At 37.8% G+C, this 288358-nt stretch overlaps 1 protein-coding gene across 6 annotated transcripts; it reads left to right on the top strand.

The window, feature by feature from the left end:
• The first annotated feature begins 85255 nt into the window (after positions 1–85255).
• CDH11 (cadherin 11) lies at positions 85256–278336 on the top strand. Of its 6 annotated transcripts, none has more exons than XM_052796680.1 (15): positions 85256–85385; positions 194090–194241; positions 235667–235740; positions 235919–236049; positions 256536–256931; positions 258199–258493; positions 259279–259398; positions 259884–260051; positions 263667–263854; positions 265356–265609; positions 266591–266727; positions 266926–267047; positions 267858–267975; positions 274181–274432; positions 275436–278336. In XM_052796680.1, the coding sequence occupies exons 5-15, from the start codon at positions 256704–256706 to the stop codon at positions 275930–275932; spliced, it is 2379 nt and encodes a 792-aa protein (XP_052652640.1). In that variant the 5' UTR covers positions 85256–85385; positions 194090–194241; positions 235667–235740; positions 235919–236049; positions 256536–256703; the 3' UTR covers positions 275933–278336. The 6 variants fall into 6 exon arrangements, with proteins under 6 accessions (XP_052652640.1, XP_052652641.1, XP_052652638.1 ...); XM_052796681.1 differs by having other exon boundaries at positions 235667–235754; XM_052796678.1 differs by lacking the exon at positions 235667–235740.
• The last annotated feature ends 10022 nt before the right edge of the window (positions 278337–288358 follow it).

Raw genomic sequence — 288358 nt, 5'->3', positions numbered from 1 at the left:
AGTGCTAGTGGACACTCAGGCTTAATTGGAAATGGAAAACATCTTGTGAATAGTGTTTTGGGTGTAATTTGGTTATTAAGTCAAGCTTGCAAAATTATTTTGTTATATTTAAGTTAAACCTGATGTTTTAGAATAGGTTGGTATAACTAAGTAAAATGCAAATGTCTAAATAAAACCACTTGGTTGTTGCAAGACAAAATTGAACAAGTAAGTGGCAGTTTAGTGCTGATGTCCTGAAGGACTGGATCACAAATGCTCTAGTTAGAAGCCCCCATGTAACACCAACAGGTAGTTGGCCTTGTGTCTTTCTCTCATGAGATGTTTTCTCTCACACTGCAGTGCACTGTTATAGGAATGAGACAGGTTACTTGTTTTTTGTGTAAAAATTTGTAATGTTTTTATCAGCTCTCTGTTTCCTATTTGGTAATTCTTGTTAGAACTTCTGGAGACAAAGAATTAAATTTTTTGTAATGTATTTTCCAAGAGCTTTACAAAGTGAGAGAGTTCTGTGCATTAAGAAAGTACAGGCTATCTCACTAATTTAAGACAGCAATGAAGCTATTTTTGAGAAGCGTAATACCCTGTTGATACACACTATTCTGAAGGTAGATCTTCCATGATGTGAGCATTTTTCAAAGGGTTGCTCCCATCCCAACAATGTGAAAATCTTCAAAGGCACTTCTTCATCAATATGCAAATCTTCAAAAGGGGAATTACACAATAACAAGAAAACTCTCAAAGGGAAAGCAGTTACCCAAAGATGTAAAAATCTTTGTCAGGGACAGCTCCTCTGTGATTTAAAAGTTCTTCAAAGTGGAAATCACCTCAAGCAATGCAAATTCTCTCAGTGCATGGGAAATCACTGAGTGAGAACACTTCCATGTGTAAACTTTAAAGTGGCAGTAAGTGTTCACTTGAAAATATTTTTAAAATGGCATTTTTAAGAATTGGTGCTGTATGTACAATCCCACTACTGTAGGATACCTTGAGGGTGGCATAGCTTTTAAGTTTACCAGAGGACTTCTAGTTCTGTCTATAGCAGGAGATTGTGGTACCAAACAGTACAAGATGAGTGTTTTATATTAAACTCTTAATATGGGATTATAAACTGTTGCATACAGTTCATTTAGGAACTACTTGTCAATTCTTTTATATTTGCAACAGCAACAGATACATTATTTAGATTTATTTCAGAAGCAACAACTCCAACTTTGCAGGGACCAAAAGTCTTGCTTGTATGACTACAAAAGGGACATCAGTAATAGAATTTGTTGTCTCCCTTTTGTCCCAAATGCTTAGTGATAGGATGCCTGTCCAGAGACCATGCTCAGCCCTGCGAGCCAGGGAGGCATCACTGGCTGGCAAGCATCTCATTATGCATATTTTTGCATACGGCAGCTTTTTGGTTTCCTAAAGATAAAGACTTGTTCCTAATAGCAGTAGTCAAACCAAAGATTTTATTCTGTAAACTGTGTGCTTACTAAACTGCAGTAACAAGTTTTTCTGGAAAAGCAGCACAACACACGGATCCTTACTGCTGCTACTTGCTCAGTACTCAGCTTGTTTTGAAGATTTTAGTTCCGTTAAGGACTGGGATCTCCTAAAGGGATAGTCCTTTGTTGTAGGACAGACATGCTCTGTCACAAGAGCCTTTGTACAGGTGGCTCCTGGGTGCAATCCTGACTCCACTAAGTGAAGTGTAGTTCTGTCATTGACATCAATAAAACATGGTTCCTACTGTTTGGATTCATGTTGGCGTATGCTTTGTAAAGTGCCTTACGTGGTGTTCCCTATAAAGAAGGGGGCATCTTTAATAGCTGTCAAGTCCTGAATTATTCTGGAACCCTGTTTGCTGTGCCTACACTGCAAGTCTGGTGCCTTTGCTAAATGGTGGTCACATCAATCCCTGTGGGCATGAAAACAGCAATTTTAATACGTGGTATAAATAGTCTAGTTGAGCACATATTACTTGTTGGGAAAGTTGTATTTATTTAACCGGCTCACTTGTTGAACTTGGTTAATCATATTTTCAAAGAACAGTGCAAGCCTCTCAACTATACGAAGACTGCAACATATACCCCTTTATTTCAGTTTGATTTTTTTAATATCACCCGGATGATTTGTGTTTGCTGTGGAGGCTATGCTGAAAGAATATAAAGGAAGTCATTATTCTGGTTCTATTTAAGCTTGAGATTTATTCCACTTCCATAAACCTAAGACGACAGCCTCTTTTCAAGATAATTCACATACTGTGCCTTTTTGCAAGCTTCCTGCATATGATATCTGAAAGGGAAACAGTGATAAAAAGAAAAGAAAATCTTTTTCATTCAGTAAGTAGATTTTACCCAAAATAACTGCAAGGTAATGCCCCTCTCAGATGATCTCTTAGGTTTTGCGTTTTGTTGCCCTAAAGTGAAATACTAAATATTTATAATTAAGTAATTAATAGTGGGGTGAAATGAGGAGTCTTTTTTAACTAGCAGTTATTTTATATCATCGCATTGATATGGTGAGTACACATCCTGTTTAAGCATGATTTTATTATTTTAGAAAGCAGTTTATGGATTCTATGTATGTAAGATGACCTAAAGGTTAACCACTATTACAGTTTCCCATTAAAAACTAGAGCTGGGTTGTATTAAAGGAAGTTATCATTCTGCACAGGAAACATTGGCTTTTGTTATTGTTATGCCCTGTGTAAAAGATAGAAATAGACACCCCTCTGTATCAAACTTCTGATATTATTTTACCTCTACAGGGCAAATTTCTTCTTTTTGCATAAGCATAGTTATTGTGGTTATTATATGAAAACACCATCCACACAAACATACAGTGTTTTCTAAAGTGGGTTCAAAAGTATGACTGTGGTAGATGTTTGGGGGAGAAAAACTGACAGCTTCAATCTGAGGGATATTCTATATCAGGTTATAATATTTGGAAGGTACAAGGGCTAATGCTGTTTTGCTTTATAAACCTAAAAAGCAAAACAAAAATCCCATGGCACCGCATTTGTGGTTTCAAGTGGAATGTGTAGGTGGACATCCTAGTCCTGAGTGTCTGGTGGGTAATTAAGGCAGTCCCTTGGTGTCCTTAGTCCAAAAAGGAGGCATGTAAAATGGTAACAAAAAACTGGGGGGGAGAACAGCTTCATTATAGTGTTGCAAAATAACAAAATCTTCAGCAAAAAATCTTTTAATAAGGTGATTCTTTGTTCTTGAGAAACACTTCTACAACCTCTGCCCGTACCTCGAGGTCACTCTTGGCAGGGTGGCTTGGATCTGATAATCCCAACCACAAAAGAGAAGGCAGTAGCAGTACATTCACTGGGAGAGCCTCCGGACCATGGACAATAACGTCCTTCCTTCCAAAATACTGTGAATTCAATAACTTTCATTCTTGCTGCAGAGAAGGCATTTATCTTGTAGGGCTTAGAAGAGGACTGGAAGGTGAGGGGTGGAGAAGAGTTGAAATAAGTACTCTTGTGAGGTAAAAGGCGTACTTCTATTGCTTTGATTTATGGGATGACTGCATTAAGTAATTTCTGGGATTTTCCTTTTCTTTCTCAATATAGATGTGTTACAGTGACTTTAAAACAACACAAAATATCCAGATTTCAAAGTTTAGACAAATTGAATTTTATAACATCTAAGCATCTTTACTAAAATTACTTCATTCATTAAAAAAAATAATCTCTGCCCCCAGCCTCATGGGAGGCATTGGTGTAGCTTCCCACTGGGTCTTTCACTCAGGGCTACTTTTATGAAACAGACTGCTTAGAGCATAGTAGAACTGACAGAATGGGGGTACAGGTTGTGATGCACAATGCTTTTTTTTTTTTTTTTTTATACCTACTGAATTTTTTTAATGTGCTCTTCTAGTCCTGGGCACTGAAAAGATGTTTAGAGATGCTATTTTAATATGAAAAATTAAACGTGAATGCTTGGTTTCTTATTTTTAAAAAATGTTTCCAACTTCTCTGTATGCACTTTGAAATGAAAGTCAACATGTGTTCTGCACTGTGCAGGTAATGTTGGTGAAAGTACTCCCCTACCAATGTGAAAACAGACCTTTGTCTTCTAAGTGTCAGACATGTTATGGGAATCGGAATTGTCTAGCTAATTGAGATATAATTTGTTTAAAATATCTTCCTTGTATATGGGAAAACATTCTAATTTTCTTCTAACAAACTCGCAGTCAGTACCTGACAGATCATATTATTTTCTTTTATTTGCCCAAGTACAAGCGAAAGAAAGCTGATAGCTACAGATGCACACACGTCAGATACATAAATGGTTCTAAATTACTTTGGAAACAAAATATTCTTCCCCTGCTTAGGCCAGGACTTTCAGGGATATTTAAGTGAATTTTCCATGCAACAAGGAAAACATTATTGATTCTTCCTTGTCCAGAGGTGATCAGAAAACATGACAAAGAGTTGTCCATTAACAGATCTCCATGTGCAATTCACTGTGAACTTGCTGGTCCAAATGTTGGCTGGAGAGCATTTCTTAGACCAGCAGATGACCCAGGTCTACTTGTAGTTTATAAAGTTGGCTTTATAAAGGAGGTGTGCTGCCTGACAGCAGGAGTTAGGGAGGGCCCAGCGTACTTTGAGTGGATTGTAAGAAGAGAGCAAGCACTGCACGCACGCATGCATGCTTCGTTTCTTGGTGTTCACTGTATTCGCTGTGTGAATAAGCACTTCCAGTGCTAAGCTTTGCGGGTTGGTTTGGGTTTCTTTTGGTATCTCACTTCTGTGTGGTCAGAAATAACTACTTGCTCTCTACTATCAAAAGCGTGTGCCTCAAACGTCAGATTAATCTGTTGTTTCTGTTTGGAAATGAGAGTTATTTGAAATCCTCCACCTGCACTAGGGTATAGTGGGGCCACGCGGTGCTTCTCTGTTGCCTTTCTGTTTGCTGCTCTGCTTCTTGGATCTTAGCTCAGCATGAGGGAAGATTTTACTATAGTGCTTAGCAAAGTGAATAACGCTGAACAGTTTCCGACCTGTAAGTGCACTTTGCTTGCTGTCCAGGGACTCAACTAAGTCTCAGTTTTGAATTTATACCTTGCAGTGTGTCAGTGCTATTCCTCTGTCCTTCCAGTGTGTTGTGTCATCTTTAGCACCCTAAGACAGACTTTTGTTAGGACTACTGTAAGGCCCTTGCAAGGATGATCAAAAGTTTTTGAAAATTACCTTTGAATAAACAATAACATGCAGCTTTTATTCACAGTGGGGTGGTATAAAACATTACTGATATAAATACAAATGTTCAGAAGGTGGTTTTGAAAGCATATTAATAAAAAGCTCTGCATTTAATATGCATTGCTTTTTTATGTTTGGTGTTAGAAAATATTTCTTATATATTAGTGTAGGATTTTCTTTGAGGAGATAAATTTAACATAAAGCATAGTCTCTGGAGTATTTCATTAACGTGTCTGCAGAAATGTCGTAGATATTTTGAATGGTCTAATAACATTTTTAGACTGTAAATGTGATGTTTTTTTAAAGTCTGTCAAAGAAATCCTCAAATATAAGATACTCTATTTCATGCTTTAGGAAAGGATCTTCTGTAATGCCTGTGTGCATGTGTGCACGCTCTCTCTAAATAGATAAATAAAATCTGGGCTTTTACACAGGGATTTTGAACCACTAATTCTGAGTTGGGTGTTTTGGGTTTTTGTTTTATGGTTTTTTTATTTTATTTTATTTTATTTTTTTTATTACACCAGTTAACATTAGTGTTCCATACAAGTTTGAATGAAAACTTCATAGCAAGTCTCTGAAGAAAGAACAGTCAAACCAGGTAAAAAAATATATACGTGTAGGTGATGTTCTTCAAAGATCTATATTTAACTAGCACCTGCATAGTAAAAGTCATCATTAGATTTTTAAAACTGAATTTGTTTATTCTGGGTCTTCACAGTGTTAGGACATAAGGCCATTTAATATAACTGTTGCATGTACGAAGTATCTTTAAATGCTACATGTCCCGGTAAAGAAGGAACCTACCAATCAGAAATTATTGTAACTATTATTTTTTTTTTGAGCTGACCTTTCCTGTTGCAGAAAAACCTGGTCCACTAGTAAATATAGTAGTATATAGGCATGTATTTGCATGCTTTTCTTGCTCTCCACGTTGACAGTGTAGTTCATAGCATTGATGGATTTGGTTCTTTATTCTGCACCTAAGTCCTTTGCAACAAAGCATAATGACGTATTCTGAATTTACTCTAATATGTAAATTCATCTATTAAGTACTTGTTCTGGAGGATTGCTTTGCTTAAAGCACTGACATAAGCTGGTTCATGGCAGGGTTACTAATTTAATGTGATAGATAAGAATTTTCATTTAAAAATACTGCATTATTCCATTGGAGCAGTGAATCTTGCAAATTTCATAACAATATAAAATACCCTCCTAATAAAAAAGTAATGACATCTTTATGAAAAACAGATCTGTGTCTCAGTTGACTGTCTGTTATAAATTCAGATCCTGAAAGAGCAGCAAGAGGGAGTACTGTAGTAAGGAAATCTCACTATTTCTTTTTTTTTTTTTTTTTTTTTTTAATTATCTAAATCTCTTTCCCTTTCTTTTTGGGACAGTGAAACGATGAGCAGCTTTGACTCTCTTAACTTTTAAATTAAAATTAAGCATTGAATGATTTGAGCTAGAAAATTGATGCCACCTTGGCTTTCAAAAGTATCAACGTTGGCTAACTCTGTTGTTCCTGAGAGTTTTGTTGCAGCTATTTAGAGTTTTAGGTGACGAAGCCTCCAGCTTGCTGCAAGGAGCAGGAAAGCTGGTAATAAGATTCTCACTATTTTTGTTCCTTCTGGAAGTATTTGTTTGCAAGGTTGGAGAAGTGAATTTATTTGCATTGTGAAGGTTATTTCTACAGTGCAGAGAGGTAGTTTTGTTTTTGAATGAAGGTTTGTTTTGACAGAAAATGGATATATGAACAAAGTGCTAGTTTAAAAAGATCTTGGCAAGCATTTGATTCTTATTATCCCTTTTCCATTATACTATGAAATGAAATAACTTTCCAAGTATGGCCATCCTGGTTCTCTTTGCAATGGTTGCAAAAGAAAGAAAATTTAACATGTACTGTGATCAACCAAACTTAATATTTGCTGAAAGATAAAGTGCATATAAGTATTACTGCCTAAGAAAAAGTTTCATTAATCGTATCTTTTGTTGAAGTCAGAGAACATTGCGAGCATAGGGTTGAAAATGTAGTGACAGCAATTATTGACTTATTGTGTTAATGATATGACAGCTTGTTATAAATTACCAGAGGTTAATGGGATAATAGTTGGTATAAACACACTTAAAAAACTGATGATGTGTTATTTTCTTAACTTCATAAATATGTATTTGAGACTGTAGGTATAACTTCAGAATACATTATTTCCAGTTGCAGTGCGGGGAACAACATGTGTGCTATTATATTAATGACCGGTGTTACTAGTTTCCTGTTGGTCATGCTCAGTGGTAACGGTTAGATTTGGGGATTGTGGGGGTGCAAATGAAGCTGATCTCTCTTTGTCTTCCTGTACTTTCTCAAAACTTGTGTCTTAGCTGTGCCACTGTGTACTGTCTGCAGGCATGAAAGGCTCAAATGTGTTGTAGAAGCAATACAGTCATTTGCTTCTGCTAAACCTTGTTTCTACTAAAGGACTCTTGTTTCTGTGGAGCATGACTATGGCTATGCTGCTTTCAGATCGTGACACTAGTATGGCTCTAGGACTACTGCAGGGTAGACTCTAGGATTTGAGGTTTGTGGTGTTCCCTGATTTCTGCTAATGCAGCCTCACCTACAAAATCTATCAATTTTAGTTCTTGGAGATTTGAAACCTGGTTGTTACAGCTGGATGTTTACTGCTTTACATGCAGTGGTTGGTCATTACCATGATATAAGCCACTGATTTTAAGTACTCGTAAATATTTGCTTCTGTTATAGGTTAAGGCTTCTTGTTTCAGGAAATGGAAAGGAGATGCCTTGATAAATGCAATGTGTTGAAAAGACATTTCAAAAACTATAAAAATGTGGGTTTTGTCACCAACATGATCTGTACATGTAAAACAGCAATTATTGAATGTAAGGTGGTACTGACCTAGTACTGGATGCGTAAACCTAGATGTCTTTTTTCTTTTACTAGATCATCTATGTATTGCATAAGAAACATGATACAGGTTTATGCTCCAGAAATCTTCTCACTGTAAAAACTGCATTGTTTTTCTGGCAGAGAGAAGATCGGGTGGTGATGACAGTTTCAGATTTGGGTAAATACATGTAATATGGAAGCACACTCCTTGCTGGTAAAACAGGAGCAGGCATGGTATAAGGCTTAGTTTGGATTTTGGGGACACAGGCATAGGGTATAAACCACTATTATCCCTGGCAATCCGCAGAAAATGTAACTTTGATAATCGTAATTCTAGAATGGGTTAAACTAGATTTAAAACCATACATTTTTTCTGGTCTGAAATTTTTAGTTCTGCTCAGCCATTTTTAATCTAGGGAGTTGGTTACTCCTTTTATCCTTCTGGATTTTAGACCTGCTAAGAACAGTCTTGGTTAGAGCGGTTGTCCAAACCAATGCTAGTAACCAAAGCCTGACCTTGGGAAAATTCAGTTCATAGGTTTGCCAGCATTGCTGCTGGCTCCAGCAGGAAAATGCTCTTTGCAGCAATCACTTGAGCTTAAGCTTGTCTATATAGGTACAAGATACGTAAAAATATGAACAGTTTCTTTATGATGGTAGAAGAGAGCTTGCCTACAGGAGGTTTTTTTTCTTTAACTTATCTGTATCTTTTGAGTCTCCCTCCACCCCCCAATTCTGACAAAAGTGATCCTTCAGCATTAGAAGACAGACTGCCATTTTACATCTGTCCACAATCATCAGATCTGCTTTTAGGATGGTTTCTTTTAAGCTCTTCACTGTTTCAAAGGGTCACATCTGCCAAAATATCTTTTGCTACATATGTTAGCCAGGAAGTTGCGTGCTGTCTTAAGACAGGACCGCTATGATCTGCATATTTGTGACAATGAGAAAAACTATCTGAATTCAAAAGGCTGCCTATAATACATTTAAAGTGGGGAATCTTTTAAACAAGCAGCTATAAAGATAGTCATTTGAAAAAAAGCATATCCTATAAACTTTTAATAGTCCTATTGTTGATAACTGTTTTTAGATGCCTGCTTACCATCTAATGATGATTGCTGTCACCCTATATGAAAAATGAATCTTTTCTGTTCGTTAGTCTCAAAAATGCATCCATTAGAAAAGAAATATTTCTAATTAACCAATGCAAAATGGAGCAAAAATTTCAGTGTTACAGTGTGTGACAAAGTTGATAGCTGAGTCACGTTCCTTGTGATATTATTTCATGTCTTTATTTAAATGCATTAAATATGGTTGGTTAGAAAGTAATATGTCAGGTACTAAAGAACAATCAGAGCACATCTTGTAAATCACTTACAGAAACAAGACAGGCGTACATAAATGCTAATTAGCTGAGTGCTTCCAGAGTTTTCAGGACAAAGTTTCTGTGTAAGCAAAATGTCAAGACTCTTATTTCTAGAAGAATGGACAGAGAAGATTAGAATATGTATTGTCAAGAAAGGTTGCTATTAAGTACATATTAAACTGAAAGACTGCTGTTAGAAATCTGTCAGACAGTGTCTATTAACAGTAAATTTATTATAAAAAAAAAACCCAAACCAAACAAACCCCAAAACTGTGTAAAACCCCCATATGTTCCTCAGGAAGTGTAGTGCCATGAAAGGTGTCAAATACTTGCATGCAAAAACCTTTCTTTCAACTTGAATCAGTGTTTCTAACCTAAAGCTTCTCTTTCAACTTGAATCAGTGTTTCTAACCTAAAGCTTCCCTTTCTCCCCTGTCTCTTTACAACTGTATTTGAAGCTTTGTAATTTCACTTATGCTTTCATTACATATTTGGAGTTTAGTGATTTTTATTTTCTCAAACAATAACAATAGTCTCGCCTATTCATTCTGCCACTTTATCTTTACAAGGACAACTATGTAAATTTGTGGGGTGCTAAAAAAAAAACCAACATTGCAAAATATCAGGGAGAAGCTCTTTAGTGGTTGTGTTCATAATTGGTTTTCAGTGTTATTGGCAAGGAAGAGCATATCATATGAACACTTTAGCAGTGAGGAAGGGAGCCCAAGCAAAATCAGTTTTTAATAGTCTGGATAGTATATATGTCTTCTGGGATTTTATTGTATGAGATTACCTTGATTATATGTTTAGCAGATTCATTCCTGGATGAGTCCTTATTAGAGATCATGATATCACAGGGGAGAAAAAAAGTAGTTTAATGCCCTACCTAGAAGTGCTGGTCTCTTCAGATGTAATCGGGAAAGCATCCCTGAAAAGATGCGGAAGCCAGGCCAAAACATACTTATATATACTTTGATTTTTTTTTTTTTTTTACCCCAAAGATTGAAGCATTCATTTACTCTATCAAAATCAGATGAGTAAAGTAAAATTATCTCAAAGGAAAGGCAGGTGCCAGCTAAGACCACGGGTTTCAGGAGACAGTGTGCTTCTGTGGTTAGGCTGTAATGCTCCTTACACCCACCTCTCTGGGCCTAATATGATAATGTAATGTTCTTTTCTAGCAAGAATGAGTGATTTACAGCGTGTGGGCTATGGTCTTTTGCAGCAATTGCAGGGAGTTGTTCATAAATTTAGTTTTTATGATTCTGTTAATGTTCAAAATACAACACAGTATATCAATTTTAGACATATAGCACTGATGAGCCTGATTGTTCCCTATTTCACTTTTTTTTTAAAACATGTTTTGTTTAGGGCTTTTTGCCCCCCTTTAATTAGTGCTTTCTCAGTTTGGAGTAAGAAAAGCAGGCAGGATTAGCTCTGGCTGGTAGGAGTATAGGAGGTGAGAGTGACATACATGATTTCTGTATTTCTGACACACTGAACTCAGAATGCTGTTCTTGGTCAGGATGATCACTTGTACGTTGTATGCGTGGGCTGTTTTAGGCACAGGGATGTATCCTGAAAGCAGTTTTCCAATCATTCAGCTCACTAAACTGTCAAAGGCTGTACGAGTGCCGAGCGTTTCATTATGTTGGTGAATTGTGCATCTGAAAGGAAGGGTATGTTCTTAAGACCTCCATGCTGGAGAGCTCTGAGAAGACACAGTAGGTGGCTATCAAGTTTTTGAGGTAGAAATCTCTTCCGGGAGATGAACTCCTTCATAAGATGTACGAAGAATATCTACTCTGAAATCTGAACTTATGCAAGGGCTTTATGCCCTCCTTCATTTAGTTTAGAAAATGTTGCAGTCAAACTGGAAGTGAACTTGACTTTTTTTCTTCTTTTTTTCAATTTCTCACCTCAGGTCACACTGGGATACAGCTGGTGCCACTCTAATTAAATATATTTCTGTATCCAAGATAAATTCTTGAGATGCCACAGGCTGATCTGTATCGTTCCCTTTTTTGATTCCTTTTAAGAGAATTGTATTTTTATGTACCCCTTTACAATTCACGATCACACGCAACAAATCAGACTTCTGTAACCCAATCTAAGCAGTACGTTGTTCTGTTCAAAAAACAATGGAGATATTTGGTGTGGGGTTTTTTTGCAAGCTCTCTGTGTGATTTTTTTTTTCCTTTTCTAATCTTGACCTTATTATTAATACGCTCCATCCCTCTTCCTAACTTGGGAAATTCTTCTTGCCTTCGGATTGCCTTAGGCCAGCAGAGGGGAACAAAGGGCCAGCACACAAAATCAGCCCTGAAAATATTAATTGATATTTTACCACTTCTGAATAGTTAAATCCCAGAAGAATACATCACAATTCATTAGGTTATTTTCACATTTTTCAAGATTACACAAATCTGTGTCTAATGAGGAAAACAGGCACTTTTTATATGGAGACACATTTCTTATATCGGCCTGTCTGTCCTAGTTTTTGATGACTCGATGAAGCTAGAGGCATTAGTGGACGTTCCTCCATTGAAGCTGTTTCCCCAGTATATATTTTTGCTTTATATTAGTAACTATTGTATAAACATAATTGACTGAACAACTTTAACTCTGATATTGTAGTTGCTAATTTAGGCCTCTAATCCTGAAAGTAGCCCTGGATGAGAGACAAACTGTATTCTTGCAGAATTCTGTTATGTCACTGTCTGATATAGAATGCAAGCTTAAGCAAATTTTTTATTTTAAGAAGAAATGGGCTAAGTTTCTGTCAGAGAGAATTTAAAACCCGGAGAATTTATTTTTTTGTGGGAATGTTATCTCGAAGCCTGTTTTTCAGTAATTTGAATGTTACTTATTTAAAGACCCAGAGTATAACTAAACTCAATTTCTTTATGTAATGCAAGCTTAGCAAGAAATTTCAGGTTCATTAAAAGAGAAAAGAAAACAAAAAACCAAACAAAAACAACAGGGGCAGAGAGACAAAAAAAAGTAAAGCTTTGGTGGATGGCTTGATGCTGCTCTAATAACTGCTCGAGGTCTACAGTCATGACCAGCATTTTGATCATTATGACATTATTAGAAGTGCTTTTTTAGTTTTGTAACTTCACCACATTCACAGTAGTCACTGATACTTTCTTTAACGCCCTACTGCACAGCATTACAGAAATAAAAATTGTGGTCTAATAATGTGTAATGGAAAGAGATCCTGAAAGCAAAATCATATTTCTGTAAGTGACCTATTACCAGTCTGATTACATTTTACACAGTAATTCAAATGAATTCTATTAGAAGTCTGGGTTGGTAAAGGGAAAAAATGGCTCATTGTTCAGTCTGTGTAATTGGAAAGGCAGCACACCCAGCAACGGGCTGGAGTTTGTGCAAAGTAGGCATAGGCCTGCTTGAAAGATGCAGCGGTTACACAAATGTTAGAAATACGGAGTATGTGTGGGCAGAAACAATGAGCAGCAAAGAAAGCCTTTCTAAGACATTATGACTTTTTGATAACAAGGATCGTTTAAATTCATCTGATGATAAATGTCTGTGGTTTATAGGGGAGGGAGCACATATGAACTGAAACAGGACTGAGGCTGTTATCGTGTGTGGTACTTTCACCTTAAGAAAGGTGACTGCTAGGCTTCAGTATGGTTGTTTACTACGTACAATTGCTTTTTCTATTTAAAATATTTCCCTTGTTATAACAACTTTTATCCGAGTATTGCGAAAGAGTTTAATGAATAAATTTCTTACTTTATCTATGAATAGAAGTGGCTATGTAGGGATGAAAGCAGGCTAAAAGAGTTGATAATCTTGTCAAAAACTCAGATAAATCTCACTAAAATTCTTGTACAGAAATAATATACGAAGTGAATCTTTTAGGATTTTTCAAACTCTGTCAATCTTTCCCACTGTTTGTAGTAAGATATGCAATTCTTTTACACACAAAAGTATGAGACAAATGAGACAACTGATGAAACTGGCCATGAAAATACATGCTTTAATAACCATCCACTGCAATCAAAACAACACTTTCTCTTTTAAAAGTATTATGAGATCACGATTATCCCACTGTATTCAGCGTTGGTGTGGCCTCACCTTGAGGTCTGTGTGCAGTTCTGGGTCCCACAATTTAAGAAGTATGTTCAGGTACTCAAATGCTGTGATAGGACACGTGGGAATGGTTCAAAGCTGTGCCGGGGATGTTTAGACTGGACATTAGGAAGCATTTCTTTGCTGAGAGCGTGGTCAAATGTTGGAACAGGTTTCCTAGAGAGGTAGTCGATGCCCCAAGCCTGACAGTGTTTAAAAGGCATTTGGAGAATGACCTTAATAACGTGCTTTAGCTTTTGGTCAGCCCTGAAGTGGTCAGGCAGTTGGATTAAATGAGCATTGTAGGTCCCTTCCAACTGAAACAGTCTATTCTATCATGAGTGTTTCATTTTCTTTGCAAATACCATTTTTGACCTTGCATAGTGGTATGATCAAGCAAACCTAAGTCATTGTGTCCTAGCTGTTGATCATACTTACCTGTAGATTATGTATTTACTTTAATGATCTTAATTCACAGTTGCATGTGAATGGTAACTGTTCCCTGTTAACTTTTAGTCCAGAATCAGCCGCCTTCTCTCGGGTGCCGGGATGTTTGCAAGCCCTTCTCTGTTCTTGTTACCTAGTAATTGTCACTATTCCCGCACAGATATCTAACAAAAACTGCAAGTAGATTAGGTAGCTTTGAACTGGAGGAGTGGTACAGATGCTCTGCTACAGAGTATGTACCAAGCGCTTGTGCAATAGCAGAACAGTCATTGGCTTGAAAACACTGGTCAAAGGATAATCCAGATGTTGAAGTCAGAACAGCAGCCCTATCTTTGCTTATACCTACAGAAATATCAAATGGCAAGCAAAATCCTTGTAAATACAGTAAATACAGGTAGAAGGCTCCAGCAGAGAAGTGGGTAGCAAGGCAGTTACTGATCACCTGTAACACATGTGCCTACCTCTGCCGTGAAGGAACAGAATTACATGCAAGGAGCTGACTTAAGTTCTTAAAGTACTGGTCAAAATATCAGGTCCCTAAAACTGAACTGGGTCAAATGATATCCATAGCAAGACCCATTTAACTCCAGTGGGCCAGGGCTTTGTGTCCAGCATAAAACTGTAGTGTAGTGAATGGATTTCCTGTAACTGTACATACGCAGAACAGTGACAGCTGTCTCAATGGGGTGCCAAATGCCCAGCTTGGAGCAGAAAATAGACTGGTAATCACCTTTTCCTCCCCTGACCTATCTCAAATCTTCTCCCTCTCTCTGTGTGCTAGACTCCCTTAGAATACTCAAATTATTTAATAGTGAAGCACTGTGGGATCCTTTACACTGTTGTTTTTATTGCTGTTTGCAGCTCTGCTAAACATCTCCCCCCTCCTTGAAATTTAGTGCAAAATGTGTCTTCAAAGGTTTGAGAGTAATACACTTAACCCCTTGCATGGAAAGAAGGGAAGATTGTGATTACGTCTTGTGATGTTACCATAAGTTTTTAACAATTTCTAAGGCCGGATGTAATTACTAATTAATGTGTTATTTCCAAATTATGTACTCTGTCATCCTGGCTTCAAATGCCATCTGCTTTAAACTTCGCAAAAATCTTTTGTGTGTCTTAAAAATGTTTCAGACTCTACAAGCTCTTTGTGTGTGGTAAAGAATGATGCAATCTAAGTTTTTCCAACCCACATCACCCTGTGATTAAAGAGAAACAAAAAAGATGAGTAAGTAGTAAGGCAGTTAATCAGCAAACACTTCGAGCTGTTTTTCTTCTTACAGATATGTTAGTATAAATTTGGTTTAACTCTGTGTTGATGTCAGTAGAGCTGACATGGATTTTCACTAGTGCAACAGTGAAAAAAGTGTGGCCTCTCATCATGTAACTCCAAAAAGTAAGTGATTAGGATTACTTTAATAGAAAAAAAAAATCTTCAGGTTTTTCTCACCTAGTTAATAGCTCTGATCCTCTGCTCCTGTGTGCTGGTTTCATGGTGAGATTCCTTCACTATGAAGGAATAGGCTCAGGCAGACTTCTCAATTTTCCTTTCAAGCTGTCTGTAAACTTTGTCTTCCAGGATTGTAAAGATTAGTTCTCTAGATGATAGCGTGTAACCCATGCTGTCTGTGGAGGTTGTCACAAGATTCTTCTGAATGCAGCAACTTTTTTCTAATAAGTATAGCCATTCTATAAAGGTTGGAGAAGCTGGGTTGGACCAATTTGTGTATGTGAAATAAAACAGAGCATGCTCATTTGGCGTATTTACAGTGTAAAAAGTTGCAGTCTAATTTCATTAACTACAGTGCAAAATGTTTTCTAAGAATGAATGTCATGTTTGAAATGAAACATTAATTATTATACAATCAAGATAAGGGGAACGTTTTGTGATGTCCATCGTTTTCTTCTATGTGAATGTTGCAGTGATTTGTCTAGCTCATTGGTTTTTTTTCTATGTAAAAGTTACAAAATTATGTAGTTTTGAGAAGAGCAGCATTTATAAACTAAAAATATATCCTGCTTCATAAACAGCATTCATTATGCAACAGCAATGGAATTGAAGGATCAGCTGTAAAACTCAGTGAAGTCAGCAGATACCTTTCCATTGACTTCACAGGACATTCAGACCTGCAATTAATTGATTGTATGTGTTCTTAGTGTATGAAACCCTGTGAAAATAAATTGGTAGTTGAGCCTGCCATCTGGGCAGCCTGACATCAGTCTAACTACTCTAAGTAAAACCAAAGGAAAACCTCTGTCTTGCAGCCTTAGTATTATCTTCTGGAAAGAAATTTCTGGGAACAATTCAATTGTTTGTGCTCTGGGTATATGATGTATTTCAGCTCTTTGTCATGCTGAAGGCCAGTTCTTCAAATCTTTCTCATTGTACTCAGAAAAAGCTCATCTCTCTAAAATTAAATCACTAGTTTACAGAAAAATCTGCTATGCCTTTTAACCCATAGCTTTGAAAGTCCATGTTCTAGCATAATCTTGGCTTATTTATGGCGTTCTCTAGACTCAGTTGTGTGACTGTTAGTTGGTATTGATTCTTGGATCAGAAAGCACTTTTTTCAGTTTTGTACTATTTGAAGACAGCCTTTAATTCCTTCATAAAGAAGAATTTCAGGTGATACCAAATCAAGAAAACAGCAGAACAAAAGTCAACCCCTTGAATTGGGGCAACCCAAGAACAAGGCAACAGAAGAAAGGAAGGCCTGTTTGATAGGTTATAACTCATAACTCTGTAACTGCCCTAGATAGTTTTTCTTTTGTCATAGCTGTGTTTTAGGCTGAAGACATTGCTACTTTCTTTAAATAGAGATGCTCTTTCTGCCATGTTTTTAATGATGAGGTAGAAACTCAAAAATCCTTTGTGAACACAAAACGTGCCTGTATGTGTTAGTACACATTTCTCTATGTAGATCAGTGTTCTGCATTAATGATAACCTGCACTGGACACCTGATGCCAGTTTTTGGGTATTGTTCCAACTCCTAGTAGAAATGTGAATTTCTCTTCCTGCCTACAAGAGGTGCGCTCAAATGCGCACGTTTGTTGGTTTTTGTTTGTGTTCTTTTTTCCCCTAGAGAATTTCCATTGTTTAACTGGGTAAATAGTAAAAAAAGTAATTTTAAAATTTGAGGGCTTCAGGCTACAGCTGAAGACACTGGAAAGCAAGAGCTCAGTACTCTTTTGCATTAGACTCTTTTAGAGGCATATGTATCCCACTTAGGATTATTTTGGCAACACAAAATGTAACATACTTGTTGAGCAGATGGCTGGGATGCTATGGTTCACGTCAGCTCGGCAGTCTACTATATGGGATCTAACATCCTCTGCGTTCTCACCACTGTGGTGAGATGAGTATATGCAGCCAGTCTGATGGCAGCTTAGCCAGTTCTAAAAATCTTATAACCCAAGAATTTTATTCTTGGCAAATCCCAGGCTGTAAAAGAAAACTTTCAAACAATAAAGAGAGGACTTCTAGGTGTTCAGAGCAATTCGCTGACCTATTAAATAATTCTCGGGGAGAATAAGTAACGCAAAATGGCCCAAGATAGTTTTGAACCTAGAAACAATGGCAGCGTTGGCTAGTAAACCTAGTTAACTGTATTATAATGCTCTTCTAGAGAGCAGAGCAAAAGAAGAAAGTATAACCTAATAACTTGGTCTGGTCTAATCAAAAAGATCTGTGCCACTTTGCCTGACAGCTGTAGTAGAGAGGATGGGAGTACTGAAGAATGTTAAAAATCAGTTGAATACTATAATTAAAGAATTTTAAAAAAACCCGCTAGACTTAATCAGTTTTCCTTATTTCTCATATCAAGAGTCTGCAAGCTTAACAAATGTAACTTGCTGTTTGTTTTTAACTGCATGCTCAAAATAATTTGTAAATTATTACAGTAACAGGAGTGTGCCTAAGTTCTTAGGCACATTGTGCCACACAAGGTCTCCTTGATAAAAATACATAATTTGAAAAGTGTAACTTATGAATATGGAAGGAGGTGGCACAGGAACAACTAAATCATGCTAAACCTCTTGTTCCTTCCCATCTGTATATAGTTGTAGAGGTTACGCTAGAAGCAGAGTCATCAAGTGTCATGTGTCTTCCTGAAAGTTGCCATAAGCTGCTGGAGGGTAAAGTTAGACATGCTGAATATTGCACTTATTTGAAATGCTGTAAGGAATACTAGGTCTTCTAACCTTGAATTAGGGTCACTTAAAACCCCAGTGTCTTAACTGTGCTCAGCCCTGCTGAAAAACAGACAACTTGTTATTGGCAGTTAGGTGGTACTGAGGTGTTCATACTGTCAGTTAAACTATAGCTTCCTTGCAGATACAGCAGCGTGTACATAAGCGTTTCTTCTTTCCCAGCTCCCTTTGTTGTGTCCCATTAGTAGCAGCACATTTTAATTACAGTAAGCCTTCGCCGCCTCCTTCTGTGCATTCTTACAAGTCAGCCAAATGGTGTGGAGTAGTTTGACTAGTGATATTATTCTCTGTTGAGATTTGTAAGAAACAACAGGAGAGAAGTACTGCTGGCAAAAATGTTCTTCCATTTTTCTGAAAGAATCTTAAACAACTATTGTTATTTGTCTGCAAGGAATAGTTTGAAATCAAAAGGAATGAAAACCTGAAAAGGCAGCCTTTTATTTTACGGGGCGGGGGGGGGGGGGGGGGGAAATGACCCAAAAGAACCCACTTATTTCTTTTTTTTCTTCCTCTAGTTCCCGTGTTTTGGTATCGAAATGCTCTACACTGTGTATTTTTTAGGGTTGTGTAAATGGTTTTGGGTAGGCTTCTGCTGACATAGCTCTGGAAATGTTAACCTTTCATTAGTTTTAATTGCTGAGTAAGGCAGACAATGCAAGAGGTTTTATTCACAAGGTTTGGTTAGAGCACTGTGCCATGTCAAGTATGAAGCCTATTTCAGCTCTTGATTCAATTGCCTAGTGCTGTCCTAACAGACGGCAATGGGTTAATCTCCCCAAAAGCCTTTCCCATACATACAAGACTAAACAAGAAGCAGACTTTAAAGGATTTAAGTAGGGCTGTAGTTAACTATAAACAGCTGTTGCAAGATAACAGCATTTCCATTGGAAAAGTGAGCCCCTTTGCCCCATTTACAATGAAACCATTCTGAAAGCCGTGTTTGGAAGGAGTTGGTTCTCTGTCTGGCAATAATCAGAATTAAGTGGTGGGGGTTGGAGAGCGAGTTGTCAGATCTTTCTGTTCAAACTGACATTTATATAGCAATTCTATTTCTGCTACTGAAAGCCAAAACATACAAATCCATCTTATCCAGACTATTAAGAAATAGGGAGCGAGTGATTATTTTTTCCCTTCCATTCTCTTTTCTTTCCTGTCTCTGTTCTGCATCAACATTTCTTTTGAATAATGAGGAAAGAATGATATTAGCAAACCTCCGTCTATCTTTTAGAGTCTAGTAACATGATGTTTGAATTAAATCCAAACAATACCTGGTGTAAGAATACATCTTTAGAAATTCTCCTTGCTTGTTAAAGCCATACCATAAAACATTGTAATTTTTCTTTTTTTTTTTTTACTGTTTTCAATACATTGACATGTTAGCAGAAGTGTCTTTTTGAGGAGACATCCAAAAGCCAATTGGTTCTGTTCCAAATCAAAAGCAAGAAGGCCATGAAAATAAAAGATCTAATTTGAACACTTCTTTGCAGTTAGTGATTTGTTAAATAGTTTGTTTTTAATTGCTTTCAAAAGTGAAGGGGAAGGAGAAATCTTTTGTAATTCATGCTTCTGGAGAAAAAAACAACAAATGTGGGAAATCAGGCTGTTAATATTAGAAGTTACAATGTGACTCACACAGTGCATAATCTCTGCAATAGTACAAGCAGCAAAAACGGAGACAAAGAAACAGATGTGCAAACTTCCTACTAGTTAAATTCCAGCTATTTAATCAACAGCAGGACTCATCCTTTGTTTCATATTTCCTAGCTCAGAAACATCTCAGTAGGAGGATATGAAAAGGTACTGCAAGAACAGTGCTTTTACCATCTGCAGTCCAGTGAATACTTTAAACTAATAAAGCAACCTTCACAAAGTTGGCCACAAGGATCTAAAGAGAGAGGGTAAACCAGCTATAATTCAAAACCAGCAGCCTGGTTAGGAACTTTTATACAGCTGAGCCAGACAGAAACCTGGTTGTCTGACTTCATAATCACTTAGTCCAGATCCAAAGAGCTTTCCAAACTACAGGCAATAAAGAAGAGTTATGCTTTTTAGAGCAAAGCCAACTTGTAGGTTATTAATATAATCAGAGACTGAGATAATTGTTCTGTGACTTCTTGCATGAGGGAGAAGTCCCTCATGTTCTGTGGCAGTATGTGTGAAGATGATAACTGGCCTCTGCTAGCAGCTGGAGCTAGAGAAGCAAAACTACATTTCAGTCATAAAGTCAGGAACCCTGTAGCTGGGGTAAAACCACAAACTGTCACTACATATTGCCTTATTTTCTGGTGTTGCACCAAAATGTGGCAGATAGATTTCCAGACCTGCCGTCTAATCTACAGACCAGATAAATCTCCTACAATGGAACATGAGGCCGCTGATAAAGTAGTGCTTTTTACATGTTTCATGTTATCCTGGACTCTTTGGCCTTTCCCTTTCAAGATTCAGATGCAGAAGGATGCGGAGTTAAAACCAAGAGCTCTGCCTCTTCCTTGCTTCTTGTCAATCTGGGAGCCTGCACTAATGGCATTCACTCCTGTGCCTGCATCTCCTGCTGCACATGCCCCACTGAAGGCTGGAGAGCACAGGTACTCAAGACTTGTAAATCTGGTTTGTTATTCAGCCTACAGATGGGTTGCCAGGTGAAATCACTGTAGAGTCTTGCCTTGCATTAATAATTTGGAAAACTCAAAAAGTTAAAGCTGGCATTTGTAGAACTGAGAGCCTGGTAGAGTGACTGACTGAGGATGTGTCTCTTTATCCCATCAGAAAACTTGTTACCAGAATTTAAAAACTTACTGAAAAATTGTTCTTGGATCATTGTTTGCCAGTGGTTTTTTTCACTGCAATTTCCCCATTGCAATTATAAATGGACTTTATTTTTAAGCAGAGGAGAAGAAATTATCAGGTAATGTCAGAATGGAGATTAATAATAATTTGAGTCTTAAAGTAATTAATAAACTGTACATTATTAAAGTAATAGTTAAGAGAAACACTAATATTTAAAGTGCCATCCGTTTGTTGTGCGAATTTTATCGCTTGTTTGTGGAATTATTGTAGGGTTAAAGGAAATTGTGCACAATTTCTGCTGAGACTTGTAGTGCTTTCTGTTACGCTATAGTATGCAAATCTGCCAGTAGACTGTAATCCTAGGTGTATTGGTTTAAATTGTACAGTTCTGCTGTTAAGACCCTAGCCAGTCCCAGGGGTTGTTCTGATGCACTCTCGCTTAGAAAAGAGCTTTTGAAAAACAGCCCTGATTTACACTGTGGTGCTAAAAGTGTGAACAACTTTCTTGCTGATTTAAAACATGTCCCGAATCACTGTTAGTGTTCCGTATCACGGTTCCGTGACCATTAATCATTTAATCATCACAAAACAAAGACCTTCTTTCATGGAGAACTGTTTCACGTGCACATATGCTATATCACTCACTTTTACAGCCAAGGGACTGCATATTGTTCACTCTTGCTAAGAAACGAACAAGTCATCCACATCCTTTGAAGCCTGTACATTTTAGGCTAATTTGCTGAGGAAACAAAAATGGATTGTAGTGATACATCCAAATAGAGATTCGTGAAGGTACACAAATTTACACTAGCAGAACATTTGGTCTTGATGATTTGGGCGTTTTTCCAAGCATATATACATAGTAAACAGCCTGTTGCATAATTTGTAAATACACAGTATAGCATCAGATGGGACAATTTCTACAGTAGCACTTGTCAAGCGGTATACATTTTGTTTAATCATGATTATAGCTCTCGCATCATATCAAATTTCTGCATATCCTGAATCTCACAGTAGAACTCATTTGAAGTTGCTGAGTTTTTTTTCTGCAGTAGCTGACAGGATTTTTGCTACATTCTTTCTAAAATAGTGTCACCTGACAGACTTGGACAGATTTTCTGTTTGGCCTTGTCATAAATGCTTTCGTCTTTAAAGAAGAAGGTGTATGTTAACGGACTTATAAGATACAGGTCAACGTTTTCTAGTCCAGACTGTGTACAGGTTGAAAAGAGTTCTGCTTAGTCATTATAGAGTCAATGAATTTTTATATATATACACACACACACACTCTAATACGCCAACACACAGAGGAAAATCACAAAAAAGTTAGAGACTGAGGAATGAAAAAAAGTGGTGGAAATGTTCTCTGCCAAATTCAAAATTTGTATTTCATAGTTCTGTAGTGCAATTTTGGACTGTTCACTCAATCCTGTATTATTTGAAGCAAGTAATGGTCTTTGCATCACATTAAAAGCAATCCTGTAGCCTAAAAATAAAGTTGCTAAAAGAACAGAAATGTTTCTAGAATTAATTGACATTTTGTGTGTCTTTTTAGTAACTGTTCATTTACCTAAATAATTCATACATTTCATTTTCTGTATTCTCATCTTCAACAACGTAACATTTCTCTATCAACTTCTGTTAATGCAGTGCCTTTTTTTAGATTACCATTCTTTCTTCTGCCGTTGCTTAAGCAATGGCACATACTGAGTATTTGAATCCTTATCAAGTATAATTCTTCAGTCCCTCAATAACTTTTGTCCTGTTCATGAACAGACTGCCACCAATTAAAAAAGACCATATCCTTTTGAAGAGTCACACAGTGATTTTTCTCTGTGTTGGGATGTGTGTGATCTTTCTAGGGCTTCTCAGGGTTCCTATGCACAGAAAATGCCTGGCCTGAAAGATGGATTTTGCTGTACACTCTCTCTCTCTGAGCAAAGATCCCTTTTGTATTTAAGTCTAAGTGTTCTTGAAAACACTATGCAGTTCAGAGTGTCTTGTAATATAAACTTCCAGGCATTTTGGAAGAAATGGCAGAAACTTTGGAAGTTCAAGTTATGTTCAATTATTACTCTCATCAGGTAAAGGCTGTTAAGTTATTTCCTGCTGGAACTTCTTGGTCATATTAAGGACTACAGAGAAACAAAGAAGTTAGAAGAGCTCTGCTTCATATGTCCTGGAAGAATTGATTTGCAAGATTTATTAGCTAACTGACAATAAAGAAATTGTAAACAAACGCAACACCCTCCCCCAACCTGTCCAATTTCATTTTTCTTCACTGTAGAAGAACTTCACGCTTATTTTTGCCACCTCTAAATACTGATCCGTTGCTTGATAATTTGGACAGCCATCTTGCAAGTGAACAATTAATTATGTGTGTTGAAATTTATGATTTCCTGTTCAAAGTCTTGAATGTATGCAAGTATGTGGTCATGCAGTACTCTGGCAGGGACAGTCCGCTGCATTAGGAGCAAGAGAATAAAAAGGAATCATCTTTATTGGTAGATGGAGAACAGAAATCTTCTTCAAAGGAAATAATTTTCAAAGCCTACAGTCATAAGGATGCCAACTACACTGTGTCTGGCACCAGAGTTATCTGGAAAGCTAAGCACAGTACTCAAATTTAATCACTATATTACTCTACAAAGTTTTGCTTCATATGTTTGTCATTTCTGACTTTATTTAGTCTGAAAGACATTTCATTTTCTTGTACTTGGCAATTTTTAGAAGGTATTGCACCATTTGGTTGTATTTGGAGACCTGTCTTCTTTAAACACTGAGAAGATGACAATTTTGGCAGTCAAAATAAATGTAAGAAGCTGCTGGTGTGGGTTTAGTTTTTTTTTTCCTTGGGTTGGGGTTTGTGGGGGAGTTTTTTGGTTGTGTTTTGTTTTTTGTTTTTTTTTTTTTTTTCCTTGTCATGACCATAGGAGCCAGCTGGTTGAGTCACAGCTCAAGCACAGCTGTTCCAAAGCCTGACTGCAGATCCTGTGACAGAGCTACAGCATCTCTGCTTAGGTTCCTCCCAAAAGGGTTGAACTTGATGGTACTCTCTCAACAGCCAAAACAGCCTTCCCTCCACACTGAAGAACTGCTGCAGTTACCTGTGTAGTGTGTGAGAGTCCAACATGCTCTCCTTAGTCTTTACGTATCCTTCTTTCAGTCTTCGCATATGTCATCGTTGTTTAATAATAGTGTTGGATGTTTTTGTAATACAGTATTTTATTAATATATAGTTGAAACTAAAAAGGTATTTATTTTATTATTTTATTATATTTATTTATTATTATTACCTGTTGTAATCTCTCTGTACATTTGATTATTTTGTGTGCAAATTTTCTGTGCTTCTTTTCAATAGTTAGAATTACTTTTATCAAAAGTATGAATCTGAAGTTGTATGAAATTTTGCAGGCTGCGTTATTTTAGTAGAAACAACTCTTTGTGTCTTTCAAATTTCTTGCATGCATGATTTTTTTGGCTCCCATCATGGGTGTGTGTTTACACATTATTTTGCAATTAGAGTGAGACAACAATCTCAAATCTCAGGTGCATTTTTTGGAAAATATTCCGAGACTTTGGCCTCATAACTAAATCAGAGTATTTAAAAGTTGCTTAAGGTTTTAAATCACTAGCAATGCTTGGTCTATATCTTAGAATATAGCTAAATGAGTGCATTCAAAATTAAAGAAGTTTTTCCCATAATGTATGACTTCCTACTGCTGGTAGTTCAAAATCTGATTTTATCAATAGACAAGATCGTAATAGATTTCCAAAACACAGCCTCTTCCAACCCGTACCGTTTTTTTGTTTGTTTGTTTGTTTGTTCTTTCTTGCCAAAGAATTTATTTGGAAGCATTTTTCTAGGTTATTTCTAGGGTGACCAGTTAAAGATGATAAATGAAAATATAGAACCAGACGAGAATATTTGGGGTTTATGCAGTAAGTTAGGAGGTCTGGTGCCCTTTTATTTTGCTATCACATCACAGAAAGTTTTACTGTATTTATCAAGTTCCATTTTAAAAACCTGGAGATAACACTATCATAAGAATTATGTCAGCACTCCCTTTCAAATCCCAAATTACCTGACAGAGAATGTATTGCATTTTCTCCTGTCTCTGCAGGTTATTTGGCTAGAATACTTTTCTGGGAAATGATGTCATATTTTGCTTTCCTTGATTTTTGTAGCTTGTAGATAAGACAACATTATAACTGACCTTCATCTAATACCTGCAGCTGTGTGGTCCAAAGAAAAAGAATCTGGTAGTCTCAGGATTGGCGGACTAGAAGAGAACTGTTAATATATTTAATGGCTGTAGCTGAAAATTTTAAGTGACTTGGTTAAGTGGGGAAAATGGAACTGAACAGAAGAGCGCAAAAAAAAAAAATCTAAGAAATACTTTAGGTCATGGATCCTAATTTAGAAGCATGTAAGGACAGAAGCATGTAAAATAATTGTTTCTGTTTTCTGCACACTGTGGGGCCTAGCAATATAATTGTTTCATGTTATGCTGGGGATCTGGCCTTGGATGGCAGTGAACTGGAATTTCTGTGAACTTTATCCCTTCTTGTACCTGATCTGCTCCGCAGCTTTTGGCTGCTCTGTGGGCCTACACCTTGATATCTGCAACTATGACCCTTCCTCTAAAGAAAATGGACCTCTTTGGAGCCAGCTGTTCTGTTTCCATAGACAAAGAGCCTAGAGAATTTTTCTATTGGATTGGGCCCAAATTGGTCATATTTTGTAGGTAATACGATACTTAGCTCTTATAGGCTATGGATTAAACATAATAAAAAGCATGCTGGATTCTTACTTTCTCAGATTTATTTTGGTCATTAACTATTGTGCGACTATTATAACATTACTATTATTTATTATGAGAAACCATAGAGACTTTGACAAATACAAAAGATGGTTGGTGACTGTGGCATGCTAAAGGAAAAAATAGTTTCTCAAAGTTATCACAGAATTTACAGCAAGGCTGTTAAATTATTACCAGCTGAAATAACAGAAGTTTATTTTTTTGTTGTTGTGCTGGATGTAAAGTACAGGAAATGGAAGAGACACAAGAGAACCTTTCAGGAGATTTTGATCAAACCACCAAGTGTCCAAAAATATTTTACTCACTTCAAGCTTAATGCTTTTGTGGGAGGGAAGGAGAGGAGAATGTTTATCAGCTGTTTTGTGAAAAGATATCTAAGGCTTATTAAATGTTGATTCATGTTTTTCATTTCACATTATGTATATTATGAATATATATAATTCACCAAGATTACTTTCTGGGTTTTATTTATTTATATCATAAATAAGTTTGTGTGTGTTCTATGCAGAAAAGTATATTTTTTTCTTTCTATTGGTTGCTTTATATTACTTACATCTAACTTCCATAACTGAGCAAACAGCATTATCTCTGACATAATGGTATTGCAGTCTTCTCAGTAAGGAAAGTGTGCACTGTTTCAAAAATTTGCTTGTTTATTAAACGTTGTTTGTGTTGCGTTATGATTTGTTAAAAAAAAAAACTGAATTAGATCTTGTAATTGTTACTTTCAAACTAACAGCAAAGCTAGTTTTGCATGTTAGCAATTATATTTGAAATCAGAATTGTGGTCCTGCCTACTAATGTAAATTAATGTAGTTTGGATTTCAGGGAAACCATCCCGGTTTACGTAAGGTTGTCCCAGATTTGAGGGAGATCGCTTACCCTTTCTTATATGGAATGTCAGAAAGTGTTATAAACTATAATTTCTCTGAACTGTATTTTCCTGTAAAATTTTGTAGGAGCTACATGTGTGCTTTTCATTGCACGGGAGAGGAGGGGAAACAGCCTGCTCTGAGGAATGGAAAGGAATGTTTTGCCTAGCTTGGAAAACTGGTGATGTTAAAGGTAAAATGTTAAAAAACATGTTACTGGATAGTAAGTGTTTTATTACTCTAGTTGATTTTATGAAGACATTTTCCTCTTGCTAAATTGAAATTGTTGGTTTCTTGTAAAGAGGTACAAATCTACGAAAGCCTTGCTCTGAAGCGCTAACTGCTGGCTGAAGTCTCTGATGTGCTTGTGGCACTGATGAATACCATTTCACATGCTTCTCAAATACAGTGGGCCAAGCGGTGTTATGCTTTAGTCTTCGCTCATGTTGGGATAAGAATGTACTGGAAGTTCCTACACAAGATAATGAAATATTACCATGCTGGTGGAGTAATTCTTGAGACTGTCCTGGGCCAATTTATGAGACAAACTCAGAAGAGGGGCTTCTGACAAGGCTTTTAATAGTCCACCGAGCCCTGCTTTGAAGCAGCTTGGCAAATGCTGGGGACTCTGAGGCTGCTCTACCTTTGGCTGACGTTAAAAGAGCACAAAGTGGTGTTTGTTTTTAATTTTCTGATCTATAGAATTTAGTGAAAAATGCAGTTTAGCTGTACTTGAGGAACATAGCGACTATGCACGTGGCCCATTAATATTAATAAAGTAAGTGGGTTGTCAATGTTCTCTTTTCACATCTGTTTCCTAGCAAGTAAAACCATTCCCTAAGCATGGGGTCTGAATATACAAATAGATATTTAAAATGAAATCATTACAGAAACAGAAATCTAATCCTTCAGTTAATCACTAGCATTTGAAATCACTAATATTTGAAAAGAGAGAAACTATTGTACATCTATCTTGCCTCGCCTCAGATGAGCGCCAGGAATACTGCACATCAGGAAATGAAATATGTGTAAATCACTCAAAATGGGAAGTTGACCAAAGCTGCATTTCAAGGCTTTCAAAATACAGGAAAGGTCTCAATGAGAGGTGGGAAAAAAAGCTGTTCAGCTGCTGAAAAATGGAAAATGTTTGTTTTATACTCAAAAGGTGAATTGTGTACTAAGACGAAAGGGTTTTGGTGTTTGGGGTTTTTTTTGAGGTTATTTTTGAAGGCAGGAAGCCTTGTGTATTCATAATTTCAAGAATTTCAGCAGAAACAGAATAATTCTTCTTGTTAAATTCTGACTTCTTAAAAATTTGCCCTTCAGATTGACAAATTTTTCTTTTCCTATCCTAAACTGTAGATAAATACAGGCTGTATTTGAGGTGTTTCAGCAGTGGATCAACAGATTTTTGTGCATGGTTTAGAGGTGTTGTACTATTAATACTTATACTGTAACTGATGATCTGAATCTCCGTGAATCTCAATTAATTTCTTTCCCAAATCTGAGGAGTGCTTGGATCTGTTTGCATGTTGCCTGTCTGTGGATGACATGATTTTAGGTATCTCATAGGAAAACAAATGCTATTCACGCTCTTCAGCGATGTATTCCCTGTCCCTGACAAGTTCACTGTTCACGTTCTTGGCCTAGGAATGAGAAAACACTTCAAGAGAGAAACGCATTCAGTTGATCAGAAAGAGATGAATTAAAAGCCTGCAGTCAATAGGATTGAAAATGAACACCACCTCTCTCCTGCTTCTTATGTGTGGTGTTTTAAAGCATACATGTGGCCTTTAATACTTGCTAGTAGATCTACTTTAATATGCTAGAATTTCTGGTAGAGCTGTCCCTAAAAGTATATTTTTTATGATTGCAAAAAGTGAAAATTTTGTGAGGTCTGAGCTTTGGCTTTGCACCGTTTTTCATGAGATTACCAACACATTAGTAACTGACAGTCTCCTATTGCCTTCAACTTTCTCATATGGATCTGTTATAGATCGCCAGCTAGTGTTGATTGTGCTGTTGTAGGGTGTATTAAACACTTTGTACACTGATATACTCTAGTGGAACAGTCTGAAATCTAGCCATTATGTGATCCCTGGTGGGGCAAGATCCTCTAACCATAGACACCCTGTCTTGTCCTCCATTCTTTAAGTAATCCTCCTGAAATCCTGTTACACACACATAGCTACTGAACACAGAGAAGAAAGGCACCATTCAGCAAGTGGAAAAGTCACCTTGTGTTAATGTCATGAAATACAAAACTGCAAATAAAATTATGCATGTGCAACGAATGGAAATTTCTCTAATTCTGGAGTGGCAATAAACCATATTATCTTGGGTTAGGCTTAAAGGGTTAGGGTCAGATTCTCTCCCTTGCTGTGGTCATGTATGCCTTCATGCAATAAATTACTTTAAATGTTTCATCTGACTGGAGGAAAAACTCCTTGGGTGAAGAATTGTTTAGTTATGCAATTTATGCATATGCTAGGCAGAGGGCAAAAAAATGTGGTGTTTCTTTGTGAATGAACAGGTTTTCCCAAGGAAAGATACTTCTTTGCATCTGTCTGGTTTGCTGTGTGCTGAATACAGAAACTTTGCAGATCTGTGCCGGGTAGTTTTTATTTTAAGAAGCCGAACATTAAAGAGGTTGTGGGCTGCCTGTAAAAAACCTTCATGCAAGTGTTAGCTCCAGGAGTGCCTGGGGCAGGGGTTAAGGTTGGGGTGCAGGGCTTCTAGGAGTTTTTTTCCTTCCATTGTGGAGCTGGTGATTTCTGTGTGTAAAATCAAATAATGTATTTCTTCTGCCTTTGGCATTTCTATGTGGACTGTTGCTATAATGGCAAAAAACTTAATGGTTTTGTAATTTTTGTGGTATTCAGACTAAGACCATTTTCTTCTCAGGGGTTGGGTGGTGAGAAATCTGCTGAATAGTCTCCAGGTGCCACATTTTCATGATGATATATGTATGAGAAAGATCATGATATGTTTTGTCTGATGAAAGAGCATCTTGCATCTTTCTGCAAAACAGGGAAGGCTAGTGGTTCCATTATAGGAACTGAGATGTAAGAATAATACTTTATTCTGCAAAACTGAAAGATATGCAAACAAGAAGTTAGGCTTTAAAATGTCAGGCACAACTGTTGTTAATGTATTGCACTGGAATCATATGCTTTCGTTGCTATTACTGGAACTTTTTTTTTTTCCTAATCTCAGAAGAAGATATATAAAAAAGTGTTTACAGTATATAGTTTAGGAAATTAATATTAAATTTTTTCCTTGTTTGCACACAGGTATTATAACCTGTAGGGACTTGGCTAATATTTTTGTAACTAGAATTTTGTGCATTAGAAATCAACTTGGTAAGTTTATGTCTAAAGCTTTCACTTCTACATAAAGAAAGCAGAACTGAATACCTGAAGTCTGGTAAAGTGCTTGACCTGGGTTTGTCTAGTGGCTGTTTCAAGGCAATCTGCCTGCCTACTGAACACATGTTTTGTTTCCATCTCTTTAAACTTAGTCCAATGCTCTTTTAAGACAGATTTTGAAAATGCAAAAGGTGTCTGGCCAAGTGTTGCATCTCTCACTCCTCTGAGCACCTGACCCTGCTGGAAGCAAGAGAAGGGAAGAACAGAGAATGGGAAATTTGGTGGGATGGGGACAAGGAACAGAGAATCCTTCAAGGCTATGTTCAGGTGATGGTGGTTCCACTCACTCTCTCACCTTCTTTTTAATCTCAGTAGCCTTACTGTGTTGATATGAAAAATTATATCAATGTAGTGTTAGACAGTAGAAGTTGGGGAGAGTGAAATGTAGCAAAAGTAGCAATGTTATGCCGTGAGTTGAACGATGCTGAGAGTAAAATATTTCACTCCTTGAGGCTTGCAGATACACAAGTAACTCTCAAGAGACATGTTAATATGCAACAGTAATCTGTAATATAACTCAACTAAGCATTGACAAATCCGTTTGATACAGGCCTGATAAGATTTAAAAAAAAAAAAAATTTCAGTGCTTAAAGTGTTGTATGCACCAAAACTGATGTGTCAAGATAAATGCATATAAGTTATTTCCCTTTCCTCTCCCCGTTTATCATCAGTGACTAGAAGAATAAAATACTGTTATATTTTCCTGGATGCTACAGTTTTACTTTGTTTTATTGTGATATCTGTCGCACAAAAAGTTTTATCCTCTTAAGCATCTTACAAAGAACTGCTTTTTTCATGATGAGGACTTTATCTTTGATCGTGACATATTTTAACCAAGATGTGTCAGTTAGGCACTGTATTTTCTTCAAAACTGAAGAACTGTTGGAGGTGTTTACTACTAAACAGAACTTTGAGGAAAAGGAATATAATTTTTTGTGTCATGAAGAATATTATGATGCAAGTGGGACCAATTTCAAAAGAAGTAGAAAAGAGGAGAGGTATAAAACCTCAATAACTAGAGAATGTGCAAGTCTCTGTTCCGTACTGTATTGATTTTTTGCCTCACAAAATGGCAACTGCCTCATGTATACAAGCTTCATAAAAAACAGGCTTAGTTGCACTGCTCTCAAAAAATTGCGTGACCAAATTCTGAACTCAAATGTAAGTAACATACCTCCACTCATGCCAATGAAATTTCACTTATATACCCAAGGAGACAAGTTCATACTTCAGGTTATGTGGGTCCCCTTTAGTTTGGATTACCATCAGGAATTGTAATCATGGGATGCTTCTTCATCTTTCTCCTGAATTACATGAAGATTAAAAGCAAAAAAAAGAACCCCCAAAAACCCTGAATGAACAACAGTTATAAAAGAAGATATTAGCAAGAAAATTTCAGTGCTTCCACTAATAAATTCAGCCAGAAATGCTTGAATGTGGTCTTTTATTTTCAGTGTTACATAGGTATACAGTGTTATGTATTTTCAGTGTATGTATGTATGATAACATGAAAAATGAGTATGAAATGGAAAAGAAAATCGCTCTCCAGCATCACCTCAGAGCCACTGGTGGAGGCACAATTTGGATTTGGTTTGAAATGGTTGAAGGAATTGCATGAGTCAGTGTAGTGATTCTTCACAAATGTTCAAAGAAATTCAGTTCGCTTTTATCTGCAGCTTGGAAAGTAAGTCCCCTATCTGAGGAGCATATATAAAGTTTCTCAAGATATTTTTAAAATAGTATTGGAATAATGAAGCCTGGACTTCTTGGGTCTTGCCCTTAACAGATGTAAACGGAAGGCTGCTTTTTTTTTTTTTTTTTTTTTTTTAAGACAGAGAAAAGTAGTGATAATAGGGAGATTATGCATGATTTCTCCCATAATGGGAGACTTACAACCATGAAGCACACTTCTTGTATGTTCCCTTCTATCCATCAAATTATATTTTGTGTCACTTAGGTCGCTTCTTGAGCTGTACATGTAATATATTATCAGAAAGCGCAGGAGAACTTGTAACCTTTAGTGAGTTCCCAGTCCAGTTATATGTCTCCTCCTAAAATGCTCACTACTTTTTTCTTAATGATGAGCACAACTCCTACTTAGGCTGTCTTACTGCTGCTTGTTAACTTTTCCTTCCAAGCAGAGCTGGCTTGTAAAGAAGGGAGTATCTAAGGTCTGTGTCAATTTGTACTGCTAAACGGATATAGGCTGTTTATTAATTCAGAAGCATAACAATGTAGCCACATAAAGCAAACAGATTTAGTGTAGCATGGTTTGTTTTCTTGGGTTTTTTTTGGTGTGGTTTTTTTTCTTTTTTTTTTTTTTTTCCTGCTTATTGGACACTAAGAATTGGAAGCAGAGGGGAAATTACAGTAGAAGCAGCAATTCCGCTCCAAAGTATGTGCCCCGCAGTGTGTTGTGGCAACCTCCCGAGTTCCACTGTGGCCTGAAACCATTTTCCCTTTTTTTTTTTTTTTTTTCCTGCCTGCTTCTTCCAACATTACACCTACAATCCTCCCATCCCAAATGCTACCCACCCCATATCAGCTTCTATTCTGGGCATGGGCTCATTCACAAAACAGATGGAAGTGAAATGCAGTCATGAAAGCATCTTCTCTTGCAGAAGCTACTGTTCCTGTTCAGGATTTAAAACACCTGAATGCAAACCTAAAGTATCCAAAATCCTCATGGACAAAACTCTGACAGAAAAGGGTATTTTTAGGGAAGGTATGGAGTCAAACGGTCACGCTATCTAAACAGATCAGCAGATGTGTTTATTGAGTGCATTGGATGAAAAGAGTATGTGATAAATTAGAACTAATTTACAGATTTAAAATATTTTAAAACCAATTATTGTACGGAATCATGAAAAGGAAAGATATGGTGGATTTAAGGATACTGCAACTTGCTGTGTTTTCTGCCTATTTTTCCCCATAGATTTGTGTTTGGAGAGCTGTAGCTGGAGGTTTTGTCTTGGTTCCTAAGCTTAATATAGATTCTTTCTTAGTGTCTGGTTATTGATCTATGCTTCTCTTTGCTTTATCAGATATTTTGATTGTCATCTTGCTCATTCACTGTTACAGTTGCAAAATAAGATTACTGTCTATTGTTCTGTGGCATAGAAGAGTCAAGAATATTCCTTTGCTTCTCCATTTTTGTCTTAAAGTCATTTCCATGCTGTGATTTTTATTTTTTTTTCCTATCTCTTTAGTCTTTTATTGTTGTGAGTGGGGATTTTGGGGAATGGGTGTGTGTCTGTGTCCTGAAAAGCTCCTCAGCATGAATTTGCTATCAGCACAGCTGACTACAGGTCCTCAGAATTGCAAGGAGAATGAAATATGAATTAAAATAACTAATTGAGCATGTACACAATTTTGAAGATGTTCATTGTAGCCAATGGTGGTGCTCTTCAGTCATGTAACTGCCGCCTCTATCTGAAGTGCACTCAGAGAAGGCCATGTTGTAATTTAAGGTTTTTATTACTGGGAAAAGTAATATTTATTAGAATCAGTTTGACTGGCCTGTGCTTTGTATTACTTTTCATAAGGTGTTTCATTGTTGATGAAACTTCAGTGATTTATGGTAATGTGATTTGTGAAGTCATCAGAAGAGAAAGAAATCTGTGCCTATGTCTGAATGACTGTGCTCAATCTCATGATCAAGCACTGTGAATTTCTTTCTGAACTTTGCATCTTATTCTGTCAAGCTTATCCAGATGGCAGGTAATTTTCTAATATTAACAATCTACTTCCTTTCCTATTTCCAGTATAAGCTGTTGACATATCTACATGAAGGTCTTTTAAAAGAGGGAAATACCAAATACCTACCAAGTATTTTAAAGTAATGAACCCCTCGGGGGGGGGGGGGGAGGGGGAAGTGAAATCTGCAAGATTATTGTAGTGTTGAGGTTCAATTGCTGTGAAATGGTGGTGCCTGCAAGCACTTTTGCATGCTCTTGGATGTTGCCTGAACGCAGTGGTCAGGGAGAAGAGAGGAGGAAAGGACGGAGAAGGTGAATTTTGTGAGCAGTGTGATATATTGTTTATGCCAACCTTGGCCTTGACAAGAAGAGGAATATGTGTGAGTGTCTTTCATGGGAAGAGCACACAATCGAGACAGTCCTGCTCAAGCACTGCGCTGGAGTTTTAGGAGTGTTTCCTGTGGATGCAAGAAATGTGCAGAGCCCGTTATGTAGGGGATGGGTTAGTCTGCCATGTAGCACTGACCTTCTTGAAATAAGACATGTTGTCAATTGATTATTTTTAGTTGTCTCTGCTCAAATACAGTATTTAGCATTTGTTTCTATTCCAAACATCAAATGAGACCACTGGACTGTATCAGAGCAGTATACCTGTCTACAGTGATCAGGAGAGTTGTAGGGAGTAGTATAAGAGTAATGCATCGACACTTCCTCAGCTTTTTTCATGAGTCCGCTAGGATTCATGGATTTTCGGAGTCAGAGGTGATATGTTTGTGCTTAACAGTCTTTGATAGTTACTATAATACATTTGTTTCCCTAGTCTCTGAGTGCCTCTGAGAGCCCTTGTGAATTCTGATATACAGAGAAGAAAGTGCACATATTGGTTAAAAGTTATTGATCGCTTAGAGGGCCTGGAATGTCACCTTTTATTTCCATATGAATAAGTTGTTAAGTGTCTATCCATATGTATTAATCATTGATGGAACAAAACAAAATAATTCAAAAATGTATTTTTAGACTCAGCTGAATTAGTGGTGTTCATAACATATGTATGCATTCTTGAGATGCTTGTTCTATTGGATTTAAATTATTAATATTTGCAACAATATTTTTAGTGTTTACTCTTGCATTGTATTAGATTTATATGCTAATAATACTGTTACTTCACGCACGTGAAGAGTTTGAATTGCTGTCAACTCTTGTTTTGAGGCTAGTCTCTTCCTGACCTTTCTGTAGGAGCATAGCAGTACAGTGGGAAGTAAAGACCCTGCCTAAAGGCACCATGCAGGAGCTTACAGGCAAAAACTGCTCCTAAGCTATTTTTCTGTGGATGGAGAATGATTTTGTTGTCTCTGTACACTTTGCAACATGCGTGAATGACAGAATGTGGCTTAGATTTAGACATTTGCAAGTCCAACTGTTCCCTGACCTCTTCCAGGTAATGCAACAAAACATCATTCTCAACACAAGGCCATGCCAATATGACATAATCTTGTCCCTGCATTAGTTTCCTTCTCAGAGAAGAAAAAAAAAAAAAAAGTGCTTCCGTGATGTACAGTTATTAAAGTAGCATATAAAGGTATGTTTTTACTTTTTATCTTTTCTGCCTCCAGCCTGGCCCTACTCTTTTGTGTTCCTCTCTCTGGGTCTCAATTCTGTCCCACTTAAAGCTAACCAAAGTTTTTATGTTGACTTGACCTGAAACAGCGTAAAGCCTTGAGCTGTATTTGAAGTGAAGGTCATAGAGGAAAAAAATCTTTTGTTAGATCAACTGAAGTAACATGTAGGCAATCAGGGCAATTTTTCCACTGATCCGATCAATTAGTTTAATAAAAAAAATTGTACCTCTGCACTAAACTTTCCTTCCCCAGATCCTTAAGCCACGATGGCTACTGTAGCACTACTTCTGCACATAAGTCACATTCAGTGTTATGCAATATTTTTCAAGCACACTTGAATGTGTTTGCTTTTTTAAATGTCTCCATGCATCTGTATTTGTGCATATGGGAACTTGTAAGGTGATGTTTTCACTGAAAAGAGAAGTTAAAATTAACCGTTGTTTTTCTGAAAGTATAGGCTAGAACAGATTTGATAGTAAGCAGTTTTGAAGTAAGCAGCTGACACATATTCGAGATGGATTAGCTCATTACTAGTTCTGTTTTCCTTCTGAACAGAATTAAAACAAACCAACCCAACCCCTACATTTTCCAGTGCTTATCTGTCATGAGTTTAGTTTATCTTGTACTGGATGTCATAAGAAGTTGAGGGCTTTTTCCCCTGTAACAAATATGACTTTCAGACTGTTCCAAAATGTGTGTTTAACCTTACCTTCATTGACTTCCTATTCTATCGTAACAATTGAACAAGGATTTCTTCTTGAGCAATATTCAAATCAGCTTTTAATGAGCTATTTAATTAAAGGCTAATTGAGGTGAATTCATTAAAGATTTCCAAATTATGCTTATCAGGGTGGCTATGTTTTAAGATAAGTTTTAAATATTTGTTTTATACTGCATTGTTTGATCATAAAAGCACATCTAAAATTATTTTTAAATGCCTAATTATACTTTCTATGCACTTTTCTTCCTTAATATTCCACGTTGAATTTACCATATGTGAATTTAATATATTGTTAATGTTGAGCTAACATAAGAAGCAATAAAGCTGTTAAAGGGTGTTCTTAGAGTCTTAGATGCTATAGAATTAAACAGCGTATTGGGAATCAGCGATATCATTGTTTTTCTGTTAATCTCAGTCTTATTCTTGGGTGGATGTTAACTATATTTTATGCGTATTTTCTTAGTCTTGGTGAGTTTCCTCGACAGCAGGCTAACTGCAGGGAATATTACTACGTGGTGATAGTATAAATCTTTTCTTTGTTGGAACCATCAGTCAGTTAATGAATAAGAACATTAATTAATCAATCTGGTAGATTTCTCTTTCTGGGAGTACTTACTATCCTCTTGAATCAAAGTGAATTTGTAAAATAGGCACTCTAGTTTACTTTTATCTTTTTGTTGTTGACAGAAACACCAAAGTAGTTGACTAGAAATGTGGAGGAAAGGAAGAGAAAATGGAACAAGAAATCTGAGGCAGACAATTCCCAGAATTAATCTACATTTCCTAAGCTCCCAAGATTTGCTATCAATAAATGGGTCATCATAATAAAAGCCTCTAAAGAAAAGTGCTACAGAGACTCAGAGACTTTGTTGAAGCAAACACTTTTTGCCTCCTTTCTCCATCGCGTTTCTTTTCCCTTTTCTGTTCATTCACAGGGCAGAAGTTGACAGCCCAGTCAGCCTTTCCTTGTGTTTGATATACTTGTGATTCAATAGCGCATTATTAGATGCACAGTATTCCAGCAGCTGATGTTTTGGGAGGAGATTATCAGTGCTGAAGTGGCAGCAGGAGCTAAAACCGAGTGAAATATTATTGGTTATAGATCCATCAATTTCATCCTGTGCTGGATTCTGCAGTCTAGGCTTCCAGTCTATAACTGTAGCAGATTATTTTATTGTCTTGTACTACTGGTAGGGTTTTCTCATATTAGTGCATAGATGGTCCATTTCTGTACTCTTGATCAGAATAGGAACAGTCCCACTGTAAGCTGAGAGAATCCTTCTGGGAGAGTTATCTCTATGAAACTTAATGTGGTAACACTGAGTGATGAACTGTATTTTGCCTTAATGGAGGATAGAATCATAGTAATCTCAGTAATCAAAGTGTTTGACTTTTTATTGCTGAAGTATTAGTTAATTTCTACAAATTAAGAGGTTTTTCAGTTTTGCTAGACAAACTGAAAAAATCAGTGAAAACGTACATTTTTATGTGTAGCGACATGAAATGAGAACGTAGGGATTTTTCATACCTTTGCAACCCCTTTTTAATTTTTACAAAATGTTTCATTCAGGTTGCCCCAAACATCCCATTGTACTTGAGGTATTCAATTTAAATTTTAAAAAGTTTAGTTTAAACCTAAAAAACTTTTAGGTTACATCTCAAACTACTTGTGAACTTGAAGTCATCTTAAATCTGTTGAAGCAACTTCTGTATCCTAGCAGGTTGGTGGCATTGTATTCTTTGGAAGGGTGACATAACTCTGAGCAAAACCCATATTTTCTGTGTATGTAAGACAATCTAAGTTTAAGAGTCTTAGGAACCAATCATATCACTACAAGTCTTGCTTACTCTCCCTATCCTACTTTTTATAAGACAAGACAGTTAAGGGCCTGCCATGTGATTATAGGATTACTTGAGGAGAACATAAGATCTACATCAATGGGTTAACCCTGGTGTAGCACAGCATCCCGTCTCCAGTGTGGACAGCAGCAGATGACAGGGTGTGATACGTCTGTAGATGTATCTGCAGACTGGGCCTTTTTCATGATATACTTTCAGCTCCAGTAATACATGGAGTAGTTGCTTCTACTGCTTTGAGGGTGGACATTCCCTCCAGGAATTTATCTAATTCCTTTTGAAAAAATTTATACTCTTGGCAGAAGCATCATGCCGGGGTAATGAGCTGTATGATTTAATTACGAGTTGTGAAGAAAAAGTCCTTCTTCTTGGTTGTTTTGAACTGCTTGTTCGTAATTTCATTTTATACCACTTATGTCTTGAATAATGGCAAATAATGAAAAATCATTGCCTATTCACTATCTCTATACTACTCATCGTTTTATAGACCTCTATCATATTTCTTCTCAGCCGCTTATTTTCCAAAATTACTGCATGTAGTTTTCTTTCTATGAAATCCATTCCATTCCTCTGATCAAATTCATTGTTCTGCATTCTTCCGTACTCTGCTCTTCTACACTGTGATCCTTCTGAGTGGCAATGACCTAAACTATGTGCAGTATTTGAAATGTGGGTACACCATAGTTAGAAGCCTAATGATACTTTGTGTTTTATTCCCTATTCCTTTCCTAATAATTCCTAATATAATGTGTGACATCTTGACAGCCACTCAAATTGTGAGTTGGTGACTCTTGATTCTTTTTTCAAAAATGTATTAAGGGTCCATCACTTTTTATTAAAAATTAGAAGTTGGTTCTTCACAAAGTAGTTAGACTGTGTTTATTTACATTAATTTTCACCTGCCATTGTATTGTAAAGTCATATTTCTTGTTGTAGATCTTCAGTGAGGTGACAGTCATAAGTTTAAAAAACCTAATACACAAAAATTTAAATAATGTAATCTTAAAATACAGACCATAAACATTTATTTGTTTGCAAGATCTGTCATATTATTATATACTCTTTTCCTCATCCCTTATGAATATGTTGAACAGCAAATATCCTAGTACAGGTTATTCAATATCTCACTAATATCTTCCCTTTAATGATAAAACCTATGCAGGTTTTTTCCCTTTTTCTTTTTACAAAGCAATGTTGACTTTTCTGTATATCTTTTTTTATATATATTTCTTTTTGTTTGTAGTCTACACTTGACCATCTTACATAGCCTGCAAAAAATAATGTTTTACTAGCCTTTCAGGGTTCTTGGAGGCCTTGTTTAAGTCTGGTGTTGTCTGACACCATTTCTTAAATATCATAGATGGCTGAAACAATAAATTTCCCATTGTAGTCAGTAGTTCAGCTTCTTTTATTAGGATTCATAAGTAAATGCTAGCTAGACCCAGTAATTTCTTATTATTTCATTTACCTCTAATACTGCATTATAACAGAGGTCTTCTAAACCTTTTTTGCTAATCCAGCCTAATTTCAGGTGCTATGTATATGTTGTTATCCTAACATATACATATATATGTGTATATATTTTTAGTATAAGTCTTGTCGGAGAAATACAGGTGTCTTCCTTTCCAGTCACAATATACAGACAGGTTTACTCGAAATGGGAAGAACTCTGGGAAAAAATTTGGGAAGAATTGAAGTAATTTGTAATTGCTGATCAGACACCTGGTATTGTAGGGGTGCTACAGCAGTAGTACTGCTGTTGTATTTAGATTACTTTGGCGTTCATTGATTTTTCTGTGAACGCAGTCACATTCAATGCAAATGTTTGGAAAAAATATTACCAGGGTATTATTGAAATAACAGGGCTTTTTTTACGCTTTCTGGCCTTTCAGTGAAGTCACCAAAGGAACATATAGAAGTGGATTTAAGCACATTTCAACTTGAAAGATTATCTAGGTAGAAGAGAGAGATGTTTGTGATCCAGTGTGAGAGGAGGATCAATACCATAATCTGCGTCTTTCTAAATAAGTTTCACTACTTATTATTGGCAATGATTTATAAAGGGCTGGGGACAGAGTGAGCTACAAGTCAGTGATTATCTATTAGACTGTTTCTTATGACATGTTAAAACTTCAAGAATACAGGTTATGGACAACAGATTAAAAACTCAGCTTGGGAATTTCCTTTGGATGGCTGCGAGCTAATCAAAAGTATTTCCCTATGCCTTATTGCATGAGTGCATGAGCTCTCCTATTTTAATGCTAAATTCATCTAGCATAAATTCATCTAGCATAACACCATGAAAATATTATGTATAAATTAAACTAACTCAGAATCTGTTTTGTTTTCACTCTTGTGTTCCTTTAGCATTCTGTAGAGTATAAGCAAAGTAAAAAAAAAAACAAAACCAAAAAACCCCCTGGTAAATAGCCTTGTGTTACAATTAAAAAAACCATAAAATGTGCTTTACTCAGAAACAGTTATGATGATGATGAAAATAGATGGATTGACATTGTTGTTCAATTTGCCATATTCAACAGTAATTGAATAGGCTCTGAGGCCTTTTTAACACTGATATTATAAGGTAAGATTAATATATTATCATCAATGTTTTATTTATAGAAGTGGAAACAGTGAATTTTATTTATTTTATCTGGTATATCAGAATATTTCTCATTGTAAGGTGCTTTTGAATGTTGGTTTAGGCCAACCTGCTGATTGGAGCAGGGCTAGCCTCAAAGTTAGACCAGGTTGGTGAGAATTTTCTCTAGAGAAGATCAAGTAGATCTAACTTCTTAATGGAAATAGATGTCATGGATATACTGTGCCAAACAACTCAGACACAGGTGAGGAAACTAGGCTGCTAAGGAAAGCGAGTCACTGTTTGGAGCAATTGTTCTGTTAATGAAATTCTGTTCTCGTTGGTTGTTTCTACTATGGGTTGTCTTAGAGTCTGTGTTTTGGATATTATCTTCTGAGAAGCTACTGTAGTGTCAAGTTCCATTAGATTCCAGCTGAGTATGCATTAACTGTGTGGTAACTGGCTAGTATGCTTTGTGGCAAAAATTATCCATCGAGCAGCGAGTCTTTCCAAAAGCATATTTCCATGTGAAATATCTTGTGAACTCTCCTTCTTTCAGGACAGGTTACACAGATATGTAATAGAAGGGTTAGGATCTATTCAGTTACTAAAGTTTGAGAAATTAAAATAATTGTAAATTAAAAAAGGTTTAGACCAAACATGCGGGGAGAGCACTGAGGTCTGTGTGCTCCTAGGAAATATCGGAAGCATCAGCAGGCTGAAGATGTATCAATGCAGCCCCATGGATAATTAAGAGGGGAGCAAGGAGCAGCTGTAGCTCATTTTGGGCTAGTCAGCATAAATTCACAAAGACCATTCATGCAGTGTTGGCTTAGACAATTCTTTTATTGAGAGAAGAAACTGTAATACACAATGACACTAGACAAGATTATATGGTGATATAATGAAGTTTACAATGTCAAAAGATGGGATGATTAAATACCATATGCTAGGCACGCAACCTTCCTGCAGCTCCATTTAGGTTTTCATGTTTCAATGAAAAAATAAGTCCCTTAAAAAAGTAAAAAGAAAGGGAAGCTAAGCTATAATTCTCATATTGGTATTGGAGGAGAATTGATAAATATGTATGTATTCTAGCCTGCACTTTCTACTCCTCTTCCTTCTAAGAACACTCTATTTAAATCAGCACCTCTCTCACGTTGCTGACTTCTGTGGTCTTGTACCAGTTTATTCTGTCCTTCCTCTCTGATTTCCTCACATAGGTCCTTCTTTCATTCCCTTATTATCTTTCTCAGTGGATTGAGCTACTCTACTGATTAGGACTTTCCCCCCGTATTTCTTGTTCTCATTCCTTTGTCTGTAAGTTAATAATTGGATACTAATGTGATAGTATCTTCTCTATCTCTTGCCTCCCTTATTTCAGGTTTTGCTCCTCTGAGCATTACTTTATTTACTCAGACCCTCTCTGTAATTCAATGGTCCCATCCTTTGTGGGACAATACAAGTTTGCTCAATTACTTTTCATACTTTCTTTTCTGTGGCAATTTTCAGAAATGAGAGGACAGCACATAATTAGGAACACAGAGAAACTGTCGTTGTTCCCCCCCCCCCTTGCTTTTGTGGATATCCGAGAAAAATAAGTGGGGTCTGTACACAGTAACCATTCCAGGTTAGGAGGTAGAGTAGCTTTTATGGGACAGCTACGAACCCACAAGGGTATGTGGGCATAGCTTTGAGGGGAAACTCAGATAATTCAGCTGAAACAATTGTGTGTGATTAAAGGACCTTAGCAGGAGAATGAAACATGCTGAAATAACTCCTCTATGACAGAAGAAAATAGAGACACAAATCAAGTTTTGTTTTGTTTCCATTTTTTCCACCTGGGACACTGAACCCATGCAAGGCATTGTAGAACACTGTAATCTTGCCTGATGCCGAGAAGTTTTCAAATTCAGCTGCTTTGAAATGATGTGTCAGTCATTCATAAAGCTAACATATAAAGGAATCGCACTAAATATGTGGTTTGCATTTTTGTAGGGTGTTAGTTGTGGTCATTAGCAATAATGAATTATATGTAAGCAGGCGACCCACCAGAGATGCCAATAGGAAACAATTTCATATACATGCCTTGCCAAATTTGTGACTTGGTAGGTAATGTTGCATAGTGAAAGATAGTCATTGTCATGCGGCCATGAGAGTCCTGCCAGGACATTCTTTTTTTTCTTTTGTACAGGAAACCACATCCTCAGTTTCTCCAGCTGTGCTGACTTTAGTGTCTGACTGGGTGGCAGAGTAGGAAGAGGTCAATCCTATCTTGAGCAAAACATTCTTTAAAGTTGATTTGCCCGGTGTCTTGATGGTATCAATGCAAGGATTTCTAATTTGGTTTGTTTGATACAGAGTCACGGATTTCAGAGGCAGAATAAACCCATACAAACCATGTAGGAGAAATTGTTGCCCATTATTACAAAAAAGGTGAGGAGGAGTTGGATGCAATTATGTGCAAGACATGTTCTGTAGTGTTGAAGACATCAACACAAATAAATGTCTTCATTATATTGTGAAATATGGTGCAAATTACTTTTTCAAAAGCTGGTGTTCCCTAGAACGCCTTCTGTGTCCAGCTACAACACCTTAAATATATTGTACCACATTTTGGCTGAATTACAAGATGAAAGGTCTCTGTGTTTTTCACTTTTGTGGCCTTGACTGTTAGAAACACTCTGTTATATTTTTTTTTTTTACCTCTCTTAAAAAAAAGAGTTAATAAGTAAGGATGCTGCAATGAATTAGTTTTTATTTTAAAAATAAAAATGAGTCTAGGCTTTAAGGCTATTAGTTGTGGTAAAATTATGTAAGAGCACAGTGTAACTCTAGAACTAGAATTATCAGCTGAGTGGAAGAATCCCTGATGCAGAATTTTGCTTTCATGCATACTTTGGTAGCAAAGGTTTTCAGTGCAACTATCAAGTTGCATATAGTAGAACTATAACCAGAAAACAGCAAGTGTAGCATCTAATTCAAGCCTGTGACCCAAAACCACTAGTCTGACGGCAGCAGTGTGCAAAAGCTTAGAACAAATCTCGAAGAAAAGAAAGTCATGTAGGAAAATGTGTATGGGTTTACCCATAGAAGACTGCATTAGATTAATCATAACTGAGATAATGGGGAACTGCGACCCTGGGTTATAGGAAAGTCCAGAGGATATAAAATGTTGGATAGATCAGGACAGCCCACCTGCAAGGCCACTACATCATTCCTGAAGGCCATGTTATCTTAGAATCAAGTCATGTCAGACCAGCTGCTGCCTCCTCATCACTGGAGGGAGAAAAGACCTAGGTAAACCAAGAGACAGTGTTAGCACAAGAACAAATGGGACTTGTTATGAATACATTTAGTGCAGATGAATATGAACTCACTATGAATACATTTAGTACAGATATTAGGTGAAGACTCCATACTGCTGGAGCACTATATGTATTATACAGTAATTGCTAGATCAGCTCTTTTGCAAAGGGTCTAAATGTCTCTCTGAATTCTTTCTAGTTCATGACTGAACTGCAAATATCTACTGGAGTGACTTTTTTTCTTTTTTTTCTTTTTTTTTTTCCTTTATGATTTGTTATGAATGTCACGTGTTCTCATTTTCTACCTGCTATGTAAACTACTGATTTAAAGTGAAGTTTCCATTTAAAGATCTTGAACTCAAAAGACCTGTTTTTGCTTTAGCATAGCATGTACAATAAAACAAAAGATGGAAGTGTGGATGAATAAATGTCAGCTTGTTGATGACCATAGATACATAGCTCTGAAGATGCACATTTCTGCAAATACCCAGGGGCAGAAATGAGAACGGACTGGGGGTGAGAATGGTCCAGGCAGCCACCTACTGAGATGGACAACGGGTGGCAATGTGGTGGTGGCAGAAGTGTCCCCATTTTGTGTCTTGTACCACAGAGTTGTACTCCACTGCTTGTACAGGCAGTGTGCCAGGCACAGGGAAAGAAGTGACGGGGTAGAAGAGGTACAAGTAGCTGTCCAACATTCACAGATATGGCTAGAAAAATGGCTGCCTGTTTATACTTAAAGAGTTTCCATACTTATGTGACTTTGGTTTTCTGTATTACAACACAAGGTGAATTTCCCTTTCGAATGTGAGAATCGTGTTAGTAGATGGAACTTCCCTCCCTGATCCCAACCCTAGTATTTATTGCCTTGATGAGTCATTACTGGATGTAATGATTGGTTTAAATAGCCAAAATACAACATACTGGCTTTGGCAGTGTGTCACTGCTAATAGTTACCTACCTGAACTCTTCAGTATTGTCAGCAGGATTTTTGAACCTAAAGGCTTGACGGCATAAAGAAACAAAGATTTCCAGCTACTTATGCCTTCTGTTTTGTTGCCTAATTATCATTCATTTATCCTGCCATAAAAGTCATTCTTTACCTGCTTTCTGATTGCTTTATGGCTGGTTTTACGGCCTTTGGGAATAAATTGAAATAGATGTTCTCCATGTGCTCTATCCTTAAAATAACTGATCTAGTCAACAATCTGTATTTTATTACCCAAATGATCTAACAACCCCCATATCGTAAATGGAAAAATGGTTAAGTTAGAGAGTTCAACTATGTCATTTATCAGAAAATGCTATTTGCTAATGTCAACAAAATACCACTTCCACCTTCATTTTGGCAGATTCCCCTGCAGTTTGAGACATCCATCCTTCTGAAGACAACTGGGAATTAAGGACTTATTCATAGCTGGTTTAAATACAAATTCATAAATATGTAAATACAAAAAAAATACAAATGGAAAACATTAACAACTAAAATGAATTTGTTATACTGTTGGTCTGGTTGTTTTTTTGTTTTTTGTTTTTTTTTTTAACTGCACTTACCAGTAATGCAGCCTTTTGGTTTTCCCACCAGACATAAGTTTTAGATAGCTGTGACTGATGCTGTGGGTTGCCCTTTACTGTATATCCCCAGCCTGCACCGAGCCCGTGACACTGATCTTTGGTGCATCTGGCAGTCAGTCGAAGACTTGCTCCACTTTATAAAACTCCAGCGACGCAATAAAGCTTGAGAATTGAAGGACTTGTTACATGTGCAGCTTAATATAAAACAGGGGTTTTTTTGAGATTTGTCATACAATAGATTCAGTTAATTTTAAAGACAGCTTACCCCTTAACATTACTATTTCTGAGAAAGTCTGGGATAAGCTCTTAATTGTACAAGGTTGGAAACAAAATTACAAAGAATAAGCAGAAAACCAAAAGTGCATGTACTTAAAGTATATCTGACTAGTTCTTTTGTGCTGTGTAGGATTTCTTGGAGACATACCCTGGATATAGAATTGAGAAGATTGTTCATCTTTATTTCCAAGGCCTCCCAGAATCAGCCTTTAAAGTTAACGTGGCATCTAGCTATATGAGCTTGACATGCCAGGCGGGTTGGCTTTAGGAGCTCTTCTTCTGTCCCTTCTCCATTTTTAGTCTCTTTCCTGCCCCAATTTCTTCAAAGTCTGTCCTCCCACAAAATGTAGTCTAAATAAACAAACTCCTTTACCATATATAGCTGCTTACTACTGCATTTTTCCCTTCCTTGTTTGTCATATCTTGTTTCTTCCTTCTCCCCGTTTAGTGTAAGTGAATTCCACTGTATGTGAGCCTAAGAGCTATTCCTTGCAAAATAAACATTTGGGGCTTACCTAGGAATGTAAGGAAGGCATTTTAATATTTTGAGACTTAGGGTGCTGTATAAATTCACTTTTATAAAGCATTCTGAATCCTTATGTGCTATTAGACCCACATTATAGTTTGTTTTCAACTCATTAGAGATCACACAGGATTTATTAATAACAATGATGATGGCCTTCACATTTAAAGCACGTTTTCCCAAACCAGTCCCTACTATATCTTCCTATCAGTTCCTAATTAGTCAGGAAAATTTAATAGACAACCCTAAGCATGTATTGAGCCGTGTATAATTTATAACGAGCTATGACAATACTGCTTATTTTATAACATGTTAAAAACACTCTCCTGGTTTTCTGAATCTGTGTTGATCCTGAACCCAGCTTCTGTTTTTAAAAGTGACTGGTGGGCTAGGCAAGAGTTTGCAGTGTCTTTGCTTATTTTGCTTGCATAGATGAATTTATTTTAAGAGCTTTGTAGAGCATGGCCTTACAAACGCAAGGTAGTCTGAAGCATCTTTTAGCTCTTTATATAGCTGCTGACACTATTATTTCTTGACATCTTCCTGTTCTAGTGGCATTTTGCCATCTGTTTCTAAGATGACATTATAATGCAAAGTAAAAATTTTAGTATATTCTTCTAAAGACTTTGCTTCTCTTGCTGCGCCATTCTAATTCTGTACAGTCCCTGTTGATGTATTCCTATTTATCTTGTCTGATAGCTGTTTTATTTTCCTATTATGTTCTCCTATTCAGCTTGCATAGAAAACATCAAGATGCCTTCTCAAGTTAAATACTTGTCTTTTCTTCATTAATAGCAATGCTTCATCTGCTACCCAGTCCTACGGTTTTTCTTTTACATTTTAGTTTTATAATTTGGTGAAGGCTGCAAAATCAGGAGATCATCTATTTACAACCTACTTTGTATAATTTTCACTAGTATTGATTGCATATACAGGAAAGAATGTGTGCAGACAGTCTTCTGTAAAAATAATTGATTCAGTAAGTTAAATGGGTTTGGTAATGAACACACCAAAATAACCATGCTGATCTGAGTTACAGGCTCCTACTGACTTGAATCTAGGTTTGCATTCTGGCATATAAAGCTGAATTTCAGCTTTTCGTTTTATAGTTTGAGCAGTTCTTTGTCCTTTTACAGTACATCCTGACATTTAGGAAAAGGCTTTGTAATTTTAACAAATAGGATACAGAGGAGTATTCCTATTACAAATGTATGCAATTCATAGCTAGCCCTCATGCTGATTACTGTTTTGCATGAAAGAAACCACAGTTTGTTGAATTTTATCACTGGTCCTAGTATGTAAAAACAAACAAACAAACCACAAACAAACAAACAAAAACCCCAAAACCCCAAGTAAATAAATGGAATAATTTTAAAAGTACACAGGCTTTTTTTTCTCTCCTAAAAAAAGCACATTTTTATTAGTATAATATATATGTGTTGTTTCATTTCCACACCAATTCCATAACTGAATGTTTTAAGATTTAAAGAGTTTTAATCGTGGTTTTCTTCTGTAAAAGACCCCAAGAGATTTGTTTAGCTTCAATCTTGATTAGATTCCCCATGTATGGTTATATTATATTTAATCTGATGTTACATTTATCAACATTTGCCAGAGCAGACAAGCATTTCCATACTATAACAATAACTGTAATAGGGTAGTGTCTTGATATAGTACACAAACTGTGATGGCACGAGATTAAGACATGGAATATCAGAGCTATCTCCTGAGTTAAATGCCATCTTCTCAAACCTGGTGGCTGCAAAGAGCGAGAGGAAACAGCGTTCTGGGAAAATTGTTATCACCATCAATGACATCTGGCTTGGCGTTTTGTGGTCTCCATGTTATGAAACGCTTTGTTGTATTATGCATAGGGTTCATTAGTACAAATTAGGTTCTGTTCACTTTACAGTAAGTAATCAATTATATTGGATATAAAATGTCTTCTCATAAATCTGAATTACACTTTTCTTGGAGCGTGGTCCAGTGTTTCATCTGGTGCTGACTGTTAAGAATTCAAAAGAGCTGACAGAAGTCTGTAGCTTTGCGTGAGGTGAGATTTTTAGTCCTTTTTTCCCCTCTGTGCCTGGGGTTATATTAGGTGCAAAATTAACTGTAACAGTGTAGCCTTGAGCTTCTGAGGGGTGGGAAATTTGACAACAGTTACCCCAACAACAGCAGGAGATTAGAAGTGATCCAGTCTGGGTATCTAGCTGGAATCTCCATTTTATTCCAGGTTCTGATTGTCCTGTTGGTTGGTTGCTACTTCACCCTTACCCAGAACAGGTGACATAGGGACAGGGCTGTAAATTGTGCAGAAGACTGTATTGCTGGGCGGTGTGTGCCATTCCGTGTCAGTTGCAGGCAGTCACGAACTTTATTAACTAATAGTTGCATATATCTAGCTAAATGTAATCTGATAGGCAGATAGTGATCAAACATTCTATCAGATAAATTTGACTCAACGAACTTAATGTTTTTGTGTATTGGTTCCTTCTGTAATGCGTAGTATTTTCTGAATTGAATTGAGTCAGGTTGAATTACTTGCGCCATAAACCAACAAGGGTTGCAATTGAACTACGTAGTCCTAATTTACCACAACAGGAATCTTTAACAAAAATTTTATAAACTGGCAACCTCGTTGTTACTCTGAGCAAGGAAGCTAAGAAACAAAGGCATATTGCGAGTTGAGGTGTCCTTTTATCACCTAAATGGGGAGTACGAGAAAAGTTTACCTGAAGCATTTGTCTCCTGAAACCCGCTGAATTTCTGCTTTTGCACAAAGGAGTTAGGGGCTTTTGTCACTGGTAGTTATTTGTGGGTTTTAACATTCTCTTTTTCTTCACCTGCTCATAATTACTTTTAATTTCCTATAGCTAATAAATTCTTCTCCAGAAAACACCATTTCTAGTTAAAAATCTAGCGTTAACTTGACTATCATGATATATATAAATGGTACTGCTGCTGTAAATATTTTAAAGCTTCTGTGCATTTTCTACTACAGTGTTTGTGCTTGTATTGCATCTAGAGTAAAGAGTGTAATTACTTGCAGTGCAGTTCTGGGGAAAAAAGGCTCATGATAGTTTGGTCTCAGTACATTTTTTTAAAATCCACTCCACAAACACTGGTTTTGATAGCCAGCAGTTTATGCCGATGCAGCTAATGGCGAGCTTCAGGTTATTTTTGACTCAGCCTTCAAGCTTCGTGTACCTGAAGTGTCTAAGGTCTCTCATTACTATCTGAGAAACATAGCTTCTAAGTTGCAGCATTAGTTCTGTCTCCTGCTGATCCTGAAGTTCTGATTCAAGTCTTTTTCTTTTCTGGGATTGATGATTGCAATTCTCTCTTTCCTTGCTTACCCACTTCTATTAGGAATAGACTCAAACTGGTGGGGAGATATGCTGCAAAAGTGATTTCCAAACTTGAGTTCATCAGCACATTGCTCCTGCGTTTGCAGTGCTACAATGGCTTTGAGCTAAATGCTGTATTGATCTTAAGGTTTTGTTGCGTAAGAATTTTTTTTACTGTTGCATATCTGAATAGGTTGGTAAGATTTAGGAAATGAAGGTCATAAGGATGAGTTTATCCTAATGAATGTGCACCCATTTGTTGACTTTAATTACATGATATTACAAATCTGGCACATCTTTTTATAGCACACCTCATTATTATATCTCACTGCTTACTTGCATCTATCCATAATATATTTTGAGGGACAAAAAGTAGTAAAATTTTGCTATAATTGAGAAATCTTCACAAGGTATGTTTATGTGTTGGGTAGAATCTACCTCATCCGTTTCTTTGAATTATCCTATCAGTCCTTTATTTTTCCCAAAATCTTCGATGAAGCTTTGACGTTAGAAGACAGATATCAATCTCTCTTTTGCACAAAGCTTTGGCAGGAAGCACAGTTGACTTCCATGTCAGATGGTGTTATTAAAAAACGAATTCATAAAAATAACCTCACATACTCAACATATATTTCCTGAAAGCACCAGCTTCTTTTCATAGGCAGAAGTGTACAAATACAATTTCACTGTTTGGTCCATCATTGAAAGTACAATTAATATGCCATCTAAGTTCTGCTGATGTTGTAAAACAAGTTTTGTTATGTGTTATCACTAAATCAAGGACTCAGATCATCCCTATTTGCTTCTGCTTTGCGGGTAAAGTTTGAAATAACATGTCAATTTTTTGCCTTTGTTTTCCTATAAATAAATTCTGTATGGTGGTTACTTAGACTTTTTTTTTTTCCTTCATCTTCAGTCAGGTTTTCTTTGTCAGATGCTATCAAGCCAAACCAAGTATGAATGCAAAGGGACAAATGTATTTGTGGAAATGATTAAGGCTAGAAAACACTAGTAATGAGATATTGAACATTTCTTCTGTAATGTGCTGGTTTGAATCCAGACCAGGATGGCAACAATCAGAAGTCCTTAAAAGTAAATAAAAAGTACCAGTAAGTATGCATGCTAGAGTAGGTTAAAGTATTTGTCTGATAAGAACTGTCCCTTTAATAAATAAAATAAAATAATACAAAATAGCCCTACAATACTGGAGTTACAAGTTTAGAAACAAAACTTACCTTGAGGACTTAATCCCTTTCATTTAAAATAAATATTTCAAGGTTTCTAAGTCAGTTCTGTGAATCTTATTTACATTTCTATTAAATGAACTATATTTACATAGCTGTTTCTGTAATGTTTCTTCTTATGTCTTCTCAAAAGAAGACAATATATAAGTCACTAGAACCTTGAATTTTTTAAATTACTTTTTAATGTGATGGTCACGGGCATGAAAAACCTCAGCGAGCTATTTTTAAATCATGTGGCATGTGATATCTAAAAGGCAGCCTGGTCTTGCAGGCCTTCATTTTGAAGCAGTCCAATGAAGATTAGAAGGGTTTTCCTCTAGAAGGGAAATGTGCACCATTTGGGGGCATGGGAACCTAATCCTGTCTCTGAAGCAGAACTGCTTAGGGCATCGTGGGGAATGTATCCATCAGTCCACTTCGGTCCTGAAGTCCTAAAACGAGTGAAAAGTAATTGTCATGCATGTTCACAAGACTGAAGCCCAGACTCTTATAATGCTGTTTGGAGCTCTGACCAGTAGATTATCTTTTTTTTTGTAATGTGCTGCTTACTGTTACCTCAAGTCTTCAGGCCACAGTAGTGGCTGGTGTGGTTCTCAAGTGGGCTAGCTGCAGTAGGGGTATGAAGTGTTAGTTTCATAACATCTCTGTATCTGTTATCTTCGGGGTGCACTCTTCAATAGTGGTACAATGTTGTGTATGTACGTGTGTCTGAGGAATTTCTGCTGAGGTATTCTCAATTGTCTGCTTTATCTTTAAGTACATTATTTTGAGGGACAAAGTGTGAAATCCAAATTGTAAACGGCATTGTTACCTATTTTGCCAAAGCTCGTGCTGCTTGTCTTTGAGGGGCAGTGTAATATTTAATGAAGCTCTGTAGCTAGAGATCTCTTATCTTATGAAACACTTAGGATGGGAATTATTGTGCAGTAAAAAGCCAGTAAGAAATTCAGAACAAAATTAGAAAGTCAGTCTGACTTTTTTATGCTGTACACTGCATAGAGAGTCTCAAATTTTCTATAAATGCAGCTAATCATTGTGGTAGTTTATGTGCAAAATATACGTAGGATTCTGTTGTGTGCCCTTTGGGGAAGTTCTGAGGCTTGGAAACAAGGTATTTATCTCTCCTCAGCTACTGGTCCTTCTGCTTTACAGTTGGGATGAAGGCAGCAATCACCCGGGACTGCAACTTTGACATTGCAGTTAGGTGGGATGTGTATAAACTGGACATCAGCTGTCCAGAGAGGAAATTCTAGAGTTCCAACTGTTGTAGTGATTATGGCTTGTACTTCTGTGAAATACTCTGAACTCCTGCACCAACACCTGGTGTCCTTTTGCTGAACTGTGTCAGCTTTCTCTGCTTTTAGGTAGGAAGTCTCTGGAGCTGGTTTCAAGATCTGTTAGAAAGGAATTGGCTGGAACCAGTCCTTGTTTATCTATATACAATAAAACAGTGCTTTGGTTATCACTTAAGGAATGGAGGAGGGGAAGAAAAGAGGAGTGTTTATGCTGCATTAAATATTTTCATTATGCATCAGATGTTGAGAAATTTCTGGTAGGCCTGAGGCATCTCTGGCATAACTGGTTGGAAAACAAACAAACAGAAAACCATGTAGCACATGGCAAGCAGTGTGGTTTGTTTTCAGGCTTATATTTTGAATTGTATATAGATGCAACATAAATTTATCAGAGCTTTGGCACTGATTGATGCTCACAGGCACAACTGAGATTTAGGTAGCAATTGACTTCTAAAGGAAGCATATTAATTCTGTTATCATTTATGCCCTTAAAAATCATCTCTTACCTAATTGAATGGTGTGAGCAGACAATGTCAGGCTTGGACAATATGGATGTGGACTCAAGGATTTTTCTCATTGTTAACATATTTTGGTTGTTCAGAGTACTCTGGGTGGTTTTTTTTCTTGTGTGGTTTTTTGGTGGTGGTTTTTTTTAAATATACAGTAATTTCAATTAGTTGCTTAGCTATCTGACTTAGGGAAACAGATACAGATTTCTTGTGTGCAAGCATGATGTGCAAAAGAGCTGTGGATGTTAAAAGGAGATGCTGTTTCTCAGACCCAACCTAAAGTTTGTCTGTGCAATGCTGAACCATCTTCTTACCATTTATTTGGCTAGTAGTCTGCAAAGTGCCAGTGATCTAAGTGGTTTAAATTTTGCTTTCATTATTTCCTTCTTTGATGACTGTCAAACCTGAGAATCTCCCAGGGCTTGGTCTGTATTTATCAGGCTGTCATAAACTCATGATGAATGCTGTGAAGCTACAAGGTAAATACTGATAAGTCTATAAACTTTAATTGCTACCTTAATTCTGCAGCATTCAGTTCTTAGTCAAGGCTTTTTTTTCATCAAAACTTCTTTCAGCTGCAGTGTTCTAATATTACAGGATCAACCCAAACAGCATATTCATGTATTCGATGTAATGGAATTGAGACTTCAGCAAAGCAATTTGATTTCAGTGTACATTTAGAGTTGAGTCATTCCTCTTCTATACAGATGTGCAATGGGAAGAGAAACCATAGGAGGCATGGCTACATATGTGAGCTTGCTGTAAGCCAGTTATCACTGTGAGGCACTTGGGGAAGGCTGGATGGTAGCTGCTGCAGAATGGACTCTGTAAGGGTGGAATGAGGGATAGTTTGTGTATCATCAGAATTGTTCCCATGTCGTAGATAAAACTAGTTAAATATTTATGATTTCTGGTTGTGGTTTTTCAGATGTATGCTAAAATCAGTGCCCTTTTTGACTTAATTTTTTAAAGGAAATAGCACCACAAGTCACCCACTGACAGACTGTAGCATTCACAGTGGGGTATTTGACTCAATGGTGGCTTCTCACAAGGTTCTGAAGCCTTGGAAAGTTATCCTATCTCAGCACTTCTTCACCTAGTAAGTTCAGGTAGGAGGAAGACAAATGTTATTGATGTTGAAATACATTGTCTCCTTGAAGCACTCAACACATACGAATTATATAAAGAACAATTCTGAATTCTTGCTGCTGTCATGAATCTCCAAGCTTCTATAATAAATGTTGTTGTCACATTATATGGGTTAAATGACTAATGATGGAAGTGTGTTCTTATTCATGCAAGCAGCTGCTGAAAAGTGTATTGTCCTAAAATATACCTTCTTGTCTGTAGAGCTGACAACCATGAAATGATGGAATCAAGTTCCTGTCCTTCAGTGTTGCTTACAGTGAAAACTGTCACACAGTTTTTAGAAAAGCCTGTCAAAGAAAGAGCCATAGTTCTGATACAATGTGGACAACACACACTTTGAAATGTCTTGTGCTGTGAGCAGTGTTAAATGCTGCACCTTGGTACACTTTGATTTTCCACTTCATTTCCCACCCTTCTTGATTTTTTTTTTTTTTTAACCTCTTGGCCATTAAAGAGCGACTTAAAAATAAATAATAATAATAAAAAAGGAATCAGTAAGCCCAGGCGTTACAGTATTCTATTTATTGTCTTGCCTCTGGAACAAGCCCAAGGGTTAGAAATATTTTTTTTTTCTATTTTCCTTTTAAATAAAATTAAAGTATGGAAACTTTGGAGCACCTTTGGCAAGCTTGCCATCATGTGCATTTTGACCCTTCAATTTTATCTGTCTTGTTTGCATGAAGAGGCTGTGATGACATAAATTTTTATCCTTGAGTACTGAACCTCAAGAGAAGTATGTGAATAGCGAATGCGGCTAGACTGTAAAATTGAAATCCAGAAATAAAATGACACCTCTCACTGTGTTACTATCTTTATCCATGCAGCTTTTTATTTTTCCTATACAACATATTTCTTTAAAAATTGATCTGGCAAAATATCTCCTGACTCCTTCTTGTGCTGATGCACTACTTTGTCAAATCCATTAAAACTGAGTTGTGCAATGCTATTTAGAAACCATAGTTTTCTGAAAATATTGACATTATGCTGAGAACTGCAAACATAGTTGATGAGTCTCTGTCCTGGTGAGTTTTCAATCTAGAGCTGACGTAGGTATAATGAGCAAATACCTAATTGGGGTAGCAGATAAAGAGGTTATTTTAGCTGTATTCAGTGTGTTACAAACACAGAATTTAGTGATGAGAGGAAAAAAAAACAGGAAGAGAGTTCAATAGTTTAATCATAGTTCATTGGAAGTATGTTAAAATAGCAGTCAGTAACGGCTACCAATGCTTACTAGTAAACACAAGGTGATATCTCATTTAGGATAAAGCTTTTTAACATTCATAAATTACCATCTCAGAATGTATCTTTATAGCAAGCAAAGAAATGGCAAAGGAATGTTTTCTCTTCCATAGTGAAGATTCAACAGCACAGAGTAGAAAAATAGAGATTTCCAAAGTAGCTTTTGCAATCTTTTGCTGTGCTAGGAAGGTTCCTTTGCATAACTTGGAGCTCTCTGGTGGCAAGGAGGGACAGGAGTGGGACCTGAAAAATAAAGTCTTGTTAAAATGCAAAGCGCTAGGAGGTCCTGGACGCCAAGGATTCCCCTGCTATCAGCAGCCCTGGAAACGTGGCCCCTGTGTCTATTCATTTTAAGGAATATCAGTTCTGTGCTTCAGCAGAGTTAACACGTTCTGAAGGGTGACATAAAAGATGCTCTGAGTTTGCAGCTGCACATCCAACATACCAAACTGACTAAAAGAAAGACCTTTTCACTCAACTTACTCCGAAGTAGGATGTTAGAGCAGTTAGCTAAGATTTGTATTTGTACAGCATGTTGAAAAATGATAAAACTATAAAACCTTAATCTGATTGCTTTCAAGCTGACCCTGTGTCTATACCTAATAAATAACATGGAATCATTTAATATGTAATTGATTATTAATTTATATTAAATGAGTATCTGGATATTTATATAGTTTGTAAGTCAGATTTATGAAGCTATATTTATTTAGCCTCAGAGATGCTAGGAAATAGATTACTCAATTGGATTACTTAACAAATATCGATTAGCATTTTTTAGTAATTAACATTATAGACATGTCATATAGCACTATCTTTTATAATTTTAATTAACTGTTTAAACATTGCTTGGAAGTTTAAAGTTGTTGAGATTATAATTACGTTATTGCCTATGCAGTTTTAGTTAATTATACTGAATTTCTATAGACTTGATAAACTGCAAAATGTATCCCCTTAACAATCAATTGGTATTAAATTACTTTCAATTAGTTTTTATTAAAACCAAATTAGAGTCTCACTTCAGACACAGTAAAAGCAGTACAAAATCTCAGAACTCAACCATGATTTCTGCCACACTTACTCATTTCCAGATATCTAGCTGGTCAGTTGGGGTACATGGTTTTAAAATTAAAATAAACCTGAAAAACACAAAGCTATTTAGATAGAGTGCTGGTCTTCAAAGATGCAATGCCTAACACTGCTGCCATATAAATTTGTGCAAGTCTCATTGATTTGTGTGATTAGGATAAGACCCGAGTCTGGGATCCTTAGGTGTAAAGTGTTAGAGTCCCATTAATTGCAACAGCATTCTACCCTGTAATTGTGGACATTTCTCTAAACCTGAAGGGAGTTTTTGTATTTTATACTGGTACAGTATGGCGGTTGATGAGAATATACACTTGTTTACTCAACAGAAATCAAAATTAATCTTGTAGGCTCAGGGCTTAAAGAAGCTTTCTTTCAGCTAGTGATTCCCAGATTAGTTAGGGTTTAGATACTTAAAAGCTCTAATATTTGATAATAAAATACATTTAATCTGGCATCAGAAAATATAATACACTGCTTCCTATAGCATCTTTTTGCAATTTCTGACCCTCTTTGTTTCTCCTGTAGTCTTCATATTTTTTTTATTTTGCTTTCCAGCTCAACCTTCTTTATTTTGTGCATACCCTACTTCCTTTTCAGTGTTACAGAAGATGTACTTCATATGTTGTCGAGTTTCATAAAACTGTGTATTGAGTTTAATTAGTCTTGTAGTCGTAGCACAATAATAACCCCTAAAAGAAGTCTTAAAAATGTAAACAAACCCTGCAAATAAAGTGATGATTAACACACTGGAGACCATGGGATAACATGAAGGAAGGGAGTGCCATCTCATAGCATTCAAACCACGGGTTTCTCATTTTTTTTGCAAAACTTAAACTTGCTTGCTCAGGGAATACAAAGGGTTTGTTTAATTTAAATGCTAGCAAAAGGAGTCATGACCCCTAGAAATCTAGGATTTGGTACAAAATGTGTGGACTTGAGCAAAGTTATTGTTATAGGAGGTGGCAGTAACAGCTACTGTGAAGCATGTATGATCTAGAGAGAATGACAGACTTTATGCATGTCAGTCAGGACTAATGAAAGTAGCAACTGAAGTGGGTAAATGGGGAAAGACAGCTGGAGACTACTAAAGCCACCAGCCAAGCCAGCTTTTGTAGGTGATGCTTTAGGTGGGCCACTGTGTCTGACGAAGAACTAAAATACAGGAGGACACTTAGCAGAAAGAGAGGCAACTGGCTGAGAAGGTGGCTTTTGAAATTTAGGTGCTATTAGTCGTTTATTTGTTTCTACCTGTATGTATAATCCTTGTAAGAAGCTAATGACTGCACCAGTAGCCTATCGTGTAAATAACCAGCTTCTGCTCTTGCAAATATTGGTAAGTGGCTCAGAAAAAAGAACAAGAATAATAACCAAACAGGGGGCCAGACTCCTAACTCTCTATTTAAGTTTCTGGATGTACGCTTTTAACTGATGTTTACCAAAGTCCTGAGCAACCATTGATTTCATGAAAATTTATAGTGAAGGGATTTTTAGTGCTAGTCACATACCCAAGATGGAAATAGGTGCAAGGTGGGATTTATTTTGGATGCAGAGGTATTGGGTAGGTACCTGTCTAGATTGGAAATCAATTGGGCTTAATGCCAGCCTCCTTTAAGCACTCCATTTTGCCCCCAAGCATATCTCTGCATCCTTTGGCTCTAAAGTGCCTTTGAAAAAGTAAGCATAGCCAGTTAATTTGAAAATCAAACTGTTAGGATGCAAGTGACACATCTGCCTCTAAGTGACCTGGTTCAGAGAGAGAACAAGCCCTACAAAGAAGGGCAAGAGTTTTGGCTGGACACTTGGTGGAACTGGGACAGTTCCCTTGGTAACTGCTACATTGCTCTAATTTTCTTGTAAAACCAGATCTTTGGTTAATACCTGAGGTGATAGGTATTTTTCTTGCATTGCTTTGGAAGTGTAGAAAAATAACTTGTATTTGTCCTTGTTTGTTTATACTGAAGTGTATATATACAGAGGCATCCTAGTTCTTTCAGGATTTCACTGCCTTCGGCACTGACCAAAACGTAAGTTCCTGTCTTCAAGCAGTTTACAGTCTCAGTAACTTTTGTTATAGTCCTCCTTTTACATTTGACGTGCTGGTTAGCATAGCAATGGACAAATCACATAATCTCTCTTTTACCTGAGTTTTGTGGCAATTACCTGCTTCACAAGTACATGAAATTTAATTTGCTACTTTTTCCTATGGACTTTTGTTGCAGGCATCGTAATGTGAATTGTTTTACTGCTGCACTAAAACATTTCAAGGAACTAAAATGTATGTTGTATGAATGGCTGGTGTTATATGTATTTGAAGGAATCTAACATTCTGCATGTGACTGAGATTACACATTTAAAAATTAAAATCTGGTGACTCTGCAAAGATGACTTTAGTCTACAAGTTGTCTTCAAGAACTATGAATAATGACAATATTACGTGGTAAGAGAGAGTAAACTAAAATGTCCCTATGGGTGCATTTCACTTCAGTCATTAAGAAGAAAATGACTATACTCTTTATTTAGAATAATGAGAGCTGATACTAGTTGTCATTAGAGTATGCTACAATAAAATGTTAATAAGAAGCAGCTTGAGAATATCACACTAATGCAATGCTTTTTTAATCAAATTTTTGGAATTGATTGCCTGTGGCAAAAGAAGCAAAATCTTTAATATGATATAATGATTTTTATACCATCTCCAGGGAGCAATGTTGGTTCTGTCAACTTTGTAACCTCTTTTTTGGATGCAAAGCACAACATGTATTTTGTCACAATCATTAGAAGATTGTATTCTGAACAGATATGGCCATATGAAAAGTTTATTGATATATATAGTCTGTGATATTTTTCAAGCTAGAACACTTGAGTAACTATACGCTACTTTCTAAAATGTGACTGTAGTGCTTAGCACCGATCTTAATTCTAAGATACAGTGAAAGAAAGATTGTTTTCAGGTGTCACTAAACTATCCATATTCATTCTGCGATTTCACACAGTGGTATCTGACACATACTATGTTATTTTCTTCTAATTAGAATATAAAACATAAATACCACCTAGAAACAAATAAATATGGAAAATTAATTTTGGGAGATGCACACAAGTTTCTCCTTTTACTTTCAGTTCCAGCTTTGAGACTGTTCATCGGTTTATTACTGTGCAGAAGTAATATGCTTTGTAATTCCTGGGTTTGGTCTTACCTAAGTGGATGTATGGGTGCAAAGATACAGATTCCTCTCATTTAGCATTTGTGCTTGCGAGGAAATATGAGTGTGAAATGAATTTTGTCTTTTTCACCAGCAGGAACACAAAACAGAATGGAAAGGAAGATAAAACTCATTTCAATATGTACGGAGAGAGCATTTCTTATTTCTGCTGATGGCTGCCACATCTTTTCAGTGGGAACAGCTGGTATCTAAATGGCTTCCTCAGCTAAAACAATGTCTATCTCGCTTTAAAATTTCAGCAGGAAGCTGCTGTTTCATCACTTAGTCGTGTCACATATTTATAGTGTTGTCTTTGTGTGTAGTGTTTGAGAAACAAAAATGAAAGAAAATTGATGCAGTGTATATCTTGGCACCAGTGAATATAAAGTTATGGTTAGTCATAAAACCTATAATCTATTGCAAAGGGGAGGAACCAAATTCTCAGTGCTGTGATAAAACTTTTAGAAATAGAACAATTAACAAGTCTAAAAGGAAATATGGCCCCTGTTCAGTGATAAGTTTCTGTTCATGTCTAAGTGTAAACATATCGGCAATCCTGTTGCAATCCTGGAACTTTTCTCCTAGTTGAGCACCCATTCAAGTACGTATAGCCTGATGCAGCATAGGTGAGGACATGCACTTCTCACAAATTCTCATTTAGCTGGCAAATTGTTTTGTCTTGCAAATTTCAATACAAAAATCAGATGCAGAAAATGGAAACAAAATGGGTTCCAAGAAAAGGATTAAAAAAAATGTATACAGGATGAAGAATAGATCAAACAAAGTGTCAATATTTACTGACCATATGAATTCAACTGAGTTTAGTGTTCATTTTTCCTTGCCATAGTGTTTATACCAGAGAAGCCAATAATGTTGTTTAATAAGAGCCAGTTCTGTGCTTTTGAAATGGAAAACAATGAAATCTATTAATTCAAGCTGTGTAAAAGCTAGTTTACAAAAATGGTGTATAGTTTTCTCCATCAAAGCTTTGTGTTCTTTTTACCATAACATTAGTTGTACACGTCTCATATATTGTTTGGGCACATTAAATTAAAAAAGCTCTTAAAGTAAACTAGTTTTCAGAGACAGGACAGGAGAAATACTGTTCTCCTTAATTCATTGAGTTGCCGCATTATCCATGCAACTGTATTCTTTACAGACCAATTAGGGGGTGGGATTATTGCACCCAGAAGTGACTCTATTTAAAAATAATAATTGTGCATACAAAACAAGAACAATAATAAGATGCCTGGAAAAGACATCCTGTGAAAGACAGATCACCCAGTCTGGTGACATCCATTTCTCCTACCTTAATGTAAGTAGTAAGCATTGGACGAATGACTCGTGTAACCACATAATAAAATAAATAAAAAAACCCAAACCCACAAACAAACCAAAAAAACCCAAAGCAAACCAAAACCCTCTCTCAAAGTTTGTGAGGATGACAGGAATTAAGATGAAGGCCTGTTTCCCCAAATCCCATCTTAGATGGCCATTCTGACATTATGAATAATAAGGCTTCCTTACAAGACGAGCAGGTGGTGTTTGCTGGCAGATGGAAAATTTCATGACACCCGAAACAGGCAGAAGTTAATGTCAGGTCTTTCCTAGCTTAGGCATATTGTTTTGTGCAAAACCCTAATATTGTAACTTAGATATTTTGTATCAAATGTGGATGAAACAAGTACCTCTGCTGCAGCATGTGGATGTAATCTCCATCAGTTGTAAAAGGTTACACCAGTTCGTTGCAATCATGGTAAAAATTACCACTGCCTACATACTGACTGACCTTACAAGCTCCATTTTCCCTTTCCCGGCTGATCCTGACCTTTCTATGGTGACTTCTATCTAGAATTGCTTAAAAGAATAGTTGTATTTCATGGTCCAAGAGACTAAAATGTCCTGGGTATCCTGGGAAAGACTCCTTAGAAGTAATCTTAAGTTTGGGTTTCTGTTTAAATTATTATTATTATTTTTTTAAATCAAAGATGAAATCTCACTATAAAGTCCTTGTGGGGACAAAGCATAAATGTCTAGAGTTAATAAGTGGGGGGTCAGGCCTATTCTCTACTTGTCCCCCTTTCCTAAATGGGAGCTACCTTTACAAGATAAAAACTACAGCGCCTTCCTGGGTGAGCAGTGGGGAAAAAAAACCCTTTCTTGTACTCAAGCTTCAGTGGTGGAGCAACAGTGAAAATTTAAGGGCTGCATTTGTAAATGGAAAGGAATATTGGCTGAGCATCTGACAAGCATAAGACAGCTCTTTAAAGCTGTTTTAGATTATTATTATTTTTTAATACCCATCAATGCCCCTGGTGAGTTAAGGATGTGGCTTCAGCCGCAACTTAGGAATTCTGTGTCTGTGAGGAGTTAACTTACTGTAATTACTGCGTAGTTTGTGGTTTAATTGTACAGAGGCACAGCTATGGCTGGGAAGTTGAAGAGGAGGACAGTAGGTTGTTTTTGGTTTTGAGTTCTTTTGTGAACTTGCCAGAGGTGGTTTCAGCAGCTGATGGAAAAGGCAGATGTAATCTGGGAACTGTTATACCAAGAGGGATGAAAACTTTCCTGTAGCAGATAGCTGCAATTTCAAAGATTTTGCTGGCACCTAATTGTGAAAAGGTTCCTCTTTTGTTCCAGAGCCCTGTAGAGTACTTTATGCCCAAAGGTCAGTGTGGAGAAATGGCACTTTCTGGTACAAGGCAAGAGGAATACAGGCAGCATAGGCACATAACCGGTGGGCCAAGGTGTCACCTGACAGCTCTTCTTTGGAGCACAGTATGAACAGGAACCAGAATGAATATCTTTTCAGGTGGAATATTTTCCAGGAAAATTCTTGTAAAATATTTTTCATGCAATAAGTGGATGGTCATCATTAGTTTTAGACATGTGCTAATGGCAGTAACACTGTAAAATCCCAGTGATGCTAACTTAATCGTACTCAGCTACCAATTGTACAGTCCTGATAAAAATGGTTCAAAGGTGACCTGGAAAGATTATGGGGGATGATGTGGAGGAGGTCATTGTGTGGGAAGACAAATTCAGCTGTACAGCACTTAGCTCGATGCATGTACGTGTTATGGTGATTATTTCTGTATATAAAGTCCAACTTAATCTTTTTCCTCCTGCCTTTTCACTTCTTTGCTCAGTGAACTGTATAGAAACATTCTGCTTGGCCATTTTCACGAACCATTTGATTAAATGTATTTCAGTCTGATACCTACTCAATGGGTAATGTGCAAGAAAAGAGCAACTTGCTAATTAAATAACCAGTGTATCAAATTTCTGACACAAAGTAAAAATCATATGTGTATTTGTGGAACCAAGTGAGAGGTGAGGAACCTAAAAACAACCAAAAGATTCCTACTTAATTATTAGTTTGTAGATTATTTGAATCTGAGACACCCTAAAGTCTGAGGTTGTATTTTAAAAAATTATTTTGGTTCTGCCTTGCCTGCCAGGAGGTTTTTAAACATGCCAAAATTCTGGCATTATCTGCAGCTAAGAATAACTGCAATGGTCTAGCTTCGAGAGAGCCTACAAAATGTAATTTCTAGATCTTCTAGGTATAATTGGATACAATTAACATCCCAGTGTCTTCTCTATATAAGCTCTCAGAGGAGCTGAGAAGCCATTGTATCCTCTTTCTCCTTTTGTTATCCCTTGGGAACCACTGGCACATGGGATATATAAAGCAAGCTGCTAGTATTTCTGAGGAGTCAGAGAATTATCTACATTTACTGACATTTGCATTTATTTAGGGTATTGAACAAATACATGGATATTTATCTCACTGTATGGAAAAAAAAAAAAAAGACTCTTGGCCTCAGACTGCTGTTTGTCTACCTAGCAATTCTGAGATGTCTGTAGATAAGTTAAGCACTGTGTTCACTTTTATCATAACCTGTTCTTATCAAGATTAATCTTATCTTCTCCCTCTTCGATTTGGCTGCTTGTCAGACTACTTGCTTCATCTTCTTTTGCAAAAAATTAGTTTTCGGTGGTAATTTTTTAGGGAGCCATATAATTTGTTAGGGTATGACTTTGTGTCCAGTAAATAGCGATTTTAATAATGATAAGATGATAATAACTTTTGACTATCCCAACACATGATACCAAGGATGTGGCGGGAATTACTGGGCTGCTTCAGGCTTTGTGAGCAATTTGAGTTCCATGCTAGGAGGTCCCAAGTAGTAACTGCCTGTGAATAGGTGGGTGTAGCTGGCAGTGTGTCAGATTCCAGTTAACCAAAAGAAAGCTGAGATTTCTGTATTTAATCTATGTCTTTGTTGTCTGTGTGTGGGAGCAGTAGAGAGTTCTTCACGTCACCAAATTTGAGTACAGAGCCAGAAGTATGAAATAGTTCAGCATTGAAGTCTTGGGGGGGGGAAAAATACATCCTTTTACTTTGTTGTGTTTTTCAAGATAGTTGGTGGCCAGTAATATATGCATAAATCAATTTTTTGTTCTGTCTAAAATCATACCAAGAGTATAAAGTAACAAGGTTGTAATAACGACTATATTTTTCCTTACTACAAAATAAGAATAGAATGAATATTTAAACAAAAAAATAATGAAAACAGAGTTACTAACTACCATTAAGTAGCAGCATGTAAGATTGTTATTCAAATTGAACTGAGCTCATTGTTATTACTATAGTTAAAGTCTTTTTTATTAATAACTTGTATTCTGGGGATAAACTAGTGGATTAAGGCATTTTGAACCACAGTGTTCACCTAGACTTTTTTCTCAAGGAAAGAGCACTGGTGTACGCTGCCTGTTTTGCTTGACTATTGTAATCAAGTTCTGAGCTATTTAACGTGGTAAATCTTTGAAGTACGCTCAGCACTAGCTAGAAATCTGGTATTTCCCCAGTGTGTTTCAGTCAAACAAAAATGTTTTGTTTCTTGATTAACATTTTTCTGATGAACTTAAGCAGGGAGAAAGTATTTTGATGAGATGGAGATTGCCTTTTGGGAATTGCCTTTAATTTTACAGTTCTACAATAATTTATGTTTTATTCCCCACCCCCCTCCCCCAGCTTTGTTACTCCATTTTGCTGGAGCAGTTGACGACTCTTCATGGGCTTTTTCTACATGGAACACAGACTGACAATGGCACTTTCTCTGATGAAACATCCTTTTCTTACATATGCTGTACTGTTGCCTGAAGTTGCATGAGGTGCTGTAGTCACTTCCGTAAGAGTTCTCATGGATGTGCTGCCACAAATACATGCATATAGTAATTTCTGGGCTATGATTATTACAAGTCACTCCATGGACTCAGGGACATTGAAGGACATGATCTGGTTATATAAACAGCAGTAATATGCTATTACCATCCATGTTATAAAACCAAACTGTCTTGCTCTTGTGGTAACACAGGACTGTCATTTCCAAATGTCATTGATTCCTACAAAGCAGTAGAATCCCATAACAAGGACAAATTCAACACTGTGTGCAAAAATTACACTGTGCACAGTGCTGGACGTGAGGTCAGCTCCTGCCACCATTGTAATAACCAACAAAATCAATTTCAGACTCTTCTCAGTGTTCAAGGTGAGCTCTGCTACTCTTGGTACTGTAGCACTTGAGCAACACAGCAAAACCTGATCAGCAAAAGGAATGTGCAAAGTAGAACTGTTATTAGGGTAAATTGCTGCCCAATGAATGATTTCCTGGTGGATTTTATTTTCTGAGAACAACTTAGAGCAGGTGATATCCACATGAAATAAACAAAATCCTCAAACTGTGATGAAAGCTGTAAGGTTCTGAGGAGTTGGAGCTCAGGAAATATCAAGACATCTTTATTTTAGCTCTAAGGTATTGAATAGCACAGAGTTGTATACACCTACTATTAACTCTGTAGTAGGCCAGGGTAACAGTTAGGTATTAAATCTCCATTTTAAATCAGCACAGTTCCCTACATTGTCTTCCTAACTTCTTCAGTGTTTCAGGGGAGGAGGTAATGGCAGTGTTAGAAATACAGGGTGATACATAAATGGACTCCATCTGTGAGTTTGGGGGTTGGTTTTTGGTTTTTTTGTGTGTGGTGGTTTTTTTTTTTTTTTAAACCAAGAACTGTGTTACTTTGGTGTTGACCATCTCCTCAAGGAGTTAAATTTAAACCACATGGATACATCAGCCCTAAAATCAGTTGACCTTTTCTCTAACATCTTGATCCTTTAAAAGACTTATAAAGGGAGGGGGGAGGAGGGGCAGAGAGCAAAATTATTCCTGATTTGCAAGCATGTACTCCTCTCATAATTTGAGTTGCCTAAATATTAAGTTTCATTTGTTATACTTCAAACCTGAAAGGACTCTGATACTAGTGTTAAGTATACTGCAGACATGATAACCTAGGGAAAGCTTATGTGTCTGCTGTAATAAAAAATGGAAGGGATATCACTACAGTTCTGAAATTTGCTTGCTTTGTTTTTCACTTGTTACTTAAAAGTGGGGTTTAAAATGTCTAATACTTGATTATTCAAAGATAAGGAGAAGGTATATCTAATTCCTGCCACTGCTTTGAGGAAATAACCACATTATTATCTGATGTTCTCTTCTCTCTCTGAAGTTATGAAATGGGGAGTGTGGACCATTTACATGCAGATTGTAGTTTAGTTGTTACCTATGCTATTTTGCTTCTATGGATAACATAGTTCAGAAGGACCTTTAGCATGAGTAGTTTTTGCTGTTCCTGAATGAAGAAGAGAAAATTGCCTTTATTGCTGAAGGGATAGAAAGGGTAGAAGCTTAACTGTAAATGATGGTTGTTTTACTGTAGTCCATAGACACTAAAAAATTCTTACTGATGAGTAAGGCAGACTATTTCTGAGAGCAGGTAAGTAGTAACAAGTGTGGGGAACAGTTCATTAAAACCATCTTTACTTTGTAATAAATAATGAAAATGTTGGTAGACTCTCTACGTTTCAACTTAACTTATAAATTACACTAACAATAAACCAGTAACTGCAGTACGTTCATCATATTGCATGTGCAAATTTTTTATTTTCTAGGAGTTTTATTAAGTTTATTGTAGCTAAGATAGATGAAAATCAATAAGAAAATTTTGGGAGACAGTAAACGATGGCAGTGATTTTAGTAGAACATTGAAGTAGCTTTTGTTATTCATAGTGACACTTTTTCCTTTTGTCATTGAATGAAAGCTCTGTTCCTCATGCACTTTCAGTAACTATGATATTACACTTGCAAAGACAAAGCAACTTGCAACCTAAATTGTACTGTGGGAAATGAAGCTACAGCATAGTACTACTTATTCTTCCTGAATATCTCAGTTCTTTGCAGGAGTAATGCAGCTGTGTTTGAAGCCTGTGGTCTAGCAGAATGAGTATGGGAATTTTTGGCATTGGGATGTAGTTGAAACTCCTTCTTTTCAGACTGACATTTATGAAAGGTTAACAGATATAAGACCTGATGAAAGAGCTAGCAGCATCAGGGGCCCAGCTTAATAGCTTATCTTCTCTACTGTTTATTTTTCCAGTGAGATTTCCTTGAACAAGAAGCAAGAAATGTTGCAATACTTGTCACGTTTAGGCCAAAGGTTTGAAAACTTTTAGACCATCTTGACTTCTGAAAAGAGGCTAGATGCTATAGTTCACGTGGTAGCTATCTCAGTGAATATTACTGTAAAACCTACTTTCTAAATGCTGGTTTGTTCAAAAATTATTCGTAAAAAAGTCCACAAATGACTTGTTTTCTCCACCTTTGGATCTCAGTCCTTTCTAAGCCTATCTTTGAAAGTAAATTAAAAGAAAAATCTAGCTAAATACCACATATTCCTTGAGTTAAATTAATTCAGAATCAATAATTTAGTATTCCTTGATGTTTCTAAATGTAACTGCTGATACAGCCTAAACAATGGATTCTCGAAGTATTGCTTACACTGCTCAAATTCCAGTTAACTATTTTGGAAGGTCTATGGATGTTTTAAAGGACCAACTTGAAAGGCAGAATTTAAATCATAAGTATATAAAATAGCATCTGGCTATACTATTGCTCCTAGTTTACCTAGAAATTTTATTGCTTATGTATTCTGTGTTTCGGGCTACAAAAGCAAAGGGCCTCCAGGGGCTGTTTACAGTGCAGTTACAGCAGAACAGAGATTTCTGAGTCAGCTTGAAATTGGCTAACTTGGATATTGGTCATAGTCTAGTTGACCCAGCATGGAGATTAGCTTAGTTTAATTGCTCAGTTCTTTTTGCAGCTTTCTTGATTGCACAGCACAGCTTCTCTTTTAGGTGTCTAAGGCCAAATTACAAATCCTGAGCAACTCTTTCCCTTGTGTGTCCTTTCAGTTGCTTTCTGGAGGAGTCTGTGTTTTTTGCCAAGAAAGTTGTCTAAGTGTAAAAGCTTTGCTATGGTTCATACCCAGTACTTCCAAAGTGTTGACAGAGTGAAACATAAGTGCCTAAGTCCCATTCAGAACCACAAAATGAGCATCCCTTTGATTATCTGGTCTAGGAAACTTTCTCAGATTCTGCTTACTGGATTGGTCCCACAGAAGATAGGAAGGAGATATTTTTCTCCACTCCTGTGTGATGCCTTCAGTATCTAAAAAAAAATCCCTGAAGTAGCCTTGATGTCATTGGAGAGCATAGCTTATGATGCACTTATTTCCTTAAGATTTACTTTTACTACACTTACTGTGTCTGCACAGATATAATGAATGGCTTCTGTAGGTTTCATTCTTAGATGCCTGTCTCCCTGTTGTTTGTATAGTAGCCTGGCCATCTACTCAGATACTGTGGATTCACTGAAGAATTAGGTGATGTAGTGCTTAGTGTTGTGATGTTCCCTCTGAGGATGTAGCTCTTAATGCGTTATGGCAGGTACATCGATTTCAGATACATAGCGCACAAAATTATGACAAGTTGCAAGTGTAATTAAAAGAAGTTTATCTGGTGTATCCAGAACCATTCTTGAAGCCTTTTCTAGCTGACAGTGATTTGTGATTTTGGTAGCCTTTCTTTTTTAAATAATGTGGAGTTTGTTCATTTTTTTATGTGCATCTCTGCATGACTCATGTCGTCGTTGTCCCTTTTGGATGCAATGTAAAATTCACAGAGGTGTTGCCTTCTCAGAGTGCAATTGGTGGCACTGAACAAATCTACCTGTTCTAAAACATGCTAGAGGGAAAATATGCTTCTGCCTGTTAGGGAATGCATTTAATTATTCCAATATGCATATACCTTTACTTCTCATTTTCTTTTCCTCCAGCAAGAGCATGTATAGAAGACAGATGTGGCAGTTCCTGAAATTTTAAGCTATTTGGTGTCCAATGTGTGTTTCTGCGCTTTTCTATTCAGTGATCTATTGGGCCATTTGCACTTGCCATGGCCCCATAACCACTGGGACCAAGAACCTCCTGCTTCAGCTTCAACAGGAGTGTTTTGGGTGCTGAGTGGTCACATTGCCCATGTGCCTCTTTCTCTGCACCTGCACTGAACAAACAGAGCAGTTCAGATACCCACTGTTTAACCATGGTGACAACAGACCTTTCCTTCCTCCAAAATATCACTGCCTAAAAACCAGAGAACTCCTACGCTGTCTTAAACATTTTGATTTATTTAGCTGAAGCAATGGAATTGTCAATGAACAGTTTGACTAGTTAAATTTATGTCAAGTCATACGATTTTACTGTTGGTAATTGAATGGACTGAGAGGAAATACTGTAAAATAATATAACGGAGCTCTTGCAAAGACTTTATTATACACTACAATGAAAGGAGCTGAGTAAACATACATGCAAGGAAAAGTTAATAAAGATTATGAAACATCTTAACGTGGTCAAATCAAATAACTGCGTGCCATGAGCAGTAAGCTCAGTAACAGGGTTATAAGCAGCTGTCCCCAAATTTAAGGAAATTACCAAAGTGCTATAGTTCCAGCTGCTTTTAAAGTACTTGGGAAACACTGCAATCCTATGAAATCAGGTTCCATATGCTGACTGCAATTGAGAGTTATTATTACCTGGCATTTCATGTAGATTAACCCTTAAGCATTCCTGACACACAGTCCCATTTGTAGATTGCTATCCTAATGTCCTTCAAGTGCTTCAGACCTTCTCAGGCATATACAACATATATCAAACTGCTGATCGCTACATCTATTGCTGTAAGATTCAATGTGACATTTTTTAATATATTCTGAGCTTACATTCCTGACAGAAGCTTTTCATTTTTTAAATAAAGGAAGAACATTTTGGGAAATAGTTTTTTTTAAAGAATGACTGCACACTTCTGGCAGAATAGAAAGGAGTTGGCACAAGAAAAAGTACAACATACCAAGTGCAAAGAGGTCTTGAGTTTGTTCAGACTGATACTTATTAGCATTAATAAGCATGTGCTTTTAAACACACAAAAATAAGTTTTCTGTGACTATTCTTGAATATGTGGACGTTAAAAGCGTACACTTATTTTCTGACAAATGTTGAACAAGTGCATATGGAGCTCAGAAAAGTGATGTTTCAAAACCAGAAAGCTTAAGCAGTAATGCACAGAATCACCTTGAGATTTGTTATCACCTGTAAGAAAATATATTTTCCTCACTTATCAGAGGTACTTTAATCTATACTGAGAACTGTTTCATTTTACTATGCAAAATACAGTATCTTGGAAGAAATAATTTGGAAGGAGAAACATCCCTAAATAATTTCTGCTATTTTATCAATGTAGGAAGTTTTCGTTAGGGTTAACATTCACCTCTGTGTGTAAGGACAGTGAAAAAGTCATGAAGTAGTTAAGAACTAAGTAGGATCGTAGCTGTGCATAGCTCCCTGTCGTGGTTTAAACCCAGCCAGCAACTAAACACCACGCAGCTGCTCACTCACTCCCCCCCCCCCCCCCAGTGGGATGGGGGAGAAAATTGGGAAAAGAAGCAAAACCCGTGGGTTGAGATAAGAACGGTTTAATAGAACAGAAAAGAAGAAACTAATAATGATAACACTAATAAAATGACAACAGCAATAATGAAAGGATTGGAATGTACAAATGATACGCAGTGCAATTGCTCACCACCCGCCGACCGACACCCAGCCAGTCCCCCGAGCGGCGAATCCCTGCCCCCCACTTCCCCGTTTCTGTACTGGATGGGACGTCACATGGTATGGAATACCCCGTTGGCCAGTTTGGGTCAGGTGCCCTGGCTGTGTCCTGTGCCAACTTCTTGTGCCCCTCCAGCTTTCTCACTGGCTGGGCATGAGAAGCTGAAAAATCCTTGACATTAGTCTAAACACTACTGAGCAACAACTGAAAACATCAGTGTTATCAACATTCTTCGCTCTGAACTCAAAACATAGCACTGTACCAGCTACTAGGAAGACAGTTAACTCTATCCCAGCTGAAACCAGGACACTCCCCTACTGATGTCTGCAAAAGGTTGAACTTCTATTGGAAATATCTGTGTGTCCCTGGAGACAGTCCAGCTGCACCATGGAGGCAGGATCTCGCAAGCGCAGCCATAATGTATAAAGATTTCTGCCGCAGCCCAGGGCAGCAACGGAGACCTGGCTAGGTCTGCATGGCCAAGGTACTGTTGCCACTTGCCCAACTGTAACCCATACGATGAGGCTGTAAATGCTCTGGGCATGGGTACTCAGCATATTGATCCAGGACTACTCTATCTTGTTTCTTCAGTGCCCTGTACCCTGTTGGTAATGGCAGATTTGGGGAACAAACTTCCTTCAGATTTTCTATAAGCTGATCAGGTTTACTTAGAATTTGTGAAGGGTGCAAAGATTTGAGGTAGATTCATGACCTAATTGAAATTTTGCTGTTGATTTCCATTGGGCCATCAGTTCACTGCTGGCTCCTAATGAGTATACAACTGCTCTAATTCATCATCAGACATATTTTTTCTAATTAACAGATGAAATGAATTTGTGTAACTACCTCTTCCTTGTATAGTACAGCTTAATTCATGATACTTCTCCTCTGAGCACAGCTTGAATGTCTCCTGTGTTTTGCTAGAGGCTTGTCCAATAGCAGAATCTTCATTTTCATAGTTGGAATGAAAGTGAAAGCTGCAATGTAAGGCTCTTGTTCAATTTACAGAAAAAGACAAGACAGAGTAGTAGAGCATAAATTACAGAACAAAAGGTTAAAAGGAATGGTTAAAAGCAGAGTGATTTTATTGTGAGGTTTGAAAGCCCAACGAAAACATCACAAAGGTTGAAGATCTGGGACACTGAGTAGTATTTATGGGTAAACGAGATATTATATTAAAAATATTTTCTCTAGAAAGTTGTTAGAGAATGGATTCTTTTGTTATGACTGTAAAGTAATGCATTAAATACTTAAAGCTCAAATCTCTTTTTAAAGGATATTTTATATTATATTAGCACAGAGTTGAATTATTAGAACGGAGGAAAAAACACACCTGCAAAAAGTAGTTTAGAGGTTTTAGAGGATGGGGTGTTGTTTTGGCTTAAAAATCCAAACCCAGAGGTAAGTGCAGATAAGGAAAAACTCTCAGAACATTTAATCCATATGCATCTCTCTCGTGCTTGCCATCCATATTGATTTGTTATGAAGAACACCACTGATTGACACTTCAGGGCTATAGTCTGAATCAGGTTTAAGAATCTGATTCAAGGTTTACTGGGTTCACTGTGCAATCTCTTGCTTCATTCGGCAACATCCGTAACATGATTGTCCTCTAAACAAAAAAAAGGTTTGCTTGCCATGTAAGCAGAGTTAGCCCTTCAGCTATGCCTGAGTTTGATGTATGTGTATCAAACTTGTAGTGATTTGCATATACTCCTAATTATCTCCTCATCACTGAACTTTATTATGTATAATGAAAGTGGTGTATTTTTTTTTATGTTTGAATGCTTCAGGAGCTAAAATCAAGTTACTTCATCCATTTTTTTTAATTTATAAATATATATTCTGATGTTCTGGAATATTTTATAGGAAATAATGAATCTAAAATAAAATGTAATTTTTTAGTGTATTTCAACTATATATGTTCTCAATTTTGAGAACCTAAGATGAAATATGCATAGGTTTTCTCATATTGTAGAATATTAAACTAAGAGAAGTTTTGAATTCTAAATGTAGGATGAAACATGTAATTTATCTGTGAAAGAGTTATTGTCTATAGTAGTGATCAGGTGACACCTCATGCCTCAGGTAATGTAATGACTTCTGGGAAAATGAAATCTACAGTATTCCTGAATTCAAAGAATTCCTTTGGAAGATAATGAAGTAAATGTGGCTTTTTTGTTTGTGGTGGGTTGTGTTTTTTATTATTTAAGTGAAAATTAATTCCTGCTTCTATTTTTTATTATTATAGTTTAGGAGTATTAAAAATGGATAAAGAAGGGCTAAAGTCCTTAAACAAGGTATTTTTCACCTGAACTGTGGTATTAGAGAGTTCAAGAGACTGGGATATTGTCTCTTGAAAGAAGAAAACAAAAAACAACAACAAAAAAGAGAGAAGTCCCAATTTCTCTTTTATTACAATGTGAATCAATGTTTGGCTTGTGAAATGTTTTCCAGGATAAAGCAAAATGTCTCAGAAGCAGAATTTTTGTCTAGTACATCATAATCTACAACTCAGCCAAGCATACGCGATCAATAGTACTGTGTCTTGTTAGGTAATCATGAAGCTAGAGAAATATATTAAAGGAGGATACCAGAAAATGAGCCTTTTAGGGAACTATTTCTTTTGGGGGTTTTAAAAGCAAAAGTAATTATTGTAAACTATAAAAACCTGTTATCAATTAAATATATCAATATTCCTATGAATAGAAACTCTGAATTCATTTGACTTTTCCTGCATAGTTTCTGTGAGTGTACGTATGTATTTTGCATGTATGTTTTTGTGTGTGTGTATATGTGTATCAGTCAAATTATTCTTTATGACAACAGCTATCTTTATTTTCTGACTCTGACAATGCTGAAAGCTGTTGCTGGCCTTGCAATACAGTAAAAACTTCTGTAGCTTTAAAACAGCACCAAATGTAGCTGAAACATGTATTGATTCAGCTTTGGAAGTTCCCATGTCACTTATTCACATGCGGTCATCCCTGGCAATGGGCAGAACTGTGTGGATATCCATGTTGATACCCCACTGACAGAACATGGGACAATTAAATGTGTCCTGACAGTCTATTACTTTAAACTGAAAATAAATTAAAGCAGTTAATATTTGGAATGGAAACCATGTCTGGCTGATGCAAGAGATGCTGCTCTCCAATATTTGCCTATCCATTCAGGCTTCTGATGGAGTGGAATTGCTTTGTAACACAAGAATGACAGGGAGAAGGATCAAGACTTCCACCTTTATGCTTTTGAGGACACTTATTTGTGCCAATCTCTACTTCTAATCATACCCCCAATGTCATGCTCCAGGTTCCAGAGCCAAGGTTTTTCTGGCAGATGAGAGGAGCAAAAGTTTAGTCCTGCAAATGGGTGTTGAGACTTAAAAATCTAATTATGATATTAAACTTTGGTAACGATTATTAGGTATTAAACTGCTAAAAGGCACACCTACACATCTTTTTAATTTCACACATCTGTAATAATTTTAAAATGGAAATAAAACTATTCATAGAAGTTTTAAGTGAGGAGCAGAAACATAAGGTGAAATGAAAGTGATCATTGTAGACCTGTCTTGAAATATTTTTTTTAGAATTGCCTTAAAATATTTTTATTCCACTGGCTGTTGCATGCCGGAATTGAATTCTGGGTGCAATTACTTGTGAGCTCCAAAAGTGCCTGCGAATTTGGCAAGATAGTTAATAGAAATCACACATTTCGCATTTTCTTGGGAGTTTTTTTGTATGTGATGTCTTGATCCGAGTGTCATGTGAAGGTTTGGGGGATGTAACTATCTGTTCTGATGCCCTCAGCTCCAAATTAAAATGGACCTATGTCAGTAATTCAGGTGAATAATTGAAAAAGTTACTTAAAATGGATGTTAGTGTTGGACAATGTTGAGACTGACAGATTGCCTGTGTTCTCATGACAGTGTGTGGTGCTGATCTTCAGATCTTGGCAAAGAAAGTGCTCAGAATATACCAAGGCGTAGCCCAGTGGAAGAAACTGGATACGCTTGCATACTCAAGACCAGTCTGGGTTGGTTGTTTTTTTGTTGTGGGTGTTTGGGGGCTTTTTGGTTTGGATTTGGATTTGGTTGGTTGGGTTTTCTTTTTTGGTTTTGTTTTTTTTTTTTGTTGGTTGGTTGGTTTGGGTTTGGTGTTTGGTTTTCTTTGGTTTGGTTTTTTTTTTGGTTTTTTTTTTTTTTTTACTGCCTTAGTTGGTCATAGAAACGATACTGCATGCACAGACCTTGTTTCATAAAGTTCATGATGTTCAAAGGTGTATCTGGTCCACAACGAGAGCATCCTAAACACAACATCCAAAGCCAGCTGATTACTTCCATGAAATGAGTCTTAATCTCCTTAACTGGCTGTTCCCTATTCAGCTGAATTCCCTAAATTTTTCCAGTGCCATGTCCCAAAATGACTGCTCTGCTTCTATCTCTGTGAGAGATCTAGCTCGCAGAGCTGTGAGACAGCTCAGGTGAGTGACCCTTTGAAGGAGATGAATGTGTCCAGAAATGAATTTGTTTTCTCTACTGATTTGTTTTGTCTACCTGGCTCACAGCGATGCTTGGCTGCAGCTGTGTAGTCCCTGAAATAAATGAGAATTGTAGCTCTGAGACAGAAAGCAGATTTCAGTCCTTTCTCTCTGCTCTGAAGCTGTTAACGGTTTAATTTAATGATTGTTTTACATTTCCATGATGAAAAAATACTTTGGTAAAGCTAACCTGTTCTGAACTGGTGTATTTTCCACTATCTTGCCATTTCCTGATTCTTCATGGTGTCGTCTTTGGCAAATACATGAGTAAAAGCTGTTTTGGGACAGAACATGCTATAAATAGTTTGAGAATATCCAGGTAGAATAAAGGGTTATTTAAAAGTTTATTGAATTTCTTAAGGTTCAATCTGATGAAGAATAAATGTGGGGTATCTTATAAATATCTTGTGTGTGTATGTATGGATATGCATATATGTGTATTTCCATTTATATGTAAATGTAGACTTGCATCTCATCAACTCCACAGTTTTTTCAAAGAATCAGAGAACATTTTAAAATCTTTTTCTATTATTTATTACAAATGTCTTAGGATCATCTTGATTGTTAATTTATTTCAAAATTTAAGCATTCATTTGCAAAATGGAGTAAAGAAACAAAATCTGCAGAACAGCTTTAACTGTCAGGACAACACAATGTGCAGCTAGCAAGGGAGCACATACGTGCAACTTATGTTGGGATATAAACATCTTAGTTTGGGGACTGCTGCTTTCAAAGCAAGTATTAAGTTGTCAGAAGTTGAGGTATATATTAAATGGCTTCATTATTAGAATTTGGTTACTATTTTAGATCTATAAATCCATCTGTTATGATAATTTTAAAAAACAGAAGCACATCGTTAATAAAAGTTTTCAGTTCAGCAGAGCAGTATGCAAAGTAAACATTATCATCTTAGGCCCAATTTGAAACAGGGAATAGGTTTGAGTTGTAATGAAATCATTTTTTTAATGGAACATTTTATTTTCATATTTCTGTAATGTTACTTTCTCATAGCCTGAGGCTGATATGCCTGCTTTATCCTCTAAAAGTCTGAATAAATGGAGCTTGCTTGGCCACGTGGGAAAGTTAGGTCTAGACGAAGATTCAAGCTTCACAATTTATGTCTCAGGAAAAAGTAAAAAGGTCATGGAGATCATGTATGTCGGCTTATGGGTCATGGAATTCCTAATGACCTGTTCAAAGAGCAGCACCAAGGCAGCGATGAAAGCAGAGCTGTTTGCTGGCTGTGCTGGCAGGGGAACAAGTACTGAACTGGCATCTCGCACTTCTGGGAACTGCGTGACATTCTTTGTTTGAGGAGGTCACCAGTGAAGACTCTGGTCCCTACCTCAGAAATCCATTAAAATTTGCAAAAAAGAAAAAAAGGAGAGGGAAAAGAAAAAAAAAGGCGGGGGGGGATAAAAAGGAAAAAGAGCAATAACAACTTGCAAATGAAGCACTAAATTATATACTTTATAGAGCACTGTCTCTTCCTCAGTGTTTTCAGGGAGTTGAAAGAACAGGCTAAACAAATTCTTTCCACCTAATTATGATTTCCTGGTTGGCTTTAAGTGGTCAGTGAGAGGGGTCTGGGTCTGCTTCATGCAAAGGCAATGCAACTTACCCTTTCTTATTAGTACAGCCACAGTCTTGGTTTACATATATTTTATTATCAAGTCCCATGGTTTTCATCCAGCAGTCACATGCTTTTACCTCAGTAGGAATAATTACAAATAAAATAGTTTTGGCTAAAGAAGTGCTTTGAGTTCGATGTGTGGTCTTCAGTGCGTGGGAGACTTCTGCATTTGTGCCGATGCACCAGGGCTGAATATTTGAAGAACATATAGAGTAAGGAAGAGAGGGCATTGAGTAGACACGAAGCATAGGTGTCCTGGAAATAAGTGTTCAGCTGCTGATCTAGTTGAATATCTGGAACAATGGTCCTGACTCCCACCTTAGGTCCATGGGTCTCGCTCGCCTGCTGGGTGCTATATGTTGTAGGGGTGGCTGGGATTCACAGCTCTGTCTGTGCACCTGACCTCCCTGGCACAGCTGCCTAGGGATTCCTGCAGAGGCTGGATTTATATTTGAGCACTGATGCTGATGACAAGGGTGAGTGATGGTGCTGTTTATTTTCAGGGTCCTTGAATCAACAATCTGGGTTGTAGCACAGGCTGAACAAAGCTGTAGGTAGGGTGGACCGATTTCAGACTCTGCAGAATTTTTTTTCCCAGATCTGCAAAACTAGTACCTCTTATTTAAGAGCCCAGGAGATAAAGTCATTCTGAAAAACAAATAGACCTTAGGCTCATCTATGTGTCTGAAAGTACATTACTAAACCCCAAAGAAAACAAATATTACTATCAGGATTAACTTCCTTTTGAAAACCAGCAATATCCCTTAGGAATCTCTGTGACTGTATTAGTAATTGTCCTAAGAAATAATTTAACTTAAAGTTCTTTACCTTTTATCACCATTTCATTTCTCTGGTCATTAGAATGGCTCAGGTCATTAAGGCCTGTCATTGTGAATAATCAATAAAGAACACTAGTCTGTTACAGGATGCTTGTGATATAAAATCCAGGAAAGTGATCTATATGAGTCTTTACTTATCTAGTGCTGGGAATGTGATTTATGCTATAAAGAAAACATTTATAAGGAGTGCAGTAGAAAAGGAAATTAATACTATAAACCTGTCATGAGGTATTTTAGTCAGAAATGGAACCAAGGCAAAGCTGAGCTCTTTGTGATAGCAAAATGAAGTTTGGGGGAAGTTGTAGTTATGAAACCTTGTACCTAACCTTCAACCTCTCAAGGATATAAAAAATTCCAAAACTGTTTGCTGTAAAAACATAATTGATTTTGAGACTGCAGACTTGTATGGAGAAAAGAATTTTAGGGGTGTTTTTTCTTTTGTGATTGTATGAGTGTGTCTCTGTTGTTAGTGCTACAGAAAATACTGACGTTTGATGTGCTTGCACTATTGGATAGTTTAATTTGTCCTCATATGCCTTTTGTCCCTATCTATCTACAGGGTGAACAGTCACTTTTCACTGCTTAAAGTCTGTTTTACTATATACTTAGTTGTATACTGGTTTTTAGGGCTACGCTCTTTTTTAATAAATGTGTGTTAATCTGTATCCTTTGGAGAGTATGCTCAGCCAGCTAATCCAGTGTTCTCTGATTGTACTCATTTTCAGACGCATTAGGAAAGGTGTCGGTAAGCCTGTATGTGTTTCAGATACAGAATGATGTGCCTGGAGATGTCATGAGGTCAGCTGCGGACTATGTTCTCTGTGATAATGCTGATTGTAAAGAATATACTCGCAATACTACCTGTCTATAAGTTATTATAATTAATTTTTTATGCTCAAATTATCTAAAGTTTCAAAAATTATGAAGTTTTCCAGTATAGTATTGGTGTATATTTCAGAAAGAAAACGTAACCAAGCCCCTTGATCATTCAATGGGCTGATCCTTTGCAAAGAGATATGACTGACTTTATGCATGTCTGAAATCTACTGAAGGCTTGGAAAGTCATGTTTATGCAAGTATTATGAGCTGCTGCCAACAGAGAAGAACCAGGCATAATTTTTATTGAATGAGCAACTTGTCCTTAAAAATATTCTAATATCCCATCAGGATTAAAGCCTTAATCTAGTAGATCTATTGCAATTTTTTCCCATAGCAAATAAGAATTGGAGGAATTGTGTAACTTCTGTTTTGCCATCCTAGAATGAAGTACCAAGGTACAGAAAAAAATAGAAGACTACCCCCTGCCCCCCTCCCCCCCCAACCCTTAGAAACTACCATCTGGAGTCTGTGCTATTTCTTAATACTAAATAAATTAAAAGCTAATTAATTCCTTCGTCAGATTTTTCTCATTAGGGTAATAATAACCTTTCAAAGTTTGTCATTCACCAGTCAGCAATGTACCATATGCTTGATGTCACATGATAAAAAGTATTTTCAATTTGCCATGCTATAGAGTGCCTTATCACTACTTAGCATAAGAATTTTTTTCTTCACTGATGTCTCACTGACATATGCTACCAGATACATTGTTTGCTAATACATCTTCAATCACATTATTGTGTATTTTTGTCAGCAATATTACTCTCATAACAATATTTCTTCTTGCCTTCATTCTCCACGAGCTCTGTTTCCCACTTGATATTTATGCCTAAATCCCACTGGTGCCTTTTGGAGGAAGGTGACGCTTAAAGGATGTTAATGTGGCTGCGATTGCTTTGTCCAGCCCCGTAGTTATACTCAAACAGATTCTTAAGAATCAACTTTTATCAAAATCGTATTTTCTCTGTGTCAAAATGTGTTAATAAGGATTTACATGTGCAAAATTAAATTGTAATTTCTCAAATTCTGTATGTCAGCATTTTTTTTTTTTTTTTTTTTAAACTTTGTGGTCATTCATGTTACAGGCTAAAACATCAGTGTCTGCAATGTGGACAGGACTACAGTAAGTACAAGGGCAGCTTCATCTTAAACTAAAAAACACTTGGGAATTCTCCTTCATTCGTATTTCATTGAAAAACAAATGCATAAAAATTTGAAAACTGCAAATCAAAAGCTGAGTTGATGCGGCGCTAGTTCAGCTGGTGTACTAACAGCATGTTCATAGAATCATAGAATGGTTTGGGCTGGAAGGACCTTAAAGACCATCTAGTTCCAGCCCCCCTGCCATGGGCAGGGACACCTTCCACTGGATCAGGTTGCTCAAAGCCCCATCCAACCTGGCCTTGAACTCTTCCAGGGAGGGGGCATCACAACCTCGCTGGGCAACCTGTTCCAGTGTCTCACCACCTGCACAGTAAAGAATTTCATCCTAATAGCTAATTGAAATCTACCCTTGTTCAGTTTAAAAACATTACCTGTCATCCTATCACTACACTCCCTGATAAAGAGTCCCCATCTTTGCTGTAGGCCTCCTTTAAGTACTGGAAGACTGCTATAAGGTCAACATAGAGCCTTCTCTTCAATGAATCCACTAAGAAGATTCCCATTAAATATTTTGCTTATGTTATTTTCTGGTATTATAATTAGCATATGTGAAATTAGTCATATCCTAAAGAGTTTTATATTTAATTGCTCTGTCTTTATTCTCTTCTAACCAGTTCAGTTCTTTATTTTCTGTTGTTCTATTCTATACAAGATCATTCAGGCTCAGCCACTTACTACTGTAACTCAAGCATTTGGTGTTTTGATTCCTAACAGTGGAGTTGTGAATGTACTGCTACAGTTGCTGTCTTGTGGGATAAGGTCTCATGATCTTGGGTCACAATTTGGATTGATGTAGAAGAAGTTGTGAACAGAAACTGTTGCCTTCATGCTGCTTTCTTTGGTCCTACTTTGCTCAGTGACTTGAGATCAACGCCCTGTAACCTCCTGAGAGGAACTCACAATAGTATATTCATAACCCTGTCCCGCAGAATTAAAACTGGCAGTGGCAGGCTGTCGTTGAAAGTCTTAAAAGGCATAGCTTGCTTGCCGTAAAAGCAATACAATAATGGACCGTCAGACTGGAGGGAGCATATCCATATCAAAGTAGCACCTTGTTAGCAGGGTTTCTTTTTATTGCTATTATACTTTCAGAAATGACAAAACAAAGTTCTGCCTGGCTATTTCTTACACACTGTGGCTGTCTCCACAGTGTTACTTCAATTTCAGCACACTGAAATATAGCATTCCCAAATTAAGAAGCGAGACTGTTTGCACTATGGTTATTGAGAGCAGATTAAGCCTTTATGGACCTCCCATTTTTGTTTAATTTTGATTGTGTAAAGAATAAAACAAATGAACTTTCAGTAAGGTCATTTTTTCAGAACAATCGATAGTAACTGCTAAATACTATACAGTCTGTCATGCATTTCAGTCATCAGTTCTAAAATTTTTGATCAGAAATCCCCACAATAGAGCAAACAAAGTGTTTCAGAAAGGAGATCACACTAGAGGTTAATTCATAAGGGTCAAAATGATTAACAGCAAAATGTTTGTTTGATGCAAGAACCATCATTAAAAAAAAATCTCTGGTTTCCATTCCTTTGTGAATCAAGTGTGATCTTGCTGGCTCTCAGCCTTTTAGTCTCTCCCCTGCCAAGTGTTGGAAAGAAGCGTGTAGCCTTTTTTAAGCCTTCATGCATTGAAGTTAGTCTGCAGTGCAGCAAAACTATACCAGCAAAGCATATAGCTGTTGCACATCTCCTTTCTTTCATTCTCCTCCCACCCTCTTTTCCCAGTTTTTTGTAGGCTTTGGCTCTGCAAAAGGAGCCGAAATCCCTTTGGATTGCAGCACTTCACGTGTAGCTGCTAAAAAACAAATGCTGCAGCTCGAGGGAGCTGCTGGAGTGAAAGTTCCCTCTGAAACCTCATCTGTACCACAGGCATTTTGTCAAATGTTTCCCAATATTCATCTTCTGTATTCTTGACGTACGTCCCTACCGTATGCAGTGTATCTAGACGCACCTGAAGTAGCTGTATTGACATAGTGATACATTTGAAAAAGGAAAAAAATCATGTGATTTGTCAATAAAAAGGTAAGAAGACTTACTTGCTTAGTGTTTTAGGCTGGAGACTGGGAGGTAGATAGTAGTAATTTTTTTTGTAATAAAAGTGAATGGACTTCATTGCTCTGCACTTATCTGTCTTCAGACCGCATGACTAACTGTACTGTATGTGAGCTACGTCAGGCCTTAGAAGCAGTTTTGACATAGCAACATTGTGCTCTCTCTGGGGTAAGTTCCTGAGGATCTCGGAGGGAATACTTGGCTATCAATGAATACCGTATCTTCTCAGACAAGTGCTTGGTGTCTGCTAGTGAGGCTAATGGAGCCAAGTATGAAACAGCATAGACACGTATGGTCCTGATGGAGTTTCCTTATTGACAGAGGGACGCTTTGATTAGGTGTGCAGTGGCTGATATTAGGTCAATTGATCATGCATCTCTTGGGTGAGAGGCCATGGTGGAGGGATTAGGGCAAAAATAAATTCTGTCTAGTTGTAACAGAAAAGCTGTGTACTCTGTTGCTGGTTTGGGGGATATCATGAATGAAAATCAGTTCCCAAGGGTACAGTGCTGAGAACAAATTTTAATCAACATCTTCATCAATGACCTGGAGAAGGGATGTGTAGCACCGGTGTGAAATCTTTACCTACAAAGCATTAAGCTCTTTCAGGGAGTTAAATGTTATGCTGATGGTGAGGAACTCTAGGAAGATCTTGTAAAACTAACAGCATCACTGGACAAAAAGGTGGCAAAGAAGGTTTAGTGTAGATGACTGCTCTATGAAAGAATAACCCAAACTAGGGTAACACGATGCTGAATTAGTAACTGACAGTTACAGTTCAGGAAAGTGATCTTGGAGTCATTGGCAGCTTCCTTTAAATCCTCAATTCAATGTGCAGCAGTAGCCAAAAAAAAGGCCAACAAAATGTCAAGCATTCTGAGAAAGGGTACTGTAAGGGCAAGACAGAGGGCATTATTTTTCTAGCACGTAAGATTTTGCTGTGCTCTCATTCCGAGTGCTGTATGCAGTTCTGATCTCCACATCTCAAGAAGGATATATTGGAGTTACTGAAGGAGCAGAGAAGGGCATGTAAAATGGTCAAGGATAGAAAGCTTTTGCTATACAAAGAGATGCTGGAAAGGCTGGGACTTTTCAGTTTTGAGGGAAGAAGGCTGAGGGGGCGAGCATGACTGAACTTTACAAAGTCGCAGAAGTCAAGGTGAATAAAGAGCAGCTTCCACAGTAAGAGATCTGGGAGTACTTGATGAAGCCATAGGAGGGAGATTAACAGTAACATCAATTTTGGAAAGAGATTAGGCAAACTTGTGGACAAGGTTCAAAGTAGACACTTTCAGGAATGAGCAGGAATGTTCCCCCTGACACCTTCATCCAGAGCTTGTGGGTGCTGGGGGTAGTATGAGTGGAATGGCCACAGTAATGGCCAAGTTTTTTGTGTTGTCCCTAAATATCATCTCCTGTGTCACCGGTGAAGACGGAAGACTGTGCTATATCGACTGTTGGCGTTGCACAGTGGGATATTTCTTGTTAGGTATGCAAAGCTGTATAATTACTGAAATGCAGGCAAATAGGTTAATTAGAAAAGAAATTAAAAATGCCACATTCAGCTTAGTTCACGGTAGGTTACAGCTAGTAATTTGTGTAGGTAAAAGGCCACAGAGCCAGCTCCTAAAAGCAGATGAGACAATATTGCTGTGTCTACGCGAGGAAGGTTGAAGTGATGAGGTCTGGAAAGGTATTCCCCCTCTCTCTCTCTTTTGGAGAAAAGCTGTTGTGGAAGGGCTGAAAAGCTAAGCTAAATCCTGTAGTTATTGGCAGTGTGGTACAGTGTGACCCATATATTAGATCTATTTGAAAAACAATGTGGTACTTGAACTTAGTATACTTGGGAACTTTAATTTCTGTATCTATTGTGAAGTTTACTACTGATGGCATTCAGTTATCTAAACTAGGGACCTTAATGCAGGATTAAGGGTTTAAATGCCCAATTTTATATCATTTTAAGCATGCTTGTTCATGGCTGAATATAAGACAATCATCTGGAAAACATTTTGGGATTTTGTAGAAAAATGGATGTTGTGACAAATTCTAGTCACGTTTGCATTTAAAAGCGTAGTGCTCTTTGCTAGGATTTTCTGGAAGTAGATCCCTCCTCACTTTTTTTTACATAGAAAGCACCTTTCAATTGTAACATTATTTACACAAAGATGAATAAAGGAACTTCATGTAAACAAATAAATATGAACCATAATTGATAGGAATATAATAGCCATCTCTTTGACTATTCTTTGTGTACACATAATAAAGCCCAAAATAGAATTCCATAAGATGAGTGAAGTTTTGAACCACAGGGCTTAAATGCTAAAAGGAAAGCTGAAAATATTATTGTTAGTTTCTGAGCCAACCTTAATTTTGGTTTCTGCTTTTATTGTTCTTGGTTTGCAGGTTACAATTAGTTGATGCCATTTTGAGGTGTAAATGAATCTAGTTTTTCCACTGGGCTTATTTAAATTTCCTTGAGTTGAAAATATCTCTAAGTTAAAAGTCTACTGGCTTCAAGTTGGGAATAGTTTGGCTGTACTATGAATAAAGGTTACAACAGGGGATGCTGGGAGGATCCAGCACTTAAAGGGAGTATTCTTAATGCTACTTCCACTTCACCAGTACTCTTCACATCAAAGATTCATTATGTTATCTTTTACAGAGTTGGGTACCATGGGAGCCTCCAGTAATACAGACCTGACAGCAGTCCTGATTAAAGAGCTATTTTGGCCTTGTCTACTCCAGCAGGTTTTTACTTGTTATTAGCAATGACTGGAGATGCATCGGTGTTAACAATTGCTACAGTCTATGCCAGCCAGAGGGATTTCACTGCTGTGTCATCAAACTCCTCTTTGAGTGGGGCTTTTAACATGGTGCAGGAAAGTCGTGACTCTGGTTTGTACTGTCGTTCTCATTGTTGCTAACAGCAGTAGAACTGCACTCATAGATAATAAGTAGTACGAGAATCTGCAAAAAACTTACCGGGCTGTGCAGTGCTGGCTTTTTTTTTTTTTTTTTTTTCTTTTTCCCTGTTGAGAATGAAGGCTCAGCACAAAGGACTAGATTTTCAATTGGTTTAGATCACTGTAGTTCTACTGAAGTCAACCAAGCTAAGCTGATTTACGCTAGCGGAGAGTCTGTCCAGAGGCGCTCTCAACTGATGGCATTTTAAAGCAGTGACATTTAAAATGAATCAGTGCCACTGTGATGGCATTGCTCTCTATCAAGTCAGTAGTACAACAGCTTCTCCTAGAAAGCCAGATTCTGATAAACCTCTTCCCATTGAATTTTATATTATCTGGTGAATAGTTTTTCTTCTAATACGAAGTCAGTTTCTCATCAAGTACTTAGACCAGTAGCCATAGATAATAATTAAATAAAAAAAGTTTGACCTTTTATGAGAACCACTGTAAACTTTTGCAACAAAATATTGATTTTACAGTATTTGAAGAAAAAGAGTTTCAGAATCCTCCCTTAGTGAGAGAAGGCCAGAAGCTCAGACACAAATATTTGTAGTCAAAACCTGTGTACTTCAAGTGTTTTGAATTACTGTAGTTTGAAGAAATACTTCTAAATATGGTTTTGAAACAAAAGATCAGCTGAGTGCAACTTAATGTGGTATTTAAAACATTCCAGAATGTTGAGGTTGTGGATTATAAAATATGAGCAGTTACTGAATAGCCTGGCAGTGAGGAGAACAAAGAAAACTAACCTTGGGCCTGCCATTGTTGGCAGAAGCACTCGTGTCTCTTGTTCCCGAGTATGCTGTTTTTATAAAAGCTCTGGGAAGAGATGCTGAAGGAGAAGATGGAGCATATCAGGTTAGTCCTGAAATCTTTTACACAGCTGCAAGTGAAATCCACTGATACCACAAACATACTGGCTTATTCTATGTCTGGAGCGTTACTAATAAAAAACAATTTTTATATTCATAGAAATGTAGTTCTCTGCAGCTCAAGACTGAAAATTTACAAAGATATCAGCTGGATATGCTGAGTCTCTGAGTAATTTCCTATAAAATAAAGTTTCAGAGCTGTGGCTGAATATCAGTATTGTTTTGCCCCCCTGCTCTGCCCCCCCCCTTTTTTTTAATTCATGCTAACAAGTCTGCCCAGTACATGTCAGTAGTTTTTCCTGCCTTTTAACTTACAAGTTATCTTTATCTGTGTTGGCTTTGCATGGGTGCTTCTGTGTATGTAATCAAATAATTATCTCTTATATCTTTAGTAGATAAGGCAAGGAAAAATTAAATTATAATGAAACAGTAGCAATTCTTCTAAAGATCAAAGTATAATGATAACTACAAATTTTAACATGCAAAGTTATGCAGTGTTGCGTAAACAGTATGGATTTCATGTAGCTTTCCTGTGGTCCAATTGAGTATTTTGTATATGTCTTCATTTTGATTTATTTCCAGTGTAAAATGACCAAAACTTTGACTAAAGCAAGTGGACAAATACTATAAATCTAAGGGCTAATCCAGAGCAGGACTTAGGCATATACGTTAGTATTTTGATTCATCAAGATGACAGTTAACACATGATCTAAAAGATTTCAATCCATTGATATTTTTATTGCCTAAAATTTAGTAATGCAGCACTGTGGTGACTGATACTAGGAAAGAGAAGGCTTATGCAGTAATCATTGTGGGAGAAAATGGGTGCTCAGTAGAAAAAACAAATATATTGGGATACAATCAGTTCCCTCGGCACATGACTGAAAAAAATCACTGCTGTATCAATTCGAAATTCAGAGTTTGGAACCAATACTGTTTATCACAGGGTAATGATCCAGTTTAGGTACTATGGCTGTGTGGGTGTGTAGTGTTCCTCTATGCAAGATCTCCAATATTAAAACAAATATATCTCCAATATATTGAAGTTTCAAGAATTTTTGTCATCTTTACATATTTTTAAACTTCAGTTATGATAAGCATAGCATTTGGCCTCAGTTTCTTTCTTCCAGAGAAACCCATTCAAATTCAGGTTGCGTACCAGAGATACGGTGGCTTTGTCATACCAGTCCGAAGTTTCTACAAACATTATTAAAACTGATAAAGTCTTTGGCTTGCCTTTTAAGGGAAACTGAGCCTAACTCAAGTGTGATTAATCATCAGCCCAGCACTGACATCATGTATGACCAAGTATCATGTGATATCTCTAAGGCTCATGCCAATGTTCCTCCTATGTCTAACAGATAACTTAATGGTTCTGGAAAGATACATATCTGAAAGATGTAAGGAGATTCCTGCTGATCTTTCTGGTGTATGGGAGAAAAGGACCCCACGCCCCCTTTTTTTGGACTGCAGTATAGTTTTAGGTGTTGTAAAACGTATGCTTACAGGAATGTGAACTTCCAGGACTTTGTCTTCCTTTGTAGATTTGTCATGATTGCTATATGAAAGAAGAAAAGGAGGTCTGAGGCATGACATGTCTCCAGCCCTTTAGAGGGTCCTTTCCAGAGTTTGTTTAAAACAGACTCACTTGAAATTCTGCAGGAAAGGTATTGTTCTCTGCGTTGCCTAGTGATGCTTTTCTGATGAATATGTGAAATTCAAAATAAAGCATGTTTTTGATATCAGAAAATAAGAATCTTGATCGAGACCCTTTTTTTTCCTGATACATGTATTGCATACAGTAACAGCTATGACATTGTTACATGCAATGTGTTTGCATTTAATCTGCGATATAAACCTATGAGTAAAGGAGCTGGACAGTTTACCAGATCATTACAAAATTTGTTGCTGACTTATGTGTAGCATCATATAGATACTGAGTACATACCAGGGATTTTCTTGCAGAATTTTAGCCCAAGTGTGTAAGACATCTTCCTCACTGTTCAAGAACTACTGGGCATACACTAATTCGCTTCTTTAACCTTTGTTTTGTAACTCTTGAAGATGGTAGTGTTTGTACAGTAGACTGGAATAGTATTCAATAAAATATTCTCTCAGAAGCACATACTCTGAGGCAGTTATTGTACAAACTGATTTTATCTTAATGCCAGGGCACTTCATCTGGGCCCTTTCTCTTTCTGTGTGAAGGTATTCTCTTTTGTAAAACTAAAGATGAAATTAAGATCCTGATAACCTTTTGGAGGAATGATAACAAGGTCTCCTTTCTGAAAGACAGTGTCACAGAAAAATCTTTAAGGAAGCACTTCTTATTTGATTGAATGAGTAGATTTACAGCTGTCACTGTCTGAGTCCCGTCTGTTGTGAAGTTTTGCCCTTTCTAAAAAAAAAACCCAAAAACCAAACCCCCAAACTATTATGCATTATAAATTAACATAATCAGCTAGAATGTATATTTTGTAAGTCTGTGTATCTTTGTACTGTACTAAATAAGAGAGTGTGCATAGAGGCAAAAAAATGCAGTGGACTTAGCTGGGTAAAATGGACTTCTTTGCCTCTTCAGTGGTGTTAAAGCTCATAAATGCAACCATGGCAAGGTGTGCTTACATCGGTATTGTAGCTCAGACTGGAAGTGTGATTTTGAAGGAATCTTGAGATTCATTATTAAGATACTTTGGTTCACATAGTGGAGTGGTCTGAGTTGGATACTTAGCACCAACTGATTTATTTGCTTGAGACATCTGCTCCTTTTGAGTCGTACTACATCCTACTGTAGTCATAGATTTCAGGAGGCTTTTGAGTTGACTTCAACTCCTCATACCTTAAAACTGTAGGAAATTGTAAGAGTTGTCTTGCAATCCAGTTTCCTATAGCTGTAAACTCATCCAAAGAAAAATAGTTAGTAGTGTTGAGAGGAGCACAGGTCAGTTCAGAGACAAGCTTTAACTTTTTTTCTTTCTTATTCAGAGCTTGGAAAATCTTTGACATTGCTGTCTATTGCTTGAAGCATCATGTTCTTTGATCTTTATGTTGTCTCATCTTTATCCTCTCTGTTACAATTTCTCTTGCTTTTATAGCTTCTGTATTTTTCCTTATGTTAAGTTTTGTAGCATTATAAAATGTCTTCAAGAATTACTTTATTGTTTCAAGCCCTCAAGACATTTGTCTTTATTCCACAATCTGTTATTACCTTTAGTATTATCCTACCTTCTTTGCTGTCTCTTCTGCAATTGTTGTTCTCTGTATTTCTACAGTGTGGCTCCTTTCTTGCCTGCACTGAAAAATTAATTTTCAGTCCTTCCCTGTTTATTTTTTCTTATTCATTACTTTTTTGCCTCCTTAGTCCTAGTGTTCTCAGACTAAAACGTGGAAAACCAGAGTCAGCTTCCCTGCAAAGAAATCAGATTGTTCTTCCTACCTCAGATGGACTACTACTGGTACCTGAAACAGCTTTTTTTAGAATTTTCTTAATTTTTTCTCCACTGCCCTGCAGAATGCAATATGATCATCTACTAAATGAGATCAAAGTTTTGCCTCTTTTCAAAAGGTTGGACTAGCTGTGAGTGGTTAACATACAAAGCAATGCAACATTGAATTAATGAGCACAAATTGAAACCAACAACAGTGCTTTTGTCATAGAAATGCTGAGTATGGCTTGTGCATGTTTTTCACACAGCATCGTACCATGAGTTGTCAAATAATTCAGATTTTAGCCAAGGTATGTTGTGTGTCAAGGTATATTTGGTGATAAAGGAAATAAAGGCAGTCTCTACCTGCATCAGAGGGGTGATAGAAGTGGTGCTGTGTGTCTGTATTTGTATGGAGAGGAGGAGGTTCAGTTTCACAAGACAATTGCAAACTGGCTCTGAAGGAATATTGCTCCACTCGGCTAATAAAGGAATGCAGTACTGTTTGTGCTGGTGCAAACAGTAATCAGTTTTACTTGTTTGTGGATAGCAGATTTGTTTCAAGACCTGTCAGTAATACTCAAAATATTGGTTAACATATGGGTATGGTGAACTAGAGCCTGGATTTATTATAGAGATGAATTAATAGACTCCTAGATTTTAAGAGTTCAATATATTATTTTTTCCTGCCTATCCCCTTTCAAATGTGTATGACATCAGTATGCTGTGAATGCACTGAGTGGATTTAAATCTTTATTTAGCTGGATCTTCTGGTTTGTTCAGGGAATTCTACAATGAAATATGTCGAATTTTTTCCATTAGTGTTGTGCAGATTGAAACACAGATGCTAGCTGTATGCTGTGATCTAAATCTCTATCAGATGGTCTAATCTGGCTCTATACTTCACATAGACTTTCAAAAAACCCTTTAGCACATACATTCTGATAGGGCAGCTTTAAGATTTGTTAAATAGTTTACAAAGCTCACGTGCCCAGTTCTCACTTTTTTCGGGTTAAAACAGTAACAGCGCTGGTAATCAATGGGGGGGGAAGCCACAGTTGTGTGCTGGCGAGGGAGCAAAGAAGTTTGAGGTGGTCGTAGCCAATGTGGTGGAAAAATCATAGCTATATCCTTAACTTGGTCATAGAACTAGCTCAGCAAATAGCACTGCAGTTTTTCTGCACCACTGATACTGCAACTGTTTCTTGACAAATCCCTTTATACTCTGTATTGAAAACAGATTCATAAATATGGCTCTTTTATGGGAAATTCAATACATTTCTTATAAGTCACACTAAGCCATTAAAATGTATTTGGGAGGTGTATACCAAGAATATTTTTACTGTGGTATAAATCTACTATACCTTTTGATGAAAATTCTGGTATTTTCTTCAGAAAGGAAAATAAAAATAAACATTAGCAGAGCAAACAAACTGCGGAATAGCGTTAGGTTTATCATTTATGCTATTGCTGTTTCTGCAGATCTAACTGATAATTTTGGATGAGTATTTTGTTAAGTCTGATAGTCTGAATATACTGTTCATTTATATTTAGGAACTGATTTGATATGTTTTAAAAATAGGCAAGGTTAATATTCTGAAATAATAAAAAATATGTGGAGTTCAAAGCATTCTGAACTGCAATTCAGAGAGGATGCCTCTCTGAAAATTAGAGAGGATCAATGTGTACATGTACTTTGTTATGTTAATGGATGCTTATTGCAGTACCACAAATTATTGGATGTCTAGCAGACTCTTGGGATTGCTCTCAGTATTTTCGATACTCTTCATCAATCTGTTCAGTTATTCCTCTCTGTTTCTGAGGGCAGCTTTCAATAGTGCAAATTGATATCCTATTTAAAAGGCATCATGTGTTTAAAAAGATAAAAACAAACCCAAAAGCTCCTGACCCAGACTTAAGATTAGTTTTCCCTTTCTTTGCATTCCATCCTTGTCATTATTCTAACCTGCATCTGGTAACGCTGCTACAGATTTTTCAGCTTGGGGTATTGCTTATTCTCATTCAGATGATGTATCTTTGGGTTGTACAGTGCTTTTATCTTTAAGTCACGCATGCTATAGACTCATGTTTACACTAAAAAGCTGAGATTAATTCATCCGGCACAGTAATCATGGTATTTAAAGGCACTGTGCACCTTGATGATAAGCTATGATAAACTGTAATTTTAATTAAATGTTAACCAGAATTTTGTTCTGTGACATTGTTTAAATGCTTTTCATATCTGTTGGCATGTTAGTTTAGACAAAGAAGGGAAGAGTGAGAAGAACAACCTAAGATGTTCAATGATATGTGGCAGTGGTCTTACCAACTTTGAGTTTGGGCCAAAGATTGGGATGGCACATATTGCTGTCTTGACAGATTGCATTATTAGGTCACCTTGCAGAAAAGTAATTTGACTTGCTAATTAGTTGTGAGATGTTTCAATTATCCTGGTGTATTTAGAAGCCTCGAGTCTGCCTGTTAACATGTCTCCACATTAGCTATTGCAACTTGAATTACACTAAAGCAAGACAGACTTTTTGATGGTTTAAGACATTGTTGTAAAGGATTTATTTGTTTTGTAATTGGTCCCTTACTAATGAACAGCAGAACAAGGAGGAGCACAATGGTGCAATCAGTGAGCCCACTAGTACTCCAGCACTTACAGTAATGATTTCCACAGAGCTACTCTTTTAAGACAGAACAACATCAAGGTTACAAGGCAAGGCTCCAGGATGTTGCTTAAGCCTGTAGAGGCATGGAGCAGTTGTTTTAGGGCTTCCCTTGATCAAGGGTTACTGTGAAAAGCAAGTCAATAGACTGTAGTGACAACAGACCTTTAACTAGTGTTCTACAAGAATATGTTATTTTTCATAAAAGCACCATTGCAGGAAGGTAAACTTCCAGTACAATGCAATGCAATACAAGTAACTGGATAAAGAAGTCTGTGACTGATCTGTTTGTAGCTATAAATTAATTGATTTCACATGACCATAGAGCTAACTACTTCAGTCCTCTCACACAGCCCATGTTGCTGGGAGAAAGCCGTACTGATACTCTATCATGAGTAGCCTTTCAACAGCTAAAGGATTATTTAAGCCAGATATGTACTGAGCACATATGCTTCATCCTGCTAAAAACTGTTTAGCTGCAGCACTCTAAGATCACTCAGGTCTACATCATATTTATTCCAAATGCTCAGCAGTTATGTTCATTAAGTGGACAGGCTGCTTTCCAAAATGTCTGTATGCATGTCTATATATAGTCTGTATATTATACATAGACTCAAAATAATACATGCCAGTGTGCTCCTCTTTGCTGAATAGGAAGGAATGTTGAAAAGCAAGATCAATATTAAGAAACGAAGCAGTAAGCATAAAATCAGGCTAGGCTTAGCGCTAAGTTAGGGCTTTGGAGAAGTTAAATGGGAATGGGATAAAGCAGTAGCAGAAACAGTGTGGGCTTTCAAAAAAGTCAGCAGTGTAGTATAGTAACCTGTGCCTTTACCTCTCAAGAAAATGAGATTAAAGACCCCTCTCAGAACTCTGTCTGTATGATAACACTGTACAACAGTGTAGCTTCGGGCAAGAGGGCCCAAGCCCTTGTGAATTCATAATAATGTAGCAGAATTGTCTGAAGACGCTTATTTACATCTGTGTGTCCTTCATGTGTTCTTAAAGGGTACAGTATGTTAGGGCAATAATGCTGAACTGGGTGAGAAGGCACCCAGTGTCTCATATAAGACAGTAGTTCAGCCCCCCTGAAATAACGTACTATTTTAGTAGTGCTGAAATGATTTGTGCTACTTTTTCTTCTCTCCTTCTTAAGTTTGGATGATAGATTATCTTTTTTTGGTTTAATTCTTCAGCTTTATTACCTATTTTGTGGAGTATCATTCTGTTCTGACAAATTGTCTTCAGTAAAAAGAAACTCCTGCTTGTCATAAAGAGTCACTTCCTGGGAAAGATGTGGGAAAAAGCTAAAGTTGAGTAGAATGTTTATTTCTAAAAAGTGAAGCTTGAAGAGATGCTTTCAATTACTCAGTTAGGATATGGGAAAGGTGCTTTTGAACACGAATTGATATGACAAGAGGATTCCTAGAACAGTTTTGGGAAAGATATTTAACAGAATGTCTGGATAGTCACTGAACTTTAAAAAGATGCTATATGCATAATCTTTTAAAAGTAATATTTGAGAGAGGAAGAAATACAAAAGAGCAAATCTAGCATATGGTTGGATGGTTAGCACTTCCTTACTGCAAGGCGTTTTTTACTGTAATGTTCCTTACTGCAAGACTCCAAAATCTTAGAGTAGTGAGGATTTTCTTAGAGCCTTTGAGGTCTATACTCAGCCTTTTTCATACTAAAGAAGTGGAAAGACAGCAAACTTTCTTATTTTCGTATAGCAACTTAGAACTAATCAGTCGTTGGCAGGAATTCATGCTGAATTTATTGTGCCATTGGCTGTGCCATTCTTCCTTTCTTTGCCCTACCTGGACCTGATCCAAACTATACTGAGGTCAAGGAGATACTTTTTCCCAGAACACTACTTTTCATCTGAGTTTACCAGAACCTCAGTCTCATCCTCTCAGTAGTAGAGGGCCCACACTTGTTGCTCTGCCTGTGTGGAAACCCTCCCATGTAGCTGCTGAGCACGGGAAACATGAGTTTTCTATGATGTTAAATCAGACAGGGATGAATTTTTCCTGCTCTTGATGTTACTTTAGTTCACCTGTGATGCAGAGTGGGATGAAGGTATGTCATTTCTCAGTTCAATAGTGTGACCATATTTCTTTATCTGACTGAATTAATGCAATTCAGAATCTCTCTTAGGGGTTGGTTTGGTCCCCCCCCTGCCCTGCCTCCAGTTTACATTAACATAGTTGAGGATGTAGTTTGTCCTATAGCCTCGCAGTTTTTCTTTGCTTCCAAAAAATGCTAAGTAGAGATCATTAGGTAGCTTGGGTCTTCCATGGTTGAGAACAATTATGAAAGAAAAAAATGACAGTTTCGTGTAGCCGCTTCATTAAAGATAAGGAACCTTTTTGGGTAAGAAATCTGAGCAGTAGACACACAGAACATGTATGACCTTAGCAGCAGCAAGCATTAAAGTCATGTCTCATTAAAACAGTATTTGTTAAATCATCTAACCTACCTGTTAACATTTTCTAAGAGTAAGGAATGGAACATAATCCCTCTGTTCTCCTTATTGAAAATATTTCCAAAAAGGATGCTCTGATCTTGCTGTCTTTTAAATTAATTTGTATCCAACTCAGAGTATGCTCCAAAACATGACCATGTTCTTGCCATTAAATTTTAGGTTAAACTAAGCATGCTTCATTTTAGTTTAGTAGTTACAATTGTGGCTGCTTATCGCTTTTGCAAGTCTCACAGATGTAGTCATATTGTACTGCAAAAACTATTAACAGTTCCTTTTTTTTTTTTTCCCTCTGAGATACGCACAGGCAATCTCACACATCTCTCTGACTTGCTTTTCTGGCATTCATCAGTCAGTTTAAGAATAAAATTAAACCACTTCACTATTCTGAAAGAATTTTTTATTTGAGAAACAAATGACTCTGAAGATTAACCCAATTTTCAAAAAAGTAAAATGCCCAAGTGCATCTAATCTGTTAAAGTCTTTTAAGTAGGAAGGATATTTTTCTGTTAAGACAATATCTTTTTCCATTTTTAGATGTAATTGGTATTTTTAAAGCATTCCTGTATTTTTGATGACCTAAACTTAAGCATTCAGTTTTATTCTTGGATAGCTTGGATAAATACTTCATCTGAATACTTTGACCACATCTATTTATACACTGATCCCACTGGATCACTTCGTGTGCAAATTCTTTTGCTATACTATTAGCAATTTCAGTATGGTTTTGATGTATACGAGCTGTGAAGAAGTGTGTGTCCAGCACATCACAGTTAAAACAAGGAAATACGTATGATTAAGAATCTTAGAATTGATCTTGGAAAGGCATGAGTATGTATTGCTGTTGTTACGCTTAAACAGTCACTCAGGGAGTTACCACTGTAAGTATAGGAGTAATGTCTTTGAAAATTATTTGCCTTAAATCAGATATCTCCTAGTTCCAGCTCTTCTGCAGTTTTTGGAAAAAAAAAAACAAAAACAAAAAAACCAACAAAAAACCCCAAACAAAACCTACTGCAAAACTCAGGGAAATGCAGAGATCAAATAGTTCTCCAGGCCTTTCAAAGACTGAGGGCAAAGAAAAACACTAAAAACATGGTTTATTCCATGAGAATACACCTCTCGTTTCACTATTAAAACATACCCATTTCCTACAGCAAAAAGTGCTGTCACATGCAAAAAAAAACAACCAACGAAAAAAAAAATCAAAACCAAAAAATAACACCACAAAATTATATATAGTCTTTCAGAAGGAAGGGAAGACTGCAGACCACATTTTTGAGATGTCTTTGCAACCAAAACAGCCCTGCTTTGGGGATAAAAAACAGAAAGATACATTGCACTGCATGAAATAAATACTGTCCCGTATTCATAAATGTCCTATAACTAGCCTGATATCGTTTGTACTAATCACATTATCATGTTTGGAAGAGATGAATGTCTGAATGCAACGAAATAAACCAGTAATAAATTAATTTTGAATTGGGGTTTTTTTGTTGTTCTTGTTCCTAACTGAAAGCAGTTTTGCTGTCACTGTGAGCAGAAGTGATGGTTTTACTGGGAAGAAAAGAACAGCTTCCAAGTATGCACTCCTCTTTTCCCTCTTTCTGCAGTTCTTAGCTTAGTTTGGGCTGCAGCACAACAGAAGAGGGTGTGGGAATGAGATGAATGCATGGGATTGCTGCTCACATGGATTCCTCTCTTAAGTAGATCATCTTCCTACAGACTTATACGAGGGATCTATTTTGGATTTTGTGTTGGAAAATGTTCCTTTCCTTTTCATTCTCTAACTGTTATTATTTGGTAGAATGCAGGGTGTGAAGGAATCTTGTCCATTCTTTTATATTTAACACCTGCAAGTGTGGTTTAAATTTTTTTTTTTTTTTGTATTTCCAAGATTAATTGCTGTGTCTTTGCTGTGGCCAGTTAAGAGACAGTTAGGAGACCTTCACCACAAGAGGTATTCTTTCTTACTCATGGTATCTAATAGATAGGAAGTATTCAGGTAAATGATTAAACTTTAAAAGATAATTATCATTAATCATTATGAAAAGCAGCCTTATTAGGAATTCATAAACTCAGAATAAATCTGTTCTGGTGACAAACGAAATTTTTCAATCTAATCAGCTCTCCGAGTGATAGTGAGTTGAATTTTTTTTCCGAAGAATTAATATTTTTTTTCACCCCAAATGTTGTATCTGTTTTGTAACTAATTTACCAATAAGTTTGCTTACCAAAGGACTAATCACCCAGCATTATTTTATCGATGTTACGTTTTATTACAATGAAGATAAGAATAAATCAAGTCCATTTAGTCTGTTTTTAGTATGTTTCAAAAATGAATACATAAATAAAAATTTCCTTGCAAGAAAGGAATAATAAAACATCCTTGCAACACGTACTGGTATTGCGTTTTCATTGGAAATGATCTCCAAAACAAGTGAGCTGCTGGTAACTAGTATCCCACTTGCATTGTACATTCTCCGTGTGCTTCCCAAAGCTCTGTGAGATCTGTAGCAGCGCTCTGATGCTTTGCATGCAGGCTGTAATGAACATACCCATGCTGCCAGCCCTTGGCCATTTTATGCAGTACCCCTTATCTTCAAGGGAGATGGATTATATTTGATAGCGGGTGTGCATGTGTGAGAGAGAACACGAAGCAGACATTAGAGCTGAGCAAAATCCCAGATTGCGAGCCTGTTTTAAAACATGTATATAATATAGCGCTCTCATCAAGACACAAGATACTAATTTTAAAGAAGCTGCTAAGATAACAAGCAATATTGGAGGCTGTCGATTGCAAAACAGTGCTGAGTTGTCGGTGGGATGTGGTATGGACGGACAGTGGCTCTGCTGCTGCCTGTTCAAGGACTGTGTTAGGCAATTGTTCAGCTACTCTGAAGGCTCTTTTCAGCAGGTCTCGGTGCTCTCTTGCTCTCTCTCTCTGTCAATTTAGGCACCTGTAGGGTGTATGCTGTCATATGTTTTAATTGACTTTTCTGTTGGCAGGCTGCTAGAGGTGCTAGGAGGAGATTCTGACTTCTATTGTCTTCCATATGCTGATGCTAGGCCTTGGACTAAGAAAAAAGATCTAATGCTGCTTTTTTTTTTTTTCCCATGTATTTTAAGTTACTTCTCTGAAACACATGAGATTAAAACATTGATGTGCTGTAGCTACTGTTAGTGTCAGAGACCGGATATCATCAGGAACTAAAAGAAAACAGAAACATTTTTGTTGTTTCAACAAGGGAGCTATTTTATTACTGATAATCCAGAAATGATCCAGATTGCATATTTCTAGTTATAATCAAAACCTCCATGAACTGAACTTTGCATGTGCCTTGAAGAGGTTTTTTTTTTATACTTAGAGGGCTGTAAATATCTGTGGTACAAACATGCTGAATGATTAGCTGGACTTAAAATAACCAAAGATCAGCATATGAGAATTATAAATACCAAAGGGTTAAGAATAAAGAAAAGCATTTGCAGGAACTACTGCAATGTCTGAACAAGCAGTGGAGAGAGCATCTAAAAGGACTTCCTCTTTAAACACAAAGCTGAATGATGGTTGCAGTTACTGCTAAATCCAGTGCCCTTTTTACAAGTCTAAAAGCACACCCTGCATTTAATTTAACCCCCCCCACAAAACAGCAAACCTTTGACCATACATATGTTATGCGTATGATAGACAACCTTTTTTTTCTTTTACTCTTGGTCCTGTAAATCACTCGCCTAAGTATGTTTGAGCCTTCATGCTGTTGGTATCTTAGTGTATATTGTTCAGATCTATAGTCCCGCAGTAGAGTTATTTGGACTGTAAAACTTCTCTAAGACATTTTGTGTTTTCTAATTATCATACATTTTGTAGTGTGAATTTCACAATCTTATTATCTGCTAGCTAAATCTATCCAGACATTCAAAATTTAGTGTTGTTTTCTCCCTTTTGCCCATTCATAATTTTACCAGAATTTTTTCTTTCCTGAAGTGTGTATATATGAAATGTGTATCTGCTACTTCCTTGTATCCTTCAGGTTACTGCACTACTCTGACATTTTTTTCAAGTACCTGTGAAATTACATCATATTCAAATCCAGGGTTGTATTTTTAAAATACAAACCCATAACTCAAACCCCCTTTGAATCCTCACCCAACTTTCAGTGCATAATTACTAGTGTAAAGTCTGCATCCAGCTGTGTGTCTAATTTGCACACACAATTATTTCAACTGCCCAACAAGAAGCGGGTAACTGCACAAGCAGGTGAACGTAATTAGTCGTTTGCATTCATAATTACCTCATTTGCACATGCAGTCATAGCAGCTCTGCATTCTAATTAGTTTTAAAATGTCTGGTGCGATGCTATTCCCTCACTTTGTGTATTCAGACAACACTTTTGAGTATTATAGTGATAAAACAGTTTTGGAGAGCTGGTTGGTGTTTAGTGGTTAGGGGAAACTGCTGTGCTGGGTCAGGACAATCCAGAATCCCATGACGCCAGGGGAGGAAGGAGGACCTCTGCAGAGGAAGATGTTTTCTCCTTGTTGAGCCTCCAAGGTATTTCCAGCCTGTTGTGGGAAGGCTGCACTGCTTATGCTGGTGCGATGGAGATGTGTTTGTGCTGAGCAGCAGCTCAGAGGCAACGCGCTAACAGTGGCATGATAATCTGTGTACTGGTTCTTAGCACACCTAGAACGTACTCCCTTCCCTAGGTAAGCCAAGGTGCATTCAGAGGATGGGCTGCTTTTTAGCCTGCCGTGGAGGTGGGCAGTCGGCTTAGCAAGGGTTCGTATTTGCGAAATATTGAATGTAGAATTGCAGTTCCTGCTCCTTTTCATGTGCTGTCAGGGTCTGAAATTTTATCGGTTTCTGTTAGAGTGAAATAATCCAAAATCTAGGTCAAGTTAATTCTCTGTAAGTCTCTGGAGTATTGTTTTTCTACAGGTTGAAATTATATTCAGGCTTTTCTGTATTAGTAAAATAGCATGATTAATGGGAATTTAAAATGCAAAGTAGCATCTTTACTAAACTTGCTAGGTCTTTCTCTGCATATCATTGTCTGGAATCCCAAATCTTGCAGATAAAGTACAATATAGTTTCAGAGACAGTAAATCAGCCAAGGGAAGGTGATCATTAAATACATTAAAATGCATGAAAATTACCTAAATGGAAACCATTAGATTAAATGAAGCAGCTACAGTATAATAGCCTGATGACTCTAGAAACTTTATTTAGATCATAACTGTACTGATGTTGTGCAAATCCCATGATTAAAGACAACGTAACGTATCTCTCCCTCTTCTCCCTCTGCCTCCCTTTCTTAAAGAATTTGCAATTTCGATTCCTCTACAGCTTAATAAACAGTTACCTCAATAAAGGCACTTTCTGACGTTCTGCACCAATCTGCATTTTGATGTGGTACAGCATGAAACCTTATCTCAGTGTGGCATGTTTGCAGAAATAACAATGTTTAAATAATGACTGAAATGAAGCATAAAAATCGTTTGTAACTAAAATGGACATACTGAGAAATCTTAAGCCTCAGCTCCCATTACTACTTTGGTATTTCTTTTCCACTCATATATCATACCCATCACAAAGCCATGTTCCCAAACCCTATGCATATTTTGAATTAGTTCTCTGTTTTATATTTCTTTATCGTTCCACTGAATGGCAATTTTTGGTCTTAATGCCAAGTTGCTTCATGAAGTTTCATTAAAAATATATATCATTCTATTTCTGTGGAAACCGCCTAGTGAATTATCATTTTCCTTCTCATCTCAGTGGCATCATGTTTGCTGTATAATTTCTGGATTGTGAATGTCATTGTGCTGCTTTGTAGTCTATATATTGTATGCACGATTTTCTGAGAGAATTAAAAGGTCAAGTTTCCTGCACAAATTACTTGATCTTTCTTTTTATTTTAATGGATTGTTTCATTTGGGACTTTTCAGTCATGTACATCCTGATACTACTGAAAGAAGAATTTAAATTTTTGATTTTTCACATTCCAAGCCACTGTCCATAAACATAGGTGCCCATCATTGCATGTTAATTTAGTATTCCTTCTGACTACTGTGCTGCTCTTTCACATACCCTTGCTCTCTCTGCATGCATACAGACACTGTATTTAGAGCTTTTAGGGAATTAGAATGCAACAATGGCATGCAGTAATAGCTTCCTAATGGAGTAACTAATGGCTATTATTCCATAACTTGTCAGAATTTGGAAGCCTAATTCTGATTGATATTAAAATAATGAAATAACAATGACAGGTCGTTTACCAATCCTTTTACTGATATTTGTAACTTATCTTTACAACGTCACAATTTGTAATGAACAAGTATTTAAAAAACAAATTTTGCTAATCGGCATATGTAATATGAGTCACGTTACCATATGGAGTTATTGTGCCTGAAATGCAGAATGCACTGTGCAATTTGAGAAGGAAAATGGTAAGGGAGGAAGAAGATTAGAGATCAGTGGCCCAAGGGCTCTTTTAGTTGCAGTGGACTAAATTGACTGCAAACTTGCAATTCCAGTTGACGTCAGTGGAAGCTGCCAGTGTCTAAGAAGTTCTTATCAGCTTAGCAGTATTCATCTGAAGACAAAATTAGAAATGTATTCCACGTAGTGCCGCTGCACGATCTGTGCTTTACTGTGAGAGGAAGTGGATGTGAGAAATTCAGGTAGAGTTCAGAGAAAGATGTAAACCTTTTACAGAAACTTAAAGAGAATAGCCAAGAGGACTTGGACCTACTGAGGCAGAAGAATAAAAAGAGACCAGAGGTTCCTTTGTAAAGAAAAGGGTTAGCCAAACTCCCTTCATACGGCACCACAGAATTAGCGTTGTCTACTCTGATTTTGAATTAATAGATCTTTTATGGAGAAAGAAAGCCGAGAATCTTGGCCGTTTGCTGAGCTACGCGAGAGCTCGGGGAATACCATTAGCAAAAGACAAAAGCTTTAAAACTGTTTTGTTTTTCCCTGCCCGTCTGCAGGCAAAAAGTTTGAATCTGTTCAAGTTTGCAGTGGTCTGTTGAAGTACCAGGTGTGCTTTTTTTCTACTCTGCATTTTGAGTGAACGCGTTCGGGGCAGTGGTGAGTGTGGGCATTTTGGGAGAACTCACGCTGTGACTTCCCTTGCTCTGTATTGGGCTTGTTTTGCACAACGCACTGCTGGGCCGTTACTGCAGTGATCCCAGTACACAGCTGCTGGGAGGACTGTGTGCTATGATTCTATTATTTTAGTTATTAGTAGCATCCTGAGAAGTTTTCATTAAAAGAATAATAACAATAATAATGACACTGTGCGTTTCTGATCCTATCTGAATCGCAGTAGTGTGTTCACAGCGTGAACTGACGCAGTCGCTCCAGTAGGCAGTCTTTCCAAAAGAGGATATACACGATAAACTGTGCTCTTCCAGCAGGACCATGTGAAGGATTACGGTGGGGTTCAATACACAACAGATTATCAGAGACTCTGGTTTAATGTCCATATGCTGATTGGACTCCTGATTTAATCTTTTTTCAGGGTCCTCTCCAATGCTGTCTGCTGGTGCTAGGTTTTTTGTAGAACAATTATACACAAACTCTTCATTCACAAAAGCAGCTGTAAATGAAGTTTGGTATTTTTATTGCTGCTGAACATCCAGCCACGTTTCCACCAGCATATAAAGACTGTGCAGCAGCACTGTGGATTTGCTTAGCCCCTTCCAGCCCCACTTAGACAAAAGTAATTTCTTGTCTGTACAGTAAATATACCTAATAATTTTTATTTTTGTTTATACTTTAGAATCACATCCATTAAATAACGCCAATAGAACGGTTCAAGTCTGTTCTTACTAGGAGACGCTTATTTTTAGCATTTTCTTCTTCTGCTGACGTGGAGAAGACGCGCCATTGTAGCTGTTGGCGCACTGCGAGTCCTTCCCTGCCCCGGGGCACCCCTGGCCCTGCTCCCTGGCCAGCACCTGGAGCACCCTGACCCACCTGGCACCCAACTTGTCACCTCACTTGCACTTGACCCACCCAGGCTGCCAGCGAGCCTGTCGTCATCGCGGGGCTGTTGGTACAGGTCTGGCCGTGCTCTGTGCTGGGTGCTGCTGGCTAAGTGTGCAAAGGGAGGTGGAAGGGTAAGGCTTTGACTTTTGGGGTCTGGCGGGGGGCAGAGGCAGGAAGATTGGCTTGTTTTACAGAAGTGAAAATATTCCTCTGTTTCCACAGGTGTTATAAGCATACAGAAGCAAGTAGGTGTTTCCTCAGTAGAAAGAAATGTATAAACTAAAGCTGACGGCAGAAACTGCTGCTGCATTTGTTAAAAGAAACCCAGCGATAATGCAAAGGCAGGTGAACTTTAACAGCATGCTCACAAGGTCTGGGCAGTGTTTTGCTGATAGTGCAGGAGAAGGTATATGAGTCTCAGAAGAGCAACTTTTAGGGAACTTTTCAAGGAGGTCAAAACTGGCATAGGCAGCTTCAATTATGTCTCATCTGATTACTCCAACTAAAATATGATGAAAAATTTTAGAAGCTCCATATTTTCTTTCCTGTGGTTGGGCGAAACAAGTTGGATGCTGGCTGGTGAGGCTGTTATTTTGATACCTAAAGAGCAGGCTCTGCTATGTCAGCTTCATTTTGGTATTTGGGAAGATGGGGACCAGGAGACAAGGAGTTGGGTTTTTGTTTTCTTTTTGGCCCCCCCCCCCCCCTTTTTTTCCGACAGCTTAAGTTGGAAAACTTGCAGTAATGTGCCAGCGGTCACAGTGAAATTAATTTCTTATTACTCTGTATTTTAGGCTTATACTAGAACTATGTGAAGTATTGTCGCTCTGATTTGATTACTGCTGCAAATGGGCAAAAATGCTGGTACAAGATGGAGGGGCTGGGCTTGGCCTGGGAGTGCTGCTGGCATAGAGCCGCCGGCTCTCAGCCCTTTACAGGGGATTAGAATAGATACTCGGCATCCTGCCTTCCCAGGTTGAACAAAGATCCCAAATGGCTCTCTTGTTCAGCCTTATCTTACAATGCATAATGCACATTAAAGAGGATGTTTGTATATTCTGAAAGGTTTTTAATATAGTTGGTGTTTGGATCCTCACTGAAATGCACTGGCTCCTTTCTACTTCCAAGCGCAACAAACAGCAGCTACCAGCGCATGCGGTAGCTTACAGACTCTGTATTCCCAACGCATTGTTCAGGGATTTTTATTTCATACATCATTTCTTAGTCACAGCTGTATAATCATATATCACATCTATAGAGCATAGCGTGGCATTGAGGATGTATTCTGAATACACGCTAAATATTGAAAAATCAACACAGAGAAAGCTGTATTTTTACCGCAGTTTGCCAGAGCCAATTTCTCAATTCTTTAAAAATCAACATGCTTTTCTAACAACTGCAGACCATTTGTCAAGCAAAAAATCTACCCATATAGATTCAGTGTAGATTTGGTTTTCTTAGACACTGATATAGTATTGGGAGCTAATAAATAAATAAATAAATAACCAGAAAAAAAGATTTCTGTAGACTATACAGAGAAATGTTACTGACACTGTAATGGTCCATAGTTGAGGCAGTCATATCTAGAACATCTACTGTCATAATAAGTAGATTCATGCCCACTCTAAAACCCCCTGTTATAAATCATTAGCAGGAGAACCACCTAAGACATGTAAGAACAAAACCATACATCTCAGCTACAACCACCTGAACAAGCAGCACTATTTCTAATATTGAGAGCAGTAATAGTTTTTGTCCTTTCTTTGCATGGGCTTCTAGAGAGGGATGACGTTTAACCAGCCTGTTACAAATGTTCTGGTTTAGTGACTATGAGGTCTGCAATAATGCTTCTGATCTAATTATCATTTATTTATTCAATAAGTGCCAAAGGAAGCTTCAGCCAGCCTTATGTATTGTTCATTAGAATCGGTTATTTTCACAGGTCAGCAGCTGAAGCTGACATACAGCGCTGCCTTTCTGATAGGTCTTCACTCGGGAAGAGCTCCCACAATGCCGGACCGGATCACGGCAGCTGTTCCTTAGGCAGCTGCAAGTGAGTTCACTTGTAACAACAGAAAAACCTAGCAAACCTACAGACCTGACACAGGGAAGTCCAGAGGAGAAGCTATAGGCGTGACTACTAATTTTCTTTGTAGGATTGCTTGTCTTTATGCCTGAACGTGAGAATTTTTTATTCCATGCCATTAGCCACAAAGACAGAGATAAGAGATTTGAAGTAATCTATAAGCAAGTGACATAGGTCATAATGTGTTTGGAGTGGGCAGCCTGGACCATCTGTATTGCTTATCTCCCTCCTTTTTTATAATCAGCTCTGGCTTTTTCGGCATTTGTGTGCATTTTTGCGTTGCAGAGTGTTCCTCAGAAAGAAGGGCCGGTCCCTATCCTGAAGAACTAAATGGGAATAAAAGGGTTTCTATGTTATTGTTCCCATGGGTGGCAGGAGATTACACTTGGTTACTCAGGAAATCCCCTCCAGTCCTGTATTTCTTTCCATTTTGAAAAAGACAAATAAGGGAAAGATCATACAGTATAGCCAAAGGAATGAGAAACATTAAAGCAACAGGAATCGGCCCAATCCTACTGGTCCCAGGAAGCTTGCTCTACATTTTGCGGTATATATAATCATGAATTAATTCAAAGACTTGTTGACTTCTCCGGAGTTCTTCTAGTCATTTCACAAACTTTTGGATCTGATTCTTTGAGAACAGACAAGTGCAACTGTTAGTGAAAGATTAACCAGAGCTTAGGTAGTGTTGGTGCTTTCTTTTCCCCATTTGCTTGCTGTGGTTTTGGTAAGATACGATATGCCATAATGATATATATGCATTGTCAACACTTGGGTATCAAGACTATGGATTAATGGGCTGCACGATGTGAAGGCAGCCAGCTGGTACTGCAGGATGTCCAGAAACAGGATAACCACATTCCTATGGTGGTGTGGTATTTGACTCTCCTGGCTGAGGCTGGCACTAACTGGAGGATCTCTGCTCTGTGCACAGGCAACAGGACCTTTCCTTCCTTGTTATGCTCAGATGTTCTCATGCTGTGTTCTCTTAAGATAATATACATCCTAATTTACATATGTTTTGTATTACCTATGCTTTTCTTATCTGGTTATCCCATTCACCTGGCTACTTTGAAATTTCACTGGACAGTACGCAATTCTAATGCCATGCATTAAAAATTATTACATTCATAATATCCCTAGCTCTTCAATGCTTCTCAGTTCAGTTTCAGAAAAACAGTGTCTCTGTACCACAATGCATCCTCCTCTCCTCCCCCATCGTACCCAGAAATGCACAGCCTTGCCCTGGAGACAATGCAGCGCGCTTGTACAGTAGCTCCCATCAAAACAAAATCACAACAGTTTTAATCTTATCAGTCTCAAACAGTGGCAGAAGTCTGTGCAAACTCAAGTCCTTGCTGTCTGACAATGTCAGTGAGGAAACACAGCTCATCCTCATCCAAGATATCAGTTGTCATAGCGAACTGACAGTACACAAAGAACTGCAGTATATAGTGCCAGCTCTACAGCTGTAGATGATCCTTAACATACTTTCTCCCTGCACCCCCTCCTGGGAAAAGCAACCTTCACTTCAGGATGCTGAGGAAAAAACAGTCCAAAACCTTATTCTGTACAATGTATCTAAGAAACCTTCAATGTCCATTTAAAAATACTCTGAAATCGTGTTTTGTCACTTATTTCTTTTTAGTACCTTTTTAAATTATGATATATACGATATAAGTTACGGTATGCACAAGCTCTCTAAAAAGCTTGGGCAGACTATTAGGATTTTTCCTCTATGTTTGTAGATATTTTAATTTTTTTAAGCATAACTTCTGTTATCTCTCCTCTTGCACTACTTTGACTACCTCAAGGTCCATTATTTGGAGTAGTCAAAAATTAATAGGAAATAAAGTTTTTCTTAGATCACAGTGATTTAGTATGGCTATGGAGGTTAATACTTGTGTGATGCTAATCAGTGACAATGAACAGAATTGTTTACGTATCCCTGGAAGCAACCACTTAAAAACCCAAAACCTTTAAACCCTATCGAAAAAGAATCATTAAAACTTCATACACAGATGTGCTTTAAAAGATGGGCTTTTAGGTGCAGTATAAGCTAAGCCAGGTTTTTTAAGCAAGTTAGCTATCCAGTTACCATGACTGCACGCACAAATTGGGCATTTGTATGTGGAAGTGGTTGATGCCCTTAATTGACACGAGCCGTTTCCAAACCAGGCATGCAAATGTGCTCATATTTCTTATAAACAACTGAGTGCTAAGTCCATTTGAAATCCTTTATTATGGGCTACTTCATCCTCTTTTCTTACCAAGAGAGCCAAAGAGGTGATTCTGAGATCATTCATTAAGAACTAGAATGGGAGGCTAAGTGAAACCAAGAGCATAAATGAAACAGAACCGTGTTTAAAAGAATTATTTGACTGAGATCTGGCTTGAACTGTGACCTGGGAAAATCAGCCTGTTCAGTTTTGACCCAGAATCAAAATTAGCTCTGTAGTTCCATAACATTAAAAAAAAAAAAAAAAAGGATGTGACTAATGGGCATAGCTTAACTGGAAAGGTTATGAATCATTGATAAAGTTGTGTTATTTTGAATTAGCCAATCTTCTTCCATCAGCAGAGCTACAAATGCCCATATTCTTTAAAAAAGAGTAATAATGCTTTGTAACTTAGACAATTTTTAGATTAAAAAATCTTCACATTAGAAGAAAAAGGAGAGCTGCTTGGATTTGTCCTAAAAAAAATCTTAAAATAAAAGTAGCACGATGTCCAGTCAGGTACTTTAGAGAACAGCAGCTTTACCAAGAGCTTTTGATTTTTTTTTTAGTACCTTCTTGTCTGGTATTTTTGAAAATAGGAGATCAGAACACAAGAGCTGGAATGAGATGAGGTGGAGCTGAAAGACGAGAATGAGGAACAACAGGGAACTGCAGGGACTGTGAGGAAGGGAGGATAAATGAAACAGCATGGAGATGAGAAAAACAAGAGCCAGGGAGGGGGTGGAGGTATTGGAGTGAGCTGAAGGGAACAGAAGAACAAGAAGAAACTTTAGCCTTTTTGATCTGTAAGACTGTATTTTGCATTTGCTGTTAAATATAGATGGCAACACACATTCTACAAGACAGAAAAATAAAGGAGGCCAGAAAAAACAAATGCTGAGAATAAGTCTCAGGTTATTCTAAAAAGCATAAAAGACTTTCAAGTTACTGGTCTTTTGATTTATTATGATGTTACTAGGATTGAATGGTGTCTGTGCAGCTCTACATTTCAGATTTATGAATCTATGCAGTAAACATGATTTCAATTATCTTTGACGAATGTTTTGATTTTATTCATAGGGAAGGCTGCTTTCATAAGGAGGGCAATGTTTGCCCTGCTGTCCTAGTTAGTCTTAGTGTGACCTACTTACCTGATCCTTGCCCCTCTGGTTGCATTTGTGTCCTCTCCCCTTTATTCTTGTTCATCTGGAAAAGCTGCCCTGTGCCACGTCAGAACTGGCTGCGTTTGGTTGTCGGACGAAATGTTTCCTGGGTGGAAATTGCTTGCGGGGTGTAGGATCTTTAGTTTAGATGCTAATTAAATCTAAGTACTAGTGCTACTTTTATTGCTATTAACATGAGGATTTTTGCCCAGCTCCAATTAATGTTAATGTGAGGAAAAAGGGAGAAAAAGGCATTTTTGACAAGCTAAAGAAAATTCTGTTCAAATGTCTTTGTGTTTCCTCTACTCATTATGTGTTGATATAAATGTAAATGTCTATGAGAAATGTGGAAAGGAAAATGTAAGGCAATACACACTTATTTTTGGCTGGGAATAGCAGTACTTATGAGTCAATTTAGGCTTTCTAGCCAAAAAGACTTGGCAACTATGGTACTGACAGCATTTGCACATGCTTTTATACATTCGCTGTTAGGGGTTGATCCTGCAGAATCCTGTAGTCTCAATTTATGGTAAAGTAAATTTAATGTAAGATTGAATGGAAGGCAGTAAACTCACACAAAGCATGCAGCATGACCTGTTGCTTAATAGCTTGATTCCAATATGTCTCTGCTACTAGGCATTCTTTTTTTTGCAGTCAGTTACACAGGTTGCAGTTAAGAATTAATGAAGAAAAAAAAAAAATTTGAATTTCTAGTGGAATTTCTCATTTTCCAATTTCACTTTTTAAAACTGGCTTTGATTGATCTTTTCAGCCTGTAAGAGGAAGGAAGATCTGTTACTGCAGTGTATGTACCCTCAATAAAACTGAGTAGACTTTGTGTTCTCATAATCTTCAAAAATGGTTGAGTACTGAAAACTGATATTCCTAAAAGAGTAAAGAATGAATGAAACTGAAATATATGCCCTCTTTTTTAAGAAAACAGCCCTAAAGGAAAGCAGCCTAATTAAACTCAACCCTTTTGTCTTTGCTAATGTAATACAGGTGGGGTTATGTGAAATTCACACTTAGGACTTCACAGCATTTTTGGAATATAATACGGTTTTCAAATAGGTGAACGTTTTGATGGCTGAGGTAGATGTCCATGTTGCTGCACATCAGCAGACCAGAGAAAAAATGCATCATGGTGATGCCGGGGGAGAGGGAAGATAAGATTTACTTGAAAATAGCTAAATAAAAAATAACCAGGTGCTCTGAGTTAGCACAAGGTTGGGTCATTTACAGCAAAATCAGTATCTAGTCTTTTTCCTTTTCTCAGGGCTGGTCCCTCTATTCGCAGAGCAATTAGAGTGCTCTTGGAACACACCATAGGCTGTATTTTAGCTTGAGGCAATTCTGAGTTTGTGATGGTCCAGTAGTCCTTCCTTCCTTCCTTCTGTGTCTGGAGCTTCCTTTAATTTTCACACCTCTCAGCCCAGTACCCTCCAATCCTGTTGAGAGTGTGGTTCTAGCTAGCGAAAGCCATCAGCCTTCAGACTTAGCCCTTACCTTTTTCAATTCTTGATTGTTATTAGGAGGGAATAAAAACCCCCTAATATCGACATTCTAGTCTGTGTAGCCACAGGTAGGGTTTCTGAGTGAACAGGCTTTTTTTGCAAACAGTTCAAAGACTGGTTCCCCAGCCAGGGCTCCACTGTGTGAGTGACAGCAGGCTTTGCACTTGGGCAGACTTTTTGGTAATTCAGATCCCTACTAGTGGGAAGAAAAAAATTGGGGCTGAGGCTTAAGTGTGTCCTGCCAGAAAGATTATGACTTTGAGGAGCTTTCTACCCAGGGAGGGCTTCCTCAGCACTTCTCCCTGGCACTTGAAGGCATCTCATTTGCTTTTGGGCACGAAGATTCTGGTGAACAGTTTGGTCAAGAACTGTGTACGCCCTTGTAAATAAGCAGCGGTTCCACAGTGTATACAATAATATCTTTTAAATATCAGTTTGTATAGTACACTGTGTACAGACCTACGGTGCTTCTCACTCTGACTCCAAGTACCTAGTTCCGTGAGAGTGTTTCTTCTGTGGTAGCTCTTGATAAAGGTCAGATTAATTGAAAAAATGAAATGCTTTCTCTTGGGTATTACAAGGTGAATATAATTCACAGTGGGAATATATTTTCCATTGCCGAATTGTCCTTTGATTTTATTTTTCTCTAAAAGAAAACTCACCCAACTGTCATATAACCTCTAGGGGTGAATATTCATGAGCTGTAAAATATGAATTGCTATTTTCCTGTATCACTGGCAAAATATTCCTTCCTCCTACCTTTGTTCCCAGTAAACATTCTGGCTGGCAATATAAATAAAATACAAATGATTCTAGCTTTGGAAATGATGTTCTACACTAGCTGAGTGTAATTTAGTCAGCTTTTCCCTTTGTCAGACTTTGAACCCCATTCATTCATGCATTACCACAGTGCGTATAGAGTGGTAAAGCTCCAAATGACTGGTCAGCCCATAATCCAAAGATTAAGTACCTAAATGGTATGGATGGTACTGATGGCTGGTTAAAGCTTTCCTGAGAGCTGAAGGGGCAGTGGAGAACATTCAGAAAGCTAAAGCAGGAATGGAAATGGTATAAAATGACTATTATTTTTTTTATAAATGGGGGAAGCTGGGGCATACTGCGTGGTTCAATAGCAGCCAAGACCCTGAAATAAAAACAGCAGAAGGCGAATGATAAATGCCAGATCCACCTGCATTGTCTCATTACTTTTCTTCTTCTCGCTTTATCTATTCTGTTTTTCTGTATCTTTGTCACAGTGACTAAATTTGTAATAGCTTAATGCTTCTGCATACAGTGTGATGATTGCCAGTCTTCCAAGATGAGTGATTCCTAAATTTTGTTGTATTTTTTTCACTATTACTATGTCCAAGGCAAATGCATTACTTTGTAATGAACATATTGCTGAGAACAGGTGGTTCTTTAAGATGGGCATTTGACTTGAATATTTATAGAGGAAGAAGAGTGGAGAACAGAAGAAAATTAAGAAATAATTATGGAGGGCAGAGGACTGATATCTTTAAAGGTGGGGGTTTTTAATGTTTTTAAGCTTCTTTTTTTTTTTTTTAAACTGCTTTAATCTGTTCACTCAGTGCCCCAAAATTTCAGGTCTGCATTAGAAATATGTTAGATGACATAGACTGCACAAAATTAACTCCTGTAGTAGCAGTGTTACTACTAAATGATGATGCTTCCAGCAGCAATTCTGACTTTTGATTTCCAAAGGTTTATCTGTAACCCTCACTGTAAATTGTGCTCATACAGAAACTGCCAGCCCAAAGGCAATATTTACAAATTAAATTTTTAATGTTAGAATTACATTTTCTGTATTACTTAACTTTGTGTGTTTTCACACATATTCTTACCTTTATTAAAGAGAAAAATCACTTCTCTAAAGGTTGATAAAAGCACAGCTGTGTTTGTTTGGTTTTGCCTTTCAAACAGATAAAGGATGGGATGTAAAACTGCCTCGGTGAACTGCCTGACTTCTAGTTACTCAGCTGAGGTGGAAGAGATAGTAGTTAATATACAGAGATACAATAGAAAAGAAAAACACTGTAAAGGCTATCTTAGGTTTGGCAACATTTGGGGTAATGTTGAAGTAGCATTGGGAATGGACACAAGGAACTTGGAATTTTAAGATTATACCAATTTTTGTGGATGAAGCAATACATTTATGGGCATTCTGTTTGCAAAGTGGGTGTGTTTGCTCATTAACCGGGAAGGCTGCAAATGGGGGCTGGTATTCTGGAAAACCTGAGGGTAGCACACTTAAAGAGGACATTTGTCTCCTAAAAATTGCTTTGTATCTGCAGCAAATAACTGGGACCACCACAGAAATTCAGATTGTTCAGAGCATCTTATGGTGGCTTTAATTCATTTCTCTCATAGTCCCTCCATTTGCCTTTAATATTGCTGAAAGCGGGAGTAGAGAAGGAAGATTACAAAAATACTGTGGCCAGTGACTTTACCAGTGAAAGGTAAAATTCAACCAGTTGATACTGAAAGCCTGGGAGAAAATAGATGGGAGATGTTTAGATTGGCCTTTAAATTGTAGTTAATATGTTATACCCAGGCTAACTACCTCATTGCTTTCAAAAGGTGTTGCAGCTTAAATATAGCAGCAATTACTTAAAAAAATAGACACAGCTGACCAGGCTTTATTCACATCACATTCAGGATTATGAAAAGCCCAGGAAGATTAGAAAGAGACTGTTTTCAGCTGGCAAATTAAAGCTATGGGAGGTCGAAAAGCAGCTGGACCTTAGTATCACGCTCAGACATCACATATACAGTACCCCAGTATTATTCGATTCATATGCAAAGTGGTATACAGATTAGCCCAGGTTTTACCCATGCACCAGTCAATCCAGCATGCCCCAGCATTCTCAGAGATAGTGTACTGAACTACCAGAGACCAACAGGGGTTTTGGCATGTTGTCATTTTATTTCCCTATTGCTGAAATTGTGAGATTAGTAATATTTTAATTATTGCAGATAGAATCAAATATTGAAAAAACACCAGTTCCTTATGCCGTTTAAAGAATGAAAGGGGAAAGCTAGCCCCTGTTTGCTTTGAAGTACATTAGGACAAGAGCTGCATACAGTTATTGCAGAGTAGCTGATGTTCTGCAATCTCGTACTGTTACTTCATATTAATACCTCTTAGTCTCACTTCTTACAGGATGCGAGACGTCTTTTAAAGTCAGCATAGAGAACTCAGTCAGCAGTTTCAGCATTACCATTTTGTGAATGTTACTACTGAAAATGATAGTATTCAAGCAGGAGGAGGTTGGTTATGTGATCACTTCTCTGACGAATATCAAATTCTCTGTGACCGACTTTGATGTTTTGGTAATGCTGACAAAATTAAATGTCTAACTAATAACTAAGAGGAAAGCAACCAACTTTATTCAGATGGATTTGTGTATTTTTAAATGGCTGGACTAGTAAGTGGAAAATACTGTTCAGTGTTTAACATAGACAAATGTGAAATAATCGATGTGTAGGCAATGAACCGAAGTAAAGAGTGTATATACAACGGAACAGCTATGCAGCATAATGACAAGGAAAGGATTTAAAGGTTATTATAAACAAATCCATGAAGATATTAGCATGGCTATGTGCATGGAAAAAAAGCCAACATGAAATGGGGCTGCACAAATGAGCAGAATACAAATGAAAACAAGAAATACTGATAGAGTATGAGGCTGGTTTATGCTTTATTTTAAATAGTACTGTGAGTTCCATTTTTAAAGTTGAGTATCGTGGTTATAAACCTGCTTTGTATCTGAACAGTCATATTGGCATTTGGATTTCTAAAATGGGATTCTCATTTTTAAACCCTGGTGCACAGTATTTGCTCCTATAATTTCTATTAACTATCTGTATTTTAGAGAGCTTCTTCAGTGTACACATCACAGTAATTGTATGTACAAAAGACCAATTACGTATTTAGTTGGCTTCTTGAAGGTACATTTACATTAAGTGGACCCACACAACTGGAATAATTGTTTATACAAGTAATGGTTGAACACTGAGGGAAATCTGGGACTTTTTTTTCTAAAGCCTGCTGCAGTACTTTGGCATATGTGAGGTTTTCATATCTTTGCTTTTGTAGTTCAGAATTTGGTACCTCAAATGGCTAATTGTGCTTGAATGTTTACATCATGCATGCAGTACTGACCCATGGGAGCCAGCTTCACAAGTAAATGAAAACGTTGATTAATCCTTTAGGGCAGACTTTTGTCACTATCAAACAAAACCTAGTATTTTCATAGCCGGTTTTTGGCTATTAGAATGTAATAGGTAGCGGACATTTGTGATGTATTTTAGTGCATACACAGAGTGAGTTTCTTATGATGTCACAAACCAACGGTGCTTTTCTCCTCTGGCTACCATAATGTCCTCAGAAGCCTTTGATTTGTGCGCAAGGTTCCTTCACTTAGCTCTTCCAATACAGCATCTTGCAAAGAGAGAAAGCAACTTTATTTCAACCTGGCATAACTGTACAGTACATTAGGTCAGGTATCCACATTAAATCTGAGTATGCCCTATGGGATAGTTGAAGAACTGCATCATTTTAATAGCTGTTGGGTTTTTTTCTCAGCACATAAAATTTAAGCTTTTATTAGTAAGCAGCCTGTTACTTTATTTTCTGCATGTGGGCATGTTGTCTTTGATACAAAGGTCTTAAAAACACCAGTTTTATTTTCTTAAACTATTTCTTATAATGGCTAAAGTCACAAAAATATCTCTGCCTGTGCAGCATATGCTTAATTTTTCATGTGCCCCATATGCAGTCTGGTCGACGTGTATAAGTGAAGTCTTTTTTTTATTTTTTTGTTTTACCTCACCCTCTGCTACAGATGGTATCATATGATCTGCATAATTTTATAGTACTGCCTTCATATGGATTTTACAGTGTCCTAGGATCAATATATCTGAACTGTAGCTGATTATGTCAAAATTAATAATGTGTGTTGAATCCAGAAATCTGGTTGATATTGTGGCCTTATTTTTATCAACCTGGTGACACTGAGATCATCTTCTTTGTAGTAAAAATATTGCTAGTTAATCTAAATTTAATTTAACAACCTGGTATAAGATAAGAAAGTCTAAATAAACAGGTCTGGTTGAAGAAACTGTAAGACCAGAAGAGACGGCTGGACTGTCTATTACAGCTTTGTATAGGGCAGAAGTCCTGAATTTGAGCTAGAGGTCACAGTTTGAGACATGCGGGTTTTAATTCTTCCCCCCCCTCCCCCCCCCCCCAGTGATCCACTATGGCTCTTGGTGAATTATTCCAGTGGTTGACTACACACCTGTGTTAAGTTATGTGTATTTCTTAATTTTAATTTGAAATTTTCTTGCTATATACACTTGCTAGAAGAACTATCCTTTAGCAGTTTTCTGTTTTTCATGTGTATGTGCTTATAGCCTCTGAGTAAATCGGGCTTTAGCCTTCCCTTTACAGTTTGTTCTCCTGGGTCTTTTACAATAACTTGTCTTTTAGTCATTCTTGTGCCTCTCCTCTGGAGCCTCCGTGCTTGATCATCTTTCATAATGAGTTGCGGTTAGCAGAACTGGGCACTGCGTATAGGTACCAAGGCACCCATAGGAAACATGATGAGCCAACCACTGAGCAATTTGCCCTGTCTTTGGCCTTCATCAGACTTTTGGATACAGCTGGTTTATTTCTGCAACTAAATTAAACACGACTTTGAACCTTTTACATATAGCTGCAAATGCTTACTGACATTGCCTGAATGCTGTAAGAGCCTGAAAGAGAAGCCTTTACCTCTCAATGCCTCAAAAAGAAGGAAGATAATCTGATTCAAGAGGGTAGATATGTGGCAGTTTCACAAGAAAATGTGAATAACCCAATAGCACTTGAAGAAATAGCTTTCGTTTCACCTTTTCTATTAAAAAGTAGAGTTTAATTTATAATATTTCAAATATATTTAAAGTTAAATATATTTAATCTGAAATATATCTGTAACATAAAATATATTTTTATTTTTTCCATATGAAAACTCTAGCTAGCTCTGATATTCAGAATCTCAAAGGGTTTTTAGGCTTCCTTATCTGCCAAGCTCTGTATTAATACATCTAATCTGGAAATCTGCAGAAACCTTAATGATGTTTTCAGATATTATCCTCTTATAAACTGAAATCTAAGAAAGATTTCTTGCTAGAATAAATTGTATGTTATTTCTAAATTTCTGCAGTTTATGTGATTCTAATTTTGAAACTTTAATGTATTTTTTATTAGCTCTGGAAACCTAAAGTCATTATTACTTCTACTATCCTACTGCCTGGAGTGAACACAGCAGTTTAGAGATGATCAAATCTCATGAACCTTTCCCATGAAGATTAGAAGGACCAGTTCTATAACCTCAGTCACGCCATGCAGAAATTAAGAGTGCTATATAGAAAGTGAAGTATTATTCAGCATCAATAAGCATGGCAAAGTCAAGTTCCGTATTCAGGCAGATCTCTGAGGCGTGAGAATAAACAGCAATTTCTATGGATAGATGGGGGAGGCTACGGTTTGGGCTCATCTTCAGTTGATGCCAAGCCAACCTATTTTTTTAATATATCCTTTTTCGGGGCGGTTGGGTTTGTTTGGGGTTTTTGTTTGTTTGAGTTGTTTTTCTAGCATATGCAGCTTTAGAGCCAGGCAATAGTGTCTGTTGGAATTATGTGCTTTTTTGAGGCTGGCTTCAAAACAGGAGGAGGTGGAATTTAGAAACAGTAATAAGAAGCTAAGGTACGAAAGGTTGTGGTGAAGTATAGGAAAATAAATGTCGATGTTTGAGCACAGTTGTGAAATAGCCAGTGAAAAACAGCATAGAAAACTATGGAAAAATATATGTGGATGTCCCAAATCATGGTGCATATGTTGTATTTAATGAGGAAGTTGATTAAGAGCTAGTGAAATGAAACTGGGCAGACAAAGCAATAGGTAAAACAGATAAAGTTCTGCTAGAATGGAAGCCTGTGCAGAGATCAGAAAAAAAAATGGAGAGTGCACTGCTACTCTCAAGCAAAAGGAAAAAACCCTGATCTCATTTTCATAACTATTATAATGGACAAACAGCTAAGTGAACCACATTATTTCTCTGCAATGAAATTGTGCTAATTGGGTTGTAGGTAGGCTTGGTTAGATCCTAATGGGGAAGAGTCTGTTTAACAAACCATTGTAATTCTCATTTACTCTTGGGAATATCAACCCAAAACGTTTATGACACTGATGATTTCGCCAAGTCACGTTTATGGTGTATTAGTGGTTAAGTCTATACACTTTGAATACTGCGTTCAGTTTTGGGCGCCTCACTACAAGAAACACATTGAGGTGCTGGAGCGTGTCCAGAGAAGGGCAACCAAGTTGGTGAGGGGCCTGGAGCACAAGTCTTATGAGGAGCAGCTGAGGGAGCTGGGGTTGTTCAGTCTGGAGAAGAGGAGGCTGAGGGGAGACCTTATCGCTCTCTACACCTACCTGAGAGGAGGCTGTAGGGAGGTGGGGGTCGGTCTCTTCTCCCAAGTAGCAAGTGATAGGATGAGAGGAAACAGCCTCAAGTTGCACCAGGGGTGGTTTAGATTGGATATTAGGAAAAGCTTCTTCACCGAAAGGGTTGTCAAGCACTGGAACAGGCTGCCCAGGAAAGTGGTTGAGTCACCATCCCAGGAGGTATTTAAAAGACATGTAGATGTGGTGCTTAGGGACATGGTTTAGTGGGACTCGGCAGCGTTAGGTTTACAGTTGGGCTCCATGATCTTAAAGGTCTTTTCCAAACTAAATAATCCTATGATTCTGTATGGTACTTATGTGGCTAGTATATCATAGAGGAGGGCACCTTTTATACCAGGAAGTGTCCACCCTTTTGTGGGTAAGGGAAGGAAGAAGATGATTTTCTGGGGCTGAAAGCAAAAATTCATTTGCTACTGTATTTTTATGTTCTCAACATCTAAAAATGTGTTATCTATGTATGTTAAATATAGCGTATGCTTGCTTTGTTAATTTTCACACAAGAAAGAAAGATCAAGAACAGTAATCACCCTTATATCTTTTAGCTGTACATTGAAAGAACCTACAACCTGAGCAGTTCAATGCAATCTGAGCTTTTGCTCTTTTACATGCTGAGATAATTTACATGTGTCTTTAAGATCACAGTGATTTGGGAGATTAACATTTTTAAGTCCAATTAACACCAAATGTTATCAAAAACCTTTTGCAAATTGCAGTTTGCTACTGCAAAGAGCAAGGAAGAAACTCAGCATTTGGCTTCCTATTTGCAGCCATACTCAGTGACAAAAAAATGTGGGTATTGTGCTTTGCAGAAACTTTTTTCTCTAAAAACATATGGGAATGGAGAAGCACATGGGATCTGGGTGAACCCACACTGATTTATAGTCATCACAGGCTTTCTTTCATTTTAACTTCTAATTGGTTCTATGTCTGTCTGTCTTCTTCAGAGAAAGTATAGATTCAGGTATGATCCTGATTCTGCCATCAATTCATTTTTGCATTCTTGAGGGTGATTTTCAACCAGATAAGGTGACTTGCATGTCTGACAGGTTACTGTTTATTTGGCCTTGTTCCTACATAATGGAGTGATTTAAAAGGTGTTTAGATCATTTTAGGTCACTGGGGAATTGGAGAAATTTTGCACTAAAAATACTTTTTTGTGTTGTCACCTGTTTTGTTGTTGTTTTGTTTTTTTTTTTTTTTTTATTACAAACGTACCTAGACATTCCTGAAAACCCTATGCAGAGGACAATTTTCCAAAATCCAACATTGATTTAGGAATGGCCTTGAAACTGTAACTTGGCCAGTCTTAGGCCTTTTTTTGGCTAAGTTGAATAAAGGTTTTGGGGCAGGACTTGATGGCATCAAGTGTTGTACAATATCCTGGTAGTCCCAACACCAGAGAGTTCACAGCTGCTTTGAAAAAGTAAATGGTACCACACAAGATGGAGATTCAAGGGCAGGTGACTATGCTAGTAAACAGAGAGGCACCAAATAGCATAAGAAGCAGTGATCTCTCAGGATAATTATCTCCTACCAAAACTGACTACTGCAAAGGAGGGAGTTGCATAAGGATGTTATATTTAAAGGGGCAAAATAGGAGAAAACAAAAAAAGTATAACTCTAGAAATTTAGCAAAGGTGGGAGGGGGCTCGGCACTAGATGATAATCAGGGATGTAACTTTCAATACCAGCTCAAAAATATTTAGGAAATCTGTTGTGCTGAATGATCTGTTATGAAAGGGGCATATATCAAGTCCAAAGATAACTATAGTGCTGTAATTTGATGGGGGAAGAGAGGGTAGGGAATGAATAACCCTATTTTCCATTGGTTCTCTGCCTGTAGCAAGGGAAAAAAAAAAAACCCAAAAGAGAAAAAAAGCATGTCTCACTGCTTTTGGCTAGGGCTGAAATAAGTATCATAGATTCCAAATATCAGAATTTCAAGGAGGGAGAAAAAGGTAGGGAGGGGGAAGGAAAAAAAAGAAAAGGCAGACCTGGACAGCTTACAGGAGTTCAGGTCTACCCTACCAGGAATTTTCAGATAATGATATATACACTCTCCTGCTACTGTCCACTTTAAATCATAATTTGTGATGGTGACAACCAATATATACTCAGACAAGCAGAAATCAAAAGAAGTATAAAAATTCCTTAAAATGGAACTTTCAAAACAGACAGATTTAAATAACCCAATCTTTCAGGCTGTTTTGAATCCATAGGACCTAACTTAGATTATTTTTCAATCATCTTCCCACCTTTCACTTTAAGGTACCTTTATGCTAGTAAAAACTGATACCTAAATAGCCGTAATCTCTTGAATGACACAATTTCAAACACTGATTTTTCCACATCAGCTACAGTTCAAAATAATTTCCCCGTGTGTCAATCTTAAGAGGTTATTTTTAGAGGCTCCTCAGAGAATGAGGGGAGATTGTTTAAACATGCTATGGGATGCTTACCACAAATCAGTCTGCTCATTTTAGTGGGATGAGGTGCTTTGCTTCCGAAAGGGTAGAGTCCTGTGAAGGAAGTGCAGAGGAGCCTGTGTCTGAAATGGTGGAGAGAGTTTCTCTGCAACTTAGGATCCTGCCACGCAAAGATTTGTACTGAGCGAGTACTTCTTGAGAGCAGTGGGATTACTCCCGAGATGGAAGTTTGTTCATGTGAATAAGGGGTTGTGAGAGAAAATGCAACGTCGATAATTTTGAACAGGCAAGGAACGAACGGTTGAGATGTTAGCCAGGGTGATTAGTCAGAAATTCCTTTCTTGCAAATGTCCCCTGACATGTCTACAAGACCACCAAAACAGCTCTTCATTCTTGTTGGATCATCATTTCACTCTGTCCTTCTATCACGTCTGTGCCCCTCTGAGGTTGTTAGCCTCCTTATGCTGTAGTATTGCCCTAGTATTCACTGAGCGAATGCAGTCCTGTTGCGGATCTCTAAATATTTGTGGGAAACATCTTAAACCTGTAGAGAGAAGCGTTAGAACCTTGATAATTAATATCTTAATTTGCCATTTCTCTTCCTTGCCGTGGTTCTCATCTTTTTTTATACTCTAAAAGAAGTATCACATAGTATGTGATATGTATTGTGTAGACTCATATAGCGTATAGTAGCGAACTGAAAGTGTGCGAATTCAGGACCTGTAGGAAGTGATAAAGATTTCCATGTTGTGGATTTTTTTTCTCATTTTCTTGCTGTTGCCTCCTCTTTTCATTTCCCTGTGGTCTATTTCTTGCCTAGTCTACATAAATCTGGAAGTAACACTGTTCTCAAATGCCGACTAGTGTTTCTCACCTCCTTTTAAAACATATGCAAAAATAAGGGTGCCACTTAATGAAGCTTTCATACCATATTTACTGAAAACCATGTTCATTAAATAATTAATTGCTGCGTATTATATTTTCTTTTCAGAACTGTTTAATAAGGCTTGAAAATGGGGAGTACATGTCATCCAAAAGAGTGGTTGCAAAGCACCTTGCAGAATCTGACACCAGGAAATGACAGGAAAAGGGAAAATGGGGTTCTTTGAATATTCAGCAGTTATTTCTGCCTTTCTGCATCATAGGACTTCTCATAGCCCCAGTATCTGCGCGCCTTTCAAGTAAAAATAGGCAGCAACCCAGACCCTATTGAATTTTCTCAGTGGCATCTCTTAGTTTTGAGTGCAAATGCTCTGATTAGGTAGATTTTCTGATTTTGTTTCTTTTAAATATTAATCCTGTTGTCTGTCCCTTAATATTTCAAGTGTATGCATAAAATAAACAACATGAATCTCTGTATTTCAAAGCTCAGAGCTGTTTGAAACAGCTATGTTACAATTCTCTTTCTAAAAGAAGTGGCAGTAGATGCTTAATTGTACTCTTGCAATAGTTATAGCAATGATCCATTTAAACTTATGCCATTAAGTATTTTAAATTTGTTTGTTGGAACTGCGTCAAGGTCATGCTGTTAGGACCCAAAAGCAAGCCCCACGAGAAAAAAAATGTCAAAGATCATTTTGGTGTGTGCCAGATAACTGGGTGTGTTATAAATGACAACTAGCTTACATCCAAATCACACAGACCAAAGGCAAGGCAAACATGTGCTGGGAGCTCAGGGGAATTCAATGTCACCATCTAGGACATGATAAAGTAACTTCCTGCACTCAAACATATTAAGTAAACAACTGCATTATGTCTTTTCTCACTTCGCCTTTCAGTTCAACTTAGACTTCAAATATACATGAGGGAAATCTGGTTCATTTGTCCTAAATAGTCCCTGGGGTGCTTAGAAATTGGACCCAGCAGAATTGGAGTTTTGAGTGTGCACTAGTGTGCTGGCTCGTTCCCTGGCAGGAGCATAGAGCTGCTTTCCCTAGGATCCAAGGTCTACATGAAGTTGTAAGGGTGATAAGGGAGTGTTATGTCCTTGTCACTACATAATTAGGTAAAAGAAAAAGATGCTGCTTAAACTGCAGGTTGGGGCAGAGACCTGCTATCTCCTTAAGGTGCTTAGAACACTGAAGTTCCTCACTACCATGTTACAATACATAACAATAAGGCCACATTAACTCTTAGGTCTACCCAGGCTAAAATCCACTCTCTACAATGAGCATAAAAGGTGGGGAGATAGTGAACGCGGAGGCATTGCCAACCTCTGCGTTATCTGGTATTAACTGGTATTCCATCCGGTGGTGGTAAATGGAAGTCACGGGGAGTCTGAAAGCTTTGGCTAAATTATTGTCATCTGGCTTCCATGTGGTCAACCCCCGATTCCTGTTGAATTCTCCCTAGCTGAAGTTCCTGGGCCTGAAATAACATTCTTTATCTCCCCCATCATATCCCAAACTCATTTTGCTTTAAACCACCCCCTTAGCCTGGCCCCAGAGTGACTGATGGAGTGATCTGCCAAAATTTTTCACCCCATCCAGGCTCCTTTACGTAGCATGTTCTACTAAAGGGATGTAGAAATATTGAATAAAAGTCAGGCTGCAGGAGGTAATTCAGCCCTGTGCCATCGGTGTGTGGGAACTGAAAACAACCTAATTGAGGAATGTAAAATCACCTGAGGTAATGTCTCCTGATATTAGAATAAAAATGTGGTGATAAAATTGCTCTTCATAAAGAAGAATAATATTAATAATTTTAAAGACTTCTACATGCAGTTTAAACTTAAACGAGCCCTTTATTGCTCTCCTGCAAAGCACAAGGCAAGGAGCTCGCTCACTTTCAATAAACTCAGTGGTTTTAAAAAAGAGAGAATTTAGTCGTGGATCTTTCGTTATCATTCCTGCAGTGAAAATATGGAGGTAAAAAAAATTGGGTTTTTTTATTTATTTACTTTTATTTAGAACAACATATCTAGATTAAAGATAGCTTTAGAACCAGCACCACCTCCTACTGAAAACCCCATATTCTCAATTATAACAATACAGTGGAAAGGAGCTTGCTCTGTGTTACAGAATTAGTGTGTATAGTAAAATACAACTGCTTTCTGAGAAGTCTGAACATTCTTTCAACCTTAACTGAGCTTGAGCAGTCTGAGACTAGGTATTTACTCGTTCTGTCTCACTTTAAGCATTTGCTTGTAGAAACAGCTCTGGTCCACATCAAAGGGCAGGAACTTTGGTATGTGATAATAAATAAATAAATTGGCCCTAATGAACACTGATGGTGACTGGCTGGCGTGCCCTTCTCTTACCCCAAACTAGTTTATGCAAAGCCATGGCTGTGGAGTTGATCAATAGCTGTTCTGGTGAAAATAGTCAGGAGCAGAAAAGACTGGATCAACCTCACTTTTCTTTTCCCACTAGGTTTAGAAACCCAATGTTTAGTTTTCTTCTCCTCTCCCTGTTCTTTTCCTAAGCTGCCCATTTTTGTTAGAGGATATCAATGTTGTTTTTTCATGGAGAACAGTTTTTCCTCTTTCTTGTAAAACTCACGTTTGATGGTGATTATCCTTATATTAAAAGGCAATTTGGTGGGGGTTTTTTTGGTTGGTTTGTTGTTTTGTTTTGTTTGTTTTTTTCCTTAAAGAGAGTATTTTTAAATTTTGGTTAAAGCTGTGTCCGTCTGGTGTTTTGTGGGTTGGATGAATGATTCCTGAGGAAAGAGTCTACCAAGCTGCCAAATTATTTTGGAGATTTTCTTGGTAGGCTATATGTACCCAACAACCAAACAGCATAAGCTGCTGCTGTGTTCGTGGCATTCTAGAAATTGGATTGGTATGGGATCGTGGCTCTGTATCTTCTCAGACATAGCTATATGGTAAATCTTGGTGAATATTTATATGCAGTAATGGAATTTGGCACTAGCAGGAATTAAAAATGCTCAGTTTTTCTAAAACTGTTCAGTTTTAAAAGCACTGAAGAATACTGCATCCAGTAAGTTTAGCACTATGAACCTCAGTTTAAAGGTAGGAAAGCTGAAGAGAAAATTTTGGTAAATAACTTCCCAAGGAGGCATGGAAAATTGGTGGCAAGAGAAGGATTACAACTTCTTGTGTCCAAGCCATGAATGTAGTGTTTGTTCCAGTAGAATACAGCCCCTGTAGCTCTTCCCTGACCAGAAAAGGCATTAAACTGGCCTCTAGTATCTTCCACAGCACTCTGCGGGGGGGGGGGAATCATTCTTCAAATGAATGCCTCTAGCTCCTTATTGCTTATATCAATGTTGTAACAAAGAGAGCAATAGTTCCAACTTTAAAAAGAAATCATAATAAACAAAATCTAACATAATGTCAGTTCACAGTGTTCCATGCAGCATGTCATGTGGGCAGGAAGATTGGTTGCTCTGGTATCTAGATGTTTGTAAGGTCTTTAATCAAGACATTCTTCCAACTCATAATTCAATGCCACAGAGTGAAATACAGTAGGTAATTGAAACTGATTGATAAAATATGGATTTCCTTCCCTTAGAAGAAAGTTAAGCATACTTAAGGGGAAAAAAACCCAGAGCATTAGTAGTTCAAATGAAAAATATGCTGACATATTTCTTCCAGGAAAAAATAAATAAAGATAAAAGCTACAGGAAAGAGTAGGTGACAATAATTAGTTTGTTGTTTTAAATTAGGAGGTCTCTTGGGCCAGATGTTAGTTGTCAGGGAGTGATGCCCCCTCCTGAGACATGTAATGAAACTGAGATAGCCAGGGGCCTTGGAAAAGAAAAAAAAAAAGCTCTCTGTTTGGAGATGTCATTTTATTACAATGCTCTTGCCTTTTGCCTGAAGCCTCTTGTGACTGGGGATAGGAGGCAGAAGGGAGAGAAAGAGAGCATGCAGGAATTGATAGAAGGGATGTAGGCAGAATTTGTATTCAATCATAGTCTGGTCAGCAGAGCGTGCATGCTTCTAATTAGCATAAGGAGGAAGGCAAGAAACCTGTCTCCGCCACCAGAGACAGAGCAGACAGGCACAATCTCAGGGCTGTCCGGAAGAGCTGCCGCGAACGTCTGCAGCTCATTGCAATGCAGGTGACAGGATTGAGAGAAAGATATCAGCAGCGTTCCCCTTATTTTCTCTGCCATTCACTGTCTGCTCTTATTAAGCAAACAAAGAGTCCAAGGCGCTTTCTGCATTTTGGAGCACTAAACGTGTAAGCTACAGCCCTGCAAATTGCTCTCGGTGGGCCGGCTGCTGGCAGCCTTTGCCCCCACGGGACAGAGCTTTCCAGCTGCGAGCCTGCCGAGAGAGGGCAACTCGGCGGCCGGGGTGCTGCCCGGGGGAGCGGGGCACGTTTATTTGAGCGTCCGAGGCGGCAGGTTCACCTCCCCAGTGCCCGTGCTGGTGCCAGGCGGGGCCTCGGTGCCCCTTCCGTGCCCCTTCCGTGCCCCGTGAAGGCTGAGCGGGCTCCGCGCAGTCCGGCGTGCTCAACTGGGCAAAACGGCAGAAGCGGCGGGTGGGACAATGGGGCTGGGGAGCAAAACTGCACCCCAACCGCCCTCTCCGTCAGTGGCTTATGTGAAGGACTTTCGTTACGTTCTACGCGTTTTGCATCAAAGTTCGACATTCCTACAGAATTTGCTTCAGAGGTGACAGCTTAGTTCCTCCGTTGCTACTTAGCTCCTACAGTACACACGAGCATAACCAAAATAGCCTAGATAAAACCATTTCAATTGCAGTAGATCAAAGCTTTAATTTTTGTCACCAGCTGCATTTATACCATTTACATTTCACTTTTATTCATGCCTCTGCATTTTATTTCTGCAATAGAATAAGGACAGATATTAACCTGATTTCATATGAGGAATAATACGTTTCCGAGCATTTGCATGTAGTTGTGCTAACCTATTAAAAATATTTTTGTGCCTCGTGAGCTACAAATGTAAAGGAATATGATGGATATGGAAAAAATACAGAAGTTTTGCAAAAGTTCTCTCATCCAAAATTATTTTCCCAGACTTAAGTATTTCAGAGCCAATTAACTTTTAAACAGCATTTGCATTTACTTTATCTCAGTGGGGTGAAAGACTGAATTGTTTTGATTTATTCTTGTTTATAGAATGATTGAAAAATAAATCTTTTTAAAAATTACTCATTTAAGGTGCCCGCATGATGCATATTTTAGTATCTGCTCTAAAAGGTGTGCCAGCAGCATTCTGCATTTTAACAGCTTCTAACTGGTTTAATAAAGTGCAGTTTACATTCGTGACTTCCCAGCATGAGCACTGTATTGTATCAGATGATGCAGCTGCTTACTTTTAATCAAACGACAATTTAAAAGACATAAAGACATACCTCCATCTCATTCCCCGGTTAGAATTTCAGCACACAGGAGTTAAAGAAGGAATGTTACAGCAGATTATGGCACTTGTAATCTCTCAGCTGGCTTTTGGTGGTGTTATGAGATCCTTTTCATCAACCTACCCACTGTCCAAAAGTCACGGGATTTTTCCATTAATTATGTAAGATTACTTCAAATTTACCTAATGGTCTTCTGGGACTCTATCCTGACTACACTCAGAGTAGAAGATGCCTAGCACTTTGCAGGTTTAATCCCTGGGTTTACAGATTTCAAAGAATCAGAGAAGTTAATTAACTATTGCTATTCCTATTTAGTTGAAGTAATACATAAATACTAGGAGTCGGAGTGTACCTTCCAGATATAGTCAACGTAGTCAAACCTCCCACCTTGCTGTTCATTCTGAGTATTTTACAATGTTGATAACTGCTTTAATCTCTCAAACATGCAACTGACTGAGTAAACTAAACCTGCTTTTATCATTTTATGGAGGTGAGCCTATGGGCATTTTTGGTTTTTATTTAAAATGAAGTTTATTTAGAGAATTTTTATGGAGATAGTGTTAAAGTCCAGAGTAATGTTTTAGGAAGTGCTCATGTGATTGAAAAGCCTATATTTCATTCTAAAAATTAACTTTGACAGTCCTAGGACTCCTTGAAAATCCAGACAATTTTGAAAGCATTTTTATATATATATATATCTATGAATTGTATGTGGAAAATAAAAAGCTATGGAATCCCTTTCAGCTGAAAGTTGTCAAGCAAGATGCAGTCCATTAGAACAGATTGAAAAGCACAGTGACAAGCAGGACCAGCTAGGTATTTTAAGCATCACCACATATTTTTTAGCACAGTATGTCACACAGGTTTAAGCACGAGGTACAGACTCAGACTTGACTATGTAGTCCCTTATCTTCTTCTCATGGTCAGAGTATCACCCTAATTCGGTGGACCAGATTCATTGCCACTGTGTCAGCACTGCAGCAAAACATTGATAAAGGCAGCAATGCCATGACGTTTTTAAATTTTTTTTTTTTTTTTTACTGTTTTATTTACATATGGGAATGAAGAGTTTCTTCAGACATTCCCCAATTTTTGGTGGTAGTACTGGTAGTGTCTGGAGGCTTTGATCTGTTCAGATCCTGTGATAAGATAGGTACACTCCTTCAGATAAATGAACTGCCTTGTTTTCGTCTCTCTCAATAGGAAATGTGTTAATTCCCCTGAAGACTGTAGTGTGGGAAAACATACAGCTAATAAGAGCTGTTGAATATTCCCTTATGCAACACTGGGACTTTCCTGGGTAGCTTTTCTGTTGCTTACTTTATAAATATACAAAAAGCTATTCGGGTTTTAACATTTCTTGTACAGGAATGTCTCATCTCAGTCATTGTCTAACTGTTCCGTAAAATGTCTTTTTTTTCTTTTCTTTTCTTTTTTTCCCCACTTTTTCCTTCAGTGTTTATATCCAGATGAAAATCCTGTCTCGTTATTCTGCTGCAATTTGACTTCATGCCCACACCACATCCGTCTCTTGTAGCGCTCAGTTTGCAGGCTGAAGTCAGCCTTCTTTCTCATTTTGACTTCCGTTTTCCTCCTTTTATTTGCTCGTTCTCAAAATGTGTCAGAGCAGAAGACAGATCGGAAGTTCTGTTTTACAGTTAAAAGCAAAAGCATACCGTAAAATGCTTGTTTATTCTTGCTTGTTTTGTTTTACTGTTCAGTATTTCATGAAAGTGCACCCCTTCTGATGAAACTTTTACATTCTTTTCAAGAGTTTGGAATTTTTAGCTGAATCTTCTTCCATAGCCTGTGCCTGTTCACTGAACTGCAGTTGTTCTCAGCTTTTTCTTTTTTTTTTTTTCTTTTTGGTGTAGTCCAAAACAGACTCTCTTTGGCTTAAATATCCCACCCCACCCACACAGACAGAAGTAGCCTCTGCAAATTCTTGAATGGCTTTCATGTATATTCTGCCTATTCAGTCCTAATCCTAGTTTTGTATACACATTATATTAAAGGGAGGAACAATGTTTATATTTGAGGGAGCAGGATCAGCCTTTTCCAAAATCCTCAGTTATCAAAGGACACTGAGTTATGGTGCATTTAGGTGCACGGAGCTACTACTACAAGATATTTTCCTTTACGCAGCTGAAAATGAGGGTCAGAGGTCTTTCAAAAGTGCCTGGATTCTTTATTCTCTTTTTCTTTTGGTGGGAGTTAGGTCCTTAGACCCTTTAAAAACCTGTTCCTCTGAGCGTTGTTTCATTCTCTGCTGTTTCACGTCCTTATTTTTGGTAGGAGTTAGCTGATAACTGATCTAAGCATTATTAGTGCCATTTCTCGTGATGAATTCTCTGTGCTTCTGCTTGTACTGGAAGTGATAGCAGACTTGTTGGATAAAGGAGAGCGACTGTCTCTGTGAAAGCAGGAATAAAATAAGGTAAAGAGAGAGAACAGCCTGCTGAGCCCACCTCAGTGGACCTGTGGGTACTGGACCTCTTTAAAGGTGGCCAGTGCGGCCAGAGACCTAACCAGCTCAGGAGATCTCATGCAGCCTCTATCTAAAAACATGCTGTTTGAGGGGTACCATGTGCCTCAGTCCTTTCTCCTTGCTTTTCTCACCATTCCTCTCAAGTACTTGGTGCAGGGGAACCTCTCCCTGGATGCCTCTTTACTCCTCATCAGTTCAGTTTTGTGTGAAAGTTTGCGACTAGTTATGCCTGTGTCTAGGCCGGGTAGAAATAATGTTGGTATCTCAGGGAATGTCAAAAATCCTAGCACCCTTCGAAAATATGGAGTGGGCCCACAGATGATATCACATTGGCTGTTTTGTAGCTTTTTGGAATTCTGTTGCTAAATCTGCAATTAATAGAAATTTTATGAAAATGGCTAGGAGCCATCATGTCCTTCACAGATGTGGTCACAGTAAAATACAGCTTGATGGAGCTGCAGACTGTACCACATGAAGTGAATTTACCTATGCATAAACTGCAAAGATCTGAAGAGGCTCAAAACTGGTTTGGTGGTGTTCTTCCAAGCAGCTCAGTTTGATGGGCACATCACCCTGGTGCTTCACTCAAAAACGGCTCAGTGCAATATCGCAGCCTCACTCTTGGTACAGATTTTGCAGGCTGTTTCAGGGGCTGCTTTCAGACATTAAGATATACATTGCCTTTCTGCTTTCTGATTGAAATGGGTCTCAGAGTGAGGGTGTAATAAAGGGAGAAAGGCTTGGGGCCACCTTGTCCAGTACATGCATGCTAGCACAGACCAAAGTGCAGGCTCACACCAGAGTGTTTGTGTTTGACAATTTTTTAAAGGCTGTTTTTGAAAAGCATTTGTACAAGCTACTTATTTTGGTGTCTTTGTATCACAGTTCTTATGTTCCTTTGCCAGGAATATAAGAATGTTAACTGATTTTATTTTTTCTTCCACTTTCCAAAAGAACTTTTTGTTCTATAAGCCTGGTGAGAGACCCATTATTCCACATGGATCTTATCTCCAGACACTGTCCCCAATTCAGGAAACATACATCCCAGTGCACGGTATATTTTTTAAAGAGAAGTACCTTATTAAGTTGTTTCCTGAGGAGAGATGGAGTTAGGAATGTTTATATTTGTTTTTCTGAACTGGTGCCATAGAGCTTGGCTGGTGCACCACATTCCATAGTAAACCATCCAATTTCTCAGCATCATACTGCTTTACCCCCATCCTGTGTCATCAGCTTCTCCTGGTAGGTTTTTCTGACACAGGACTTGGCGGGGGGAGGAAAGGAAACTATTTTTTCATCTGCTGATTTTTGGGGACTGAGGGTCCTTGGCTCCCTGCAGCTCTTATTTTTGTGTTGACTCAAGAGCACCACACATGTAAAATTGTAGTGAATTATAAAAATATGTATCTGATACTGAAAACGCTGCCCCATCTCCTTTCTTTGCTGTATGTTGCAACAACCGTCTTGATTCTTTCTAGGTTACAGAAGTCTAAAGCCTGTTTTTTTTCCCTGGGAATCAAGCCATATTCAGTGAGATGGAGGGGTGATGTGGCTACAGCCTGATCTGCAGAGAAGTGGAACAGAGTTGAAAAAGCACTCAGACGTGCTTGGCCTTGGCAAAGTGGGCACCAAGTTGAGAATTGGGGCCACCGTAGCTGTTCTCTGCTAGCATTTAAAAGTTAGTAGTAAGGTGATCTTTTAAGCAGTAGGAAAGTATTTCACACAGTGCAATTAAAAACAAAACCAAAAAAAACCCCACCAACCTTTCTCTTAAGTTGCTTGCCAAGAATTCAAAGAGGATACAAACAACAGGTCAGATTGTAAATTTCTTTGTTCACTGAGCAGTCCTATGGAAAATTTTGCTACAGATAGAATATGATGCTATGAAGTATTTTCTTGTTGGATCAACACGTAACTAGACAGAACAAAGCAGTACAGTCTCTAGATCAGCATGTGCATGTGTTCTGGAGTGGAAGGAAGAAGGTTGAAATGAAGAGGGTTTTTTTCTGTCTTTTTTCTAACTGTGTGATTCAGATTGTTGTTCCCTCTTGTGGCAGAGTGAGAGACTAGGAAATGCTTCAATAACCTGAAACATCACTAATTATCATGTGAGATCCTGTGAGAAGTGAAGTGCAGAGAAACACTGTATATTTAAGGGGAGAGCTTCCTCTTTAGTGTATTCTTGCTTTGATGTTAAAATAATGTTCTCTTTCAGATTGTGATGCCTAGTATGTTATAATTTTAGGAATGTCAGCCCCCCTGTATTCTCTTAACGATAAGATGCTACAGTCGTTCATTCGGAAATTTTAATGCTACTTGCATGTGCTCAGGAACCAAATGCGTCTCCCAGATTGCAGGTACCAGGAAGGACATGGAGAAGTGGAAATCCACAAGTGGGACGTTCATGTTTGCAACTGGTCAAATTCCAGGACATTGCATTGATGCTATATCGTTGTATCATGAGATATGAAGAAAAACATATTCTTACTTTTTCAGTGTCCTAAGTGGTACAATAGAGTGAAGAACATGCTTACATCTTGCAGATAACCATTAAAACCCAGAGCATAAAGGGCAGATCATGTGTCGCCGTGCTCCTCTGTAGGCTACAGGTAGCTCGTGTAGCTCACTGGGCTGCAAGCTTTCCCATACAGCCCAGATCTCTCTCGCCGTGATACAATGTGCTTTCTGTGTTTGGGAGTGGACTAGGTAACTGATGTTTGACGGTGCAGATTATGTCCGAGTACCGCATTTGTCCAAATGGAGAGCCTTCCAGAAGGTTTTCTTAATGGAGTTAAGTATACAAAGGTCAGGCTTGTTTTACAGTACTCTCTAGCATTTTGTACTTGTACCGCTTAGCAAATGAACATGAAGCATATAGGAGCAGAGAAGCAAGGTGCATTTCCGAGTGGGCTCTTCCTACAACTTGCGATGAACATCAATGGAAATTTGATTTAAGATAGGCTGCAGTGTGCAGGGAAGGTTCAAGATGATAGAGCCAGGAGCAAAATGTTCTGCATCTGTTCATTGGTTCGCTCACCATAAATCTTGCCATCTCAAATCCTCACCAGGCCCTAATGAATATCACTTTATGGGCTGATTGCAAGCGTCTTTAAAAAAGGGGGAGAAATGAGTATGTGACAACAGGGAAGAATTGGTAAAGGGGTATTGCACATCAGAGTTGAACTGCAGTAGAAATCATCTGCAATATTTATTTCCTAAGTATAAAGATTATCTCAGTGAAAATCATTTTCCAGTTTGACAATTTCATTTTAGTGTTACTTGATCTACTTTTTAGACACTTGGGAAATCAGTGTAACACTTCACCTCTCCCCATGCCAAAATGTGAGCTTTTAGATGACTAATTTGCTCTGCATGCTTTTGAAGATAGGTTACACTTAGTGCTTATTTAGAGTAGAATTTCTGCATCACTCTGTGGCCAAATCCGCTTTAATGCAGCTACTGGTATAATGCAAAGGAGATATCTAGCGGAGGTTCTCAGTAATCACCTGCAATCTCTTTTCTATGTTTTCATATCAGTGAGACCTTATTGTACCAAATGAATATCTGTGATTCCATCTTAAAAGAAATACAGAAGTGAACTTATAAAACTAGTTTTCCAAAAATCAATATTCAGAAAGGCTATGACACTGCTTATGACATGACAGATTTTCACCTAAGTAGAATCAAATGTGTTCTACTCTAGGGCAAAGTGGTGTCAGTAAAGACTTGCACTGAAAGCACAAAGAGCAGCTAAAAACCTGCAGCTGGAAAATTCTTTTTGTAATGTTCTCCAGGCTCATGATCTGATAAGTGATTAATTAAACATCAAAGGAAATAAAGTTTTGCAGGTGTGCCTTGAAGGACTGTATGAAAATACTTTTTATGGGATTTCTGGTTTTGGGGTTTTCTCTGGGGGGAAATGGTGGTCCCTAGACTCCCTGTAGTTTACATAGCAGAATAACTTGCAGCACACAAGGAAGCAGGAAAACCCTGAAAGCTGAAGATTATGATCAAATTACCAAGGAGTGCATTTCTGGAGCTGTGATATTTAAGAGTATTCTAGTGCACAAGGCTGCTTAAGGTTCTGCTGCAGTGATATGAATGAAGGGTCAAACAGATTTGGTCTGAGGCTGATGCTTTCAAGCTCAATAAATATGTTGGTTGGAGGCCTCCCGATTATTGTTAAGCCCCAAAGTGTAGCTTTTTAAAGGGTTTACATCTACACTGATACCTTAGCATTGATCAGAGCTGATCGACCAACACCGTGATGGACTTAGAGGAAAATGTAAATAAAGAAATTACATTGCTGTTTCACTCACCAATGGGAGTGCTTGTGTACTTACTGCTAGGCAGTCACTTAAGTAACTTGCTGGACTTGGAACATGAATCAGGGTGTAAAAGTAATATGAGACTGGTCGAGGAACACATCTCTCGTGATGCACAGAAGCAAATTGGAAGGCAATAGAGCAGCATTTAACAGTCTTGAGCCCAATGATATTTTTGGCCTGTGAGAAGGATATTGCCACAAGCCTGCTCTGTGGGGAAATTAAAAAAGAGGTTTTTTTAAACAGGGAGTTGGGTTACAGTGAAATAAATAAAAGTTGTGTTTGTGCTGCTTTCATCTTTTGAAGTAGCACAACTATACCTGAGTAAGTGTATTAGATAAACAGGTGGTTTTGTAGATGTTTGCACTGATGGCCACTTTTTCTGAAGAAAAGATGGGAAAGCTAACAACTGCAGCATGGGGCAGTCAGAGGGCTAAAGGCATAGATAATAGTGAGCAAATGCTTGGATCTTTATCTTTATCAAGAGGCTAGACTTTGCTTTACTACCATTGACTGCTGGCCAGAATGACTTAATTAGAAATTTAATAGAATTCTTAATTCTCTCTAAAGACATAGAAAGTTAAATGCTTGAAATGGTATGTGTACTATTAATTTGGCCTCATTAAGTATTGAGATCTACAATTTCAAACCATGTAGAGTTATTTGACTTCTGTTCGTACTTTGTTAATTTAAAAAAAACTATGAAAAAATATTCAGGTATTTGAATTTGTTCATTAGAAACCAAGTAATAAACTGTTTCTACTAGACCTTAATAAGGAAAGTAGAAAGTGCAGGTTACTGGGATCAAGAATGTTGCAATAATCTGTACAAACTGGAACCCGATCTAAAACCCAATTTTTGAAATACATACGTATGTATGAGGCAGTATTTCTTTCCCCTAAAGAAACTGTCAGTTGTCAATGAGATGAAGATCCAACTTGTGTCCTGCTGGCTTATTTCAGCATAGGAGAAACCACATTAGTGTCTTTACGTTTACAGAAGAACTTCCTCTTGTTGCTTTTGGACATCTTTTCAGAGCATTTTCAAGCTCTGACTCAAGTCCTCCCAGTACCTGTATTGTTCCAGTCTTGCCCTTCCCCTACGCATGCTATAGGCTGCCTGCCCTTTTCTCCTGAAACCTTTCTTTCCCTGAAACCAATTTCTTTGAAACGCTTTTTCTCAGTAACCTCTGAACTCCCACTTTTACCTCAATCTTGTTTATCTTTCCTCTGACAGATAATGTATATTTCTTTGTGGTTTCTTAAAGAATTCATAAAATTATAGCAGCTGTAACACTGTTCAATAGCTGGTACCAACTGCACTGTTACTGCCCCACTTGCCACTGAGTTTTTCCCTATTTCTAGCTCTGAAGTTAGTAAGATTAGGTTTGTTTTTTAATTAAAATTAGGCCTTATATAAATGCTCATTCATATGCATAAGTGTCTCACAATCAAATCATTAGTGTTACTGCTTAACAAATAAGGGGGAAAAATTAGATTACAAGGTTTACTTTTAGGTGCTTACATAAGGATTGTGCCTGATGATCTAGCCATGTGAAATGCTAGGCTCATTGAGAGGTTTTGTACTTCTGCTTGTTTTTGAAGTTTAGATTGTCATGAGCTTGTTGGATGATAAAGGAAGGTTAGTAATAAAATTGCAGAGGGAAAAATCAAAACACCATGGAAACTCTGTGTTCAAAGGTCTCTGGAAACTAATCAGGCACACTAGGTTTAGAGTAGGCTATATTTTGCTGCTGTTGCTGCTGTGCCCATAACTTTTGTACAGGGCTAGTGAAAAACTGTACAAAAGCTAGCATCTTAAGGAAAGCAGTATCACAGCTAGTTAGGGACCACAATTTGCTTTTCACCATGTATTCAGTTGACAGGAGAGCAGTGATGATGATAACAGGGAGGGTTCATACCACAGATCAAAGGAGTTTTCCCATCCTCCAATCTGAACTCCGAGACCTTCCATAAAAACATTCAGTTTCTTCTTCGTTAAATTTTTTTTTACTAATTCTATTAGGACCTGGAGAACATAGGAAGAGTAATTTAGTAGTAAGTTATGTGGCCTATTTGGAATGCAAATATTACAGAAATCTACACTTCTGCAAAAGCAGTTCCCCTTCCACACGGCATTGCTGCAGAGAGCTGCTCTGTTCCCTCCTATGCCAATTTGAACTTGATCACAAATAGCAGCAGATCACTGCTGTACGTAAAAAACCTCATTAGATTATCTCACAGACCTGCTATTGGAAAATCTCATTGTGTTTTTTACCATTTTTCTTGGAGGCATAAATGGATAGTTAGCAGAGATGTTGTGTACAGTGCTGTACACAGCTGAAATTGCATCCTTTTTTGTCACATTGCTGGAATTCAGAGTGTTCACTCCTTGCATTATAGTTTCTGACAAGAAAAATACCATGATACCGGTTCATACTTCAGCAGAGTCTAGTTCTAATCCCTCCAGTAACTGCAGTTCAGCAGAGTTTTTACTACTGGATTTTAACTTTTTTTCCTCTGAAACCAGTCCACTATCTTTTCCTCCAGCTATGGTGGGTGCGCTAAAGTGTTTCTTCTTTTCTGACAGGTTTTGGCAGTTTGTGGAAAATTCATTCTGTGTGTAATGAGGATTACACCTGGACCTAGTTCTGAGTGTCAAAGCAGAAGGCAGGTTATGCCACCCCATTGCAAAGGGAAGGTGTTTTTTGTTTGTGGGATGAGAATTATTTTGCCCTCAGCTCTCAAAAACTGAGGAAATGTTATGCTCCTATTTTCCTTATAGGTACATGTTCTTAGGGATGTGCTAGACCTCAAATCAGAATATGGCAGAACTTTTTCAATCTCAGATGTGTAGTCTTCATCACTGACAGCTGAGAGTCTGGTAAATTTTTATTGTACATCTCCTTCCTGCAGTATCCCTGAGAAATTGAAAAGGACTTTTACTCCCATTTTATAGCTACATTTTTTAAATGCAGAGGTAGTAAGTGCCATAGCCAAATTAAATGAGGATGCCTGTAGACAAAGGATAAAATGGAAGTCTGGTCTCCCAAGTTTTGTGTGACTCCCTGACAACAACCACATCACCAATAAGGAATGACAGCAGGACACTGTGCCTGACCCTTTTTAAAATAGATCAGGTTTATCTTGAAAGTTGTTGTCAGTCTTCAGTTAACTGGAATTATCTAAGGAAACTCGGATTTTATGTCCTATATGTCAGGGAGAATACATTTCCGTGATGAAAAATTGAAATATGTCAATAAAAACAATTTCTTGGGATGTAAGAAGATTCCAATTGACTTGTGGCTAAATCTGTCAGAGAAAGAAAGTTTACTCAACTCTGCTTGTACAGTATCCAAACACTTTATTAACCAGAGCTTATTTTCATTATAACTTGTAGGACCACTGAAGAAAAAGAAAAAGTCCTTGCTTTGTGCTGAATGCATGGAATATTCTGTTAAATCTGGGAAATTTCACTGGCTCCCAATCATCTTCCTGACTTGTCACAACATGAGGTGTGCCAGAGATAGTGTGTTTGGTATTTTACTGCTATGTTCTTTCTGTCTCTTTTTTTGCCTTGGAAAACAATGGAAAATAAGGTGAGGTTGAAGGACTGTAAAGCAATTAAGAACTTTATATGTAATCTTTATGGAGTCAGTAGTCAGGTTTCACCCAAAGACTCAGACTGCGCCTTGATGAAAATAGTGAAAAGCTTTGCTCAGAGATCTGACACTGAAACCCTACACTAGTCCTTTTAAATGCATGGAATTCTGTATCTGTTGCATATGAAGACTATATTACATGGCAGATGCTTGGTTAAAGCAAAATTAGGAACAGAAAGTGGAAAAAAAAAAAAACCCAAAGCAAACTTCATAATTGCTTCCCATTGTTACCCCCCTGTCCCTCTTTTCCTAGCTGAGCATACCCAGCTGGTTTTTTTCAGTGCTGTTGCAACAGAACACGTTTCACAACTCAAGGTGAATTTGGGGGTTTTGATGTTTTTAAATACTTACCTGCACAATGGTTAATCCCTATGGTCAAAATAATCTGTCTGTCTCTTTCATTTCAAGCAGAAAAACTAAGTAGTTCTCAGAACATATGGCTCCATCAGGCCCTTCCGCCCAGTTGGCATCTCTGTATCCATCACATATGTTATACTCCTGCTGCACCAACCATTTCCCAACTCTTTGTTCCAGTCCACCCATAAATTACTCTTTTTTTTTTGTTTGTTTGTTTTTTGCTTTGCACTCTATGAGCAGAAATCTCAGATGAAATCATGTTGCAGCGCCCTGTATGAATTACAAGTCACTGGAATAGATTTTAGATGCTGGGACCCCTTTGGATAATTTATCTTTCAAGGGCCAAACTTGAGAAAAATCAGACCTGCCAACGCTTCCAACTAACTGAGGCCTTGACTTTGAGTCAACCATATTTAGTTGAACAATAGATGACAAATTTGGAGCATTTTCAGCATGTGTTCAGATGTAAACATGATAGATAGAGAAATAGAGACACATAGAGAAAATAGAAGGTAGATACTCTATTTCTGTTGCGACATTTCTAAAGCAGTAATTCCATGCCACAAAGGAAAATGGTACCTGATTTTAGTTATGAGCTATGGCATTATGTATAACCAAACAGTTGCCTTCTCTATTCAGGTCTCATACTAGAAAAAGTTACTCGTGAACATTTGAAAAGAAACATTGATTTGATCCTCCCCATTTTCTACTTTGCACCTGTAGCTACTACAGCTGTTTAATTTTTTGTTATGCAGTTAAAAAAGAGGAAACATCATCACTTTCCTTGTCATATCTTTTTTCCTTTTTTTGCTGCTTTGTGTAAAGCCTTTTTGATTTAATGCTTGTCTGTGCGCTTCCATGTTATTTCTTTAGAATCACTCCCTGTAGTGTGAATAAATGTTATTTGTGTCAGCAGCTAATCTACCCCTAAAGCCCGTATTGTTATTAATATGTTTATTCAATACTGTTTATTCAGGCCTGAACTTATGTATTTTCAAGTTCTTTATTTATGTGTACCCGGTGTCCATCAATTCTAACCCTCAGTTGGGATTAGAAGGATGAAGGATTACCCGTGCAAAACATCTGTCACTGTGACTGCTGGAAGAGTTGCATGACTGAGGACAGAGAGGGCCGGAGCTTGGATTAGCAGCTGAACCAAAGATCGGTGGTTCTTCTCACTGTGCTCGATTACATATCCAGGGCTGCAGTACACGTTTTCACCACTTCTTTTTCATGCTGGAACACACCACAAGTGTCTGTGTTCAGCAGTGCTGCAGTCAGTGATAACCCTTCACACAGTGCCTCCAGTCATTGTTTAAATAGGTAAAAATGCACAAAAAGTGATATTAATTTGAGTGTAAATGCTAATGGCTTAATGAAAAAGTAACTTTGAATAATTATGTTAATTTATTTCTAATATCATCAGGTTTAGAAAAGCATTTAATCCCCAGAGAATCTTTGCTTCATGCCCCAGGGTGCATTCATAAAATGGGAATACAGCTGCGAAGAAAGCAAGTGGTGTTTCAAAGATCTCAGCGTGGAGTTCTGGACAGCCCAACTTCAGAGCTGTAGGTTTGGATGTAGCTAGTATCATTCGTGTTGTGGTGCGGCCTCACAGTTTGTGGGAGAACAAATGGAAGTTTTCCTTATTACAAACCTTCATTCAAACTTCAAGTTAAGAAGCCTAAACCTAAACTCTTGATGTTAGTTCCACATCAGTTCTAAAACCAGATGAGGTGGTTTTTTTCCCGATCTTTGTCGGGCAGGCTTAAGACCTTGGATCGTCGACTTCTCCCAGAGTGTCAGCTCGTGATGACAAAACTGACACCATGAGACTGTTAGCAGCATTTACTCCTCCTGTGGTGGAAGGTGGTAGGGTGGTAGAGACAAGTTGTCTTCTGGAGGTTTCTACAATTTGCGTACAAGCTTCTTTAGGAAAGCCTGTGAGAAGCAGGAATGTTGCTTCTAAATCTTATGTGTGAATCAATGCATACCTAATTTGGAATTAGACATAGAAATTTTCCTGATCATATTGTTGGTATTATTTTAGAAATTTCTGTTCTTGGTTTTTGTATTGTCTAGCTGTCACTGAACACATATGTAGTATGTATCCTAATTTAGCTAGTTAAATATTATGTAGCATGTTTCGTAATTTAGCTAGTTAAATATTACTCAGCTGCTTTATTTCTAAAGTCACTCACTTCTAACACTTGAGCTCCAGGTGTCTCAAAATGGACACTTGAAGTCAAAGAGTTTTTCAGAAGTCTGTTTTGAATATCTGTTTGTTTTATGAGTATCATGATGCCTACTTGAGGCAGTAAACAATAGCATATATGTCCTCTAAATAAGAATAAAAATTGGACAAAAAGTAGATTCTTAGATAGAACTTTTTTCCCTCAGGAGTGTTTAGTCCCTTTCCTGTGCTAAGCCATCCTCATGCTTACATATGTTCCTGTGTTACAGGGAAAAAACTTAAACAGTAATTAGTAAGTTAGGTTCCTTTCCTTTCACTTGCTTCCTAGTTGTCACTGGCAGAGCTGTTCTTTTAAACTTTTTGATTGGTGCATAATTAAGGAGGTATATAGGACAATAGCTTCCTATTTTAAAAAGCCATAAAGATTTAATGAGAACATGGCTTCAGGGCCTTCCTCAATGAGAAGAAAAAAAAAAAAGAAAAAAGAGGAAGGCACACATACTCCTAGTTCCTAGAGAACCCTGCTGTAGTAAAATGAAATATTTCTAGACTGCTGTGGAAATGAAATGCTAGCATTTTTTGAAGAGGCAGCTTAACAACAGGAAGAGAAAAGGACTTAAATGATCAGAAAAATGAGCGTGCTTTGCAAGGAAAATATTTCAGGCAAAGTAAAGCTAATACTAGCCAAGTGCATTTTGCTGATGGGTGAACCTTGATGTGTGTTAGAGCCGCTGCCTTCTTTCTGCGTCACATCTGGTCAGTCTGGTTTATATTGTCATAACTTTATTGAAGAGACAGACCTTTGCCTTCTTGGTCTTTTGGTCTGCCTAATTATTTCTAATTTGTCTGTTACAATGGCATTTCTCTTTTAATTTTCACTGTGGAAGTGTTTTCCTTTCTCTGCTGCTTTGTTCCAGAAGCACTATTCTCACATCCCCCCTCTGTAGCCCTTTTAATCTGTCTGAGAGGAAAGCAAACTGATGCATCAGCTAAGGCTTCTCTTTGGGCTACTCATCAGACTGACTGTAAGATGAATTCAGAGGAACAGAGGGATGTATACCTTCCACAGGCAAAATAGAAAAACTTTACAGCGCTAAAGACAAAAGGTTCCAAGTTCAAACAGTGCTGTCTTTTTAGATCCACTGGTCAGGGGAGTGCAATTCTTAAGATCTGTTCTTTAGCTGGCCCTTTGCAGCGTAAAGTGCCCTTTGTTTTACATGATCCTATAATGTAGAAAATTCCTTTCTTACGAAGTTCCCTACGGTACTATTCATCATCATATGGAAATACTGATGTTTTGTTAGGATGATGTGGAAAGAGGAAGTGATATTTATAGAGCAGATGCTAAATTAACTGAATGCATTAACGTGAAAGGGAGGACATATTTCCAACAGCATCATTTGCTGTTGTTATACTTATTTATATTTAACCAGTATAAAGTACGTCTTGAAAGGTGCTATGACTCGTCAGTCCATAGCGGTGGCTGACTGACTGACTTTTCAACGGAAAGCAAGGCTCTTCCCACCCTTGCATAAGTGACAGCACAGAGAAAAGATATCAGACACCTACTATGTGACTCATGATCAGAAGGGAGCCAAAACCTCAGAGTAAATGTGGAACCTAACCAGAAACAGATGGTGTCACCTTTTGCCCCAAGGCATATGGCAAGAAAAAATAAATGCAATAGCCTTGCACCTTTCAAGCAGGGTATATACAGAAAGAGCAGAGTGGGGCTGTACATTGTGCTCTCATGCTGTTCTTCTGCATGTTTTCACATACCTAGATGAAACTACCACTGGCCTCTAGCCATCCAGATATAGATGGCTGAACGTAGATTCATCTGATGCAACCCGTTTCTGGCCCTTTGAAAGTTCTGAATCTTTGCAAAGCTAACCCAGAGCTGCTGTAATCAGTGCAGCCTTTCCATCCGTTATCATTGCTGGTTATGGAACTAGGTTTCAAGATCTCCACTTCGCAGCACAGGAAACAATTAACCTGTACTCTTTCTTCACAATATTTATTGCAAAACCATCCTCTTTGTATGCTAGCCCTGCTATCGTGTGAATTAGCTTACCGTATGCGTTTCCACACATTCCTCCACAAATATTGTTTCCAAGATAGACTAATATCCTTTCCACAAAGTAGATCGAATTATTCCTATTGGACTATGTATAGTCATAGGAGGCTCCAAAGCTTTTTAGAGACTTTTTGTAGAGCTTTTTACATTTTATGCTAAAGTATATAGAAGTTTATTATGTTTGATAAATATACAAATGATCTGTATTTTCAGAAGCCTTTCTAGTGCTTCAAAAATTGTTTCTTTTGTGTGCCTCTATTCAGCAAATTTCTTATTGGTGGTCATTGAAGTTAAAATAGTTTGCAATATGATTTTTACTGTTGTTCTTAAAAGATTCTGGCCCTCGTAATAATGATAGGTAAGCAGCTAAATTTTATTTGCTACCTTGTCCATGTAGATGAACAGATGGATTCACTCTCATACCTGGTCATATGGAATAGACATCCCATTATTTATCCTCAGTTTTCCGCAGCAGATTCTGCACTGTAAAGTCATTGTAAAAGCATTAGCAGTCTTGTTGTGCAGGGTCTCAGCTGTAGGATCATCCTTAGCCTCTAGAAACCCAAACACAATAAGTATTTTGACATGTCAAGCTCTGAAGCTCTAGGAGTCTGGAAATATTCCGTGACTGAATAAAGGACCTGCAGAGGGTTGGAATGTAACTTAGAATAAAGCAGAAGTGTTCCAACCTGTCTTGTAAAAAAATAACAGTTTTCTAGCCAAGGAAACTTCGTCCTGAGAGAGAGTTGAATTTGACTTCTCTATTTTATTTTATTTTTTTAGCATAGATAGAAGAGCTTGCCTGGGTGAAATGTTAATACCAGCGCTGCAGTTTGGGTACTGAGACACTACATGAGATATTTCTGCTGTGGTTTGTTTTTTAACTGGGAGGAGATGGGGTGGCTGCAGTTTGCTATCAGTGTGCTTAGTAACACTAGTACTCTGGGAGTTGCTTTTCTCTCTGTTTCCTTGCTAAGTTTGCACAGAACATTTTAGTTGTCTGCCTGCAAAAATAAGGAAGACCAAAGGACATTCCTGGGATGCTGAGCCCTCCCAGCACAGGCATGCAGAGCTGCTCTGCAGTAAAAGCTGTGTGTTTTATAGCATGTGCAGACGCTCTGTGTCCCTTCTCCCCCTCCTCCCCCAATCCTGCCTTTTGTTCTTCTCTGTTGCATTCCTCCTTGTGCACAGATACTCACTCGTATGGCAGTTTCTGGTTTTCTTTGAAACATAATAGCGTGGTTATGGGTTCTTGTAGAATAGATCAGTATTTAAGTTGTCCTAATCTGTGTAGTGTTGAATCAGTGCAAACTATAGTAGAAATTGGTTGTCTTTAAAGTGTATATATTCCAGGAGGCATGGAAGTCCCTGAGTATGAAAAAGTGCATATGCGTGATTCAAGAGTTCACATTTTAGAATTTGCCCCAGCAGCACTGTCTGCTGTTAAAGTCAAGTGATGCTTTCCATTAATAATTGTTTTTCATTGCATAAGATTTTTTCCCAAAATTTTAACTGCACAGCCTGAAAGTTTCCATAGTGGGTGCTAAATGCTGTACTGACAGGCACAGCGGAAGGCTCAAGAATAATTGTCTGCAGAGCAAGGTTTAAACAGGGAGCAGTAAACAAGATTTAGGTCATGCATTGAGCAGTGATGAGAAAACAAAATATCGAATAGCTGTTCATTAAGTAAGTGCTGCCTATTGCACTGTGGCAATATGGCAGGGGTCTTGCAGGGAAAATATTGTGAAATTGCATAATTGTAAATTATAACTTTATGTGTTATGTGTATGTATAGACAAAACGGACAGATATTCAAGTTACATGGTAATCTTAATGGCATTTCCTAACTTTTAAGCATTTGGTGTTACAACCTTAATAGTGAGCTCTGGGTGCATGTTATATTTATGTGTGTGCTATTTCGTTCTCTGATCAATTGTAATGAAATTAACTGTGTCATCAAGTCCTGAAAATACATTTCAGTTAATACCAGTGTTTCTGAATACCTTTGGAATTAGAGAGAAATAGCCAACTTGCGTGGTTTCCAATGTAAGCCTTTTATGTGACAGTTCTAACAAGAAATGTATGCAAAGCCATTAGAATGAATGGCATGATTGCAAACTGATTATTGCATGAGAGAGGACAGAATTGGTATTTAGCATAATATTGCTTTCCTTTATGTTCTGAAAACCTTAGTTCTAGGGAATACAGTAGAACTTCAATTTAAGCCTAATTGTTGGAGTTTAGTGTTGTGCTGAAATGTCAATTTTCATTTCATAGCAAAACTGAAACTTTACAAACACCATGGGATTCCTTGCCAACTTCAGTGGAGAAACTGCTGAAACCTGCACAAACTTGCTAAAATGTGAAAACCTCTATTTAGCTTAACATACAGATCATGCTTGGAGGCAAAGCACGCGTTATTGCTCAGACTGATCCAGTGCAACAAGAAAGATCAGTGTTTGGGAGTCTGTTAGTAAACCAGGCCAGACACTTCACTGGGAGGGAACTGAAGTGACCCAAGCTTCCCTGAAATAATCATTCTTCAAATGGATCTGGAAAGCAGAGGACATTCAGGGCAAGCTACATTTTCAGCTATGTTGAAGATGATTGTGATCACTGTTGTCGAGGGCTGCTGCATCAACCATCAAAAAATAATACATAGCTAACAAAACAGTTCCATAGGAAAGATGGGGTTCATGTCAAGAACTTGTACTGCCACTTGGTTATGTCACTTCTGTGTCATAAAGCTGTATTTAATACAGTTAACGAAAGTGGCCTTTAAATCCAAAGGAAACTACCGTGTGGCAGTTGTAACAAAGAACGCATGGTGACAAATTCCCAGAGCAGTTCTCTGCATTGCTGCTGCAGTGCTGTCAACATATGGTACTGGCCTACAGCCAGCTCTCATGATTTTATAATTCTCTTAGGTGACTTTTATTGCTTGCAATGTAAGGTGTGCTCTCTAAAACCCCAGGTCCTGGAGGTGACGTTTGAAAAGAAAAGCCTGTGTTTTAGTGGTACGGATATGGAGCAAAGCGTAAAGGAGACATGCACCCTAAAAGCTGAAAACCCCGAGACCGTGTAACAGAATTGTGAATACAATTTCTGTGGCAAAAGCAAGGGATGAGGGTTTTCTTCTCCCCAAATGCTTGCTGTGTCTGTGGCACAAGTCCAACCCTCCATTAACTCTCCTTAGCACCTACAGCAGCTCATTTTGTGCTATTCTGCCACTTTGGTCCCCTCTGGCTCCCGGGGCTAACTAAGCCAGTCGAATTTTCTCTGTTCCTTCCTCCAGCACAGTACCGGGCTCTTCCTTTGGGAACCACCTACCACCTTCTGGTAGCAGGAGCTCGCATTCATGCCTCTGTCTCTGCTTTCTTGCACATGCTTTCTTCTTTCCTCTTTTAACTTCTGCATCTCCAGGTCCCGCTGCCTGAGTGTGCAGCATCCTCTGCTTAGTAAAACCCTTCCATCTCAGAACTGCACAGCTGGCACAGGCAGACTTTCATGTACCAGCACAGGCAAATCACTGCATGCATAGTCCAGTCCTCATTTCTGCCTCTGTCCTGATTCATAGTTTGGAAGAGAAAAAATAGCATCCTTGGCTAGAAGGGGTCCTGCACTTCATGGCAACACAAGAGCTGCAGAGTAGGGCTGTTCCTTTCTCTTCCGTGCTCCACCCATGCTGTTTTATGTGAGGACTGACTCTGACATTAAAGGGATGCAAAAGCTAGGGCAGAGGATGGGTAAAATGTGATTGAAGAGCTGTATGAAATGTGGAAGAGGCAGAAGGGCAAGATGGCATTGTGGAAGGCAGAGGATCTCCTGGGGTCAGAAGCAGTGAGGCTGTGAAATATCTGTGTGCGCATGAGGTGGCACGAACTGAAGTCAATCTTTGTCATTCAAAAAACCAAACAAACTAACAAAAAAACCAAAGAGGCTTTCGGAGAAAAATGAACTGTGTGTAGCCTGTTGATCAGAAGGGAGAATGACTATAATACTTTTTGGCAGGCACGAGAAAAGAGATTAAGATTTGAAGGTGGGAGCGAAAATGGCAAAAAAATTATGGGGAGGCAGGATAGTATGCATCTATTGTTGGACAAAACAGGGCTAAAGAGACATAGAGAAAATAGGAAACGGTCCAGAAGTTCATAGTTGACATTGCCAAATTTTTTCAATATATAATTGGAAGCTTTTTCAGAGGGATGGGAGAGAAATGGAATGGAAAATGCTGAGGATCATCCCACCTCTTATTCTGATTTTAATTATCCAATAGAGGAGCAAGTCATCTCTGCACAGCTGGGCCTCTTTCCTCACTCCATAAAGTGGCTTAACCCTAACCTATCTGATGTGCTTTGTAATTATAACCTTTACAGGTTGAAATGTGGCTGGAAATTATCAGCACATTTAGATGCAGAAGGATGTAGATATTTTAGGAAGCCAATTTTTTTACTCCATTGTCTTTATTCTAAGCCGGAAGACTCCATGTGCCTTACAGTGGGAATGAAAATCATGGCTAAGATTTTGCCGAAGCTCTGTATATCCAATTTAAAACACGATCAGTATGAAAATGGGGCCATCATCTTCTTGATTGCAACAAGTGGTAATCAACCTTATAATGTAAGACTATTCCATCTTTCATTTACAGAAACATGAGTTGAAAATGCAGCTTGGTAGAAGGCAGAAAAATAAAACTAACAGGAGTGTTATAATGAACACAATGATTTAAAAATATAGGAGACTTCAAAAATGTGCTATTCAAGTGCCCTTCCTTCATAGTGAAAAACTTCTCCTGGCCCTGCAGGGTTTCAATAATGTTCAAAGATCAGGCTTATTTACTAAAATATTGATTGGATTAAAACATTATGATGTTAGACTGAATATCATGCGCTTGAGCGTCTGTGTTCTCTTTGGAAAGATATTTGATTCTGCAATAAGGAATGAATGTGCCGAGGGAATTAACATGCTGATGTTCAGCTAACTACTTGTAGCAGCACGACACTGTCTTTGAAGGCCTGTTACTTTAGTCATGATGAAAATTCTTTTTCCAGTCTTAAGGTTTTGTTTTTAAAGAATTATACCCTCTGCTCCTCTGAGTATTTCTATATGAAGGTCTCCCCTAACAGTTGCTTTTAGCTTGATTTCAGATGAACAAAGCAGTCAACTCTCACTAATTCTAAACCCAAGAGACTCCTCTTTCTGTACATTTCTTAATTACATGGGTTATTAAATAGGGGGCAGAAATGCAGTAAAGTGTATGAAAGGGGCTGTACACAATGAAATTAAAATCCTGCTAAAGACTGACCCACATCCAAATCAAATACCCAGGCTTCTGAAGGTAAGAAGGAACAAACACAGATTACTGAAGGGTTTGGTATCTACTTATTAAAATCACTGTTAGATTTCTCAGCAGACTCCCTGGCATAGGAATTACAAGACAGCTATATGCCTAGAGACTGCAGACTTGATATATTGAGACTTGTAGTTCACACAGGGATCTGTAGATGCTGAAGAAAATCTCCCTAATATCTATATACACAGCCCCCCCCGCCTTCTCCCCAAAGCACAATCCTGCCCCTTCGTATTTCAAAAATTACTTTCCTATTTTCTCAGGACAGGAAAAATCCACAAAAGGAACAACCAGTACCCCTATTTATATATTCTGTCTTAATGCTTGGTTAAGTTTTCTGTGTTAGGTTTTATTCTTAGTGTTTTGGGAGGTCTGGGAGTTGATGACTGCTTAGTCTGTTCTGTTGTGGAATTTCCTGCCATCTCCCCATCCTTGGAAAAATACAAAATTCAATAGCAGGATAGTTTTTGCTGAAACAAGTTTCTTTCTGCCTGTCCCCAGATACATGTTCTCTCAGCACAGGAGCAGGTGGCATCAGTATTGTTGCAAAGTGTCTCCCCCTGGATTGTGCAGTGCATCTTCAGAATTTCACTTTTACTAAAGGTGCTTGCAGGGAGGGAGGGAGGAAGCCGCTCTGTTCTTGATTCGGAAAAGAAGCAATAGACATTTATGAACTGCAACACAGAAGAATTAGATTAGATGTTAAGAAAGACACCCAAATGGAAAAGAGGGTGAAGTACTGGAATAGACTGCCTTGGGCTTGTGGAACCTCCATCACTAATGGTTTTCAGAGAGAATTAGGCAAATGTCTGCCAGGAATTAGGTAGGTATTGTTGATCCTGCCTTGGGCAGGAGGATGGACTAGCTGATACATTGAGTTCCCTTCCGGGCCCATTTTTTATGATTTTATGCTGCAGAGAAGAAGCTGTGCTCAGAGTTTCACTGAGTACAGAATCTCTGCCATTTGGGCTTGCAGGACTGAAAGGACAGCAGAGCTTTAGTCTTAAAAATTCTTACGAGTGCAATCAGGAAATTTCTGTTGTACCGCATTTTGTTTCTTTGTTTTATTATCATAATTTCTTTTAAATGCATGTGTAAGTCTAGTATGGGTTAGCAAGTAAGGCTGTAAGACAAAATTATCCAATAGGCCTGTTGTTCAGCTACTGTATTTGAATCAAAATGAATGCCTTATTCATAAACTCTAGTACTTGCTTCTTGACTTGATCACTGATTTTCTCTGCTCTTTCCCCAGACTCATGAAATTAATGACTCTATCTTACAGGACTCTTTTCAGTAAGCGGTTCACAGTTATCTAAACTGTTGTTTCCCTGTAGTCCTTTCCCTTTAACTTTTTGACTTTCCTGACTCTGTGCGGTTTTTGTGTCGTTCAAGAGGCCATACGCAGGCCCTGTAAGGTCAGCTCAGTGTTTTTCTTGCCTGCAGTTCTGTGTTGTATAGCTTAATAGATGTGATAACAAACTGCAAAAATCTTAAGACTGTAAACACTGAAGAGAAGCAGGAGTGGGTGTAAGGATGTGTGGGAAGAAGTTGACCAATGCAGCATGTACATTGAATACTATGATAAGTATCTTCACAGCTGGATCTATGAGAATGGAATATGCTTTCAAAAGATTTTCAGACCAGTTTAAATAAATGATGAAAACTGCTCTGCGGTGTCAGCTGTTGACGGTGCTGCGGCTCTCTTACCACACTATCAGAGCACATATGCTTATTCTTTCCTCTAGAAAACTAGTTAAAGGGCATGAAAAACCTCTACTGCAGCTGCTACATATCATAAGAAAAAATTCCTTGGAGTTTTGTTGCTGGTTTGAAAATTCAAAGTCTACTCATGATTTTCAATATAGCTGAATGTCGCTCTAAAAAATTCAGCTCTCCTGCTCCCCTTGTTTGAGATTTCTGTGGGTCTCAGGTAGCAAATTTTGCTCCCTTCCTTGCAGGATCTATTATTATTTTCACTTCCTGGTATTCCAAACCCAGAAGGTTTTAATGAATTCCGTGTACTTTTCTGCTCCTCGCAAGCACTGTTTGCTAATGCAATGTGAAAATGCTAATGGCAGTAATAAATTTGGTACATTTACTATCTTCTGAAACAAAACCTCACTGGCCTAGGTGATAAGAATGTAACTATGAATCTTTATAGGTTTGTCTTGCCTGTTGAGCTCTGAGAAGCTGGGCAGATATGGAGCATGACGAGGCACGCAGGGGATAGCCTCCACCATGATTATAGGACTAAAGTCTTTGAGGCCACACGGATCTGTGATGCAGCGAAAGATCTCTTCACCCTGCCTTCCTTCCAGGTGAAGCTTCCACAGCCACACTTCTCTTGAGACAGGCTCCCTTCTGCTGCTCTCAGGTGTGGTCTCAGAGAGCAGAGCGGTCGTCATCCCTCTGTATTATTTCCTATGAGACTGAGCAGAACTAGTCTTCATTGTAAATGTTGCAGTGGACAGCGTTTGTCCTCCTGCCCTTCCGCATGTATTTACTGCAGATGGAGCCCATGGGAAACGGTGTTTGCTTTGTGTGCGTTCCCAGTGGCTTTTCTGCCAGATACTGTGCTCCTGTCCAGAATCTGGGCGCAAATGTATCACCAACGCTACAGCAGAGAATCTGATAAGAGTTTCGTTTTTTCCCACCTCACTTTAAAACACCACTATTGGTTTTCTGTCACTTGACTTTAGGCCTGATTAATACTACGTAAAACTGAAGATTTCACAGCTATTCTTCAAAAGGATTTAAAGTCCCCTGATTTCCCATAGTGAAGTAAGCAATTGCATTATTTCAATGTGAAGGAGAGAAAATTGAGATCAATATCCCATCGTAAATACAACGCTGCAATTCGTAATAACAACAGTGATTTAATTTTTTTGAAAGCCAGGGGACCAAATATGTGACAGTTACTGCATTCTTTCATAGCCACATATTTATGTGCTAAACTGCTCCAGTTAGTTGACTTGATGTCACAGGGCTCAAGGAATATGTCTTCTGGATCTGTTCTGAAGAAAATAACAAGTAGCTTTATTTTACAAAATTTGGGGAAAACATTGTCGTCCCAAGCAAGCATTTTTGCCTTTTCCAGACTCCGTGGCAATTCAGGTTCAATTTGCCCCCAGACTACAAAGAGTGAAAGGGATTATACACTCAGTCGGGCTGGAAATCATTCATCCGAGGCCTGATTAGCCTATAGGTGAAGATTTAAATGGCTGCCACCAGTTTCAGAAAGGTAAACATGAATGAGGAGTGGTTTGAAGGACGAAGCTTTCTTGCAGAAAACCAGGAGGTTTCTCATGTTGTGATGTTCTGCCATGATGCTTCACCTCAGAGGCAGCAGAAGCCTGCAGGGAGCAGGACAGAAAAAGTGGCAATTGGTTATTCTTTTAGAAGTGATAAAGTTAGGTTGCTTTTGATTAAATTGCGTGAGAAGAACTGTAACACAGTAGGCATGCTCATGCAGCTGAAGAGCAAGGTTTTTACGTGTGAAGACGTTACCCCAAAGACAGACTCTTAAAGTCTGAACACTAAATCCTAGGAGGTAAGGGTGACTATTAATATTAATATGAAACAGCAAACTCTCCCAGGGACTTGTGGAAAGTGTAAGATGCAGAGTAACTGTGCATTCAAAGTAAGAATAGAAACAGAATAGGGTACATTAATTGTAATACATAGATTACCATGTATTAAAACATGGTGACTCTCTGTTTTGCTGTTATTCCTTTTGACCTCAGTAGGGGTTATATAAACATATGGATGCAGGTTCTGTGCAGCTAGGCAGTAGGGATGCAGGTCACCCTCTGGGTAAGAAATTCGTATTCTTGTCATCCACTTCCAGAAGGACTTTGTTTTCCAGGATTCCTTATGTTGCTGAGAAATTGCTGAAAACTTTTTCTTGGAGATTAATCTGTTTGTTTTCTGTTTCCAGAGCCAGATGGGAAGGGTAATAAACTCTTTTGGGGGTGGAGGGATTGAGCTGGTGAAGTGTTGGGTAGGAGTTGGAATTCATTTCAGATCCAGAGATGTTTGCATGTTATAGTTTGTGATAACTCTAAAAGTCTGACTGTTGGACTAGATTTACTTGAAGAGAATCTCTGGTAAGGGAGTGAAAAAAAGGTTAGATGCCTCTCTCAGAGAGAGACTAGGGAACTGCAGAATTTATGGATCCGCCCCGTGGCTGAGATTAGATAGCCAGCAACAGTAGCCTGGGGGGAAATGTACTGTAATTTGCATGCAGCTAGGTAATTAGAAGTTCCTCCATTAAATCTTCACCTCTGCATATGGATCTATGGTTTTGTTGGGACAAGTCCAATTACCTTCCTGCACTCTACATGGAAATCTACTGGAAATTCACTTGATGCAAAATAAGGCTGCCAATATGTTTGGTAGTATTAGTTTGATGTGAATATACTGTACCAGCTGGAGAACTGTGATGTGTTTCCATTTGCTTCCATGTATAATTCACGACGTTCATAAAGAGCATGAACATCCCGGATATCTGAAGGATACTTTGTGGCCATCACGGGAGTTCAATTGATTAGTTATCAGGGGAACAGTTGCAGAAAGTTTCACTCCAGCTAGTGAAATAATTTCACGCTTCCAGTTAGTATAACATTCAATCTGTTTCTGTAGCAGAGCGGGAGGAATAGATGCAGGTAATGGGACCCTGGATTTTTTATTGGACTCTTAGTCCTCTAATACAGCTCTGAATACCAATAGCAAGGTGTCATCAGTTCCGTACATGGGTTGTACTCTTCCTCCAGCAACTATGCTTGAAAGTTATGCTCCTTCCTGTCTGTTGCTTCCTCTCTGACCTGCTTATCCTTCCAGTCGAGGAAGCTTTTAAACTAAACCGTTTCTCCTTATTCTTTCACAAGATCTTCGTTAAGACAAGATAAAAACAAGATTAATTTTCTGTCTAACAAGTTTTTTAAAGTTCAGTTTTGCCAATACTGTTTTTTTCAGTGGGTCTGGGCTGTGTCCTTGTAACCCGTGCTCCACTGAGAAGGGACTAATTCATTTTTCATGTTCCTCCGGTTAAGCGATCCTTGGAGGCAAGAGCAGTCTGATGTCACGCTGCTGTCCAGCGAGGGCTGTAATGAAATGACTGACCACCTTTCAATCACTCATTTCAGCTTACTTTCAACTCTGATTTCTGAAGGATTAAGACTTTGCATTAAACTGCAAAATCTTGCTTGCTTTCCATCTCTTCTTCAGTCTCTCCTTGCCGATAAATAATAGATACAGAAGAATGAATAAAGCACTAAACTTGTGCCCCTGGGACTGAAGTTTCCATCTAATCGGTGGTCCAGTCCAGCGTGAAATCTATTTGGTGGTTTAGGCTTGGTCCTTCTGGAACACTATTCTTCCTGTGAAGATACTAAATGTAAAAAAATGCAGCACAGCGAAGCAATCATAGTGTCTGTTTGAGAAAGGCCAAAGATTAAGTTAACATAGAAGCAGATTTACCTCCCACTCATACAGAAGAGTGTCTACAGGTCAGCCTTTACTGAAACGCTACAAGGGAGTTGGTATTGTGCCTACTCACACTCTCTGTCTAGCTTCTGTTCAATAGACAACTTCTGGTTTTCAGTGCTTGGGCTTTCAAGTGAAATGATTTTTATATATCGCATTTATTTTTATGTATGTATTCATAAGTATAATTATATGTGCATGTATATATGCATAAATATATATACATATATATGTATATATGTGTGTGTGTATACATATATATATAAGAAATAAAAAAATACTCCCCCCACTATTGGCTCACGTAGGGGAAAACACCACCTGGCTATGACTGGAAAAGCAAATGCCTAATGTCGCTTTAACATCACTGTAAGAACTTTTTTTTAGTAAGAAAAAGAAATCTACAGCTGATACCAACATGCTGATTGCAAATCTTCATAGTTGCCATGCATAAAATACACTGGTTTTGTTTTTTTAGCTTAATACATCCTTTGTATCCTGAAAATTGAATAGAATTAGACATAAGTAACTCAGAGTTGGACATTTCAGCTCATATTCTGTGCCTTTTGGATTCCTATGAAAAGCACAGTTCTGTACAATCATTTGTCTTCCTTCAAATGAGTAACAATAACTTTATGTGAATTATCTTCGCATGCCAGAATGACCTCAGAGTCCTAGCTAAGGTTTGTTGGCAGAAAAATGCTGAAAGACAGAACATTTAAGCACCTGTATATGAATGCAGAGACAGTTCAGTGGTTTCTAGTGTATTCAAAAGTGACAGTGTCAGAATGTTCTAAATGTAGTAATTGGTGCTGTGGTCTGAAATCACGTGTGTATTTTGTAGTTTGGGCTTGGTCAATGGGGTACTAACTACCAAAATGTTCATGGCAGTGATGGTCCCTAAAAGTATCCCCTTGTGTTTAAAAATTCTTTTAGTTTTGCTTCTCATCTTTGTAATCCCAAGAGCGGTTGGTGGTATACAGTGGTAAGAAAATTATTTTTGCATTGGGAGTATTAGGAATGTTATAAGGAGACTAGTCCCTTCCCCCAGACTTCCACTGTCCAGGGCTTGGGGTAGGTACTGTGATTTCTGAGATTCATCCAATCTGCATAACACTTGCGTGGACACCTGAAGATGTTTGCATGAAGCCAATTAAAGTTAGTGGCAGGTGAGATACAAAGTTTTGCAATCATGGTTTTGTTTGTAGATAACAGACTGTGTAAAAGATTACAAAATATGCCAGACTTACGAATTACTGGTAACGCCTCAGTCTTTTCTGTGTCTTTAAAAAGACTATTAATAAAAAGAGAGTCTTCTAACATTCCCTGTAAAACTTTGTTACAATGCAGAATAAAAAAAAAAAAAATCAAAGTATGCTGAGGTCAAGGGGAACTTTTTGTTGGCTTCAGTGAATATTGAAGCAGCTGCTAAATGAAATTTCACAGCGAACCCACAATGTTTATACTTTCTTCTTGTGGGGAGAAGGCAGTAGATGGGAAAGGCAAGATACGTACAAAAGCTATGCATTGTTGTTTGCTGTGAAGTAAAGCCTAGTGAAGAGCTTTTAGAAGAAAGAGAAGAGCAATAGTGTGTGATGGAAGGACTTCAAAACAAGTGGTAGCAACAGTGAGGCTTTCCATCTTCCAGTAATATCAGTATGTCTCTCTCGACAGAAAAGTCTTGCAACAGGCAGTGCTGGCAGATAGAGGTCAGGTCCATATCTCTAATGCAGAGTCTGATGAAGCAGGGGATGTCAAACCAGTAGCTCTGTCTAAGCAGAACTTCTGAGGGGTTTCAAAGGCAACCTGCTTAAGAAGCAGGTGGTATGATTTAGAAACCCTGTTTATCTTCATCCTTGAGAAATCCCTTCAATAACAAACTGGAGTATTAACAAATAGCAACTAAAATTTCTGACCAAAATATTGGATGTGCTAAATAAAAAGCTGTCTTATTGGATAGGTTGTGTGATATGTCCAGGACACAAATTTCAGCAAGTTCCCCCTCATCACCATCTCCTCTCTTGAAGGAAATAAATAATATTGACCCTTGGAAATATGTGGCTCAATAGTTTATCTTGGCTTTAGATCTTGCCAAACCTCATGACTATGTCTGAGGGGATTGTTTCAGATATATCCATGTCAATAAGATCTTATGTGAGCTAAAATAACCAATTTAAGAGTGCAGGACTTAGTCATCTTGCTGACAAGCTGCCTTCACGTTAGATACGTATTTTCTATTATTGATGGCGTTTTCAGCAGATCCCAGAACAATGCTAGGAGAGTTCTAAAATTAATATCCTTTTTCGTGGTTCATTACTTTGACTAGGTCTGGATAATAAATAGAGTTACAAAAAACAAACAAGCAAACAAAACCCTGCATTTTTTCTCAGATCCAATTCCAAAATTTAAGGTGGGGTTTTTTTGTAGAAAATTTGAACTTTGATTGAGGAATCTTTATGGAAATTCTAAAAATGGCATGCTCATTTTTCTTTTCACTTTCATATGCCTACTGAGTCCCAATCAGAGTGATAATTAAAATGCTAAAACGCAATGAAATAATCTGTCTGTGAAGTGTTTCTAACCAGAAACTGAGATCTCTTCCAAGATTTACAGCTCAGTTTTGCAGACCCAGAGGATCTAGCTATTTCTGATAAGCCCACATAAGCCCCTGGACTTCTGAATGCTTATCAGACCTGAACTCAAACTCTGAGCTTGGTGAAGTTCACTCATGTCTAGCTTTAATATTGTTTTATCAGCTGTCATTGTATAACTTTCCTTCCTCCTCTCTCCTTCACCCCCCCTCAAAATGCTACCTGGTGTTTTAAACCCAAATACCACTTAAATATTATTGACTTCAATACAGCAGTTATTAGATTAATATTTTTTTAATTGCAATCTACAGACCCTGGTAGAGATCAACAACTGTATTAAGCAGAAAGGTATTTAAAACCCTCACAGATATAAAAATCTTTAGATTTTTGCACCACCTAACTTCAACCCATAAATATTTAGTTGCTAAATAAGTAGTTCAATGGGAATTAATACAGGTTTACACATATACTTGCCTTCTTATAAGCACTAATTTCTATTACTGTATTAAACACAATCCTATGTTCTTTTAGTTTCCCCAAGACTTCAAAATATTAGGAACATTGTTGAGTGTTTTATAACCTCGATTTCATAGCAAGGTAAACCTGCCTGAATAGTTCTAATTATTTCCCAAACATAATATCTATAATGTTCTTATTGTAATTAGAGACAATTCATTATAATGGTAGAATTTTTTTTTTTTTTTAAGAAAGTAATTTATGCTTGCTGTATTCAACAATGCTTGTCACTTTAAATTTAGAAATGTTTAAAGGCAATTATACATATCTTGAGTTGTAGTGAAAAAACATACGTTTGCTTAAGAGCTGTACAACATTTGTGTTTTCTTTTTAAACTCTACGTGCTTCAAGATTTATAATGGTCCAGGACACTCACATGATTTGCCTAACTGACTTTGTTACCAGACCGATACGTGGTGATACACAAGTATAGCTCGAAAAAACACATTCAGAGGTCTGTAACTGGAGCCTAATCCAGACTCCTGGAGTTCAAGGGAGTGCCCCTTATGTTAGTGATTTTTAGAACATCTGATTCCGTATTAGGATTGGCATTTCATTATTAATATTTGATTCTGTAATTACTTGATATTTAACCTTCATATCCCTCTTGGGGAGGGGTTGAAAAATGATGATTTTCTATGGGACAAAACTTCCAAATTCCAATCAGTTTGATGTTAAGTTGCTGCATTTTCAGATATGAAATAATTTGCTTTTATTATTCTGTCATTTTAAGTGCCCTTTCACTTCAGTCCAATGTCATTTCCATTCCTTATTGAATTCCTGGGTACTTTTAATGTTCTGCTCAACACAGGGAAGGAAGCTCATATCAGGAAAGGAGAACCTACGTATTTCTAACCAGCAAGGTGCATGTGTAATCTTTTGCGTTCTTAATTCAACTTAAATAGGAACATGAAGTTTATGTAAGCAAACATAAAAAGCTGACCTTTTAAGATGTGACATCAGATGCTGAAGAAAATATAAAAGGAATGGGCTTATATAACATTGCAAATTCAAGATTTAGTGTGAAGAAATGTGCCTTGTCTAACCAGTATTAGAAGGATAAGGTCATGCCTATTGCCAAGTGCTTCTGTGCCCTACGAAGGTGACAGTAATGTAGCACAATTACATGTCCATGATACATTCTGTCTCTCTAAGAGAATGTAAGTTAGTAACTGTGTTCTTTTGTTTGTGGAGAAATTTTACAGAAATTGATAACTAAGGGCAGTTCTGATAAATACCGTAAGGCAAAGATTTATGCTCTGAAAAGTGGCAAAGGGAAATTTCTGGTCTGATTTTCATCTTCTGTTTGAAAGTAGAGGTGAATCTACTATGTACACAGACAGCTTGGAGAGCTGTATCTTTCCCCCTCAAGCTGTGCATTTAAAGGTCCTTAGGAGATTATATAAAAGATGTTGAGATTTTGTGAAACACAGGAATGCTGCAGATTCATCTGCCATGTAGATGAATCTTTGTTTCTAACAATTATAAAGTACTTATGGTCAGGCAAGCTTAAAAAGCTGTAGAGTTCTCACTTATTGTGCCTGTTCAGCTGAAATTATTAGTTGAAAACTTAAGTTTCTAGAACTCCCACCTCGGAAGGCTTGAAGCAGCTGTTGAGACTCCTTGGTGAATGGTGTGGCTTTAAATACAGAATGAAAATAATGTTATCGATTCTTTATTGCAGATATTAATCTTTTCTTTTAGCAGTAAATAACAAACATAAGGGTGGGGGAATAGGATGTGCTTCCTAAGGGAATATTAAGTAATAAAATTTTGAACTGTAACTGTTGGATGTGGATATTTCATATGAGGACCCTGCTTTTTCCATGACTTTTTCTGCAAAATCCTACCTGCATTTTAGGTAGGAAAGGGTAAACTCCGTTTGTGTAGTTACAAATTTTTACTCTACTTCATGGCTTTGGGAGGCTGACTCATATTCATATTCAGTTTCCACTGTGAAGAGAATTGGCAAAGAGCAGGATGGAGACCAGAGAGAGAAAACTCTTTTTCCTCTGTATAGGTGTGAAAACAGAAAACAAGTAAAAAACAAATATAGGGCCATAGGATTTTCAGAGAACTGCAGCCTCAGTTTAGATTCTTATTCATATTTAGGCTGAAAAAAAAATGTTTGTCCTTATTTTCAAAATTGTTCAGCACTTTCTAAATTTACTATGAGTGATTTGAGTTCTGCACTTTTTAAAACCTAGGCACTTATTTTACCTTAAATATGGACAAGAGACCAATTATAGCCCTTTTATTTTAAGCTGGGCCTAAGTGTACTATGTACCATCATAGCATATTCAGTGAATCTCTAGCTCGTGGAAAATATTTTTCCATCCCTTAAGACATTTATAAAACCAATATAAAAACCTCAGCCTGGTAAAATGGTTTGAATTACCCAGAGGCAGAGCTTGCTAAGGCAGTTGAGTTTTGTGAGCCTAAAATAGCCGTTGAAAGGTATGCACATTATCCAGTCGCATGTCACTTAGCTGCTGCTCGGGTAAGCAGTCATTTGGATGACAAATGGCCTGGTTAGGCAAGGTGTTGAGCATTTCGGACTCGAATCTGTAGTGGGATTGAGGGTGTCTGTCATTTTCTGGACTGGATACAAGCTGCAAGGGTCTGCTGTAATTGAGGACAGGACTCTCTCCTTTTAATAGAACCTGTGTGTTCGGTAGATATCTAATGTGATCTAAAATATGTTAGGTTTAAGACAGAGACTGGCAAGTTTTTAAGAACTGCAGCTGGAGAGATTTTCTTTATTATAATTGACAGATTAAGGATGTCTTTACCTTTTTGATAGTGCTGTAACTAACGCTTTCAGTTGGTGACATGATCACTGATAGTCATGACAGACAATTGGATCTGTCTGCCCATTTTAATGAGGTCTCGTTGCAAAGGCCTTCTCCAAAGCAATCATTGTGTCACTAATCCTCCTAGTGCCTATGAAATTAAAGTGGGGTCTTTCTGGAAATGTTCAAATGATTTTTTTTCTTTTTTTTTTTTAATTTTTGTTTATTCTGTTTTCTAGTCAGAAAAATGGTTTTCAGGATTGATTTCTGCTGAAAACTTGGATTTGGGTCTTCTGGAGCCGGTTTTAGTTTATGCTCCATGCTGTCTTGTTTCCATGGCCTGAGATTTTCCTCTCTAGCAGCTGAGAAAGATGAGAGCCTATGACACATCTGGCTAAAGAAATCTGAAATTGTTGATCACCTGAGGAGAACAAACAATTAGGTATATTAATAAGCTCTCAGTAGCTACTCTGGAAGTATTCTGGAATCAAATTTTTTCTTCATCATCCTATATCCCAAGAAATCTACATCTGCCAGTGGAAAAAACAGAGGTCTTCAACTGGTTATATTTAAATACAGATCTGTGGTTCCAGTGTGAATAATTGTATTTATTTGATGAATACAGTATGATATGGAAGTTAACTTTTGATAAATTTCTACCTGACAACAGAATAGACCTGTGTGAGAGAGAAGGGGATGCAATCTGCAGATCATGTGTTTAAAGATTAAGACAAAACCCAGGTTACCCAGAGGATGGCCATAGGGAAAGTAAAAATGTGGTTTTATGACAAGGCCCTGAACAATACCAGCACAACAGTCATCTGCTTCTTAAACCCCTTACTTTTATGAAGTTTAGTCAATTTATGCCTTCAGAAACATGCCAACATTTTACACCCATTTCTGTGGCTTCTTCTCTGAAGGAAATAAAAGCATGTTAATTTATTTAGAAAACAGAATGCTTTGCAGAAGAAATTTCCACATTCCTGTCCAGCTGATTTTTAATCCCTAAGTCAAGAACTGTTTAACACAAAGCCATGCCTGCATGCAATACAAATTAGGAAAGACTGTGTTTTAAGCTTTTTGTACAGACAAAGCATAATAATACTGACTGTGGTAGTAGAACACATCATTTATTTTGCATGTTACGCAGCACGTTAATGTTCACTGTAGCTAGTATTGACTAATGCAGTTTGAGTAAATGTACGATTTTCTGGATCAGATTCAGGGATTGTGCAACCCACACCCTAGAGAAATAGTTCATGCTAATTATGCTGGTAAAATACAAAGGGTCCTCATGGACTGCATTTTCCTTTCGTCCCACCCCTCCCCCAAACACTGCCACGAATGAAGATTGCTGGCTCTCGTGATATTTTCAATAATCACGTATGTTTGCAGGCAGTATTTTGAAGCTTGGCATACGGTAATGTATAGTACCAGTTAAATTAGCAACAGAAACTTTGCAGATTTATATATTGTTTTTATTCTAGGTTTTTTTTTTCTCTCTCCGTTCTTTCCCTTTTTAGGCTGAAATTCTGTAACATGCGTCAGTATGTAGGAGTTCCTCTAAAAACTCCTCTTAATGGAAGGCTTGATTATTAATGCGGAGATTGGGAGCTAAATGCAGGTAACTTGTGCCAAGAGCGAGGGCAGGATATGACTGTACCGCACTGCAGCCATTCAGTGTGGCAATTCACTCCTGGTTTTTCATCCCATGTCAGGTAAATGCTCTGAAAACTGACCTGACATGCGATGAATGGACAGAATGGGGATTCAACCCTTAGCCGTACTAGCCTGTAGTACTATAAACCTAACTAAGTCTAAAAAAAGCCCAAGATTTTTAGATTTACTATAGTGTTTCCAAAAGATAATTTGATTATTTGTCAACAAACATGAAGCAGTAGTGAATGGCTTTCATAGTTACCGAAGGTACATTTAAGATATTTTAAAAATATATTAACCATAGGTGAAACTAGCTAATACCTACATTAGTGTATTTTATCATTTAAGCAAGCGGGCCTGAAGTCAAATTAGTCACTTATTTTGCTGTCATCTCTGCTCATTAGTGGAAAAAAAATAGAAATAAAGCGACAAAATTGTTCTAAAAAGTAATATTTATTTAGTTAAATGCGTGCTAGTGTATACTTAGACTATGCAAATAAGAGCTTTGCTGTGTTTGTGCAGAAACTTAATCAAAATATTTCCTTCAAATTAATTTATCTTTCTTTAACAGAATATAATGTGTGATGTATTAGAGGCCTTGCATTTCGTCCTTCTGGTAGCACTGGACCTTGTTTACCTCTTGTGGCTTTTCAAGGGTTTGGTTGACCTGAATTTTTTTCAACCCTTTTAGGAAACACTGGGTTCTTATTTTTCTGACACGGGATGAGCCTAGTGTAATTGTACTAAACTTTATCCTCAATTTCAAAATGAGTTGTTATTGTTGTGGTGTAGAAAAAAAGGAGTAGGAACAGGAAATTACTCTGTTTTTAAAATAGGCTTTTTATGAGTGCCTTCCAGGAGTGCATTAAGCAACATGACTTACATCTGTCTTGTGTGTTTTATTCTTTGATTCTCTCCCTAAGGGAGAATAGTGTGTGCAGTGGAGCATTTTGTTTTGGTAGGGTTTGTCATTTGATTTGCTTTATATACAAACTGTCTCTGTTTATATTGGACAGGAGTGTGCCTTGCATTTGGAGCACAGGTGGTGAAATTTGTGATCCCTTTTTAGACTTGTAGGAGCCATTGAAGGAAACACCATGATGCCGAGCCAGTGACATTACTTTAAAGAGTGTCTTCACAAGACAGTTCTTGTTAAATGTTTTGAAAACTCATTTACTCAAAGCATTTTGTGGGGACTTCCTTGGTTTTGATTTGGGGATTTGGTTTTTTTAGTTGCATTAACAATTCCTACATCTAAGTGGAAAACCTCTGTATCCAGAGGAGATACTGAGTTGCACCATCACCCGAGTCCCACAAAATGTAGGAATTTCAATTTAGGAAATGTCAACCAGAGCTCCCCTCCTAAAGACTTGCAATGCAAACCAAACTTTTCATTTACTAACAAAACTATTTTTTTTATCTTCTCAGTGAAGGGCATAAGAAATAAAAAATAGAATGAAAGCTGATGGGGACAAGTACCGTTTGCTAGTATTACCATTCTTCATTGGTTTTAGGTAGTGTTCAAGAAGACCAATTAGAATTAGACTACTCTTGTGTTAGACCCTATATAAACTAGAATAAATTTTACAGCTTTTCCTCAGCCGTATATCCTTTGTAAGTAGATTGAATGGTGTAGGCAGACGGTCTGGATACCAAGCGACACAGACGATGCAGGAAAATGTGTGGCCTGCTTTACAATATACGTAACTATGTCATGCAGTGTTTGTTTCTGCTATTATGTTCACCTCTGTGCAGCAGAGAAGTACATATATATCTGGGCTGGGATTTTTCTGTGTCATACATTATCTGCTAGACAGCAACAATAATTAAACTAAATTTAGAATGTACGGAGTGGTGAATTTAAGTTTTCAAAACAAACTTATGCTGGAGTTATGCACACAAGAATGCCTTAAATTGCATATTGAAAGAAAAAAGAAATGGACTAAATCACTTTTAATTTTCTGGGAAAAGAAGACTGTAAAATATGCTAAAGGATACAAACAGGCAGAAAACTACCATTGTAAGCTGGGACTCAGATCTGATCTCATTTCTTGTCCAGCTGTAAGACAAGGAAGAATAGAATTTTTATGAGATTGATACGGTCTTGACTGTGTCACTGTGATGCTACCACTATAACAATGAGATCATTTCCTTTAGTCATCCAGCAGATGCAGAAAGGACGTGTATCCTTCTAAAAAGAGTCTAACATAATTATCTGTAATCTCTGGTGGGAATACAGCATTGCCTGTGCAAGTGGTATGAATATTTGAAAGTAAATAGAGAACCGCTGTCTAGTCTAAACATGTGTCTTACAAGGGAGGCTACTTTTTTTTTGGTTGGTTTGTTTTTTGTTGTTTTGTTTTGTTCTGTTTAACTTACCCTAAGGGCTCACCATAGATAAAAATGTAGATCAAGAAATTTCACATTGGTATAATTTTTGTTCTGTTTACAGTTTTGCCACTTTATTATATGGCAAATTCAGTCAGACATTTAAATGGAACAGAAAATCTTATTTGCTCCAGTGCTGTTTAATATTGGAAAAGTTAAGAATAATAAGGAAAACTCACCCTTTTTATTTACGATGCTTCAACTTATAACTGAATCTGTATGAAAGGCCCATCTTCTTACAGACCATGTTACTAAAATGCTACTCAGGGCCAGTGGATCTGTACATAGAAGTCTGTATACATTTTTCTAACATTTGAAAATAACCTGTATAAATCATGTCATTAAGAAACTGTCTAAAACTAATAAAAATACCGTACATTCTTAAATCATTGTTAGTTTTGAAATCAGAAGTAGTACTGGTCTCATGTTTCCTGCAGTATGTAAAGCTGAAAAGTAAACACTGAACAAATGAGTTGTGTGGCATCAGCTGGCGAAGCAATGCCAGAAGGGTTGCAGCCTAGTGCCAGGGAGTGGCAGATTCATCTTCCCCTGATAGGCAGCTCTTTGTCATTTCCTATGTTGGCAGATTTTAAATATTCTTTATTTTGCTAACCATACTTATTTGGAAGTCATAAATTGCTTTATCCTAAGTAATTAGGGTAGTTTCAAGTAATAGGGATCTAAATTATTTATCCTTTTATTCTGCTTTTTTTTGTTGGAGACAGAAGGGAAGCATATTTTTCTTTTACCTTTTTAGAGAATTAAAACTTACTTTGCTTGAGGAGCTGGGACTATAAGAAAAACACGCAGTATGTCAAAATTTGCAGTAAAGTAATGAGCTCTCATTAACACTGCATTCTACCCAAAAGTTTCTTACTCTTCCTAATAGCTTTTCGTACCAACATAGTTTTCCCCACTACAATTAGAGACTATGTATAGTACCTAACTTTAAAATGACAGATACATTCAAAGACATGTTGCTGAGATTTTTACTTACCGATTAGCTAAAACAAATACACGTTTCCTTCTAATTTCCATGGCCAACAAAATAAGACAATTGCATCTTGCTGAAACATTAAGTTTTTCAGCTTTTTTTGAAACTTCTTCCAATATACAGATTCCTCAGAATGAATATTGTATTTAAAGATATACTGCTAACTGGATGCTTGCAGTAGCTGTCCACAGCATTTCTATGGAAAAAGCAAAAATTGAAAGGGCGTTTAAATAAGGGTGGGGGTTTTATCAATTTTTTTAGTAGAGTCGTTCTAGTTATTTTCTTCCAATCCATCACCAAAACTGCACAGAAATAGAGAATTTAAAATGATATTAATATACAACAAGACACGGGGACTGGATGCACATGTAGATGGCAGTGGTCTGTTTATTCAGGTCTTAGAAACTAAACAAAATTGAGTTTGTAATGGGTAGGCAGTGTGTGTGGGTGGAGGGTGTATATGGAGTGAAAGAGAAAGTGAGTGATAGCTTGTTGCATTATAAATGTTTCAGCAGGAGGTATTTGGAATGGCTCCCTCACTTCCATGTTGTGAAATCATAAGGGAGTTATGCTGCATCCCAAATGAGTGCTAATGAAACCTTTATACCAAGCACCATCATGTATTCTGCATATGTTACATATGATGTGGGAAAACTCAAATTAAAATTGAGGGAGAGAGAGAATATGCGATGGAGTGGCATAAAGGTTTTATCAGCATGAGGCTGAGAGGGGGTGCCTTACTCACAAAAGCAAAGCTGAATTTATTAGTTCGTATTTTTTCTCTCCCTCTGAGCCCTCAGTCTTGCCACTCACTGTAGAACTTGGGCTTATGGGCACAGGCTACAAAAATAGTTTCAATAATCTATTTTAAAACTCTTTTTTATCTTACGATAAATACTTTTTTGACAGAATATATGAGAAGGTTCAGGGTACAAAAGTCTTACCAGTGCTGGTTTGGAATGTTCTGCATTTCTCACTCCTAATTTTGCAGTCTGGAAACGTGTGTGTGTGCGCATTTTGAGTGCTTTTAAACTCCCATATCTGAGCTTCAGCCATTAATCTAGCCAACTGAAACAAAAACTTCCTTACAAGAAGCAGCATTTCTTCCGTCACCTTCCCTCTTCTTCTTCTGTGCCACAAAATGCTTTTTTCCTTCTCCCTAGATGTGTCATTTGCTCATCTCTTCCAGACTCTCAGCATCTGGACACTGTGCAATTCTGGATTAGTGACTTTGATGTTGTATCCCAAGAGTGATTGGAAGTTGGAAATGTGAGAGTGTGGTGCACAGGCTCTCCCAGGTGCATAATGTCAGTGATGCAATGCTCATTGTAGCTATCGGAGTTCATTTTGTAAAAATGTTGAAACTACTGCCTTCCCAGCCTTTCCAAGGTCAGCTGAGTTTCAAGCCACGCTGACTTTACAGATCAATAAACATTTAAAATATCTTAAAAAAAAAAAAACCCAAAGACTGAGATATAAGGTTATGCATCATTTGGCTTGTAGTAATGATAGTCCTGTGTGCAAAATCAAGCTTTTCTAGGAAAGTAACCACTGTGAAGTACTTGCGCGATTGGGAAGTAGCTTCCTATCTTCACCTTTGGTTTCTGCAATATTATTTTTGGTCTGTCTCTCTCTTTCCATGTCATTTTGTTTGACCTGTCCATGACTGTAGTTCTAGAACAACCAGTCGTAGTAGAATTTTTTAATGTTAGCTGACTTCCGATTTTCAAACTAGAAATAAGCAGAAGCAGTCTTTAATAAAGATCACCTTCGGTTACACTGCAAGATAAGCAGTGAAAGATGGAGGGAAAGTATACTAAAGCATGAAAGGTTTGTGGTACTTGTTAGTGACAGGAGAAAGCAGTGCAAGTCTTTTATTACTTATTAAGGTCAATTGGTCATTATGTACTTGCATCTACTGACTTTGAATCTTTCAGATTTTACAAGGAGGTCAGGTAGCATGGAGGAGGATTTTTCCTCCCATGACTTGTCTTCTTTCTGACCTGATGCTTTCTCTCAGCAGGAGAAATTCCTCACCTCACTTTGTCCTGCTTGCCCCAAATGAGTGCTCTAATAACCACCCCACCCCCCCCCAACCCCCCAATAATATATTGTCTACAAAGAAGAAAACAAACAAACAAACAAACAAAAAAAACCAGGTAGGAGGTCCAGAAGATTTATTCCTTCATCTGATAAAGTTTTAACTTTTTTTTTTGTGGTTACTCTACTTGAATATATTCTCTCTGATATGTGGATAACAGGGAGAAAAAAATCAAATCATGGAGAAAGAAATGGAAACTATTCTTGCCATAAATCTTCCCTTTTTCTCTATTTACTGAAATAGAAAATTGGCTAGGAGTTGAAATGCAGTGTGTATATGCGTGCATGCATGCTTCTGAACCTTTCTTACCAATGTAAGAAGTGACATTTTCCTAATTTCAGTTTATATAAAAAAGGCTTTGCATGACTTTGATTTTCATAACACGAAGGTCAAACAATTCAGAATAGAAACAATAATATTCTTCAGAAATTGACCCATGAAAATGTGTTTAAGTTGTTTCTGGAAAACTGCCCTTCAAAGCTTCTTCACAAGTAAACTTGCAATGACATTTCAAAAACAGAACATGGATGCCAGTAACTATGGGGAATTTTTGGATTGTTTCTGCTAATTTGGTAACCACACACAAAATACCTGTTACACAAATCAAACTCCAGTAATTTACTATCCAGGTGCCTGATCTTGTAAGAGCCAACATGCTGAGAAAACATTTGAGGATATTCAGCTCAGTTTATATACGTTCTGTATTGCTTTTTCTATTACTTTGATTGCCGATCTAGCTTCCCAAGGCCTTTAACATTGAGAGAGATAAAGCTGCTACTCTGTTAAGGCACAAGGAATTGAAATATCAGAGTAATTTGATGTCAAATGGGTCATTCAGTTAAGAATTAAGGTTTCATCATGGTTTTATATCATTTTTTGTTCTTTTTCATAAAGAAACAAAATGCGGTGTTTCCTAGCTGGACTCAAGTGTTTGGGTAAGATAAATGTACTGACTGTGTAGATATAACACCCCCACGCCTTTAGCAATAATGTGGACAGGAAGGATTGTAGAACTGGAAAATCGCAGGTCTGGAGTGTCCAGGGATCTGCGTTATCTTCCCATCTCTGTCAGACTTCATAAATGAAGCTTTGCAACAGCTTTCAGAGGCAAGTACAGATCATCCTCCTTTTACAGAAGGGAAAACTGAACAACAGAGTGATTCCCGGGAACTAAAAGGCAGCATGTGCATTTTACTTGAAGACACAGAAGTAGCCTGGCAGAGTTAGGAAGCTAGCTCAGAAGCCCTCCTGAGGTTTGGAACAGAGGATTTGTGTGGCAAGTTCACCCTCAATTTTCTTCGAATGTAGAGAGTCAAGTTAGGAGGCTTTGCTTTTATCAGAGGCTTTGCAAAAGGGTGAGAAGGGGAAGGGGTTTTGATAGAAAATGTACAAGGAAGAAGTCTTTATTTAACCTTCTGTGGATATTCTTTGACCTCTGTCTTGAGCTCTCTCTCCTTTGTTGCAGAATATTACCCGCTACTTAAGAAGTATATAAATATAAAGAATGCTTTGTGAATATGTTAAATAATGTATTGGAAAACATACAAGTCACCACAGTGATGAAGATCTGGTGTAGGATAAAACCTCCCACCTCTGATCAACTGTTCATAGGCGTGGAGGAGTTCATATGCTGAGAAAGCTGTGGCTGGGTGCCCTCCTTGTGCTGAGAGCACGGTGGTGTAAAACCAAAAGGCCTGATTCCTAGGGGAAATCTTGCTTAATGTCAAGGTAGTTTTGCCTTCCTAGGTAGCACAGTACTGGCCTAGGGATTCTTACGTAATGCCTGAATCCTAGAAAGGAATTACTTCACACCAGCTCTTGCTAGTTATTAGTCTTGCTACTATATCTTAGATAAAAGTTAAAGAAGCTCTATAGAATATCTGGTGGATTGTTATTTAAAAAAAAAAAAAAATCTTCTTAAAGACTAAATGTAGCTATGGATGAATATATGGGTCCATTGGCCCTACAAAGACATACCCCTGAGAACAAATGTTGTGAGTTGTCCATGTTTTGTTTTTATCATTTTGGGAATGATTACACCATGAATCTCTTCTGTTTGTTGCCCTCTGGTTTTAGTTCTTTAAACTCAGACCTGACCAAATTTTCTTTTCCTCTCTGTATTTTTAAAGCAGGAAAAAATACTTTCAGACTGAAAATGTTATGACATGATTTCTAAAGGAAATACCATGTATTGATCCATAGTCACGTGGTCTGTTGTGGTTGGCATTGTTTTATTGCCTAGGTTTAATGGTTTTTATTGGTTAAAGCTTTTAGTCTCAAGTCACAGCAGTTACAAGAGAGCATTGTGAATGTCTTCTGGATGTAAGTAGGGTATTAACCTGTCTTGTTTAACTGCTAGCTCATTCCTCTAGAGGTATCATGTTTGTCAGATCATTTTTCAACTGTGCCATACAGGCCTGTGTGTGATATTTATTCGCCCTGTAACAAGTTCTTTAATTAATTTATAGATGGGGCACTTAGGACCTCCATTTTCTTACCTAGTATTATTATCATTACTTTTAAAGTAAGTTTTGGATAAGTCTTCATTTTGTCAGTTTTCTTTTTTTTTATTAAAGGGTGCATTCTGCACTGAGTAATCTTGTTATGATTGTGCAGTAACTGAGAGTTATGTGGTTCTGCTCTGGTTTAAGTATGAGCACAACATGACAGGATGGGTGGTAGTAGCCAGTGTAATTTCTTTTGTTGCTACTGAATTTCAGCTTGGCTTCCTGTAGACCTCCAGGTACTTTCAAAGGCTTGTCGGAGGGGGCTGGAATCCCAGGGCTATCACACGGCTTGTGTGAAGCTAGACTGCAAAGAGATTGATCTTTACCCCAAACCTTCCAAGCCCAGTTAATTTTACATCTACTCCAGAGCTGAAGTTCCTCATTCCTGGCTCTGACCCTTGAAACCGTGTACCCATTGCACAGAAGCAAACAAGTGGAAACCCAGCTGTGTTAGAAAATCTGATGGAACAAGCCCTGGCAGAAGCAAAGGGCAATTCCTGTGTCTGAAAAACATGTTCCTGAGGTGAAGACCAAGGAAATATTTCTTCATCTTGAAGTAGTTCGCTGCTTCCTCTTAGCTCCTGTCAGTCACCTTTATCTGTCTCGGGTATTTATAAGGCACCTATTGCTTCAGGATCTAAATGGCACTGGCATCCTATGGAAGGCAGTTTAGACAAAGTAACTGTGTGGAATAACTAAATGACAGACTGCAGAGTCTCTTCAGATGTGAATTCACTTGGGAGAATGAATACATCCCACAACATTTAACTACTAATATCTAAACTCAATTGTAAATATTTATAGTCTACAGTATAACACAGAGTTTTGGTACATTGTCCATAAAATCTTGTTATTTTGAGACTAGTAGAATTTAATTTTCATATATTTCATGCAACTATATTTTTAATCAGTTTTCCACAGAAATGTATGCAGAACTGCAGCAGGAGTAAAGTAAATATTAATGAAAATACATTTGACATAATCTTTTAATAATGAAGATATACTGTATAATACCAGAGTATTATATATACAAAAATATACTTGGCTAAATTCTGAAGTAATACTGTGAGATGAGTTTCCAGAACCTCAATTAGCAGATGACAACTGGAGGAATGATAGATTTGGGCCAGTATATGTTTTCCTGTAGGTACAAAGGGTGATGGGTAGAAGCGTTGTGCAAAATGTTGCTTGGGTACTACTGAAATGCTACTTTCTGCAGCAGTAAAATTCAGCATCAGAAATCTACTGCTCTTTTACACTTAGCTTGAATTACAGGGAGAAGTATTTCAATTTATCTCTGATAGAATCATAGAATAGAATATCTCAAGTTGGAAGGGACCCGTAAGAATCATCAGGTCCAACTCCTTGCTCCTCGCAGAACTTGGAGCAAAGCAGATAGAGCTGGGCCACTTATTTCAGGTACCAAATTTGATCTTAGGTTTGAAAATTTTCCAAAACCTCAAAATTCTATTGAAACTAAGGAGTATCTAATGAATAAAGTTATTCCTCACATTCAACTTATTTTATTTCATCGATCTTAGTAAGACAAAGACCAAGCCATTTTTTGAAGAAAATCATTAATTTTTTTAAATATGTAGGAACCAAAACAAAACAGCAAACATCCTTTTTTCTTGCGTTGATTCTGATGTTATTCCCAGTGAAACAAGCAGAAATATAATAAAATATCTGATAATCATTTTAGTGGAAACCAGAACTATTCAGAAGAGAGAGGTTACTTTAAGAGGAATATGGTATGGACAGAGGTAAATTAAAGAACTCTTAACACATCCTAGTGAAAATGCTTAAAAACTGTCTAAATGTGTGTGTATTTTAACTAGAGGTTCTGGCTCACAGTCCTTAATTGTACTCAAAACTATTGTTCCCAGTAATGTTGAACTCTGGATTGATGTAACTGTAGTGAATATACAATGAAGAAATAGGTGTAATTTATTTAGTTAAAATCTAGAAATCAATGGAAGGGAAAACAAGTTAGAAATTACCCACTGTTTTGTCGTTATTAGAAAAGCAAAAGTTGTGGAGTTTGGGACAGGTTTTTTTGTTGTTTACACTGAGTCCATTTCATATGTTCAGGTGTTCTGCAGGTAAAAATACTACCAGGCACTGACAGAGCTTCAATTTATCCCATCTCATGAGCTCTAAATCTGAAAAGGTGACAAAGATGGCTGTTTCAGTGAGTTCTTTCACAGTGTCATGCTAGACCTAAACCCCAGAGCGTCTATAACACGAGCCATGCTTCGAGCAAGTAGAATACAACTTCTGTTCCTAAATAAAGTTTAAGATTTTTCATCTGGAGTTGGTTTTCTACTGTCAGCAAAAAAAGACCATGGATGCAGTTGTGTATTTATGAGCAAGTTTTATCTCTAAACAGATTTGTAACTAAAAACAGAAATATCTTTTTATGGGAGACAGCTGGTTGGGAGATTAAAGAAACACAGCAAGGGAGGGGAGTTCAAATTAACAAACATTCCTAGACAAGGAATGCCTGTAAGCATTAGCAAGCTTTTAGCTTGCGACCTAAAACCATATCTAATCTCATCCATGGGCCTGTACTGATGGGTTTCACTTTGTTACTTGCTGATAAATCTTTGAAAAGCCCAGTGTGGAGCCATAACTCTTGTACATCTTTAAGTATCAGACAGACCCTATAAATATGTGTCAGCCTAAAAATTTCCAATTATGCCATGAGATGAGGCTCAAATGGTGTCGAGCAGTTAAATCTAACAGATATTGTGCTGGTAAAGTTTTCATTGGGACAAGCTGTTCTGAGTCTTTAGCAGCTTCCCAGGAAGCTTCAAGGTCCTTGAGCAGTCCTGCAGAGGCTTTTCGCCAGAGCAGACGTTTTGTTCTAGGGAAAGAAAAAATTGCTCCCTGAAGAGCAAAATATCTGAAGACGGGCAGACAGGAATCAGTTTGTCCACAGCCCGCTCAGCGTGTAAGTCGGGTCATAGTAGTACATTGTATCAGTCATTTAAAACCCTTTCTGTCACAAGAAACCATGCAAGAAAATTTGCATAATGTTCCTGGTGGTATCAAGATGGTAGCCCTCAGATGGGAGCTTCTAAGCACATTTTTAATAACTATACAGAATTCATCTTGCAAAAAGAGGCAATTGTTCTGCGCAGTGAGCATTTGAATAGCTAGACCTTGAGTTATTTGACAGATCTGGTTGAACTTTTCTCATAAAGTATACAGTAATATGTCATTTAAAAATAGTTGGAGTATGCCTGTGCATATTGTATTCTGTCTTCCCTTGTTTAAATATTATTATTGGGAATGCTGCCAATTTCTAACAGAACTATTGTTTGTTTTTAAATCAGTATAGTTACATTTGGAATTGTGTTCATCCTTCATACTGTGTCCATTTTTGTATGATTTTTCAAGTTTGACTTATAAGGGCACATCTTCTGCTGGAGTAAGCTAGCTCAGATTTACTGACTTCCAATTGCACCATAACAGAATCTTATCTATGTTCAGAAAATTTCCAGAAATATTTGGGCCAAGGAGTGACACAAAGTATCAGCATTCTTAATATCAACTTCTTTGAAGCCAGTTTTGTTTTTCTTCTTAAGTTTTACCTGATGCATGATTGTGTTTTTGTGCTATATCTCATACACATCCCCTAAAAAATTGAAGGGTGGAAAATCCTGTCCTCAACATAGTTAGTTAAATCCAAGTTTCCCAATATCCATATGTTCATCACATCTGCTTTACTTCTTTCAAAACCCCGTTTGCTCTGAAAGAATGACGAGAAGAAGGGAGACTAAAATTATTTATTCTGATAGCTAATAAATGCTTGAAAGAGGGAGAAGAATGGCCAGTAGGTGACCTCCTTCATGTTGCAGATAAGAACTTGAAGAAAAATTTGGAGGAAGTTTGTATGCTAGAAAGCATGTGCTTGCCCATCTTTGTGCTCTGACCCCAACTCCCCCAAGAAGCTTCTGAATGCTGATATTCGGCCATAAAATATGGCTTAATGAAGGGGATGTAGGTGAATATGAAGAGAAATGAGTTGAGATACTTCAGCTCTGTTCCCTGGTTTCTTGTCTTCTGTTTCACTTATGTGATGTTATTTCTCCTGTTCCACTCAGGATTCCAGGTACTATGTGGAAGAAAATTTATCCAATCTATGTCTGAGGTCCATATTTCTCAGCAGAGGTTTGTTGGAAAATTTGCAAAATCAAACCTTCCTAGAAAATATCAGAGATTATTTGGATGTTGTACCCAACACAAATGCTAAGTCTGTATGCTCTGGGAGATTTCTCATTACTGGCTTTTAGATAGAAAAACAAAATACATGGTTGGTGAAAAATACGCAAATTACTTTTTAAAACGGAAGAGTTATAAGATCCTTAAATTGTTTTGGTCAAATCACAGATCCAATGGAGATTTTTTGTGTGTTTGGTTTTTTGATTTAGGGGGTTTTTTTGTTTATTTGTTGTTGGATTTTTTTAAAGCAAGATATTAAAAAATATATTTAGCCACTTAGATATATTTTAAGGGGGAGGGGCAGTTTGCAGGATTGTGACTTAAATATTTTGGGGGTTAAAAATGGAATTTTAGAACTGTTCTATTTACTTTTTAAAGTGGATTGAATGCAGGTGTTTGTAGCAATTTATGCTTTCACCTTCCTAGTTGCAATTATGTATATACGTTACAAAATCAGGATCCTGTCTGAAAATCTTTCATTGCTTTGTGAGACTATCATCAGTTTAGCTCTTTCTCACACATGTTCATGATTATATCCTAATGAGGAAACATTTTTCAAATTCATAAGTTAAAAAAAAGGAGAAACAATGTATCTGATTCTTCAACCCAAGAAAGTAATGTGAGATTTGCTTTATTTTGACTGGAATTCTTTCTTCATTATGTGCAATTCTAATCCAGAACACATTTTTATTTCCCTCAAATTGGCATTCTTTCAGCATGTGCTTGGATGGAGATCTACAAAAAGACAGAAATACATTGTGAAAGCACAATTTTTTTTGCCATAAAAATAGTATTGGTGAGTATCTATTCCATATATTTATACAGGGAATATTGCCCTTTTCATACTTATTTCTGTTGGTTTTCCAGTCATAAAAATTGAGGTGGAAGACACCTGTAAATTGTTTGATGTATTTGTGTGCTATACTAAGATACTCACTAGATATTTCAAAATTAGATTTGTTGGTTTGGTGGTAGCTTGTTGGGTTTTGTTTCAGAATTATACTGTTTGTCTCTTCCATTTACATTTATGCCATATTAACTAATCTTGGCAAGTCACATCTCAGATATTTCTGTAGACAGCACTTAAATCCTGGTTTTATTCATGCTAAGAAGATATCTTGAATGCATCCTGGTACATTCTTTTGTTCAGAAAAAAAATTCTTTTTTTGATTAAAAAAGTCAAAATGGGATATTTTTCATAAACATTAAAAAAATGTAATCTTAACTTTTCATTTGAGCAACTTTCATTTTTTCAGTGTGAATAGCCTTTGCCTGCCTGGTGCATACTGTAGAACTTTCACACCCTTTGTTGGTGAGGACTATTAATGTTGAAAATATCAGCCATAAAGCCATAAGGGGACTAGTTCTATAACCTGTATTAAAACAAACAAACAACACAAACAAAAAGTTAATAGACCTCTTCTGCTGTCCTGTTTCTTCTCCATTAAAAGAAAAAAAAAAAAAATCAATGTGGAGAACAATAGCAACTGCAAGTAAAGGAGCACTATGAAGGAAATTCCTTCTGTAGTACAGGCATTTGTGAAGACATGCATGTGTATAGAGCTTAGAGAGCAAGTAATCAAAAAGTGGTTTTAATTTCAGGACTGCATGGAACCATTAGATTATCTGGTTTGACCTTTTATGTGCAATAAATCTTGCCCTTCTACTTTACTGTACTGGGCCCCATGATGCAAATGCGGCAATAGCGTTTTAATAAGAAAAGCATCTAAATGGCAAAACATGAAGGGACCATCCTTCCTTAATTATTGCTGTCTTTAATTATACTTTACAAATACAAGACCAGTTTGGATTTGTCTGATTTCAGCATGTTTTATGTCAGGTATGTTTAGGATTTCCCCAGCTAAGTTTGCTCTCTGTTAAGTTCACTGTATTCATCAAAGAATTTAATACTATTCTTCTGTAAAAAATAGCATTTGGACTTGCATATCCTCCATTTGTCACTGAAAGTTCCTGTTGTCACTGTGACATTACTGAGACAAAGTAATGGTTGGTGCAGTTCTAGCTACAAATCAAACCATTAAATTCTAGTCTTGCCTGCGTGTTTTAGTGTCTTTGTGTGGGGGGTCTGGTTGGAATAATGTTTCCCAAGTCATCTCTGTGCTACCTCATCTTCTGGAGTCCACACCATTTTCGGCATGCATAGTCAGCTTAAATGATTTTCCTAGTAGCATTTCCGTGAGTGAAACTGAAGTATTTCCTTAAAATGAAGAGCTAGCAGAAAGATTCTTATTTAATTTCAGTTTCATTTATATGCACTGTTTGTTTTAGGAGTTAATGTTAATATTTTTAATGCTTTACAGCATTTTTGCTAGTACTTTCTTAGTAGCCATAATACTTACAGTTATTAATTCTGTTAAGATAATGTTTATACTCTGCAGAACTGAAATCATAAAAGTCCTTTGTAATAGGTTATATAATAGGATATCCAGAATTACAACAAAACTGTACAGTAGGTATGGTTTGTTTTTTTTTTTTCTTTAAGCTTGTACTTCTTCCCCTTATTGGCAGGACTACATCAGCACCAGTATTCTAGTACTTTCCTGTCACCTTATCAGCGAGAATTCCAAGGACTTTTAAGTAATTCTTATTTAAATGTTGAAGGATACAATGGACTGAACAGTTGCTGTCATACAACCAGCTCTAGAGTTCTGCACAGATCCAAAATAAGTCATTGACAGGAAGATGAAATTAAGCTAAGGATCTTAATTCCTGTCACTGAAGCATTTTTCACTTTTTTGAAAATAATAAGTACAGTTGCAGTAACATTTGAAAGCACTGCAAATAATAGAAAATGCATTCTTATGCTGGAAACATTAATAAAGTGATGTTAAAAAGAAGAAAACCTCCTGACATTAATGCAAAAAGCAAGAAGATTATATACCACACTACTGATTTAATACAATCATGACTACTGTTCAGTGGTTACTTAAATGGTTAGCTGAAGGTTAAATAAGAGTAGTAGTAAAGTAGAAAGAAAGAAGAAAAAGCAGCAGAGGAAGAGATGGAAAGATAGAGTGGAATTATCTTATCGATAGCCTGGATCCATTATTTTTTTCCCCAGGAGACTTTACGAGATGTCCTATCATCATCCATAATTATCTCTTGCGACCGCAATAGCTTTTTCTCTCTTCTAGCAGCCAGACAGTTCTGCATCTACAATGTAGAATCCAATTTATTTTTATGTTGTATTCTTCATTCAAGGCATAACAAAATGCTTTTCAAATAGAGGCAGCATTACATTTTTTTCATAAAATTTCCATTGCTGTTTTCCCCAATGAATTTTCCCAGATGGAAGCACTACTCACTATAGCAGTAGTCCAAGACGTGTAACGTATAGATGGTTTTGGATTGAATTAGTTGATACTGCTATATTGTAGTAAGCAAGTCAATATCAACAGGTCACAGATGGAGTTAGACTAACAGGAGATTGTAATAAGAATGTCTAAACCAAACATTTCTTCACTGGATCTTTTAGTATGTTCTGGGGGATATTTTAGTCCATATAAAACCCTTAGCCCTGTCAAAGTTTGATGATTTCTTTGGCTTCCCCTAGGCGATCTGTAAATGCTAAGACTTATGACTACAAACCCTCAAGATGATATAGAAGGTTTTAATCACGACTTCTGGGGCATGTGCTGTTTATTCTCATACTAATAAATGAGTCATTTTATACAAGAAAATTCAGAGGAGGAAATTGGCCATGGTGTAGCTTTTCTAGTTCCATAGACTATATGACTCGAGTCCTAGCATGGCCTGTACCAAAAGGATTGAGGAAAAATGAAATTTTGTAACCCTGGATAAGTGACTAAAGCTGGAATAAATATTTCAGCTAAAATGGGATGGACATTTCAAGGTGAAGACAAGTTCCTTCAGTATCCCTGAAACAGGAAGATTTCATAAGGATCAGGTCACGAAAGGCAAGACAGAGTCAGGTGTACCCCACCTTTTGTGCAATGGAGAGCATAGTGAAGGTTAGAAATAAGAAGAGTAATGGCTATGTAAGAATCGAGAATAATAACTTTTTTATTCCAAAATCTGTGAAACACTGACTGAGAAAAAATGATAGAAGGAGATCATGTTTATTTCTGCATTACATATTGTATTATTTTTAATCTAGCTAGAGAAAAAAGCGTAGACATGTGATTTAGGATTTACTAATGTAGACCATTAATTCTACTGTTCTTGATCTTTTGGAATGTTTTACTTTAAATGTTATCTTAATGGACATCTTACCACATTCAAAGCATCAGTGGAGGAAAACAGAGGTAATCCTCCAGCCAGAAGACACTGAAGTGTATGAACACTTTGAAAAAGCCTGGTTGGGTATAGGCACTCCTGCTCCACAATGACGGGACTGCAGTGTAGAGTCTGACTAGTTCCCAAAAGGTTCCCCAAGGGGCTACTAAGAATGAACTCTAACTAGTGTTTTTTGAGACTAAGAAGTGATTTCAGCCACTCAGTTAGGGCTCTAAGTGTATAGGAAGAGCTCTAAGGCTTCCATATGCTCCATATTTCCTTGACTGGAACCTGTACAGTTAACAGTATATTTTCCCGCAAATTTCTGTTGACTGAGTGAACATGATACTGCAAAATCAAGAAGTGCATTCTGATGTGTTTACTTTAACAGTAAATATAAGTTAGTTAAAAAGCAAACATTTACTTTTTTAAAGTGTAGTTTTAGCAAAGCTATGACAAGTATTATAAAGGAATAAGCCCAGGGACGCCTAAAATAATATTTTATGTATCTCCAGATGGTTGTGCTAAATGATACAAATAATCATGTTAACCTACTCGCTAAGACATTACCGACAAAGGATGTTGTAATGATTAAAAGACAGTGAACAAGGTTCTCATGTTTTTTTTTTTTTTTACAAATCCAATGAGCTTCAGTGCAATTTACTTAGAATATTCTGGGGGGAGGGTTCTTATTTGGCTTGCTTTTTTTTTTTTTTTTTTTGGCTTTGTATTTGAAGTGTTCTACCTACCTGAAATGTTGTTATTCCATACTAACAGAAGAGTATGGCTAGTTACAGTGCTTTGGAAAATTGCATACTTTTAAGATGAATGGCAATTAACACCTTTTTATTTTAGGATTTTTGTAATATCTCTTTTCTTTCACCCTTGTACATTGCCTTGTAGCTATTATCCTCACTGTTTTATACTAGTTTTATACTATACATTTGATGTCTTACCTAGGTTTTTTCTGTCTTGCGATTCAAACATCAAGTGTTTATGATTTTTGTAGGTCACTTCAATGTTATATTCATACTGGATTCTTTCAGGCAGTCTGTGCTTTGAACAGAAGCAGCAATATGTAGTTTCCTTCTGTACCTTTCCCTTCACTTTATATTGTTTTATTGGGCTTCCTGGACAGTGTTTCATATGTCTCTAAGTTTTCTTGGAGGATCAACACTTTATTTTTTTTATAATCAAGTTGTGAACTGGAGAGAGACAAGGATCAACTTATGAATAAGGAAACAGAATATTTCTCTTTGCCAGTGGCATAAATGTAAATGAGTTTAGTGGTGACTTGAGGAATAGCAGCATAAGAAGAGAAATTATATTCTGAATCAGAGGAATGATCCAAATAAGTAGTTGCTTTAAGTACCATTTGCTCTCTACAACGTTAACTTCCCTGTGTACTCTCTGGCCTTTCCGTAAAGACCTGGTAGCCTGTAAGCTGAGAACCAGTGGACTGCTGTTCTTACACGCTGCTAAAAAGATGGGAACTACAAGCAGTTCTCAAGTTGGTGCCTCAGTCAGAGGTTCCTGAGATTTTGGTTGTTTGGTCTTCTCTGACTTCTGAGCCGTAGACTATGTCCTGTGTGTTCTGCACTGGTCTTATAGGTGGGGAATAGAGTTTGTATGGCTGCAGAGCATGGAGATTTATCTGTTCCCTTATTTGTCCTGGTATGAGGAAGGGAGAGAGCGTAGATTGATTTTACAAGTTTTTAAATTTTTGTATTGTCTTTGGAAATCATGCTTTAGAGAGTATTAATCAGATACTGTTCTGTAAAAAGACACTTTAGTAAGCGAACAGGTTGAGGCCAGGTTGTGGTAGACAGATGTATGTCTATGGCATGGAAATGTGATGCTGAACTACCCCAGGAGCAAAATCCTAGATTTTCTCAGTCTGCAGGGTTAGCGCTATGATCACCATTTAGCAGACAGGATTTGCACTATGCTAATCATTCCTCTGAATGATGAGCATGTATGTCCAGTTTGCTCTGATGGCTGGTCAGGGTCAGAATGAATAGCAATGTCATCTGCTTTTCACCCGTTGTACATGGCACATGTGTCCTTTAATTACCCCAAACAATTCTGTGCTAAGAGCTGAGATGCTGATAATTATTTTCCAAGCCATCAGCAAAAGTGAAAGAAACGGCTCCCAAACTAATCTATCTATTATCCTATTAAAAGTAACAAGCATGTTAGTTTCCAGTGCACTCTAATGGAAACCTTTTCTGTATATCTGATATGATGTTTCCACAAAGAATTACTGTTACCTTGAACATTATCAAGGCAAAATGAACCCATCATTCCTTAGAGGAATTTACATAAAAAAGAAGCTATTCCACCCCCATATTGTAAGTAATACAGTAATCTATTCTTTATACTCCCTTGGCTTTTTAAGCCTTTTCTAAAGTGTTGTACAATACAATACACTTGATTTAAATAAACTGTTTCTTGATAAAAACAAGGAGTCTGGTGGAGCTTTTCTGTAATTGTATGGTGTCAGAAATAATGGGCAGAATATTCTGTACATGAAAACTGGCACAACTCCATTGACTTGAAAACAGCCGTAGGTGTAAGTTGCAATGGGCCCAGTATGTGAAGACTGGACAGCACTGTTGAAGTTGGTGGACTGGTTTAGGTTTAACTGGAGAAAAATAATGAGAGCTTGATCCTCCCCAAGCAGGAACAAATTACTTCAGCTGCAATCAGTAAAAGTTACTTTTATCCAGGAGAGGTCCAAAGTCTTTAATATACACACTTCCTCTCTGCCCCAAAACAGTAACAAACAAATGCAAAACAATTCAGGAGAGAAACAAAACAGAAAGGAGTAGTTAATTATGAATTATAAATGTATTAACATGCTGAATAGTCTAGTGAACCATAGCAGGAATTTCATTTCAATGCTATTCAGCTGAGGAACGTTGCCAAAAACAGCACCTATGGAAAGAAAGTAATACCTGTCAGATCATGGTTTAAGATCAGTAAAACAATGTAACCTTTTAAACTTTGATGTCATTTGCTTACTTTTAGGTGAGTGAGTAAAAATGACAGATTACCAGCATGGTATAGCTGAACCTTGTAAAGAATCATTAATACTTAATCAGTAAGAAACATCAGTGGCAAAAGCCATAACACAGTCAAATCCTGCCTGGCAAAGGGGTTTGTTAGAGCTCTGTCGCTGGTGGGGAGCATCTGCAATGCTTCCCACAAATTCGTCTGCTTATGCTGATGCTGACTGTAGCAATTCTGCTTCTCTATCACAGTGGATGAGTTGGTGTTGATGTATGGAACTAGAATCTCTCCTTCAACAGAAGTAGCACAGCCCCATTATTTTAATGACATAGATCTCAAAGTGAGTCAGTATTGCTGCCTGGAATGGCAAAAAATTTCTCAATTTTCAGCTAACACTGAAGAAATTTTGGAGGAATTCAATGTATCTGTGAAGTTAAGCTACTTGCAGAATTGGGGGGGGTGTTAAAATACAGAGGAAAAGGGTCATTTTTTAAAAAATGTAATTTTCACTTTTTTATTTTATGCATCTGCATATATTTTTACTTCGGCACTCTCTCTGCATAATGTTCTTTAGAACAGCACTTGCATGAACTCGAAAGAGACAATTAATATGCACGATGTCCTGGAGGAGAAGTGCTCCTGAGCTGCAGCTGCCGCTCGCCAAGGTAGATGCTGAATTGACAGACATAGCACAGTGCAGGCACATTTAGTCTAAGCTGTAATTCAGATGCAATTCTCTGTATAGCAATGACATCTTGGGGCTGGGAATGCAAGAATATAGTCCTGATGGTTTCACTCCCTGGATCCAGGTTTGGATCTAATAGTAACAGAAGCTTTACGTTGCAATAAGTGAGCTGTTAAAATCACAAATGAATTCATGTGTAAAAGTGCCCTTTCCTAAGGCACTTTGTTTGATGACAATGATAATAATACTTTGTATCATGGTGATAATACTTTGCATGTCTTTGGCATCTTTCATCTCAGGATTTCAAAGCGCTTTACAAACGTAATGAATCATGCCTCACAACACCCTTGTAAAGCAGATGAATGACAAGTCTCATTATAATTGCTTTGTTATGGAGACAGATTTTTAGCATTTATGTGTAATGGAGTTATGGTATTTTGTTTGTTGAGAAGGCAGTACATAAGTTTTTAATATATTGGCAAATCTGTAGATTCTTTAGACGACATTTCATTTTAACTTATTCTTCCCTTTTCTTGATGTGGATCCATCTTTCTGTAGATTAGTATGGCTAGGAAACTGATTAGATTTGCTGTTCTTGTTTTCTTTCCACTTGTCACTGCTAGTATTTCAAAATATTTCCAAAAAATATATCAGAAACACTTCTTACTTCGAACACAAGGTTTTCATCTTTGGAAAGAAGCCATGTGTAACTCTTCTATGCACTGAGATGAAGTTTCTTCCCAGATCTTAGCCACCATCAGAAACTCTTCTATTTTTTTTCCCCAGTTTGAGCTGGTAACACAAGACACAGGTCACCAGTGTATTTAATGGCTTTCCTGTGTTTTGCATACCTATTTCTGTAATTGGGAAAAAGGACTATTTTTGACACATGGATCAAATCCTTTTTTTTTCTGACTACACCTTATGAAGATTACAAAACAATACAATGCTTTTGTTTTCTGTGGAAGAACTATATTATGTAATTATGAACGACACTTAATACATATATTTTCATCTTATTTTTATGCATTTCCATAATTTTCTAGTTATATAACAGTTTATAACGATGGATTACCTAATCCTCTCTCTTTGCCACTTAGATACACAGGCTTTCAAATATGTGCTTTCAAGGACTTTGATTACAATACAATATTTTGATGGTCAGTGAGGTTACCTGTTAATTCCATCCAGAAAATGCATAATGGTGTGATAACCTCGTTATCTTGAACATTGCACTGCTTTTAATAGAACTTCACTTAACCATCTTCATCAATCATCAGATGTCATGTAATCTGCACCATGAATAAGTTGACATTTGTGCTCAGACTTGATTATATCATTATAAATGTTTGTTTTTACACATTTTAACTGCTGCCTTTTCACATTTCATTGCCTTTTACATATCTAATATGTATGAAGACTGATAAAAGTCGGCTGTTCTTTTTTTCTGGGAATATGTAAATTGTAAAAAGATATTTATACTGGATACATTATCATGAGAACCCATCCATAAGCTCCTGGGGGACAAAGTCATAGAAGTATTTTATTATCAAACCAGTGAACTTCATAATTTGAAAGTTCAGTGGAATATTTCTTTGTACATCATTATCATATTTCTTGATACAAACGCTCATAGGTGTTCTCATAAAACTTATTTAAACTGAGTAGAGAACTGATTTTTTCCATTGTTAGCTGAATGGAACAAACATTTTTTCTCATTGAAATGAAACTCACAAAATATTTTTACAGTTGAACTAAATGCTGTATTCTGCTCAAAGAGGGTGTTGCAGCTAGATTTTCAACATTTAGATTTGAAAATTTAATTTTAGCTACATTTCATTTTGGTTTACGTTTATAAATCACATTTTCACACATTTTGTTTAAAATATATGAAAAAAATGTTCTGACTTTTCTGAAGTGTTTTCCTTCCCCAATTCCTCTCAGTCAAACCTGCACACTGGATTTAATGTCAATTTACCAATAGTTTGTTTTTAAAACTTCATTTTAATATTTTGACTAACAACAAATAAAACTTCAAGTAAATCTATTACTGAAATTAACATTCTAAACTGTAGCTGATAAAAAGACATGCAAATTAAGGCCCAAATTAAACAAGGCACTGAATATTTTGTGATGAAAAGAAATATTCTTTTTGTTAATTGGGATTTTAATTGGAGTTTTACAAAAGCTGAAGTGCTAAATGCTTTGAAAGGTGAAAAATTGAGTGCCACGAGGGCTATTTGATTTAGGACAGAGAGGTGAAATGCGTGGAGGCCATGGATATAACTTCAAGCTGCACAGACTAGGAATACTGCACTGCAGAAATAATTTTATTTAATGGACTGCTCGGGAATGTCATGTGGGACATACTTCAGCAGATGGTAAACACTTTTTGGGTTTTTTATTATAATGACTGAAAAATACCAGTTTATATTTCCTAGTGACAACTTTGTTTCTAGAGAATGAAATTATATTGAAATTTGAATACTTTCTTTGGTCTTTTATATCAGGCTCTATAGCCTTTATGTCTGATTTCAGGCCGCAATTGCTCTGGGCAACAAAAAATAAACTATTTTACTTGTATGTGCATAGAATCATGGAATGGTTTGGGTTGGAAGGGACTTTAAAGATCATCTAGTTCCAGCTCCCCTGCCACAGGCAGGGACACCTTCCACTGGACCAGGTTGCTCCAAGCCCCATCCAACCTGGCCTGCAACACTTCCAGAGAGGGGATATCTACAACCTCCCTGGGCAACCTGTGCCAGTGCCTCACCACCCTCACAGTGAAGAACTTTTTCCTTACATCTAATCTAAATCTACCCTCTTTCAGGTTAAAGCCGTTACCTCTTATCCTATCACTACATGTCCTTGTAAAAAGTCCCTCTCCAGCTTTCCTGTAGGCCCCCTTTAGGTACGAGAAGGCTGCTATAAGGTCTCCCCGGAGCCTTGTCTTCTCCAGGCTGAACAACCCCAACTCTCTCAGCCTGTCTTCATAGGAAAGGTGCTCCAGCCCCCGATCAACTTCTCTGGACTCGTGATAAGTCCATGTCCTTCTTACGTTGGGGGCCCCAGAGCTGAACGCATTACTCCAGGTGGGGTCTCACGAGAGTGGAGTAGAGGGGGAGAATCACCTCTCTTGACCTGCTAGTCATGCTTCTTTTGATGCAGCCCAGGATACGGTTGGCTTTCTGGGCTGCAAACGCACATTGCTGGGTCATGTTGAGCTTCTCATCAACCAACACCTCCAAGTCCTTCTCCGCAGGGCTGCTCTCAATCCACTCATCACCCAGCCTGTATCTGTGCTTGGGATTGCCCCGACCCACGTGCAGGACCTTGCACTTGGCCTTGTTGAACTTCACGAGGTTTGCACGGGCCCACCTCTCAAGCCTGTCAGGGTCCCTCTGGATGGCATCTCTTCCCTTCAGCATGTCGACCGCCCACACTGCTTGGTGTTGTCAGCAAACTTGCTAAGGCTGCACTCAATTCCACTGTCCACGTCACCAACAAAGATGTTAAACAGTTCCATTTTATTTCAGAAAAACTGCTACATAATTGTATGAAATGTGAACTAGAGCATTGTTGCATCATATCATCCAAATAATAAAAAAACCCCCAACTTCTGAATTGGAGAAGATGCTTTCTTTAAGGTTTTTCCTCAGCCAAATTTAAGGGCAGTAGAATTTGGGGACTTCTTCAAATTAGTCCATTATGTAATGTTTCATGTTTAATGTATAATGTCTATATGTAGTTTACATTATTTAAAATTATTCTTTTGGTATCTTTAATATCTGCATACTTCAGTTACTGCAGCACATCCCTGAAGAGGATGATTTACAGTGCTTGATTTTCAGGGTTAAAGGTTCAAAAAAATGTGTACATCTACTTTGCATGAGTTTTATTCAATACTTTGGTGTACAGAACCACTATAGTTGTACTCAGAAAGCATACGTCTATCTACTCAACTTCATGACTACTCATTTTGTACATGCCTGCATAAGCAAATTGAAAGGACACATAATACTCAAAATTGCACACGTGGTTTGGGAATGTAGCATTAATCTCTTCTCAAAATCTCTTACCTATAGATCAGCACCAAAACAGAATTCACTGTTTGTTAATCAGTTCTTTGGGATTCTCATTTATTCAGGAAAATTTATCAACTTGAGCCTATGACTTTCAGAGTATCAGAAGATGGATGTTATGTCCTCTTATGCCAGATGAGAAATTAAGTTGAATGAAATGAAAATCATCCTCTGCCTCAAGAATTACAGATTAGATTGTTGCACTCCTCTCACTGATGCTCTTAGAGTATCCTGCAAATAACAGCTACAAACATCTAAGAGCACAGGCCTCCAGACAAAAATAAATTTTTCCATTAAATTCTATAGGAATACTGTTTAATGAATGAAGGAAAGCAAGAAGAGGCATCACCATTGGAATCAATATTCAGACATGGAAGTGCTGAATATTAGTCTTGTGCCCAGGAAAAAGCAAAATAACTCAGACCAAGATATTGAAATGTCTTCTGAGTTGATTTCAGTATGAGTCTATCATGAAGAGGAATTAGGTAGCTGAACATGGACCTTGATATCAAAATACATATATCTGTGTTTTAAACCTATACTCAAAGCTTTACTGAATGAGTAGCTAGAAGAATAGCATAAACCTATCCAAAAACTGAAGTCAAATGATTCCAGTAATGTACAGATGCTCTCATAAATGCCCTCAGAGTTCCCTTCTGCTTGCTTGCAGCCTTGCTACTGTTACACTCTTCCATGGCGTTCAGTTTCTCTGCCAAATTCCAGGTCCTTAAAACAGGTTCTTTTGGCAGCTGCAAATGCTCTTATCAGCAACTGCATTTGAAATTTATCCAACTCTCAGACAGTTGTAAAATCTTGCAAATTGAAAATCCTTGGATCTCCTGGGATATCACTGTTTAAGATCATGTTTAATCTCCTTTTAATATCCTCTCAGCAGTTTGATCCTGATCTTACAGTGATGTAAATTCAAAGTAACTCTCCTGAAGTCAATGTAAAATCTGAGTAAGCCAATGGTGTTAGTTTGGATTTATGGCGTGAGAGCAGAATCTGGCATAACATCCTTATGTTTTAGCTCACTGAAATTGGAAGTATAAAAGTTTCTCAATCATGTACTCTTCCTTCTTCATCTTTACTAGCCAAAAGGTTTGTTTACTTTATTTGAGCTTGATCTGAAGACTAACGATATTAATAATTAATCAATTGTGTTCTCTAGCTTCTTTATCTCATCTGTTTGCCTCTTATTTTGCAGTTCTTCCATAGATTCTTTGTCTGTTAACTTTTCAACAGAACAGGTACTGAAGTGGTATAGGAACAGTATTAATTTGATTGCCTGAATCGCTGCAATAACAGAAAAATATATCATTTTTCTCTGCATGATAAGGAATTTCAAACATTTGGGCATATTTTTTAATCTTGGTTTTGTTGGACACTTGTAGCCATCATTACTATTAATTTTAGTATTACAATTAAAAGGCTAAAAGGTCCATGGATCCAGTCTTTTTTAAATGTGTGAGCATGTGTAACTCTTGGGAACATACAGGTGTTATTTATCAATACTGTTCTTAAATTCTCTGTTTCTGGTATTCTTGAATCAAAATTTTCAAACACTATGATCTACCAAAAGAAGTGCAATCCGATTAAAACTTCAGAACAATGCCAAACTGCATTATCAAACTGAAAAAGAAAACACCTAGGCCTATAACATAGACATTTTATGTATGGTGCCATAAAAATCAAGTTGTAAGAAGCAGGTCCATGACTTTATTTGCATAAGGCTAGATGAGAGAGACTCCATTGAAATAACTGAGTTTTAAAATCTGAGGAATCTATTAACTGATTTATTTTAACATCTTGTAGGTATGCTCTTGAAATTTCGAACCAGTATCTTGGTCTATTCAGGAAAGGTCTCAGTGCCTGATGTAGAATAGAGAATAGGCAGCAATGGCAGAGAATACCCACTTCTTTCTGAAATGCCCCAGAAGGCAACCCCTTTCCAAGAAGAGGCTTAGAAAAGCTAAGGAGATTCAAAGTAATAAATACATCCCTAAAAGTAGAAAGCAACTGCAGAGGACCTCTTAGAGGTTACTACGCAGGAGAGGGTTGCAGGTACTGCTTTCCATGGAAATGAGTTCATCTAGATGCTAAACAGTTTAGTGAGGGCTACTTGCACATTCCTAGACTGCAGCAGTGGAAAATGGAGAAAGATGAGGCTTTCTCTGAGTAGGTCTTATGGAAATGAAAGCGTTTTCCATGGATTAAGGGCTCTGCAGATCCAGAATATATGTAATTTTCTCCAATACTCCTAGAAAAGAGCCATTCAGATGCGTTAAATTGTATGAAATGCTGATGTGAAGCATTTCTTTGTGTTGTATAACCTGAAAGTAGGCTGAAGAGGCCTAGTCCATGTGGAAATTTGCATTAGTTTCTTTTTTAAATATACAGTTTTTCTTCCTTTGTTGATTAAGTTAATGGGGATGGTGTATTGGATTTTCAGATGGAATATGGTTTTGTTCTAGTTGTATTTGACAGTGTGGCAGTATAGTTTGAGCATGTTTTCCACGATTTGTTAGTACCCACAATATTTCACTTGGAAAAAACCTGACATTGTTTGATGCATTAAGCATCTGTGTTAATCTACCTTCTGATTTTGAAAAATGGAAGGTAAACACTAACACATCTCAGCTATTGAATCAACAGAAGATTTGTGGGGTTTTTTTCTCAAAAACTAAAAAAATCACCAAATATACAGAACAAATAACCAAAAACATCAAATGACCGAGCAACAGAAATGCATTATAAAAAGCTGTATTACTCACTGGTGCCATAAAATAGAGCGGGGACAGAAATCTTATTTTTTAAATAGGGAAATATCAAAGATTAAACTGGCATCCAAAATGTAAGTCACATGAGAATTGTTTACGTTAGTTTACGTGATTGTTGCTGTGACATTATTCTTATAACAGTGGTAGTACATTTGTAGTGGCTGTTTGACTGTAGATACACGGTGGATCTGTGTGATGCGTTGAGCTGTGCAGCTGAAGACAAGTCTTCTCATGAGCACTTACTGGTTGGTCAAAGAATTAAAAGGAGCTTATTCAGACCTTTCCCATGTGTGGATGCTGCAGAGCTATGGGGCCTGATCTAAAGCTCACAGAAGTCAATGTGAAGCCTTCCCCAACTTCTGTAGTCATTGGACATGCCTTGTTGAAATCTCCCATCTCATGTTCCTTGAGATGTAGAACCTTAATGTTTGTACTGATTTCTAGTAGTTGCCTAAAGGACACCATTTTTTTCATAGCAGCTTGTTAGATTATCTACCTAGACACAAATTAAATATATATATGAACTTCCTGAAGTAAAGCCTATCATTTTCAAGCATGCCTCTCATCACTTGTCTGGGTATGATTTATAACCCCTGACCTACTTGTATGTGAAACTAAAATTGCTATGCAGTATAGGGTTTATGTTATTGGGAAATACAGAAAAAAAATATCACCAGACTCTTTAAATAATTATCTGGACACAAACAAAATGATACCTTATTATACATAGGATTTTAAAAAAAAAAAAAAAATCTTAGTGATCAGTGAAATTTTAAACCACGTGGCAGATTTATAGCAAAGCAGTGCCATTTCATTTTTCAACAAGTTTAATAACTGAGATTGTTTTCATGCTTTGTGATTGATTATTGTGTGAATCATCTAATGTTTTTAGTTATGACTCATCTGACGTCTGTTATATTTTTGTCTTCTGATAAAAGCAATATTAAAGAATTATAATCTTGTGAACTTTAAATAGTCAAGCAAACCTATATTTCTTTTTATAACTTTTTTACTCCAGCTCATTAAAGAAAAGTCACATAGTGGTTTTTTCAGTAGCAAATAGATGTTAACATAGTGATAGCGTATCACTTGATTCAGTATTATGTACAGCTTAAAGTAGAATTTATGGCTAAAGGTTTATAATTTTGTCATTATTTTGCCAGTCTATATACAACAGCTCAGTTTTTAATTGTTTACCATACTTCTACAATCATGATAGTGATTGATCTCCTGGATCTGTGTGACATGGTTATTCATATACTGATGTAAAAATGCTTTTGATTATGGCCTTGTATGGATAGATAAGTAGCTACCAACTCATAGCACCTGGAATAGCATGGGGACATACACAAAAATCACAAATAATAATCTGAAATACTTGAGGCGCATGCTGGGCAAGATTGACTATCTCAAGCTGCGGGCATTAAATGAAGAAAGATCTTTGTGCTAGATAAGCATGACTGCCTGGTGTTCATCAGTACAGAAGGGTTAGCAGCTGAGATTACAGGAACATCATTCTCCTTTAAATCTTCTTGGGCACAGTTTGGGCTATTTGCAAACTGATGTTAGATATACCCAATACACATGTAAAGAGTATTCGTGGCAGAGCAGAAGTACATTCTAACAAATCAAATGTGTATTCTTTAAACAAAACACAGGAAAATGGAAAAAAAATGCAAAATTGTGAAGGCTTAATGTATTTTTTCTTAGGTTTTGGAAGTAGCATAATCATTAATCGTACAGCACGGCCTGTGCAAAATAAGTGACGCTCAGAAATGGAATTAAAAGACGCAATTATTACCAGCTATTTAGCTATGCTAGATCTTACTATCAAATGATGTGTGTACAAGTCGTGCATGCTCTCTAGTAAGACACAGTGCTTTTTTTCAAACTTGTTTCCTAATAAAATAAATTATATGAGCTATAAGTTGAATACATTAGAGGAATATATTTGGAGGCCTCATCCTGCTTGACAGCTTATGCAGATAGTGCCATACACACAGATGTGTGTGCATACACGTGTATATAAAAATGCATTTCTTTCTTTTGATGCACAGTGTCGGAAATAAATGAGTCTCAAGTTCGTAACTAAATAATACCTTGTCTAAATGAGAAATTTAATTTTCTCATCTGTATTTCTAAAAACCCATTAGCAAAAGACATTGATACATTAAAAAGTTTATGAGGTCTGGCTGACTCACCATTTGGGCCTTTTTTCCCCCTGAATTCTTTTGCGCTGTAATTTTTGCATACTAGGTTGGAACTATAAATAGAGTGTATAGTTGTGAATCTACATTGGTCAGCAGACCCTTTGCATAGAGCATTTTTCAATTAGTGTCCTTATGAATACTATTCTCTGCTAATCTACTTTGGTATTGTAAAAACCAGCCAGCCAGGGCTTGATCCTTGATTGGGTCAAATCTGTAACCCAAGGCAACCAAAAGGCTGTCTCAGTGCCTCTGGAGATTTCCCAGCCTTGATAGAACCCTTCAGAACATAGAAGCTGACTGGTCCAGCCCTGCCTAGTCTTCAGGACATCACAGTGGAGCTGAGGGAACGGGATGTTGGCCAGGATGCTGCTGCATCCTTACTTACCACAACAGTTTTTAAAACTGAATAAAATAGTCCCCAAAGATTTTGAGGACTGTATCAGGGTAAGATGGTCTCAAAGCTCAGTGACAGAAATGTCTAATTGTCCATATTCAGTACATGCCAAACCGCTTCCTTGGATTTTATAAAACAAGGTAGCTCCCCTCATCGGTCTTAATAAGAACAGACCTAGCTTTAAAAGGTCTCTGAAAACTGGAGAAAAATAGACTTCTATTCTACTGCAGCCTAAATGAAATTGCACTCAATTCTGTTGTCTTTTATGAGTAGGCAGGTGCTTATTCTGTGGCCTAAGTCTGGCCACTTGAGTTTGACTGAAGATGAGGATTTTCATCTTCATCATGAAAACGAGTTAAAATGTGAAGTGCCATCAAGGCCAGATTCCATCAGCAGGTGAATTGAGAAGAGCTTTTTTTTTGAAGTGAACAGGGAAAGGAGATAATTAAGCCGAAAATACAGGTTCCTCCTTGATATACCAGGCACATCAGTCCTGTATTTGAAAGTACCACCCTGGGCACCACTTGGAATAGGTGATTCAAGCTGATGATTATCAGAGTAGCTAGTGCACTTACAAGAAGCATCATGTGCACATCTGAAATTTAAAAACACTCCCCCCCCGCCAAAACCCTGCATACCAGTGTTCATAAGATTGTAGTATTTCTGTAGTTCAGTTTGTTTTATACTGTAATTCTCTTACCAGTTCAAAATTTCCTTTTCTCTCCAGGTTTCAGTGCTTCAGTGGTATAGCCAAAGAAAGATTTTTGCATTGCTAACTTTGTGGAGATAGTTTCTGTATCAGTTGCTTTGTGTAGGTTTTGTTTTTTTTTTTTTAACCTCAGTGGTTTTGCCTTTGTTTTAATCTTTCTCAAGTAAACATATGTTGTTGTATTCTTATATTTCTACAAGGAAGACATTTGCTATTGGAAAAAGCAGCTTTAGATACCTGCTGCTTTGAGCTGTCCGCTCTTCACTGTGTAAAAGCCTTGTTTCCTTGTGACAAGATGCACACTTTTGTTAAGTTATACTCTTCTTACACGCTTGTCTTCTCACTGTTCTGGTATTGTGGCTTTAATTAGTTTTCTTTTTTTGGAATCATTAAGAACAATTTTATTCTCTCCTTCAATCCTGCTCACCCTTCACATTTTCACATAGGAATCAAATTTTGCTTTGTTTCATTAGCAAAATGACACTGAAATTGAAGGGCATTTTGGAAGAAAACTTTGTTCAGACTATGTGGAATATCTTTTATTATAAACCTCCTCTTTTCTTTCACTGTCTCTCTTGCTTCTTCCTAAACTCCCAGCTCCTGTGGATAGCAATATGCTGTTCGTGTGCCTTTTAAATCTCTAATACTTTCCAGGTGAGAAGAAAAGTGAAGGAAATTGCAGGTCTATTAAAGGTAGCTGAGAAGGAAGAGAGTCTATTGGAAGCCATGTGGGAAAAGGGCCTGTAGGGCCTGGAGAAAACAGAGTCAAAAGATGGAAAGAAGTTTCTTCTTTCATACTTACTGCATAGATATGCTCAAGCTATTACGTAAATCGGTCATTGATAAATTCTTTTGAATTGCAAAAGGCTTTTTGGAGTTCAGTTTCCAAAGTTCACAGTTCAAGCGTTTTCATGCACCCTAATACAAATGTCCAGCTTAAACTTATAATATACCTGCTTATGCTTATTTCATGAACTCAGCTGCAGTGTTTCCTAGAACAATGATTCAATTAGGAGAAGTGCATGTACCCCTTCAGATGCTTAGAAAACAAATCAGCCAGCTTATTTTCAAATGATAAATGGGTTAATTTACCAAGCAATGAGCAGAATTTTAACAAACTTCAGATTCTGTAAGCCCACAGTAGATAAAGAAACCTTTTTTTAGGTTTTGCAGATTTGTTATCACAGATGTTCTTAACCTAAATATATGGATATGCAAAGGCAAATACTGTTTAAAATATGTATAAACTTCCTTTATTTATGTCTGACGCTGATTTCATTCTGACACCAGGTTTCAAGCAGCTGTAAATGCTAACTCCAGGCCTCACTGTACTCCCCTGCTGCTCTGCCATGACTTCCATGGCAGCAGGATAGCTAAGGTCTGCTTTTTTGGTTTGCATCTAACATTTTGTGAAAAGAGGTGGCAACTGTATTTAGAAAGATTTCCCACTAGTTAATCTGATACTGTCCACATTGAATTTACATTGGCTTCAATATGCCATTCATAAAGTTACCATCCAGCCTAAGGCTTCGTAAATGAAGAGTCACCAAGCAGTAGAAATAGTCTGCAAAGGCAAAAATTTGCTGTAGCATATCCTCTGTTCCTTGACGCTGTGTATGGTAGGAATAGTAAGGTCTGACTTGGGCAAGCTACGAAAATCTCCCATCTAACGTGCTGTGAATGCACGCATGAGCACTGGTTGAAATTCAGTGGAGTACTTCTGCAAGTGTTCCAGGGTAGCCTTCCTCCCTGCACGCTTCTCTTTTATGTGACCCACTGTCATTTCTTGTGCTGCAAGGACTCTGTGCAATATTTCTCCTGAAATGATGGCAAGGTAGTTTGGAATTGCCTGAACGTAAACTGTAATGGCTAAAGGGAATATACCAAATGTTGTAATTTATCAGCATCACATACTGGTTTTGGTTTGACCATTTCTTATTTTCTGTATCTAACATAGAAAGTAGGACTCATCTCATCTGACTTGTAGATAGTTGTAGGTAGGTTTCTAGTCTGAGCAAGTTTTTAAGAATGCTTCAGTATATAGAGAGGCATCTTCAGCTAGTGGCCTGTCCCAGTGGGAGGGACTTCTTTTTATTGACATTAAATGAATTTTTACTATAGATACCCTGTTAGATACTCAATTTTAAAATGGTTTAAGGTAGGTGAAATTAATTCCACAGTGGTTATTAATGTAGTCAGACTTGGGACTTAGCCAGAGGTGCAAACACGTAGATTTCAGCAGGAGTTTTGCTTTAATTTTGTTTGCAGATAACGACTGTCTATCTATAGATCTTACAGGAAGATGAACAAATGAGAGAAAAATAATAGCAGAATCTGATTAGTTTACACCGAGATTTCAATGCAGAAGGAAGGGAGGAAACAAGCCACTCACAAGATCAGATGTTACTACACTCATTTGTTAACATGCCTCCTTGAATGGAATTAATGAAACCTTTCATTATAGATCAATATGCTCTTTGACTAGAGAATATTATGGGTACCTATTGTATATGCTTAATTAGATTGAAATTGCTTTCACATTTCCTTTATATTCAAAAAAATCTGATCTCAGCAGTTTAAAAAAGGGAATTACAAAAGTCATCCCCTCCACCCTGCTGCTAAAGCCAGCAAGAGAAGGGAAAAAGAGAAAAAAATCCTCAGCCAACTGCCCAGCTCTGGGCTTCAGCTTAGTGGCAATTTTGGCAGAGCTGCACTAAGTAGTACTCACTACAGTGTATCCATAAAGAAAACAAATGGCAATTCTCTTACTATGATCACAGGAGACTGATGGTGTCTGTTAAAGGCAATAGGTTTGGACTGGGACTATATGGAACTATTTTGAGATGTATTTCCCTTCCGCTCGTGTTTTCTGTCCAAAACCAATTTCTTGACAAAACTGTTTCAAATTAATGTGCCTCGCCCTCCCTCCTCAGCTACATCTCCCCCAAAACATTCTCGAGTGATCCTTTCCATGTTTTATTTCTCAATGGCAATTTATTACTCCTTGAATTTTCTATCAAAACCCACTCCTAAAACTATTTTTCTTAGTGCCACAGCCCTATTCCTACGAAAATAAAGCCCTTAGTACTTCCGTACTAATTAATTAGCTGTCTTGAAACCTCATGCTTTTGGCTCATCCCAGGGTGTTTCTGGGTTTGTTCACTGGTTTCCCCGTCTGTCCCAAGCTCTGAGTTTTCCACACCAGGGCTGCCCTGCTCGTTCCAGCTGGGTTCCAGAGCGTGGTCCTGGGTGCTGTGTCAGTGCTCCAGGCCACCTCGCCCTGCGTTCGCCTCGGAGCCCTCCGGCCTGTGCCCTTCCACCTCATGGTACGTGCAGGCCTTTCCCTGGTGCATTTGTGAATCGAACTGTGAACGCTCAACATCTCTCTGAAGGAAATTTTAGCCTGAATTCTCCCAGGCCCCGAGCTTTGCAGCCAGAAGGCTCCTGCTCTTTCCCTGGGGCTGACACCAGGCAGGACTTGCTACTCCACTGTGCTAAGTTCGATGTCCCTCGGCCTCCTTAGGATGCATTGTTTATCAGCTTTCCTCCTTCCAATTTCTTTGTTTGTACAGTGGCAGCTTTTGTGCCATTTTTTTTCTTTGCCTGGAGTTATTGGCAGAGCTAATTAACCACAGACTATAAAAGCCTTGTTCTTTGGGGCCGAGTGGTGTGGTCGCAGAGCAGCGTGAGTGCTGCCTTGTGGCGTGGGGGGTGAACGGTCGGATGGGTTGCCTGAGGATGGGCAGATTATCTTCACAAAGAGGTACCTAGTTATTTCCAACAGTGAACGCAATCCTTATTCTTGAGGGGCTGCGCATTGCATCCTTCCTTCTTCTGCTCTGCGCTGCTCCGCTCCGCAGCTACACAGATGGCACTGACTGTGCTGACAGCCACCTCGGAGCGCACAGGTCTTGGCCGCTATGAGGAAAGCGGATGGGTGAGAGGGGACCTGCAGGCTCGTGTGTGCCCGTGTGGGCATGACAGGAGGGGACTGCGTGCTGCCTCTGGGTTGGGATGGGTATGGCGACTCGGGGCACTTCTCTCTGGGCTCATAGAGCTCAGCCCCACCTGGGAATCACGCCTGGGGTTTTCACTTTAGGTAACGAAAACAGAGAGTGAGAGCGAGCGAGCGGCAGCCCCTGAGTCAGGTGTGTTTGAGAAGGAAAGGGTCACCCCCTCCACCTCCAGCAAGAGGGGAGCCTGCCCGGGCAGAGAGGTCTGGCCTCGGCCTCTGGCTGTGAGCTACAACAGACCACGATTTTCCACGTCCAGAAATGCTTGGGGAACTTTTTCTTCTTTTTTTTTTTTTTTTTTTTTTTTCCCCTCCTGGACAAATGTCTGCTCATGACAGGAAACATGACTGGATTCAGTATAAAACGCTCCTGCTGTTTGTCCAGCTCAGACGATTTCTCTGTCTGTGCTACGAGGTAGGGGTAGCCCCCCACGCAGGAGACCTCCAGCGGCAGTGGGTCACGGCTGGCCGTGCCCGGGGCTCTGGCGTGGGTTTCAGCCCACCCGCGGCGCCATCGCCGCCGCCGTGGGGTGGTCCTGGGCTGCCTGCAGAGGAGTGGCGACGGGGAAGGGACAGGGCATCGCTCCCTGCAGTCCGCCAGCCCGCCGGGATGGGTGTCCCCGTCCCCCTCGCAGACGTGCGTGTGGGTGCCCGCGTGGCTGAGGGGGTGCAGAACCGACCCGCGGGGTGGGCACCGCGTACCCTACCCGTCGCCAGGCCTGGCTGGGCAGAGGGAGAGAGTGCCCTGGGCTCCTCGGCCCCCTCGCTTTGCCCTTCCAACCCCAACTTCTCCCCCGCAGGCATGAGAGGGCACTCAGGACGCGGAGCCCTGCGGGAGGGCAGGCGCTGGGGTCTGCTTTCCTCTCGGGGTGGGGGGAAGGGAGAAGAAAAGAGAGAAGAAGCAACAGCCTCCCGCTTTTCCCTTCCTCTAATCTTGCTTCACTCCCCCTTGCTCCCTCTCCCTCCCTCTCCCCTTTCCTCTCCCCTTTCCCCTCCCTCCCTCTTTCTAATTCCTGCCACTAGCTCGGAGCCTCATTCGGCAGCCGCTGCCAGTGGAGTGTAATAGGCTGAAGATGCTGCCGTGCCTGCTCGGGGTCTAGTTGTGAATGGGACTTGCCTCCTCTCCCTCCTCCGGAGGCGGCCGAGGGAAGCAGCCAGCCCCGCTGGACCCGCAGGTAAGCGGCGGCCGCAGCCGCCTGCCCCGGGGAGCCCCGGAAAGCCGCGGCGAGCAGCCGGGGCACGCCGGCGCCGGACTTGTGGCGGGCGAGCCGGGCGGCGGGGCGCAGGGCGCGCCGCCGCCGCCGGGCGAGGAGGCGGCTCGGCGAGGGGGAAAGGGAAGGGGCTGGCGGGGGGGGGAGCGGTCGTCTCCTGGAGCTCGGGGCAGGAGGAGCGAGCCGCAGGATGCGTGCGTGTGCACCAGAAACTTGACAGCAGCAGCGGGGCTGGGGCTGGGGCTGGGGCTGGGGACAGGCAGGTGTGCGGCGGGGAGGGCGCCGGGAGCGGGCTGCTGCCGGCCGGGGCCGGCGCCGGGGCCGGGCAGCGCCGGGCGAGGTGCGCGGCTCTCTGCCGCAGCTCCGCGCGGAGGCGGCCGGCGGGCTCCCCGAAGGGGCGAGATAGGCTCTCCGAAGGGAGAAAGGAAACGCCGTGGCAAACGGTATTTTTTTTTTTGGTTGGGGTTTGTTTTTTGTTTGGGTTTTTTTTTTTCTTCCTTCAGGTCTTGCTCGGTGGGGCGGCGGGGAGGGGGGAGGGCGAGCATTTGTCCGTTTTAAAATGCTCCTCCGGATAAGCAGATATTGAAAGCCCCGAACTGAAAATCTTCTACTTGCACTGTAGCTCCTAGGCACGAAATGGATATGCAGAAATTATGAGTGCATGAAATGAAGGATACTCTATCCAGAATAAAAGAGGGAAAGACTTTGATTTATATATATTTTTTTTTTAATTTATTTTGCTTGCTGGCTTTCAGATGGCTTACTGTTCATAGGGTACCAAAATGGTATCTGTCTCTAATACGGGCTAGTCCAAAAAGCGTTAGACTCTTGGGTGATACATGCATAAGCACATCCCCAAGAAAGGTAAAATAGATCAGGCTGCGGGTCCCCATAAATACCATTAACTTTTAGAATAAAAGTGCTTCCTGTGCAGTCCTCCGGGAGCACATATAGCAGTCTGACATCATGATACAAATGCCTTTACCTTCTGTAGAAGTCCCCCTTTATTGTCTACCCTTTTAAATATTCATCTGGTGAGGAGAGAACCAGTATATGCCAGGAGATCTTCTTTGTACCATTGCTACAAAGGACAGTGTGGCTGTGTAACATAGTATTTACCTACCAAGATATCTGTGACAAAGGAACCTCTTTAGCAATTCAGAAATTGGCCCTTCATAAGGAGAATGCTCATTTCTTTTTCACGTTCCAATGACTAGTGACTCCCTGGGAAAGACATTCTTCCTGTTGATTTGTGATGGTGATACAACAAGAATTTCACAGACACTGCACCCCTCTTAAGAAATTAAATATTTTTAATTATTTAATAATGAAACTCTTGAATGAGAAAAGCACTAACAGATTCAGGAGCAGGGAAGCACGCACTCAGACGTTACTGAATGTCCATCTCTTTTCCCCCTCCCTTGCTCTTATGCTTGCTTCAATGTTTCCAAAGTCTGTGTGATTCCCCAGGTAAATACTTTGTTCTCTCTTTCTACGCTGGCTAAGGTATACCAATAAATAAATTTGCTTTCAGTGTAGAAGTTCTTCAGTAATTAATCTGACATCTGCCTCAGTCAGGTCTGTCCACTGAGATTTGGAACACAAATCAATGATTGTACTCAATCCTTTGGATGATTTTGTTTGGAGAGATATGTAGAAGTATATGGAAGTGGAATTGCAGATGTTTGCTTATGAACAGCATTTTCATAGCAGAGCGGCACAATTCATGTTGCTGGGAGATGGGCAGTAAGAACAGTAGGGAGACTGAGAGCAGAAGGTCTGGTTTGAGCTTCATACCTTAACACACAAAACAGTCTTCTAGCATATTTCTCAGTCTACTACGCTCTAGAAAGCAGAAGTTTCTGACTGTACTTCTAAAGCAGTTCTCCTTCCTCTTGCAGGAGAAGAACAAAATAAAGTTACAGAACTAAGAACAAGATCTTCAATAAAATAATTAGAAATTCCTTAGGAAAATTACTTAAAAGACATCTTTCTTTTGCAAGCTCTTGTTCTTAGGCCCTGGAATAGGATATTTACTGTTTTTCCCCTCAGCCTTGCACTAGAGCATCAGAGAATGAGCATGGACAGAGAATGCCGTTTATAGACTTCTCTACATCAATTTTAACTTTGCTAAAATTTTAAGTGTTGCCTGTCCAAAAAATCACTAGGAACTAGATTACCTCATTACCAGAAATGCTGCTACAATAGTAATGTCAAGAGGTGAGATAAGTCATTGCGATTTATCATCAGCAGTTTCAGAAGGAAATATGTATGGAAATGCTTGATTGAGAGACAGGACAGCTAAATTAATTTTTCTTTTGCATAACAATGTGGGGAAGCTACAAAGATTAGAATGATTTCTGTTATTTATCTGATAAAGTGCTTTAAAATATGTCATGTGATTTCAGCTTCAATTAATATGCTATTCTGACAACATTTGACATACTTAATTTAATTTAGTATAAGAAACATATGTGAAGTTCAGAGTTCCAGTAGACTGAGACTAACATTTTTTTGTTTTCTGCAAATGCTGTAACTAAACAAAGCATAACTTGAGCAACAAACGTTTTATTGCTGAGATTTCCAATAGAAGTTATTTCTAGCTCGGACGTCATAGAAATTCAAAGTAATTTTGAACTTAAAACTAGTGTCTGCTCTTTTTGGTGAACCCCCTAAATCAATTTTGAATCCATTTTGTGAGCTGGATGCTTAGCGAAATATCTTCAGTGTGTGAGAAACAGAGGTCTCATCTGGAATCAATTAATTTGAAACAGTTTAGCAACATACTTCCTAGCCTTTTTTGTGTGTCTGAGTTTTTCTACTAGCATTTTAAGCTAAAAATCTGTGTGTAATTTCCTATGCTATACCCATTTTATTATATTTTTTTTTTTAATGGCATCATTGTCCCTTCGTTGGGGCCAACCCAAAGCTTAGGGAAATAAATGGAAAGATGGCCATCGATTTATACGTAGTTTGGATCAGGCAGTTTGCCCATATGAATTAAGAGGACTTACTTTACACTTAAGTATTGTCGTTTTATGTCATATATATATATATTGCTTTATCTCCTATCAGTTAAGGACCATTGTAGTCGTATGTTTCTAAAGCCCTTTTACAGTATTTTAGGAGAAAATGTATTCCCCTGTTTGGGTTTTGATACCGAAGACTAGGGTACTCTTGGACTGTGAAATTATCGATCCATTTTAGCGCAAGCCTGCGTACGCCGAATTATTAAACCCATTCATTTTCTTTCCCGGTGTAAGGAAGGACTTTAAAGTCATTTAAATATTACCGAAGGGGAGCGAATTTGCACGCGATACTCCCAGAGGAGAGATTTTACTCGAGGAGCCGGGATTTGTGGAAGCCGTTCTCCCGGTGGCCGAGCCTTGCCATCGCTCCGCCTCGCTCAACAGGTCGGTGGAAGGCGGCCCGGCGGAACGGCCGTGGGGGCACAGCTTTGGCAGCGGCACTGCCGCGGCCGCCCTTGCCGCGCCGCGGGGGCTCGCCGCCTCGGCCCCGGGGCTGGCGGCGGGGCGGCCCCGGGGGCTCGGTGGGGCGGCCCCGGGGCTCGCTGGCTCGGCCCGGGGCTGGCGGTGGGGCGGCCCCGGGGCTCGCTGGCTCGGCCCGGGGCTGGCGGTGGGGCGGCCCGGAGCTCGCTGGCCCGGCCCCGGGGCTCGGTGGCGCGGCGCGGCCCGGTGTGGCGGCGGGGCGGCGGCGGGCGCGGCCGGGCGGGCGCTAGAGGGCACTGATGCTCTTCGGTGCCTGGCCGGCGGCGGCCCGTCTGCTTTTCAGGGCGCTATGAAAAGCCGTTTTGTTACCACCAGCATCGCCGGCCCTCTCGGGGGAGGCGGGATTCGATCGCGCCGCGGTTCGGGCTGACGCTCAGGCAGTTTGTCAGGATTAACATCGTCCTCGTCGGTGGATCGCGTTACCTTTGGCGTCGTATTACCACCTTGGCGCTCGCTACAAAGTTTTGGAATCCTGTAACTTCGGATTGTCCGAAGGGTGCCGCAGCTGGAGTAGAGGTGTAAAATGAACAGCTCGGGCCTCGCAGCGGCAGTGGTTTTTAAGGGGTTTGCCGTCTCTTTCTTCCTTTTTCAAAGATGGTCTCGGTTCCTGCTATGCCAAGAGAAAGAGCTTAAAGACAGAAAAAAATGCTATGGCGAAACAAAAAATATTTCTTTCAAAAATATTGTCGTGCTTGAGAGATCTTACAGAGACATCCTTGGCAGAAAAAAAGACACGTTAGGCCAAATTCGTCTATTTTTACACGTGCACATCTAGGTCAGTGGAGCTTACGACTGAAGAACTGAGAGAAGTAGACCGGTCCAAATCGTTTCTGTATATCCCGTAGCACCTTGGAACATAAAAGACATTGCTACAACCCATCATTGCAAATGCTGACCAAAAAGGACGTACAGGACAGTATAGATTTTAAATGGTTGCAGGCTTGGAAGGAGTCTCGTTCCCACCTGCCCTGTTCTGATGTTCTCCCCTAGACATCCGCTTTGGGGTATTGCTAAAGGCAGGATGCTGGGCTGCACGGATCTTTGATTTGACTCATAGACCAATCAAATTCCTGTGTATAGGAAATATCTACTATAAGTAACAGAGTGCAGAACTTTATAATACTGTATTATACCCACTTGGGCAGATAACGCAGCCAGAGAAGCTAATGTGTCTGATAGAAATTGTTGTCTACAACCTTGATGCCAAAAATGGGCAACACAGTGCCATAGTAGTCGTACAGTTTTCTGTCAATCACCTGATTTAGGATATTAATTAAGAACTACCTTAGAGTAACAACTCTTGGTGAGAGAGATAGTAACTGCTGCACTGGAAAATGAGCACCGCTTTGCTGAGGAGCGCTGTGTTGCAAAGAGCAGTCCGAGACCTGGTAACTGCCCATCCTCTGTGCTCCAGGGCAGGGAACGTCCCTTAAACTGTTAGATGCCCTCAAGGTGGGTGGAAAAGTTAGAGCTGCCAGACATGTTCAAGGCCCTCCAGAGAACATAACGTATGGCTGGGACATTAGCGGTGCCTTGCAAACCAGCAGGAATTCAGAGACAAATATCTGGAGCAGCCAGCCCTGCTGCTGAGCAGTGCCCGTGGGGAAGGTGACATTATGGTTAATTTTGCCTGACAACGGCATAAGGCCTTCTTCCATAACTGCTTGGGTGGTATGGTGGCTTTCAGGCACCCCAGTCCCACTGAGCTCTGCTGGCTCCATAAGCCGTAATTTAGCTCTTCAATTTTAAAGTGCTGGCTTAAGCAAATTCTAAGGGTTTTTTGTGTTTTTTTTCTCCAAAGTTTGGCAACAAGTAAGAGCCCTCTCCCTTCTGAATCAGCAAGAGTTCATCAGAATTCTTAATTGTAATGCAATGGCAGGCAGAGTTGGAGTAGTAGAAATCAATGTAAATGGATTAAAAGAAAAGGACCAAGTAACTGAATGTAAAAGAGGAGCCAGGAGTTTCCAGAGTGGTTGGTGAACAATGCAGCAAGAGGTTTCCAAGTATAATTCATTATTATGGTGATGATTTAATAGTTCATCAACAGCTAGACTGTAGCCATGTTATAGATAAACTAACATAAAATGCAGTTGTGGATCATGAAGTATTATAGCGTAGACAAAATTGAACAGAACTTTGATCCATGAACGTAAGCTGTAGGAAGTACCTATCTAGAAAGTAGTTACACTAAAGCTTTCATTGAATCATGTTGGCATGGTCTGACACTGTTCCAATGAACTCCCAATGATGCTGCGGAGACAGAGGCCCACACAGGCGAAGACTGGAGTGATGAGCAGAAGGAATTACATTCAATAACCCTTTAAAAGACAATTCACAGAATTTCTATGTTTGTGAGCTTCACAGCACCAAGCATTTATTTCCCTTACCTTTGTATGATGCAACTAGTGCAGCTTTTCTTGCCCTGCCGGAGTGCATCAGTACTGTCCCAGAGCTTGAAAACAGCCTGGCTTAGAATGGCTGTGCACAGGTTTGTTCCTTGCTTCTATCCTCACATTAGCAAGTGGGACAGAGATTAAATTTATGGTGTACCCTCTTGCAGCCACCATTTCTTTTCACGTGAGCTCCTAATCACACAGGGTCTATATTGTCTTGGTAAGCTAAAATGTTCCTTAACTTGATGTCAATCCCATTGAAGAGCTGCTGCTTCTGCACTGCATTTCAGTGATCATCAGATATTCCATGTGAAACTGTTACATTTGAGGTTAAACTGGTGCCATAGAAAGTCTGGTTCAACATAATTTTTATCCCAGTGTGGCTGCTGATATATATTTTTAAATAAAATAAAACTTCAGAAACATATTAATTGGTCTCAGTGGTTAAGTTAAATAGTTAAATACATGCATACATATTATTCTGCCAAGGATAAGTCATTAGTTCAGTATAAACCAGAAATGATAGCTCTATTTGAATCAGGAGACTAAACCCTATTTCCATTAATGCTAACTGTTTTATTAATACATGCCTGTGTCGGCATTAAGTCATAAATTTAAATGGTCTGTCCCTTCTTGATTTAAAGTAATTATCTCAAAGATCTTGGCTGCTGAATGAATAACTGCGTTACTCCTTTCATCTTCTATCAACTAATTTTTTTATTATTTTTTTTTTATTTAGACATTGTAAGGCAAACAAAAGAAATAGGATTTGTGCAAAGTTGGCTAGCATTTGAACCAAAAATAAATGTATTTTCATTACCAGAGCAGAATACCTGTAACTATACCAGCCCCCAGACAAGGTTTCTCAGACCTTTTCAGTCATATAACATTATGTACCTGCTTACATCTTATGTGTACTTTATGCACGTTTACGTATATTTTCATGTATATAGTTAAAATTAATTTTTGTGTGTTACTGAAAAATTTTAATTGAAGCAACAGGTAAAAAATGCAACCTTTAAATCATTTGAGAAAACTGACTTTCAAAAAGTTTGTACCTAATTTTTGGAATAATAAATTAATTTTATCTGAGAGAAATCCTGAGGTAAATACAGGACTTTAAATAGCATTTACAAAGTAAAAACCTGGTCTCGTTAACACTAGAAAACACACATGAAATTTTAGGACTAAATCTTGTCCTTTCCAGAGCAGTGCTTCCCATAGGCAGTCCTCCCTTTCAGCAGACTTGACCACGTATTGATGTAGCTAGGTATTTCTAAGTACCACTCAGTTCATTTTAGATCACCATTCAAGACAAGGTTTTAGTGCATTTCTTCTTTACAGGGTACTTTCGGGCCAGGGCAGAAATGATTGTAAGCTTTTTCTGAGGAATAACCAATATTAAAACAGTTGATTGCTGCCAGGTTAATTCAATATATATAGCGCAATGATCAAAACCTCCAGTTTAATATTGCGTGCAACCATCATTATTTAACCACAGGGATTACCAGACTGATGTAACTGAAGAATCACTCAAACATTTATCCAATGCACACAGTGAACAGATATTTTTAAAGATAACGTCTCCTTCTCATTCTCTTTCAGCATATTTTTCTTGCAATTGAAATTCCAGTGCAGATCTTTGATATTTCACATTAGTGAAAGTTCATTCAGTGTTTCAAACCCAATTTCTCCAGACATAAGAGGTTCCAAAATTTTGAAAAGCAGTTGAATAATAATTTTACTTGGGGCTCTGATTCAAATAGAAAACTTTGTCCACCACTGATTGTTGCCTTTTTATTTGTTACCGTTCCAGTTATAGCTAGTATAGCTCAGAGAATACGGCTGATTAGTATGCATTTCAATTCTTTTTAGCATGGTGGCAATTTACATAACATTTCTTCTTCTAAAGCAAGAGGAAAACATAGCGGGCATTGGCAGTTACATATAAACAATTTATCGTTTACATACAAAAGGGCTGATTAGGTAGCAATGCAAGTGACTGTAGGTCAGACTTAGGATAGTCATTATAGTTCTTTCGGTCCTTAAAACTGTGAACTTTGCAATATTTATATGAAAAAAATTATGTTCATAAACTATGAATATGTAGTCGTGTTGCAAGTACTAAATTTAACACTCCTGTTAGAGATCTCTAGTATGTGGGTTTCTGTGGTGCAGTCTTTGGCTATACCCTTGCAGTGAAGCTCGTTTAAGATGAACCCTTCCTCGATGATTCCCAGTCCTGTACTGCAGTTCACAGTCCACTGATCTGTACAAAGTTGATTTGGAGACTTCAGAGCTAATTGGGGTATCTGCATGATCTGGGTTGAAATAAAACATATACAACATTTAAGGTTACTGTCTGTATGACCTTGGTAACATAGAGCCTGTGCTCCTAGGCATAGTTCATGGTTTCTCAGGTTCCTGCATCATCACCTTGAGTTCATTGATCTTGCTTACGTTTAGATGATATTTCTTATGCCTTAGTTTATTAGCTTCTGCTCCCCCTCTACAGCGCAAAATCTAATATTCAGTGAACTTTTCACCTTCAAAGCTTCCTACTTTTCAATGCAAACTTTGCTCTGTCCTCCCATAACCTCCATTTTATCAGGTATAGCGGACTCTTCTAGCCTTCCTTTTTATTTTCACATTTCTGTTTTACTCAACCGTCGCCACCTATCCTCAAATGTGGAGACATTCTTCTCTGATTGATTGGGTCAGGCTAATCCAACACTTGCCTTCTCCTTTGGCTATTACTTCTACCTGAATTAAACAAGGGCTTCCTATTCCTAGGCTTCAGTGTAATCATACCCTTCACTACAATCTGGTAGTTAGTAATGTGCAGTTACCTTCTGCACATATTACTTAGTTTTTTGGAACCATAAGCTGAAGTCTTTCTTTGTATTTGGCTAGGTATATGTCAAACTACTGGGAGCAGTTAGAATTAATAAAAACTCATTCTCAGTATGTTCAATGACTTCCTACATATTTACTTCGTAACAAAGAAAACTGCATTTAAATAAGGTGACATCAGTGTGATCTGAGAAATACTCAAGCAATCTCATGAAAAAGAACATGGAAACCAGCCTTACTGCCTCACTAGACCATTTATATACAATATGCAGATGTCATATATAACTAGGACATGATGAACTCTATTGGGAAAGGTAACACAAAGATTTACTCCAGGCTGCAGTGATATGCTGTGATTCTATACATCACAAATTAGTAAGTGGCTGCTGGCCTGGGTTTTAAAGGGGCAGGCAAAACGCATGATGAAAATCAAAAGTCAAATTACAAAGGTCTAATTTTTTTTGAATGGCCTTGAGTTGACATTGAATGCCACCTTACTGTGACCTTCAGTATGTATTTGTACATTTAGAAGGCTAGAGAAATGTCCACCTTATTTAGTATACGCTCAGAATTTTGTTACTGTTGTCAGCAGGCTTTTTTTAATGACTTCTATAAGCAGACAAGTTTAAACTATTTATCTGACGTTTACACTTTACTGGTTAATATTGTGTCTGGTCAACTTGATCTAAAACAGAGAAACTGTATTGGAGTCCATGGGGTTATTCAATTGACAGAGGTATTATTGAACAATATCGTTGCTACAGAAATTTAAAGTAGTTTTGGTAATTACATTAACTCATGATTTTAAACAGAGTTTACACAGGGGTGTGCATTTAGGGCTAAGCCAGTTTTTAGTGCTACTGGTGTTAGGAATGCTGTCAATATGCTATCATATGTAAGAAATCGCACTAATATTTGTTTAATTATCCAACCAAATTGAACAAGAAATGAGTTTGGCTGAAATAATCAAGTCTACAGAGAAAGTGCCAGCTCTGATACTCACCAAGATTTGACAGTTGCTTGTTGTTATGACCTTGGCTTTTTTTATGATGAGCTAGAGGTCACAAAGTATACTAGCAGTAATTACTGCCTTCATAGGATTCTGTGGGCCATCCTCTGCAGCAGACTTGAACCAGATTGTCTAATGTATCAGATTACTGATGAACTGGGTGCAAAACTGTGTTTTGTTCTCACAGCTGTTAAATCCTCTTTCTGATTATCACTGTATACAGTGTGTGGAACAACTTAACCTTTACGATATTTCCCTTCAAAAACGAATGACTGGCAAGCTATTTCTTGAAAGCTGTACATAATATGAGACCTACCAAAAATAGGACTTTTAATTTTCATTTATTTTTTTTGCAAAAAAATCTACAGAAGGTCATTGATACTTTGTTGAGAAAAGAAAGTAATGTAAATGAAATTAATAATGTGTGCAAAAGACTTTTCCATTGGTATTAAATCATTTTGCCTACTGGAGGAGAGAAGAAGAATGTTTTTGCCTAGAGGTATACCCCATCTGGAAATTAAATCCGTTTTTACTAGAAATGAAATCATTCAAAATAAACTGCAGAAAAGCTTGTGTTTTAACTGTTTCCATGTGCTTAAAAGTAGACTATATTTAACCCATAAATGCCTTGGGCAGTTTATTACTTTGAGTTAATGAATGCTAATTGCTTCTTGAATTAGAGATCAGCAGCTCCTCCTTTCATGCTTTTCAGTAATGTTACAAGGAGTATTTTGAGTCACTCAGATATGACGGTTTCCTGTTTCACAGGTTAGTTATATATGCGGCTCCTGTGACTTAATGGAAAAAACATAAAATTGTATACACATTAACTTCCTTTCTCATTCTTACCAATTGATTATGCGCATTTCCCCCTTGGGCTTTATAAAAGGCCCCAAGTTTTATTTTCCAACAAATTAGAAACATACCAACTTTTTAATAACATATCGAGTGTTTTAAATGTAAAGACATGAATTTCTATCTACATCCTCATGCCCCAAAATAATTTGTCTGTTATCTATAGTAAGCCAGGCATACTCATTATGCTTTCTTAAGCCTGTATCCTTATGAATTGAGATGTCAGTCTGAATGACATGAATCCTTTCCACAGCTGTGCCTTGAAGGACAGATGCCTTTCTACCGTGAATGATACCAGAAAAAGTCCTGTTGCAAAAGTGTTTTTCCCACTTCTCAGTAGTCTGGTGAGGTCATTTCCATAATCCATGGAACTGTTGCTAAAATTAGGAGTGTGTGTATGCATATATATATGGCTATGTTGTTAAAGCTGTACAGGGAACTGAGTAAGAGATCCCTATATGTTAATTATGCTTTCTAATTATGCCCTTTTAGTAACCTCCTCATGTCCCAAAAGAATCCTAGAGTGAATGAAGAGGAGCATAATTCCTCATTTATGGACAGAAATTCTTTCAGTAATCATATTCAAAACTACAAATCAGATGAGAGGACAGCACCTTTATTGACTTCTAGTTTCTGCTCTGTTTTGCAGGCAGCATGGCTAGGACTTTGACTTGGTAATGGCAAAAATGACTTCATCCAGGTGCTTGCATTTGAAGAGAGGGAAAAATGAAAGGCTTAAATCCATCTATTTGTTTTTCCTATTTTAAGAGCGTTCTTTCACTAGATTAGTATGTGCTTACTCACATTTCTTTTGGGGGAAAGAGTTGGAAAGCATAGAACATGATGAAAACTCTTGTATTGCAAAGGCAACCCCACTTGCTTCTCAGATTTATTTTTTGGTGTGTCTTGGTGACATGCCATCTAAAGAGCAGCTTCCAAAGCATAATATTAAGGAAAGTTATCTTGACTGAAAAATCATTTCAGCTTATTTGGGAGGGGGAGTTTCAGCCTTTCAATAAACATCCCATCAAGTCTGTGGTATAAGGATCCTATTGGACCAGCGTCCCCAACCCCAAAGTGAGTGGTGCTCACTTTGAAATGCCAGAACACTGCATAAAATTTGCTACTAATGAAAAAAGGGTTAAAAACCATATGGGCTAGTTATCTGTCTGGAGCTTCAAACAGCCACATTCTACATCAAAAAGGGACTGCAGCAACTCCTTGATCAAAGCTCAGGTAATTTAATTATTTGCCTTCATGAATCCAAGGGGTCTTTGAACAAGCTCAGGATGTCTGGATATTAGAATATGGGAAATTTATTGTTTCACTCCTTCTAATATTCCAACTTCAGAGAGCTTTTTCCTGTAAACAAAGCCGTCTGAAGTCAAAGAATTCAAGCAAAAGCTAGCGTGGAGAGATTCAGTTTTCTAGGATCATTATGAGCTGGAAATTAAGCTGATTCCTGTGGGGTGAGATATTTACCACTGTGACTCTTTGTGTTTATTTTATATAACTAAACATCTGTACCAAATCTTGCAAACTGAAATGCTTAGCTCCTACTCCTGTAAGTTTGCTTAGTTGACATTGTTTTTCCTGTTTCTCAATCTTACGTGATTTTTCATATTTTATTTTGCAAATCTCTCTTTACCAAGCTCTAAGTGGCTCTTTGACCATGTCATGCTTTGAGAGTCTAATTAGCACAGTGTAATGTAGACTGTGCACCCTAATGCGGAGGAGAGAGTTCATAGCTGATTCCTCCAGCAGCCCCAGCCAAAAGTCAGAAGAAATTTAGGGTTGGGAGAGAGGCCTATGGTCTGAAGGAACAGTGCTCAGTCTCAAGCACTCTCTGTGCTTTTCACCATCGGTGGCAGTCACGTTAGTTCAGGATTAATGGAGCAAAAATTGGTTGGCATTTTTAAAACCCTAAACATAGGAGAGACATGCATGCTGATACAAGAATGGATTCTCAGCCTGCAAAAATAAACATCACTTTATTTCTAGGGAAGATTAATTCCTTTGTATCTTTCCCTTTTATTTTTATTTTTGCATTTTCTTCTTTTGGTCTGCCAGATTTCCTTTCACAGCTGGGGCCTGACCCCTCTTTTTTCCATGTTCATGGACCATAGTACTCTAAAATTTCTTACGGTAAGTACCAGTCTTAGTGTGTTGTGTTGTATGTTTATCTGCTATGTAATTTCTGCATAAAAGCTCTCTCATTGCCTGTGTTGTCCTGATTTTGTATGCGTTATATTCACAACCTGCAACAATCCTGTGTGTCAAACTGCTGTTGAAGCCAGTGAGATGTCTCTGTGCAGAGTGCTTCCTTATATCTTAGCAGGAACAAGAATAAATTAGTGGGAGACAAGCCAGTAGAGACAGGAAACAAATGCAGTCACTATATGTGGTGGCAAATGTTTCCGAGAATAGTATGAAACTTATATAAATATAAAGAAAATAAAACGGGTTGGCTCATCCCACCTTCTCATATTTACCTGGGAAATAATAAGTGCCACAAATTTCTAATACTGCAGATCCTTTTGCAAATGAATATTTTTCTTTAAAAATGCCATAGAAATTTTTACAGAACAAAGGGACTGTGAAATGCAAAATTGTGATAAATAATCTGATTAATTATCTCATATAAACCAGTAAATAATTAAGAAAAAATAACAGTGTAGTATTCTGCAATTCATTATCATGCTGGTGAGGCGCTCTACAAAGTATTTTGTTTAAAATGGTGACATGATGCTTGGAGAGACATGCTCCTCTGCTTTGTGTATGGAAGGTAGAATGTACTTCACATATCAGCTAAGTGTAAAACAGCTCTATCAGCTATGTGCGCTGCAGTTCCTTACAAGAAGGTTACAGAATGAAATCAACTATACTCAGTTGTAAAGACATTCCAAATTCCTACCATAATTCCCAGGTAACTGTTACTGGAAGGATACATTGTTTGTGTGAAACTTTTGAAACCACTGAGTCCTTTTTTTCAGTTTCTTCAATTTGGACAGAAAACTTTCTTTTAAGTTTGAAAGACCTTGCTCTTCATTTCATTTCAATTAACTAAAGGTGTTCAAATTATTACCACGTGATAATCTCATTCTATATTTTCCAAGACATCGGCCAGTAGCGAAGTGATTATTTTGCTCAAAGTGAAGTTGCTTGGTTGGTATCACACCAAATCTACAGTAGCATTCAAGACAGCAGTACTACAGTCAGCCAGGCAGTATTGCCAAAAAGTTTTACGTATATGTGTGTATATATATGAGAACACACACCCTTCCTGAACGTCTATCATAGTTTTTCTGTGAAATCTCTGACGTTAGACGGGACCATATACATGAGTTTATGGAAGCCTTAATTTCTGCCATATAAGCTACGTGGTGGTGTGAGTGGTTGCATTTGCCAGTGAATGATGTAGTGACAGTGCACATGCCTGTGCCATTACCAGAGGAGGAGGAATTGATTAGCAATAACACACTTCATTAACACTGCACTTTCTCAATCATTGTAATTGTGGCTCTTCCCCTAAAACATCAAGTGGAACAGGTTTCATTTCAACCAAATCAATCTAATGTGTTAAAATTTACATAATTTCCTCTCATTGCGTTTATAGAGCAGCAGGAATTTTAATTTGCATTGTCTGTATAGTCTATAATCAAAGTGTTAAGAGCACAAGGTTTATTCATTATGTATGGCATGTGGTGACAAATTTACATAATAGGCTGCATCTTGCTGAAATATTTCTTCTTTCCCCATGCCCACCTTTGCAATTTTGGCTATAACTTATTTTCTATAAACCTGTTAATTCAATTACACAAGCCTTTGAGTTCCATAGAACATTTGTTAGGAAGAAGTATCCTTATAAAAATAAATAAGTGGATGAAATGTCATACTGAAAGATGAGAAGTGCTAAGGGAAAGCATTGAAAACTGGACCATGTTTCCTGATTTCAGGAGAAAGCTGGTATAAAACCACTGTGATGTGTGCTGTTGGGTAAACGTTCACGGATTGAATGGAAAGGTACCTTTTTGTTTGTTTAGTAGCAGTAGAGTCTATTCTAACAAAATTTTCAAAACAAAGTTAGGGACTAAAAAAGCAGTTAATAAATTAAGATTCTGTAAATGTTAACCTCCGTCGTTGATTGTTGCCTGCTAAGGCCAACCTTTGCTTTAGGAAAAAAAAAGTGCTTTACAAGATATTATTGATAGAAGATTAGTATATTTTAGTAAATAGAGAAAAATTAGAGGATTTTGATAACATTTGTAGCAGCTAAAAATATTATCTGAATCAGGAATGTAATGCATCCATTGGTTTAGATACATAGGTCCTCTATGGAGCGTCACAGAGCTACCATGGCATAAGATTTATCATTCAGATTTTTGAATTACTGAGTTTTATGTGGGATGTATCAGACAGTTCCCCTCTTCCTTTTACTGCCTGAGTAAAGATATTCAGGCTAAAATGTAGGAATATAAATTTATTTTTATTATATCATACCATCTTATAATGCAACAGTATAAACAATTATATTCCATGTTCTAGCATGTACTACTCAGGTAGCACAGGATTTATCTACCTTTGATCAAAGAAAATCTCTGTGGAACGTCTTAACAGAAAAGCAGAATATGTTTCGGTGTTGACAGTCATGCTCTTAGTAAGAGGTTGTATGGGCAGGTGTTTCAGTCCTCTACCAAAACATTCATACAAATAATTTTATTAATGCATAATTGAATCCCTAATTTGATGTTAAGAGTTTTAAACCATCATGCCAAAATGCTTCTAGACGGCATACATAAAAATGAGAGTGAACACTATAACTAAGTTCACATTACTAAAGTTGTAAGATTAATACATAGACAGTCAGATAATGCTCAGTAGGTTTAGAGAAGTGCAAAAGACAAATGTAAAGCCAGTTAACCTTTAAGAGAGAAAATCCAAGGAAAGAGGAGACTCATTTTGCAACTGAACTCACCAATAAAAGGGCCTATTAAAGTGATTATGAAGCTGTAACACTGGCCACTTTTTTTTCTCCGCTTTTCACAGAAGTTACTGTATGTGCTCCACAGTCCTTGAAAATGCTATCTCGTTCTGCTCTCAAGCTCCTCTGACAAGGACTGTTTTGCCTGCTTTCCATCTTTTTTCTTCTTTACCTATTTTCCTACCATTTCTCCATATCCATTGAATATTGTTTAAAAATCTGCAAGGAACTATCAAGATGGGAAAGTTTACAGATAAAGGCATGTAACGAGAGCAAGTAATGTAATAATAGTTTTCTGTTTGCCCAGTTATATTCTCAGGGATAAAAAATGTATATGCTCAGTATTCAGATTCTTATAGTGGACCCATTCCGACTGGATGAGCTGTAGAATAGGTGGTGAGGGAATGTGCTACGGTTTTTAAATTACTTCCTTTCTATACACAGTGCGTGACAGCTATATGAACCCCAAATTGATTTTGTGAGTTTTGCAGAATATTCTTGTCAAATTGAAATCTCGCTTGAACTGCACCTGGTTTTGGACTCCAATGTTTCCAAGCATCAGCACACCTTGCTGTTGATTAAGCCTCAGCTGAAAAAATGCCAGTTGGAAATGTCACCAAAGCTCTTCTTTGTTAGAGCTCCTCCTGGCCGTCTGGGGGGAGCCTGCCTGCCCGCCTAAGTGAGAATGGATGTTCCCGAAAGCCCAAGAAGAAAAGGGGAAAGGTGGAAATACATGAAGAGTTAGGTGCAGTGCCAGTTCATACCATCTGGGGAATTGCACCTGGAGGTTAATTGAACCAAGTGAAGCTCTGTGTTCACATCTAGCACTGATGAATTAAACTACCGAGTTCAGCTTAGGAAATTTCACTTTATGCAGTAGCATCTCACAGTTGGCTTAGTCCTGCTGCTGTGAGCTTTCTAGGAGAATAAGACCTGCTGAAGTCTAAACAGAAGTACACTGAACCTGCTATTGCCACGAGAATAAAATACAACAGTCAAAGCAATATGTCTTAACCAGCTCTGCTGTTGCGGTGTTCAGCAATGCACCTACTACTGATTTTTGTAGTTTATATTTTTTGTTTATTTATCCTGCTTCATTCAATTTGATACATGGTTTTTCTTGTCCGTGGCTTCAGCAGGTGTCATGTAGATCAGGCTTCAGCTGAAATCTGTGTTTGCAGCACTCTTTATGAATAAGAAAAATGTATTTTACAACTCAATGTGAGAGACGAAAGAGAAATCAGATAAAGTTAAAATGTTTTAGAAGTTTAGCAGCTTGTCTCTTGAATTGGCTATACAACTTGGCCAGCCAGTGAAATATAATGTACATTAATCGGTTGAAATAAATAGTGGATTAAGATACTTATGGTAAATACTGTGATGCTACAAATAAACAGGAACGCTTTTTTTCTGCAAACCAAAATATAGTTGCACTATCAACTCAATAATTTAGCTTTGTTTGAAAAGGCTATAGGCTAATCCAATTAGAGAAATGTCTAAGATTACAGTAATTAAAAGACCAACAGCACAAACAGCACTTCTTTTCTAACCTCCTGAGGGATAGTTTGGCATCCAGGCAGGAGCACAAGGGAATGGTTCACCTTTCTCTTAGATGTTGTGGTTTGGGCAGGACTTAGGCAGGCTCAGATCAGACTTACTGGGATTGTTTTTCAACTTGTACTTTTCTTCTTCTGTAATATGGAATGCGATTTTTTTATAGTGTCGTCTGGGGCTTTTATGTAACAAACGTGTTCCTCTTTCAGGAGCTACGCCAGTGGTGAAACCTTTTGATTTCTCAAGCTCTCCTCTTACGGCACATTATACTTCTAGGTTTTTGGTCTTGTATTGCATGTCTTAAGTTTACTATAGCGTGTTTTGAAACCTATATGCTGCGTACATATGATCGTGCCTTTGAGCGGAGGCACCTTTCTAAAGTACTTCTATTTTGCCTGCCTGAGGTGGCTGGAGTCAGAGACTGAAAGTGTCTGGTGCTCCTCTTTTATTTAGTAGTACACCACCATCTGCATAGAGGCAATTTCTTTGCTTATTTGCATAGTAATGCAGAACCAAGAGCAGAAAACCCTTGTTTTAACTGCTAATATTTACAGGGTGCTTTAAAAAAAGTTTAAAATATTAAAGTTGACAGCTTTCAAAGGAAATAGATCTGCTGCAAATAGACAAAATATTCCACTAATTTAGTGGTTCTTTCCCTCCTTGATCCTGTTTCAATTCAGGGACTATAAAAAAAATTCAATATTTAATAGGTTTTTGGAAACTTAGTTTTAAATCAGGGAAAGATCAGCAATATGACATTGCCGGCTCTAGAGGAAAAATGAAATGTCATGTAACTGAAATAAGTGCTACAACTCTTTGTGAGGCAATTTCTGTATTTTTTTTTCCTCTATAAGTAGTTTTTATAAATATCCTACTGTGTACAGGTATGTTCTCATCTCCCCATCTACCAGTACAGGCTGATGGGCTGTCCTCCACTCTCAGATGACAAGCAGCCAGCAGCAGTTAATGACAGCATTGGAATTTTTGGCACCTTTTACACTGCACTGACTCTGTGCTTACAGGATAATTATCTCTCAGCTTTGCTTTATGTCACGGAATACAGGACATGCATCAGTGCTCCTTCGAGAAATTTCCAAAGAAACTATGATTTCTAAGTGTTTGTGGGGAGAGGGACCCTTGACTCCAAATATGACTAACGCAGGGGTATTACCAACATCAGTTTCTTGGTTTCTCTTTTCTGAAGTGCTATCAGTGAATTTTGGGCAGGGTATAGCATTGTGATAGGAGATGATAAGCAACTTTATATATTCTTGGATATCAAAGGAATCTTAACGCGTATTTATGTGGAAGGCGTCAGTACTTTTGAGGATGGATTAATATGCTTATATATAGGTAAAGGGAAAGATCATGGAGGTGGTGTACTTAAAATTTCTGTTTCATGTTGAGCTTTATTCTGCAGCGAGCTATGTTTATGGGCTCCATGGTGAGAGCTGAAATAACAGATAGAGTAAGCAGTGCCAGAGCTGGGAAGAACATGGATCTTCTTTGCTCCATATGCACTCTGTCAAATAAAATTTCTTTTTATTCCTCTTGCATTAAAGAAGACAGAGATAAAATGAATTCTTATTCTTGACTTTTCACCCCCATGCTGCTTAGTCTTTCATCTTCTCAGTGCTTGGATCCTTCTTTTAACCTATGTCTCTATTGCCCATTTTAAAATATACTAATATCATGGATTCCCTTTCCACATTCTTGAACTCCTTGAACTCAATGAGATTTTTACTGCTGAACTATAATGGGTCAGGTCTAAGTGTTCAGACTGTCACGTACAGTGGATTCCCAAATTCAGTTCAAATTTTCCAGCACACTTAACTACAGGGATCCCCCCGCTTTTTTTTTTTTTTTTCTTTTTAACTGTGATTCTAATTATTTCAAGCATAATTATGTACTTCGAAATTTTGGGAGTACTAAATGATCTGCAAAACACTAAAACAGGCAGATAGTATGCATCTTATCATCCTCAGAAGCAAATAGTATTAGAAGTCTTTTGAAGAGGCCATAGATTGCTGCAAGGAAGCTGAGTGAAGAGGATTGAATTACTTATGCCAGAATATTTACATGGCACTGAGCCTAAATGGTTGTCAGAAGAGTTTCTCCTGTTGAATGATCAAGATAAAGCTGCTACAGTCCTTCCAACTCATTCAGCTGTACAAGCTTTAATTACCTAAACCTGGACTGAACCCACTAAACCAGTCTGGTTCTTCCGAACTGCAGTCATTAAATAACTTACCCCAATAACATCCTGGTGTGAGTTGTTGCTTCTAAAGTCAGTTGGAACAAACGCTATTGGAATAGGGATCTTTGAGCAAGGGAATACCAACACTTTTCTTAAAAGATTCTGATAATAAGAAAATAAAGAGTGAATTTTAAGTTGTTTGTTACAATTATCCTTTTCAGGTTTATTTGACATCTTTCAGCTTGGATAAGATGACCTCTATTTTCAGTGTTTTTTCTGTAGGAAATAACTTGCGCTCTTTCAAATTAAATATTACATACTTGTTATATTCTCACAGAGCCTGAGAAAACCAAGGGGCGTATATTTGATTAATTGACCTCTATTGAAATGCATAGTCTTGTCCTTGCCATTGAAAAATAGATTTTGTGAAAATTCTTCACAGTGCGTCAGATCACAAGATGTTCCCTGTATTTAATTTGCTCTTTTCCAATTCTTTTTTTCAAGAAGTTCAATACTACTAATTCAGTTCTGATTTTTTTCCCTTAGATTTAAAATGGAAGAAATATAAATATTTTATTTCTGCAATAAATTGTTCCTCAAGGAGGTGTGAAGGTACCACAGAATGAGACAAAATTCAGATAAATCTGTCTATAATAGTCTCCCAAGAAACTGTTAGGGTTTTCAAAGGAAAGAGCATTAAATCAATACAGGCTAATAATTTATTCCAAGTATTTTCTCCAGATACTATTGCATAGGATTTCAATAGGTTTTTTCCTTATTATTGAACTGTTATTATTTTCTCCAGCTTTTTTTAGAATAATGTTACCAAGTATCTATTTTGCTTATAGATGAAATAGTTGCAATTCTTTATGCAGAAAATAAAGGGCATTTAGTACCTTGAAGTTACTGTTTCTCAGATGCTAGAATAGGGAAAAATCATAAAGTGACAGACTTGCTGTGATTTTAGACAATTCTTTCCTGGAATAAAAAAAAAAATCTAGAATTTTTAATTCAGAGCAAAATTAATTCCATCCCTTAGTATTCTTAGCAAGTGACTCCTATAAGAGTTTTCAAAGTCTTTCTTTTGATAAAATGAAAGATTGGACTTAAGAGGAATAGCTAGCTCCCACATCGTGTCAGCTGGACTCAACTGAAACTAGTTTCCAAATGCATTTCTTTGTCTGCCTTTCATTTCTGTATAGGACAGAATATATGGCTATATTGGAAGTCATATGGATACATGGAAGTGTATGTATAGTTGGTGGGAAAGTCTTCTGTTTGGTGTAGCATCAGTAGTAGCTGTTTCTGTTTAGCATGATGAGAACAGGGAAAATCCACTAGATTAGACTCATGGAGCTACAGAATATAGAGGTAGCCTTTACGGGTAAGATGTCTGAAATTACTTTTTTCGTATTAGTATTTGTAATTAGTTTTAGGTCAGGACAGTAGCAGAAAACAAAATTTGCTTCAAAAGTGAAAGAAGTTACCTTTTAAAGAAATTGACTCTCTCCAAACCTTCTGCTCCAAGTTTAACGTTTTTTGGAGTTCAAAATTTAAAAAAGAAAAAAATTCTAGTGAAGAAGATACTTTTTTGGTCTTGTTCTGCAGTAGAAAGTGTTTGCTAATACAGGTATGCCGGGATATCTATATCAATAAACATCCTTATTTTAAGCACAGCATGTGTTGGCAAAGGAATGTTTTTATCAGTTCATGAATAAAACTCATATAGCAGAAGTGACTTGTCTTTCCTAGCTGAAATACTTCTATTTTCAGGTTTTTCTCTTACATGATTGTCAGTGAGGAGGGACTGAAACCATACATCTCTGACTGATGTAGGCTGGACCAATATTTTCAGGGTGCCAGAGAAAGTGAGACATTGCTAGTTTAGACATCTCTAAAGTTTCTGCTATTTTAAAAAAAAATATTTCTAAAGTCACAATTCTAAAGAAACACTGATACCACCAACAGAAAAAGGTGTCAGTGAAAAGGGATTTTAGGTCCTGTAAAAACCATCAAAAAAGATTGATAGATAGAGTATATGGGTTAATGTCACATTTTCTAGTCTAGAGGGATCTTAGTAAAAAATGTGGGCTCTTCTACCATTGTGAATTCTTTTAATGACTCGGTTTATGGCCTTTATCCAGGTCATTTGTCACTTTACACCTTCCCAGATGGCTGTGCCCATCTCTTATAATATGTCTGCACATGGGTTTAGAAATCAAGAGCCTTTAGGGAAATAGGTCCTACTGTCAAACCAGGAATAATTTCCAATCTAAGTAATCTAAAATGTCTGAAGACTTTTCTTACATAAAAGCCTTGTGCAGGAGACTAAAACCCACGGATGTAACATAGCCTGAGTACAACTGAATATGGCCAATGGTGGCCTTTAGTTCAGAACCTGCAGAAGGAGTTTTAATAGTTAACCATATGCATCAACATTAAATTAGCTAAATTAAGCACTTCTTAGCTTGGAAATGTTACTAATAGATTGCTGATGGAACATATGCATCATTCATACGCAATATGATACAATCCTTAGTGCCTTTCCATTCTTCTGTGTGTAAGCTTTTAAGTGCAAAACATATTTACTCCAGACCTGGGGTGTTTTTCTGTGTCTGAAGGTATGATTGTTTAAGGAGAGGTAGGACAAAAAAATACGTAAAAAAGCTCTCAAACCCCTTTGTTACAGATCAGTCTTTGGATATGTCGATAGTAGTTACATGAGGATAAATCTGCTAAATCGGTACAACTCTCTTGCTTCTTGCCCACCAAGAAAGCTAATATTACTGCGGCACACATGGCTCTCTAGCATTTTTCTGTTGTGCAAAGAGCAATTCGTTATTCCTGATAACTGAGAAACTATCAATGCCAAGTTCTCATTCTTTCAAAATCAGCTGGCTAGTATTTCTTTAGGTCAGAGCCGTCCTGGGTTACGGTTGTCTTAGGTTAAGATGTGCTAGAGCTGCTAAGCAGAAATGAGACGCTAAGGAAGGTGTTCAAGTAGAGAAAAGATGTAAGTGATATGAGATACAAATATTAGGAGCATTCCTTTCTATGGAAGCCTTTGTGGGTTTATTTCCTCCTCACTGTTATTGGTTTATATGCAATGCATCTGTGAGTTTATACTATGGGGATTTAGTACCAATCAAAATGAAATACAGAGAGTGAGAATCGGCTGACAGTAGATCTTTTTTTTGCCCGTAGGTTGAGAAAAGTGCTTGACAAACATTTTCTTTTTGGTAGTATTGTCCTTTAGCATGAATTCCTGTTCTTTTTTTTTGTTGTTCTTTCTCCAAAAATTAGATTTAATGAAAATGGGGTGCAGATTTGGTTTCTTCTCTGTGTATATGTGAGAGTTCTGACTGAATTTTATCTGTTCCAGATTTTTGTTACTGCTCTGTATTTAATACACTGCTTTGAATTTTAATATTTTTGTCACCTTTTGTACCTACAAAAATCCCATGAATTAAGACAGACATGTTCTTTGCTTTTGGGATTTAGGAATAAGAAGGTGAGTTAGGCCAAAACAGGAAAAGAATGACCAATGCAGATGCTAGAAAGATACTTAAGGTTGTGAAAATGACAATTAAAAAAATTTGTAAATTTTAAAGCACATAAAACTAACTCAGCTTGGGATGAAATGAGGGTGACGTATTAGCACAGTGGTTGTACTGAAGAGATCTAGCAATGGCATTTTGGCCATCCAGAAAAAGTTGTGCTCTTCTTAAAGACACGGTCAACTTCATCTTGCCTTCCTTCCAGCTGAAGCTGGTTAATCCTTAGCTCTTGTTAAACAGATAACACTTACAAGATGTTTCATCTCCAGACAAAAACTACCTGAGAAAAATCTGAACTGAAACTGTTACAGAAAACATGCTAGTATTTAATGCAAGATAGTAAAAAGGTTAATACTGATTTATTGAATTGGAATTCTTTCTTCCCAAAAGCGGGAAGAATTTACTCTTGAGCTGTATGCAATTTATTTGAGATTGTACTAAATGGTAATGAAGGAGGATGAAGTGCTTGCTAAATAGTGCAGAGATGCTCCTAATAAGAATCCAGGTATCAAATTGAGCTTCTGCTAGTATCCTGCCAGCATTACATAGTACTAGTAATACATCAGGATGGCTTGATCTCTTAAAAATTCTAGTAATGAGTTGAACTTGTGTTTGGCTTATCTACTTTTTCCTAATTTTGTGGGACTAAATTTTGAGTATAAATCAGATGTCACCTGAATAACTCTCATCATGTTTCTTGTTTCAGTGCAGCAAAGCCATTTATGTTATTGGATAATAAAAATAATAGTTGCTTGAGCTGATATATTTCATTAGGCTTCGTATGAATGGAAATTATCTTGACCAAATCTGAATTTCAGTTCAAGTGGTGGGAATAACAAGACCTCACTTGTGATGTTTTTGATTGAGGCAGCCGTCAAGTTTGCTAATTGTAGCTAATTATTGCTGAAAATTGGGCTGCAGTTTGTTTAGACTTGACACCAGAAGTGTTGGGCATTCAACTGGACATAGATAATGAGAAATTCTAACTGTGATTACTACGGTTTATCCTAACAGATGCTCCTAACTTCCCATAAAATCATGGTCATGTATTTTCCTTTCCTCAGAATCTGTAAGTTAAAATGAAACAAATGGATGTAACATTTAATCTCACATGCAATGGAGCTTTACTTTTTTGTTGTTGTTGTTACGACAGTTCTCAGTAGCTATATATCTCCACAGTATCTGGGTCACAACATATACCAGCCATGGTATGAAAGGTTGAAACAGAGGTTAGCACATACTGTGCTACTGAGAGTCTGTCTTAAAAAAATCTTGGGATATTTATTACAAATGATTGAAATGAAAACAGCCAGCTAAGGAAGCTTTACAACAATCTAATATTAGTCAGGCCTTTTTAAGTTTCATAACCCTTCATATAAATGAAAGATATGACTAGATACAGTTCAACTCTTTCTGAGATTTTTGAATTCGTCATGGTTGTGTTAATGATGAATGGAGTATGGAAGAATGTTCAGCTGAATGGGTTATATTAAGAAAACAAAGCAATAAAGCAAAAGCTGCCTCAGAGGTAGCTTTGCTGGATGAGAGTCTCTACAGGTAGCTGAAGCACTGTCTGATGCCGAGCAGGCAAAGGAATACAAATATTGACCAAAGAATAATGTAGAGGTGTAGGAGTTGCAAATGTGTTGATGTGTTGTAATTATGAACTTGATAGTCAATTTTTTTGTCTACGTTTGTGCAGAAGACAGTATACGTTTGGTGACTTTCAGAAACAGTTGCAGTGCTTTAAAAATGGAAAAAAATCATTAATATTGATTTCATCAAAAGAATGGCTAATATGTTAAGGCACAAACAAGTAGCTGCCAAGAGCATTTATTTAGCTGGCTTGCATTGATTTCAGGTGGAGGTACACCAGGTCTACAAAGGACAATATTAAACCACATCAACTTAATTTTCAGTTGTTTATTCTAGAATTGTATCTTTTAATAAAGCAATATGAATAAAACATTTAATATAGAAACATTTTGTGTATATATAGTTGAGATTTTTAATTTTTTTTAATAGGAGGGTAGTTAATTTATAGCAAAGAATTCATTAAATGAGGGTCATCTTGCTTTTCCATTTGCATTATGTTCACACAATAGTTACATACTAATATATTCATTGAAAATTAGTTAATTTTAGCAAAATATTCAGCAAACACTTGTGTATGTCATCAGCTTTCCTCATCTCAGTAGGCTGCTTGCACAAGGTCACTAACGTGCATTGTTAGCGTAATCGTATTTTATTCTGGTAATTTTTGTGAGCTGTTTGATGCATTTTGAGCTGTCTTGATGAGATGTACAAGTAACATGATAACCTTCAGTTTCCTAAATGGATAAGTATAGTTCTTTGATTTAGGTTTCTGACATGAATATTAGCAATTACAAGTCTTCTGTGAATAGTTAGTTAAAATATGCTGTTTCAGCAAACATGCTTGATAATCGGAATTCAGGGAAATATTTGCAGAAATAGAATCTGAAAGTGTGTGAATCTGATCAAAAAGATTTAATATGAAATGAATATTTATAGATACATTGGCAATATTTGCATAGCTTTTATAATTGCTCATGGGTGTATCAGAGTATCTTTGATTTCTTATCATGTAAAAGAGGAATGAATTAGATAGGGGTAAGTAGCTAAATACAGAAACAAACTCTTCTCTGCTTTCAGATAAGTGGAATTAGGTTCTCCTCAATAGAACTGATAGCTAGTTGTATCCAGGAGTCCGAAGCACCTTGTAAGACAAAGACTTGTAATAGTGAAACCCGTGATGAATAGCACCGGTTCTGCAATACAGCACGAGGCAGACTGTTGTGCTGATGGTGCAGAACAGTTTCCCTGGCTCCCTGCAGCAGCCTGCCCACCCGGGCATTGCACTGCGCGCTGCTCTGAACCTAAACGTTTGAGAAAACCGTGAGCATACCACCAGCATCCTACAAGAAACTGTCACTCTTGCAGGATCCCCCCACTCAATACAGCCTTGCTGTTCCATGCTGTATACTGTTATTTTTACATTTGTTTATATTCTGTCCTGATCCAGAACTGAATCCATCTTTTTTTTTCTTGAAAAATGTCATTGATTTGTAGACTCAAGAATCTAACATTCCTTAAAATATTTAATACTTAAAATATTTCCATTGTTTGCCTTACTCAAGGATAAAAATGGGCTTGTGTGTCTTGCCTTCTATCATAACGTTGGCAAGAATGTGAATTTAATGCCAAGTGCTTGTAGAAAAATTTCATTATAAAAATTTCTTTACAATTCCCAGCTTTAATTGCTTTACAGCCTTGGCATTGAAGGCAACAAAAGGTTTGCAGTTAAGGCTTCCTTGGCACTCTTTGAATACATAAAACTTATTTTTAACCTTTTAGTTATTGTTAGAAGCTGATGGCTTCAGCTCTCTGATGCCATTTTCTTACTGACATTTGAGTGAGTCATACAGCCCCTTTAATTCATTGTTTTGTTATTTTTCCCGTGCTGCTGATATATCTTTTGATCTGTCTGGCTCACATAGTCTTAAGATTTGAATTCAGCTGCAAGGTTGGCCACTATTGTGTTAGACTGTTTGTTTTCAACTACTGATTTTTATTTACTTCATCAAATGTGCATTTGACTGAAATCTTTGCAGCTGATTTCCATTGAGGACACTAGTTTCTTCATACCGAGCAACATGTCTTCCATACAGCAAGGACATTCCATCATGGTCAAATTCAGCTTTTGAGCACAAATCTTCCCATCCCTAAGTCATCAGGGTTTGTTATGTGGTGACTAATAATCAGTATTTGTTTGATTTACTGTTTCCTCTGAAGTTACTGGTTCTTACTCATAGTAATCTTTGTTTGCCTGGTATCATTGCTGATAACTGGATTCTGAAACGCAGTTTTTACCTCCCCTTAATATCAGAATACCTCTTGCAGTTTATTACTGAACAGTTTAGCATAAAAGATAATTTTGGATAAAAGTTAAATGTAGGTGGGTAACTTTCAGGAAATGTCAAATTAATTTTAGCAAAATTATAAAAACTTTGGTTTTGCAAAGCTTTATGAGATGCAACGTGCTCTGTTTCGTAAGGACTACAAGGTCCACAATGTTTTGGATAGTTACTTCTCTAACCAAAATTGGATGATAGTTTTGTTGAGAGTATGAAAGTTAGATAAAAATTACTTGACCTTGAAAATTTATTCACATCATTTATATGTCCACACAATCTGTAATGACAAAATTTTGTCCTCTGACTCATTTTAAATTTCAGAATGTTTGATGCTTTTCTAGTCTATAATTGGGTTAAAAATAACACATATAAGCAACTTTCATTCGTACGGCTAACAACATAGATAATGCACCTAACCCTGCCTGCTGCCAGCTAATAAACTCCCAAGGAAGTGCATACAAAAAGTGTACTACCTGTATCTTTTAAACTTCCTCATCCAGATGTTTTACTTATTTGTGCAATATACTTCTGTCCTGGTCTTGGCTGGGATAGAGTTAATTGTCTTCCTAGCAGCTGGTGTAGTGTTATGTTTTGGGTTCAGTCTGAGAAGAATGTTGATAACACACTGATGTTCTCAGTTGTTGCTAAGTGGTGTTTATACTAAGTCAAGGATTTTTCAGCTTCTCATGCCCAGCCAGCAAGAAGGCTGGAGGGGCACAAAAAGCTGGGAGGGGACACAGCCAGGGCAGCTGACCCAAACTGCCCAAAGGAGTATTCCAGACCATGTGACGTCATGTCCAGTATATAAACTGGGGAGAGTTGGCCTGGGGGGGATCGCTGCTCAGGAACTAACTGGGCATCGTTTGGTGAGTGGTGAGCAATTGCATTGTGCATCACTCATTTTGTATATTCCAGTTATTTTATAATTATTGTTCTAATTTTATTATTGTTGTTATTATCATTATTATTTTCTTCCTTTCTGTCCTATTAAACTGTTCATATCGCAACCCACGAGGTGGAGTTTTTTTCCCCGATTCTCTCCCCCATCCCACTGGGTGCAGGGGGAGTAGGCGAGCGGCTGCATGGTGCTCAGTTGCTGGCTGGGGTTAAACCATGACAACTTGTTAAAATTAGATAACCTTGCTTTTCCCTTATAATTTCTATAAAATTTCTTTATCCATCTCAGTCATTCATAAGTGAATTTCTTACAGTTGTTTTCCCCAAAGTAATCTTGGGTTCCTTTTTAGGCTTCAAAATGTTATTCAAAACCAGAGGGGTTTGCTAAACAGGAGCATTGTTTCAAAATTCTGCAGCATGCTTTCTTGCTCCAAAATCCTACCAAAATCCCTGGTCTCCTCAATCTTTATGTTTTTAATGAGGTATCTGCTGGGGCAAATGCTTTGCCACCGCAGAGGCAGCTGTGGTGACCCCCAGCCAGCCGTCCCCTGCTCTTCTGTCCCTGCTTGGGGCAGGGCAGGGAAGGACGGGGACAAGGACACCCAGGAGTACTCCTAACGCCTGTGGCTGCTTGCAGGAACCAGTAGCTTGTTTGACAACTTCTGGTTTATGTTAGTTAATCTGTTAGATTAGATATTAGTTAACAGAACATTTTAGGAAAAGCAGAATTTCTGGATCAAGTCTACCTTTTAAAAACCATGTCTGCTGTATAGCTTGGAAAAAATAAAAAAATTTCTCCACAGAGAATGGCTCCTGCATCCTTGTTTCCCATGCAAGACCTTCCATTTCAACGGCTTAAAGTACTCATTCATTCTAAATACTGTGCTATACAATTAATAGACAAGATTGTGGCCTATTTAATATCATGCAAGTGAAAAGAGTGGCAGGAGCTCCTTCTTTAGTGTGCTGTAATATTGAAGGAGAAAAGCATTGAAGACAAAACAGTCTACACGGGGCTTTTACCTTTACTTGTGAGGTAGGTTGCTATGGTCTGCACCTGATGCTGCAGCTCGGTCAGTATAGCTGTATCAGGTGTGTTCCCTCTGTGTTTTTAAGTTTAACATTTTGCTGCCCTTTATTCATAGCTTGAGACAAACCTCAGCTGAGATGTTTGTGTGCAATGTATTTTTTTTTAACAGCAAGATATAAAGAATGCCGGCAAATCAGCTACTCTGAGTTTACTAGCAACTGACTTAGAACAATGTCATCTCAATCACAAGATAAAGCCTTGGAAATCCCATTTTTCTGCTTTGCAAATGCATACGTACTGCTACTGAAACATGTTGAGAACCCAATTCAGGAGATCTTTTGGTTCAAAATGGCAAAGGTTCTGTGTTCTTTGACAAGTTTTGGAAATAACCTTCATTTCAGTAGTCAGTTGGTCTCTTCTTTTTTTCCCCTTTTCAAATCTAAACGCACATCAAATCTGTTTGATATGGAAGCCCAGATCAAGATATTATTTGTGTGGAGGACAGTAGAAAATATTGTAAAATATTTCATAATACTAGCTCAACTGAAAAGCTGCTGTTGCTTTAAAAATATAATGTGAAAAATATAATGAGAAAAGTTTGGATTTAGGCCAAAAAAAATTAAAACCTTTATCGTGGATTAAACTGTTTTGCAACTAAATGCTGCTTTTCTCTGAAACAAACCATTCCCTCATGCAACTAAATACTGCCATATGTTTAAATTCTTGCAGGCCTCCTAAGGCTGACCCAGAAGAAATGTCAACAAATGTTTGTAAGTCCTTGTGGCCTTGTAACATTTTCTTTAAAAAGTGAAGAATGGAACAGCAGGAGCTGTAACACTCCCACAGAACAGACATATGAAGGCATATGGCTAACATGGGAGCCTGCTGGCTCTTCAAAGCTTCCTGGCTTCATTCTTAAGGCGTGTTTTGGTTTTTTTTTGCCTTTTTTTTTTTTCTCTCAAGATAGTTAAACTTGTCTTTCTGTTTCACAAGTTGCTCTGTTCTACACAGAGCTGAGTTTAGCAAGCCTGGGGTCCTGTACAGCACCCGACCTGCCGTGGGAGAGCACGCACCTCTGTTCCTAGAGGTGGCAGATTGGTAAATGCAGGTATGGTGTGATATGGTGTCTGTCCCTTGAGACTGCTCCTGAGTATGGCATATCCCTGAAGTATCTTTAGACAGTCATTCACCCTGTACATACAAGATGTCACATAGCAATCTCTTCCCTACCTGGGTAGTTTCTGGGATATTATACTCTTTAGAGCATAAACCTAATGCTGGCTCTGGTTTTGGAAATTAAAATAAATTACATTTGCTGAAAGGTACCAAACAGCTGCACTTAAGTTTCATTGCACGTGTGGGTTTATTACATTTAACTATGAGGTTTGAATTTGCCATTATGGGGGAAGATCTTCAAATGCACGGGATCACAAGTTTTTTCAAAGTCAATGTGATTTAATCATATAAGAACTTGAGACTTTCCATAGAATTTATGCTCCTAAATCTCTCTAATGCTTTGGATTATTTTTTTCTTCCCTGTAAGTATCCTTTCCTGCAATTATTATTTTTAATTAGTTGAAATATTTCTGTGCTGGAATGAGGTAACTTTAGCACTGAAAATTCAGGGCACAAAGAAAAAGTACAGCTCAACAACTCCACTTCCAACTGTCTGTGCTTCATATTTCTGATAATATGCAATTTTACTTCCTGTTTCTAAGGCGCTTACTAACATCTGTGCAGCATGAAGTACAGCTTTGCAGGTTTTTCTGTTTCCAGAGGCTGTAAAGGCCATGCCCGCACCACGCAAGCTTGGGTAAATGAGTGGATTATCATATACCAAGAGAAGAGGAGAGCAGCGTGTGACTGCGCCTTGACTCAGTTACACAGTGCTCCAGTATGAGTGGGTGGGGGGGAAAACTTTACATTTTGAAAGGGTGTTTTGCCCTGATGCTGTGCAGATGTGTGGGCTTCCCTGATGTCATCTAAATTTATCTGTCTGATGCAGCACAGGATTTTGCTCTGAAACTTGCAACTTTTGGTCATTTTTGTTTCGGTCCATTGTACCATATTTGTGGATGTGCAGTGTTTTAAACCATGAAATCTTGACCTTTTGAGTTACAGCATTGTGTATTTCTCAATACCACAAGATATTTCTTCACAAAGTATTTTGGAAGATAATTTATGTAACCACTCATAAAATTATACTGTCTTGATGTGGGGGATTGTTGAGGTTTATTTTCTCAAATGTGGTTAGGGAAGTTCCTGTGCCCTGAAAAATAAAAGCATAAAAGCAGCATATGAATAAAATACACAATATAATATTAAAATTCCAACGTTTAGTGGAGTTTCTGTGGTTTATTCCTCATCTTCTCTCTTTCTCTGTGCACTACAGTTACAGTAATAGGTAAACAATAATGTAAAAACAATGAACATTTTGCATGAGATTGACAGAATGAATAATTAGATTTCTTCTTTTAAAAAGAGAGTGGGGAAGCTTATTATTGTAATTTGAAACTTCTCAAATGAATTTTCTGAAGTGTTCAGCCATAATTTAGCATGCAGAATGCTGTCTGTTAAAAAGGACTACATTATGATTACAATTACTGTGAATATCAGCAAGGTATTGAAGCAAAGTTATCCACGCTCTTAGGCAAACTTATTAGGTGACTTGTTTCCATATAACTCACTTAGGCTGACACTTTCTGAAAACAAAATAACAGGTTTGTTTAGATATGTTATGTTGTCAAATACTCATAAGTCTTATGAACCTGAAGATAATACCGAAGACATGAGTATCTGTTTATCCAAATGATACATTGAGTATGTATATAGCCTTATTTTGGCTTAGTTCCGTAGCATACATATGGAAAAAGGTTTACTCCCTTAAGTAATAACTACACAGCTATATGATTCTAGTTTTAGAGCATCTTAACATTCATTGTGAGAGTAAATTAACTTACCTTCACAATATCATTTTCAGATACAGGCGTTAATTATTATCTCCAGTTTAGTTACGGATCTGAGGAGCAGAGGGCATGTCGACAAAGTCTATTGTTGGCAGATGGAATCTCAGCCCACCGGAGCTACACAAACATGATTATCACGGTGCCAAATCTGAATTAGCAGGTCTGATCACGAGCTCGTATGCCTCGGCTCGCAGTAGGACTTGGTGGGTTGGGCACAGTGTGCTATGCTAACCGCGTTTATTCAGCTTCAACTCAGCTTGGAACTTGGGCGGAAAAAGCTCACATCTGCCAGCAATATACTGTGTAGATACTCCCAGCAAATCTGCCCAAGGCCACCCAGGAGACTTAAGTTATGGCCTGGAATATTCTTCCATCCCTGTCCAAATTGGCCAAAAAGGAATAAAGTTACTGCTGTATGAAAATTATTCCACTTACATGTTTTTAGATAAGCTTTTGGCAAATAGATCTTTCCATGCTTTTGCTGGAGAGTCGCATTTCTGCACAGTTGGCAAAGGGACTTCTTTCATTATTATAAAGTTATATTTTATTTTTATTAGGCATTAGGTTATTTCTATATGCAGTCTTCCTTTTTGTCTAGGTATGCTGACATTGAGCACTCCTGGCTGAGTCCCAAAAGAAAGCAACTGAAACTTAGAGAGTAGCTGCATTTCTGAAATAATTTAAAATAGTGGAGATAGGTTCTCAGCTTTCAACCAAGTAAGGGTTTTTTATTTCTTTTATTTTTTTTTTAACTTCCCTATTGTCCTTATTTCATAAATGCTCATTTATTGTTATTTAAAGCAAATGACTTTATAGCACCTAGGACTATCTCCATCAGGCAAAACTCCCATCGATATAAGTAGGAATTCTTTCCTAATTATGCAGTTTCTCCTGAATATGCAGAGCACTTGCGCTGTTATTATTTGGTTATGCATATTTCTATTTCACAATCATTGTTTTGAAGAAACCTCATAATGCACTTGCTTGTAGCTTATAATAATTATACTACAGAAAATTAAAGTCTTGGTGGTATTTGGGAGGCATAATGAATAGCAGAAAAATGTTAAATATTAATATTGTCAAATATTCTGGTTAATTTTGGCTGTGAACTTCAGTGTTACGAGCACTTCATGATGCAGCTGAAATACAGATCTGTGTTTATGTTTCAACTCTCAAGAACAAATAGGTAGGCATGTTACCAAATAACAAAATAACTCCATAAAAAACAGAAGTATATTGTAATTTCTAGAGTGGAATATCCTGAAATGATAGGTGGTGGAAAAATCATATCATCCTTCCTATAAACACTGCTGAAATTCTGGAAAGCTCTATTAGTCGTGAGTAGAAACTGCACACCAGGCATGTGCTTGCACATCTTCCAAGTTCTATACTTGCTCATTAATATTTTGCTGTATCTTTAATTACCATTTAGTAAAAATTATATGCTGTTGAGGAAGTATCAAAACATCAGTTGGTCAGTATTGTTCAGTCCTGAAAGCTGAAATGTGTCATTTAAAGAGGCTTGTTTTTGGAATCAGTAATGTTTAGCTTGCCTGTCTTCATTTTTTAAGCTTTCTTTTGTCAACACTTAAAGACTGTTTCATGGACAAATTAATGTGTTTGACATTGCCTTCTCCTTGATCGAGAAGCCAACTGTGTAATGTCCTTTGAGAAAATACAAAAGGAAGTGAAGAAAAGATGGCTAGGAAAGACAGAGACTGAATGCCTTTTGGTTGACCTAAAATGAGTTTATTTTATCCATTTTCCCTTACTTCCACCCTCCCTAGATCTAGACAAGCTATGACCTGTGGGGTTTGGGGAGGAGGATGGGGGGGAATAGGGAAAGAGGTGTATTCAGTCCAGAAATAAGACTGAATTAAACTTTTAAAAAAAGCTTTACAAATGTTTGAAGAGTCAGTGCTGGGTTTGCAATAGGCTTCCCAGAATGAATCATGTACCTTTCTGGGATGACAGAGATATTCAGTGAGTTGAATGAGGTACACAGAAACTTAGAAATGTCAGATCTCTGTGGTGACTTTGAACAACTCCTCTTTATTTATTAATAAAAGGGAGAAGGTAGGAAAAAATGTCCTTAAGACCAAAGCACTCTGTCTCTCTTGAGTCTCTTGGACGAATTCTGAGCTATTCTCCTTTATGGTATCTCTGATGTCCCAGAATTATTCTTTCTTGGGTGTCTCCAGTGGACCTGGAACCAGCAGGATGATTTTGTAGAACATTTATATAAAGATTTTTTGAAAGGTTAGTTGAATATTTTTTTTTCTGTGCTGAGTGTCCCCTACAGCTTGACTAATGGGGGCATTCAGCATATACTTCAGTGGCTCTCAGTTTTTAGGTTTTCTTTTCAGGTCACTAGAAGAGATTGATAAAAGAGAGCAGAAGAAAGCCAGAGGAAAGAAATAGAGAACAGCCTACTGAAATTGGCAGCAGAGAAAGATAAGATAAATAGAGCGCTAAATGCTAGTGAAGACAGTCTTTGGTATAGCTTTACTCTGGAGGAAGCATCTGGCCATTCGTGTTTAGTGGAAGAAAAGCACCAAAGAATATGAATATGAAAATGGCAAGGGGAGGAAAGAAACAAGAAAAAAAAATCTGCAGGGAAAATTTGCCATAAAAATATTTCAATGATGGCAAGATCCCACTCTAGTAGTCTCTGATATCTGCTGCTGGTGGAAGCAGAGTTCCAGCACAACTTAGAAGGCTTTAGAGCAATTCTGTATGCCTCTTGCAATGGTAGTAACTGATTTTGTATGCTTTGTATATATAATATGCTTATCCAAGAGAGAAATATATATGAGCATTTTACTGGTGGTGGTTCAAGAACATACACTTAAGTTAATCTTTCAGCAAATATAAAAGCTTTTAAAGGACAAATGAAGACTTTTTCCAAATGCAGGAAATTCAAATTATATACAGTGTGCTACACAGAAATATTTTTTTATGCATGAAAAAGTTGTACAAATTATTTTTATTAAGATTTCTTTACATGCGTATAGATCTATATAGGTATGTATGTATAAAAAGTATGTAGCTACGTGCTGTGGATCGTCTTCTTCCAAATTTAGTTTTTAGAAGAAACTCAGAGAAGTTGGAAAAATTTAAATGGAGGGCTTGATTTATGATATTTAAAATGACAGAACATACCTGCCTTCAGGCCTCCCAATCCACTTGTATTCTTAGTACCTGGATAGGATGGGACTGGAGCAGCGTGAAGCTAATTAATACAGACTTTATCCTCAAGGCCCTATCATCTACCTTCAGGCACTTGTGACCCAAAAGCAATCAAAAAATGATAAAGTCATATGGTATTGGGTGAGCACAGGGCCTGGGCACTCACATGATCTATAAAGAGTTTTTTGGAGGGGGGGCTAATTTGTTCCTTGTGAGACCACATGACCCTTTTCTCTTACTGCTATTTAATTTGGCCTCGGACAGATGAGATTTGGGCTTCAGTCTGCAGTCTGTTAATATTCTGAAAGGCGTTAAGATGTATTTTTGTCATGAGAGCATACAGCTATTCTGCTTTTTAGTTTGTTAATTTCTGCTATTGGTCGTGGCCTTCGTGTCTAACAGCTTATTATTCAGGACGGTCGACTACTTTTCAGTGCACAGTACTTGGAAGCAGTCAGTCTCACCAATTCCTTGCTTGTGGCATTGCAACTTGCTGAATGTTAGTCAGCACTCAACAGCACGGTGAAGGGATGGGAACACGAAGGGAAAACATTTTGGTGGAGAGTATAACGTTAACTCAGAATAGTTCATAAGAAAGAGAAACAAGCTGTTTACCCGCTTTGAACAGAACCTTGTTTGTGTGAAACCTCTGCAGCTCTTGGGTTTTGTCCTTTTCTTGCGTGTCCTGCCTTCCTTGCATGTCCTTCCTTCTGGGTGGCAAGATCCTTATTTCCTTCTGGAGGAAGGTATAGGATGGTACAACTGTTTGGTTCAAAATCTGTTTTCAAACCTCATTTTATGACAGGCTTCCTAGGTGAATCATAGGTTGAAAACTTAGCTCTTCCAGGACTGAGCTCTGTGCTGTAGAATACAGATATTCACACTTTCCTACCTCAGAACCAAGAGGTAATAAAAACAATCTAAAGCGTTCAAGTATTGTGGTGGCGAAAGCCCGTAGCAGAGGAAATGTGTGCTCTACCATCATTGCTGCTCCACACAGGGTGCACCTTAGGTCTGCTGCAGGTGCTCTGGGTGCTCAGGAGCACACACAGAGCACTGCAATCGTCCCCCAGACCCTGAAATGTGGTCAGTCATCAAAGTCATTGGCCCCAAACTGCCAATAGACCCTGTAATTGCCTGCGTGTGTATTTGTAAGGCAGATTATACAAATTGCCCTTTTTATTGGGTTCGCGTGGCAAGGTTTTGGTAGCTGACAGGCTACAGGGGTGGCTTCTGTGAGAAGGTGCTAGAAGGTTCCCCTATGTCTGACAGAGCCAATGCCAGCCGGCTCCAAGATGGACCTGCCGCTGGCCAAGGCCGAGCCCATCAGCTATAGCGGTAGCGCCTCTGGGTTAACAAATTTAAGAAGGGGGGTAAAAAAAACCCTGCCCAACTGCAGCTGGAGAGAGGAGTGAGAGGATGTGAGAGAAACAACCCTGCAGACCCCCAGGTCAGTGAAGAAGGAGGGGGAGGAGGTGCTCCAGGCGCCGGAGCAGAGATTCCCCTGCAGCCCGTGGTGAAGACCACGGTGAGGCAGGCTGTCCCCCTGCAGCCCAGGGAGGTCCACGGTGGAGCAGATCTCCACCTGCAGCCCGGGGAGGACCCCACGCCAGAGCAGGGGGATGCCCAAAGGAGGCTGTGACCCCGTGGGAACCCCGCGCTGGAGCAGGCTCCTGGCAGGACCTGTGGCCCTGTGGAGAGAGAGAGAGGAGCCCACACTGGAGCAGGTTTGCTGGCAGGACTTGTGACCCCGCGGGGGACCCACGCTGGAGCAGTCTGTGCCTGAAAGACTGCAGCCCTGGAAGGGACCCACGCTGGAGCAGTTCATGAAGAACTGCAGCCCGTGGGAAGGACTCATGTTAGAGAAGTTTGTGGAGAACTGTCTCCCATGGGAGGGACCCCACGGTGGAGCAGGGGAAGAGTGAGCAGTCCTCCCCCTGAGGAGGATGAAGCGGCAGAGACAACATGTGATGAACTGACCTCAACCCCCATTCCCCGTCTCCCTGCGCTTCTTGGGGGGAAGAGGTAGAGAATTTGGGAGTAAAGTTAAGCCTGGGAAGAAGGGAGGGGTGGGAGGAAGGTGTCTTAAGATTTGGTTTTATTTTGCATTATCCTACTTTGATTCAATTAGTAAGAAATTAAATTAATTTTTCCCAAGTTGAGTCTGTTTTGCCCATGATGGTAATTGGTGAGTGATCTCTCCCTGTCCTTATCTCAACCCACAAGCCTTTCATTATATTTTCTCTTCCCTGTCCAGCTGTGGGGGGAGCGATAGAGCAGCTTTGGTGGGCGCCTGACGTCCAGCCAGGGTCAACCCACCACACCTTTTTATTCTTTCTGATGCAATTCTTGCCCTTTTTTTTTGTTCTATTACTTTTCATGTGACCGTCTTTCAGCATAAGATGGTAAGCCCGTAAAGCGTTCATGTCCACACAGAGAGACCTTGGTCATGCTGCTAATTTCAGCTAATAACATTAATGAAGTGACAGCTTTAATAACCTAAAGTAACTTTGAAATTGGTGCTGTTTTCAATGGTGGAGTCGGACCAGATGACCTCCAGAGGTCCCTTCTCACCTAAACATTCTAAGATGCTATATTTGTTGCTCCGTGTGGGGATTCACATTACTTGACTTAGCTGCCTGTAGTAAGTGGAAAAAGACAGATTGTCCTGGAAGGTGATTCCAAGCATAAGCTTATTTAGATGCTAAGATAATAGCTTGCAGGAGCAATTTATATAAAGCCAAGGACACTACCATCCTAGTCAAGGCACCCAGATACATATTCTCTAGTAGGGTTAAATGCTGATTTTGTACTAAGAAACTTAAACTTCAGTGCAGATCCGTTTTTTTAATACCTAAATAGAGACTGCTGACTATATAAAAATATGGTGTCGTCGTGTGTCATGTAGTAGGAACTAGAATAAAACTATGAGAGCTGGCAGGAAACAGATTTTGCTGAAGACATATTCCTGAATAGTGAATTGCCTAAATGATCAGAATAACTTTATGCAAATTATATTTATACAGATGATACAGCTTCAAGAGGGAGGGGAGTTCGGGCAATGCATAGCATAGAATAGTAAACATCAAAAAATGGTATACGAGAAGTCAAGTTTAAACTTCGTATTAAATCAGAACTTGTACCTATATCTTTAGAACAGTTAATTATTCACTGAGGAGAGAAGGTGAGAGAAATAACAGTGAAGCTCTGCACCCAAACAGTAGAGATACTCAGCTGGCTTGTGGGAGGTCTTAATTCAGGCCTCCTTCCTCTGATTTTTATACCGATTAGTACATTTTTCATAGGTGAAATGTTTTATAGTGTGCCTTTGTTCACTTTTAGAAATGGCTCCAAGGTTAAGTGGTGTGTGGCAGGGTCAGACTGCAAATTCATGGTAGAACCATGGAAAGCTCACATATTCCTAACTCTTAGATTCTGTCTTGTGATTTTGAGCTTAAACCTGTGTTATTTTTATTTTAAATGTTTTTAGACACTTTTATGCGTTTTAACAGTATTGTTGTTGTTTGTTGTGTATATTCTGAATATTTAATTTTCCCACTTGAATATCTGTTTAATATGCAGGTTAGAAATACCTGTATGTTTTGTAGGCTGGTAATAATTAGGGGAAAAAAAGCTATTCAGCCATTCAGCCCATTTGCCTGGGCTGTGTAAAAACATTGTTTCCATATTGGATTTGAATAGGTAGTTTATGAACGATAATTCAGTCAAGAAGTTTCAACTTCTTCTGATTTTATTTCGGCCGTACAGATTACTCTGGCACTTTGAATATGGTCAGTACTTGTTTGCTTGAACAATACTTTAGTTTGGTAGGGTTTTTCCTTAATAATTGTGTATGGTGTAAATCGTTTTTCCATAAGCACTTTTGTAGTAAATTGTAATCGAATAACTGTTTATGTGGAAACCAGATGCAATGGAATTCTGACTATGTTAGAAATGTTTTTTGAAGTTGCATACATATATATGTAATTGGAATATTTTAGTCTCTTTCACTTATTTCTGTGACAGCAGCCAGAATTTTCATTGGGCTTGAAAAAAGTTGCAATAATCTGACAACCATTTCATTTCAGAAACTGATCCCTAATGCCTTTGTATCTCTCAGTAATAAGGACCTAAACATATGTAGTTATAAATCCACAGTTTAAATTGTAAGTATTTTGTCTCTATTTCATTAAACGCTCAGATATGTTTCCAAGTTTATTTCTGTAATTGCTCTTCTGGAAATATTTAACTTTAAAAGCACATTGGATACAATTTTGCTCCAATCTGAGATCTTTGCAGATTTCTGATATTTTTCATCTCTTTTAGTGAGCGTAATGTACCTAGGTCTTTTTTACAGAGACCAATGTGTATTCAGTATAATTCCCTGCAATCAGGAAAAGGGAAAATGAAGAGAGGAAAATAAATAGATGTTTGGGGTTGTTTTGGGTTTCCTTGATTTAAATCTTATATTTTGCATGCTCCTTGATTGTATTAGTTTATTCATTTTACCAAACAGACCACAAAGCTGTGAATATTTATTTAGTTCTGTTCCTAATAGTTTTTCTAATAGGGAATTATTTTGGTACAATGAAAGACATTTGTAAATGAAGCAGATAAGCCCTTTGGCAGACAAGGAGTGTTTTGTTCAACACAAGAATTCTATTGTCCACTGCTTTAGTTGTCAAGTGCCTGGGGAGCCCAGGATTTATGATGATGTTACAATGGCCCTTTCAGAGCGAAGTCTAAGAAGCTGTGAGATTCTGTTCCTCTGCTTTTCAGACTTTCAAATCTTTTTATCATTGAAGGACAATGCAGGATTCAGCTGCTTCTTAGGCCACAGGACTGCCCATTTAACATCAGGCATTGTGAAATAATTACCATAGTGACAATGGGTTTGGGGTTTTTTTTCCCCTCTAACTAGCAACATTTCAAAATAGTTTGAGTTGTCACTTTGTATAAACCGACTCTGAAGCTACAGCTTATTTTACCAAAAAAAAAAAAAAAAAAAATCTTGTTAGGAGATTTGATTTAAAGTGCCACTGTGTCAAATCTATTTGGAGCATTGGAACTGTTTAATGGATGGGGTTTTTTTACTTTTCTTGTAATTATAATAGGACTTTCAAACAGCCTTCTGTAAATACAGCAGTTGTTTTTCTTTTGTGAAGGTTATAGAGTTAGTAGAAACTTACTATTGAAGCTATATTCAACAGCAGCAGAAAATAAGAAAATAAAAACATAATATGCAGTAAAAGTAGTATCTGATACCTATCGATTAATTAATCAGCTAAACTATTTCTTGTGCTATAATAACGATGGAAATCATTCAGCAGTCTTAAATCATGTTTTTCATGAAAATTCATGAAAAATCTGGAGGAGCTTTTTTCCTCCTTGCTTGATGTTAATATGAAGATTTATTTGCCTCAAATAATGATTAGTGCTACAGAAAAAAATTGATTTGTAACCTCTGATGACCATTTAAATGCAGTGTAACTGGAAAATGGAGCCCTTACTTGACAGTTAAATTATTATGTACATGGGCACTTCACTGGTGGTCAGGCGTATGCACAGGAAAAAGCTTAATAGTGTAGCAGGTTAGATTGAGGACTGGTAGTATCTATTATTAAGTATTTGCTGCTTTTAAAAGCAAAAGCAGATCTCAAAAAATTAGACCATAGGGATATGTAAGAGAATATTTTGAGAAATACTTATCTAAGCAACTGCAAATGTCTTGGGCAAAAGGGAATCTTGAGCTGCAAAGTCATTTGTAAAGATGTTGTCATCTTCAAAGATATTGAACAAATTATCAAAATGAGAAAGTTTATTCAGTTTTTATCTTTCATGCATTCATATGAGTTGTGAATTAGTTCAAAAGGGTCCTCTATGAAAAAAACCCCTGGTACATAACAATAGCTCACACTGAGTATTTCTTTCGGTCATTCGATCACATTAACTATATTTTTTACTTGTGTGGGAATACATTGTGAGAAACACAGAGAATGATGAGGGCCTGCTCTGTGAAACTGAGCATTCTTAACTTACTGATTTAATTCAAGAAAAGACTTACCTCACCTTATAAGAAATGATTCAGCTGGTTTCTTTTTGTTTCCACACCCTGTCTCAACTCACTATCCCATTTATGAAAGAATTTTAACCACTGAAACAACTTTAGGGGAACTTCTTACAGGCAGAGGCAGCTCTTGCTCATTTGCTTACTTCAAGTGTTTTATCCTAGATACCTTTTCCCTACTGTAGTGGCAGTTCTACTTACTAAAATAATCTACTCCCTTCTCCATCATAATGGTAAAAATACTAATTTCCTAATATGCCTTTAGAGCACTTGGAAATGTTCAAAGCACATCTTGGTGGCTAATGGTATCTGCAGCTGTTACTTTTTTCCCTACAGTGTGTTTTGTATTGGATAATGTTCCCAGAACAGATTTTTCCATAGAACTCTGTTTTTTCAGGAGATAATGAAAAAGATGTGAAGGAATTTTGATATGGCCTCCAGCATTTTAGTTATGGGAACATTCTTGCAATAGTAAGTCTGTTAAGGTAAAAACTATTAATTTTCTCCTTGGAATTATAAGTATTATTTAATTGCTAGTCTTTAAACTCTCTTTAGGCTACTGTGATAGTTTATAGGCTAGACTTTAGTTTTCTTTTATTATGGTACCAACTTGCATTGGATTTCAAATGAACTTTTTCATTCTTTGCAGCCAGAGCTGAAGTACTGGATAAGTGGCAACAGAAGGCTTACACCTGCATTGTTATCATAGTCTCATTAAGTGGCACTTCAAATGTGCGGAACATGCTACATAAATTGGCAACAAGTTTCCAGTGGGTGAAGGTAAGTAGTACCTCCAAATGTATGATCTTCTGAGCGATGTCAGATATGCATAGCTAGTCTCTCGTTTCTATAGCGTCTACAGTATTTGTACAATATAGGGAACTTTCTTCAATGACTAATCCCCCACTTGATGTGTGCTGTCAGCCAGTTTTTCTCAGGCATCATAGAGTTTATCCATTAGTCTTGATTGTTACTTAGGAGAGCTGATGCTGTAAGACACTGACCATCCTTCTATGTCTGTAAAGCATGGTTTGATAAGGTGCATTTTTTGGATCACGTTTGTTTAATTTCTTGTTTAAAATACCAGAGAACCTCTTGAAAACTCATAACAATGTAGCACTGAAGAACAGAAATGCAAGAACTTTTCTAATATTTAGGCTTCCAACTTGATTTTATCAGTCAAAAAGATTCGTACTTTTCTTATTCTAAGCCTACATGATTGAATGATTAATTCCATATTTGGTTTATTTCTCTGATATTTTGTGCAATACCACTGAGCTTAATATAACCGCTCAGACTTGGGTTAGAAAAAGAATTTAGTGGTGACCCTTAGGCTTCAGAGAAGGTAGCTGTGGAAAGTGTGGAAATAGAGCAGTTCGGGAAACCCTAGACCTAAAAATATTTATATCTGCTGCTCTGATGCCTTTAATTTTTCATATCCTCTGTGACTTTCAGTTGTGCTATTACTGAAAGCAGTGATTCCACAGAGGTGAGAATTGTCCACTTACAGGAGTATTCATTGCTTTTTAAAAATCAACACAGAAACAAATTAAATGTAATAGATAATAAATGTGTAAATACTATCATTTTTACAGAATCAAAGGCACGATCCCATCTGAATTGTCTACGATAGAAGGTACAAAGCCAGGATATTAAAGCTTTTTGTCTATCTGACTCATTCACAGATTTTACATTCAATGCACTCATGTCCTGCTTGACAGATGCTTCATTTCTGTGGAAATATCCTTGAATGATGATAATCTTATTTCTGGCAGCCAAATGGGCCGTATACTTAAACATCCTTGTGAACAGCTATATAAGATATGTGTTTATGGTATCCACTGACTTGTTAAGGTAGACTGCAGCAATTAGTATCAGGCTGAAACAGAGTGTGTTTGACAGTGATACCAACAGCATTCAATTTAATTTAGGTGGGAAATGTGTAAGCTCCTTTGCTTCTTAGGAAGAGCTGTAGCTCAGCACCTGAGATTGTTATCCCGTCATTCACTGAACACAAGGACCAAATTTTGCAAACAATGCTCAGTTCTTGTTCAGATACAGCTTTTCAACAGAACTAAGTTAAAGAGAGTTTGGTTTGACTGAAGACTTCCTGACTAGGTTTCACAATCATATATGGGTATCAGGACGACATAGCAAAAATATCTTAAATTAGTTATGTGTTAATTTTCTCTGAGTCTCCCCTCCATCCACAGTTATGTGAATTTTCTCACCACTGTTTCAGTTTGCCTCTTCTGGCATTTTCTTGTTTCTCAGTTCAAGGTTTAGTTCAGGCCTCTTTCTACTCTTCCTGTTCTTGACTTTAGAGCTACACTTTCAAATAGATTTAATTTTTACAAATTAAAGGACTATGAGGAATGACCTTAAAGGAAAACTTGAAGGCCCATCACTCTCACTGGTAGATGAGATAAGTGAATTTAACAAACTGCATCCCTACTAAACTTTCTTTCATGTCTTATCTGAGAAACTGTTGTGTCTATTTTCGTAGACTTTTTTACATTTCAGAGTTCAAGCAAATAATTTCTGAAAGCAAGCTTCCTGCAGAGTGACTGTGGGATGTTCCCTCTGTTTGGAGTGTGAAGTGCCTCCCTGCAAAAGAGGAGGAATAAGAACAGCTTTTGTTGATTATCATGTAAACCTGGGCATCAATATGCTTCTTAAATTCTCTTCTCTTCTTTTGAAGGATCTTTCTTAAATTGTTTCCAGCTGTGCCTGTTCAGGAATGCAAATTTCCTGTTACAGTATCTAGGTAATCAAAGAGTTGAGAAGGTAAAATATTCGTGTTTAACTACTGTTAATGGAACAAAGAACAACAGGGCAGACAGAAAGACACTACTGAGCTCATTCGAGCTATAACATAGGCTTGGCTACTCAGTCACACCGGAAGATGGCCAGTAGCTTCATTAGGTGGGAATATCCTGACCAGAGATTTCCTTCCTATACTGACTGCTTGGATTTTCTATACTGAAGTTCTAGAGGGAGTGAGAGTAGGCAAAACTGATACATTTCATCACAGTGATATTACTCTGAAAAGCATTATATACGAATAAAGGCTCCATGGGACCCCTCAAAAAGAATACTGCCGTATTTAAAAATTCCTCTCGTATAGGATGAGAAACTTAGGTTCACTTACTGAATATATAAATGTGTTGTATAATGCATACTTTGCCTCTTTCATATATAGCATCCTTTTTAGTATTTGTTTTTAATTCATAGAATCATAGAATCATTTCGGTTGGAAAAGACCTTCAAGATCATCGAGTCCAACCATTAACCATGCCCCCTAAACCATGCCCTGGAGTACCCTGTCCACTCGCTTTTTGAATACCTCCAGGGATGGTGACTCAACCACTTCCCTGGGCAGCCCATTCCAATGTTTGACAAAATTCTCATGTAGTAAGCCTGGACTATAATGGGAAAAATGGTATTCCTGATGTACAAAGTGGATCTTGGCAGGAAATTACTGTATAGTTTTGTTTCTGCATGAATGCCATGTGGAAAGAAGATTAATTTTCAGTTACTTGGAATCACCCTGTCTTACTACAGTGCTAGCACGTTTAATGAAGCCTACGCATTTGAACAGAAAGTGTTACATCTCCAGTCGCCTGCTTTATCCTGTATTACACGTCTCACTTCGCTTCTATACAAGTAGCCTTTTATATAGGTATTAAGACCTGAAGTTTTGAATTCTCAGCTTCAACCCACAGAACTACAGCTCAGAACAAACACCTAGTATATCTGCAGGATTAGCTTATTACATATATTTTTGGATGGATATTAATAGTCTAAATGAAATAGGCTCACATATGAGGGCAAAAGCTTTGATTTTAGTAGGATGACGCTCCAGTGTACATCGAATCCTCAGGTTCTTGAAGTAAGGCCTGAGAGTGAAATGTTAGGAGTCATCTGCTTGTGTCAGTCTTATTTCACATAGTCTGTGTAACGAGATAGGGTCTGAATTTGTTACTTCTGCTTTTTTGTTGCTTGAGCTAAAACACCTTCGGAAATATTGTTAGAATAATTATAAGACATATATCCTGGTCAGATACCAAAGATTAATGATTATTTTGTTGTAAATTACAAAGACTTCTAAAAGACATCAAGTGGGGAAATATGTTCACATTGCCCTATCTCTTGTAGTCTTGATACCTCGTAATATGGACAATTTAGACTTTCCTATCTGCTTTTTAATAGAAAATTATTTCTGTGAAGTATTGTTGCCTTGAAAAAATCTGACTGTGTTGAAATGAATAGTTTGTTGTTGGAAACAACTAACTTGTACCTGAACTGAAATTCAGGTCTCAGTGACAAAAAGTTTGTTTCAGCTCAAAAGCTGAAACAACTGAGTCATCAAACACTCATCTCTGCATTTTTCCAGCCTTCGGGGAAATCCCAGCCCTATTTGGGCTGCAGTGTGCTCTGCCCTGTGGGCTGGAGCAGCCTGGCTGGGCTAAGTCACAGGAAACTCCTGAGGTTCCCCCAAGGCGTGAGATTTGCCTAAGCAAAGGAGAGGCTGGCCATAAGAGGAGAAAAAGGCATTAAGAGATTGATACGTTGACTGAAAAACTCACCAAAAATCCAATCTGCCTGTGAGTCAACCAGCTTCAAATAGTTGTGAAATATGTGTTCTGATAAAATTAATTTCTGACAAAATTTCCGTAGTTATTTTAAAGGTGAGAAGTGTGAACCAAAAGGTAAATCAAAGTCTTTCAGAAACAATTTTGATAGGAATTTGTAGAGAAAACTGTTGTCAGCTTTAACTATAAATGCTCCCTATAGTTGCTCTCTTTGGTCTTCAATAATAATGATAATAATAGCATATATTAAAATATACACCATCATGCTTCCAAGAACAAGGGGGCAGAAAAAATAAACATAAGAGGGCTAGAAAAAAAAAACATAAGAGAAAACTAAATTGTGTGTCTTGCACATATTTGCTATATATAAAAAAGATTACTGTGTTCTCAGCCGTTCAAGGTTTCATATGCAAGAAAAACTGTCTTGAGTTCTACTCAGAAGCTAGTTTGCTGTCTCAAACATGGACATATTCTGTAGGCTATAAAATAAAACAAAATTTAGTGTATTGAATTCTTTTGAGATACTTAACCAAACTTCTTAAAAATGGCTTCAGTATCTTTCAGAAATGCTTGCTAATATAACCATGCAAACATATGCAATTTTTGTGGCTTTACTAATCTGTATAAACACTAATAAAGTCCTACAAGTTGTAATTGGTAAAATCTAATGTAATGCAAAGGATTTTCCCACTTTATTCCTGACAACCTGCATTTGCAACCATTCAGTTACTTTATTTTAAAATGGCTTTTCAATTACATTCTAGTGCTGTAGGGGAAAGCCTTTTGACAAAGGCATGACATAAACCATTTATATTGCAGCTCCATCATAGTTCCCATAGCTAAACTAGACTGGACAGTTCATTAAAAAGAAAAATTAATAGTACAAGGTTGCAGGGAAACAATAACAGATTATGACTGGCCTGTGGCAGCCCAGTGAATTCATGTAGTGGAATAAAAATGATTCCCTTGTCTCGTAAATGAAGGTTTGTTCCAAGGTTTTAGGCAAAGCCTATACTTCTATTCTTTTACAGGAAAAAGCTATACAGTTTCTTGTCTATAAAAGCAATGCTTTGTAATTCCTGCAGAAGATTAATATGTACTCTTTTGGGATGGAAAGCACATATTTCATAATGTTTGAATGCATACTAACAAACATAATATAAAAGAGAATAGAACAGAACACACTAAATGGCTACATATAAGCAAAAAACTAACCTTCTCAGAGCTGGGCAGAGGCATGGAGGGGCAAAGTGAGGGCAGAGTCAGGACTCATTCTCATCTTTTCTTATCTAAGGTAGTAACTGCTCTAGACCAGTCTAAAATTGCTATACTTCAGTGTGCCCCAAAAGAAGTATTTGTGATTCAATGACATTTCTTTTAGGTCCATTGCTGCTACCTGTGTAACATCACATGTGATTCATCTCTTGCTTAAGGTTGTTCTTAAAGGTGTAACCAAGTCCTAATGGCCTCTTTCTAAATGTTACCACATATTTTCCTAGTTTCCTCAGGGTTTCATGGTTCAGATTTTCTGTATAATTCTGGTATGTGTGGCAAGTACACAGACTTATACTTTAATGTTGAAATCTGAGTTTTATTATAGTAACGCTATAAATTCCTGTCTCAGAAGGTATTTCAATGAATATGGGCTCCAGGATGCATTAACCATTTCTTTTGGCTGGTAGCCACAACCTTCTAATGAATTCGATGGGATAACAGGAGAGGCCAGAAAAGGGGAAGTCTGAGCCAATACAATGTTTGGAATCAAATACAGGACTGACCCTCCAGGGTATTCTCTGGTTCTGTTTGTGAACACAATATTCTTTTAGAAACAACGGCCTGAAATACTGAAAAGTCATGGTTCTGGGATCTGATCCCCTTGTACTTTTACAGGTTTATACCTACTTTTACAAGAGAACTTGGGTACTTGGCCTCCCATTCTCTCTTCTCTCCCCCCAAAATAGAAAAACAGATTATGTAATCTCAAAAGTCCAATCACTCGGAGAGGCCTCCTGGCTATCTTGGCTTAGTTTCATGCTATAAGCTATATTTTGTGAACCAAGGCTGCACTGAAGCAAAAATAACCAACCATCCAAAAGACTGTCCCTTGACCTCCTGAGCTGTTTTCATACTTTCACTGCGGGCAACATGAATGAGTTGCTGCATGTTGGAGAGATGAATATTTCTCTTAACTTTTAAAGGGAACCTGTTTACACAAACATTTAGCACTCACTAATGAGCTGTTCATTTCAAGTCTGGGTACTAATTGCAAACTTCACTGCTGTGTTCTTCCGTTTACATGTCCAAAGGTACTGCTTCTGTCTTCTCTCCCTCTCTGCTCTGTGTAAGACACAGGAGAGAACAGCCCCATCACAGGGAAGTCTTTCAGTGAATCACAATGACTCACTCCGAGGAAAGCTCGACAACGACTGTGTTGTGCTTTTTCACAGTAAAGCTAGTGACCCAGTGGTTACTGCTACTTTGCTGCTTGCAGGATAAACAGAATCACACAATAGTTGTGTATTCAAGAAACCTCCAATCAAATGGAATGACTTTTTTTTTCCTTGTAGGTCTGTAGTGATTTGATTTACTTAAAAAGCACTTTCATTTAACAAACGTAAAGATCAATTAAATGTTTAAGTGGGAAAACTTCCCAGGAAAGAATAGAGTGGTAATGGCTTTTTTAATAACTGTTGAAACCAACTCTCCTAAGCCTAGGTTGGTGCTCTGTTGGCCCAGTCATTATCCAGGTTACTTCTGTTCCCCACATGCTGTTACCTCCTTTCATCACAGACTCCATTTCCTTTAACATGAGCTCACACATGGCTGACAACATTGTCTTTTGTTCCACTGAACTACTTTGCCTGTGAGCAGTTACCGGTGTGTTGCATCCAGGTTTCAGACCAGGTTGTTTGAAGCCTCCACCAGTTTATTATGCTACAGCTTGTGGAGGTCATTTCTGCCAAAGGAACAAAACTTCTATGGAAAGCCAAGAATGTGCTGTTAACGTAAAGTCTTAGCAGTCTAACCAAAGAATTATTAGTTCACCTGTGTTGAGCTCTTATACGAGTTACGTACAGCTAAAAGTGATGCACACAAGCTTTCTAGTATCTGCTTTTTTTTTCTGGTGCCACACTCACCAGCAGCTGCCTTTCAGGCGGGGTTGGGGTTGGAGGGCCCTTGCATCCCAGAGCAATACAATGATAGTTCCTTCTTCCTCCTCACTCTAGAATCCACCTGGAGTCATTTTTATGTTTGCTAACATGCTCCACATCTCCACACCTTGCACTTTCTTCATTGGTCTGTATATTGAATATTGTCCTTTGTTCTCTGTGTTATCTCTAAAACTGGGTTTGTGCGGCTTCCAAAGTTGCATTTGTTCAATGGCCAGTAGCTGACCCCTGGTGAGCAGTTTACAGCCCTGGGGCCTCCAGTATCATCTTGTACTTGGACTTTCAAATCTCCTCATATCATCCCATGCTTGTCTTTTTGTTGCATTTTATTTGGGGATCATAGATAGTTCATTCTATACAGAATAGTGAACTGTTATCTATTCATTACAAATATATACATAAAACAACTGTATTACAACACACAGTCATCCAAAGCTAAGCAAAAAGCCGAAACAAATTAGGCAATAGTCACCTGGTCCTTAGATAACCAGTTACAGCCAAATAAGTTAATCAAAACCAAGCCCCAGGCAGGCCAAAACAAGTCCTGATGAAGCCTAACAAGTCCTAATGGGCCCTGAGGCCTGTGCTGTTAGCTTCACACACAGCCTTTGGCGTGTTGTAAGCAACGGTAACACCATTTTACTGGCTTTACAAAGCTCTGAAATTTTAAGTTCACGTTACACATGGAAAATTATTTTTTACACTATTTAATTAAACCCCATTCTTAAGTAGGCATTTAGTAAACATTCATATTGGCAATCTTATTCTTACATAATCATTCATATCACATATTATAGTTGGGTTTAGTTACAGTTGTGTTTACAAATAGCATAGCACAATATAAGTGCCTGCGTATGACCTTCATAATGAGTTCTTCCTGCTTATAATATATATTTATCACTCTTTGGTCTGATTCTAAGCTCACTTACTGAAGGTTAAGCCGGAAGGGGTCCACAAAATTCTCATAGAGTTTAAAAAAAAAACACGTTAAGTTTTTTAAGGCAATGTTTACCCTGACAGCCACTACATTTGGACAAGAAATGTCTGTCTGTTCAGAAAGATGTTCCCAGTTCTTGGATGAATCCCCAGATCCAGTTTCTCCAGCTGGTGCTTGTCTGGTGCTTTATTCTCTCTGACCACTGGATTTCCAGGAAGCTATTTTTGATTGTAGGTGAAGTACAAATTGTACCAAATAATTCCTTTTCCTTTTGCTCACTCTTGTGAGTTTTTGAGTTGAAAACACTGTCTTTTGGTCTTCAAAGTGGCAAGAAAATATAGGGTTAGCATTGTAGAAGAGCACTATATCACTATCCTTGGATGTGATATTGTAAAGACACCACACAGAAATTCAAATGCTAATCCATCTGGGTTAGTCTTATGCAACCTTATATTATTTAGCAAAGAAATTTAAAGCAAAACGGAAGATGGGAGCATTCAGTTTTATACACAAAGAACAACATACCCACTGAAGTTTTGCATAGGCTTTTAAATGAAAAACTCCAGATTCTTTGTAACGTGAACAAAACCAGCAAGCATTAGTATTGCATTTAAATTCTGCGAAGTCTGAGATAACTGGACTAGACCATAGAACAAGGTAGAGGGTTATGTCAGCCTGTTCTGATGGTTAAATCAGTGGATGCTACAGGTTGCTTAGAAGGTATATGGCAAATTTCCACAAACAATAGGGGAATCTTTAGCGAAGTTAAAAAACTTAATCTGAGAAAAAAACATGAACAAAACTCATGGTACAGTCAGCACACTACAACTAACAATTTTAGCCTGACTTGTAAACAAGAGGAAAAGTACACATGAAACATAAAGTTATGTATTTGGAAATTACATGGAACTGTGAAAGCCTCATTTCTCTGTATCAAAGATGATGAAATTCACAGAGATGAGAGGTATTTGATCTGATGAATTGCCAGACACAGAACCCTCTTAATCGAACTATAGTAACCAGGTCTCCAAAGCCTCATGCTCTTGCAAACATGATGTATTTGTGCTCGCATGGAGAATACCATTTTGTACAATACACTTGCTCATTAGTCTTGTGCTTTCAGTCACCTTCATCTTGTCCACCAGCTACTTGCTTCTAACATGGTAATTTGGGCTTCTAGTTCACTGTAGCTCTCTTGGGCTTAACACATATGGTCTCTAAAAGCTTTCTGTGGACACAACTTCCATTTTCTTTCTCTATACACTCCCAGGACTGTCAGCAGTCATTTTAGTTTGTTTCTTATTTCAACTGTCAAGTCGACATTTCCTTTACAAAAACTAAAAAGGTCCAAAGTTTCTAAGTATTCCGTCCTTCTTCCAATAAATGTAGCAAGTACCAATGTATTTAGAAAGATTATGTTTGGTGACAGACTCTCTCATCTCTCTTTACCCTAATAGTTCCTTTTCCAGAAAAAACATAATTACTCCAAGAGCAATTTATTTAATTACCATTATGGGAGACTTCAAAGGAAATCGGTTGGATTGAAATAGTGATATCACCCTGGCAACTTTTTTAAAAGAACATTTTGGTAGAAAATACGCTGAATGTAAGGGTATATTTAATGTGGAAAAAAAAGCGCCTAATCCTATTCTTTTGGCTGAAGCTTTCAGTCTTTTTTATATATATGTGTATGTATATATATGTACGTTAATTCTTTTTATTATTGTTATTGGCCTCTATTTTTCTGCTATGAATATAAATTCTTTCCCCTGTGCTTGTCTCATATTAAGGTCATTCTATCCAAAAATTACACTGTTTTCAATCCAGCAGTTCTACCATGTGTCAGGTTGTTTTCCTCTTTCTTTTTCACAAGCTCATTTTTAAGTAACACTTCACAGGTCTTCATTAGGGAGAAAGCTATCTCTTATTGATTTGGAAGCTAAAGCTTTACCTGACTGGACACACGTTTGTTCACACTCAAGTACTTTTATACTGTCCCGTGGGTTAAAAAAGACATTGGTGATCTAAGATGCAGAAATATAAGACTGCTGATCTAAGATGCAGATATATGCCAGAAGTCCTAATTATTGCACTCTTAAGGTCAAGACTTGCCCTTGCCATCAGAGAAATGGTAGCAAGAGGTAGAGTATTTATATCTCCAAAACATATAATGCACTTCCAGAGTATATTTATTTATAGCTGATTCATAGTTTCAGCTATGAATAACGCTAATTAAACAAATGCCCATTATTGCCAATTTCCCCTGATGAGCTTTCTGTGGAACATCAGTTTCTGAAACTAGGGCTTTTATGCAAGAACAGCTACAGGTTCAAGGTATTTAAATTTTGCCTCTTCTGCATGATACCACGGCACCAAACATGGTTTCAACTGTAGCAAGGCACTGCCTTAAAACTATTGTTGTTAATGGTTTCTATCAGAAGAATAGAAATGAAGTGGTTTGTCGCAGTCATCTGTAATTACAGGTCAGAAATAGTGCCAATCCATAATCTCTGGGATGTATTAGTTTTTCATATGAACAGTTAGAAATACGTAATGAACAGGTTTAACTCAAAATGAACTATGTTCATGCAAAATATACTGAATCATTTGCCCTTTTTTGCAAATGTATCATTTGCATGAAAAACAAATTTTAATTGCAAGCTGACAAGCCTGTCTTTTTTGTGCTATTTATATGCTTAGTATGTAATTGCATCACCTTAGCACCTCTTGTTGCATTTTTGGTTTTGTATCATAATATTGGGAATTATGTCTTAGTCCTTATAGCTTTGGAACATTGAAAATACAGATAGTTCTCTGTTTTGCGCTCAGAGCAGGTCAGGCTGCGCAGGAAGCCGAAGGGAAGGTAGTATCTAATGTTTTCTTTGTGTTTGTTTGAGTGTTTGTTTTTTAAGTTAAATGGAAATATTTCACGATAACTACTTACAACAAGACATCTCGGAAGATACTTATGCAAATATTGTTTGAATTATAATCTTGTGATTTAATGGATTGTAAATAGTAATTTAAATTTGCAGGTTTGGTCCTTTGAACTGTAGCCTCCCATTAGGTACTTAAACAGTGATGGTCTCCTTTATTAGAGCAATTGATGCTGTATTAGAAATGTGTTTGAATATTCTGATGTTATTATCTCATGCTATCAAGCAAAAATGGGTCTCTGCACAGACAATCTCTGCCTATGAAAAAATTAATTATTGATTCAATTTTTCATTCAAAAAATCTCAAAGTGGCTTTTATGCTCTTTATGGAAGAAATTTGCACTAAACTGGAACAGTTAAGCAAACTATCAAAAAGAACCTTACGTGTGCATGGCTGAAGGATCTGAACTCTTCCCTCTGCAGCTCCAAGAAAGCTGAGAAAAGGAGAAGGCTCTTTGATTAGAAATTTCTCTCTCACTTTTCTTTCTCTAGCAAATGTGTTTGAAAAAGAGGCTCTTAGTAATTGACTAACTTGTCAAGTTTTATAAAGATAAGTGTTACAGAGAATCTAATTATGTGAATCTCTTTAAATGAGAGTCACAATGGTTGCTAGACTTAACAAACTGCTGTCAGGGAGGCTTGCGTGTGCTTCCGAAGTGGCATCTTTTATCAGAAACTTTCCTACTTGAGAGAGGCCAAATTGACAGGGACCAGGGGATCGAGTAGTAGTTTTGTAGAGGAACACATTGGTCATATAAAGACCACACAAGATGCTATGATAGTTTGGCATTTCAGCAGCACTGCCGAAGCTGCCGCTAGAAATGAAGTTGTAAGTACAATACCACAGATCGAGTTTAGATTTCTGATTGCGTGGAGGTTGTCAGCCCTTCAGCAAAAGATTATAAATCAGAACAGAAATGGATTGCTTGTCGGAATTCTCTCTGATTTGGTTTGGTAGCTGAATAGGCTTGCCTGGAGTCGTTAGTTTTTGATAGGTTTTATCACTCTTTGATCTTGACTTTCTGTCTCATTTTTGGCATAAACCAAAAAGACCGTCAGTCACAGCACAAGTGTTATTTAGCCATTCATAAGTATAAATTCTTAGAGAAAAAAATATTCAGGATTGGCTTAGCATGTAAGTACAGCATTAGTAGTCGGAAGTAAGTTGACTTTAGTTGTCATTTACTTCCTCCTCGGGGTCTCATTTATAGCCACTTACATAATAGCAAACTATATTGAAACTACCGTGGACATAGGCTGCAGCTATATTGGCCTTTGAGTATACAGGAAATTATAAGATTTGCAGTTTGTCTGAGATGCACAAGAACACATTTACTATTTAAAATAAACTCTACCAAGAGCTTAGTCATTACTTCAAATGACTCTATCAATCACCATGTTCTTTAATAAGACTACCTTTCTTATGCTAGTTGTTTTCCTGTAGAGTTTATGCTTAAAAACAGACAGCCTCTGTCACATTTATCTTAAGTGGATCTCCCCAGGGCAGCAAGCAAATGTAAAAAACTCTGTTTACAGCCATTTTTCATTTCCCAAGCCTTTTAATATCACTCTCTCAGGCTTATTTCTATGTCATTCACTTCATAATGTACTAAGTTGTCTTCCTACTTTCTACTGCTTTGTATGAGACACACCAAGTGGCAATTTCACTCTTCTTGAATGAGTACAAATTAAATCAAAGCCTGGTGAAAATACTTTCCTTCCATGATGATTTCAGAGGTGGATACTGAAAGATATATCAAATCATATTAGTCAGGAGGTTATTTTTCTTCCTCTTTCCTGCAAAATGACTTCTATTTTCAAAGAGCCATCATTTTATGGTTTTGTCTATGGTTTCCTAATACTAAGTCTCAAAGCTGCTACAGGAAAATATGGCTACATTTAAAAAACTATTCTTTGGAGCAGCGGGGGATTATTGGCTTTCAACATCTCACTAATCCAATACAGTGCTATAAAACATAATTTAAAATTGCAAAGGATTAAGATTTCCTTTCATAGGATTTTATGGAACTCAGAATAGGATTCTACAAAACTTACTTAGCATTTTTAAGGCAACTTCTATTGCTAAAGATGAAAATCGCCAGTTCTGTAAAGATTGTATTTATGTATTCAGTACATGCAAATCTTGCCATGACCTAGAATCCCTCTGTAGTAGGATACCCCTGGAATCTTGGCTGTTTGCACACCATATGTAAAGTTATATATCTACTTAGCTCTGCAGAACTGCAACCTCAGATTACAATCCTTTACAATTGCCTCACACTCCCATGCAAAACAGCAGAATGTGAACTGGGGGAGTGTGAGGTTCTCATTATTCGGTGGAATAACGAAGAGAATTTTTTTTCCCAAGTATCTTTAAATATGAAAAATTTCTTTTTCTGGATTAAATACTTTTGTCTCATAAGACTAATTATGTTTTGTGAATGACACAAAAGACTTTATATCAATTTGCATTCAGTTGAGGGTTACTTGCTGTTCACTCCAGTGAGACCTGGAATATGCTTCAACAAGAAGAGAGATTCAGTGTTTCAGAAGGGCTCACAGGGAGTTAGTTGCTGGTGGTCTGTTTTAGAATTACAGATAGGGAAAAATGAGATTTACCAGTTACATATACAGCATGAAAATCTTTTCCTGTATCAAAGATCAGAGCTCTTGTCATTTCAACAAAATGTTTTACTTTAGACTACTGCATATGGGCCTTTAATGCTTGATTCCCAGTAGATACATATATACATGACTAGTTTAATGGGGTTAGTCATATTCATAAAGTCAGTTTGCTGGGTATGGAGTCCTTTAGTTTTTAATTTTCCTATTTTGTATGTGATGAGTAAGGGCCATGGTCCTGGCACCCGGAGAGGGAACTCTGCTGGTGTATGAATAGAGCTCTATGTCCCAATGCTGCCCTGGGAGAAGACGTTCATCTGAGGAAGGAAAAAATCCATCTCCTAATGGGATGATTTCCTGACTAGAAAGACATGTATAAAGCCTTTAACTGCTGGGGTGCAGCTGAAAGTTAAAAAAGCTGATATTGTCTCATCCTCCAGTTCAGCTCGTTCCATTTAAAGTAGACCTTGCAAATAATGATACACCAATGTTGCACTTTCCTCAGTTCTGCATATCATATAGGCAGCTCTATCAAGGAAAATTCAGGCATGCTCTAGTTCCAGTGGAAAAATGCAATAATCCTAATTCTGGTCTTGTCCACATTTAGGGTACCTAGAAACTCTCAGAAAGTTTGGCATTTTTCAGGACTAAAAGATTTATTTTAAGAACTGGCTTTGCTATATGTGTCATGCAAACTAGCTATGCTGTGCAGCAGATCTTGATGCGTTGCATAACATTATTTCACGTAAATAAAATCAGATGCCTTATTTTCCACGAGTATGTTGTACAGTGAGTCTAAGATAAAAACTATTGAAAGATTGGTCTGATAATGCAGAACAGTTTAAAATCAAAAAGTAGTTGAGAGTATTAAGTTAAATGTGGAAGGTACTGATTCCTTGGCATTTTATCTTGTTTCATAAACGAAAGGGACCAGGCTATTTGTTTACTTTTATGTACCATTATCTTGAAATGAGTCAAGGAAAAGAACAAAATTTTGTTAAACAGGAAAAAATTAAATTAAAACCAAACGTTAGGTTATCAGGATGTGTGAAACGTACCGGTTAGGGCTGAACAGCTTTCTGCAGCAAGAACTATATTTTCATATTAATTTATATACATTTCTTGAAAACACTTAGGCATCAGGTATTTGAATACAACAATCTAGAAGAGGATAAAAATACATGCCAGACTGAACTCCTGCATTCACACTGCTGTGCATACATTCACCAGTGCACATGAGTAGTGAAACAGTTGTGCACAGAACTTTTCCACATTCCTCAATTCATGTATTTTATTAAAAATTCCCAAAGCAGTTAAATTCATGATAAGCCCTAAAGATTAACCAGTATGGGCTCAGTGGGACTCGACTGATTATTTGATCTGGAAATTTGATCTGGAAATCTTTTTCCTACCTTCTTTCCGTGTGAACTGCTCATATTTCATGACCCCGATGACAGTATTCAAGGAAGAAAGAGACTCTTAGCTAACCATTTAAGTTACACCATGGAGTATGAGCCCTGAGGCTGCTCACAACAGCCCTATCCCAAAAGCAGAAAAAATGCCCAGGTTCTTGTTAGCTTTGCTCTGCCTGACTACACGGAGGAGAGGCCCCTGCAAAGCTGGGTGCATTGCCTGGCCACGGCAGGTCCCTCCCTGCCTCCATGGGCAGCGGGGGGCTCAGCCAGCTGTGCCCCCTGCTCCAGCCTCATGCCGAAAACTCAGGCACTCTTAACTCCAGAACTAATATGATCCAATATTTATTCTGTCATTAAAAAACTATTCATTTCCTTGTCTGACGATAAAATTATTGTAAAATAAATCATTCCTCTTTTCAGCTAATTCTAATTACAGCTAAAATCTCATTTGGACTGGGAGTTTGCTATATTTACTTGATACTTTTGCAAAACATTTCAGAACATAATCATCCATTATTATATTGCTACACTGTGCTCTTGAGTGCTCTCTGCCAAGTGTATTCCTGAGAACAATTGCTACTTTAATGTAGCATCCAGAAGTTATGGCCTAGACAAATCAGAAAAATTGTTTAGTCTATTATAATTTGGCATATGGTCATTTAATAGCACACAGGAAGTCAGCATGAATGTTTGGGATTATTTTTGCTATAAAGAAAAAGAAAGAAATTTAAAATTGGCCAGACTTCACTTCCGCGACTGGTCTTGTCATTAAAATAGTCTTTGCTGGCTCTTTATTTTTGTCTATTAGTCATCTATGAGCAGTCATTCAAATTTGCGTGTGAAGTTTTGTAGAGCAGACTAACTTTTTAGATTAGCCCATCAGAGTAGGGTTAAGCCCATACCACCACCTCCCTACTGTGCTGTGCCGCATGTCGAGAGTCTGTGCGCTTCGCCGTCTCTCGGTGCGAGAGTGCTCGGGGAGAGTGGAGTTGATGTGCTGTGGAGCAGTCAAGACCCTGCCTCTACTCCATGCCGTAGTCTGTGGGCATGGTTATGGCATTTTCCAGGTTTATGATAGATGTGTTCTTAATTAGTTGAATAACATATTTCCATTTAGGAATATTGATGGATTTTCTTTCCTAATGGTAGAAAACAGACTTTTCTTATGTTAAAATTGGAACTTACTAGCTTTGCATTTCCAGGACTAAGTAGCAACTACAAATACAAACCAGACATATTATCTATGTAGTTAGAAGTGCCCTGAAGGCATGTTCTCACAGTTATTTAGGGAGATCTTCTATTTCCCTGTAAATGTTTTGTGTATACACCTCACCGCGTATGTTGTTTTTCCAAAATGTGGACTAGATATTGGTTTAACATTTCTCAGTCCTGCATACCTCAACTGATCAACTTACATGGGCAGCATTTGGGAATCTCATTGTGTTCATGTGCCTCTCTGATGGTGATTTGATCATGTGTGGTGGCTGGTTAACTCTTGTTTTCCCTTTATCCCTGATAGAGCTATTATTCAGTACCAAAATTGCCATCATTTGTTTGTATGCAGTTAAAATATGTTAATGGCATTCTTCCTTTTGAGAAAAAGTCCACCTTCGTTCAAACCTGGTATCCACTATGTTTAAGGAAGTGGGAAGCAGATTTTTTTTACAGAGTTCTTAGGAAAACTTGGGATTTCAAAATTATATGTTGTGCAATTCTAAGCAACAATAAAAAAAATCAGGATGTTGCAGTTTGGTCAACTGCCCACTGACATTTGCTTTGCTGTAGTTGAGGAATAGAATCTATGTGCAGAAATCACAATAATGTTGAGGATTTCTCCAAGATCGTGATTTTTTAAAAAAAGACTGGAAACATTCACAGCAAATGATTCCAACAGTTCACTATCTGTGTAGTGTTGTGCAGTGCCTGAGTAAAAGTGCTGCACACAGAGAATTTGCAGGCACTCACCAGAGCAGCAGTCCAGTCAGCTGCAGCAATGGCCATCCTCAGATCTGTATTCCATGCTTACAGGTTTATGAAGTATTTTTCCACAAGAGAAAAGGAATTGCTTTATAAGTTGTTTAGCTGTTTTTCCTACTTCTTCTGCTTGAAGAAGTAGGAAACCGTAAGCTTTCAGCAGCTAAGTTGACATTAAAATGTGTGAAAGGTTTTAAGTAGCTTGCTTTGGAAAACAAAGAAAGAAAAGACAAGACTTTCTTGTTAATAATACTGCTTTGTTTTTTAGTGAAGTTTATTTTACCTTTAACGTAAGAGCATCTTCTGTATCTTGCCTTTTAGGAAGGAAGTAGTTTATAAATAAAAAGCCAAACTGTAGCTGGTTTGAATTTAAATAACTTCATAGATGTCAGTGGAACCCCGTTGATTTATTCTATTAGTTTTTCTTATGCCAATAGGAGTCAGAGGGCTTACCGCTCTGGCAACCACTATGTAACTGAACAGAGAGTATGAACTCCAGGAAGGGAGAAGGCGAGAGGGGCACGAGGAGGCCAGGGAGACCTTATTGCCTGCAGCTCTAGCTTTAATTGCAGCATATCTAGCAGTAGGTCACTTACTAAAGAGCCAAGTTGGTATTACTAGCATGGAGTCACATTATAACTCAAACCAGAAGCAACTACCATAAACAGCCTTAGTGATTTTATTTTTTTAGCCGAAGTAGTGGATGAGAGATAATAGTTTTATCTTGAAGATGTGTAGCCTTATTGCTTCCTCTCTATACATGTATATGCAGAGGATAAAACAAAAGGTAGCAAACTTTGCTTTAAATCCTGATTAGTAAATTAAGCATGGATGTGTGATTAATATTTTGTTTCCAGCACTTCACACTTGAGTAGCTGATAATAAGCAGTGTATGTATCAGCTTGGCTCTTCCATTATTGTTAAGCATCTTCATAAAGTGTTTACTGATTTACATAACAGTATTGAGAAGTTTGGGAATAATGGTCATATTTGTTTAGTTATTTTTGTTGTTGAGTTCATTATGTGATGTTAATGAAGAATAATTATCAGCGAGTTTAATTTTCAAACGCGTCTAAAATCTATTGATGTAAACAGTTCACTTGCATTTTTTTTCACAGCAGATTTAAAAATGCACAGCTGTCTAGGCATACCTTCCTATTTCATTTCTATTTGGAGCATGTAGGCCCCATTTAACAGTCCAAGAGCCTGAGCACCTCTAACTGCTGCACACGAGTAACATGCTACAGATTCCTATAGCAAATGTACTTGTCCAGCGTAATTAGTTATACCGGGCATGGCATTGAAGACTATTTGGCTCAAAGGACACTCCATAGCAAACTATACCTGAAACAGCAGTATCATTGATTAACTGAATGCAATTATGAAGCAGGCTGAACTAGCTTTAATATGTAGAATTTGGTTACATCAATAAATTTCTGTAGACAAAGCAGCCAAAAGAGGTAACCTCAGAGCCTACTTGCTGTGGGGTTAAATTTACACCTGCCACAAAGATGTAAATCCACAGGTGTTTACTAAACAGGACAGAATAACTCATTTTACATCTGTGGGATGAGTAGGGAATTTGAAATTGAATTGTATTTAAAAAGGCTTGCTATGGTTTATTAAAGTTAAATGATAGTGAAGTTTGGCAAGTAAATACTGCGTACTAGGGGCTTCAGTTTTCTTTTTTTTCTATGCAAAGCTGGGGGGAAAAAAGGTGTCCTTTCTTTTTAGAATTAACTATTATCATAGAAAGCCACTATAATAACGAGTGTTGAAAGGCCTTTCATATTTAAGCCACTTCCAAAATAGGTTAAATCTCAGTTTTCAGGTTCTTTAAGTCCTACCTTATTTTTACCCCTCAACAAAATGGAGATACGAAATAAGCTCTAAAACCACAGACCTAAAGCTCCACATTTCACACACGTATATTGTGTCAGAATAAAAGCATTTTTCTGACCAAAATAATAAAAATTGTTTTCTTTTTCATGTCTGCCATGCTGGTATGAGTCATCTGTAATGTGACATTGTATAACAATAGTAAAAAATTGAATGGATAAACCAAACGTTGTACTTAATAAATATGCTCAGGGAAGCCAGATTGCATTTGCATTTACATGTATGACTTTAATTTAATTCATTATGCTGGAGCCATTGTGGTGGTGTAATTGAGGTGATTTCAGTTTTCAATAAAATAAAAATAAAAACTAATCTTTTTTTTGAGGAAATAAACCCAAATATTTCATTCCTTATTTATGAATTACTTATTTACGAACCCTTGTCTGTCAACATTGGGTGTGTATTTTTATGTAACTGTGCAAAGGGACGTGGACGGGAGGACATGACTGCTCAGGATTTGAGAAAGACATCCCAAGATGAGTGGGTTTGGTATTAGGGAGATGTTTACCTGTTGCTGCAGTTATAGAATGTGATGTAGGTTCAAGCTTTTCCCTATATTCACATTTTCTCTGCTACAAATGCTGTGTGTAAGATCTCCTTATTTCTCATTAAAAAATCACTCTTTTAAAGAAGATGGTACCATGTATTTATATATATGTCTGCATGAATATAGCATTGAGTGTTTTATTAGTATCTTGCAGAAGAGTAAAGTGAATTACACTGGAAGCTGAAACAAACATTGTAAGGACCTTGTAAAAATTGGCTGTTCTGTAAAGATTCAAGGAGAATATATTGGAAACCCCAGGGATAAGTCACAAGTGGCCTGTATGATGGATTGTTAGCTGCTGGAAGTATAGACCTTAGTTCAGGTTTCACTATATTATATAATTTCTTCTTCAAATATTAATTCTGACTTAGTGTTTTAAGAATGATTAGAAAGTAAGAAATCAATATAATTCTGGTAATTTAAATCACAGGGAAAGTAGGAATAAATAGCCCAATCAATTGTTATATTATCAAAAGTATCTGAATATGCTTTTATTGGTTTGTGGCATTTATCGTCACCAGCACAAAGACAGCAGAATTGGCAATCATTGCTGCTTCTCCGCTTTGATGACTTGATCCTCAGAGGGTGGTAGAAGGGCTACTTCAAGGGTCTAAATCCAAAATGTAGGTCCTCGGAGTTCTGTCAGCCACTGCTCCTGCCTAGAAAAACACAGGTAGTTATTTTCAGCACGAAAATCTGTTGGTCATGAAAAGGCCTTTTTCCAGGCATGTGTAGAAATATTCCATTCTTGATAAGCAAGTATCTTGGTATCTATCTTCTAGCTAAACCTATGGCTTAACGGCTTATATCTAAGGCTTATATCTAAGCTCCAGAGAGGGCTTAGATATAAATTAGGTATTTCTAGAGTTACCTTGCATCTTGGGCTAAATCCATTTGGAAGGATCATGAGAGAATATGAGTCTCTATCTTTCAACTTCCAAATGAGTGCCCTAACCAGCAAGTCAGGAGACATTATAAGGCAGCAGTTGCATGTAACAAAACACCAAATATGCTCATTACTCAGTATTTCAGAATTATTAATATATTTTAATCTTCTTCTTATCTTGAAATTTCCCAAGGTGGTCCTAGTTTGATTTTGCTTAATAAAAAAATTATTACACCTCAAAGATGTAAAAGAACTGACAATCTTCTCCTTTTTACTTTCTTTCAGGAATTAAATTGGGAAGCTGCAGAGCATTAAAGTGATGTGTTTAATGTGTGGTGGCATCCTATGTGCAGAACATTTTATCTGAAACTTTTCAGTAGCCCCAAACTTTTTGACTTCCAGGGTGGAAGGGGTAGATTCTTGGATACTCCTGTGCCTAGAAAATAACCAAAAATGAAGGAGGACAATTGTTTACATGCCGCTCTTATCTGCCTGGGCATGCTGTATTACAGCCATGCCATAACTACAGAAAAACTGAACCACACAAGGCCATCACTTCATGGTCACCATGAAAAAGGAAAAGAAGGACAAGTTCTGCATCGTTCAAAAAGAGGCTGGGTGTGGAATCAGTTCTTTGTTATAGAAGAGTATACGGGACCAGATCCTGTACTAGTAGGAAGGGTAAGAAAAAATTTCTTTTTCATTCATCGATTATTAATTTATATTATTATTTTGGGAGTTGCTTTTTTTCTTGCCATTGCTTTTCTGTTGTATTAGCTGCTTCTTCAGCAGCTACTTACTAACCTAAATTAATCAGTTTATTGTAGCTCAGTTAAGGTGCTAAGCAAAGTACTACCTAAGTGAATACAAATTTTTCTATTGACCTCAGCAGCCTTTGCATGAAGGTATACAAGCTGTTATTTAACACAACAGCAAGAACCACAGCAACCACCTGAGCAACAATATGTCTCAAGAATATCTGGTATCATTCTTGGGTCTTTAAAAATAGTAATTAAAAACGTATTGTCTAACCTAGCAGCTCAGTAAAAGTGTACTGCTCAATAGGTATTTCTTCCTCCTTTCATTTTCAAGTTATCAGTAAAATTAAATATATGAGGGTTATGTACAGAGGGAGATATATATCTATGTGCACATGTGTACGTACACACATCCTGCACTAATTTTTTATTCTGTCTAACACTAACAGAATATAAATACATAAATAAAACACTATATTTGCCAGTTTATAAACGGTCAGCAGAACTGCGTTGACTTAACCCCAGCACAAAAAGAGCAGAGAACAGGATCAATGACAGCAAATACCATTGAGGGTATTCTGGTTTAAAAGATGGTTAGTATTGTGCAATTTGTAGATGTCAATATAAAATCAATGAATCTGTAACTTGGCTCAATGTTTCCCTCATCCATCAAACTAAGGTGTGCATTGGTTGTGAAAGTAAGAATGTTTAGTAAGCAGTTGTTACTCCTTTTATATTAAAGAAGTTTTAATTAAAAACTAGTTGGCAGTCACTGATTGGCTCATTCATTACTTCCCATTTGTCACTTAACAGCTTTTTACATGCAACCTAGTGGAATATGGTTAGTAAAAAGTGTGGAAAATCTTTGTGAAAATGATTCTTCCTTGCAACTTCATTTGAATAAAGAACCCGTTATAACGGTCTTCTCATGTATTCTCTTCCTTAAATCTTTAAGCTTGGGTCTCAGTAGCACCCTACGTGTGGTAGCATGCAAGTCTGTGCAGGCAGCTTCTCTGAATGCAGAGCAGATGTGTTCACGGCATGTGCCCTAGCATGGATTATTGCCTGATGTAAGACAAGATTTTTGAAAACTGTGAAATGATAGTAATTTCATGATTTTTTTTGTTTCATAAACACGTACGTGAACCGTATACCATCTTGTTAAGGTATGTCTGTTTCTTGTTTCGTAGCTTCATTCAGATATTGATTCTGGAGATGGAAACATTAAATACATTCTCTCAGGTGAAGGAGCAGGAATCATTTTTGTTATTGATGACAAATCAGGGAACATCCATGCAACAAAGACACTGGACCGGGAGGAGAGAGCTCAGTACACTCTCACGGCACAAGCTGTAGACAGGAACACTAACAGACCTTTGGAACCACCTTCTGAATTCATTGTTAAAGTTCAAGATATAAATGACAACCCGCCTGAGTTTCTTCATGAAAACTACCATGCCAATGTGCCAGAGAGATCAAATGTAGGTAAGTACTCATAAATGCACTTCAGTTCCTGGCCTTATGGAAGATGTTGCATTGTCAGTATGTCCTGCCTTTATTTAATTCTTATCGTCTAGAATTTGGGGAAGTAAAATTTACTTCATGCTCAGCCAGTGACTCAGTCAATTTATCTAATTTGCAGACCAACTCAAACCCCGCACAGTTACTGACTGTCACAGTTGAAGTGTCTCTAGATGGTTCCTAGAACAGGCCTATTTCCTCCTAGGAAGGAACGTGAGGGTCCCCTGGAATTTATGGAGTGTGAATCCTCTGGGGTAAACATCAAGATCATTCCTTTGGCAGAGCTGGGTAATAACACTAAGGAGTTACTGCCGCACTATCTATTCCTTTTTCATCTCCTGTTTGAGCTTGTGTCTATCTCAGAGATTTCTTACAGGAATGGTTTCTCTGAAACTTACTAAGGAAAATGTAAAAAGAAAGCTCTATTGTTTAGCTGTCTAACGACAAAAGCAATATAACGCTTAAACTACTGAGGAAAAAAACCATAATGGTACAGAATGACTGCTGACTTTTATATCTTCACTGCTTAGAACATTAATCCACATCACAGCTGGTGATAAATCTTTATGGATCGTATGAGTCTATTTTGTCGTATATAAATTGCCATGTAATTTTTTTTCATTTACCAGACCTGGAAATAAAAAAGTTAAGAAATAGTTATGCCGTATGACTGAAAGCATCTCTGCAAGGTTCTTACAGACATGTTTGCTTCTGACTATATTCCTTCTGTGTTTGCTTCCCATTTTTAGGTACATCAGTTATTCAGGTAACAGCTTCAGATGCTGATGATCCTACCTATGGGAACAGTGCCAAATTGGTTTACAGTATTCTTGAAGGTCAGCCGTACTTCTCAGTGGAAGCTCAAACAGGTATCATTGAGCAGTTTATTTCAGTAGGACCTCATAACTGGAATACATTAAAATGAAGAAGTAAATATATTGACTGAAGCAGTACAGTTGGGTATATCTACTGATGTGTTTGAGCAAACCTTCCTTCATTCTCTCTTGATTCTAGCTAAGCTCTTTTGCAGGTTCATCCCCTGGCATTTGGTAGAGCTTCTGGGTACACTACACTAGAAAGATGATACTATTTCTTTTGTGGTATGATATGGTACGATAGGAATGGCAGTTTCTCTGCTGAACTGTAATTCTACAGGGTTGTTCTATGTTCAGCTGTGTTGAATATTTGGGCTACTTTCCTTGCATAGCATGATGCACAGTGTAGGGAAAACAGAATCTGCACCATCAGTGCAAATATTGCTGTATTTTAATGCAAGCTAAAAATGTAGTATCCAATCTTTTGTGATGTGAACCTGTGAAAATTTGTATGTGCCATATTTTCTTTGTATTTATAGGAATTATCCGAACTGCCCTTCCAAACATGGACAGAGAAGCTAAGGAAGAGTATCACGTTGTAATACAGGCAAAAGATATGGGAGGACACATGGGAGGCCTCTCAGGGACAACCAAAGTGACAATTACGCTTACAGATGTCAATGACAACCCACCAAAGTTCCCACAGAGTAAGTAACAACAAAATCCTTACTCACATTTACTACTAGTACCAGTATTTGTATAGTATCAGACATATTCAAAACTTCAAAAAGCAGTAATTGATGGATTATCACAGCACACATGTGAATAGATAAATATTATTTGCACATTTTTGCTAGTAACATTGTCGTTTAACCCCAGCCAGCAACTAAACACCATGTACCCAGTGGGATGGGGAAGAGAATCGGGGAAAAAAAAAGGAAAACTCATGGGTTGAGATAAGAACAGTTTAATAGAATACAAAGGAAGAAAATAATAACAATAATGATAATAACAACAATAATAAAATGCAATAATAGTAGTAGTAGTAGTAGTAATAATAATAATAATAATAATAATAATAATAAAGGATTGAAATATACAAAACAAGTGATGCACAATGCAATTGCTCACCACTCGCCGACCGATGCCCAGTTAGTTCCTGAGCAGCAATCTGCCCCCCCAGGCCAACTCCCCCCAGTTTATATACTGGGCATGATGTCACATGGTATAGAATATCCCTTTGGCCACTTTGGGTCAGCTGCCCTGGCTGTGTCCCCTTCCAACTTCTTGTGCCCCTCCAGCCTTCTTCCTGGCTGGGCGTGAGAAGCTGGAAAATCCTTGACATAGTATAAACACTACTTAGCAATAGCTGAAAACACCAGTGTGTTATCAACATTCTTCTCATACTAAATCCAAAACATACCAGCTACTAGAAAGAAAATTAACTCTACCCCAGCCAAAACCAGGACAAACATATAGAGCTTTAGTATCTGAATTATTTGCTTTGTGTTGCAGTGAGACCTTTTGAGGTCAAGATTGGATTACAAAGATTCCTAACCTTACACTTCATTTTTTTAAACTACTGGACCATGTTATATTGGAAATATACCTATGATATGATCAGGGAGACATAGTCTGAACCTCTCTGTTAATGGAGAAAGAAGCCCCATTTCTTGAGGACTGTCTTGTGTGTTAAACCAAATCTGTCAAAAATACCAGAAAATGTACCTGCCCTGCAGCAGTGCTGGGATAAGCTGGTTTACCTCCTTTCCCATTTTCATAGTTATAGTGTGGATGTAAAAGACACTAAAAAAGCAAGCGGTGTTTACTACTCTGCTCAAACCACAAGAACTTTAAGAAATCATTGCAGCGTGGAGATAGGAGGAGGTTAAAACAAAAATCCCTGTATGTATTGGTAGGAACAGATTCTTCTGTGTTGGGAGAGTTGCAGTATGCAGTAGGCACATAATATGTATGCAGCAGAAAGCTCTCCAGGTAGATTTACAGTGTTTGAAAGAAGTCTCCAAGTGGCCTCATGTCATGCCTTTCAGTACTCCATGTTCATAGCTATTCGCAAGCATAGTTATGATAGTCATTTTCAATGAACAAACCCACTTTGTTTTTTGATGAAGATGGACAATGGAAAGGAGATCTACTTTATGTTCTTACAGCTGTATATCTCAGACTTGAAGTGTCTTGCTATTCTTGGCCCTTGATGAAAGTGTTGCACAATCTGTTAACAGCTCCTGATTATGCCCTTGCAGGTCTTTGACAGACCTTCAAGTGAATGAGCATCATTTTTTATTTCACATAGCCTTTCATTTTAAGGGTTGGTGCCTCATCCTTTACTTCTGTAAACACTCTCTGTGAATGGCGAATGTCCATAAGGATAAAAGTTAAGACTGGATACTCCTCAAGATTATATTTACCATGGCAATACAGACTAAATTTAGTACAATTACAATTTTAAATTGACAGTTGAAGGGTATTGCTGGTGGTCAAATAAAGTCATTTTTTTTATACCTGTGCTATTTATTTTTCAGATATAAAATTAATCAGGGCTGACATTAACAGATTCAGTCTTCACAGTTGGGTGGAAGTACATTAATGGACCCACACATCTGTTCTGCATCTCATCTCTGCATGGGGTTCGGGTTTTTTTTGGAGTGCAGTATACACACCAGCCCAGCCCACCCTGTTTCTCCTCTGAGCAACCGTTATGACACTGATATGTCCTGGACATGACCGTCTCTCTAACAGCTCTTCCAATGTTGCAGCTTCCTGCACCCTCATGCAAGAGCTTAAATTACATAGCCAGTCCCTAAATGTAAAAATCTATGTCAGCCTTTTCTACCATTCTAATAGGAAGGTATTAAACCCTAAAAATGTCAGGTTTTACATACCTCACAAACATACCTTTTCACTCCAAATCATAACCTGGGACCCCAGTATATGGTATTTTGTTGAGTAACTCCATCAAGTGATGGATTTTTCTCTACAAATTCAAGCCACTTTACTGAGCTTTTTAGGAGAATATTTAAAACTATCAGAAACACCAAGTAGCACTTACTCTACTTAATCATTCACCCTCAACTTAAAACCTTAATTCAGAATGCTTTGTAACTCAAACCCAGGATTTGACCTGTTTATATAAATATCCAAGTGATTGATTTTTTAATTCTTCTTTTCTTTTTTTTTTTTTTATGTTCATTGCTCAAACCCTTTATGAGTTATGTGCTTAAATTTGGGGTTCTTTGTGACTGGAGTTAATGACCTATTTCGATGACATGTGCCAATTGTTTTTATGGGTAATGAGCCAAGTCCCTGCCTGGTGTAAGTCTCTTGATGTACTGATGTTCCTAGGGTGCTCGGGTAGCAACAAAGAGCAATTATGGAGGGTGGGATAAATTAGATTAATTTATTTTCTCATGGTTTTTTTTTTCCCCCCCAATTTATTAATGCTGATGAAGTGGCAGAAAATGCTGACGTAGATTTGTACATTTAGGATCAGGTTATGTTATCTGAACTCTGGAGCAGGTTGGGAAGGTCCTGGGATCAGTGCTGCCGAAAAGACAACTGTTGGAGAGAGATTTATCCAGGAACAGTATTGGTGTCCTCCGGTGTCCCTGAATATGGAAGGAAAAACCTGTATGGCAGCACATCTGTGGGATGTTTGGGGATGGTTTTCCTATTGGAGTTTGATGAGGGAAAGCCATTTTTTGTTTGGTATGGGGTCCCATACAAATTGGTATGTATTCTCTGTTGTGTTAAATTTTAATACTCATTGCTATTATATGTTCACACTCCAAATTAAAGCCACAGAAAGCAGCAGATTTATTCTTTAGCCAGCACAGCAGAGAGGTCTTATCCAATTAGTTGTATACAATTTGTGGCTCCTGAATGAATGGGCAGAAATGCTTCTAGACTCTACAGAGTTGAAGGTCATACCATGAGTGATATGAAAGAGAATTTTTCTTCCATTTTTGTAATAACATTTTTGATATGAATGCTAACCTTGATGTCACAACAATTTCTGCATTCTGAATGATTGGTTGTATTTTTAACCCCACCCTGAACAGAATGATACACAGATGTTGTATAAAACATTAGTGAGGAGGTAATGTTATATAGATTAGCAATGTCTTTTAAGATTTCACAGATGACTTGCTTCTCAAAGCTCTTTATAACATAACATTCCTTCAGGGGATTTGAAAATGTAAAAAATTACTGCGTTTATTTGGAACTTACAAGTTAAATGAGTAAATATACAACTGGAGAGCAGACTGCATACTTAAGGCAAGTGCCTTTTTTTCTTCCACTAGGTGTGTATCAGATGTCAGTGTCGGAAGCAGCTGTCCCAGGAGAGGAAGTAGGAAGAGTGAAGGCCAAAGATCCAGACATTGGGGAAAATGGCTTAGTAGCTTACAGCATCATTGATGGAGATGGCATGGATATGTTTGAAATTACAACAGATTATGAGACTCAGGAAGGTGTTGTAAAGCTTAAGAAGGTGAGTAATACCCACTAATGTGTAGTACCCTTTGTTGCTGACAGAATATTTGGTAATAAAGGATTACCACCTAAGCTAAAATATCAGTAAATGTGTGTTTCTAAAGCTGTGATTAACTCTTAATATTCCATTTCCCCATTAGCTGAATTGGAATGGAAGAAAATAACCAAGAAGAGTTACATAAATACTGTACAGTGGATTAATTGCACAAACTAAATGAATTCATAATAAAAAGTCACGGTAAAATACAATGCCATCAGCTTCATTGTTAATGAAGTTTTGCCTAGTGCTGATAAGTAGCAGACATTCACTGTTGCTTTATGTTCAGTCTGAATAGCCTCATGCCCTATAGTTTGAATTCTTCAGCTGTGCATTGTCCACAATATTGTTCTGAAGGAGCCACAGGCTATGCAAAAAGCAGCAAAAATACTGAGGTGATTTCATATACAATCCATCAGTGTGATCTTTAAAAGTGTTATTAAAATGAATTATAAATTACAAATTGTAATCATAAATCTTATTCATTATTTAAGCATTATTATTTTGCCCTTTGTATCTCTATAGCTATTCATCTGTCTTGGAGAGAATCAAAACTCAAAGGAGAAGGCCTGGGCAACTTAACTTCAAAGTTAGCCCTGCCCTGCACATTGGGGCAGTCTCTCAGGAAGAGACCCAAAGGTCTCCTCTAGTCAAAACTATGCTGTGGTTCAGTTACTGTAGCTGTTCCAGAGGTGGGAGTGTATTTTTTGTGTATTTTAAAACGTGGGTGAACTGTCACACCATTCAGTCTATGGTGTTAGCATACTTTGTGAATTGTGGTTGGCACCTGCGTGATCATTTTGAGGCTACCAATACTGCAACACTGCAGCCATTTCATGTCAATGATAATGCAGGTATGCTGTGACTTTGATCAGACTCCCAAAGGGACTTACCTCATGGGGCATTGTCTCACCTCCCCTTAGTAAAGTGCTATGAGATCTATGGATGGAAAGAACTACAGAAATGAAAGCACTGCAAAGCATCTTTGTATTTCCCCTACTACTTAAATAATTTAACTTCTCTGTGTCCTATCTCATGGTGCACCCATTAGCAATTCAAGCCACATCCATATCTCTAAAGGAAAGCTTGCCAGCTTGGGATCGACCAAGCCTGGCATTCCATGGGAACCCCTTTCCTATCCATCACTCTTTTGTGCTACCTGGAAGGCTGCATGAAGAAAAGGCTAATTTTCCTAGTAAAGATGCTCTCCTGAGTGATACAGCAAGCAAAGAGCAAGACAAGGACTCTGTCGTGATATTTTGAGTGCCTTCCTATGCTGCTCCGTACATAGAATGTAGCTCCTTCCATTTGAGTCTTTATGTTTTTAAATACACACATTTCAGTCCAAGCTTGTTGACAGATGCTCACATTTGTTTTATGTCATTGAATACTAGGGGACTGCTTAGTGCTTTTAACACTCTAGTTTTCCTAACTGTGGAATGCATTGTCTTGTTTCTCGCAGCGCTTAGATTTTGAAACCAAAAAGTCCTACAGTCTGAAGGTAGAGGCAGCCAATGTACATATTGATCCTAAGTTCATCAGCAATGGGCCATTCAAGGACACAGTAACAGTGAAGATATCAGTGGAAGATGCTGATGAGCCACCCGTGTTTTTAAAGCCAAGTTATATTTTTGAAGTACAAGAAAATGCAGCATCTGGTACTGTGGTTGGAAAAGTACATGCCAAAGACCCTGATGCTGCAAACAGTGCTATAAGGTATGCTTCATTAAAGCATGCTGTTTCTTTCTAAGCATTAGCTTTTAGAATTGTTATGCAAGTTTTGCAAGCACAGTGATATTCTAAATTCACCCAGAATATTAATAACTTTAACCATACAGCATTGTTTTTATGTCTTGTTCCATAAGCTACTAGTTTCTCAAAGCCTGTATCACTAAGAAAGCATACCATAGCTATGTCTAACTAAAATATACTTAAGGACATCTGTGTTAGACTCTGTTCTAAATTATATCTTCTATAAAATAGCCTATGCTGTTATCACATCATGTTTTTTTCAAAAGATAGAAGTCTATGCAGTAGGTTAGAGATTATGTTGGGTTATTGTTAAGCGTTAATTGCTAATGACAAGCACATACACACACCTACTTTCTGCAGTTACATTGGGTAGTCTTCTGTTCATTTATTTTTGTTTGTCATGTTCTAAGTGTAAATTGAATTATGAAACTCTGTTTTGTGGCTATAGTTGCAAGGTAAAGTATTGCAAGGTAAAGATACAAAAACTGGAGCTGTATAAAGCTGTACAAATGTGTAGATAATGGATAATATTTAATAATCTGGTATGATCAATTAACATTCTGAGTAATCTGAATATCAGAAGACTTAAAAGATCTTCATGACTAATATGAAACAGAAGAAAACATAAATATCACATTAGATATTTTTATCATGTTTCATAAGAGAATAGAGAAAATTTGGGGGCTTTAATATAGAGACTTCAAAGAACAAAAATTTTGACTTACTACAAACACTCTGATGTAATATTTTTTCTAAATGCAGAAACCAACCAGATGAATCTCCTTTTAAAAGAACACATATCATCCCTTTGACAATGATATTAAGGGTAACAATAAGTGTACTACTTACAATTATTTAAAAATAATAACAATCTAGAACAAGTTTGGATACATGAAACTACTAAGTCCTCCTTTTATCTAATTACTGACTTTCAATCTTCTTTAGATATTCAATTGATCGTCACACTGACCTTGAAAGATATTTTATTATTAACGCAGAAGATGGCAATATCAAGACAATAAAAGCTTTGGATAGGGAAGAAATTGCTTGGCATAATATCTCTGTCTTTGCAGTTGAAGTCCGTAAGTATTTCACTGAGGTATTTTATAATCAATGGTATAAATTCTGTAGTCTTTTCATTGTCTCAATTTGATAAGCTGCAATAAATCCCAATAGAAATACTTTAGCCTATTTCATTTTTACCTGGATACAGCTGGGATTTTGTTTGTTTTGAGGGGTTTTCCTGCTTCTGTTTGATTTGGTTTTGCTTACTCCCATAGACAAACAACACCAGGAAGCCAAAGTTCCAGTTGCAATTAAGGTCGTTGATGTCAATGACAATGCTCCAAAATTCGCAGCAGCCTATGAAGCATTTGTCTGTGAGAATGCTCGAAGCAATCAGGTATGCCTGTGCCCACCATCTTCCCTGCACATGAATTTCTTTCTGCAGGATGTTAGCCCAGTTTTGTGTTGGCAACTCAAATGAGTGGTAGTAAATGAATGTTTATTTTGAAATTTGGGCCAAAATGCCTAGAGCACACAGAAAGGCAATTTCCTGTGTTTTTATTTTGAACTGCTATCAACAGTTATAGATACAGTGCTTTCGTGCATTGAATATGGCTGGTGTTGACTGGGTATCTGCCATCACATGGGCAGCGAAGCTGGTTGGGAGCAGCTTTCCCAGTTGTGAGCCTGTTTTGGAAATGACAGAAATACTCAGCATCTTATGGGAAGAATCACAGTACAGTGCTTGTGGAGTTTAGCCTACAGATTTATCCCTGAGCAATCTGTGAGGAAGAGGGGTTAGTATCATACAGAAATATGGCTCTACACATTATCTGCACTTTTGCAGTTAGTGTAGCAGTTTGAAAAGGACATTGTGCTTAACTTCCTCTGAGCTGCCGAATTTTCTGCAGAATTTTATTTAGTCTATTAAGTCATCATTAGCACATATTTGTATATAAGAATGTATATAGAGATATATACTTTTACATCTATAATTCTGTGTTGGTTAAATGTAATAGCAAATAAAGATAGCCTGTTCTAGTTTCGAGTCTGCTCTGTGTTTATAATTGCATACGTTTGTTGAGGTGTTTGGGGGGGTTCTGCTATTTCAGAATTCTTTGTATTCAAGAGATTTCTCAGAATGCTGTCTATATGTGATGTATCGAGAGAAGGAGCTGTTTGTTTACAGAGTACTTTTCTTTTACAGCAATTTATTACAATTAGTGCTGATGACAAGGATGACTCGGCCAATGGACCAAGATTTATCTTCAGTTTACCACCTGAAATTATTCATAATCCAAATTTTACACTCAGAGACAACAGAGGTTTGTGTGAAGATTTCCTCTGTACTAGAGTCCAAAGAAATGACAAAGTAAAACTAATGGCCAACATGATGTCATGCAACAGCATTTTCATTAACTTTGACAGAGTGTCTGTTTTCCAGAGATTTAGAGGAGGAAGGCAGAAAAAAATATAGCTCAAATACAAGGATGTTCTTGGAATAATGTAATGCTTGTTAACTCACTTTCATTTTCTTGAATACATATTTTAAATTATATAATAATATCCTACATGAAAAATCCACTGCCATTTTGTCTCCCAGGAAGAGGGTAAAAAACATTGACAAAAACATTCACTAAATGTAATTGGCAGATCTCCTTGATTCAGAGAAAACTTACTTGCTAAGCTAAAATTAGCTGAGGCAGGATAAATTGTTAGGTTGCTTGTATTTGTTCACCTTACTCTGCTTGCTAGTTTTTTCTAAATTATGAATCAGAAGAGCCATAGACTAGTTTCCTAATGGAATAAAATCACTGCCACACTAACCTTTTGTAGGAAATACAAATATTGATTTCTGTTGTGAAACATACCCAGATTGGGTGTATCTCAGGATATGGGTATCCTGATCCCTTTGCCAATTTTCTGTTCATGAAATATAGTATAGCCTTACATTCAGATTGATGTTAAGATGTAAGAAATTTGTAGGCAAAAAAAAAAAACCAGGCATAGGTGAGCATCAAAACTTATTTGATCATCTAACATAATAGCACCGGTGAACCTAACTTGCCAGCGGTTGAGGAAGCCAGAGTGGGGTAAACAGAAAAAAGACAGTTTCAGCCATTTTACATATTTTTTTTCTATTTATTTAACAATAATCAATATAATATTCTCATTCAATGTTAATTTGCTATTTTCCTGTACAGGAAAAAACTGCTTCAGCTTCTAAGAAATTGGTTTTCATTAGCAAGGTTTAATGCTTGAAGGAAATGTGACTGTTTTCTGGAAAGTAGAACTCAGTTGAACTGGTTTAAATAATGAATCCAAATGATTTCTTCTAGATTGCCAGAAGTACAAAAAGCAGCATAATCCAGATACGTGATTTCAGTAAAAACATTTTTCTCTCAAGTATTATGTTGTGGCATGCTTTATATCTCTATCAACATCTGAAGTGAGGGTAATTATCATCAGAGTTCCCAAACAAAATTTCTGTTATTCTTGAAAGATCAAAGTAGTACTGTTGCCTAGTGCTTGACACTTGTACATACATAAGCAATTTATAAAGGATCCAGTGGAGGGGTTATATTTATTCTCTTTAAAGTAGTAAACCACAATATTTGAAAAATTGATGAATGTATTTTTAGAGGGAAGTAAATGAAAACGTATTCTTTGCTTGAGACCCTGAGGCCAAGTTTCTCTTTAAAAGATACTTTATGGTCACCGTATCAAACTGAAAATGGATTAGATTTTATAATCTAACAGAAGCAGCATAGGTTAGAATTGAGATGCTTTGATACAGCTGCAGGCAAATGGTATTATGGTTCCTGACTCCAGCCAATTCCACTAATCCTTCATTTTCATATGCAGCAAATTCATTCTTCTTTTTAATGACAAAATTAACCCAGATAAAAATGTTTTGTAATTGAAATGATGATGTCAGTTGAATGCAGTGAACCTGACAATACTGCAAAAGGTTATTTCAACAAGACAGTATTTAAGGATTGAATCTTCCTGTATAATTTCATGTTTGGGAACTGAATAGTGCAATGAAAGCCATCCATTTCCATCCTGTCTTCCCCTCATTTTTGTAAAATCCTCAGTGCAGTGATGTTGTTAATTTAACTATTTCTGTGGGGGTTTTTTAAGTAAGGTATGGTAGAGAGCAAAGTAAAAAAGTTAAAATTCTAGGTACTTCCATATAAAAAAACTTCTCAGAGAGAGTGTGTTACCATTTGCAAGTCAAATAATTTACACAATCATTTAAAGTTGTTGGGTTTTTTTTCAGTTGTAAATCTGAGTAGTCTATATACCATGCCGCCACTTTCAGAGGGAACTGCTAGTTTCAGAGAAAAATGGCTTTATTAACTGTGGAGGAGAGTTAATGAAAACTCCAATGTTTGGGTCTATTACAGAACTTTAAAGTGAATACAGTCCTATAATTATCATTTAATAGAGTTTCTTTCTACCAACTCCTAAAAGTAATCACATACTGCAGTAATCCAAAAAACATAATCACATTCTACATCCTATTAATAGCCTACTGTGTTACCAAGTTTTTCAGCTGAGACTATCTTCCATAGAAAACATGAGATAATGGCTTATCACATGCTGTGATAAAACACTGAATTACTTTTGCGCTGTTTACTTACATTATATCACGTAAATAAACAGTACTGTGTTTGCCCAGGCTCTGTTCAATTTTACTCCTATTGAAGTCAAAGCTTCAAAAGAGCAGTAGAGTCTCATGGCACTTCACAGCAGAGAGACGGATTTTTAGCAAACGGATTTCCTGCTTTTAATCCTGCTCTCTCCTAAACCGAAATGCCCTTTACTTGGGCTCACTCACCTCGTGTGGAGGCCTCACACATAGCCAATGTTGCTGGAAGGACTGCAACCACCTTGCTTTACCATGCTGCACAAGGACGAATTACACCGCAACGGCAAAAGCGAGGTGTAGTAATGTTCTCAAATACACAAGATAGTGCTTTGCAAAGACTGAAATTAAATTTGTGAGTCTGCTAAAATCAGTGACTAAAATCCACTTTTTTAATAGAAACATGTCCTCTGGCTCTCAATTTCAGACCTTTTAATCAAGACATTTTGAAACATATGAACAATAAAGTTATGGGATTTTGCCTTGATTATCCAGAGCAATTGCTGCTGCCTGGTAATGATTTTAGACAGTTGGATCCCTGAAATTGTTTAGGTTTCTTGCTGAAGCAGCACTCACACTCTGATATAGGTGATAATGTTCACGCTGCAGTCAGCTTCTTTAATCTAGAAGCCTCCTTACACAATATATAGGTTAACAACCAGCCAAAAGCTAAGCTACATTTGCCTGTATGCAGAAGAAAAATTGGAAAACCATCAATAAGATCACCAGAGAAAAAGATGAAAACCAAAGGTCAGGAAGATCACTATAAAGATCACCATAAAGTAATACAATTTTAACTTCTAATTGTGAAGACTTCATGGAGAGTATAGGTAATCTTCACTTACAACACTTTTGGATATTGGATATCCCAGACAATAATAGCTGGAAAAATGAGACCGTGTGTATTTTTCTGGATGGTGTTGACATGGCTATTTTCTTCCCTGTCTTGTGTTAACCCCCATTGTGTTCGTTAAGACTGTCAGTCAGGTAGCTCCCATATGTGTTAAGTAATAGTTTTAAGCTGGTATTGACATTTAACTTCTGTTTCTTGGCTTAAAAAATGCCATTATACCTGGATTATAGTTATACTCCTGGGACTGGAAAATAATGAAAAAGAAAGGATGATAATATTAGCTAGGATTATATGTTATCTTTTATCTAGGTAAAAGAGCTTTTTTCCCTCTTATGGATATTATGTTTCTTCTAAATGCGAGAAGTGAACATAAACAGAAAAAAAGTTTTAAAAATGACCTTTTAGAGCTGATACATGGTAGTCCTTTTTAAACTTTAGCCAGGCATGTTGATTGGATTTTTTTTTTTTTTTAAATTATATTAAGCTGGAAATCACTTCAAGTTAAACCAGATAAATCAACCATTGGATCAAATTCAGCCTTAGTGTAATGTAATTGACTGCAGTGGAATTGCCCTGTCTGTATAGTAACTGAATAATTTGACATCCTTTTCTTATTTTGAGTTAGGAGTACTATTTAAGCTGCCAAAATTCAAGCGAAATACAATAATATATAATATAACATAATATAACACAATATAATACAATATAATACAAGTGCGTAGCCAACAGACTAAATATACTAATATATGATATTGCCTGTGTTTCCTTCCATATTGCCTTTGCAGCCTCTAGGCAGTTGTAGGTCGGCCCACTATTAATGTTCATATTTTTTGCTACAAGAGTAATCTGTCCTATTGTGATTTTTCATTTAATAGAGCAGATCTTTCTTCTCATATTGAGAAAATGAATGATTAAATGCATTTTAGAGAACCCTGTGGAATAGTTTTATTCTATATCAATATATATTAGTTCAAGTATTAGTTGATGGGTTAATAGATATTAGATGTTACATTTCTATTTATACCAAATTGTTACAAGCCCATTAATTTAAAGTCCTAAAATAAGACTCCTGTCACACACTGATATCACTAAGGTCCTTTAAAAAATTGTGCTACAGAGCCTTGCATTTGTTGGGCAAATGTTGCCTGTAAACCTTTAAGGGGTTAGAAAGTCTCTGAAAAGAGATGAAGGGCACCTCCAAAAGCCACAAGTAATATATAATCAGATCCTTATCAGCTTCCCTGTCCCTAGCCAATATGACCATCATGCAAAGGAGAAGTTAACAAGCTGATTACTATCCAGATGTTATTTTTGTGAGACTTCAGTATCAGAAAGACTCCAGTTCTGTCATGCTGAGGTAACCACACTGGGCATCAGGTGTGGTGGGCCTGGCAGGAGAGGTGTAGTATGGGGAGATGAACTAATTTGGCATGTAGCAAACAGATCCTATCTAGGAACGTCCTAAAAAAATTTCATCCTTTCTGGTGTGATCTGTAGAAGCTACTAGTGGGAGAGTCAGATAAGCAGGGCCCTAGTGCAAACATCCTTCTCATCTCATAAATTGACCTGTGTCCACCAAATTTGTGGACAGATTCAGACCTCATCCTACATCGGGGGCACTGCCTGCCAGAGTGGTTAATATAAGGCGAGAATACTTCTCTTTCAGTATAATTTATTCACAAACTTTCATGGAAATAGCAGTGATTAGATCATTAAGAGAGGTTTTATGATTTGCATTATTAAATTCTGGAATTTATGCTGACTCTTCAACAGGAAAATGATTAATCTTCTGCAGCACCCTGAGGCAATAGTAAAATGGGTACCGGTGGAGGTGAATAGCCCTCCCTTAGTAGATAAAAGAACCATTCTTTTCTTTTTTTTTTCCTTTCCATTATATAGTGAAAAATAAAGAACATGGCAAAACAGAAAAGGTTATGTGAATAAGTCCTCATCCTAAACTAGTTTTTGAAGGTCTGAAAACCATAGATATGATTGTTTAATTTTATTTACTTCAGCGTGTTTACAATTTTATAAACTTTGTTTCGGTCTGAGAACTGAGAAACAAGGAGCACGATAAAGAAATGCTGTTCGTGTTTCCTAGCCTTTGTCTGGCATGGCTTGGAGCAGGACGCACTGGCTGTCTCACCCCAGCGTTTCATGTCACACACTTCCCTTTCAAATGCTTTTGCCCCGCAAAGTGTGAAGGACCATCCAAAATAACCTTCTGTGCTGAGGTGGCAGCTTGGTTTCCATCCCCTGCACCAGGAAGCCCATGGCAGGCAACCACTCCGTGAGAACTGGAAAGAGTGTTGGAGCACTGCTTTAACTCTTCCTCACAGCCACGTAATTCAAAATGTGCCCAGGCGTACTGTGCACGTATGATCAAGCCTTCTGAATTCTGGCTTTGGGAGTCTGGATGAAAACCAGGTTCTGATAAAATACTGCTCACTTTGGTGTTTCTCACTGAAAGGTCAACGCTGAGGCTCAAATCTGCTAATAGCAAATGTTGGCTTTCATTTTGCTGAGAGTGTCGTTAACACAGGCCATTTTGGTACAGATTTCTGCCATCCATTCCTGTAGGTCTGACACCAAGAACAACAAATAAATCAGGGAGATTTCTTTTTTACTCTTCCACTGAAGGCTTTAATTCTGGAAAGAGACTAGAATCAGCTCAAACAGCAGTCCTAAGGTCCAGTCATTCTGGTAGTTGAAGAAGTATTGCGAGTTTCCCAGAAAGTTAGTGAGGTGCTAAAAGGAGGTACTAACAGAGATTTTTTGTGTTCTTGTGTTACCCTCATCACCCTAAAATAATGAAAATTGAGTGTGCTGCTGTATGAATGAAACACAATACTGTAATTGCTCTTGGGTTATTAGGAAGGTGATACTTTGTACCGGCTCATTGTACAAGTAACGCTAAGGCATCTAAAAATTCAGACCCACTGTAGCAAGATATGTTTTTTCAATATTTACTAAGAGGATGACTTTGTGGAAAAAATAACGATGACTATCTCTCTTCTTTAAACAGATAACACAGCAAGTGTTCTTGTTAGACGTGAAGGATTTAGTCGCCAAAAGCAAGATTTATACCTTCTCCCTATTGTAATAAGTGATGGTGGACTTCCCCCTATGAGCAGCACCAACACCCTCACCATTCGGGTCTGCGGCTGTGACAGTAATGGCTCCTTGCTCTCCTGTAATGCCGAAGCCTACATCCTCAATGCTGGATTAAGCACCGGAGCTTTAATTGCCATTCTTGCTTGCATTGTGATTTTGTTAGGTAAAAAAGTTCTTGACTTATTACTCTTCTATACTTGTTTGTGTTAAAAAATTAACCTTGTCTTCAGCTCCAAGATGGATAAATGAATCTTAATTTCTTAGCTTTTATTTTTATAGGAGGTACTAACCTGCCTGGCTGAAATCCAATATATGATAACTGCAATAGCAAACACCAATGAATTTGTCTAGGTGTGCTCAGAGAATGTCCTTTTGTGGCCTAATATCAGTTAATCAGGGACACTGTTTAAAGGAGGTCATGACATACAGTTTTAAGTTTTGTGATCTTCCCTGGATGACAAGTTCCTTATTGAGGTCAGCCAGGATTAATGGCTCCTGCCAGCTATTTCCCTCTAACTCCTCTTGTGTTGAAGACAAATGAATGGCTCAGAAGACCCGCTTTTAAGAAAGTGCTGTAAAGCATTTCCTGATGATTTGAAAATATTTATGCAAAATGTTTTAATTTGCCCATAGTAATTTATAGTCTTTCTTTTCTTATGTATTTTAAAGTTATTTTATAGAAACTTGCAGTGAGAAGGAACACAACAACAGAGGCATGTGTCTTGAGGTGTTACTTAAGAAAAATTCTATTTTCATGGAAATGAAACATGGAATTAGAGTTAAGCTTTGGGCATACAGGAGAGAGTAAAGATTCATCTTTGTTTTGTTGCAGATATACATGTGATTGGACTGCTCAAAGGCAGCGTCACAGTGTCCGTGCAGCACTGGGGGCCCGCAAATGCTTTTCTTGAATTAATCTTGCAGTAATGAGCAATTAGTAAGAGCAATGGCATTCAGCCCAAACAGAAAACCTCAAATCAGTACGTTCAATTCTGTGTACAAACATCAATGCTTTTACTTAGCTAGGTATGCTAAAATTGCAGACTTTAGCAAAAATACATGATGAACTGCAGCACAAAAGCTGAGGTTTCAGTGAATGCAATAATCTATTTATAAAGCAGCTACTCTTTGAGAGTACAGTCTAACTTGCTTTTTTTTTCCTATAGTCATCGTAGTGTTGTTTGTAACACTGAAACGGCAGAAAAAAGAACCTCTGATTGTTTTTGAAGAAGAAGATGTCCGAGAGAACATTATTACTTATGACGATGAAGGTGGAGGAGAGGAAGATACTGAAGCTTTTGACATAGCTACTTTGCAGAACCCTGATGGCATCAATGGATTTATTCCTCGTAAAGACATAAAACCTGAGTATCAGTATATGCCAAGACCAGGGCTTAGGCCAGCTCCTAATAGTGTTGATGTTGATGATTTCATCAACACAAGAATACAAGAGGCTGATAATGATCCAACTGCTCCTCCTTACGACTCTATTCAGATCTATGGCTATGAAGGAAGAGGCTCAGTGGCTGGTTCACTTAGCTCATTAGAGTCAGCGACAACAGATTCTGATTTGGACTACGACTATCTACAAAATTGGGGACCTCGATTTAAGAAACTTGCAGACTTGTATGGCTCCAAAGACACTTTCGATGATGATTCTTAACAATAAAGTTTAAGATTTGGCCTTAAGAACTGTGTCCGATGTTCTGAAGAATCCAGAAGAAATGTAAGCAGGTATTTTTTTAAAAATCAAGAAAAATCTCATTTAAACATTTAAGTTTGACAGAGAGGATTCCTTTGATTAAAAAAAGGACATAAAAGTGGTAAATACTGTGAAGTACCTTTTCCTACAAAAGGCAAATACAGAAGTTGGCTGCCAACTTCACTAAAGGAAAAAACCCACTTAAGAAATACAAAATATTTAAATGAAGGAAAATGCTAAAAGTGAACCTACAAATAAGGGAAATCTTTTATGTATTATGAACATCTAAATCTTTTATGTCAAAGAAGCTTCCACAAATTAGAAAAGATAACAGTTCTGAGCTGTAATTTCGCCTTAAACTATGGACACTCTATATGGTAGTGCATTTTTAAACTTGAAATATATAATATTCAGCCAGCTTAAACCCATATGATGTATGTACAGTACAATGTACAATTATTATGTCTCTTGAGCATCAAACTTGTTACTGCTGATTCTTGTAAATCTTTTTGCTTATACTTTCATCTTGAACTAATACGTGCCAGATATAAAAACTCTGTCTTGTTGCAGTGGGAGGCGCCCTATTTCTATGTCATTTTTAATGTATCTATTTGTACAATTTTAAAATTCTTATTTTAGTATACATACAAATATCAGTATTCTGACATGTAAGAAATGTTACAGCATCACACTTATATTTTATGAACATTGTACTGTTGCTTTAATATGTGCTTCAATATAAGAAGCAGACTTTGAAATAAACTGATTCTTTTTTAATTCTTGTTCTGGTTATTAAGCATATAAGGAAAAACATAGTGTTTCTAATGTCCCATTTATAGTTCTGACTAATTTACTACAATTGTGACCTTTTAATAGCCTTATTTATTATGTGTTTGTAGTTGGTTTGTTGCCTTGTTAAGTGATTATTTAAAAATCAAGTACATTTTACAAATGTTTTTTAGATTAAAAAAATGTAATGTCTGGTGAACATTTTGTACCCTCTCTATCTACGGCTTGTGGCTGCTCCCAGAACACAGTAATAATCTTCATATAATACTACTGTGTTTTCTGGATTAAATTAAGTGTAATACTTTTCAATATTTCCCATGTAATATGCATTTATCTTATATCTTAGGAATTCCAGAGGTTTCAGAAATGACTTAGTGGACAGGAGTACTCTGTACTTACAATTTGCTCCAGGCTTGTGAATTTCCCTATCTGTGCTAAGCTTCTGCGGGTTCTAGAGACTTAAATCTGACCCAGTTTAGCTATAAGTTCCCTAAAGACTGTTCTACCTGACAATTACCTTACCTGAGTAGTAATTAAGATTCTGGCACTTACTTTTTTTTCTTTTGATTTTTTTTTTTTCGTTTACTGCAGTAGAATAGCATTGTCTACTGATAGGAAGACATTTTAATTTGTGATGACAGAAATACAGAGTGCTTTCAGAGTTGTTCTTTGTAATGTATGTTTTTAATCGAAAAATGATCTATAACTTTTTTTATATTAGTTCAGAATGAGCAAGGGATTGGAATATGTTCTGCGCATCAACATTTTCAGCATCTGTGTACAGCTGTACTTCTGCTAAATTTAATATAGTTTGCTGTTTAGGGTCAGAGATCAGCAGCTGCAATATGGGAAGAGGCAATAAATAGAAATGTACACATTTTTCTACCGTTCATTTTACAGACCCTGTCCTTCATTTGCAGTCAGATACCAAACTGCTTGATCTGAGAGGAAATCTGATTTGTTGGTGTATTGCTTTTCTGAAGACCCCCATATATGTAGTTAGATTAAAATTTAACTCGTTAAAATTATGAATGATGTTTCAGATCTATATTTGTAACATATTCACTTGTCCCATTATATCCCTATGTTTTATAAGGCAGAGTTTGCTAAATCAGCAGATTTGCTCTACAGTGTTTATTGTAATATTTCACTTTATTATAGCTGTATGCATTCTATATAATTCTATAGTTTATTATTAACTCGGTTCAAATTTCTTTGGTTGTTGATTTTTCTCTGTTTATAATCCAAAGAATATTTTGCTAGATTTGCACATTTCTCCATTATAAATTTAAATAAACATTTAAAAATGAAACGAGTATCAATTTACAAATTAACAAATTGAAATAAAGTAAAAAAAATTCATTTGTAGGACTCCATTCTCATTGATGCTATCTGGGTTTATTTCACTTTTGAGCAAGTTTTAGAATTAATAACTGCATTTTCTACATTTTTATGTTTAATTTTTAAGAAAGACATTGTCAACTACATTTTTTAATAGTTTTAAATGCTTTGAGTTTTAGTCTCTATTGTTTGTAGCACTCTCGTAGATGCTTGGAAATAAATTTTCTTTCCCTGCTGTTTTTGTCCTTTTTCATTTGATTATTTTTCCCCTTCCCAGCAAATATGCGATTATCATAGTGCTTTATTAAGTTAGTCTTGCTAATCTCAGCCAACACTACCTCTGAAATGCTGGGAATTATACTCATTACGTGTCACCTGCAGCACCCCAAATGAACAGCGTGTTTTGGCACAACAACAGGACGTTTATTCGTGTTAAACTTTACAGCAGTGGTCACTGGAGGCTCAGGCTTATAATCTGAGAGTGTAAAAACCAGCCCAGTGCAGCAGTACTGGGTTAGTCCCCAAGACAAATCAGAGAAGACCGTGGGCTGGGGTTGTAGTTTGTCGCAGTGCTCCCAAGGATCTGAGCGACCTGCAAAGGGATTTACTCGCAAGAGTTACTTTAGCGTAGTCTCTGTCTCTTCCCAGCTGGGCTCAGGGAAGGACTGAGCCTCACGTCCGTGGATGGCAACTGAAAGGTTTATTACAACTTCGGTGGGTTTGAAGACAAACCCTCATTAAAAGGAGCATCGCCGCAACTGAGCCAGGTAAGGTAAGGGACAGTAGCAAGCGCAGATGATGTTTTGGCCTCTCTTTTCCCTCTTATAAGTCCTGCCTGAGACATCATTTGGGGGCAGAGGACACAACAAAACCCCTCCAAATACCCTCAGTAACAGACAGTGGGACGTTATCAGGAGTGATATTTATTTTGTGAGCCGAGTACATGTATGCACTCCAGTTGGCAAAAATACACAGCTCTTTGTCTAGCTGCTCATCACCAGGAGAACTTTCATCTGAGCAAGGTTGACATGCCCCCCATCTCACATATATCCAAAGTGCATTTGTACACAATTTCTCTCGTCACCGGCAAGAAGCAATTAGGTATGCAAGTTTAGTGCTGGTTGCTAAGGGAACTCTCAAAACTTGCACTGATATGGAAGGTGAGGGTTTGTTTGGGATTTTTAGATTGCCTCTGTCATGTTCTTGCCTTTACGTCAAGCAGTTTTTGATACCATGTCAAGGGGTACAAGCTTGCAGGCTTGCCCCCAACATTTACTTGATCTTGTGCGAGATGATGCCTCAGAAACTGATATGCCCACAGATGAGAAAAGCTTTTAAATAATTTGCATGTTTTCTTGCTCCATATTGTTGACTGACAAAATAAAATGCTGAATTTTACCATGCTGATGCTGATAAGCTTACAGAAAAAGTGAAGAATAGGAATTTAAATTAGGCTCACAAAGAGGCAACCTTAGCTTTCTGGGACCCAAAAGCCTGGAATTCTTTTATGTCTTCCCCATCCAGCAGAATTCTCAGAATTACATATTTTTATTGAAAGGCTCAGTAAACAAAAATCATGGTAGACCCTGTGCAGGTTTCCATTTTAGTGACTGATCGAAATACTGAGCTACTGTAATCAAAGCTGAACAATCAGCACCAGAATCACATTCTGTATTGAAAAAAAAAATAAATAAAAACAAGAAAAAGAAATGGCTTGTGAGAGGGAATGAGTGAGCTTGTCAGAATTAGTTAGATGCAGGTCTCTGGAGCTTTGCTATTGTTTTCACTAGCTTGGGCTGAGACTGGGGATCAACCAGTTTGACCCAGTTCCATACCCAGGCACGCTAGTGAACAGGTTTTCCATTATTTAATTTCACTAATCTCAGTATTTGATAAGGAAGGCTCTTTCAAATCCTTGACTGACCGAGCTGGGCTGGCTACAAATACCCAAGTCACAAGAAGAACAGTTTTAACCAACTGCCATTTATAGATTCGTAGTCATTTGAAAAACATGCTGCTTGTAGCTCTGGACAAAGTCCTGGGCCTTGCGTGCTCACCAATTTTAGCTCTGGTTTTCTTACCTCCTCCCTTTGTAACTGCACACCCTGCTTCCAAAATCGGGTCTTCTGCCTTCTCTCAGCAGAGGAAGTGCAGAAGCTACAACCTCACGCACGGATAGCAGCTTTGCCTTGTGCGACACAGTAACTTCACGTGTGCATATGCACAAGGGATGTGGCCGATGTCCAAGACCTCCTGTCTCCTGGATGGAGGCGGTGGGTTGTACGTGCCAGGGGCAAGTGCTTACCCATGGGGGGGGTTCTGCAGAGTACATGGAGCACTTCAGGTTTCTCCGTGGAAAGAAAGAGAACGCAGATGCCCAAAGAGGGGGAGACTTGCTTGGACTGTGTGTGACTCTGAGACCTCTTTTCAGGTCAGAGAAGTGTTCTTTTCAAGAGCCTTTCAGACTTTCAAATGAAGCCACTTTGTGTTCTATAAATGATTAAATATTAACTGGGGCAGGGAATTGAACCTGAGATTATCAAAGTCCTTGTGAGTTCTCTAACTGTCAAACTCAAAACCTGATTTTTTTTTTTCTTTTCTTTTTCGTACTTGTTTAGTCCATTTGCAGTAGCTTATAACTGCATCAAGAACAGCAACAGCCAAAACACCAGCTAGGCTGGTGGGCAAAGCACTCCATGACCGGAGGGAAAATCTGCTTTGGACTGGCAACTTGGGAGCGGCAAATTCATAGCCGGTAGTGATGGGGAATAAAACATCACCTTCCACCCCATACTGCCAGGAGGTAAGAAGGAATGGACACATGTCTCTTTTTCGGCATTTCTTTTTCCTTTTACGTTTGTAAAATCAGGACCAACACCTGATTACTTCTCTATCTAAGTCTATGAGAAGACTTTTGGTTTATCCTGAGTCCTCTTGGCTAGGGCTGTTTGTTAAACTCTTGATTACAGGGGAGCTCTTTTAAAATAAATCAAAACAAAAGCATAATAGTTTGACCTTGGTCAAATAGTTTGACAGGTTTAAAAAAGAAAGAAAAAAAAACCTTACTCTGTAGTTTTTTTTAAAACTATCCCCTGAATTTTAAGACATGCCTAGCATTTTTGGTGGTTAGTGAAAGAGACTTAGACTTTCTGACTCCTTTGGACTGAGGTTACCCATTGCTTTCCTTTTTTTTTTAAACAAGTGAAAAACATGTTTATTTTAATTGACCAAATCCATATGCTGTTCCCCAGGCCTTTCTGCAAGTGAAGGGTTTATTTTGTTGTTGTTGTCTTCTTTTCCAACCTAAATCATTCCATGAGTCCATGACTCACTACTTTGGCTGCCGAGGCAAATTTCCTCCAGCTCTATCACCAGCAGGCCTTGCAGACATACCACTCCTCTCACAGATCTGCTTTATAAATATGAAGTGCTTCTGTATTGTTCTTTGTGATATATGGAGGTCTTAAGGGGGCCGGGGAGTTGGTGGATTTTTTTTGTTGCTTTGGGGCTATGATGCTTTCACTTCCACAACTACAAAACTGGCTTTCCATGTTCGCATGCTGTGCACAGTGCCCTATCTCTGGGTGGTAAGGAGCAATTTTTCAGGGAGTAATAAACTCCCTGGTACTTGGCAGGGCATCTTTAGAAAGCCCCATTGTTCCCCCGCTGCCAAAGATGGCCTTCCTTCCAGGAGACTATTCTCCCTGCTGCAGCCCAAGCTCATATTTTCCTTCTTCTTATTAGCGCACTGAAGAAAGTCATCATTAATCAAATGCAAGCACATTTAGCAAAGTTCAATGTGTATGAAAAATTTATGTCAACCTTTAGGCTCTATGACAGCCCCAAGGCTTCACTTAATAAGTTCTATAATGACTTACTGTTAATGGCCGATTCACATTATCTCTTTGAGGTCTATTGGGCCTTTCAGTAACATTTTCTATTATTGATTATGGAGCTGTTGTACGTTACCCAGACATACAAGCGGAACAGTTGTTTACATTCTTTGCTTTCTAAAATGGGAAGTTGGATGCACTAAACTATAAAACCTCACAGAACATAATTTTCTCTCGTGTTAATTTATGTGGCTCTAGTGAATGAAAGAGTAGCTATTCGTGGGGGGCTGGCAGAAGCTCTTGAAATTACTAGAAATTTGACGTATCTTGTCCATTGATTTAGCAGAAATCTACACTTCAAAAACCAGCCTCATGCAACTATCTATCACCCTTGCTAACAGTCTCAGAAGAGGTCAAAGACAGAATGGCTGACTGCCCTAGGTTCTGCAGTTTTGGTCGCTAATCATATTTAATCTCAGACATTTAATTTCTTTCAGAATTTTATCTGGAAAAAAAAAATTCAAAGGGAAAGGTTTCTGACAACCGAGCACTGCCTATTTCTGTGGCTTTACACAATGCTCCAGCAAATGCTTTTCACAAAACACAATCTCTCAAGATTGTTCAGTACTTGTATTATTTTCTAAAGCCTAGATCCTGTACACACTTACTATTTAGCACAATGTTTACTACTGTGAATAAATGGTAGCACTCATAATAGTAAGTATAATGAGGTAACACTACTGTAATCTAAGTGCTCCCACACTACTGGAAGCTAATATCTCGCACTGTGTTGAAACATTGTTAAATGAAAGAATATGAACCCTGTATGTGCCTACACATACTGCTGCTGCACTGCAGACTACTCTGAAGTGCCCAGTGTCATGTAAAAATCCTTTCATGGAGAAAAATTCCTCCAATAACACCTAAGCATCTCGCTATGAACTGCTAAAATGGCATATTTTTTTGTCATGGCCACCCAAAGAGAACTGATTGTATGTTTCATTCATGTAAGTAACAATATGCAACTATAGTAAAGGGGAAAAAGTAGAAGAGGAAAATAAATAAAGCCATAGGACTTGCTTTAAAACATTTTGAGAAAGCAGGAAGAAAACAGCAAGAATTCATTGTATTGAGAGATACTGCAAATCACCAGCGAGGTCAGCACCTACTATTGAGCCACTATAACATGTAGATCAAAAGAGAAGTCTGCCTTTCTTGCTGCCCCCTCCTCCCCTTTCCCATCTCACTTGCAAAAATAAACTTGCTCCAAGTGCAGAGATGCAAGGCCAGAAGCCATCTTCCTGAACACACAACCACACCAGCACCCAGAACATAGATACCGGGCATTTTTTTGATGTGCGCAATGGTGCATCGTAAAACCACCTGGATCGATCCGTAAATACATGTCATGGCTTTTGCATTACCAGCTTCACGTTTCTGTTGCTGGACCAGCAGCTTGGTGGTGGATGAAGTGGACAAGCACATTCAGAAATCTGCTGGCTGCTTTTCAAGTGAGGTCACAGTATAAACAAGTTATTTATCACCAAACTCTTTAAAGAATTAAAAGCTGTGCATAACCCTGAATATTCCAAGGAGACTATTGATGGTAAACTGCTCTCAGCCATAGTGGATAATCAGAAAATTTAGCAAAAAAGCTCTGCTATTAACTCTGTTTCAAAATAAAAAGGGCATCTGTACTTGACTGTAATAAAAAGCTGGTGCAAAATGTCTGCATGATAATAACAGACACCACAGTTTTAATGAGAGTTGGGAAAAAAGAAAGACTAGAATTTCTGAATGTTTATTTGCCCTTGGTGGATTATGAGATAATATGAAAGTCCCTGCTTTTTTTAGCATGGAGGTCAGTATGGAGTTGTGCTAATAAAAAAGCATTAGACTCCCACTGCACCTATAAACTTCGGAACCTAAACTAACCCTTCCAGTGCAGTGCATGAAGCCGCATGCCAGCGATTCATTGTGGAAATGGCCCCTTCCCGTCACACGTACAAGAGGTGAGCCAAATTTCAGTGACACTCAGCTGTTCTGTTTATTTGGCACCGTGAAGGTTACTGTAATAATCTGTCTTCAAGAGCCTGGACTATGTCCTTTCTTGTGACCTCCCTCATAAGCCTCAGGCGTTATCATTCTTTGCTACCAGTTTGTGTTGGCTGCAGAGTCTAAGGGCAAAACTTATGAGATATTCCCGGGAGTCACAAGCTGGAATAGTCACCGACGGACGAGAGATTCAGGGCTCCCTGCCCGGCGCAGGGGGCACCTGGACTGTCTCGGGAGCAGCGTAGGTGTGCCAACCGCAGAGCTGCAGCTGCCGAGAGAACAACGTGCCGTGACCAAACCACCAAACCCCCCCACCCCTCCGGCCGGAAAAACGCTTTTCAGTTTGGGGAGTCAGGAAACCGACGAAGAGAAATGTTCCTAGGAAGGCCGCCTGCGTATAAAGGCCAGGCGACAGAAGAGGTGCTGATGCAAACGCAGCCGGGGAAGGAGGAGGAGCTCACCGTAAACCAGCCTAGTCTCCCTGTGCTTACTTTACTATTTGTCTTGAAAGCTGTTTCAGGGAAGAGTGGGAGGATAAAAGATTCAGGCAAACTATTTTGTGGCTCATTGGTACAATGTCATAGAGGGAGAGAAATAGAAGTCTACAAGACAAGCAAGATAATCTGAGCACGTATCAAGATGTAAAAGGGACTAGGTTCTCAATGCTCGCCTCAGCCCCCGTTCTCCAGCCACCGCTTTGGTTTCGTTGCCGTGACAGAGACCTGACACCAAAGCACAGACAGGGGAGACAAATCAATGTGGGAAAAAGATTTGCTTCTCTGCTAGAAGAAAGAGGGCTGCTCTGAGGGCTGGCGGATGGGAACAATTCCATTCAGGAGGCCCTGCGGGTCTGTTGAGGGTGCGACATTTTAAAGAATCTAGACCACCGCTGATTTCACATGTAACCTTGCAGCTCTTAATATCCCTTTCTGTCATAACCCCATTGATCTTTAAGAATAGTGACAGACCCCTAGCAAACTTTCATCCGTTCTCTGCTGGGTTCCTTGCCAATCGTGTCGTGCTCCGGGACTCCCCTGTTGGTTTAGTACATCTCTGCTGTCATAGCACTGGAGGAGTCAGGTCAGAGCATTGCTCTAAAGCATGATATATCCTTTAAGTGCTTCGCTCACGAAAGCTTCCTTGTTCACAGCTGAATGGCAGTGCAATGGGGTGTCCAGCCGGTAAAAGACTGTTGCACTTAATGGGCCAAATTAAGAGTTATTTATCTGCCAAAGAGTTTCTGTCTCTCTCTTTCTCAGAAACTTCAGAATTAGTCATTGTCTGTCATTTTGAATCCCGTTATCATTTAAACTCAGAAGACTTCATTGTTTGCATTGTTTTATTAGACCTGATTGCTGACACATGAACTCCCCCTCTCTTTGAGGTTCTCCAAGCAGAGTTCAGCATGCTTTGTTACTCTATTCGTGCTACTCACAGAAAAGGTTACATGGTCAATTTGGTCTCTGTTTTTTGTGCTTGTTTTCCCTGGAAGATGGTATTTTCTTTCTTGATCTCTTTTAGATTACATTTAAAATGTTTTCTGCTTGCCACCCTGAGTACTCCATTAATATCCTTGCCACAAGCATCCAGAACTCAGTGTATTACTCTCCGTTAAGAAAATTTATGGTATGGGTTTAATTTGTTTCAGTTAAAGATCAGTGTTGTCATGGAGGAGCATAATATCACTCTCACCAGTTTCATGAATAAATAGGGTAAAAAATACTAAATCATTGCTCATTTCTGCAGGTCCTTCTGGTTCACTTGCGGAAGCTATAAGAAGCACAGAGACAGCCTAAGAAATGAGGGCAAAGTTTGTAAATTTAGGGCCCATATTCGTCAGAAATAAGGTCAGAAGTATCACTAGAGTTACGCTAACGACAAAGGTGTCCATATGCAAATTTAATGTAGAGTAGTCTCACCCTGCCAAAGAAAAGAAAAAGAAAAACACAGAGGGTTTTAGGGGCTGCCAGTGCATGTTACTCAACTTTCATTAACTCTCCTAAGAACAAGCCAGAGAATTGAATTTGGATTCTTGCTGCAATGTTAAACTGCAGCCCATCTGTTTTCCATCCCCAACAATGGATAGGCCAAAATTTATGCAAAAAAAAAGTCACTCTAGGATTTGAAGGTTTAAATAGCAGTTACCTCAAAATCTGGTGCATCTCCCCTCTTTCAGAGATGCATTTTAGAAGAGCATTTTGTATTCAGGCTTCTTACGACTGTGTTTGAACACTGCTTGAAATGATTCAGGAGTTTTGCTTGACAAACGGTTGCTGTGATCCAAGGCCCATATGGCTTGTTTTGGAGTGTGTAAAGGTCATTGCTTCTGTTAATACAACTAGTACAAATACTTCCCTGCCATCTGACAATGTTCCTCCTTATTCAGATTGGCAGCCATTTCCCCCCCACAATCTGGAATTTCCTTTCAACGTGGGTTGTTGAAGTGGAGATGATAACAGTTTTAAAATCAAAGGTTGAATGCTTCTGTTGAGTTATACTTGGAACCGACCATGTTCTGTACAGTGAGAACATCCCATATGGAAAGGACATATGTGTTGGATACAATAATACATAAATAGTGGATACAATTTTATATAACCCTTATATTCTTATAGCTGTTACATATACTTCTGTAATGAGACAGGTGAAATAGATGACTTTGATAGTGATATTTAAGTCCATATGTTGAAAGCTTACACAATAAATAGGGAGTTTTAAAGGCAGACTTAGCTGCTCACTATTTTTCGAACATTTGCATTGACATAAGACACCCTCGAAAACCCTGTTGAAATGTCCTTACACAATAACACCATAGACAGCACTGTAACTTCATGTTTTGAGATCCACCCTGGACAGACATGCACGCACACACACACACACAAACATACACACATTCATAAATTGTCAAATAGAAACTATTTAGACTCCTTTTTTCCCCTGGATTAGTTTAAAAAAAAGTTAAGTTTTTGGATGAACAGAGTAGGTGAAAAGTTTCAGTGAAAATGTTAGAGCTAAGATTAAAAGAACCCAGACAACTTTTTTTGTTATGAAATTTCAGCATTGCTAAGATCTAGAGCTGGAATGTGGAAACTGGCAGGAGGATAACCATGCCGTCACTGGTTTACACTTAGCTTTCCCTAAGAAAATCCATCCAAATGTAGAAAATGTATAAGCTTCGGGGGGGGGGGGGGGGGGCAGGGCGGGGGGTGGAAATCTCAGTTTGCAGATGGTCAGTGAAGACCTGTTAGTATTTGGCAGCTAAATTCTCTGAAGAGCCTGGGCAGAAAATTTTCCGGTCCTCTCCTTGCCCTCCCCAGGCTCAGCGTCAGCCCCCACGGATGAGCTTGAGCATCGAGCTGCCTATAAGGACGCTTAAAACAGGATGTGGGAGGGGTTGACACTATGACATTTCTGTGTATTTTAAAGGAGTTTTAACAAGTTTTCTTCTCTTAAAAAAATATAGTCGTTTTGTGACCCTGCATTACTCAGTTTCAGAAGTCAGGGAACAGCAACGATACTTTTTATGCTCATAGTAAGTTAGTTGCAATCATCATTGTTTCCTCATGACCACTGTATTACTTTACAGACCTTTCCAGAAGTTGTAGGAATATTTGTTTTTCTTCTTGTGACCAAAACACTAGAACTAGTTTTGCTGGAATAATTTTTTAAACTTTATTCTTCTAACTATTCATCTCCTTTTTTCATTTTTCTGTCAGTAAATGCAAAACATTGACAGTGTTTTGTGATAATCTTTTGGGGAGGAGGTCTGGGGAAATATCTTATTCTCTTAAAGTATGTTCCCTGGAAATTAATCACCTGTCAGATGAAGAACCTAATGGTTTGTAGCCATGCAGTTATTACAGTCACATTAAGCACTGAAATATAGCTGCCTTTTTTCGATGGTACTCCGATAGCCAACAAGCCTTATAAAAGAAATCCACATGCTTATTCTATGCTTTTTCATACCTCTGATTAAAAATTAGCTGAGTGTTTTAACTGAGCTGTGTGCCAATTGTATATAAAAGAAGCATTTAAAAGACTTCAAAGCTCTGTTGGTGCCTAGTGCGGGCTTCAAAAGAACCCTAAATCTGAAGTGTCCTTTTTTTCAAAGCATTTCCCGAGATCATCCTTGTGAAAGGATCTGTGCTCCGTGAGCCTATTTGAAAGTTTCCATCTTCTTGTGGAACTAAGCAATTTTTTGTTTGCTTGTTTGTTTGTTTTCTATCTAAATAATTGAAAATGCTGTGAATCAAACTGGGTAGAAGAAAATCCTACAGTGAATTTCAATGGCCAGAGCCAGGCTATTAAAGAATAGATTAACACTGCAGAATGGGAATATTTTAACCAGCACGACCACTGCAAACTGAAA

Source organism: Harpia harpyja, chromosome 9, assembly GCF_026419915.1.
Source record: "Harpia harpyja isolate bHarHar1 chromosome 9, bHarHar1 primary haplotype, whole genome shotgun sequence".
Classification (NCBI taxonomy): Eukaryota; Metazoa; Chordata; class Aves; order Accipitriformes; family Accipitridae; genus Harpia; species Harpia harpyja.
Note: the sequence above shows the minus strand (reverse complement) of the source record. Positions and strands in the feature narration are given on the sequence as shown.

What these genes read in the sequence shown, in the direction of transcription:
- CDH11 (XM_052796678.1), top strand. Translation starts at nt 256,704, where the DNA reads ATGAAGGAGGACAATTGTTTACATGCCGCTCTTATCTGCCTGGGCATG. An exon ending in GCTGCAAACAGTGCTATAAG is followed by an intron (nt 265,610 to 266,590) that starts GTATGCTTCATT and finishes AATCTTCTTTAG; the next exon opens with ATATTCAATTGATCGTCACA. An exon ending in TGTCTTTGCAGTTGAAGTCC is followed by an intron (nt 266,728 to 266,925) that starts GTAAGTATTTCA and finishes TTACTCCCATAG; the next exon opens with ACAAACAACACCAGGAAGCC.